This window comes from Pseudochaenichthys georgianus, chromosome 15, assembly GCF_902827115.2.
Source record: "Pseudochaenichthys georgianus chromosome 15, fPseGeo1.2, whole genome shotgun sequence".
In the NCBI taxonomy this organism is placed as follows: domain Eukaryota; kingdom Metazoa; phylum Chordata; class Actinopteri; order Perciformes; family Channichthyidae; genus Pseudochaenichthys; species Pseudochaenichthys georgianus.
In genome coordinates, this window is record NC_047517.1 from 24,023,483 (window position 1) to 24,311,840 (window position 288,358).

At 41.1% G+C, this 288,358-nt stretch overlaps 11 protein-coding genes and 4 long non-coding RNA genes across 21 annotated transcripts in view; 9 read left to right on the top strand and 6 right to left on the bottom strand.

The window, feature by feature from the left end:
• The first annotated feature begins 19,830 nt into the window (after nucleotides 1–19,830).
• Nucleotides 19,831–23,218, top strand: LOC139435211 (uncharacterized). 2 transcript variants are annotated; one of them, XR_011644493.1, is made up of 4 exons: nucleotides 19,831–19,973; nucleotides 20,761–20,882; nucleotides 21,701–21,780; nucleotides 22,148–23,218. It is a non-coding gene; the product is annotated as an uncharacterized lncRNA (long non-coding RNA). The 2 variants fall into 2 exon arrangements; XR_011644492.1 differs by lacking the exon at nucleotides 19,831–19,973 and having other exon boundaries at nucleotides 20,435–20,882.
• A 3,487-nt stretch (nucleotides 23,219–26,705) lies between these two features.
• Nucleotides 26,706–27,485, top strand: LOC139435246 (uncharacterized). Its single transcript, XR_011644535.1, has 3 exons — nucleotides 26,706–26,789; nucleotides 27,179–27,239; nucleotides 27,352–27,485. It is a non-coding gene; the product is annotated as an uncharacterized lncRNA (long non-coding RNA).
• Nucleotides 27,486–48,462: 20,977 nt separating this feature from the next.
• Nucleotides 48,463–106,667, bottom strand: hpse2 (heparanase 2). Its single transcript, XM_034101371.1, has 12 exons — nucleotides 106,322–106,667; nucleotides 104,259–104,413; nucleotides 103,302–103,463; nucleotides 75,057–75,230; nucleotides 73,943–74,114; nucleotides 70,072–70,119; nucleotides 63,605–63,698; nucleotides 62,699–62,805; nucleotides 62,388–62,502; nucleotides 58,975–59,120; nucleotides 55,749–55,895; nucleotides 48,463–48,720 (listed from the first exon to the last, which is right to left on the bottom strand). The coding sequence occupies exons 1-12, from the start codon at nucleotides 106,594–106,596 to the stop codon at nucleotides 48,558–48,560; spliced, it is 1,758 nt and encodes a 585-aa protein (XP_033957262.1). The 5' UTR covers nucleotides 106,597–106,667; the 3' UTR covers nucleotides 48,463–48,557.
• A 3,679-nt stretch (nucleotides 106,668–110,346) lies between these two features.
• Nucleotides 110,347–125,167, top strand: cnnm1 (cyclin and CBS domain divalent metal cation transport mediator 1). Its single transcript, XM_034100113.1, has 11 exons — nucleotides 110,347–110,388; nucleotides 110,666–112,175; nucleotides 116,100–116,243; nucleotides 117,682–117,822; nucleotides 118,324–118,493; nucleotides 118,716–118,815; nucleotides 119,744–119,889; nucleotides 120,256–120,499; nucleotides 121,708–121,812; nucleotides 122,546–122,647; nucleotides 123,027–125,167. Exons 2-11 carry the CDS (start codon nucleotides 110,708–110,710, stop codon nucleotides 123,104–123,106), a joined length of 2,700 nt encoding a protein of 899 aa, XP_033956004.1. The 5' UTR covers nucleotides 110,347–110,388; nucleotides 110,666–110,707; the 3' UTR covers nucleotides 123,107–125,167.
• A 192-nt stretch (nucleotides 125,168–125,359) lies between these two features.
• got1 (glutamic-oxaloacetic transaminase 1, soluble) lies at nucleotides 125,360–131,090 on the bottom strand. Its single transcript, XM_034100070.1, has 9 exons — nucleotides 130,894–131,090; nucleotides 128,763–128,944; nucleotides 128,561–128,684; nucleotides 128,254–128,366; nucleotides 128,055–128,159; nucleotides 127,736–127,886; nucleotides 126,999–127,164; nucleotides 126,758–126,900; nucleotides 125,360–126,521 (listed from the first exon to the last, which is right to left on the bottom strand). The coding sequence occupies exons 1-9, from the start codon at nucleotides 131,000–131,002 to the stop codon at nucleotides 126,382–126,384; spliced, it is 1,233 nt and encodes a 410-aa protein (XP_033955961.1). The 5' UTR covers nucleotides 131,003–131,090; the 3' UTR covers nucleotides 125,360–126,381.
• A 7,448-nt stretch (nucleotides 131,091–138,538) lies between these two features.
• On the top strand, nucleotides 138,539–141,333 carry nkx2.3 (NK2 homeobox 3). Its single transcript, XM_034101266.2, has 2 exons — nucleotides 138,539–139,151; nucleotides 140,347–141,333. The coding sequence occupies exons 1-2, from the start codon at nucleotides 138,779–138,781 to the stop codon at nucleotides 140,976–140,978; spliced, it is 1,005 nt and encodes a 334-aa protein (XP_033957157.1). The 5' UTR covers nucleotides 138,539–138,778; the 3' UTR covers nucleotides 140,979–141,333.
• Nucleotides 141,334–144,452: 3,119 nt separating this feature from the next.
• Nucleotides 144,453–146,526, top strand: nkx3.3 (NK3 homeobox 3). Its single transcript, XM_034101355.1, has 2 exons — nucleotides 144,453–144,897; nucleotides 145,510–146,526. The coding sequence occupies exons 1-2, from the start codon at nucleotides 144,636–144,638 to the stop codon at nucleotides 146,037–146,039; spliced, it is 792 nt and encodes a 263-aa protein (XP_033957246.1). The 5' UTR covers nucleotides 144,453–144,635; the 3' UTR covers nucleotides 146,040–146,526.
• Nucleotides 146,527–159,957: 13,431 nt separating this feature from the next.
• slc25a28 (solute carrier family 25 member 28) lies at nucleotides 159,958–166,456 on the bottom strand. The gene is made up of 4 exons (XM_034100833.2): nucleotides 165,909–166,456; nucleotides 163,226–163,454; nucleotides 162,312–162,368; nucleotides 159,958–161,860 (listed from the first exon to the last, which is right to left on the bottom strand). Exons 1-4 carry the CDS (start codon nucleotides 166,251–166,253, stop codon nucleotides 161,304–161,306), a joined length of 1,188 nt encoding a protein of 395 aa, XP_033956724.1. The 5' UTR covers nucleotides 166,254–166,456; the 3' UTR covers nucleotides 159,958–161,303.
• A 10,467-nt stretch (nucleotides 166,457–176,923) lies between these two features.
• On the top strand, nucleotides 176,924–183,281 carry pyroxd2 (pyridine nucleotide-disulphide oxidoreductase domain 2). Of its 2 annotated transcripts, XM_034100985.1 has the most exons (16): nucleotides 176,924–177,131; nucleotides 177,498–177,517; nucleotides 177,697–177,790; nucleotides 178,231–178,304; nucleotides 178,391–178,546; nucleotides 178,738–178,891; nucleotides 179,007–179,068; nucleotides 179,152–179,249; nucleotides 179,340–179,481; nucleotides 179,593–179,727; nucleotides 179,804–179,876; nucleotides 180,570–180,723; nucleotides 181,635–181,786; nucleotides 182,008–182,114; nucleotides 182,468–182,588; nucleotides 182,867–183,281. In XM_034100985.1, the coding sequence occupies exons 1-16, from the start codon at nucleotides 177,020–177,022 to the stop codon at nucleotides 182,935–182,937; spliced, it is 1,725 nt and encodes a 574-aa protein (XP_033956876.1). In that variant the 5' UTR covers nucleotides 176,924–177,019; the 3' UTR covers nucleotides 182,938–183,281. The 2 variants fall into 2 exon arrangements, with proteins under 2 accessions (XP_033956876.1, XP_033956877.1); XM_034100986.2 differs by lacking the exon at nucleotides 177,498–177,517.
• A 1,119-nt stretch (nucleotides 183,282–184,400) lies between these two features.
• Nucleotides 184,401–192,528, top strand: LOC117459831 (tetratricopeptide repeat protein 31). Its single transcript, XM_034100973.2, has 16 exons — nucleotides 184,401–184,597; nucleotides 186,931–187,013; nucleotides 187,092–187,172; nucleotides 187,277–187,333; nucleotides 187,420–187,632; nucleotides 187,743–187,856; nucleotides 188,332–188,377; nucleotides 188,534–188,624; nucleotides 188,709–188,850; nucleotides 188,961–189,065; nucleotides 189,243–189,336; nucleotides 189,473–189,500; nucleotides 189,599–189,676; nucleotides 189,862–189,964; nucleotides 190,055–190,176; nucleotides 190,290–192,528. The coding sequence occupies exons 1-16, from the start codon at nucleotides 184,540–184,542 to the stop codon at nucleotides 190,423–190,425; spliced, it is 1,551 nt and encodes a 516-aa protein (XP_033956864.1). The 5' UTR covers nucleotides 184,401–184,539; the 3' UTR covers nucleotides 190,426–192,528.
• Nucleotides 192,529–196,751: 4,223 nt separating this feature from the next.
• Nucleotides 196,752–218,147, top strand: loxl4 (lysyl oxidase-like 4). 2 transcript variants are annotated; one of them, XM_034101195.2, is made up of 15 exons: nucleotides 196,752–197,081; nucleotides 197,985–198,293; nucleotides 198,327–198,330; nucleotides 198,371–198,577; nucleotides 204,786–204,824; nucleotides 205,146–205,359; nucleotides 205,447–205,624; nucleotides 212,395–212,549; nucleotides 212,634–212,801; nucleotides 213,187–213,349; nucleotides 213,443–213,686; nucleotides 214,755–214,870; nucleotides 215,197–215,333; nucleotides 217,874–217,985; nucleotides 218,077–218,147. In XM_034101195.2, exons 1-15 carry the CDS (start codon nucleotides 196,772–196,774, stop codon nucleotides 218,145–218,147), a joined length of 2,427 nt encoding a protein of 808 aa, XP_033957086.1. In that variant the 5' UTR covers nucleotides 196,752–196,771. The 2 variants fall into 2 exon arrangements, with proteins under 2 accessions (XP_033957086.1, XP_033957085.1); XM_034101194.2 differs by lacking the exon at nucleotides 198,327–198,330 and having other exon boundaries at nucleotides 197,985–198,283; nucleotides 198,363–198,577.
• Nucleotides 197,009–226,898, bottom strand: LOC139435193 (uncharacterized). Its single transcript, XR_011644467.1, has 3 exons — nucleotides 226,579–226,898; nucleotides 201,008–201,143; nucleotides 197,009–197,094 (listed from the first exon to the last, which is right to left on the bottom strand). It is a non-coding gene; the product is annotated as an uncharacterized lncRNA (long non-coding RNA).
• Nucleotides 226,899–240,893: 13,995 nt separating this feature from the next.
• On the top strand, nucleotides 240,894–260,764 carry crtac1b (cartilage acidic protein 1b). The gene is made up of 14 exons (XM_034101368.2): nucleotides 240,894–241,078; nucleotides 242,005–242,201; nucleotides 242,512–242,648; nucleotides 246,511–246,667; nucleotides 248,820–248,954; nucleotides 249,067–249,209; nucleotides 252,074–252,210; nucleotides 257,030–257,112; nucleotides 257,275–257,375; nucleotides 257,470–257,638; nucleotides 258,656–258,801; nucleotides 259,370–259,412; nucleotides 259,512–259,655; nucleotides 259,911–260,764. The coding sequence occupies exons 1-14, from the start codon at nucleotides 240,894–240,896 to the stop codon at nucleotides 260,036–260,038; spliced, it is 1,905 nt and encodes a 634-aa protein (XP_033957259.1). The 3' UTR covers nucleotides 260,039–260,764.
• On the bottom strand, nucleotides 248,811–252,254 carry LOC117460123 (uncharacterized). Its single transcript, XR_004553603.2, has 4 exons — nucleotides 252,052–252,254; nucleotides 251,620–251,672; nucleotides 249,061–249,182; nucleotides 248,811–248,902 (listed from the first exon to the last, which is right to left on the bottom strand). It is a non-coding gene; the product is annotated as an uncharacterized lncRNA (long non-coding RNA).
• LOC117460122 (golgin subfamily A member 7B-like) overlaps nucleotides 257,171–288,358 on the bottom strand; it is a 53,008-nt gene continuing 21,820 nt past the window's right edge. The window contains exons 7-8 of one of the 4 annotated variants that reach the window (XR_011644538.1): nucleotides 267,245–267,300; nucleotides 257,171–257,229 (exon numbers count right to left, since the gene is read on the bottom strand). The gene's annotated coding sequence lies outside the window, so the exon portion shown is untranslated. Of the gene's footprint in view, nucleotides 257,230–257,755; nucleotides 258,788–267,244; nucleotides 267,301–285,691; nucleotides 286,067–288,358 lie in introns of those variants that run through there. The other 3 variants (XR_004553601.1, XR_011644539.1, XR_004553602.2) reach the window with 3 other exon arrangements.

The following is a 288,358-nucleotide window of genomic DNA, read 5'->3' on the forward strand; positions in this document are numbered from 1 at the left end:
CTTCAGAGCACATCTTGATGGTAGCCGGGCTAGCTTAACAGTCCACAGACTGAACCCAAAGCTAAATTTCGGTCGACGGGCGCTCGCCGGCTACTCTTCTGCTTCGCAAGAAGACTGTTAATGCTAACACACCAGTTAGTATTATAATCGACCTCGCCGTTTCTTTCCTCGGAAATTAAGGTAAGGTTTTGAATTTTTCAAGCTAACAACACACCTGTTGCTAGCTTGCTTTCCCTCACTACCGACACCACGGTAGCAAGGACGTTTTTTCTTTTTCTCTCACAGAGGAGGAAAAGATTAAAAAATATTAACATACCAGTTAATATTCTTTGAGAAAAAAGATCTACACCGTTCTTTTTTTTCTCCGGATACCTGTTAAGAGCGGGTCCTCTCCACGCCACGCGGCGAACAAGATGGCCGCCTCTCTCCCTCACACCAGAGGAGTCAGGAACTCGGAGGCTCGGCTCTGCGGCTGCGAAAATATCAGGCACAGACTCACACCAGGTCTGCTCGTCCTGCCTCGGGCTGGAACACGCCCAGGAGGCTATTGACAACCCCGGCTCGTGCGGGCATTGTGCCCGCTTCACCGTAAAGAGCCTCCGCCGACGGTTAGCACGTCAAGCTAGCTTGTCGGGACAGGACCCCCTCATGTCCGTTGATTTGCCGGCTGGCAATCAAGACGCGGGGGCGTCCGCCGCAGAGATTGAGCCCCGCACTGTGTCGGTCTGGGGCTCATCAACAGCGGCAGCTGCAGAACCGGAGTCCCGCGCAGTGTCAGGCTGGGACCCGGTGGCGGCAAGAGACGCGGGAACGGAGTCCCACGCTTTACCAAGCTGGGGCTCCCGGCTGGACCTCACCATGGTTTCACCCGCGGAGGATGTCCTGGAATTGGATTATATGGAGGACGAAGAGGGTGCCTCTGAGTTCCTCCTGTCTGACATCGGCTCAGGCTGCAAAGCCGGGAGCGATGGCTGCTCTCCCAGGCGATAGCACACCAGCTTCGCCCTGTCTGAGCATGGACTTGCAGGCCGTGTGTCAGCGTGCTGCGTCCAGACTAGACATCCCGTGGCCCGAAATGGCCAAGGAGAACTCCAGGTCCCGGGAAACATTTCCCCCAAGCAACGAGGACAAAGAGGCAACTCCTTCCGGTCTTCCCGGAGATGTTGGATGAGGTGTCTGTCTCGTGGAGAGACCGGCCCTTTAGCAACAAGACCCCAATCCAGGGTGCCTCCTCCCTAGCCTGCTCCGCATACCGCCTATGGAACCGCTGGTGGCAGCCCAGTGGTCCCGTCACCAAGCAGGAACCCCACGCTGCCAGCGAAGGCGGACCGATTCCAGTCGACCATGACTGAACGGTCCTACAGAGCCGCAGCGTTGTCCGCCACGGCTTTGAACGTTTCCTCGCTGCTAACCGCATACCAAGCGGAGCTCTGCGAAGATCTGTCAAGCAATCCTGGACCGGCCGTTCTGGACGAAATGGCCGCGATCACAGACATGTGTCTTCGTGTTCAACGCTGCGCCGTCCAGGCCACGGGCAAGGCAATGGGAATCATGGTGGTGCAGGAAAGAGCTAGATGGCTCAACCTCACCAACCTCCCAGACCGGGAAAAGGAGGATGTGCTAGACATGCCCATCGTTCCCGAGGGGATTTTCGGCTCCGCTCTCGCCTCCATGCAGAGGAGATGCGAGTCGAAAAAAAAGAAGGACGAGGCCCTCCACCTCTGTCTCCCTCGAAGGGTCCAGCCGCTGCCTTCACAGCGGCAGTCCTTCGCCCAAGCTGCCTCGAACCCTGCTCGGTTCAAATGACCGAAACAGTAGAGGTCTCAGCCCGCCCCGAGTCCCCAGCCCAGGCAGGAGACGCGAGCGAGTTGGCCTAGAAAATCTCCGGTTCCGGCTGCAGCCCAGGCGCAGCCAACCCAGAATTTCGGCCAGCAGTCGAGGAAGAAGAAGCGGGCAGCCTGAAAGCCCCCCCCCTTCTCCCCTCTGTGACAGAGCTGGAAGTCCACGGTTCCCCAGCTCTAGATGTGTTCCCGCTGCACCGAGAGATGCCTCAACACCATCCTCAAGTCCGCAAAAACACATGTCACAATATTGTTGTTGTTTCTCACATAAACCATTTTCCGCTGACGCATCCAGGCTTCAGGCCAAGGGCGCAGTTCAAAAAAATGAAAAGAAAAACAATAAAAACAATAAACAGTCCGTCAACTGTTCCCCTTCTGAGAGCAGCAACGGCCTCTCTCAAAAGGCGGATAATAGACGGGTCTGTGATGGCACCACCGTCACGTGCATGCGCAGTGCCGGCTGGGGTTGTGAAGGCACCACCGTCATGCACAGTGTCGGTGGGGATTGTCGAAATGGGGTACCACCGTGTTCAGACACTAGAGGGCCCCATAACACAACAAATAGAGACTCAGAGGATAAGAGACGTGACATCTCCGCTGGCTCTAAGGAGCATACAGTGGGAGATGCTCACAACATCTGCTTGGGTTTTCAAGACAGTAACACGGGGTTACAGACTCCAATTCGCTGTCACCCCCCCTCACTTCTCGGGCATTCTGTATTCACAAGCCCGGGGAGAGTCAGCCCATATTCTAGAGAGAGAGATCCTCTCACTTCTAGAAAAGAGGGCTATATCTATAGTACCTGCCGAGCAGAGTCAGAGCGGCTTTTATTCCGAGTATTTCCTCGTTCCCAAACGGGGAGGGAACGGGATTCGGCCAATACTGGATTTGAGGGTTCTGAACAAATATCTAAAAAGATACAAATTCAGAATGCTCACTCACACATCTCTGCTGCGTCTCGTGCGACAAAACGACTGGTTTACATCGACCTGAAAGATGCATATTTCCACATCCCAGTATATTACCCACACAGGAAATATCTGAGGTTCGCATTTCAGGGGATCTGTTACGAATACAGAGTACTTCCCTTCGGTCTGTCTCTCAGTCCAAGAGTGTTTGTACGATGTACGGAAGCCGCGATAGCCCCGTTAAGACAACAGGGTATTCGCCTGGCGACCTACCTAGACGACTGGCTGCTTCTCGCACAGTCGGAGCAAGAGGCTATTACACAGACAAATGTCCTCGTAAAGCACCTGCTCAACCTGGGTTTCATAATAAACACAGAGAAGAGCATGTTGTGCCCCGCGCAGACTATACTCTTCCTGGGTTTACACCTGAACTCGGTGCCCTTTACAACCCGCCTGTCAGCGGAAAGAGTGAAAGCTTTCAGAGCTTGTCTCGCTCATTTCCAGCTGCGCAAACATGTTCTCTTCAGATCATGCCTGCGATTGCTGGGGCTCATGGCGTCAGCCATCCTGGTCGTATGACTGGGACGCTTACACATGAGGGAGTTTCAGCGCTGGGTAGCCGCTTTAAAACTAAGAGTAATGGTTACTGTGAAATGCGTAATGGCGCTGCGCCACTGGCAGCACCCGACTTTTCTAGTACGGGGCGTGCCTATGGGTGCTGTCCTTTCACGGAAAGTGGTCACCACGGACGCATGTCTGACAGGCTGGGGAGGTATTTACGAAGGTCGTCCGGTGAGGGGTCTCTGGAGGAGAGACCTCCAGCGGGCGCACATAAATTACCTGGAGCTTTTAGCGGTGTTCCTCACCCTAAAACGCTTTCTGCCTTTTCTCAGAGGACATCATGTCCTCGTGAGGACAGACAACACGACCACAATATCGTATATAAACCGCCAAGGGGGTTTGCGTTCTCTCCAGTTACACATGCTGGCACGCAAACTGATCTTATGGAGCGGTGGACGTCTCCTCTCTCTGAGAGCGACGCACGTACCAGGAGTGATGAACCTCGGGCGGATCTACTGTCCAGAGGTGCACCACTATATGCAGACTGGACTCTACATCCAAGGATTGTGAGCCAGCTGTGGGTGCGTTACGGCAGAGCAGCGGTAGATCTGTTCGCATCTAAAGAAAATGCTCAATGTCAGCTGTTCTTTTCAATGCGCCATTTAAACGCTCCGCTAGGCATGGACGCGCTCGCGCACGTTTGGCCTCCGGGCCTTCTGTACACGGTCCCACCCCTGGCTCTGATACCCCCAACTCTGGCCAAAGTGAGGGAACAACGCCACACACTTATCCTGATAGCTCCGCACTGGCCTGCAATGTACTGGCTGGCGGAGATTTATCAGCTGCTGTGCGGGCAGCCATGGCAGCTCCCACTACGCAGGGACATACTGTCTCAGGCGGGGGGGGCGATCTTTCACCCACACCCAGAGCGCTTGGTACTGGGCCTGGCCCGTGAGTGGTACAATCTGAATACAGTGGCACTCCCTCAGAAGGTGATAAACACTATTCAGAGTGCGAGAGCTTCCTCCACCAGGTCTCTCTATGACTGTAAGTGGAGGGTGTTTGAGGAGTGGTGCCTTCAAAAAGGGCACATCTCTTTTCAATGTCCTGTCGGGGTGATTTTATCATTTCTACAGGACTTGATTGATAAACACAGAGCTTTCTCTACGATCAAAGTGTACCTGGCTGCTATTGCTGCATGCCATGTGGGCTTTGAGGGAAAGACGGTTAGCCAACATCCTTTGGTCTGCCGTTTTATGAAAGGGGCTCGCAGGCTCCTCCCTGTTTCCAGGTCACTGGTGCCCTTATGGGACCTGGCAGTGGTTTTAAATGGGCTCAAAATGAACCCATTTGAACCCCTTGAAGAAGCTGACATGAAGCACTTGTCACTCAAGACAGTGCTGTTACTGGCCCTGGCATCCGCCAAGCGAGTCAGTGACATTCATGTGCTATCTGTACATCCTTCATGCACTCAGTTCGCCCCAGGGCAAACGAGAGTGTTGTTGAAGCCCAACCCTGCCTTTATACCTAAGGTGGTTGGTTCATGTACCCCCATTGACATTGAGGCATTTCCTCTGCCGCTGTGTTCCTCCGGGGAACAGCAGCCGGATTTGCTGTGTCCAGTCCGTGCTTTACGCATCTATATGGACAGATCAAAAGAGTTTCGTCATAATGACCAACTCTTTGTGTCCTGGGTATCCCTCAGAAGGGCAAGCCCGTTACTAAGCAACGGCTCTCCCACTGGATTGTGGAGGCAATTGCTTTGGCCTATACGAGTCAGGGTTTGCAGGCACCTTCGGGTCTGCGTGCTCATTCGACTCGTGGTCTGGCTACATCCTGGGCTTTGTTCAAGGGTGTTTCCATCCAAGACATTTGTGCAGCGGCGAGCTGGTCCTCGCCGCTCACTTTTGTCCGCTTTTACAGGCTAGACGTCTCTGCTCCTAGTGTGGCCCGAGCAGTGCTGGGCACCTTGTTGAGTCAGAGCTCTACCTGTTAAGTTCTGGTTGGTTTGGTGAATTTCGAGATAAGCCCGTCTGGCAATACGGGAGCTACAATATCCCATAGTGAGACATCGAACGGAGTGTTATGAATGAGAACTATAGGTTACTTACGTAACCCCGGTATTCAGAGTAACATGTAGTGAGATGTCTCACCAGACGGCCCTCCTTACTATGGTGAAGCGAGAAGAGGTGCTTATTTTGAATGACGCATGCGACGTAGCGCAAGCTACTTATAGGGGGTGGATTCCCTGACGCTGACGTCAAGATCACCAGCCAATCAGGATTAGCGTAATGAGATTGATGCTTTTGTTTGCTCCGCGATGAGGCGCATCCCATAGCATCTCACTACATGTTACTCTGAGAACTGGGGTTACGTAAGTAACCTATAGTTTCCATGTCACTACCGAAACACAAGGGGTTTTAGTCCAATGGCTGAGTCTGGTTTTTAGCCACACCCCTGCATTTTTGACAAGGCAGTGACAGAGCCATATAATAGAATTCTATCTATATGGCGCTGGGCAGTGACACTGCATCCCTGTCCCTCATGGCTGAATGGCAAGTAGCTATATCCCATACTTTTGATATAAATCTGTTCCAAAATCTGAAAATCGGCATGTAACCTTAAGAATTGTCACTACCTTTAGTATTAGGTTTTTATGTGTGTAAACCATAGACTGTAGGTGTAAACCTCTTCAAAAACGTGTATGCTAGCCATGTACTTGATAGCATTCTTTAGTTATGCTCAATTTTAGCTAGAATCGTCACTACCGAAACATATAGGTTACGTTTCGGTAATTGACATGATCGTTTCGGTAGTGACAACATGGAATGGTAAGCAGGTAAATCCCATAGTTTTGAAATAAATGTGTTTTTAAAGTCTGAAAATCAGTGTGTTACTTTAACCCTTTAACAGACAGCACCACCATTTGGTAGAGCACATTTTGTGTCTTGATATCTTGTTGAAAAATAAATAAAAAAGTTGAACTCCATCTGATTCAGCCAGCTCTACCCTTTAGTTGACATGTTATGTACAAAACAACCTCTAGATGTCACTGTGGTTCGAACAGAATGCCTTTCAGCTAGCTTCCACTGAGAAAGTTGGCATGATAAAAATGACTGCTGGCGAAATCACTCAACCTTTGTAAGGTAACCATATCATTGTTGACATATTTTAGTGGCAGGGCACTGACTGAACATAATTAGATAACTTGATGCACAAAAAAAGTTTTAACAAGGGTGTAATTATTTTTTGGAAAATATGCTCAACCAACCGGTCGATTTGGCCTTTTATGGTAAACATATAGCATACACATACTGTACTGATGATTGTTGAAAATGCACTTTTACCATAAAAGGCCACCTCGACCAGTTGGTAGAGGCTCATAAAAACAAAACTGTGAGGTCAGTAAACATTTTTAATGGTTTGTGGTTATTTGTGTCCCATTTGATACAAAAATGCAAACAAATAATGTTTCCATAGATTTTTTCTTGGTCTGGCCATTAAAGAGTTAAAGGTCTCTTATTATACTATTGTTAGGCATATATTATAGGTCTCAGATATATAAAAAACATGTCTATGAAGTGTTTTGCTCAAAATACCGAACAGATCACCCATTCTAGCCTCATCCCCCGCTATTTCAGCCTGTTACTAAAGTGCTGATGAAGAGCTTCACACATTCACACTTCAACATAAAGCATGTTACTTATGAGTTAAGATTAAACAATAAGGTTGAGGGAATATGATACAACCTTGAGAATAAAATACTGCAGTCACTACCGAAACAGTGGATGTTTTGTAAAAAGTTAAGTATATTGACTTATCAACTAAAATGATATGATACTGATTGGTTTAATGTATATGTGGCATACAGAGCCATCAGTGGGTTGATATACCTACATTATTAGTAATTACATGGTTAACATGATTAGTACAGCTCATGTTCAGAGTGTGATTAGAATTGTCTGTGTGTTTTCTGATAAGGAATGGTTGGTTTATTGTTTGAAAAATGTAGTGTTATCTAGCAGTATGTAGTGTCTAACTCCGACCAGCAGAGGGCGCGTTCGCTACACTGTGTTGGGGACAAAGAGAAGTCTCGCGTGAATACGTTCAGAGAACGTAAACACACACTTGAGTGAAGTCACGGGTTGCGTTCCAATAGTCCATTTAGTTTAGGAACCTTCCTAACCAAGTGAAATGACCCGGAAGTACGTCAGTGGCAGCCATGTTAAGTGCCGTTTCAATTCTCAAAATGAAAGGAAAGGAGGTTTCAAACTTCCTTTATAACATCCTTTAGCTTAGGAACCACTGGACCTCCCTAACCGAAAGAAGAGGAGAAAAGGCTGCCCCACAATGGCTTGCAGCCGCAGCATTTGCCGCCACACAACAGTCGGCCGTTCACGGAAACAAACGATTATGACGGTAGGCTATCATGAAAGTTACGGTGCTTATTAAGCATTTTAAAACGTAAGTGATAACTTGCCAAAGTGCTTTGTTTTGAACGTTCATCAGTATTATAATCAAAAAGAGAAATATAAACATTAGTTTTTACTGAAATTGTCAAATAAAGTCAACATTTCAGTCTTTACTGAGCTGTGTGGGGTTTGTTCAACTTTTAAAAGATGTTTGAATGGTGATATACACAGTGATAGATGTTAAGGACTAACGTTTATAATAAATACATTTGTATTTATTTATAAGATATGTTCATACAATCATACGTATTGGGATCATTTGTATTAATGTGGACCGGAGGGAGAGGGTGACGAGCATACATTTCACTTTCCTTTTTTATTTCAATTACAACTTTGTTCATGAAGAATATGTTTCTCTGTTGTCCACGTTCATAAAGCATAAAACAACAGCATCAGAGCACGGTGCAGAGTCCCTAGATGAGTTTACAGTAGTCCCTCGTTCTTATTAAACATCCATGTCGTCCGTTGTATAGAAAACTGTAGTTCTCATTCATAACACTCCGTTCGATGTCTCACTATGGGATGCGCCTCATCGCGGAGCAAACAGAAGCATCAATCTCATTACGCCAATCCTGATTGGCTGGTGATCTTGACGTCAGCGTCAGAGGAAATCACCCCCTATAAGTAGCTTGCGCCACAACACATGCGTCATTCAAACACCTCTTCTCGCTTCAGAGCACATCTCTACAGTAGCCGGGCAAGCTTCACTGTCCACAGACTGAACCCAAATACCCATTTCGGTCGACGGGCGCTCGCCGGCTACTCCTTCTGCTTCGCAGGAAGACGGTAGTACTAACGCTGTTAGTATTTAAAATCGACCTCGCCCTTCTCTTACCCGAGAAAGTAAGGTAGGTCCGATTTTTTCAAGCTAGCAGCACACCTGTTGCTAGCTTGCTCCCTCTCTACCACGGTAGCGAGGAAGTTTTCTCTTTTTTCTTCTCCACGGAGGGGAAAAGGATTAAAAAGGAGCATAGTGCCACACCAGTCAGTATTCTCCGGGAATAAAAGACCCACACCGTGCTTTTCTCCGGATTAAGGACAGGGTGGTAACATCTTTTTCTCCCATCCTACCTGTCGAGAGCGGGCCCTCTCCATGCCACGAGGCGACCAAAATGGACGCCCCTCTCCCTCACACCAGAGGAGTCAGGGACTCGGTGGCTCGACTTTGCGGCTGCGGGTTGAAGATCTCGGGCACAGACACACACCAGGTCTGTTCGTCCTGCCTCGGGCTGGAACACGCCCGAGGCGCTATCGACAACCCCGGCTCATGCGGACATTGCGTCCGCTTCACTGTTAAGAGCCTCCGCCGAAGGTTAGCACGACAAGCTAGCCTGTCGGAACAGGACCCCCCCATGTCCACGGACCCGCCGAGCGGCAGTCAGGACACGGGGGCATCCGCCACAGAGAGTGAGCCCCTCTCCGTGTCGGTCTGGGGCTCACTATCTGCTATGGCTATAGAACCGGAATCCCGGTGACGGCAAGACACGCAGGAACGGTTTCCAGCGCCCCACCAAGCTGGGGCTCCCAGTTAGACCTCACCATGGTCTCACCCGCGGAGGATGTCCTCGGGCTTGACTACGAGGAGGACGAAGAGGAGGACGCCATGGCGTTCCTCCTGTCCGAATCAGATGAACAAGAAGAGGACACCTTCATGTCACCGGCTCAGGCTGCAAAGCCTGAGGCAAGTGCTGCTTGCCGGGCGATAGCACACCAGCTTCGCCGGGTCTGAGCATGGACCTGCAGGCCGTGTGTAAACGCGCTGCGGCCAGACTCAACGTCCCGTGGCCCGAATTGGCCAGAGAGACCTCCAGGTCCCGCTACGAGGGAAAACATCTTCCCCAAGCAGCAGGGAAAAAGAGACATCTCCTTCCAGTCTTCCCGGAGATGTTGGATGAGGTGTCGGTCTCGTGGAGAGACCGGCCCTTCAGCAACAAGGTCCCAATCCAGGGTGCCTCCTCCCTAGACTGTGACGGAATGGAGAAGCTGGAACCGCTGGTAGCGGCTCACCTTCTACCAAAGGTGGGCCGTCACCAAGCAGGAACCCCATGCTGCCAGCAAAGTCGGACCGTTTTCAGTCAGCAATGACTGAAAAGGCCTACAAAGCGGCAGCGTTGTCCGCCAGGGCCCTGAATGTGTCCTCGCTGTTAACCGCCTACCAAGCGGAACTCTGCGAGGACCTGTCGGGTAACCCGGGGGCAGCCACTCTGGACGAGATGGCAGCGGTCACGGACATTTGTCTCCGTGTCCAACGCTGCGCCGTCCAGGCCACGGGCAAGGCAATTGGGATCATGGTGGTGCAGGAAAGAGCGAGATGGCTCAACCTCACCACTCTCCCAGACCGGGAAAAGGAGGATGTGCTGGATATGCCCATCGTTCCCGAGGGAATCTTCGGCTCTGCTCTCACCTCCATGCAAAGGAGGTGTGAGACGAAGAAGAGGGAGGACGAGGCACTCCACCTCTGCCTCCCTTGTAGGGTCCAGCCGCTGCTCTCGCAGCAGCAGTTCTCTGCCCAAGCTGCCTCGAACTCTGCTCGGTTTAAAACACTGAAGACGCAGAGGTCGCAGCTCACCCCGAGTCCCCAGCCCAGGCTGGAGACAAGGGCAGGCTGGCCTAGAAATTCTCCGGTTCCGGCTGCAGCTCAGGCTCAGCCAACCCAGAATTTCGGCCAGCAGTCGAGGAAGAAGAAGCTAGCGGCGTGACAGCCCCTCCTTCTCCCCTCCGTGAATGTGTTCCCGCCGCTTCGAGAGATGCCTAAACACCATCCTCAAGTCTGCACAAACACATGTCACACATTGGTTGATCATTCTGTCATGAAACATTTGCCGCTGACGCATCCAGGCTTCAGGCCTAGGGCGCAGCTCAAAAAAATGATGAAAAGAAAATCAATAAAGCCAATAAACAGCCCGCCAATTGTTCCCCTTCTGAGAGCAGCTACGGCATCTCTCAAAAGGCGGATTGTTGACGGGTCTGTGAAGGCACCACCGCCAAGCGCATGCGCAATGCCGGTTGGGGCTTTAAGGGCACCACCGGCACGCGCATGCGCAATGCCGGCAGGGGCTGTGAAGGCGCCACGCGCATGCGCAGTGTCGGTGGGTATTGTCGATAAGGGGCACCACTGTGTTCAGACACTAGAGGGCCCCATAACACAACAAATAGAGAGGAGGAGATGTGACTGGCTCTAAGGAGCACGCAGTGGGAGATGCTCACATCATCCGCTTGGGGCATTCGCCTGGCGACCTACCTGGACGACTGGCTGCTTCTCGCACAGTCGGAGCAGGAGGCTGTTACGCAGACAAATGTCCTCGTAAAGCACCTGCTCAACCTGGGTTTCGTAATAAATACAGAGAAGAGCATGTTGTGCCCCGCGCAGACTATACTCTTCCTGGGTTTACGCCTGAACTCGGTGCCCTTTTCAGCTCGCTTATCAGCGGAAAGAGTGAAAGCTTTCAGAGCTTGTCTTGCTCTTTTCCAGCTGCGCAAACATGTTCTTTTCAGATCATGCTTGCGATTGCTGGGGCTCATGGCGTCAGCCATCCTGGTTGTACGACTGGGACGCTTACACATGAGGGAGTTTCAGAGCTGGGTGGCCGCCATAAAACTAAACCCCGCGCTCCGTGGCGTGATGGTTACTGTGAGATGCGTAATGGCACTGCGCCACTGGCTGCACCCGACTTTTCTAGTACGAGGTGTGCCCATGGGTGCTGTCCTTTCACGGAAAGTGGTCACCACGGACGCATGTCTGACAGGTTGGGGAGGTATTTATGAAGGTCGCCTGGTGAGGGGTCTCTGGAGCAGAGACCTCCAGCGGGCGCACATAAATTACCTGGAGCTTTTAGCGGTGTTTCTCACCCTAATACGCTTTCTGCCTTTCCTCAGAGGACATCACGTCCTCGTGAGGACAGACAATACGACCACAATATCGTATATTAACCGCCAAGGGGGTTTGCGTTCTCTCCAGTTACACACACTGGCGCACAAACTTATCCTACGGAGCAGTAGACGTCTCCTCTCTCTGAGAGCGACGTACGTACCAGGAGTGATGAACCTCGGGGCAGATCTACTGTCCAGAGGTGCACCACTTTACGCAGACTGGACTCTACATCCAAGGATTGTGAGCCAGCTGTGGGTGCGTTACGGCAGAGCCACGGTGGATCTGTTCGCATCGAAAGACAACGCTCAGTGTCGGCTGTTATTTTCTATGCGTGATCTAAATGCACCGTTAGGCGTGGATGCACTCGCGCACGATTGGCCCCCGGGCCTTCTGTATGCGTTTCCACCCCTGGCTCTGATACCTCCAACACTGGCCAGAGTGAGAGAGCAACGCCACACACTTATTCTGATAGCTCCACACTGGCCAGCTATGTACTGGCTAGCGGAGATATATCAGCTGCTGTGCGGGCAGACTTGGCAGCTCCCACTACGCAGGGACATACTGTCCCAAGCGGGGGGGGCGATATTTCACCCACACCCAGAGCGCTTGGCTCTATGGGCTTGGCCCGTGAGCGGTACCATAATCGGGGGTGCTTGGTCATAATGACCAAGCCCCCTGTGTCCTGGGCTATCCCTTACAAGGGCAAGCCTATTACTAAGCAACGGCTCTCCCACTGTTCTGTGGAAGCAATTGCTGTGGGGCCCATACAAGTCAGAGCTCGCAGGCACCCTCGGGTTCGCGAGTTTTCTCTTGACTCAGGGTCTGGCAGCATCCTGGGCTCTGTCCAGGATGCTCCCATTCAAGACATTGGTGCAAGCGGCGAGCTGGTCCTCGCTGCTCACTTGTGTCCGCTTTTTAACGGTCTGGGCGTTCTACCCCCAGGTTGACTCAAGCAGTGCTGGGCACCTGGTTGAGTCGGAGTCCTACCTGTTAAAGTTCTGATCGGTTGGCGATTTTGGAGATAAGCTCGTCTGGCAATACGGGAGCTACAATATCCCATAGTGAGACATCCAACGGAGTGTTATGAATGAGAACTATAGGTTACTTACGTAACCCCAGGCCTCAGAGTAACATGAAGTGAGATGTCTCACCAGACGGCCCTCCTTGCTATGGTGAAGCGAGAAGAGGTGCTTATTTTGTAATGACGCATGCGTTGTGGTGCAAGCTACTTATAGGGGGTGATTTCCCCTGACGCTGACGTCAAGATCACCAGCCAATCAGGATTGGCGTAATGAGATTGATGCTTTTGTTTGCTCCGCGATGAGGCGCATCCCATAGTGAGACATCTCACTTCATGTTACTCTGAGGACTGGGGTTACGTAAGTAACCTATAGTTTCCATAGTTCCCCCACAGCAGCAGACGCACATTTATGACGTCCTCTGGCGCATCATAAACACGTCGGATAGTGAAAGTGCATTCGGATTCTCTAAAGTACCGCAGTCTCTTCTCCTAAGTCCTTTTGAATTCTCCTATCCACTATCCCTTAACCCCGTGACGTTTCACTCAGAGGTCAAGGAATAGGAGATAGGGTTAGAACTTAGGAGCTGATTTTTGGATTATCGGAACGCAACGCACGGTGTGTGTGTGTGGCGAACTGTGATAATAAGATATATTTTTGCCCTTTGCAGGTAAGAACGGAGAGTTGGAATTGTGTAATTGATGAGTGAATATGTTATGTGTGAGTTTATGATCCCGGTTGGACTTTATGTAGTAGTGTTTATGAATGTTACTTTTTCAGCAAACGTAACGTATTGAAAATGGCTAGCCAGTAGTTAGCACTGGTGGCCTAGTTAGCTTGAGCGAGCGTGAGGCGGGAGAGTAGAACTATGAGCCGGTTAAGAGCCTGGACTGCTCGTGTATAGTTAATAGATAAATAAATAAGTTAAAAGAGATACATAATTGATTTGGTTAATGTGACAATATTCGGTAGACATGATTATTGTTTGGATGTTGAACGGATGTTCATTATGTTTCTGTGTTAGGATAGTGAATACGTTCAACGTAAACACACACTTGAGTGAAGTCACGGTGTGTGTGTGTGTGTGTGTGTGTGTGTGTGTGTGTGTGTGTGTGTGTGTGTGTGTGTGTGTGTGTGTGTGTGTGTGTGTGTGTGTGTGTGTGTGTGTGTGTGTGTGTGTGTGTGTGTGTGTGTGTGTGTGTGTGTGTGTGTGTGTGTGTGTGTGTGTGTGTGTGTGTGTGTGTGTGTGTGTGGCGAACTGTGATAAGATATATATTTTTGCTCTTTGCAGAACAAAATAAAAGACTTTCAAATTAAATGTGTAGTGGAGGGCTACTTCACTCTGTACCACGCTACATATACTATGTTCAATTTCAACAATCATCAACTCTGGAATCAATATGATCAGTATTATGCATTTTACAAAGAAAGTTTGCATTATGATTTAAATGAATTGTATAAATTGAACTTAGAAATTTCATTAAAAATGCACTTATATTAATTTAATTGTGAAAACCCTCAAGAAATATTTGTTAAAATACTATTTAGAGAAGGGAAGGTAAAACAGTCTTAACAGGTTAATATAATATATAATATAATTGTTTTACTACAGTGTATGTAGGCTACTATGTTTCGGTAGTGACCATTTTTGGTAGAGGAAAAACATTCCAATACAGTCTGAAAATATGATATAAAAATGTACAGTTCTTTTACTAGATATGTGTAATTTAGATATGGTACAAAATATGGACAACGTTTTGGGAAAAAAACATAAACAATGTCCAACCTGACTGGTCCAATTTGGTAGAATGGCCCATATAGCTTATTGAATTTATTTATTTTGACATTAATATAGTTTACTTCATCTGCATTACTTGCTCTATTTAGTAGAAAAAGATAATAATAATAATAATAGAAAACATATATAGAGAATATAGAGAATTCTGATAAATAATTCGAAGTTATAATATGCATTTAATTGTTTACAGCTTTCCTATTGCATACATGGACCTGGACATTTTAAATAAAAAAAAGTCCCAGAAATGATCTCACAAATGTACATGTAACCTATCTGGTGTAACTACTATTGCTAAAATACAGTTATTACTAAGAGAATTAAGAAATGCAAAACAAACTTTAAACTCAATATTTACTAACCTCCCACATTTGTTCCTATATATAAACATAAAATAAACAGGTTTTCCATCAAGGGAGCAACTTGTAGGAGACATACATTACATATGCTGCATATACACAAATACACACTCACCAAACAACAGGCAATTTCTCAGAGAATGTTTTGATGGCTATAACAAATCTGTGTTGTATCACAATATTCTGCACAGACTGTATGCTTGGCTCCTGAGCAGAGGAAAGAACCCCATAGTTAACATAAATATTTATGTTTTATTAACCTTGCTCGGGTCAAAATGGTCCAAAATGCCAAGAGAGTTCTTCGTTGTGGGCCGCAGTTTAATCTAGTCCATCAGTTTTCTGTGGGATCCAGCATTCATGGAAGTCTTATTTAAGCTGACTCCTGTATATACAGAGTAAACATCATGAAATCCTCAGTGTACGCTAACAGAGTGAGGGGGCCTTGCATGTCTCAAAATGGATCACCGAGTGTAAACAGTGTGAGGCAGGCCTGGCTAACAGTTACCTCCGCTAAGGAGGCACTGTCACGCAGAAGTGGCCAGACTCGGCCCAGTCCGCCTAAATCACAACACAATTCGATTTTGTCAGAGGAAGTGACGCTCAGCAGTTGTTGTTACAAGGTACAGGTTTATATGAACCAAAGTTTCCAAAACAAAACCATTTCCATGGATTGGCTTGATAAGATCCTTTTCGGAATGTCAGGAAAATCCTTAAGACCACATTGATCGATATCTCTTTGGTAATTATTACTTAGGTCAGATACTGAATTTACTCAAAAACATACTTACACCATATGTTTAAACTTGCCATGGCTCTAGTTAAAACATGTTGTCTAAAACATGTAGCTGATCTAAGAACTTTTATAACTAACACTGACAACCCCTTTCAAGCTATTTTCTTGAGAAAGAGCAGCCCCATTCAGGTTCTCTGTCCGTTAGCAGGTCTGTTCTCTCACTCTGTTTTTCCAGGTTTGTGTGTGCTTTAAAAACAAAGAAAAAGTATCCAAAAGGTGCATACATGTGGTCTTTTGAATATGATGAATACTATTTCATTTCTTTGCAAGCACCCGATCAAACAGACCAGGTGTTAACGAGTCTGGTTTGATTCTTACATGTCAACATTGTTGGCCTGTTTGAAATTAACCACATGCAAAATGAGATTGAGTTCATTTTAGAGACCAAACATTTCTGCTATTGACATAAAAACTAAAAAAGAGAACTACCTCTCTGAAAGGTCCCAATGTGTTCACTTTGATGGGCTGTCTTCTGAGTGGTTAAACATTACTAATGCACAAGGTTCTGTTTTAGGTCATCTAGTCCTGTTTCTCACTTGAGGCCAGGAAAAGGCTAGTCACTGTGACCTTTTTACCTGTGCTATGGTGATTTGATGTATATGAATGCACCTGCCCATTACCTGATCAAGTTAGATGCCGTGTATCACAGCGCACTGAGATTTGTGACAAACTGTAAAGCATTAACCCATCACTGTACCCTGTATGCAAGGGCTGGTTTGCCTTCGCTAACTGTACGGAGGCTCAGTCACTGGTACATTTTTATATACAAAGCCATGTTAGGGAAACCTCCATCTTACATCTGCTCCCTGATCTCACGGCAAATTGTAAGTGGCTACTGCCTGAATTCGAATGCTGTGGTCTTATTAAATGTGCTAACTACTAGGACTGTCTTAGGGACGAAAGCTTTTAGGTGTGCAGCTCCACTAACTTGGAACAGTCTGCAAAAGGAATGGAAGCTGAGCAATTTGGTTCCACTAAATGTGTTTAAAGCGAGGATAGATGCTATCCAATCGTAAACTGTTGGAACCTGTAAATGTTACTAGCTATGTAAACTGTAGTCGCTGTAAATATGCTGTATGATGTCCTTTTTGTTTTTCTGTTATGTTTATATGTATTCATGTGGAACCTACTTGCAGCAGGTCACCCTTGAAAAAGAGATCAATGATCTCAATGGGATTCACCTGCATAAATAAAGGTTTGAAATTAAATGAAATAAAAGCAAAAAGAACATTTCCCATAAATAAAACAAAATATAATTAAGGGTTGTGTTTTGGATCAGCCCTGAAACGTTGCCAGTGTTAATGACTCACCGTCATGCAACTTCAGTTCACTTTTTATCGAACCTAATTCAGGGCAGTATGAGTTTCCTCATACCATGCGCTGAAAAAAGGGGAAAGTGGGGTTGTTCAATTTGCAAATATGCATTTAATATATGAAACATAATTTATTCATGTTTCTCGTCGAAACATGAATCAATCATGTAGAACTATGTTAATATTGAGGGGTGTACGTTCTATAAGTCTCAATCATGTTAAGAAATAAGAAAAAAGTTATGTTTGTCTCTGTAACTCCGCCCACTGAGCACATACGTCAGCAGCTTGCTCCGCAGCAGATTACTCAGCTTCTAATTATTATTTACAAATATTTTATTCACAAATTAATATGGTCGGACTCAAACCCGTACTTTAATAGTTTCGTAATTGAACCTGAACAATATGGCACTTTAATGGACAAGATGTAAAGCAGAAAAAAATTGCAAAATATATATTTTTTTAAAAATGTGAAGCTTTTTCTTTTTTAAACAAAGGGGGGGAGGGGTTCTACAATTTGTTCTTCCCGCATCGGAGGAGTAAGCTGGTTCTGTCCCGAGAACATCTCTACAAGGTACAAGTTATTAAAAGTTGTTTAATGTCATCAAATGTTCGTCATAGTTACAGGTTATCACAAGACGCATTGTTTGCAAAAAGCAGAGAACACATTTGCCGTTACAACAAGCAACGTAAATACAGCTGTCAATTTGTAAACATTGTCATTCACTGGTGTTAGCTAGGAGTTTATATTGATTGACTTGTGTTTAGCGTGTTTTTTTATACTGTGAGTATTTGTAGAGCGTAAGTCCGACAGTTGCTTGATTTACAATATTTAAAACTATGAACCTTGCCCAAAGTTATGCACATTAAACCGAGCTCAGTGGGGAGTCATAGATGATGGATGAGCGTGCATGTTTGCATGTCTATAGGCTACGTCTTGTTTTAAATTATTGTCTCATGTCTGCTGTCAGGCGGTGTAGAACTTTACTGCGTCGGTCCGGCTCTGCATGTCTACTCTTGTGCCGACTTTTAAGGGCCCTGAAGCAGGTTGTAGGCCTACCTTACGTTAAGCGACCATCTTTACCCATTTAAGGTGTTGATTGTTAAAGATACAATGGCCCTTTCTCATTTCTCGAACTCCCCTCCTCGACTCCCCTCCTCGACTCCTATCCTCGATACTTAGTCCCGCCCACAGGAGATGCGAGCGGAGGAGCCGAGGAGGGGAACCGAGGAGAGAGGAGGGGAAGCAGCAGGCAGTTAGAGAAATGAGAACTCCTCTCCTCTGAGCGGTCATTTTAAAGAGACGTCCATTAATGATGACAGAAGGCACATCAGCCCTCTGTCTGATGGACAGATGTGTTCATGATGACTTATATATTTACTTTGATTCATTCACAGTGCGGTATAATGAGACAATAACAGGCTACAGATGCGGACACGCACACACACATATGTATATATTTATATAAATATATACAATTTCAGAATCAAACAGAGCACTCATAATAACGTAACACTATCAGAGACTGGATATATCCCCCCCCCCCCTCTGGTCGCTACAATGAGGGAAATAAATTACGGGCCAAAAGTTGTATTTACAAGTATTAAAAGTAAGCAGAGGACACCAAGGCCCTTTCTCATTTCTCGAACTCCCCTCCTCGACTCCTATCCTCGATACTTAGTCCCGCCCACAGGAGATGCGAGCGGAGGAGCCGAGGAGGGGGACCGAGGAGAGAGTTACAATGTGGAAAATAAATTACGGGCCAAAAGTTTTATATGAAATGAGAAAGGGCCTCAGTGTCTCTGTTTTGATCCGTGTGTATTTACGGTATTCAGTGATGTACCTGAACGCGTTCAATGAACGATCGTTCATGAACGCGTTCATATTTTGGGCGAACGTGAACTGAACGTACTGTATTTCCGCTAGATGAACGTAATTGAGAACGCGTTCATTCTCAGCGCTGTATAACGGCGTTCAAAAGTGCGTTCATTCTCAGCACTGTATTATAACGGCGTTCAAAAGTGTGCCAGATTTCATATGCCTTTCAGCCGAAAACCCAGTTAAAACACACCGTAAACAGGCTTCAAAATAATGCGGAAAACCACTCAATCTGGCAACAGCAAGCTGCCTGTGACGCGTACGCGCCTGTCACCCCTGGCTGTCGCACTAAAATATAAATATACTAAATATATCAGACTCCTCACAACAAACAATGTGGAACCGCGGAACCGGCGAGCATTGAATGAATGAATGAATGAATTAGTATGGACGAAGCCGAGAGCAGCTGCAGCAGCACTCGCTCAGAGTGAGACTCTACGGCAGTGGTGGGGAACCTCCGGCCTCCGTCCGTATATGGCCCGCGAGACAATTTGGTACGGCCCTCGAGGTAATTTATAAACACAAGCAAAAAATAAAAAATGAAAGAAATCTAGACCGCAAAAAAATTAAACAAGCTAGTGCCTTTTTTTCCTGGCCAAGGTCAGGGTCCTTGAACACAACACGAGCCTAACGTGTCATCACGTGGTATATGTCTCGACCAAGCGGCAAACTCTGGGGAAGAGCCGGGAAGCCAATACGGAAGTGCCACACACTGCAGTTCATATATTGGCCGATAGGCGATGGCTGCAGAAAGGAGCAATTTCCATAGACCCCCATGTTAAAATGCCCAACTTTACAGCGGAAAAAAACATGTTTTTCTCCCTGGCTCCATACATTTTATTATCGATACAGTTAGATTCCACCTTCATGATTATGGATCTGTGAGTGAATTGTTTTCTAACGCGACCCTTTTATTTATATTAGGTCTTAAAGTTTTTGCATTAATTAGGGCGTGGTCACGTTGATGGACACGTACATGCCTCACTGTCAGCTAACAGCAACTTGTCCACTCTGCTAGGCTACAACGTTAGTTAGTCATAGTACTGTACTTGACCCTTTAGCTTTAGCCGTGTTCGTGGGTGATATACCAGACAATTAAGATGTCGTGCTGTGCGCTTGAATGTACTAACAGAACTTCCAAGAAGTCTACTCTCAGCTTTTTTCGGTGAGTAAAATGATAATATTATACATGTTAACCCCGTTAGCAGGTGTTTGTGTGCTTGTTAGCTTAGCTTGTTATGTAGCTTATTAGCCAGCTAAGGATGTAACCCTTTATACGTGTATATATATATATACAGTTTAGTTTATGATTCAGCCTTGGGTAAGACTTTTATAGTCTATGGCTATGACGCCCATAATGCTAAACGGGAGCAAATGTTAAAAGGGGACCCAATTATCCCAGTGGTGGGATAACCGAAGCTAACCGGAGCCGTAGCTAGCCCTTTGCGGCTCCGTTAGCTTCGGCCAGCGGCGGAGCCCGGCGTTATAACTGGAGATCAAGGAATGCAGCGAAACGCGGACTTGGTTCGCCTGCAGCCCGCTATAGTATTAGCTAAAGAAATGATGTTGAACAAGTCTTATTAAGCTGAACATCGCCACAATTGTTCTGCTATGTATCGGTACTTATTTTATTTTATTAACGTGTGAATGACAAGCATTAAGAATAACAACAAATAGCTATTTATCTTGCATATTGTCTCGTTTGATTATGAATGTAACGTTTATATAGTGGAACTACACTGTTTTATCAAAACCAAAGTGCCACGCAGTAACTTGGTAGGCCCATGCATGTATTTCAGCAGGAAATGTGCAACCTAGATTACATTTACCAACACAGACTATATAGAAATATTTGTAAAAGTTGTTCATGCGTTATTAAGTGAATATGGCATTAACCCTCCTGTTGTCGTTGGGTCGGTTTTCATGTATTTTTGAATAAAGGTTTCCTTTAGGTGATCCAGACAGGCTGGACCAGTGGGTGCTGAACATCCGGAGGAATACATGGACCCCCAACGTTTCTTCTCGCCTGTGCAGTGAACACTTTGAGAGTCATCCCTTCAGCACGGACTCATGGGTACAGATCCTTTTAAAAAAAAAGTTCCATTTGTGAGTGTAAATTGTTGTTACTAATTAAATACATGTTATACATCATACAATGCTAAATAATTGTTATGGCACAGCTTGCACATCAGTGATAAGTAATGTTCTTTTGATTAAAGGCCAAATTAAGATTTAGCCAGTTAAGTAAAGAAACATAGAAATCGATTTTTTTGCAAACCATCACATTTCTCTTCAATTTATGCAAAGACTCTTTATCATAGATAGAGAATTGCCATTTCCCCCACATACTCTATGTTAAAAACAGATGAATTATATTACCTTTTTTTACATTATTTTAATAGCAACATTCATTCATCTGTTGTCATCTTATAACTTATTTATCTTAACAGCTATCACTGTAAAAAAAAAAATGATTTAAGTTAATTTTACTATACAATATTTATCTCTACATTCTGTTCTTGCATATGTCTTATTATATTTACGTGTATATAGATTTCTGCCTGCACTAATTTATTATTCTTAATTTAATTTAGAATTTATTTGATTGTTTTATGTCTTATATAACTGTTGCATTGTTGGAGGAGCTCGGGACAGATGATTTGCATTGCCATTCCTACAATGTAGCCTATGTGCATATGACATAAATCCTTTGAATCTGAATCTTGGAAACACGTAATTGTTGAATGGATTAACTGCATAGTTAACATGTTGGCCCTCTATTGTCTTTTATAATGCACTCTTACATTTAAAACAACATTATTCAAAAGAAAGTTGAATATCTACAGACCTCAAAAAGTTATTTTATGTGATTTTGTTTATTATTTTTATTAGGGAAGGAGAAAAACACTGCAGTGCCCACCATTTTCTATTTCACCAATGGCAAAGAACAACAGCCTGGAAGGAAAAGCAGGGTGAGTAGCAATGAGGAGGTAAGTGACACTCCTAGTTCGCCTGTTAACAGCAAGGAGAAGGAGGTTGCAGATGTCGACCATGGTAGTGGTGAAAACAGTCTTGCTGCTGATCAGAGCAATATCATTATGATACAAGGCACACCTGAAGAAGCCTTTGTTGTTCCACATGTGGAGCGTAATGACATTTCAACAGTCAATGCTTGTGAGGAGGATGTTGGTTTGGGTAGCAGCAGCCAACAAACAAAACAAATTGGAAAACAGGCAGACTCCGCCTCTGTTCACTCTTACACTTGGGCTTTAAACTAAGACGGGTCATACTGAATAGTTTGTGCACACATTTCTAACATGTGATCTTTCTTTCATGTAGGACGCTTGAGGGAAGTTGCAACGCCTCGGCCAATGTGATGTCTTCTCCACGTGAAAGAGATTGAAGGCATCATTTATAACTTGAGACAATTTTCCAAAAGTTATGACTTGTATTGGCTTAGATAGTAATGGATTACATCTAACACGAATCAAGATCGTATAGAAAAAAATGAAAGTGTAATCCTTAGATACATAGGAAGAGATGTAATCGGATTAGTTTTACTTTTTTTAATAATAGGGAAACTCAGGATTACAATCTTATTCAAAACCTAAAAAGAGCATATATATGTAAAATTATCAAATTGTATCTCTTCTCTGGAAGCGGTACTGTTCTGTAGGCTAATACTAATTGTGAATCTATACACCTACTGCCTGAATCTGCTTTATGGTATTATATTATACATTTTAAGTAAAAAAAATCATATTAATATTTCTTCTCTCCTGTGTTTATTTGCATTGCATTTGATATTGAGGTAATCCAAAACAAAAATAAAGTTATCACGTTACATTACTTTTATATCTTGATACTCACATGAAGTTACTGGTTGTGTTTTTGGCAAGTAGCCCTCCCAACCCTGTACATAAGTTATATCATTTGAATTACTGATACAGTTGTTGCACATCTTTAATTTATTTTCTCGTGTACTTAAGTCATAAAATGATTCGAAACCTTTACTTTTCATAAAATGCAAGATGTAACTTTCAATGTGGCTTTATCACATTTTCAATGTAAATAGATCTGATTAAATAAAGAGTAAAAGCACAATCTTAAATGTTGACAGTTATCATTTGCCTATGCTTATTGTTAATGTAGTGGTGTTATAAACAAAATGTTGTCCTAAAGGAAATTAAGATGTTTTTTATTTGTTGACAAAAGATTTAAAGTTGATGCTCACAACATGTGGGAACATTTATGGAGAAAAATGTTTCTATTGTAAAACAAATATTTATCTGCATACTGAACAAAACTCTCTAAAAGGTATTATCTTCTGTGACGTTACGACCCTGTAGGGATTGTGGGTATTTCACTTCATAATTACATTCTATGGTATGCTTATGACATTGATGCCAAAATACATGGGATTAGGGGAGACCTTCCTCTTTGCCCTTATTTGGAGCAGGCGGGAGAAGGCGGGAGTTAGACTCTGACGTCGCTGTCGAGCCGTTAGTGGCCGACTCCGCCTACTAAGGGCTTCTCGGCAACTCTGCAGAATCCTATGGGTGACGTCACGGACCCTACGTCCATTTATATATACAGTCTATGGTCTCGACTGACAGGGGTGCAGTTCTGACGGAGAGCACCAGAACGCCACTCCTGCACTTCAGAAATTGCAGTACCGATAAGTCCATACACATGCCGCAGTTTCTGCGTGTCTGTGTCTTTAGTTGAAAGCCCGGTGGCGATCTGCTCATCTGTCATACTGATCAGACAGTCAATAACTGTGTTGTTATCATTAGCATCTGGTTAGCTAGCTATGCTAACAAATATAAGAAGCTTTGTCTACAACCAGTGAGGTAAAGGCACATCTTTATATGACCATTATAGTTCTAAAAAAAATAAGAGAATAAAGTAAACAGGTATAAAATACTATAGGACAGTTATTAATAAAGAAGAATACAGTTTCAAAGGGGAGTGATAATTTGTCAAATATCCATAAATTAAAAGAAAATCTGTTTACAGTTGTGTTTGGGTGTTGAGAGATGTGTCCATAGATCTCCTAATGTTGCTCTCATAGTGCAACACATCTTGCCAGGGGAGCATGCCCCCCGGACCCCCCTAGAGGAGGTTAGGTCCCCCCCACTTAAATCATGTTCACATGGATAGGAAACTAAATACATTTGCACACATCTTGTGTCCATATCTTTCTGTTTTGGTGGTCACGCCACACCCTGCACGTGCATGCATACGCGAGTCATGGTGAGATATCTGGATTAAGAGGTTGCTTTTTCTTTGCACAGAATGAAATGAATGGGCTGTGATTTTAGTTTTTTTAAGCAGAGGTCAATAACTTGTACGGCCCTCTGAGGATATTGTAAACATTGAAATGGCCCATTAACATCGTACAGGAGACAAATAATAGCTCGCAGCAACTTATTGAAAAAATAACTATGAACTATAAATTAGTTCATTTTTGAAACCATGAACTTTAGTTCAACATTTTGAATTATGAACTATGAACTGAACTAGTTCATTTTAAAATGTGTGAACTGTGAACTGAACTAGTTCATGTAGAAAGTGAACTTTCCCAACACTGACGGTATTTACATGTACACAGAGCGGATCAAAGCAGAGACATCAACACAGTTTTTTAGGAAAAACACTGCGGTCCCACAGACAATATTGGCCCTTTCTCATTTCATCAAATCCCCCTCCTCGACTCCTCGACTCCTAGGTCCTCCGGTAGTGACCCGGAAATGAATTTTAGCGCGCCATGTTGAAGGACATCTCATTTCTCTAAATGCACTTCGAGGACCAAGGACCGAGCATCGAGGAGGCTCTCTGGAGGAGCTATAACCGAGGATACACTGATGGGTCCTCCACGGCTCCTTCATGGATGCATTTCCGGCAACAGAGATGTTTCAAAGAGTCGTGACGCACGGCCGGACTTATCTCAGCCAATGACAGCTCTGCATGCATCCCCTGGATATTATTTTATTAACTGCTTTCATCGCGACGCGATGTTTACAGTGAGAACAGCTGTGAGGTCCGTGCAGAAAGCAGAGCAGTGTGTATAATATATATCACTCAGTATAACAGGCCTACATTACTCTCTGTATTTGCTGTAGTTTAGTAGATATCTACAAACAAAGAGTCGATATTTTTCTAAAACTATTTAGTGCTTCACAATAAAATACACAACGGCTGTAGCCTGTTTTAGGAGCTGTAGGTGCGTGTGTGGTGTAGGTGTGTGTGGTACAGTGTGTGCATAGATGCAGCGGACAGACAGGTCTCAGTTGGTAGGGGCCCTTTCTCATTTCATCAAATCCCCCTCCTCGACTCCTCGACTCCTCGGTCCTCCGGTAGTGACCCGGAAATGAATTTCAGCGCGCCATGTTGAAGGACATCTCATTTCTCTAAATGCACTTCGAGGACCGAGGATCGAGCGTCGAGGAGGCTCTCTGGAGGAGCTATAACCAAGGATACACTGATGGGTCCTCCACGGTCCTCCACGGCTGCTTCGTGGATGCATTTCCGGCAACAGAGATGTTTCAAAGACTCGTGACGCACGGCCGGACTTATCTCAGCCAATGACAGCTCTGCATGCATCCCCTGGATATTATTTTATTAACTGCTTTCATCGCGACGCGATGTTTACAGTGAGAACAGATGTGAGGTCCGTGCAGAAAGCAGAGCAGTGTGTATAATATATATCACTCAGTAGAACAGGCCTACTCTTTTTGCTTTAGTTTAGTAGATATCTATAAACAAAGAGTCGATATTTTTCTAAAACCATTTAGTGCTTCACAATAAAATACACCACGGCTGTAGCCTGTTTTAGGAGCTGTATGTGCGTGTGTGCGGTGTAGGTGTGTGTGGTACAGTGTGTGCATCGATACAGCAGACAGACAGGTGTCAGTTGGTTTGGTGTCCTCTGCTTACTTTTAATACTTGTAAATACAACTTTTGGCCCGTGATTTATTTCCCTCATTGTAGCGACCAGAGGGGAGAGGGGGGGGGGGGGGGGGGGGGGGGATATATCCAGTCTCTGATAGTGTTACGTTATTATGAGTGCTCTGTTTGATTCTGAAATGGTATATATATAAATATTAGGGCTGTCAAACGATTACAATTTTTAATCAGATTAATCACAGCTTAAAAATTAATTAATCATGATTAATCACCATTCGAACTATGTCCAAAATATGCCATTTATTTATGTATATTGTTGTGGGAATGGAAAGATAAATGAAAGAAGGCGGATATATCAATTTAACATACAGTATGTATGTTTATTATAACATTTTTCTGCATGTCAAAATGAAAGACAACCCACACACCTATCAATCATCAAACCGTGGGGTCTTAATTCATTACGTGTTGATTTCTATCAACGGGGGAGTACTTCAGGAAAGTCGACAGAGGGGGGGGGGGCGCTAGTGGAGTACTTCGTGACCACAGTGTGAACGTTGTGATCAGCTGTTTTAGCGCAGTTCTCCAGTGAAGGGGGGGGGGGGGGGGTCTCCCTCCGCAGCCGGTTGGCGTAGTTTTGGCACAGTTCCGTTGTACAGACCGACGTTAACAGCAGCCCTGTCTGTACACACGGAGACCGACTCTGTCGTCCGGTGATCTAACCGCCTTCTGGAAAAGCTTCACAAGTACGTCGGTACGCAAATGCGCTTTGTGATACAAGTGACGGTACGCATTTCAGATGACGCACATAACCTGCGTACCAGTTAGTGCACCCCTGTACCAGAGCCATATTATTACTATTATATGGCTCTGCCATATTATTACTATTATATGGCTCTGCCCAGAGCTATTTAATAGAAGAGTTACGACATCTCCGTTCACTCCAATGGACCACTTTTTTACAGCAATGGCGGATCGTGGAGCCTCGCAATCGTTCCCCGGAAGTTAGCGCCAAGGCTGGCAGAGCTGTGGAGTTGCTGCATAATAGACCGTTCGTGACGGACTTTTAAAGGTAAGAAGAAGTTTAAAGATGTATATTGCGGATATTATCAGTACATCTGATTCAAATGAACATGTGTATTAAAGGATGTCAGTGGATTATCCCTAAATTAGTAGATTTAGGGAACGTTTACAGATAACAGATTAAGCTAGCATACCGAAGCAAGTTAGCAACACACGTTGAACAGCCTTTTAATTGTAAATTCCGTTCTCTCTATGTCATTTCGTCCAACATGTTGAATTAGAGAAGAGGGGCTTCTAAACGGGATTGTATGCGGGGGTGGAGGGAGTTAAATATTAGATAAATATAACTTTGGTGCGTGTAAGAGTGAGTGTTTTTAGCAGAGCCATATTGTGTCCTTGTGATTCTGTTGATTATTACCTGTCTGTATAATGTTGCAGCCCAGCTGATTCTGGATTGATGGCAAAGGGAGAGGGACTTAAGTGAGAGTGAAAACACAAGGTACGTTTAATACTACTGTTTTATATAAGTAAACACGTTATCTCCCCAAGGCAATAGGTGTGCTATATAGGTGTGTATAACCCTTTCTCCTGTCTGTTACTCCCTCTCTCAGCACAAGAACCAGAGGGGGGTTCAATGGAGCCTGAATACCTGCACTGAGACCCTCACTCTGCACCCTGAGTCTCAACTCTCAGTGTTTTTCAAGCCTTTCCCTGTTTTTTTGTATTAAACAAAACATTAAGCTTTCCCAATGGTGTGGTTTTCGTTTTGTGAAAAAGTGCAAATGCAGTGTTTGTATATAAATCACATATTTTGTTGCTGTTGGTCGTGAAATTGCTCCTGCTGACTTGAGCCAGCCATTTTTTCCTCCGCTCTGTGTCAGTGGGGAAGCCGTACATTCGTACTCCTTTCTCTGAGCGATTTGAGCATCCCCAGGCAGCACATCAAACCATGGTGGCTACTAGGAGGCAGCACAGCAAACCAGGACAACACGGAGGAAAAGGCACCGACAAACTGCATGATATGCTCTTCTATGTTTATTGAATTCCATGTATTTGCAATGGATGTTCCTAAAGCAACACATTTAACAACATCATCATCATCATCATCATCATCATCATCATCATCATCATCATATCCTGTCGGTCTCCTGTCCTTTCTGAAAGCCATAAAGACGACATTAGTCATTTAGATAACTTGTGTCCTCAATTACCAGGGGATTACTGAAACTACCATGAATTTAAGAAAATGGTAGAAATGGATCCAATCTGAATTTTAAAGCATTACTTTAGATCCCCCCCCTCTAAATGTATCAATAAACATTAGAAAGTGATCCTCCTGACTACCATACAAGTTTAAGAAGATACTATTGGTTTGAAAGAATTCAAAGCTATAAATAAACAGCAACAGGCTCTTTAACCAAGGCACTGTTAGTAACATGTAAACTAGTTGTTCACACTAATCCTAATATTATCACTTAATATTAGCAAATTCGATTTTATTTTTGAAAACATATTGATGTAAATACATACACATATCGATTTGTTGTATAAATATTGCAAATCAAAACCTTTATTCACTAATAATTACCAAAAATCGTAGTTCTATCTCCTGTTATCAATGCATTCACATTGCCCGCCATGAACTTCCGGGGAACGATCCCTCGTCTACATGAACCACGTGACGATAACCGTTTTTGGACTTCCGGTGTCGTAACTCTTCTATTAAATGGCTCTGGCTCTGCCCTGAACTACAGCAAAAGTATTCTGCGTCGGGACTTCCTGCAACAACACCACGCCGTTATCAAAGATGTTCTATTGAGAAGACGATCACTACGTGACAAAAGTTTTCAAAACCGTGGCTACTGAAATCAGTCTTACTAACTGCTGTCTGTGCAATTTACTCCGCGCGAGTTGGCAGACTTTATTTTGCTTACTTTAACATCATTTTTCATGGTGGGGCTAAGCCATTTCTTGGTATGGGTGTAGCCTACCCCAGCCATACCCTGGCGCTGCCACTGGTGGCACGTATGGGGCGGGCCATTCTGCACATGCGTTAAATGCGTTAAATATTTTAACGCAATTAATTCAAAAAATTAATTACCGCCGTTAACGCGATTAATTACCGCCGTTAACGCGATAATTTGGATTATATATTTGGATATATATATATATATATATATATATGTGTGTGTGCGTGCCCGCATCTGTAGCCTGTTATTGTCTCATTATACCACACTGTGAATGAATCAAAGTAAATATATAAGTCATCATGAACACATCTGTCCATCAGACAGAGGGCTGCTGTGCCTTCTGTCATCATTAATGGACGTCTCTTTAAAATGACCGCTCAGAGGAGAGGAGTTCTCATTTCTCTAACCGCCTGCTGCTTCCCCTCATCTCTCCTCGGTTCCCCTCCTCTGTTACGGTTATCTGAGAGAACCCAAACGCAGGACACGGCAGTGTGTTATAAAGGTTTTATTTGGAGGAGATAATCCGGCTGGAGAGTATCCACTGGAGCGTAATCCATTGAAGAGTATCCTCCGGAGTTTTAATCCACTGGAACGTAATCCACTGAAGCGTAATCCTGGAGCACAAGAAGAACAGGTAAGAATAAATTCAGGTGTAGCGAAAATAGTCACTATACTATAAGAAGGCTGAGAAGGCTAAGAGTTTTACCACTGGGGTTTAACAACGGCGCTGACAGGTTGTGGAGCCTCCGCTGATATACCATCTGTAATGGCTGATGGGAATCAGGTGTGTTGCAGTGGAGAGTGCTCAACTGTTTGCAGCTGGTGGAGATTTGAGCCGGGAGCCAGGAGTGACAGGCACCACGCCCACACAGACAGGGAAAGGGAAAACACACACACAAGGAAGGTGGCTGGAGAATGCAACCACCACAGTACCCCCCCCTTAAGGGACGCCTCCAGGCGGTCTACCAGGTTTACCAGGTCTTCCAGGGTTATCCCGGTGGAAGTCCCGTATCAGAGATGCGCCCACGATGTCTCGCCGGGGAACCCAACACCTCTCCTCTAGACCATAGCCCTCCCAATCCACCAGATATTGGAATCCCCTTCCACGGCGACGAACGTCCAACAATCGCCTGACGGTGTACGTTGGATGATTATTGATGATGCGGGGGGGTGGGGGAACACTCACTGGAGGAGACAAAGGACTGCTGGCAACAGGTTTCAACAGAGATACATGAAATGTTGGATGAACCTTCATGTGTGAGGGAAGTTTGAGTTTGACTGCAGATGGATTAATAATGGAGTCGATGATGAAGGGACCGACATACCGTGGGGTAAGTTTTTCTTGAGTGGGAGATCTTTGGATGAAAGCCAAACACTCTGACCTGGTAAGTAGTTGGGGGCCTGGGTCCTGTGGCGGTCTGCGATGAGGCGGTTGCGGGCAGCGGAGTGGAGCAGGGCTGCTCGGGTGTCCCTCCACACCTTACGACAGCGACGAAGGTGGGTCTGAACGGAGGGAACAGCAACTTCCTCTTCCTGGGCTGGAAACAGAGGTGGTTGGAAACCCATGGCACAATGAAAAGGTGAAATACCTGTGGCTGCACTTGGCAGGGAGCGAAGGGTTCTTGAAAGCCACACAACGAAGGGCCGACCCCAGATCCTGGTTGGCCCGTTCTGTTTGCCCGTTCGTCTGAGGATGATAGCCAGATGACAGGCTCACCGATGCTCCCAGAGCCTGACAGAAGGCCTTCCAAACGTGGGAAATGAACTGGGGGCCCGGAAGTCGAACTACATGGTTGACCAGAAGATCTGCAGTCTCTCGGGCAGTGGGAAGTTTGGAAAGAGCCACAAAGTGTACCATCTTTGAGAATCTGTCCACAATAGTTAGGATGATGGTATTTCCTTGTGAAAGTGGAAGTCCAGTAACAAAATCCAATGCCACATGCGACCAAGGGCGACTAGGTACTGGCAGTGGGCGAAGCAGGCCAGCGGGAGGCTGGTGGGAGGACTTGGCGCGGGCACACACTGTACAGGCAGCAACAAAGGCCCTGGTGTCTTGAGCCATGGAAGGCCACCAGAAGCGTTGTTTGAGAACGAACAGTGTGCGATGGACACCAGGATGACATGAGAAACGAGAGGTGTGTGCCCACTGCAGGACCTTGGAGCGAACAGGGGTAGGCACAAAAAGACAATTAGCTGGGCAGTTACCTGGGCTAGGCTGCGCTCGCTGGGCCTCCCTGACCAATGACTCAATCTCCAAGGTAACAGCCCCTACCACGCAGGAGGCAGGCAGGATAGTGTCTGGACTGGCAGCTGGTCCATCGGAAGCGAACTGGCGAGAGAGGGCGTCAGGCTTGAGGTTCCGTGACCCTGGACGGTAGGTGAGGGTGAATGAGAAGCGGCCGAAATACAGGGCCCATCGAGCCTGACGGGAGTTAAGGCGCTTGGCAGATTGGATGTACGCCAGGTTCTTGTGGTCCGTCCATACAATAAAAGGGAGTTCAGCTCCCTCCAGCCAGTGCCTCCACTCCTCTAGGGCAAGTTTGACAGCCAGCAGCTCTCTGTTACCCACGTCATAGTTCTTCTCAGCTGGGGTGAGGCGGCGAGAGAATAATGCACAAGGATGCAATTTTTGGTCTCGTTCCGAGCGCTGGGAAAGAACTGCTCCTACCCCGGTGTTGGAGGCATCGACCTCCACAACGAACTGGCGAGAGGAATCAGGGTGGATGAGCACAGGGGCAGTGGTGAAGAGTCTCTTTAGCTCTGAAAAGGCTGCATCGCACTCTGGGGTCCAGGAAAAGCCAGTTGTGGGGGAAGTGAGTCTGGTTAAAGGACCCGCCACTCTGCTGTAGTCCCTGATGAAGCGCCGATAGAAATTGGCGAAACCAAGAAACTGTTGAAGCAGTTTGACTGAGGTTGGTTTGGGCCACCCCACCACCGCTTGGATCTTCTCAGGGTCGGACCTAAGCTTTCCTTCCTCAACGATGTAGCCCAGGAATGAGACTGTGTTGACATGGAATTCGCATTTCTCCGCCTTTACAAAGAGTCTGTTCTCCCGGAGTCTCTGCAGCACCTGCCTGACATGGATAATGTGCTCCTCCTTGTTACGAGAGAATATGAGGATGTCATCCAGGTAGACAAAGACTGATCGGTTGAGGAGGTCACGGAGCACATCGTTCACCATTGACTGAAAGACTGCAGGGGCATTCGTCAGTCCAAAAGGCATCACCAGATACTCGAAGTGACCGAGTGGTGTGTTAAAGGCCGTCTTCCACTCGTCCCCTTCTCGGATTCTGACGAGGTGGTAGGCATTGCGGAGGTCCAGTTTGGAAAAAATGGTGGCTTCCTGGAGGGGTTCAAAGGCGGAGTTAATGAGGGGTAGTGGGTATTTGTTTTTTACAGTAATGGCATTGAGACCCCTGTAATCAATGCAGGGCCGCAGTGAGCGGTCCTTCTTGGAGACGAAAAAAAACCCAGCACCGACCGGGGAGGAGGATGGCCGAATGACACCAGCAGCCAGGGAGTCATGGATGTAATTTTCCATGGATTTTCTCTCAGGGCGAGATAGGTTGAACAGACGTGAGGAAGGCAGAGGGGCCCCGGGAAGGAGGTCAATGGGACAGTCGTAGGGTCGATGAGGAGGAAGAGAAAGAGCTCGCTGTTTACTGAACACCTCTCCTAGGTTATGATATTCAGTGGGGACAGATGACAGGTCAGGCGGCTCGATCTTGAGTGGTGGAGAGGCGGCCTCTGCTGGCGGTAGGGCAGACTGCAGGCATGAGGATAAGCAAAAAGAACTCCAACTAATGATCTTGCCAGTTACCCAATCAATCTGGGGGTTGTGAGTTCTTAACCAGGGATGGCCCAACACTATGGGGGCCTGAGGTGAGGAAATTAGGTGAAACTGAATAAACTCACGATGGTTTCCAGACAGAATGAGGTTTACTGGCTTGGTGCGGTGAGTGACTTGGGCCAGGAATTTTCCATTTAGAGCATTAGCACTAAGAGGTGAATCTAACACTTCGCAGGAAATTCCTGCCTGAGCTGCAATGTCAATGTCCAAAAAATTCTCATCCGCCCCCGAGTCCACTAAGGCGAGCAGGGGTAGGGACTGTTGGTTGCAGCAAAGCATGGCTTCTAGCTGCGTTCTGGGTCGGGGGTTGAGAGAGGAGGAAGGGCTCGCCAGAATCCCCACAGCTACTGACGAGCCTGACCTTTTGGCAGACTAGGACAGGAGGAAACGAGATGACTGGTTTGGCTGCAATAAACACATTCCCCAGCATGGATCCTTCTAGCACGCTCAGATGGTGAGAGGCGGGCCCTTCCCACTTGCATGGGCTCATCTCCATGGGATGAGGCTGAGTAAGGAGTCGGGAAAGATCGGGGAATAGGGATAGTGGCGGTTCCAATTTGGGGATCAAGTGAGAAGTCGCTGGGATTGGAGTGACGGCTAGTCCTATCCCTACGTCTCTCTCTGAGGCGATTATCAATCTTAATGGCTGTGGCTATTAAATTATCCAAGCTACCTGGATCATCCCTAGCCGCTAGCTCGTCTTCAATTGCTTTGTTCAGCCCCTGAAGAAAAGCATCCCGTAGTGACTCGTTATTCCAGCGTGAGTTGGAAGCCACTGTTCTAAACTCCACTGAAAATGCGGCTACACTACGGGAGCCCTGCCGGAGAGAAAGAAGGCGCCTAGCAGCATCCCTCCCCCGTACCGGGTGATCAAAAACTTTTTTCATTTCGAAAATGAAAGTATCATATGACCAGCAAATGTGTGGCTGGCTCTCCCTAACAGCTGTAGCCCAATCTAAAGCTCTCCCCCTCAACAGGCTCATTACATATGCTACCCTAGCCCCATCTGTGTGATAAGTACTAGGCTGCTGCTCAAAAACTAACGTACACTGGAACAAAAAGGCTCTACAATTACCCAAATCTCCAGCGTGCGGCAGGAGGGGGGGAGGGGCTGTCGGCTGTGCAGCGTACTGCGGAGGAAAAGCCTGTGAAGTGAGCAGTTCTACCTGCGTGCCGATTCTTTGCACATTAACGGAGAGGTTCCGGAGAGTCTCCAATGCCTCACGGAGAACTGTATCATGATGCCCCACGAGAGCGCCTTGACTGGCCAGGGCTTGGCAGAGTTCGTCCGTAGTTTTGGCCAGGTAGCCGGTGTCCGCTGGGTCCATACTGGCCAGATCGTTCTGTTACGGTTATCTGAGAGAACCCAAACGCAGGACACGGCAGTGTGTTATAAAGGTTTTATTTGGAGGAGATAATCCGGCTGGAGAGTATCCACTGGAGCGTAATCCATTGAAGAGTATCCTCCGGAGTTTTAATCCACTGGAACGTAATCCACTGAAGCGTAATCCTGGAGCACAAGAAGAACAGGTAAGAATAAATTCAGGTGTAGCGAAAATAGTCACTATACTATAAGAAGGCTGAGAAGGCTAAGAGTTTTACCACTGGGGTTTAACAACGATCTGGCGCTGACAGGTTGTGGAGCCTCCGCTGATATACCATCTGTAATGGCTGATGGGAATCAGGTGTGTTGCAGTGGAGAGTGCTCAACTGTTTGCAGCTGGTGGAGATTTGAGCAGGGAGCCAGGAGTGACAGGCACCACGCCCACACAGACAGGGAAAGGGAAAACACACACACAAGGAAGGTGGCTGGAGAATGCAACCACCACATCCTCGGCTCCTCCGCTCGCATCTCCTGTGGGCGGGACTAAGTATCGAGGATAGGAGTCGAGGAGGGGAGTTCGAGAAATGAGAAAGGGCCAATAGAGAGGCGAAGTCACGCCCATCTACTTCCGGCCCATGGGACCCCGGAAGCGAAAAATTAACATTGAATTCAATGGAGAGAGAACACGTATCTTTTGATCCCGTTTGAATTGTGCCACGAACTACACATATGATGTTTGTCAATCTTAAACAATAAGTTCCATGTCAAAAAAGTCACATTTTGTCGTAAAACTGTTGAAATATAAGACTATGAAAAATACGCGACAACAAAGACTACAAATCCCAAATCCCATTCTGGCTCGCGTAAGTGATGTCACAGGCGATAATTCTCCAAGTGGTTGCGACTCGTAATTAAAGCGAAGAAGAAGAAGAAGATCTCATAACCGATGTATTCCCTCCAATAAATAAGAGATTGCTAAAAATAAATTCACTTTTACAAGATGCCTGTGTGCTTTGTACCAGGTTGTAATCACATAACTGATCATACCACTTGCTCGTTCTATCGCTTCCCGTCTGATGAAAGGACCAGGAGTCGCCGGATCAGACATATCAGGTAATATACATGTTGTGCATGATGGAACATATATAGTCAAGTTAGCTACCTAGCTAGTAGCGACGAGTAGCGAGCACGTTAGTTAGCATCACATTACTTAGCCTTGTCATGTTTAGTAGCCTTACCATGAAGTTATTCTTTTATTACATGAAGTAAGAGTAGATGGTAAGTATTTCGTGAAACATTTGAAGAGTAGCTTACTGCGCCATCCACCGGGTGCTATGGAAGCAGTCAGGGAGAGTCGAAGGCAGGCAGGGAGCTTTGCATGACAGATTCTTCTGGACGTGTTTCATTGTGATGACAGTAAGGGTGAGTCAATCTGTTTGTTGGAAAGACAGTAGTTGAGTGATTACTGAGAGAAAATGATTAGAAGGGATAATTATTCAAAGTGTTGTTACTTTAAAGTGTTGTTACTGACCTTTTTCTCTTTTATTTCCTTTCCCTCACCTGTAACTGCTGAGACCCTGAGGAACATGCACACTGACCTGCTCTGGCAACCTGATTTCCACTGTACGTAATAGTATTTGGTTATGGTATATTATTTATATACATCAAAGGCACAATGCACCCCCCAGAGACACACATGTATTGAGTGTGATATTGTGCATAGGTCAAGTGAAATCATCTTTACACACTAGAAAACTGTAGGAGCGGCAACTTGTTTTGAAATTGAATTTTTAATATCCGAAAATGAAGTTGATATGTTTTCTTTATTCTTCTCTCTTCCCAGCTCCATCCATCCCCGTGCTCTGTTCCTGCAGGTCCTGCTTGCTAATCATTATGCTCATATGTTTTCACACAATTACAAATAAAGTCAATGTATTGTATGACATGAAGTTGTGCTTCATTCGGAGTCAATAATACATTCATTCTGCCTTCAACTGCACAATGACTGTGGACTGCACCGACATCCATGTAGCTGCCCCCCAGTAAGATGAACCAAGCAAAGAGGGTCAACATCATGCCCAAGGACATCCAGCTGCATCCGCGGAGAGAGGGCTTAGACTGACCCGAGACCAGCACACCCAAACACAACGGCTCTTTTAAGAGCCACCTACAGTTTCAAAGAGTTGCAATCCTACGTTATTATAATGATTAAACCGGTTCATGTGTCACTTAGTTTACTGAACCGTGATGAATGAAAGAAATGAGTGAGGTAGTGGTTTACTGAAGTTACAAAGACATTAATATATGAGTGACAGGTCAGTGTAAACACAAGCTTCTGTCAATTATGGATCATTCAAACTATATACAAATAATATGTAATAAAGTTCTAAAATAAGTATTCGGTATATTCCTTGATAGCTTTTGGAGAAGGTTGTTTTTAAGTTTACTAAAAATCTATCGTTTCAACTGTTTCACTTTATAAAAAGGAACAGGTGAGTAGAGCATTATTGAGTTTCTTATTCTGTCAGTAAATCATCCAGATGAAATGTTTTTCATTATTTTAGTCAACCCTAAACAAATTGATTGTACCTTTTTAATAATGACCTTACATGGTTAAGTTAAATTAACTTCAATCAAATCTGTTCTGAGAAAAAACTAATAAATGTTTAAAGATAGGAACTTGCCATCCCACTGAAAAACAGTCCGTAGAGATTTAAAGGCGTAGTTGTAGTTCAGTCCAACGTTTCATTTGGATTCATTTCTCCAACAGTCAACTATTTTCATAAAGAATATATATATTTTTCAAAGTCAACTTTATTGTCAATCTTACTCAGTTTGTGTTTATAGACAGAGAGATCAAAAAGACGTTTCCAACAATCCCAAATACGAAAAATTAAATTATACAATTTACAGATATGTAATGTATACAAATATATATATCCTATATACACCATCATGTATAATGATGTATAATGATGTACACCATCATGTATAATGATGGTGTATGATGTAGAAGGAAGTGTGGTAGATAACAAGTAAATATAGAGTTACATACAGATCCATGTTACAGCAAAAGATGGAATAACTAAGAAGCACGCAGTATAATAATAATTACATGCAACAATTAAATAACTGCTCAGCGTCTCCACCACAATCCCAATCTGCTGTGTCCTGTTTTCCTCCCCTCTGCATAACACCCATCACACATACGGAACACAACGCAGAGTCCCAGGGTGTTAAGAGTATGTTTATTTAAATGTCCTCCTCTCTACTGGCCAACACAGGGAGCATATGCTGGGTGTAGAATTGTTCCAGGAGGAGGAGATTTCCATGCCATGCAGGGTCTTTGGGGATGGGGATGATGATCGCCTCCTTCGTGGTCCACACAACAAAGTAGCAGAGACTCCGGTCTGTGATGTGCAGCTGCCCTTGGACCTGGTGCCAGTATGGGTGATATATGACCCACCCTCCTCACGGAGACAGAAGGATGGTAACTGGACTGCCTCCGCGATGGTCATGTTCATGTCACCAAAATCCTTGAATCTACACACAGCAAATAAACTCAAATGACACAACGAGATGTAAAAGGAGATCACACATACAGTATAGAATATCCTGTATAGTCGATATAAAACTGGCCACTTCAATCTGAAGAGCAACTAAAACAAAACACGGGAGTGTATCTTGTTCTTGTGAACACTAATGTTATCCACAGCATACACACAGACCACGAAGTTCTAAAGGAGAACACTAGTTACTGAAACAAAACACGTTAGTGTACCTTGTTAGCTAATGTTAGCTAGCTGACATTAACGTTACACATTGCACTCATATTACTCACCAACATCTTGTAAAGCCGGTCCCGCTGCTCTTACAGAACCGACTAACTCCCCTTTCGTGTATGTACAGCTCTCAACGTGTCCAGACTTGTAGTCACCTCGTTTTATACTTTTATTCTCATTCTGAAAGAAACAGGTGAGAGACCTGTAGTTCACTCAGCGGTTTCACACAAAAAAATGTGTAACTTCACAGTTTTACGACACATTTTAATTGTTTTGACTTGCAAAATATTCTTTTAAATTGACAAACATCATATGTGTCATTCGTGGCACAATTCAAACGGGATCAAAAGATAACCTTTCTCTCTCCATTGACTTCAATGTATAATTTTACGCTTCCGGGGTCCCATGGAGGCTCCCGGAAAGGGAGGGACTTCGCCTCTCTATATGTGTGGGGGTGTGTCCCGGAAAGCGACACTTGATACTGGAAAGTGGAGGATATTAATGATTGTGTTACATTTTAGAAGCGGTGCACATACCATTAATATGGGGACATGCCGGACAGATAAAGTAAGGGTGACGATCCACCCGCTGTGAAATTAACTTATCTTCCATATTTGCAATACACTTGTGTTTACGGAAGTTGAGATGTTTCTCGGTTGTGATTGGTTGTTCCTCGTCACGTGACGAGCGGTGCGCGCTGCTGCAGTGCACGTCTCCATTGAAACCAATGAAAATGAGCTCGCAACGCTGATGTGTATGGCTCCGTACAACGTTGTACTCATTGCATTAGTATAGGCTACTGTAGCTTTTTACACTGGAGGCGCCCATCTCGGCCGAAGTCGGTTCATATTAACCTAAAGGTACTTAATTAAATGGTAAATGTTGCCTTTAAGGAGCAGAACATTTTTGTATTTGTGTGTGAATAATGAAATAATTTCAAATATGTTTTTCTGTGATAGGTAATTGGTGTGGAGAAGATTGACCTCAGCCTTCCTTTGAACATTGTTCCAAAGGCTCTGTAGTAAATGGTGAGTATTCAAATGTTTTGTGTGATTTACTTGACTAACTTACATTTGATCTTTAACTAATTGAAAACTGGTATTAGTCTGACAATTTCTGAATATTTATTCATAACATTTACATACTGCAAACATTGCAGGGATATACACATTTTCTGATTTATTAGGCAAAAGTTATTCAGAAAGTGAGAGGCAAAAGCCAAGCATTCTGTGATAAAACCTCCTTCACAAAAGTGATAATGTTTTGTTTGTTAAAATGGCTATAAGGGTGTTTCTTATATGTAGTCTTATATTACAGTAATACTTATTTTAAGTCGCTTTGGAAAAAAACGTAAACTAAATGAAATGTAATGTAATGTAGTCTAACCTGGTTGTTCGTACTTGATATAAAAAGTTATTCTCACTATGGAGCCAAAACAGGAGTAATGTGGTCCCTTTTCCGTGCTCTGGTCAATACATTTTGAATCAGCTGAAGCAACTTAACTGAGTTGTTGGTACACCCTGATAATAAAGAGTTACAATAAGCTAGCCTTGAAGTAACAAATGCATGGACTAGTTTCTCTGCATTGTTTTGAGGCAAGCACACAACTACAATCATAACATCATTCCAAAATGAAATTATTTCGTGATTTTTATGACTGTGATATTTAGTTTTCTTTGAAAAATGCGGAGTTTAAGCGCATAACAACCCTGCCCCTCCAATCAAGAGTTCTCTCTCAGCAGGATGTGCTATCTGACAAACTTCTGAAGGTTTTTGAGAAGAGAGGAGGACAGATAGGCCAGCGTCTGAACTGTATTATGTCAAACATGACTCAAGTAAGAATTCATTTTAAGGAAATTATACATCGAGTCAATAGTGTACACATTTCATTGAGCAAAACAGATTCTTTCTTTTCTTATTCCCCTTCACTTAGGTTGATGATGTCGATTTAGGCCGGGATTGTCTTCTCAAGGGGCTGTGTGTGTACCTCAATGAGAGAGTTTGTGGTCAGTAGAATTAATATTTGACCTTTTGATTTTTTTGTTGGGCGTTAAAATATGTATTTATTGAAACACCACATAGTATATAGCCAAAAGTATGTGAACATCCCTGTTTTTTGTTTAATAGCCAGACTACACTGAAAAGCTAGAGGGCTTTTAATTTAAAACGGATACAGGAAATGAAACATTTTTTATCAGGTCAGACAGGAGTATATCAGATAACAAGGAGGCTTAAAAGTACTGAAATCTGACCAAATGTACTTAAACACAGGGACTTAGTAATGGGTATATATATATGTATTGATTTGTTAGATCTCACTCTGTTCCTTTTGTGACTGTGCGCTCTGCAGGCAGAAGATGAAGACGTCATTCTGCGGTCCATTCAGGGGATTACAGTGGGACTTTATGTCGTCAAACACAATTCCACCATGAGACCAGAGGACAGATGAGACCAGAGGACAGATGAGACCAGAGGACAGATTGTCCTGGAAGGCCAACAGGTACTAACTGATGTGAACAACATTGCATTAGCTGCTACCTGAACGACCCCCCTAAACTGAAGTGCACGTTCGAAGTGCTCCAGCAAATGTTAATGGAGCTAGACGGCAACATGCTCTTCAAGAAAGCCCAAGCGTTTAAAAACAAACTGTTTGAGTGAGCTGTTGCCATGGACCATTGTGCACTTTTACAGCATTCATACTGGACTTTCATCGATACAACTGTCTTGCACTTCCTTTGCTCATGCTTTTGGCTTGATTTGCATGTTTCAGAAATGTGTGTTTTTCCTGGGGTCATGTGTTTCAGAATGTACTAATTGCACTAATGTACTAACTTCAAAATGTCAGTTCTTGTTTTTATTTGTAATACTTTCTTTAGTGCATATGTGGTGAGAAACCAGGTCATTATTATACTTCCATGTATTTTTCCAAAGCAATGCCATTGTTTTTTTGTATTAAAGTGCCCTTTCATATTAGCAGGTTACTATTTAAATAATGGATTTGCAAGAACATTTCCCTTTTTCGGCTAGGCGTTGACATTTTCTGTTAATTGTTTACTATGAATGAGTTACAAAAATAAGCCTTTCTTTGCCATTTGGCCCAATAAACCTTTATTTTGGTCTGGAGAATAGTTTCCTTTAAGCGTCCTTGCTGTGTTCTAACACAATAATGTATATGTACATGCATCACAAACATTTTCTATTTATTTATTTTCAATGTATTTGTTAATTCTCCTGGGGCTGCATGATGGAAAAACCAAAAGCTCATCTGGATGTGTGGTGGTTGTTAATATTGTTTTATTTTTTGAGAAAAATACATGAATGTTGTTCAAAGAAATGTGTTTGTCTTTATTGACTATTTGTTTTAAAATGTTATGATAAATGCTGTAGATAAGAGATTAGGATGGATCCTGTAGAAGAATGTACGACATGCCTCTATGAAATAAATAATCTTATGTACCCCATGAGCACTAGGTAGATTAAACAGAAAACTATAGCATGTAGTTTAAACAAAACATTAATGTGGCTTTAACAGGTACAAATGAAATATACTGAGAATATTAAAAGCCTAAAATGAACATTAAAAGTCATGTTGGTTAAACATAGGGTAAATGAATATACCTATATTAAAGGAAATATTCACATTAACATAACAATTTCATGTTTCTTTGACATAACATAGTTGTGTGTCTTTAACATAATGGAATAGTTTTGAGTACACATGTTTTTAATATGGGCAACCGGTTTCCATATTAAAATCATGTTAATCCAACGGCCTTTTTTTTCAGTGTGTTTGTCTAGGGGAAACGGAACAAGCGTTTTATTCAAAGGGTACCCTCAATCTTTCGTCTCCCATCATAATCAGATCCCAGTTGTCTCTGCATCAGCAGACACTGAGCCAGGTCTGGCCCAGGTCCAGTCTGTCTGGGCCAAAGCTAAATTCTGCAGGTTTATCCCCATCTTGCCTTCATGTTTCCCATCAGCAGCTTCTCACTGCAAAGACCTGATACAGCTGCTCCCACATCTGGGGCCACAGTCGTACAGGTTATGCATGTGTGTGTAAGAGTGAGTGAGAGTGCCAAGAGCGGTGACTTTAAAACTGCGGCACACTGTTAGACATTCATGTTGATTATTTATGTTATAACTTACTGGCAACAGTGTGTTCAATTGAAGAATATTAATCTACGATATACACAATAATTGTTGACAAATTAAGTCCAATAATTTTATGTCATAATACTCACAATGGCTTGAAGATATAACAATATACGCCAATCAGAATGCAATATACGCCAATCAGAATGCACCAAACTTAATGTGGAGTTGGTGTGTAGTTATGCTAAAACAATGTCGGACACCGTAATCTTCTCTGGTCCCCTCCCCAATCTGATCAATGATGACATGTATAGCCGCATGTCATCATTTCAGCGCTGGTTGTCTTGGTGGTGCCCAGCAAACAATGTGGGCTTCGTAAATAATTGGACAGCCTTCTGGGGAAAACCTGGTCTGATTAAGAGAGACGGCATTCATCCTACTTTGGAAGGTGCAGATCTCATTTCGGCAAACATTTCAGGGCTTTGTGGACTTAATCCATGACAAACTGGAGTTGAGACCAGGAGGCGGAGTCGCAGTCTTACACGCTTCTCTGCGCTCTCTCCTAGGCAGTCATCCATAGGAATCCCGAACCCAATAAAATACCCAATATTAGCGGCGTGTGTGTCTGCCCAAGGACAATTTAAGGTAAAACCTAATAGAGGTGTCATACATAATAACCTAATAAAAGTAAATGTAACAACTACTACAGTGCAACAAAACAGGAAGATTAAATGTGGTCTCTTAAACATAAGATCTCTAGCATCTAAAGCAATATTGGTAAATGATTTAATATCAGATTATAATATTGATATATGCTGTCTCACTGAAACTTGGTTGAGACATGAAGAATATGTCAGCATAAATGAGGCCACTCCACCCAGCCATATTGCTCGAGGCACGGGCCGAGGAGGTGGAGTTGCAGCAATCTTTGACTCAAGTTTACTTATCAATACTAAACCAAAATTAAATTATACCTCCTTTGAAAGCCTCGTTTTTAGTCTTACGCATCCGACCTGGAAAACTTTGCAGCCAATCTTATTTGTTACAGTGTATCGTGCACCAGGTCCTTATTCAGAATTCTTATCAGAATTCTCTGAGTTTTTATCAACTTTGGTTCTTAAAACAGACAAAGTAATTATCGTAGGTGACTTTAATATTCATGTTGACGATGATAAAAATAGCCTTACTGTTGCATTTAACTCTATATTAGATTCTGTTGGTTTCTGTCAGAGTGTAAATAAACCAACCCACTGCTATAATCACACTCTCGACCTTGTTCTGACTTATGGTATTGAAATTGAGCAACTATTAGTCGAACCGCATAATCCTGCTCTATCCGACCATTTCTTGGTAACTTTTGAAGTACTATTACTAGACTACAAAGCATTAGTCAAAAGCTCCTGCAGCAGAAACCTATCTGTTAGTGCTATAGCCACATTTAAGGAAGAGATTCCACCAATACTTAACTCGATAGCATGTCTGCATGTAGGGGAGGAAACTTATACAAAATGTACACCACCCCAAATTGATCATGTTGTTGATAGTGCTATAGATGCGCTGCGAATAAAATTAGACTCTGTTGCTCCTTTGAAAAAGAAGAAAATAAAACAACATAGATTAGCTCCATGGCATAATGCCGAATCCCGCAAAAATAAAGCAAAAGTCTAGACAACTTGAAAGGATATGGCGTTCCACTAAACTTGAAGAATCTCGTTTAATTTGGCATATTACTCTCAATGAATATAAGAAAGCACTGCGTAAAGCGAGAGCAGCCTACTACTCTTCATTAATAGATGAGAATAAGAATAATGCAAGATTTCTTTTCAGCACTGTAGCCAGGCTGACAGAGAGCCACAGCTCGATTGAGCCTTCTATTCCCATAGCACTCAGTAGTAATGATTTTATGTGCTTTTTTAACGATAAAATTGTTACTCTTAGAAACAAAATTAATGACCTCTTGCCTTTGACCAGTATAGTGTTATCAACAGCTCCCGGAAACGTAAGTTCTAATATTACACTAGATAGTAAACTAGAATGCTTTTCAGCCATTAACCTTGAACAATTACATTCAATGATTCTCTCTTCTAAACCATCAACGTGCATGTTAGACCCAATTCCAACTAAGCTGTTGAAGGAAGTTTTTCCATTAATTAGCACTTCTTTATTAAATATTATAAATATGTCTTTATTATCAGGCTATGTTCCACAATCATTCAAAGTAGCAGTGATAAAACCGCTTCTTAAAAAGCACAACCTCGATCCAGAGGTTTTAGCCAACTATAGACCTATTTCTAATCTTCCGTTCCTCTCAAAAATTCTTGAGAAAGCGGTCGCAAAACAGTTGTGTGATTACTTAAAAAACAATGATCTATTTGAAGATTTTCAGTCTGGCTTTAGAACACATCATAGCACAGAGACAGCTCTGGTTAAAGTCACAAATGATATTCTAATAGCCTCAGACAAGGGACTTGTCTCTATTCTTGTTTTGCTCGATCTCAGTGCTGCATTTGATACTATCGACCATGATATCCTATTGCAAAGACTAGAGCACTTAGTTGGCATACAGGGAACTGCTTTAGGCTGGTTTAGGTCCTATCTATCTGAACGCTCTCAGTTTGTACGTGTTAACGATGAATCTTCCACGCAAACCAAAGTTAGCCATGGAGTGCCACAGGGCTCAGTGCTCGGACCTATTTTGTTCACATTATATATGCTTCCGTTAGGCAATATTATAAGGAATCATTCTGTAAACTTTCATTGTTATGCGGATGATACTCAACTATATTTATCAATCAAGCCTGATGAAATTAATCATCTAAATAAAATTCAAGACTGCCTTAAGGACTTAAAAACGTGGATGACCTTAAACTTTTTGATGTTAAACACGACCAAAACTGAAGTTATTGTACTTGGCCCGAAGAATCTACGAAACAAATTATCTAAAGATATACTAACTATGGATGGCATTAATTTGGCCTCCAGTGAGACTATAAGGAATCTTGGTGTTATATTTGATCAGGATTTATCCTTTAATGCCCACATAAAATCAATTTCAAGGACCGCCTACTTCCATCTACGTAACATTGCAAAAATCAGGCATATCTTGCCTCAAAACGATGCAGAGAAACTAGTCCATGCATTTGTTACTTCTAGGCTGGATTATTGTAACTCTTTATTATCAGGGAGTACCAAGAAGTCAGTCAAGTCGCTTCAGCTGATTCAAAATGCTGCGGCTCGTGTACTAACCAGAGTTAGGAAAAGGGACCACATTACTCCTGTTCTGGCTGCCTTACACTGGCTCCCTATAGAACACAGGATAGAATTTAAAATTCTTCTTCTCGCCTACAAAGCCCTTAATGGGCAGGCGCCATCTTACCTTAAAGAACTCATTATACCCTACTGTCCTACTAGGGCATTGCGTTCCAAGAATGCAGGGTTGTTGGTTGTTCCTAGAATCTCTAAAAGTACAATGGGAGCCAGAGCCTTTTCTTATCAAGCTCCACATTTGTGGAATCAGCTTCCAGTTTGTGTTCGGGCGGCAGACACCCTATCCGTTTTTAAGAGTGCGCTTAAGACCTTCCTTTTTGATAAAGCTTATAGTTAGGGCTGATTAGATTCAGCCCCTAGTTTTGCTGATATAGGCTTAGTGTGTCGGGGGACATCTTACTTCTTCCTTCTCTCTGTCTATACCTGTGTACTCTCATGTTCCGATTAACCCAGCTTCCCCAAATGTCTTTCTTTTTGGTGTCTATATACGCTGGGATCCGGAGTCATGGATGATCCTGCGGTCCTGTGTCCTGGATCGCGAGCGCTGGATCTTGAGTCGTGGCTGTGGTCCTGGATGGATATCCTCGTGGATTCATCTTCCTATTATACACACATGCATTTCCAAACATTTGGACTACCTATGTTGCAAATGTATTATCTTTTCAATTTACACACGGCATCTATTGCACGTCTGTCCGTCCTGGGAGAGGGATCCCTCCTCTGTTGCTCTCCCTGAGGTTTCTCCCATTTTTCCCTTTAAACTGGGTTTTCTTTGGAAGTTTTTCCTTGTACGATGTGAGGGTCTAAGGACAGAGGGTGTCGTATTGTCATACTGATATTCTGTATAAACTGTGAAGACCACTGAGACAAATGTAGCATTTGTGATATTGGGCTATATAAATAAACATTGATTGATTGATTGATTGATTGATTGATTGATTGATTGATTGATTGATATAGAATTGTGCACATGTGCTCATGCAAGCTATGGACGAAAACAATGAAGTCTGCTAGGTTTGTTTTCTGTATTTGATAGAGAGTGAGGAGGTTTCTTATTACGAAATGGTACCAAGAAATTAAAATGTTTTCAGTTTCAGAATCATTTGTTCTTAATTTCGGTGGTCCTCTGGTGTGCAATGGGACGGCTGCTGGGTGTATTTCAATAGAAACTAATAACTATACAAATGTAGCCAAGCAACTTCATTTTGCAACCTGTCAGCAAAAGCTTGCAATTATATATCAAAGACTACGCTTGGTGTGAATGCTGAATATAGATTTATGGAGATTCAAGGTATCATCAAACCAAGACCAAAATGATACAGCAGGAGTACTAGTTTTTTTAAATAATGAATTGTATGTTGATTATTCCTTAAATAAGTAGATATACTCTATATTTGCATTGCTCAGTGTTTATTTACATGATGGGACTGTTTATACAGAAGTATCCTTTAATGTATGCAAACTAGTGAGTTTACAAGCAAAGTGTATATAAATGTATTTATTATAAATGGAACAAATACAACTACAAGGTATTTGTAAGTGTTTATTATCAATGTAAACTTTTTTTAAGAAAAAATAATGTATAGGCACACTTTACATATTAAAATAAGACTCTCCAAAAGAAATATGAACATCTCTACATCAACTATGAACACATTTAAAGGGACGCATATATGTATATGTATATATATATATATATATATATATATGCAACATGTTGGGGCTCTGAACCGGCTCCTGTGTTACTTCCACCACGTAGGAAAGTACAGATGGAATCATTGATCTTATTCTAAGAGCACATCATGACCCATTTGTACTCACTATGTGGTTGCAGTCCAGAATATGACAAGCTTATCTTGAAATAAGTTGATTAAAATATTATGAAGTAAAATAAATGGGAAACATGGGTAATGAACCATTTGAAATCTTAAGGTATTTCCCTTTCTTCCAAATAAAACACAGTCTGTGACGATGACATTTAAAACTAGAAATGTTAAAGCAAAGCAAATTATTTAGACATATAAATTAGATGTATACTGTTTGTAAGTAAACATATCAATCTTAAATCACGTATTTGCATCACTCTTTCTTATGTACAATACATTACCTAATAGTTTGACAGTAAATCTGTACACAATTATGTAAAATATATGTATATTTAGTACAAAAAACTCTAGCAGCACAAGAGGATTATAAAACGTTACATCAAAATGAAGATAGTGACATTACATCAAAACCCAGATTGTGTGTGGAGGCGGAACGTAACGACACACACGACATACAAAACAGCCTTTAGAAGAAGAATATTTTCCCTTTAAGCCCCTTGAAACGGCAGAGAAGGAACCACACTTTCAGAGGCAAATCGACTGGACAGACACATCAGTAGCTTTATCAACACACACACACACACACACACACACACACACACACGCACACACACACACACACACACACACACACACACACACACACACACACACACACACACACACACACACACACACACACACACACACACACACACACACACACACACACACACACACACACACACACACACACACACACACACACCATGTATACATCACTTCAGGGGACATTACATTGACTTACATGCATTTCCTGGAGACTTATCCTAACCTTAACCATAACCATCACATGCCTAACCCTTACCCTAACCCTAACCCTAACCTAACCAAGTCTTCACCCTAAAATTAATGATTCCCCTCATGGGGACCTCCATTTTGTCCCCATAAGGGAGGCGAGTCCCCACACGTGACTGTGTAAACAGATTTAGGTCCACACAAGTATAGTACAGCTAGTCCACACACACACACACACACACACACACACACACACACACACACACACACACACACACACACACACACACACACACACACACACACACACACACACACACACACACACACACACACACACACACACACACACACACACACACACACACACACACACACACACACACACACACACACACACACACACACACACAGTATGTTCTTGACTTGTGTAATCTCAGAAACGCTGCGTTTGTTTCTCTTCATCGGTCGGTGGAAGATTAATTATGATAAACAGAAGAAACCCGGGGCAGACAGAGATAGCATCTCTAGGTTTTACAATCCAAGCAGAGAAATGATAGCTTAATAAGTTGTATTAAGGTGGACTTTTGTGATATTGCATAACTTCATACAAAGTCACACAAACATTAGAGTCTTGAACAAAGAGCTGCTGGAGAAAAGAATTGAAAAGAGTTCAGTGCAGTGTTTTGGGCAAGTCTTTCTTTAGTCATGAATAAAGATGAAGACTACATGATTGTACTGTACTCAAGTGTCCACTCTACTGAAGTGTCCTTGAGCAAGACATGCAAATTATAAAAAGCAGTTTTTTCTGACCTTCCTGTGTTTCAGCAGAAAAGGGAACATTTAAAAAGCCACATCTTTTTTTGAAGCTTTGGATCAAAGCTGTGACTTTGAGCAGTGCTCCTAAAGCTCCGGATGAGGGGTCAGTGTTATCTTCGGCAGGCGTATGCGTTAATGTTTTTGATGACATAAAAGCCAATGGTCATGGGAGGCATGGCTATTGTCCGTCCAGCCCTCAATGTCTTAGGCTTTAACTCGGGAAATGTCTCATTGTCCACCATGAGCAGCTTCTCCCCGTTCAGCTGGACATATCTGTAGGATTAAAGAGGAACAATTCAAAACATATGTAGGTAAATGTGACAGAAAGATAAGACGGGTTTTCACCTCCCCAATAAAGTGAAGCAAAATGTAGCATCTCTCTAAAATGCTTTTGATTCTGTCTGTGTCCATGTGGGGGAGCTGTTGTAAAATGTTGGAATTACAAACAGTTGGAGCACTGAAACAATCCTCTTAAAAGAAATGAAAGAACAGAAAATACTCAACAATCACTTTTTGTATTTGCAGTATGTTTATAGAGGTACACATTACATTACATTACATTACATTGTATTTAGCTGTATTTATCCAAAGCGACTTACAATAAGTACACAAACTATAACAGTACAAATAAAGATTATACAATCAGTGGCGGAGCCAGGACATTTTCAGTGGGGTGGCCAGGATGGAAGCAGTGATCATTTTGGGGTGGCATTGAAATCACTATTATATGAACATAAAAATACATCTCACTAGAAAGTAAGGGGTTATTTAAGGCACCTACAACACACCTCTACATTATTTGGGATTAAGCTAGTGGTGGAATAGATCAAATAATATTCAGTATATCTAACTCTTTTTCTGTATTGCCACAGGTAAAGTATCAACAAAGCTTACATTATACAAATGTAATGCAATATACAGACTGTTTATCTTATGGTGATCAGCAGCACTATGAGCTCATTCTCTCAGTGTATCATCAGGAATACAGAGACACACACACATCATTTAAATAAGAGTTTTTAAATTAAATGATAGGTTAGGAATACACATCTTAAAGTAAATAACAATAAACAATAGCCCTTAACCCTGTAAGGCCCCTGGTTGTAATTTTACAACATTACTTTAAGCTATCCTAAAAAAGTCAGTAAATGTTTTGGTTTTTTAAAAGACTACATTTACATAGTCAAAAGGTCCTTTTGTTCAGCCTCCCAATGCTATTGGGTAGTAAATGTGTTATAGGTCCTGCCCTCTGGCCATACACGCCAGGGATTTTGGGCCCCATGGAAAGATATCACATTGGGCCCCACCACCAGGCCCAGGCCACGCCAACCAAGCACAATTGCTGTAACCACACCTCCAGAACCCAACCCACTCATTTATGCTTTAAATAACTCTACCTGTACAGGCTTGCATCTACTGTATCTTGTAGTCCAATACTAACCGCACAATATTTACTGACACTGAGCTGTGAACATATAACACTTATGGGGGGACAGGGCTGCTAAGTCTAGAGATGGATATGTTGGTCCTGGCACCAGGGGGAGGGACAACTGATTTAGTATGAATTGCTGCTAAAAATGTACCTGCATTTACTAAATGTCGGCTAAAAGAGGAGTAAAATTAAAATAGATATTAACAGTACCTAATGTCAGCTTAGTAAAAAAAACATAACAATTATTATTTACAATGGACTAAGCTTAGCTAACAGACACATTTCCACCACTCATAGACCACACCCACCTTTTCTTTGAAAAACTGGGTGACATACTGTCGCCCTTTAGTCCCTCTCTCTTGTCTTTCTGTCCTTTCTTTTCTTTTGAAAGCCTGACTTTGTGAGTCGTTGAGACATGGTTCACATGTAAGTACTAGCATCCCTGCTCCTCACATGCTCTCACTCTCTGCTAGAAAGAGTGCTGCACCGCGTTTGGAGGCAGGACCAAACCATTACATGTAAATAGAAGGGGGTGTACAGAGGCTTTGGATAATTAACTTTTGGAAGAAAATAAGTTAAATGAATTGTAAGTTTAGTGAGTACATTATCAATGTAACGTCCTATTAATGTTAATTCTTGATGAATGATGAAAGGTTACTTAAACATTTTTTTCTTAATGTTCTAAAATTGTTTGGCCCCGTGGTGAGGGTGGGTGGCCGTGGCCACTCCCAGCCTCCCCACAGCTCCGCCACTGTATACAATACAGCCTTTAAAAAATGTTGATATAATTGAATTTCTCCTACACATTTTAGTAAAAAAGTTCCAATAAATAAATAATTGTAAACAACAACAACAACAACAAAATAAAGCTTTATTTTCCTTATTCGACCTGTTACCATAGCAACATATTCAAAATACATATTGTTAATGAGATGCTTCAACACATCACAGTTATACTTAAGGGTGCAGTTTTTTGTAAAAAGCAATATAGGCTGAATATAAGCGTAATGTTATTAGAAAAATATTCTACAATATTTAATAAGACTTTTTGCACAACAGTCACCTTGAGTCAGACTTTCAGTATTTCATATGCCTTGTTTCTCTTTATATTTACAAGTATATTAAAGTCATTGTAAGAGTTCAATAATAAATCATGCTCCTAAGAAATAACCACCTTATATTGTATTTCTAGTATACATTATCACCTGGGGTAGACCTAGGACCAGGGGGGTATACTGCGAAGCAGGATTTTCGCTTAGCCGGCTAAATTCAGGGAAAACTCCGGCTTTCCGGTCCTACGAAGCTGGTTCTCTTTTTAGCAGGCTAGATCTCCATGGTAATATATGCTAAGCAGCTAACCTGGTCGGGACCAGGTTAGGTTGCAGGCTAAGAGCTCAACTCAGTGAAAGCACCGCCTGCTGACCAATCAGAGCTCAGTGTGCGGAGTTTAAAGCGATCAAGTCATATTACAGGAGAAAGGAAATACAGAAAAACTGCCGTCGCAGGAAAGACGGCCGGCAAAAATCACCGACTGTGTGAACGTGAACATTAATAGAATATCACCTCCCATCTTCAGAGCAATCTGACTATTATAACATTAGCGTTAAGAAAGCTTACTTAAATATCGGCCACAACATAAGTAACCGGATCAGAGTACATTAAGTACAGTCCGCAGCATATCACTTCATAATGTATCATATCTCTCCTTATCTGAGTCAGCTGAGCCGTATCTGGCCGTGCAACACTCACAGTGTCACATACTGTATGCAGAAGTATTATTTTAAGCAACACATAAGTTGACGAAACACTCGAGACAAATGTAATTGAAGTCAGATCGTGTTTTAGACGGGGCAGTGATATCATAAACCTGTTAATGTACGCATTCAAACACTTTTTCTTTTACCAGCTGTATTCACCTTGCAGGTGCAGCTATGTGGCTTTTATCCTGGATAAAGTGTTTAAGTCATGGATGTTTAAAGTTTAACTTCTTCATTTTTGACTAGTATTAAAGTTCACTTTTCATTCAGGAAGTATGACGCTGCGCTGTCAGTGCGCTTCTCCATGTTTGTGATTGGTCGAATGCTCCAAATACCACCCCTTTCATGTGAACGCGCACCTAACTAGATAGGACACGGCTGGCTTGAGCGATCCACTTGATAACCAGCGTCGTAGTACAGTTTAGCGAGAGCGCGTATGTTTTGGATTAAGCCAACCGGCTAACTCAAACATATCCAGGTTAGGTTGAACCAGGTTCGCAGTATAGGCCCCAGGTGGAGGGATTATATCTCTTCGCTGGCCTGGGAGCGCCTTGGGATCCCCCAGTCAGAGCAGGTTGATGTCGCCAGGGAAAAGGAAGTTTGGGGCTCTCTGCTGGAACTGCTACCCCCGCGACCCGACCGACCACGAATAAGCGGGAGAAGATGGATGGATGGATGGATTATCACCTTTAACACATACCTTTCCAACCTCACAGTGCCGTTGTTATTAGTAACCATGTTTTTAAAAAATATATTAAACTATAAAGTTCACAATAACGTAGAGATTAAGGCCAATAGTCTGTAAATGTTTATGTGAACCTCAAAATTCAATAAAATATCATATTAAATTATACTTTATAAGGAAAAGTTGTTCAAAGCCTTTCTGGAACACCCAATGGACCTAAATACTTGGCCAGAGTTGAAAAGTACCTCTGTACTCAGAAATATTTATAGACATCTGGTGTTGCTAAATTCTTCATAAAAGTTTCCCTGCGCTGCGTGTGGTTAAGGAAAGCAGTCAAGTCCTGAAAAAGGCCCATCGTTAGCTTTCTCTCCTATTAATTACCCTGCAATCCTGTTCTAACACCTAAAACACACAAACACACACACACACACACACACACACACACACACACACACACACACACACACACACACACACACACACACACACACACACACACACACACACACACACACACACACACACACACACACACACACACACACACACACACACACTCTGCAAATGAATAATGATGTTGACTTAAAGCAGGGGTGCCCAACCGATCGACCGATTCCCAGTCGATCACGAGATGTGTCTAAAAATAGAACAACAATATTCTGTTTTATCGTTAATGTCCTATAACATAATCTTCCCGTGCCAGAATAATGCACTTGAATGCACCAAAGCTTTGTGATTGGCCGGCGTGACCATGTGTGGGGGCGTGGCTGGTGGGCAGTGGGCACTATTTCGCTGACGTTGTCCGTGTCAAGTGTCAACAGGAGTGACAGTCCGCACACAAACAAGACCGCAATTATGGCTGAAGCAAAAAAGCCCAAAATATATAATTTTCACTCCGAGTGGGAGGATGATTATTGTTGTATGTATTCCAATTCAAAGTCCATCTGTCTCATCTGCAATGCGAGCGTAGCTTTATCGAAGAAGGGTAATTTAGGAGCGGCATTTCAAAACAGTGCACAAACGCTACGAGACGGAATTCCCTCCTAATTCTGCCCTACGCTCCCAAAAGGGGAGGGGCCTGAAAGGACAGCTAAATGCACAGCAGTCCATTTTCACCAGGCCCAACAACAAGAGCAAGGCTGCTACCATAGCATCTTATCGTGTCAGTCACGTTCTTGAGAAACACATGAAGTCTTTCAAAGACGGCGAAATTGTGAAAGAAGCATTCCTGGAGGCTGCCGACGCGCTTTTTGGGGGACAGTAAAAATAACAGAAGCATTTCAACAGGTTTTTGATATAATAAAAACTCAAGTTAGATACCGTTATTAATCAGCTGTAAGTTTTAATTTGTTTGAACTTATTCATTATTATTATTGTACAAAATGGTATAAGAATGCACACTTAAATTGATTATAGTCTATTATCAATTCAGGTTATGAAACTAGTGTTGCTTGCATCCTATTTTAAAGGCATTTATTTTTATACTCTACTAAAATGCAACAAAAAAAGGGTTTGATTCTATTAATTTTGTCTTTTTTATTGCACTTTGGCAGCAGATTCCTGTGTAGCTTCAGATCTGAGTTGTCTTATTAGTAAGCCTCATTTATACTTTTGTAGCAACACTATTTTTATTTAATGGCAAAGAAAAGGTTCAGAATATTTTCTTTTTTTCCTGTGTCATATGTGGCAGCACTGTTCAATGTTTCTTGAAAACATTACCCACTGTAGTATGTGACGTGTGAATAAACTCCAACTCTGTATCAACAACACCGTTGTGTAACTTCAGTTAAATACATGTGTGTAGATTAGAAAGAGGTAAAATAAAGGATCTGCAGTATTTTATGGAGTATTAAAGGTCAGTTTTATACAAGTAGAAGTGTGTATTTACCTGGTAGTAGGCTGTCAGTAATGGCTACGCCTCTCTATTTGGACTGGTAGATCTCGGCAGACTGGCAACTTTAAAAGTAGCTCTCGGTTAAAAAAAGGTTGGGCACCCCTGACTTAGAGCTATGAATCAATGTCATTGGGATGATCTCCATTCCTTATTGTCTTAATAGTTTTAACTGAAGTTAAGGCAATGTAATGTAGGCTTGATTGATCATTTATGACTATGTTTGTAAACAGTAGATCATCTGTATTGAGTTATTTTCCAATCAAAATAAGTGCTGCTATTTCACCATATATTTCACCATTTGCCCCAATATTTCATTAAATCCTGCTACATTTCATTTTCCTTCATAACACAGATGTGACAGTAACAGCTCACACACACATACACACACACGCACGCACGCACGCACGCACGCACGCACGCACGCACGCACGCACGCACGCACGCACGCACGCACGCACGCACGCACGCACGCACGCACGCACGCACGCACACACACACACACACACACACACACACACACACACACACACACACACACACACACACACACACACACACACACACACACACACACACACACACACACACACACACACACACACACACACACACCTGAGACTGTTATTCCAGGACTTGAGGCTTAAGCCTGAGTCTCAGAATAACAGGTTTAAAGGAGAGAGGAAGAGCCTAAACCTTTTGGGAAATGTGACTTATATGACCTTGTTACATGAAGTGTAATATGCCATAGTTATATACTTATAAGTTTAAATAGCAAAAATATGAAAGGAAAAAAAAACCCATACAAGATTCACCTGTCGCAGGCTGTGAAAACAAACTCCAACAAAGGGCCTTCACACAACACACCTTTCATTGATCTAAATGTGTGTATATTTTGTAACTCCTTTGTCCGACTAACCTGTTAATACTATCATACTGGCAAAATAATAATAAAAAAATGAAAGATAGAGTTGGTAAGTTTTAAGAAAGCAGTCTAACATTCCACAGTCTATATTAATCATTCATTGAAAAAGGAAAAGGGTTCAAACTTTATTCCTTTCTTTTTGTTTCATTCTTTGAGTCGCCTAAGCTATCTACCGTCGGGTTAGGCATGAAGAAGTAAATGCTTGTAGGTTTGTGGTGTGTCTTCACACAACATGCTGACCCAGTGTGAATTATAGCACTCAAGTCCAACACCCACTGGTTTCTTAAAATGCATTCACTGCAGCGTTTGAAGGGCCAGCTTAACACCCTATTAAGGGTGGAAAAAAATAAAACAATTAAAGACCCATAAACTTGTTTAGAGAAGTTCTCATTATCCCTATTCTTCATTTAAATTCCTTTCACACGTTTGCAAAAATACGAGCTGTTTTGGTAACCTGGTTCTGTCCTCAGTGCATTTGTCTTGTTTGATTCTCCCAAATGAATTTCCCAGGATATTCTAAACGAAATCCACTATTTTTTCGGGAAAGAAAACAATAACCCGATGCCGCTGAGTGTGTATGTGCACATGTGTGTGAGAGGGGGGGTACTCACTTGGCTCTGAGTCCGTCAGTGCCGTAGGGTTGCAGCAGGTACTGATGGACAATGTTGTTCCGTAATGTCCCCGCCAACTTGATTTTCTTTCGCGACCGATGCAGGTTGATGATGTAGATCGTTATGGACCCTCTCACATAGTTATGGCTAGTGCCGCAAAGACAATGATGAAAATCTCATTAGTTTTCCTTTACCTTAAGGAAAGACAATCAGGAAGATAAAAGGCTCCTCTCCACATCTGTTAATATGGATTTATTATAGATATTACGTTGCCATGTTGAATACAATTCTCCATAATTAAAGATGACTACAAAGAGAAGGAAGCCTTTGATATTTTTATCACATATAGAAAGAGGATCAAACCACAACTCATTGATCTAAACTGGATCAAAAGGCGTGCAGAAAAATAATACAGAAAGATAAAGTATGCTTAAGAATGGAATTCCATTAAGCAGCAAGTTATCATCTATATTTAGTTTGAACCATAATAAACCACATTTCATTTTCAAAGCCTTTATGATTCCTATAAAGTCTATCTGATGCTAAAATCTGCTTCTCGTGTACAGTGTCCAATGTTTGAATCTGACGCTGTACAGCCCAGGGTCAGATGAAGGGTGTGAATGCGACAGGCAACTCTTCTTGAGTTACACAGACAACAGAGTGTGAGTCCCGCTGCTGAGAGCAAAGCACTGGGGACTCAACTTGATAGGGAGACTGGCCAGAGGTAAATAACTAAGTGAGACATGATCAAATCTAATAAGGGCCCAGATATGAGGACAAAGACAACACAGCTTTAGTGAAAACCACATGTTCGCCTTGGTGTTCGGGGCTCGTAGACAATCCTCCCTGTTCCCTCCTCCATAATCTTATATCTTTAAAGAAATCTTGGTTTTTGGTTGGATGTTTATCTTGGTTCTTTTGGGATCAGGGTGAGACATTTATTTCATTAACTCAACAAGACTGACTATATTAAATATATTCACAGAGAGAAATAAAATATTGAGGGGAATGCTGTGTGTCTGGCTCCGTGCTAAACTCTTGCAGCCTTGTTTTTGAAAACTGTGGACCATGGCTCTGAATAATATAATAGATCAGATGGTTAGATGGAGGCAGAGATAATGACCTCTCAGGCCTTTCAAATGATGAGGTTCTCAGCGATCCAAACCAGGAACATAAACATGTGTTGATGGCGTTTGATGTTGGAGCGTCGCTGGAAAGTGTAAAGAAATGGCATGCTAACCACTAAAAGGGGTAAAAGTGCAGTGAAAGTCACATATTTAATCAGCAAAGACTTTTTAAACCAGGGACATCCTGAGCACATTAACAATAGTTGTTGTCTTACTGGTTCTCGATTCCGGTTCTTTGAGAGGGTAAATAAGTCCCATGACAAACTGGGAGAAAAATATATTTATGAAAACATTAAGTAAAATCTGTATTCCTATTTACAAATCACTTCATACTGTTTAATTTCTTACGGTTATTGAATACAATTATATAAAAATAATCTCTGCATTGTTTAGTTAGTTCTAAGTGGTGCAGTTTGAGAATGTACAATTGGCCCAGTCTCCTCTGATGTTACATTGCAACCTGCCTGTGAGACAGAGTCCAACCACACATGTCCAACACATAGGCCTAATAATAATAATACATTATATGTAGCTATATAGCCTATAGGCCTAGCGCTTTTCTACAACTCAAAGACGCTTGCACGCTTACACATGTCCTGCAGTACACATGTTGCCCAGCTGCTCACTGTTTGTAAACGTAAATAAATAGTATTTTCATTTCAATAATGTAGCTACTTTCTATACCCTGATTCATAAACAATACTGACATCCCTGTGCTCCTCTGAGTCTGGGGGTCCGGGGATGTGAGGACAGCGCGAGGACAGACAGGGAGGCTGCTTTACTTCATAAAGGAAATGGTGGTCAATATTAACAACACAGGAGCTAAAACGCTGACTTTGCTCACGACTGACTGACTGACTGAGATGCAGCTATCAGCTGATACGGAGCATAGAGAGAGCTGCGGTCCGCGGGGCTCGGCCTCCGCCCCCTGTCCTCACAATTTATTAATCCCGGTTTAACTGTACAGAAAGCGGCGAGATGCATTTCCTTAGGAATCGACAAGCAGAACCGAACCTAACATTTCTAAACGAACAATGGCGGACACGTACAATTTGCGAATGAGTTCTGCCTTTTGTAAACTGAATTTATCAATAACTTGTCAATACATCAGGGTGAAAAACGTCACTTGTCCGCCGGACAAGTCAATTGAAATATCTACTTGTCCGATATTGTAAATAACACGTCCCTGATGGTGGGACGTGTACTTTTTCGCACACTGAGACTACAATGGTTTGTCCTTTTTAGTGCTGACCGTGTTCCTCAAAGTTTCAGAAATAAGCACAACTGAAACTTTGTGTCTTACTGACTGATCAAATTAATCCTTTGGTGCATTAGTGGTGCTAAGCCACTTCTCCTTCTCCCAAATTCACTATGCATACCAGGTGTCTACTTTGAGAAGTATTTCAAATATTTGCGTGTATGTCATCAGGCCTCATGTGTGTGTTGGTTATGCAACTCCTGCCCAGTTATCGGCCATCTTTAGGTGCAGCGTTCCATTATTTGTTCTAAGAGATGCAGCACCTGTAAACGCAGCCTGTCTAGAGTAAGGCCGTAAGTCTAGCCTGGTGCTGACAGCCGCTGGCCTGGGTTAAATGATAACCTTGAACAGACCATGATGGCACTCTTTATCTCCTCCAGGCACAGACCGCCTTATTGTCCCTCCCCCTCCAATACCCCCCTCCAGCCAATCCGAGATGGGATAAAGGCCTAGCACACCTTTCAGCGGCTCTTTGACGGCAGGGAGACAGAACCCACACACCTGATAAGTGATACCCGTTACATTTTATAGGCTCTTAGCTGTGAATGAGCGGGTGTCTGTGGTCTGCTTATTTATGGGAAGCCGAATGGCCCGGCCTGGGATTTTGTTCTTCCTCACCAGACACTGAGCCTCAGGTGATTGCATGAGGACACGAAGAAGAAGAAAAAGTGAAAACCGCAGCAGTCTGTTTTCCATCTAAATCCTCAAGGACATTTAAGTATCGCTACACCTCACTGGAAGGCTGAGAGGATGTGTGCTTTGTCATCTGTCAGCTACAAAAGAGACCAGAATCACAGTTCATAATGATGCCGTGTTAAGGGGGTCACACTGTAGCACATACTTGTAGTAGCTGGTACAGTGGGCGTAGATTTGCAGCTTGTCCCGTATGACTCGCCCTGGTTGTGGCTTCCGTTGCAGTCCAGCCACCCGCACGGCTAAAACCCTCGGACCAACCAGACGCTTGTAGACCAGAGAGAACCAGTAATCCTGTAAGAACAAAACCATTGCATATACACACGCACAGACCCACACACACAAACACACACAGAGAGACACACAGACACCCATTTAGCGTTACTTTGAGGAAAGTAAGGGATGATCATGATCATGGTCCCAGTGTTATAAGAAAGTCTTGATCTGATGCTGGCATTGACACAATTTAAAAGCACTGCAAACCACACTGTAAGTAAATGCAAGGTTAAATCTAATATACAAAGTTTTATTAAAAGAGACCATTTGTCACAAAGAAGCCTTGCTGGATTCTGGATTCCCATGAAAGGAAATATTACTGAAATCTCCATTTTGATTGTCCAGCCATGAAATGTTTTGGTGATTACGGTTTAAGTTTCATACACTTTGAGATGTACAAATGTGCCCGCAAAGCAGCTGGTCTGTGACAGAGTGAAAGTAGAGATTTATTGAACATTTTGACATTTTGACAGCCGCCATTTAGTTAGAGCTGATTGGCCCTTGTAACATGTAACATGTCACGTAGTATAAATGCAAGCGCTGACCGTTTTCACATTGACAGATCTTAAATATGACATTTTTACAAAATATTATGCTCCATCGTGAATTGCTGTTTTCTGTTATCATTGTCGAGTGGTCCACCATACTGTGTCTCAGTCTATAGACTACACAGACTCAACACCTCTCCAAGAGACCCAGAACAACATGTGTTCCTCAGGAAGTTCCCATGCAATCCTGCATATGGCAACATTTAAGGGCTTCTTTTTTCCATGCAGACTTTAACTTAATTTGCTGCCAAGGCATCGAAGAAGCAGAGCACAGCATGGAACTGTATAGTGTTGGCCACAGGCTCAGGGATGGATGGGTGAATGTATGGCCAGAACTGTGATCTATGATTATTACATGAAGTATAAAACAAAGAACAGCTATGAGTCCGAAGCTTTATTTGAGCAAGATGGCCGGAGTGATGCTATACTCTTGCTTGGGGTTTACATTTCACAACTCAAGTAAGAGAAACCATCAATGAATTGGTATACTTTAAACTACGACTGCGTTTTAATCCCCAACCAGAACAGGAATTGTGAGGACCTAACATTTCATTTTTAGAGGAAAATCTGATATGGTCCTAATCCTAAACAGCCTCTCTTTGTTTTCTGTTTCCTTGTCCAAGTGCTTGTCTTTCTCATCCTGTCTTTTTGCCCCCAAATATTCAGATAACAAGTGGAGGAACACACATCCAGATACTATACAAACCAAGAAACACAGTCAATAACAGGCAGGAACAAGTGACCTAGTATAAGGTCATGGACTGAGGAAACGTAAATCCATGCACCAGAGACCAATAACACCCAACCTGCCCAGAATATGCAGATTATAACAAGGAGAAAACACAATTAACCTTTAGTGTTTATTGTAATAGGCCAAATGAGAGTCAGACTATTTGGCTGAGACGCTGTTAATCCATGAGATCATTAAGTATGAGGTCATACTATAACATTGCATATAGCGGCAAGTTAAAACATTTGGGTGTTTTCAATTAAAAAACAATCTTCAGCAAGCTCTAATTGAGCTTTCCAAAAATATACTAAAAGATGACAGCTGTAAAAAATGAGGAGAAAAACAAATCCAGGAAAAGGTCAAAGAGATGCAAGTATACCCACAATATGCTGCCTTTAAGGTTTGCTAGTTGGGGAGGTTCAACCTCATCTCCCTGATTTCTATGTGCTTTGCAACTGCCTTTAATCTCCTGAAATATTGTCTCTCTTCAAAGCATTTGAAGGGCAATGTTTTCTAACAGGAGCAATATGCCTTCACACTGCCAGACACTAAATACTGGCATTTCTGTTTCTCAAAGATGAATCTTACTTCACCTTAGTGTAGGAGTTTACAAACCAGGCGTGTGGACTGTAAACAAAACAAAGATTATTTGATAAAGATTGGGACAAAAGCGCAAGTAAAGAAAAGGCAGAACTGTGTTAAAAGGAAAGGTAGTTGATTCATTCAGAGGGAAGGGGGGTTCAAATGGATTCTCCCATTGGAGGAGTCGTCCTATAGCAGAAGGGGCCAGGTCATAAATTTCAAGGACAGGTTGGCCCTGCAGTGAATTCTCTCAGCAGGTAGGCTGGGGCAACCTCTAGACATCCAGCCATGTTAAAAGCATTGTGATCCTAGCGGGACGCCGACATTCCTGGAAAAATAATGGAGAGGAAAAGAGAAGAAAGATGAAGCTAAACGATACAAATGAGGCGGCTTCGCCAGTTTCTTTTCTTCTTTTCACCTTTCCTCCATCTTTCTCTGCTTCAACAATATCGGGTAGAGGACAAAGGATTTAGTGAAACATTTTTACGATTTTGTAGAAATTGATTATTTCAGATGCGCGATAACATTAGTGGGTAAAATAGTACTCATTCTGGCAGCTACTTATAAGCAGAACAGGAATAAAGTCATCTTGAATGATAACAAATGTTTGATTCCGTCATATTCTACTTGATTGTATTAGCAATGATTTACGATACAGGCCCCTAATGCAACCCTCTCATCCTGCCCTGCCTCAGCTAAATATAATCCATTTCTTTAAAAATGTAATGTTTTTTTTGTATGAACTTGGCTCATGGTAGACTTTTGTAACTCCAATTTGTTTCCCAGCTAAATTCAATCAGACTAAAGTCCCTACTTATCTTCTCTGTTTTACCTAGCAAGAAGCATCTCATGTTTAGCTTTTAGTACAAGAAAGGAACATTATAACCTTAAAATTAGGCCTACACATGCTTGTTGTTTAAATAAAAAATCTTCATGAACAACTTGTAAAAAGATCAATGTGTGTCAGAAGATTAATACTGTTGTTGTATTCTGTACCTTGAGGAACTTGGGATTGGGCAGGTCCATTTTAAACACTGTTGCAGGCTTTTTCACTAACATGCCTGTGTATGAGCATCTCAGGTTGCAGATCTATCACCGGCAGACTGTCCCGCACAGAGAAGCGCACAGTTGTGATGGGGGTTGACGGGAGCAGTGACACTGTCCTGAGTTTCTGACAAAGGGCTAAGGTTACATGGCATTTCGCCCCCACGTCTAAGCACTCATCACCACTAAACGCCTTTCATCTCGCCTAATAGCTCCCACGGGAAAGAGCGAGAGGTGCTATCGAGGCACTGGGTCTGGCACAGAGAAGGTCCAGATAGTAACAGGACTACACAGGTCAGAACCTTGTTATCATGAGGAAAAAAGGGGAATTGAAGCCTTGAAAATAAGACGCAATAATCCTTGTTGGACTGAGAGACTCACAGGTAGAGGGTTAAAGTTCTGGTCCACAAGGTGTGTGTATCCGTAGTCAAAGAACGAGTGACGCAGGACAACATCAATCCCCTGCACAGCAGCCATTCCCAGCGCGTTCACCCACCTGGAAAACATATGAACACATACACAAAGAGAAAAATTAGGCCTGCAACAGCAGATGCCTCTCATTGTGATACAGGTAGCACAGAAAGCATTGGAAATAAATATGTTTTTTCCTATCAGTTTACGAGTATTACAGTTATCATCATCCACAGAACACATTGCGGTGGATTTAGCGACAGTATGACAGCAGTACTCACAGAAAGCCAGCAGCGTATGTGTCGGAGAGATTGTTGATGCCTCCTGCCCACGCCGGCCCGAGCCCACCCAGCCACACCTTCTTACCAGGAGAGTGTGTGTTCACAACCTGCATGGAGAGGGACAGAAACACAGGTGTATCAGCAACGTCAACCATGGAATCAAGTTTATGATATCTAAAAAAAGGCATTTGAATCAATACATATTTTTTTACCAGTTAAACTGTCACTGTACTAACATATGCTTCTCCTATAATGACTGCATTTTCAAGACTCTAATGTAAAGTCATTTCAAGTAGTAGTTAACAAACTCTACATGTGCAAAGAGATTGAACCTTAGAATTGCACACAGAATACAAATAAAGCTACACAAAAAGCTGAACTCACTGACTTTGGCTGAGTGGTACTGCAGAAAGGAATCTCACTTTTGATACATTTCATTGAATGAATAACTTTTTTTCTTGGCAATGATTGCTTATTTTTCCCTGAGGCACTCTGGCACTGTCCATCTCTTACAACTCAGCAAGTCTGCCATATCAGCCAGTGTTGATAATATTACCTCACGGTGGAGAGACAACCATCTTACCCCGAGGGCTCGTCTTGTGGTGAGCACATGTGGCTGTATCATTACAAAAGCTAGCTGAGGACTGATGCAGCACCTTGCAAACTCAAAAATGCTAATATAACCTGTGATTGAAATGAGTTGTTTCTTCCTATCCAGCCTGGAGGTGTTGTGAACGACCTGTGATATGACATCTGAAATATACACCAGACAAATACATGTTGTATCTACAGTACAGCTCTCGAACTGACATATGATATTCACCGAGGAGCAAGCAATCAAAATAGTTGATGTAAATATTTTCACCGTAGAAGTTACATTTCAGGACTTAAATCAAACTCAAGTACCTTGGTGACTTTATTTATCTGCTCTGTCAGTGTGTCCAACAGACGGGTCTTTAGGAAGTCCTCCACTTTGTTCACTCTGCCGTCCATATAATAACTGTAATGGGAATGCAAAGAAAATGCTGTGAGAGAAACACTCTGTACACGCTTTACAATAAGCAACAATCATCATCATCACATTTTTACAGCACTGAATGGTTAGAAAAGTGAAATGTATGTTGATTTTCCATCAAATCCCACACCAAATATGAGTGTGTGTAACTTAAGTTCAATTGATTGATAAGAACTATATATTGTGTTCCTTCTACATCTGGGACCATATTTCAAAAGACTTTTGTTCCATGCACCAAACACAATGGACCAGCATGTCTTCCTATTGGTAAGACACCCTCTATATTTCATAACATATCACACAAACAGGCGGGTCAATGGTAAGTTAAACTGTACAACAACAATAAAGAAGCTTCACAAATGCTATACTAACGTAGCTGCGGTTCCTTCTTGGGTTGCATCAAAGAGCAATTGGAAGCACTGAGATTTCAAACTGACCAATGCAGACATCTATGTGTTTTAGAGATAAAGACACAAAGAGAGATGATAATGAGAGATGATGTTAAGAGAGCGCGATGAAAGAAGAATGTTATGCATGTTAGAGCCAAAGTCCGGAGGAACATCACCCAGACAGAAAGCCTCTCCAAGATCCCTGCAAGATTCCAAGAGAGGAAAACCAGAGAGCAACAACCACACACTCCTGTTTCAGGTCACATGATACACATAATACACATGCACAGTGTATCTGCACTGCTGAAGACAACATGAGTGTTGAATTGATGATAGTTAAAGATATATCTCCTAACAGTATCCCAGATTCTCAAACTTCTAGTGACGAATGTGAAAAAATCAACAATTTAATATATATATTTAAACATCTTTTTTTATCTTCTTTCAGTAGTCTGGTTAAGTCAGGAATATTACCACTTGAATAAATATTTATAATTCAATTTTGTAGTCGACAGCAGAAGGATTTGAATGCTAACTTATGGATATGATGAAAAAAACATTTTAAAAGTTTAATAACCCAGTAATGTCATATAAATGCATTCATCCGCTACATAAGCAATGGAAAAAGTGACACGTATGAGAATCAAATGATTATTTTTTACAGCACCATGACAAAAGAAAATAAGTAACGAAAACAGATACAACACGTGTTTATTAGATATGTAAGAACAAATCTGTGAGTCATTGCAGAGCAGATTTCTATTCTGAAAACAACAAATATTATTAATCAAATACCACATCAGCTCAGTAAAAGTTTTATTCCAATTTAGAATTACTACAAAACACTTGTAAACTGGGATGAGGGATTCAAGTTCCATGCTAGTAATCAAAGTCTCAACACATTAACACTAGAACCGCCAGAGGTTTTTGTATACCTAAAACTGCCACCGGGTCAAATTGACCCGCTATTAGAATGCATTGATTTTCAAGGTAAAATGTTCTTTTATTGAACAGTGAGTTCTGATCGCACAGGGATGAAACATATATACCAATAGAATCTGGGGACTCTCAGCTCTTCATATGATATTAACAGGGCTCGACATTATAAATGGCCCGCTGACCCGGAAGCGCGTTTCGTGAGGCGGTTGTCGTTGTTGGGTGAAAAGTAAACAGCTGTTTGACCGCGAGCAGTCTCGTGAGCGCGCTCCTTCACTACAGACTGTCGCTATCAATATATCTATCTATCTATCTATCTATCTATCTATCTCTCTCTCTCAATCTATAAGGAACCGCAGTAGACAAAAGGCGTTGCTATAGCAACACATCATGTTTATGTTTACATGCGAAATCAATGGCGCGAAAAGGGGTGGGGTCAATATGACCCGCGGGCGGAATTAGGTATAAATGGCCATTTTTTTTGCGATTTCTTCAATCTGACTTCATATTGACAATGTTTAACAACAGAGGGTGCTACATAACACACTTTCAGGAAAAGTTACTGACTGGGAGACTTTAATATTTTATTGAAAAAAAGTTACATACAATAAAAAAACAGTTGCGGGTCAAATTGACCCGATGGCGGTTCTAGTGTTAAAGGGTGAAAAGGCAAGGGAGGTTTGCACTCTGTCCAGAATAATAAGGCAAATAGACAAATAGACCATATCATCATAACAGCAGCATCAATAGTCTGATGTGTCAATAGAATTGCTTAGAAAACAGCTGAATTATATTCATGTGGGGTGTAGCAGTGTTGCAATCTGAGCTTAACCTCATTGAAAATGTTGTCCCCGTGTTGGAAAAGTCCCAAACTCCTGGCCTCAAACTGTAAACAACTTGTGGATTAAGTCATAGCTTTACACAAATTATTTGGTTATCCTGTCATCTTTCCAGAGAGCTCACAATAACTCTTCAGACCAGAACCCAGAGAAAGAAATTCCAGTTCATATATGGAAACAGAATCAAAAACTGAACAAGTTATTTGATAGCTGTATCTTGCAATGTAAATAAAGCTATTATGGTCAGAGTCTAAAAGAGAGCAAGGCAAAAGGGCAACATTTGCTTTCTTTGCTTAAGTTTGTTGGTTCATTAGAAAACTCATCAAGAAATGAATATAAGGAAACAGTTTAATTATGTTGACCAGGATTGAGGGGATTTCAGCTCGGTATTCTTAGGGTTGCCCAGGTCTAAGCTCCCAAAACAGAACTAATAACTTGTTCCCTTGTTCATCCAATATTTGGCATGACTCTTAAGCTGCCAGACTAAAATGCAGAGAAAAAATGTTGTCTGAATGTTTTCATACAAAGATCCACTAGGTTCTAGCTCTCACTGTGCCAGGACTGCACTAAAGACAGCTCACTAATAAAACAATCAGCACTCTATTTCAAATGATAGCATAGACCAGTGGTTCTCAACTGGTGGGTCGCGACCCAAAAGTGGGTCGCGGACCCGTTTAGAGTGGGTCGCAGATGTGTGAGTGAAAAAAAGAAAATTGGAGGGGGGGGGAAAGTAAAAACTTTTATTTTGAAGGCCCGATTTTCGAACGCTGTGCATGCAGTAGGCGTTGGACTGAAAGTACCGGAGACCATAAACGGATTTGAAAACTTCTGTCACGTAGTGATCATCTTCTCAATAAAACATCTTTACTGATGTTTTTTCGAGTCTTCTGGCCAATCAGAATCAAGATTGTAGCCGGAAGTCCCCACGGAGAATAACTTTGCGGTAGAACTATTCTTTGTACATCCATGGGTACAACTTCAGATAAAAATGAACACATAATGACATGAACCCCGGTTTGATGATTGACAGGTCACAGAACAATGGGGGCTATCTACCCTTACCCACAATTTAAACTATTTCACACTATGACTATCTCTTTGCTATTCTCTCTGTGTGGAGCAGCAAGTTCAGCTGTCAGAACAAAGTGAAAAACAAACAATGGCATAAAATATTATTAATATGTCGTAATACATCTATTTATTTTCTTCTCAGAGTGTACCAGAATGGGTAGTTTATACGTTAGTATTTCAAAAAATCATTCAGTTCAGCTTTGATTCCATCATCTCATTAAACCTTATTTAAAAGCATTCTTTTGTTCTGTGAAGGGATATAAGGGATATGCGCTGTACTTCACTTTAATTAATATTGTATGCTGCAAAGCGTATATATTACTGCAGGATCTTTTGTTGAATAGATTTGAGTAGTTCAACATTTCGGGTCACGATCTATTGACTAAGGAAAAAGTGGGTCCCGAGGCCTGACCAGTTGAGAACCACTGGCATAGACTACAGAAGAAGTGGATGTGATCAAATGCCAGACAAAGAATATCAATACCAAACAAGCGAAAATTCATACATGTTAAATTCTTTTTTGAGAAATGTAGAGTTAAATAGATTACACACGGCATCTATTGCACGTCTGTCCGTCCTGGGAGAGGGATCCCTCCTCTGTTGCTCTCCCTGAGGCTTCTCCCATGTTCCCCTTTAAACTGTGGGTTTTCTCCGGAAGTTTCTCCTTGTACAATGTGAGGGACTAAGGACAGAGGGTGTTGTATTGTCATACTGATATTCTGTACAAACTGTGAAGTCCACTGAGACAAATGTAACATTTGTGATATTGGGCTATATAAATAAACATTGATTGATTGATTGATTGATTAAATGAAGTCTGAGAAATACTAAAAATGAATAGTTCCTTTCACATGAATGTTTTGTTAGATAATAATCACAGAGGACTTGTTTTAAATTGTCTGATAGTAGCAGTCTCAGGACTTCTCCAAGTCAAATGCCTTGTGTGTTAGACATGTATCTGTTTTATTATGCTGCACATTTTAATGTCAAAAAGTATTTTCGTGATGAGTTATGTTTCCATCTTCTACATGGATTCCTTTCCTCATCCTTTTAACCTCTATTCTGTAAAAAAGTAAGAAGATATGTTTCTTGATGTGGACCAGCAAGTTGAACCCAGCTGAGCGATGTGTAGTTTCCCTCAGGAATGCCATCAGTGATTTTACAGTGCCTCTGTGAGTCTCACATGAGAAAGGATGGGATCACAAACCTTTCACATGTATTTGTTCTAGCCTCAGCTGTCAATGCACGCACACCCTGCTCTCTGACATGCAGCACTGCTGTCATGCTGACAATGAACGAGAAAGATGTGAGTATCGATGTAACCTTGGCTTTAAAATGTGGCTGCAAAGCATGTTTCGTTCTTTACATACACATACAATGTTTTATCAAGACAACATTTGCAAGGGAATTTGAAGGAGAATTTGCTTAAAACCCACCAGGTTCTTGAAAAAGGGCATTCTCTAGGCAACATATTGGCCTACAGATAGTAATAACAGTAATGTTATATAAACAATTTGCACTTATCTATCAATCATTTTACACAAAATAAACAATTTAGCAAAAAAGTTTACGACCATCAAACCAATAGCTGTCAAGACGTTTCATTGAAAACCACAACATGGAACCACCAGAGGAAAAGTCACCAAATATTCATCTTCTGTGGACAATAAATCTATATCAATCTAATATGTGTTGAGGTGTGTTAGCGTGGATCAATGACGAGTCCTCAATGCTTCTTGAGGGCATTAACATCTGGACTTAGAGATGTACACTCTTTTAAATATCAGCTCTGAGCAGGGCCACGGAGCACAGCGAGGTCTATCCAGAGTATGTGGCGTGAGCACCACAAATTAAATTATATTGACAACAATTGTATTGGCCTGAAGGCAGAAATCTCAGACCTATATATTTCAAATACTGAGTAAACAAACTCAAAACAGTCTTCATGGTTACACACCACCAGAGGTATGTGACAAATGTTTTCTCTCATCATTTGGGTGAATTTATTTTAAATATCAACAGGAAAAACTAATAGAAATGTGTACATCCAGACAACCAGGCAAACATCTTGAGAAACAATGGGCACACTATCTAAAGTCTGAGATAACATTAAACAGCAGAAAGATGGGAAAGGGGGGGAAGAGAGACAGAAAGAGAAAGATCATGTTTTGTTTGTTATTCCAAAAATACATAAGCAGCAGTAACTGAGACAAGATGCTCCAAATGTCAAACTTAAATCTTGTGGAAAAAACGTAATACCATAATATCAATGTTTTCTGCAACAGAACACCTCCCACTGTAAGCCATGGACAGCCTGTCTAGAAAATCCATATGATTCTCTAAAGTGTATAATGAACGTTGCGTTTCCAACCTGCTACACTTGATACACACAACTAGCCAGCTGCAAAGGAGTACACACCGTGTTGTAGACGTGTTAATGAGTGGTCCCTACTTTTATACGTTTGGCTTTTTTTGTAGAGGTCAGAGTTGCCGTCAGGAAGGCTGGTTAAACAGGAATCTGGATCTCTGAGTAAAACGGGCTAATTGACAGAGGGAATGAGCCAGAGCATATGGTTTGATTTTAACAGTGTGGGTGGTGTTTTCTCTAAGCCTTACTGACAGCCCTGCCTCCTTCCGTTTCTTCTAACTTCTCTTAATTAGACCTGACCTTCACCTTAATGACCATTCACTCAGTCGCACAGGGTGTGTCTGAGCGTACAGAGGGTGTGTCTTTTTAATCTAACACGTGTTTAAAGACATACTGATAAAACATGGGACAAAAGAGCTAATCATTGATACTAAGCATTCCTACAGGATGTGCAATAGACAAATTGCAGGTGTTACATATCTCTCTCTCTCTCTCTCTCTCTAAAGTTCCCTTTCCTGTTGTTCCATTGACTGGATATAGCCAGTTATCCACATTATGCATCAGTCTCTCTCAGTAACACGCCTTGAATTGCTTGTTGCTGCCTACTACTGTGCAATTGAGTGATACTAATACAAATCATGGTTACATTTAAGGTTTTTTAACTAGGAAGTCTACGGTATGAGAAGAATGCACATGGATTCGGGGGTAAACTATGGACAAAATAATAAAATAGAAAAAAAGGGTAAAATACCTACTGTTGCCACGTAACTGCATCTACAACAGAGCCGGCATTCTTCATGAACCTGAAAGTCAGAAAAACAGAGTTATCGTCACATGAGTGGACCTCTTTTTAAAAACTGGGTGTTATCAAACTCATTTTCACAGTTATTTTAACATTGAACCTACAACGTATCTGCTAACACATTGGAATATAAGACAGGAAGGCAGGGTGCAATATCCTTGTTTTAACAGATTTGAAAACCAGGATGTGAAAAAGATACTACAATTATGTGGAGTAAGTCAAACTGTTTTCAAAGAGCAAAATAACTTTACTCTACTCTTGGTTGATATGTACATCTAATGGAATATGTCATAGTGTTGGTTAGATTAAGTGAAGATAATTCAATATTCTATAGGGGAAGTAAGAGCTTAATTAAGACGGTCAACCTACAGACATAGAAATATTTCCATTTGAAGCCCAGTATACACCACATTTTGTTCAAGCCAAGAAATACACCGTGTTTCCTTGAGCTTTTTCCGCAGCCTGTACAGTTTGCTTTAATTATGTTAAATACAAACTCCTGCACACAAACAACAACTCAACACATACACACTGGGTGTTTCTCAATGTCGAGTACGCTTGCTTCGTAGCACATGTCTTCCGAGTCACTTGCTTCAGAAGCGAGGCAAGAATCCTTCCTGGCATTCGGAAAACGAAGAGTGGAGCAGGCAAGTGTGCAGGTGTGCGTCATATGAGAGGCCCCGCCTTACATTTTCTGCCACAGATTTGGAGAAATTGGTCCGTGCGCAAAGCATTGTGGGGATTTTAAGACCGCGGAGTCTACACATGTGCAGCCTCGAAATTTCTCCAAACGAAGTACGCCGGGCTTGGTAGAATTCCAAGTATGCTGGATATTGGAACAGTACTTCGGTGGCACTCGATGACGTAGTGTGCTTGAAATAGTGGCTCTGGAGCAGCTTTACTCGAGATTGAGAAACACCCAGTGACTCGTCTGCCTTCCTCCTCCGTCTGCCTTCCTCCTCCTGGCCTTCCTCCTCCTCTGCATCTGTGTGTGTTTCCTTGTCTACCTGACCCAAATCTCTCCATATTTGGGGGTAACAGCTTGGCTTTAATGTGTCTCTCTAAACTTTCACCCCTCCGGCTTGTTTAGTCTGTCCAGCTCTGATATTTGGACTGTTGAGCAGCACAGTGTCTAATTCATCTTATTTCCTGAGAGCAGTAGAGTAGTTGGGATGTCAAACACAAGAGCCACCCCCTCGTAACCGTGTCAAACACACGAGGATCACTCTGTCGTTAAACGTGTCACCAGTGACCTGCAGATACTCCATCCATCTCCTCTTCATCCACTCTCTCCCTCTTAGCTTCTCAATGCATCTTTCTTTTCCAGTAGGTCCACTCCTTATTAATCAGCACACACACACACACACACACACACACACACACACACACACACACACACACACACACACACACACACACACACACACACACACACACACACACACACACACACATACACACACACACACACACACACACACACACACACACACACACACACACACACACACACACACACACACACACACACACACACACACACACACACACACACACATTGGTGCACACAAACACACACCTTCTATTCCTGAGTAAATTTGATCTGTCAGCACAGCGAGATAAACAGCGGCTCATAATGGTTCCTGTGATGTAAGTAGCTTGAGTACCTAGAGGGGGGAGACCCATATCAAATGATTCTCTCCCCCCTGTCTTCCAACTAGCTGTCAGAGTGTGTGAGGCTGCAGAGAGGAGCTGGAGACAGATCCAGGCTGAGATATACAGAGACATTAAACTGTTGTATGCTTCTGCACACAAACCTTTTTAGCCGACATTAGTTTAATTTCATGGACTGTACTTTGCTTCATGGGATGCTGTTTCTCGTTTGACTGTTTTCAACATTTCAGTTAAGGTCAGAGAGCCCCTCTGTCATTTCAAATGGACTCATTACCTCTGGAGAGAAATACATATTTGATGACAGAGAAGTATAAGCATTGATTATAGCTTTCTTTCAGCCAACCGGCATGACAAGTTAACGGTTGAGTGTCTCCAACGCTGACCTTTCCACTCAAAATCCATACAATATATATCAGTAGTTTATTTGTGTTCATTCACCAACAAAAGATATCTCGATATCTCTAAGAAGAGCACATCTATAGTGCATTATGAGGGTATTCATCTTGAATTATGATTCATTTGTGTATTATCCCACTGAACACCTGCATCAAGTATTCAAACTGTAACATTGACTTGTGTGTGGTAATGCCTTATAGAGTTGAACAGCACTATTAACACTTTATAAACCGTTTACCAGTTAGTTAGTGAGCAGGTAAAAGTGTGTTTTTTGTATCTTTATTTGTCAAACATGATGACAAATTCTCTACATGAGACATATTTTATATATAATTCCAGTTGTACTTTACTTTGTCATTCATTATCTGTTTATACACCAGCGGAGGAGGAGTTATAGGGGTTGGAAAACACATGAATAAAAGGTTAGAGCTGCTCACAACTAGCATGTTATAAACCATCTATACCATGTTTATATAGGAAGTGGTACCACTTGTTAAGATCAAATTCCGTATTCAAATTTAATATTCTTGATAATACTGAGCCATTTTCCATTTCAGGGTAACAAAAACATCTCTTTATAAGGTCCCGCTTTATTTGGAGCAGTGACAGAGCCGTGTGTATCCGTCCATGTTGTATTTTCAATCTGTTTGTTGTACTGGAGCATCCATTTGAGTCAACTTTGTTTCTATTTCAACAGACCCAAAGCAGAGTGGCTTCACTTTTTGGGAAGTGATGAATACGTTTGAGAGCTGCGTCATCTATTTGGTCAACAGAACTGAGAGAGTTTTCCTGTCTTAACAAACTAAGACAGGCAGAAACATCCAAAAGTAGCATACGTATGTTCAGTATCTGATTCATCAGAGGGGTCAGCTTGAGTTCATATGATCACACAAGAGCCAGAGCTTGTGTTGCAAAGAGAAATGACATTTTGGGACAAGCATTCTTTTATTTTCTATCAAAACTGGGCCGTCTGATTTAAAAATGTGCAATTTGTTATACAGTTCCATCATTCTTTCCCTGTACTAAACTGTTTTCGGTCAATTTTATGACTTTGACATTAAAAGCTTAACTTTTTATTAAACTTAAAGCTTGCAAACTCTTATGATTTGATCTTATGATGATGATTTTATCTTGCAAATGTGTATTGAAAGATATGTGTTTTCATAAGTCCTTAAATGCAAAATTACGATCCTCCTCATAACTACTTATAATAATATAAGTACAGTACAATCCAGAAGTGAATCAGGAAAAGTATGTTTGCATTTGAAAAGGGCAAACAGTAAAGTATTACTGACCTGTAGGTAACAAGCAGAATACAAAGCTGCCTTTTTTGCAGTACAAATACAACTAGAAAGTATGAAATGACCATAGAGAGAGCTGTTGGAGATCTATTAGAGTCGGACCAAAGCTGGTGGAGCTTATGGGTTAAACCAGCAGGTGGGACGTTGTGCCGTCACGTTATCAATCAGATGACACTTTATTTAGGTTGACATGGTATAACTGGAGCTGAGACGCTGAAACCTGGAAATCCATAAACACAGAACACTTCTGCAATGCGTGTGTGTGTGTGTGTGTGTGTGTGTGTGTGTGTGTGTGTGTGTGTGTGTGAGAGCGCTTTTAACACAGTAAAGCTCAGTAAGAGTAAGAAACCCCTGCAGCATACATTCCACTACCTTAGCCCTTTGTTCCCCTGCAGGATAGCCTAACAAGGACATATATCATTCTCTATCAATGTGTTGCATGCTGACACTCACCCGTCCAGCAGCAGGATGGCGTTCTTCCGGGGTCGACCTGCGTTGGGGCCGTAGAGGTGAGCTCGGTGGTAGTAGCGCACAGACTGCAGCAGGGTCCGCAGCTTGGTGTGGTCCTGAGCCAACTGCGTGCTGTTGACCGCTCGACCCACCATGCTGCGGTACGCGTTAGGCTCTGGGAAGAAGAGATGCAGTACACTGAGCCAGAGATATATTTTACAAAAGCAACATTGAGCAGGTCAAGGTGAAAACATTTGTGTTGTTGTAGTCTGATCTTGCTTTCCTAGAGAGTACCAAACATCCAGTAGAACAAAGGGTAATTGGGCAATTTGCAGTAATAGAGACAGATGGACTGCATGTGAGACGGATGGTCCAAGCACACAGGGTGGCCGAGCAGAACGAGGAAAAGAAGATACGGAGGGAGATAGTTTCCCCAAATGGATACAAATACAATGTTAAAGGGACTTTCCTTTTTAACAACAAGCGTATTGTTATTGTCTTGGCAAATTCAAGAGGATTAACTTTTCATTCCACCTCTCAAAACTAACTCTGCGTCTGCACTGTCTGCGTGATTTACTTTAATTGTGCTTTTGCTGGGGTCCAAGTCACACATGGTTCAGTCAACCGATTTTCAATGGTACTTATAGGCTTAGTCTAAAATAAAAGTTGCTATGGTGGGCTTAATTGCAGATGAAATGAAATTAATTCTGAAGTGATGTGCAGCAGGGGAACTCAAGGCTTTGTGTGCAGCGCAGCTCCCTAGGAACACAGATGGTTAGGATGACAGGAGAGCATGCAGTTCCTTTGATCCCTGAATTAACCGCTTGCTCTACTCTCACTTACAGCTTGCTCTCTACATTTGTTGTCATTCAAAGCTGGAATAACCAGTACATGTTTAATAAACAAATGTGTAACTGCTTTCTCATAGCACGGGACTTTAAACAAGTACTTTTTTGGACTAATCTAACAGTAAAAGTGAAAGTCCTACATGCTGTATTACACATAACAATGCAAGTCATACAGTGTTTCTGGGTTCAAAATAGAGTGTATGTGTTTGTTCAGACGGCAGCTTATCATGTTATTTAGTATGCAGCATGTGGTGTGTATGTGTACTGACCGTTTCCAAGCTCCCAGGATATGTTGTACTTCTTTCCAGCGCCGTACTTTAGGAGGCTCAGGGTGGAGGAGGTGTTCCAGGAGTTGTCTGGGTTTCTGTGCAGCGCGTTGAGCCCCAGGATCAGGTGCAGACCAGCACAGTCGGCAAAGTTGTACAGTTTGTCTAAAGACCTGGCTGGGAGAAACCCACAAAGCAGTTGTAACTTTGATTCTTTTTATGCATCTGGTATTACATGGAGACCATGTGCAACTCATCGATGTGCTGTTGTACATATGTATGTGTTGTAGGAGCCCCCTACTTTCTTCTAAAACCATGTCACGATCCTGTTTTATGGTGCTCTTTGTACCATAACCACCGATATTTGCAGCTTTAAAGAGAATATCAACATGTGATGAAATGTAGTTTGCATTATTGAGTACAAACTGCCCTCACAGTGTTTTTGAGAGGGTTTGTGATGCTATTTTACAAGCTAGTTGGTCTGTTATGAAGCACTAAAGAGATTTCAATGCTGAGAAACAGTAAACAATTTACAAATGAAAAAATACGTTTATTGGAAAAACATTGGGTTTGTCCATTTAAACAAACAAGTTCTTTCTCTTGTGACCCTTTTGAAAAAAAGAGTGACTTCTTCTGAATTCTTCAACCTCAGTAAATTGTAACATATACAATTAGTTAAAGAAGATTCGATTTCTCAGAAGTAATGTTCATGAAAGTATGTGTACTGTATTTTGGATAAATTACAAGACACCGCCGGCATTTATTTTACAAACATTTGTCGTGTGCCAGGTATTGAACTTTGTGTTTGCATCTGCATGTCATGCACATGACAGCAGAGTCTGGTCTTCAGCGACATTCAGTGAGAATCCAGAAAAAACGATTTTCCCATCATGGACTCCTGCGGTGAACTGAATGATCCTGTGCTCTTCAAACTGCCATCACAGGATCATTCAGTTCCTCTGCAGCTGACCACTCACTCAAGTTAATGTCTGCTGTCTCCATCACATCACGTTATTCTCACTGTGCAGTAAAGATAGGGAGCCCTACCACAGATGCTGGCATGTGGTGAAAGTGCCAAAAGAGTTTGTTTATATGTTATGTGCGACTGCAGGCTTGTCCTCGAACCTCAGGCTCTTGAATTGAAATGTTATCTGCTTATCCGCATAAATTCCATTAATGTATAAATGACCTCTATGTCCGACCCTTACTTCCTAGGTTCAACAGGAAACAGATGAAGTGTGTGTGCAGGTCTGGTTCTGGCTAGAATTTGCCCTCAACAGTGTGTTCGGCACAAGCTGAGCTTGCCAACTGTTCGCTTTGTTCTAACTGGAAAGAAGAGAAAAGTGGAGCCGACCAGGGTGCATGTGAGGTCTTCTGGATACATATGGAGCTGTTACGACCATGTGAACCATACAAGGTTCTCTAATATGTATTAACTGAATGTGAGAGATACAAACGTCTGGCTTTAAGACAGAGTCAAAATACATTGGAACATAAAACAATGCTTATTAAGTCACACCTTGTGCAAATGTATTTTTTTTATATTCAGCATTTATTGTAAGCCTTTATACCAGGCATCCTCAAAATACGGACTCCGGTCCGGATCCGGACCGAACCACAACTGTCTCTGGACTCTGAGCAAATTATACTTTTCATATGTATTATCTGTGTTATCTGCGAGACATCGCCACAACGCAACGAGTCAAAATTATCCGCTATGTCCATAGACTGCAAACAGCGCTCATTGGACATTTATGAGAGAAAGTATCTAATGTCCGAGTGCAAGTGAATGCAGCACAAGATGCAAGTCATGTAACCCCTCCCCCGGTCCTGGCGCGAGCGTGGACATATGATTGGCGGCGATTTCATTTGAACGGGACGGCGCAAAACGAGAAGCATTAGGACCCAAGCACTGAAGGAATGAGGTATTTGCGGTCTACACTGACAGAGAAGAGACTGTCAGTGCGGCTGTACTCAGCATTGAATCAAAACGCACTAAAGCTGTTGATCTTAATACGTTTGTGAGGCGTTTTGCTGAACAAAATGGTAATCGCCGCATTCAGCTGTAATACATGTCAACTTGATGCTCTGCTCACGGATGAGCATACAAAACTATTAAGATGATGACCTTACGTGTGTACATATATTTTTTTCTTTGAGGGGGTCTGCCCCCAAAAAACAGTTTTAAGTCCTGAGAAAGTCAAATAAAACGGTGTGTAAAACTACACTGCCCAGCCAAAAAAAAGTAACCACTTTGATTTAACTAGGTTAGTAGTTAAGGACATTCCACTGGATAATAACTGAAGTATAAAAGAATGCATGTCTGAAGTGATGGAGACCATGTTGAAGGCAAACAAAAAGAGGAAATAACAGGTCAAATCAAGCAAATCCCCTCTCAGATTCACAGCAACCAGAAGAACATAAAGACTGGCTGGTGATTTGATTCATCAGCTTTGTGATGGAATAAAAAATGCACAGTGCATTTCCTTAGCTGTGGGTGAGTCCACTGACACCACTGACAATGCTCAGTTGCTGGTGTTTGTGAGTTTTTATGATGAGGCAAAGGGGGAGTTTGTTGAAGATGTGTTGGGCCTGGCGAACCTCAGTGGACACACAAGGGGGCAAGACATTTATAAAGCAATAATGGGAATGCTGAATGAAAAAGAGTGCAGCTGCCTTTATTCATAACTGTGCAGCTCTTACACTGCGACTCTGAGGGGTCAAGCACAGACACAATAACAATGAAAACTGCTGCATACAGATTATTTTTGTTTTTGCAACCTCGTGTTAAGAATCTTGTTGCAATTGTTTAAAAGTTTGAATGACCATAATAAACGGACCTTTGTCTTATTGAAACATTTATTTCGGACCTTTAAGATTTGTATTTGAGTACCCCTGCTTATACCAATAGAGTAGTGGTTATGTATAATCTACGGAGCAAACAGCGAGAACAGAAAGAATGCATGTTACACCTGGCATTCATTCGTTTTCCAGCAACGGCAGGCCAAAGGCTGAAAACAAAATAAAATGCTAGCAGTTACAATGGTTTTATTACACAAAGTGCTCTTTGGGAATAAACTGTCTGTTCTCCATCTCATTAATAAGCACCAATAACGTTATTATCCTAACTGCTATTATCATAACTTCCTTTCTTTGTGGTTGAACCAGAGTGTGTCTGTTTGCAGGAGCAACGTTGAGGGCAACAGGACAGAGAAAGTAGCGCCAGATGTGGCTGTCAGGGTGAGTGATTCCAGGCCTTTCCTCACCTGAGACCTGAGCAGAAGGCTAGCACAGCTAGCAGCCCGCACACATTCATAAAGGAATCATTTGACGCCACAAGATGCTAAAAATATTGTTTCTCTGCTGGCAGGTCTGAGAGCAACATGTACGCATAAATACATGTCTAGGTGTTCAGTCCCTGGTGATCCTTCTTAACCAACAGCGGACAAATTCCTAACGATCAAAGGTATACAAATCAAATATCAAACTGCAATGCTGGCCGTTAAATACATAATTTATCTGTTAATATCAAACAAATTAATGGATATAAAAACTGGGCTCATCATAGTAGATGGAGCTGAAATGAGCAGTTGATTGATCTATAGAAAACTAATAGGCAATTATTATAGTAAATAAAACCTTTTTAAAAAACTAAATAATATGAAACGTATCTTCAGGTTGCAACTTCTCCAATAACAGAATGTGCGGTTTCTCACTGTCATAATATATTTGTAAATTAAATATCTTTGGGTTGAGCATTTGAATATGTCACTTTAGGCTATCCCTATTATTCAGAGGGGCAGGTAAATACTTTAGCAAAGCTACAGCTAGACAAGAGCTTTTCTTATTCAGGGTAAAAAGGACAAACAACAGCACAATTCCCTGGGAACGGTCTATCCTTTTAAGGGTGGTTAATCCTCAGTTAGCCAGTTTCTGTTTCGGTTGCACACACCGACAACATCTTGTAGCCTGAGGAGAAAGTATAGTATTACTGGCCAGCGTAGCCAAGCTCTCATTTATAGCCTGGAAAGAGAGGGTCATCATATGTTTTCTTCCAAAGAGAAAGGGATGCTGGGTAAATTCACCCTCCTGCTGTTAGGAAATCTGCAGATCACTAAGGCCAAACATGAAAGTGCTGCTATGCAGACACTCGCGAGCCCTGAAGCTACAAATCTGTAATCTCAGTCAGATGAAAGTAATGACATTTCCAAGACACCGTGAATCTGTGTGTGTGTGTGTGTGTGTGTGTGTGTGTGTGTGTGTGTGTGTGTGTGTGTGTGTGTGTGTGTGTGTGTGTGTGTGTGTGTGTGTGTGTGTGTGTGTGTGTGTGTGTGTGTGTGTGTGTGTGTGTGTGTGTGTGTGTGTGTGTGTGTGTGTGAGCTGTTACTGTCACATCTGTGTTATGAAGAAAAATGAAATGTAGCAGGATTTAATGAAATATTGGGGTAAATGGTGAAATATAAGGTGAAATAGCAGCACTTATTTTGATTTGAAAATAACTCTCCCAAATGGGAACAATACAGATGATCTACTGTTTACAAACATAGTCATAAACGATCAATCAAGCCTACATTACATTGCCTTAACTTCAGTTAAAACTATTAAGACAATAAGGAATGGAGATCATCCCAATGACATTGATTCATGGCTCTAAGTCAACATCATTATTCATTTGCAGATTTTTTCCAAGAAAGATGTCTCGTGTTGTAATATTTTTGAAATACAAGTCTCAATTCACTGCATAAAACAATGAAAGCCTGTTTAAGAGATCAGACTGTACTCACTCAGCTACAAACTTCTCTTTTATCTTACAAACAGTCCAGTCGGAAACAAGCGGAACAAACCCAGCAAACAGTGTGAGCATGTGTGTGTGTGTGTGTGTGTGTGTGTGTGTGTGTGTGTGTGTGTGTGTGTGTGTGTGTGTGTGTGTGTGTGTGTGTGTGTGTGTGTGTGTGTGTGTGTGTGTGTGTGTGTGTGTGTGTGTCGGAAAGAGTGGGGTCTGGTTATTGTCAAGCTGTCTATCTGATAGAAAAGCCAGTTGTGTGAAGCAGGGCAGAATCAGTCAGTGCTATGCCTCATTTCTGCAGCTCTGCATATTCCCTCAAACACTGAGCTACACGTAGGTCTATGTACAATTGGCCTGTAAGCACTCATACTCTGGTTTATATACCACCCACATAAACAAGACGCCCAGTTTCCAATGAAATAACACTTTGCTCTGTTCTGCACCTTTCGCAAGTTACTGTCTGACAAGAGAAGACAGGTGTATTTTTATCTGAAAGTCTCTCCTGGTGCAGTTTTATATATAGTTTTGTATGCTATAAAAATCCCTTTCATCATATCATATTTCCTCATGGAATAAGTAGTTGCATTGCACATTGTTATAAATATGAGACAGACCTGCTTCTGGGTCTTTAGGAAAGTCTTCAGATACAAAAAGAAAAGAGAAAAGCTTTTCAAACTGAGATTCTTGACATCAAAATCTCAGTTAAGAAATGTTGATATATTCCTACATTCCCCATCAATTTGGCCTTGGAAATTAAATAGGGAGCAAAAAACAGTTTTGTGTGTCTGGTTTCATTCAATATATAACATACTGACGTGCGGCCAGACACAATTTACCTCCATAGCAAATGACGATTTGGATGTTTAGTCGCATCAAAGTCAGTCTGGAACGTTCCAGTTCGGGCACACACACATAAACACACACGCAAGTTTGAGACTCAAGCTGAGTGCTGGCTTGCTTTAAAAGCCTAATCAAATCCGAATAGTCAAGAGACATGTGCAGACAGGGCAGAAGGCTGTTTTCCTGTTTATGGATACAATGTGTTTTTCCATATCTGAAGATGCACATGTTGCACTCAAGCTTCCAGAGGTCTTACAATTCATTGTTAGGGTTTACATTCTTCAGAAAAGGTTCTAAGAAAAAATACCGTAACATTTGTAATATGAGAGAAAATGTGTTTGAATTAAAAGACATTATTTCATTTTTGTGGATAATAAGCATTGAAACTGAGGCAAAAACAATGTTTCCATATGTGAGAGCATAGAGGCTTGTAATGTTTTTATGTCTGCTGTAACAACTCACATTACGTCAGCCTAAGATGAGCAATACAACACAGACACACACAACCACACACACACACACACACACACACACACACACACACACACACACACACACACACACACACACACACACACACACACACACACACACACACACACACACACACACACACACACACACACACACACACACACACACACACACACACACACACACACACACACACACGTACAAGGAGCATGGTGGAAATGGCTACTCTTAGACTGTCCATCTATCAGATTGTTTCCCACGTGCTGTGAACAATTGCTGATGACAGTATTAAAGGTTTTTACTAGATGGTTTGAAGAGTAATTTCACATTTACTTAACACACACCATGTGCACACATGCAATTGCAGACAATATGCATCAGCAGTCGTGAACAATCTAAGAGTAAACTGCTAAAATACCCGGGAAAACCCAAGTGCGGCACCTTCATCATCGGCTCCTTCATCATGGCTCCAATCTCTCAAGCTCCATGGAGTCTTTTATAGTAACTCTCTCCCTTCTGTTTCTCATTGGCCGAGTTCCTCCACTAACAAGATCCTCTGTGGCTGCAGAAAGCACACTGTGACTAAAGCAAGGTCATCTAAAGTCTGACTTTTCAAATTCCCATTTTTTTAAAGATTGTCAAAAGTTTAAGAACTGCTTTCGATACAGTGTGATATAAAGCCAGACCGGTGTACTGTTACGGTCGCTGTATCGAAAGCTATTAAATGCGGTGGTGTGCTATGTTAGCATGGTGTATCTGCGACTTATCCTGACGTTAACTTGACACTGCATTTTAGGGTTGCGCAGAGGGATAAATGTGGTTCCAATACTTTGTGTCTCTCCGCTGCTCAACCAGCGTGTTGCAAAGCATCCATGTTTACACACACACATCTCCACATGGACTCTTCTTACATACAGTATGGCTACACTCCAGCGCAACCATTCAGGTCAAACCACTTTTTCTGCTTTTTGGAAGAATGCAAGATATATGGTGGGCACCTGCTTTCAATTCTGTTAGTAGAGGGGGACCGATATGTGTGTGTGTGCGCACATGCGTGTGTGGAAACAAGAGTGTGAGAGAGAGATTATCTCAATCTGCGAATTTGCTGGGACTAGACTTGCGTGTGGCCCTCCTCTGTGCACCAGTGTGAGGAGATGCAGAGCGAGCTGGTGAGTAAGATGAGAGGTATGTTAACATACACTGTTCTCTATGTAAAGTACATCCACTCTCTGCTGCTCTGTGAGTGTGAGATGGAGAGAGCGGGAGAGAGGGAGAGAGCGAGGGAGAGAGAGAGGGAGGGAGAGAGAGAGAGGGATAGAGAGAGAGGGAGAGAGATATAGAGGGAGAGAGGGAGAGAGGGAGAGAGAGGGAGAGAGGGGGAGAGAGAGAGAGGGAGAGAGATAGAGGGAGAGAGAGAGGGAGAGGGAGAGCGGGAGCGAGAGCGAGAGGGAGAGCGGGAGCGAGAGGGAGAGGGAGAGTGGGAGCGACAAGAAATCAAAGACAACGAAGTGGACAAAATAACATCAACTGCCTTTCATTGGTTTTGGGCCATGTAACTCAAACCACTTGTTAGGGGAACAGGGTGTGAGGGAAATGTGTATGGGGTGTGAGTGTTTTTCACATCTGTTTGGCAATGGATGCTGTCTATCACTCCCTAATGAGAAAAGTACGCTTTTTACATACTAATGATCTCACTGTGTTTGGCTTGTAAAAAAAACAAGGTGTGTGGAAGTATCCCAGGAAGAGAAACATCACCATGTCCCCCGTCTTTGTTTGCGTTGTGCAGCCACCTACAAACCACAACCAAACACCTCCAAAGGAGAAGGAAATATAAGGAGTAATGAGTAATGCCTAGCCACCCGCTTGTTTGTCTTGTCGAAAGTTGTTAGCGGCCGCAGCTATTCCAAAATCAGCTAGCCTAACCTCCAGGGCTCCCCGCATGGTGGTGGAGCGCTGCATAAAACGTGTGAAATTGATAGCAAGAGAAAGTCTGCTGACCAGGTGGGTGTCGGGGCAGTACCCCAGTATAGACCCCCGGTTCTGGGTTTGCACTGGCTCAATTTCAAACTGCTAGCCGATAGTCAGTCTCCTGGAGCTTCTAAACTTTCAGTGTGGCAAAGTTATTTTTGTTTGCCTGGGAGTACGAGGCGATGTAGTGAGTCGTTTCAGCCTCTTAGGGTTTACTTCAATATATAACTATCAAATCTCCCTATGGTGACTCACTATCGCCTCAGGAGGAACACGAGGGTCTACAAGGCATGACGAGCTGGGGCTAGTCAGTAAGAAGGCATATTTCATTGTGTTGTAGATAATATCCATACAAAGTGATATTCAAAGTTGCCGTCATGTCATTTTATTATCAAAAAGAAGACGCCCCTTGAGCAGTCAAGCCTCTTTGAGGGCAGCACGGTGTACATGCTTGATTGTCAGCTGTGCGAGCAGCAGTGCAGAGACAGAATCTAATCCAACTTGTGTGACTGTAGCTTGAAAGACAAGTACATACAGTATATTGTTAAAGGTGTTGAATAATAAGAACTACAACAAACTTATAATCGTAATGCTGCACTAATCATTATTCTATGATTTGGTTCAGTCCACCACTAAACTTTGTTAAGTATATGTGGGCCATAAAAGTCCGGAATTCCAGCAGATAGAATTAGAAAAATATTTCTTTAGTAGATCTGTATATTAACTATACCTTTAGACACATACAATGTGATGAGTGGGACTTTAACATTGCTTTTTAAAGGAGATGTTAAAGATAGGGAACCGAGAGCCACACCTGACAGTTTTACTACCAGAGATTACTAACACGTCACCTCCAAAGAGGGCGGTTGTAAAGCCTCCACCCCTATCCAGTTAGCCATCCCTTCACACACCTCTGCTGATGCTGTAATTGAGCTCTTATTGCTCTGTAATTGCGGAGAAACAAGACTCCTGTGGGCAGACCGAGTGAAACAACAGGGAGAGTAGCCCAGGGCTTCACTGCCCCTGAACCATCAAAGAGTTTGGATTTAAAACAATGTCCGCTGCGGCCCTTCCCATTAAACACCTGCTTAGGCTGCAAACACAGCGCAGATCAGTCATTATTCATCCACAGGAAGAATGTTCAGTTCTCAAAGCTGGGGTAGTTCACATTGGAGAAGCGAACAAGAGTAAGTTAGATGTTTTAAATTATCCACAAAAAAAACAGCCCAATAATGATTTGTTTTACCATAACTCACTAAATCCAGTGAAATAATTTGAAGGTGGTAACACTGACCACCCGTCTGTTTAAGGCATTCCTAAAAGACCGCTCTCCCCAAATGATCACGATGATGTGAACAAGGAACATGGCTGTCGTTGGGACCTATTAGAGTCCTGCGGCAGCCACAGATTCCAAATGATTTTGCATTTCATTCCTTGATTGCGATCGAGATGTTACAAATATTTCAACAAACAAATAATCCAAAATACTCTGCCCACTCAAACCATAACTGATGGCTTTTTTAACACCATGAAATTCATCATGTTAAAAAATCGTAAGACTGGCAAACCAAGGTCAAAGAAAACATTTGTTTATGGGGTATTGAGGACATCTGCTACATTCCCAGCTCATACGTGTATCTTTGATCCCAGGCCGTGTGATGGATGAGGGTTATGAAGACCAGAACCCAAGCAGGGCAGCAAAGCAAACACACGGTACCCCAGACTCCCTTTCACTGCAGGAATAATCACCATAATCACAGCAATCATCTTCCACTCTCAAACTATATCCACACACATTACTTATGCTTCATTTAAACTGCAGGTTCTGTCCTCAGCTAAAAGAGGAGCAGAGCCAGATTAAACAGTTACAGAATGATCAAAGGTCATTATACATTTATAATATCAGATACTGGGAAAAATACAATGATGTTAAAAGAATGCTCCTATCTAGAGCAGTGGTTCTCAAACTTTTTTCAATAATGTACCCCCTTTGAAAAAAAGATTCAGAAAGGTACCCCCTGATCAGCGCAAAAACAATTTGTTAAGGAAAAGATGCCTAGGTACAGTGCTGCACCATCATTTATTAAAACAACAACATTGTAACTGAGAAACACTTAAATGCTACCTTTCAAATGTTTACAATCCATCACTAAATTCATGGCAAACGAATGTTAACATCATGCAATAACACTAAGACGACATTAGTTGCATTGAACTGATCTTTTTAATAAGTTGTACTTACAATGTAGTGAGAAACATGGGCTTGTGCTTCACTGAGGATCTTTGTTATTCTCAGTGACAGGGAGGCTACTGCAGTTATTACACTTCGCGTTTTGAAATATGTGTAACTCGCACTGCTCAAACTTTGTTACTTTTCCTAAAATTGGTATATCTATTTATTTATTTTGGGGCGTGGGGAATGAAGAGAAAAAAATATATGAGCATTTTATGTGCATGGGATTTTGACCCTGCATATGCATAATGCTGCGCTATACTTGCAGCCACACGCCGTTGCCAAGCAAGGCTTATTGTTTAGGTGTCCTTTGATAAGCAGGCAGTCATATAATTAACTATAACTAGCTAGATCTGATAGATTTGGACATAAACGCGAGTGAAGTATAACCGGACACGAGAGAGAGATCAGAGAGATCAGATCAGCTGCTTCTGACGGAGAACACGCAGCTCTTCCGGATCACAGCTCCGCCGCTCTGACGGACCGTTGAGTGGAGCAAATTTAAATACACTAAGAGTTAGACCTAACACACTTAGCCAGTTTATCTACTCTGGAACTAGCTAAACTAGTTATACATATGTGTATTCTTTACTGTCGGGTCACTTATTACAGGTTCAGCGAGCTGCACGACTCGAGAGCTGTCAGGAGAGGGAGAGGAAAAGAGAGCACCCCGTTTACTTTTCCCATTTCATTATCCAGAATTACTGGAAAACTTTGAATAAAGTAGTTAATCTACTATTAGTAGTTTGTTCAAATGTTATGTTTTTTTTTTTCATTAACAGAAAATAAATCTCACGTACCCCCTGCAGTACTCCAACGTACCCCTAGGGGTCCGCGTACCCCCATTTGAGAACCACTGATCTAGAGTATTGACCACATCGATTACACAGGGTATTGGTTATGTTGTAGTTTAAATATAATACAATTGAATTAATTATAAAGTGACATTATATACATTTATGTTATCATTTCATATTTAATCTATAATAAGACATGTAAAAATGTTAACACACATTTGCCAATCATTTAAGCAAAGGACTTGACTTTCATATTAGCTTTCTAAGGACTTAGTACAAGTCCTTTTTGACTTAAAAAGGTGCATGTAATACATTTGTGTAAAAGCATAAATTAACAAAGCCACAAATTAAGCAACGTTTTAGGATGATCAAAAAACATTCTGAAGGCCTTATAAAGTGAACCTTTATTTGAAGTGATGCCAATACTTTATGACTGTGGAGGATAATGATTTGGTGCTACAGAAATGCAGATAACGTAAAACATCGGATCAACCCTCTCCAGAGCGACCAGGACGAACACTACAGGGGGCACCTCTCCCAGTTAGCCTCTTCCCATAACTCGTGCCTTTTTAAAATCCCATTTCAGTTTCAGCAGCAGGTCGTTATGCCATTACTGGAGTTCATCCAGCGCTGTGAATGATATCCCTGCCAGATGTTTGTGGAGAATGAAAATGGGACTATTTTCAATCATTCACATTAACGAATATCTCCCAAAGTCTCAAAGCTGTCTCCTAATCAGTCTGCAGAGTTTCCCTGAGGCTCTCCGAATGACCCCTTAGAGCTTGAATATAAGAAGCTGAGCTTATTTCCACATTTAAAAAACATTTGTTCTCACCATTTGTGATTTCCATTACACTAAGACACGTTAGCAGACATTTGCATGCAGTTAAGATCTTGATTTGTCGCATGTTCTGTTTTGTTCAATTCATCTGTTAGGGATGTTTGCAAAATGACAATCTGCTTTAACATCTGTGGTGGTTTTTTCAATAAGTGCAAGAAACAAGTATATGCTTCTATAGGGCTGTGCAATTAATCGTATTTTATCGAAATAAAACGATTATTATTTTTATTTAAAAAAAATAAAATGTAATTGTTTATTTATTTATTTTATTGGTTTTTCAGTTGAATTATACTTAAAGTTCAGGGTAATCAACTGTTAAAAACATACTGTTCACATTTTTCAATACATGGATGTTTTCAAAGTAAATGAATAATCGTTTTTTAATAATCATGATATCAATTATTGACAAAAATAATCGTGATTATGGTTTTTGCCATAATCGCACAGCCCTACTTATAGCTTTGAAAGCAATCCCAAAAAGTATTTTCTAGAGTTTTACAAATCAATTCCAATTAATTTACACCCTCAAAAAAATGCACTGATCTGTCAAATTGTTTCTTCAAGATCAAACATTTAAATAAACACTTTAAGAAGCTTTTATTTCATTAATTTGATTTTCACAATTTAGATAATTTTGTATCTTGTATTATAAAAAACATTTAGAGGTAAAGAACACTGTAGTTATTGAAATGTCTTACCAATAACACGTATATAGTGCTTGTATGTGAGACTACACCTATTTGATCATCGTCTCTGCCATAGATTAGTTTAAGAAATAGTTCATGACACAAGAAAGTCCATGATTAATGTTATGATTATGGCCAATCTGCACTAAGGGAGGTAAGATACTGATACATTTACATATTTCAAACATGTCATGAGGGTGATACGATACAACATATCACTTAAATATGCTGAACATGGAGCACAGCAATAAGCTATCTGAACCAATGTCCAATAACACGTATATAGTGCTTGTATGTGAGACTACACCTATTTGATCATAGTCTCTGTCATAGATTAGTTTAAGAAATAGTTCATGACACAAGAAAGTCCATGATTAATGTTATGATTATGGCCAATCTGCACTAAGGGAGGTAAGATACTGATACATTTACATATTTCAAACATGTCATGAGGGTGATACGATACAACATATCACTTAAATATGCTGAACATGGAGCACAGCAATAAGCTATCTGAACCAACGTCCTCACACTAGAAGCAACATTCAACAAGTTTATAAAAGTAGAACACATATGAAAATGTATGAAGTAGCCAGTTTAAATAATAAGATACTGTTTAAAGGGTTCTAAAATCAGTAGAGAACTGGGTTCACATCTGGTGAGAATAAGATGTTATGTTACATCTGGAGGATTTAAAAAAGGTTTCATGTTGGGAGGATAAGAACCTTAGCTGAGGTTTTTGAAGATGAAAAGGTGGAGTGTCCTGTAATATCTTGTCTACTATTGAACGCTGTTAAACACAGGAGACAGATGTATTCTATTTGTGCACAATAAATAAATAAAATATATGAATCAACTGAATTCATGGATTATTCAACATTTGTCTATCAATGACGCTTTCTGTGAGGTTATATATTTGTTTGAATAAATGTGTGGGGAGAAGGCTACTTATCTCATTCTTGACAAACGTACAGTAAGTCTAAAAACGTATGGCATAACAAAATAGTATTCATTTCATTCACTCTTATTTTCCAAATTATAATTTAAAGGTGGGGTTGGTAAGTTTGAGAAACCGGCTCGAGATACACTTTTTGTTATATTCCATGGAATGCTCTTAACATCAAGATAGCAATGAATATCTTAAGTGCTTTGACAAAAAATCCATAAAAAAACGTCATCTGTGGAAGCCGTGGCACTGTAAAAAGCACGACCAATCATTTTAGCCGGCCCGGCTGCCTGTCAGCCTTCCATCGGGGCACAAACTTATCTCGTGCCCTCATTGGTCATGTGCAAGTTCGTGTGTGTTGGAGGAGGGGCTCTGTAAAGAAGTGGCAGATTTTTTCCGGCTGTGTATTTTCAAATTCTAGCACACTCGAGCTGGTTTCTCCAAAATTACCTACCCCACCTTTAAATGCAATACAAAATAATATATGTATGTAAGGGCGATGAATGGCAATTAAAACAAATTGCCAGCGTGTGATTATTTGCCTGCTGCAAAACATCTCTTTTTTAAACCCCAGTACACAATGGTAGCTCACAATAGGGTTAGGAAAAAGGGAAGACAATTGTGATGACTCAATTCAATTCAATTCAAAACCTTTATTTATCCAGGTAAAATCCCATTGAGATCAATGATATCTTTCAATGATCTCTTTCAATTATCTCTTTTTCAAGGGAGACCTGCAGACTCTATTACATGTCCAACATTACAAATGAATCACCTGCAGCATCCCTTTAGTGTTGAGAGGGTTATGTTGGTGTGAATCTGCAGAGTTCTGCTCGGCTTGGCTCTGCCCCCGTGTATGTTCTGGACCTACAGTGAAGGATTTAGAGGCAGTGGAGTTCACCAAGGAGAGAACAAGTGATGTAGAGCCAGGCTATTAGCGTAGCGAGTAGGGCATGCTGGCTGCACCCAACACAGGGTTTCCTACTCTGCCAGGGAAAAGGACCAGGCCAGACATCTGCTCCTGCTTAGAGGTGTCGGCTGCTGCCATTCAAAGCAATGGTTCAAAACCTCAGGGAAAGGTTTCACTTGGCCTCCTCTTGCCTGGGGCATTGAGAGCAGTCCTGTACGCAGTCCTGTAAGGGAATGCAGGTCTAAGGAAAATAACAAAAACCGAAAATGTAATTCCACTTTTCCTTTCCGTGCTTCACTCTTCTGACCGAGGCAAATTTCATTACACACTTATGGACTCATAAAATACCTTCAATAACATGCCGCTGTGTCCCGCACATCAGAGCTTCAGAGTAAAGGGGCTTGGAGGGCAACCAGCTATAATGGGTAAAGTGCCTCAGTGCATGAGACCCAGCCAAGTCTAGTCCAGGTATTTATATATTTCTTCCATCCCTTTTTTCCCTTTATGAACATGTAAACAGCTACCATCAAGAGTTAAATAAATATGTGGTATTAGGGTTGCACTGCCTGAGTGATGAAAGTCCATAAAATAGTTTACATATTTTCCCTGTCATCTTGCAACCATACATCAACTGACATCTAATAAAACCTCCAAATAAAAACCCAAGGCACCAATTACTGGATAGTTAAGCCAATTAACAAAACTCAAACAAAGAGAAACTTTGGCAAATGAGAACGAAAACAATTTGGTCACACATCTAACATTAGGCTTCCATTACCCCTCTAATGAGCCAATAAACTTTTCAGAGTTGGCCGATCTTCAGATGTAGCCAAACCGCTATCTGTTGTTGGTCTCAGTAAAAGTAGGTTACCCTCTAACACCAAGCACAAATTGGCTTCAAGATGTGTCCGGGCAAGTTTCTCGCATACTGTGATGTATTTACAGACAAACAAATACCAAGCCCATCATGCTTCTCTCACTTCAGTTTACAACATGTTTTCATCCGACACAAACAAGTGTAAAATAAAAATGCCGCACTGTAATCCATTACAAATTAAAGCTGTTGTTCAGTAATCACTATCTTTCATAACAAACAGAAAAGCAACACATTTCAAGGACACATTTCTGCCATGAGGTCAGTTCCCCTTTAAAACTTTACATTTCACCTGTTTCCTGGAACTCTGGATGATGTCGTTTGGATACCAGGGTTGTTTGTTATTTGGCTGTTTGCTTGACAGAGTCTGCACTGAATCATTGTTTTGGAAGGTGGCTGGGCACCTGTAGGTTTGAAGTCTCCAAAAGGAAACAGGACATCAGGATCTGGATTTGTATTCAGATGCTTAAGGGCTTTGATGTTGTGACTGAGAAAGACAATTAAATAACAAAAACACCTTATAATAAACCCCAAAGGTAATAAGAATCCCCTGTTCAATATGTGAGACACATATGCAGCTTCTCTCACCAGTAAGCTATGTGCTGCCTCTGTAGTTGGGCATGATGTTGCATAAGCATGTGGCAAGACAGGAATCTGAGAAAACAAATGTGACTATGTGTTCAATTTGCAATCCGCCAAATGGTAATTTGGCCAGACTGAATAATGCATGTTGATCAGGACCCATTTGAATGAAGCAGCCAATCATTATGAGCAGCAGCATTCAGTTAATGCAGAACTTCTGTGCGAACCTGATTCTGGCACACACTTCAAACCTCTGAATTGATTTATTTAAACAGAGTCTCGGTCACAGGGTCCAAGACATCTCAACAATGTTAATGTTCTTCTTTTGAGTTTAAATGCAACTTTAGTGAAGAATACACAAGTTACTATGGCACCATTAAGAGCGCTTTTGCTCATCAATATTCTTTTTTACTTTCGGTCGTAGCATATGGATGTTTTTCCGAGCCCTCCAGACACCACCCACAGAATAATAAGGATGTAGCTTCTTCACAATTCCCTCTGAGGCACATGCATGTTCTCGTTTCATGTGAGGGTCAGAGGTCATTCACAGCCAGGAGCCAGGAGCCAGGAGCCTTGCCTCTGGAGCAGGTAGAGCTTTAGTCTTTTTCTCGAGCCCCTTAACAAGGACGGACATGTTGTCTCAATTATCATGTTTTTTCTTTGTTAAACAAACATAGAGTACAATGTTAAAGTTTTACAATAATAAAATCTCATTTAGCATTTGATATAAATTCAACGAGAATATGTTCTTTATGTATTCATATAAATACACCAAACAGAGTGAGAAATATGAAATAAATATGAAACATGCACTTTTCTGTTTTCCATCTGTCAGTGTCAGAGGTAACCCGAATGTGATGCAAATGTTCAAACAGCTTGTGAAAGGAATTTGGAAACACCCTTTTTATTAAAGACGTTTTCTTAAGCGAGCTCTGAATATATTATTTGTGCTCCGGGGCTGTTGGAAACGCTAACACAAGTGAAGCTACTGAACCCTGAGCACTAACCGCTCTGCTCAACCTTGAAGGAGTTTTACACCACAGGTGTCGGCTGGGTCCTCGGGTCTGAACTGCCAGAGCCGGCTGGGGGGGTTAAAAGGTTGGTTCAGGGAAAATAATATTTGTTGGCCTCATTTCAGGAAGAAATAAGTTACTCTTCTTTTATTTAGTTCTTTCTTTGCTCTATTCACACCCTCATATTTCCCATCTGCCTGTTGCTGTTATTTAATTTCTCCCTCCTTCCACCCCCTCCCTCTTTCCTAATCTAACTTTGTTCTCTCTCTCTTGTTTTCACATTTTGAGGGCTGCGAGCCGCACTGTGAATCCCAAACTCAGCGGGACTCCATGGAGTGATAGATGGCCCCTGACAAGGTCCAACACATCCAACAAGCCATATGCTCCAAGTGAAGGAAAGAAGGAGAGGAATTAAAGAGGATTCACAAGTGGCAGGAAGAGAAATACGCCTAACTCTTATGCAAGCACCATTTGCTGGAGTTTAGAGTAATATACGGGGGGCATTTCCTCAGTTAAGCAGGCAAACTCACAAATTCAGGGAAATTATATAAAGGAGAAGAAAGAAACAATCTATTTGACAAAAACCGAATTACTCAAATTATGAACGAAAGCTTAACAAAGCTACGATGCTGGACGCAAACTAGGAACATTATGGTGATGAAAGAGAAAGAATGCAGTATACATCTCAACAATGTTAAGCATGAAAGCTGGTTAAGCTTAGATAGATGTAGCAGATACATGCTTTAAACATGCAGAGAATTCATCTGTTTGCTAGGAAACCGTAGGAGAGAACATATCCCTCAGTGAAAGTGTTTTAAGGCAAATGTATGCAATATCAGATAATTGTATTATTCTATTCACGCTAAAAGACTACCTGAACTCCTTTGATCCTTGCTGATGATGAGCGATCAGCTCAGGACTTCACTGTATTCTCTCACTTACAAGGGAAAGGAGACTCTTTCCTTGAAAACACACACCAGCATGCCGAAATGCTGCAAACATTTGTGTGACGCTAATGAGTGTGTTAAATTCCAGTGTAAGTAGTTGAAAGAAGAAACATTAGCGTAACATTCTTAAACACCAGGTCAAATCACCTCCCTAAACAGTGGTTACAGCTCCTTAGCCCCTTACAAGCCCCTACTTCCAGTACAAACTTTACACACAATGAATACATATGAACAGCCACACACACATATGCACACGCACACAGACACACACAGAAAGGGCGATCTCATAAATAACGGATGACAGCCTGAGAGTCAAATTAAGGAAATAAAATGTGTCTCGCTGGTAATGAAGGAGGCATGTTTCCCCTCAGGATAATAACTTCATCTGGACCCATATAGAGCTCACTCTCACACACACACACACACACACACACACACACACACACACACACACACACACACACACACACACACACACACACACACACACACACACACACACACACACACACACACACACACACACACACACACACACACACACACACACACACACACCGTGCACCACAAACATGTGCACACATACACACACTAAAGAGGTACCAGCATTCCTGCTACAGGTCCATCCCATCGGTATAGGAACGGGCTCAGAGCAGGCAAGAACACCGTGCCATGATTTGAAATTTGACACAAAACGTATGTTTTCTAGAGTTCTGAGGGGAAATGTGGAGGTTGGATGTCATGCCAAACAATCATAGGAGAGGAAGGACTGCTTTCAAATATTTCTCATGCATCAGGCTATTAAAATGACATTCGTTTGCAGGTTGCTGGCACTTGTCTTGTGCATATTGCAAACACATGGAATTACATGTTATGTCCATCCATGATTTAAACACTAGGTTTTCCTTTCCATCAAGGAAAAACAGACACTTCTGGATCTATGCAGGCCATGTGGAAAGAGTGAAGAAAAGGCAGGCAATATGACCATCAAGAGTTTGTCAAGCTGAGGTTACATCACTGCTGACCATTTTAAACTGACAGGTAAGCCCTAAGCCCTAATAAATTGCATGCTATACATTTAACCAAACACACAGGATGTATGGTAATGTCATTAACATGTATTCACATTCTGAGAGAGCTCCTATTCTTCTACCACCACTACTCTGCGTACATTGAAAAAGACTTCATGTGTAAAACTGTGACTAGTGACGCAACCACACACTTATTAATAAAACACACTTTATAAAGTCAGGCAACACTAACCAGGCTTACATTTATTTAACGAATGATTATTATTAAGATGCATTTTAAAGCTAGCGAATGAGACTTCGTTTAAATATAGCACAATACGACAAATGCAGTAAACTAAATCCATGAAAACCACAAATGTATGACCCTATAAAACTTCACTACCGGAAAGTTCAGTGGAAGAGTTACAATTTTCAGACAATAAATTGATAAAGTGCATTTGTGCTTCTTTCTAAGTGTTTGCTTTGTTCAGTAGGTGCCGGGTTTGGCTCTTACTGCCAAACTGAGGCAGCCATTATCTTTGCTTTTCCTCCACCGCAGGCCAACATCTCAATGTACTGTGCCTGGTTCATGCCAGCAGGACTTTTGGCTATTTCCACGCTGCTCCTTGGTCTGGTTTTAATACACCATCGTCGGTGTGTGTTGGCATAATTTAATCTACAGTATGGCTGCACATCATTTGCTATGAAATACTAAAACCATGATGACCAGAGTTCAAAGCCAATTTGCCTAGCTCATTTAAAGGTCATTTAAATGTCAGCATGGTATTTTAATGTTTGCTTTGCTGCCATGTGTATCAACTAGGGATGTAACGATACCAAAAACTCACAGTACGATAATATCGCGATAAAAAGTCCACGGTACGATATTTATCGCGATATTGAAAAAAAAAGAAATGTGAATCTTTTTTTTTACTTGAATTTGTTTTTCTTTATTAAATAATAAATCTGATTTGTACAGCATTTTAGTAGGATAGTAGTATTTTAAAGTGTCAACAATATAATAATCAGACCCTGCAATAGAATAAATCAAGTTTCACTTTAGTTTTTCAAGTAACTCACCTCTAACTCACTAACTCAGCATCATCAAGGTTATCTTTTAGGAATATGAGCATGTCCACATTTCCAGGTAGAAGCTGGGATGTTTGGGCGTTTACAATATCCCCTGCTGTGGAAAAAACTCTCTTGCTTGGTACTGATGTTGCTGGGACAGAGAGATATGCTTTGGCCATTGTCTCTCCACTACTTCAAAAACAATACAGTTTTTGCCAAGAAGGTGAAGCTTATTGACAGGGCGAGATATAAATATACTGTTGGTACTTGTCAATGTCTCTAGGTATGTACATGTAGCCCTGTATATACGATGTCCTTTTGTGTTATCTGTTGTTTTATGTTCATGTTGTAACCTACTTGCTGCCATGCTGGACAGGTCTCCCTTGAAAAAGAGATCGATGATCTCAATGGGACTATCTGGTTAAATAAAGGTTTAAAAAAAAAAAATATTAAAAAATATATATATTTAAATGTTCTTTTTAAAATCGCGGTAGATTTTGTCAGTCTCACGACGGTATTGAGGCATTTATTTACCGCGATATCGCGATATTCGATATATCATTACATCCCTAGTATCAACATCTCTGTTCATGACCAAAGACCTAATTTAACTCATTTGCTGTTATTAAAAAGACATTTTCACAAGTAATAATAAGTATGAGTATAAAGATGAAGGTAATAGCGTTGTAAAAATGCAATAAACAAGAATACCTACATGACTCTTGGATAAAAAGTTTATAAAAGCATTGACGAAGTCCACGGATAATTGTTCAGATAATATGGTTTCTTATATTTATCGCTATAGTACAAAAGCAAAGATAAAGAAATATAAAACGTCCAAAACCTCTCGCTTAAAAACACAGTAATATAGGCTAAATATCCCTTCTTTAAAGACAAGCATAATGACAGGAACATCTGTGTTGAGTAACTCATATTTTGGAGCACTGTTTGAGATCACTTTATCGGTGTATTTGTATAAAACAAACATTGGTGTACTGCTTGCAGCTCATTGATGCGTTTCGACCCCCCTCGGTTGTTGGAAGCACGAGTTCCCAGGTCCTTTTCATAAAACAATACAGTTAAACAAACAGTGGGGCGATTCTTAATGAGTCAAACATACACACAGCCAAGCCCCTAATGTTTTTTTTGTTTTACCACATTACTTTCCAAGATCCACCATAACTGCTCATATCCAATAATATCATTATGGATATCAACAAATCAAAGCAGATTATATTCATTATCCTGCCATGAAGGCCACTGGCTGCACTGCGGTGTTACAGTGTGAAACTTGGCAGGAGAAAGTCTTTCTCTGCCTTAAGCAGCGAGATGGAGATGGAACGGGGAATGGAGAAGCTGCAGCCAGGAACTGAATCCATCACAATGCACGCGTTGTGTGTGAATGAGCGTGCATATTTACTGAGGGAATTTCACACACAGGAGATAAGGCAGATGTTTGGGAAATAGTTCTACTTTATCTTTAAAAAAAGGACAACAAATTAAAGAAAGAGTGGATCAAATGCTGGCAGGAGTTGTATGGCAGAACTAATAGGAAGGATTGAGCATGTTTCCCCATTGTTGCAGGAAAATATGTTTTGATTTTGAAATGAGTAAAAACAGAAAGTTATAACTAGAGGCTTTGACTACAGACAGCTGTGCCAGTTTGTTTTGAGGAAAACATGTTCCAGCCGTTCACAGATGTTGAATAAAATCCCCTTTCTTAACCTGCTCCTAATGTTTGTCTTGCCAGATTCTTAATCTTCTGCCGTTCTCTATGTGCTGTTTAGTCACTCATAATAGTTTTTGTCAGGGACATGCATTTCCCTTCAGTCCTCTCCATTATTGTATTACAGAAAAGCGTTTTTCTCATTGAAATTCTCATGTGATAACTCAGCCAAAGCAATTTTAAAATATTCAAATTGTAGCCACTACCGCAGTTGAATATAATGGCTTTGCTCTGTTGCCGTTGCACGTTTGTTTTGAAAGCAGGGTTATATTAGTGTTGCTTCACACTTTTCTATTTTGTCATTCTTCCTTTCCATGGAGGCCTGCAGCTCTCAGTGTGAGGCTCCCGGCTGAGACTGCTGCACCTCTGTGTCAGTTCAAAGAGAGCTGGGCTCAGGTATTAGTGTCTCATGGACTCTCAGCAATCTTTACCTAAACCAAACAACTGATTAGAAACTGTAAACATGTGTGCCACTTGACACCACACACGGTGAGATCAGACTAAGGAAGAGAGAAAGGGCCGAGTGATGTCAGGCTGCATGCCATATGCCTGATCATGAAGCCAACGTTGGTCAATCTAACATTGGAATAATGCTCATTAATGTTGATATCATTAAAAGGACGACCTTTTGCATCATTTGGTGTGGTGTGGTGTCAAACTCAGCCTGCTGCGCCCACTTTGCTAGCTTGTGCCTACGATCTAGGTTATGATATATTATTATGATGTCCTACTTAGCATTTACATCCCCTCCAGATGGCTCCTCTCCCCAATCCCCCCCGCTGTTCCCTGTTGTCCAGTAGCTACCTATGTCTAAACTTAAAATAACTGACACAACAGCAATAACTGGTCCAAGATACAAACTCCAATACAAATTTGAGTTTGCATTATTATTATTATTATTAAAGAGGTGCCCGTTTGCTGCCTCGGCACTGCTGAGGTGAACCTGAGAAAGGCCCCGGACCAAAAGAAAAGCTCCAAGGAACCGTACAGTAGCTTCCCACTGATACTAACACTTAAGGTTAATGTGTGTGCTGTGCAAGTTTCACAATGAAGGCTGATTTAGATTTTAAAAGTACATTTTAAATAATTATGTAATGTGTTCTTGAGGTTGCTTGTACTGATCTCTAAGTGTATAACTTGTTCCTCTTTTTCCTCTCTAAACTCTAAATATGTGAAGTAAATAATAAAAGGCTGTAGGTGATGAACGCATGTAGACTATAACATTGTTTAGTCCCAGTGATGCAGCTTTTTTTGTCTGTGCAACAAATTAGAGCTACATGCATTAACATAATTAAAGGTGGGGTAGGTAATTTTGGAGAAACCAGCTCGAGTGCGCTAGAATTTGGAAATACACAGCTGGAAGAAATCTGCCACTTCCTTACAGAGCCCCTCCTCCAACACACACAAACGCGCACATGACCAATGAGGGCACGAGATAAGTTTGTGCACAGATGGAAAGCTGACAGGCAGGTAGGCCATCCAGTTACTTTAGCCGGGTCGGCTAAAATTATTGGTCGTGCTTTTTAGTACTACGGCTTCCACAGATGACATTTTTTTATGGATTTTTCGTCAAAGCACTCTTAAGATATTCATTGCTATCGAGATGTTAAGAGCATTCCATGGAATATAACAAAAAGTGTATCTCAAGCCGGTTTCTCAAACTTACCTACCCCACCTTTAATTGAATATTTTGCCCCAATTGATTAAATACTGTATACTTTTTTTTATTGTGCACATACTGTATTATCATTATTTTTGGAATAAAAAAACATATTTGAAAAGAAATGGTTAATACTAGCAACAGAAGAAGAACATTAACTTTTCCATTCACTGCCTGAGGAGCAGCTGCAGACCTCAGTGTTTCCCCTACCATTGTCTTGGAGGGGCGCTGCGTCCCGCCAACGGAGCCCCGCGCCCCCCCTGAAATTGAAGTTGTTTTAAAATATATATATATATATTTTATATAGATAAATATATATATATATTTTATATAGATATATAAATATATATATATATATATATTAGTGCTGTCAAAATTATCGCGTTAACGGTTAGGGTAATACATTTTTTGAATTAATTGCGTTAAAATATTTAACGCATTTAACGCATGTGCAGAATGGCCCGCCCCATACGTGCCACCAGTGGCAGCGCCAGGGTATGGCTGGGGTAGGCTACACCCATACCAAGAAATGGCTTAGCCCCACCATGAAAAATGATGTTAAAGTAAGCAAAATAAAGTCTGCCAACTCGCGCGGAGTAAATTGCACAGACAGCAGTTAGTAAGATTGATTTCAGTAGCCACGGTTTTGAAAACTTTTGTCACGTAGTGATCGTCTTCTCAATAGAACATCTTTGATAACGGCGTGGTGTTGTTGCAGGAAGTCCCGATGCAGAATACTGTTGCTGTAGTACAGGGCAGAGCCATATAATAGTAATAATATGGCTCTGGTACAGGGGTGCACATAACTGGTACGCAGGTTATGTGCGTAATCTGAAATGCGTACCGTCACTTGTGTCACAAAGCGCATTTGCGTACCGACGTACTTGTGAAGCTTTTCCAGAAGGCGGTTAGATCACCGGACGACAGAGTCGGTCTCCGTGTGCACAGACAGGGCTGCTGTTAACGTCGGTCTGTACAACGGAACTGTGCCAAAACTACGCCAACCGGCTGCGGAGGGAGACTCCCCCCTTCACTGGAGAACTGCGCTAAAACAGCTGATCACAACGTTCACATTCTGTGGTCACAAGTACTCCACTAGCCGCCGCCGCCCTCTGTCGACTTTCCTGAAGTACTCCCCCATTGATAGAAATCAACACGTAATGAATTAAGACCCCACGGTTTGATGATGGATAGGTGTGTGGGTTGTCTTTCATTTTGACATGCAGAAAAATGTTATAATAAACATAGATACTGTATGTTAAATTGATATATCCGCCTCCTTTCATTTATCTTTCCATTCCCACAACAATATACATAAATAAATGGCATATTTTGGACATAGTTCGAATGGTGATTAATCATGATTAATTAATTTTTAAACTGTGATTAATCTGATTAAATGTTTTAATCGTTTGATAGCCCTAATATATATCACCAAATTGCAACTAATCTATATCTCCTGTCACTTTTGACATTGAACATGTGCTCTTTTATTAAATAAACTAAATGCTTTCATTTTAAAGGGGACCTATCATGCAAAATGCACTTGTGTACGTCGGTGTGTGTGTCAGGGAACTCACCAAGTGTCAGGAAACACAACCCTCTCTCTTTTCCTCCATACCCAAATCTCTAAAAACGGGGCTGCAACGGAGCTGATTATTATTTGAATTTGTTTTGACGTCAGAAAAGGGGTGCTCCGCCTACATAGGCAACTCTCCACCTATCAGGGGAATGAGAGACCACTTGAAAACGCTGGAGACGCTGTAGTACTTATGCCAGGCCTGTAAGTGGCGCTGTAGTCTGCCACAAAAGCAGAATCAGCCCCTGCAAAAACAGGGCTGGAAAAGAGCAAATAGAGCGAACTGAGGCATGGCTAAAATGCATGATCTGTTTGGTAGATCACGCCCCCCCCCCCCCCCCCCCCTCAGGCAGCACCCCCCCAAAGCAGTAAACCTAGGGGAAACACTGCACCTAATAACTAACTATATCCTCTGTTTGACTCTTGCTTCTCCAGTTTCTCTGTTTTGGGAAGATTTTCTGCTAATCCATGTTCTCAAATATTGATCGGCCGGCCTTAGACTACAAGAATAACACAGTATAGGAATTCCTAAATTGAGTTGTGTTTATCCTTTGAGCCTTAAACACACGGATGAGGCCTTTGAGGTCACAAGTTGAGCGGAGTGATTGCCTCATTCTCTGTCAAGTGTCAAATAAACAAAGGACTTTCACACGGAGACACAATATACACAGCTAAACCAACAGTAAACATAAGAGAGAAAATGAGCGAGAGAGGCGTTAAGGTGGGGAGAAGAGTGAAGAGGAGGAAGAGACAAGAAGAAGTGACGTCTGATGGAGGGATAAACTCCTGCAGGGAGACATGAGATCACCCTGACCATGAACTTGTCTGAGCTTTGGGAATTTTACTCAACTTGAATCCCAGCTGAATGTGTGTGTGCATGTGTATGTGTCAGTGTGTGTTGTCTCGGAGCGGCCCCATTATTGATAGCTCTAACAAGCCTAGGTTAAAGGTCAGACAGTGGTGAGTGGAAAAGGATGGAGCGAGACTATTATAATGTCCTTTAAACACCTACTACCCTTCTCTCTCTCACACACACTCACACACACACTGATTGTTACCAGACCATATGTAAACACATCTCTGGTGCCTCCGTACCCCTGTTACCCTCCACCACTGAGATGTGAGCGCACAGTTTTGAGTTTACACAACATGCTTGGAGAGTTCAAATGAGTGTACTAATGAGACCCTAGCACAAACATGTTCACACCCGTGACTTCTTCTGCATTGCCAGTGCCTTTTCTGGTGAGTAACTTAAACAGTCCATTTATTTTAGATTCCATCTGAGGCCTCTTTTTGTACTACAAGAAGAAAACAGCTGCTCCACCTTCACAAACAATCTATCCTTCAGACTAAAACATTTCCCAGGGGAGAAACCTGCAGTTAGTGTCTGTGCTTGAAAGAATATGCGCTTCTGTGGGAAAACTACGCAGTAAATCAGCTTTAAGTAAATAATGTCCTTCTGCTTGGCTCCCCCCCTTCCCCTCCCAGCCAACCAGTCTGGAACAACTATGGCACCTGCTCAAAAACAGCAAGGCACCGCTCTCTGTCTCTTATACACTTCTACTCTTAATGGGAACAATCACACCAGTTTCACATTTCAAAAGAACAAATCCTTCATAGGGCCCAAATCAATCAGTGAAATAGTTCAAATAGTGAGTGGGAAGATAACATTCAGTGGTGATCTATTATTACATCAATATTTTTTCACTTTATTTAATCCTATTTCCACCTGTGAAATAATTTAGCAGTTTCAGTATGCTAACTTAACCTTCAGTAAATAATTTCCACGTTTATTCTTAACTGTCCGTACTTAACTATCACTGAGAAGACTCTGTGGGCCTTCACGCTGCAGCAGAGGAAAGTAACCAATGGTAACATCCTCCTTGGGACAGGAAGCATCAGGGTTTATGGGAAATGTGGTTTTAATTGTTAGGAACATTAGCGCTACACCACATGTAGACAGGGGTTATTTGTCTCGACCATGGTTTTATTAGTTTTAAGCTATTACACCAAAATACACCAAATTGTTGTTTCTATGTATTACAAGCGAAGTGAAGATGCCAGGCCTAAAGAACATCCTTAAGTGTTATACAAATTATACAATAGGGTGCTATACTACAAGACTCCTGATATGAACTTGTGAACTCAGCCCTCACATGAGCAGTTTCATAGATGAATGCAACGAGGCCATGTTTTGACTGATGCACTTGAGAGTATCTGCAAGACGAAGATGATGTACGAAGTCATGTTGTTCCACATCTATCACTAATATTGGAAACTCACAGGGCGGCCACTTCAGGGAAGCGAGACCTTCTGAAAACATGGGGAAGCCACTCATGCGAGACCTCCAGTTCTGTGTGCATTATGACCGAATGAATTAGTGACACGTCCAACTGGGTTCACTTGAGGTAGATTTGGATTCTTTGTATTATGTCATTCATCAATGTCTTTTCAAAACACATGGCCAAGTATTTATCTGGATCTAAAGTGAACATGGGGTTGTGATCATTACCATAACTACATTTATTTATTTTTTGGAACAAAAACCAAGCCCACAAAAACAACTTGTGACCCACTATCATTTTAAGATGCCAAAAGAGTTTAAGAGTCAGTGTTTTTGTATGAAGATGCAACAGAGCAGTTAACATTTGGATATGTGGAGAATTTTGTTTTATAATGCTGTTCAGTTTTGTATTATTCAGGGTTAAGCTTTTTTTTTACTTCCTTTATTTCCTTACATTTTAAGGTCAGTCTTTTATTGGTTCTATATCCTAAATAAGCCAACTAAGTTAATAACTGTGTGTTTCCAGCTCTTTAAAACAACATAAAGTTGACCTTTTATGCACGCACTCACTACCATGAATCTAAAAACTGTAGTGATTTTAACAGACAAATCCTTCATTTACTCCCTTCTCTTGCAGTTCCTAATTTCCATCCAAGCCAATCACAGTAACAGATAAGAAATGCAGCCCACCCAAAATGCGGACTCCAGAGTTCTCTCTGTTGTCAGGTTGAGTTAACTGTAACCATTGAAAATGTCAGTGCTCTGTTTATAGCCTCCGCTGCTGCACTCCTCTATCCATCCCCACATTCCTCCTTTACAAATTACATTTGTCATTCTGAAAGCTGATGGTTTACATTGGCATGCTTTGAACCTTGAGCGAGTGCACGTGTGTGTGCAAGTACACATTTGCATGAACGTGCATGACACACAGGGTCCAGACTATGTGAACATGCACAACATGTTTCTCAGGATATGAGTGTGTGCCCAGGAGAGCAGTGTTTTTGTGTGAGTGATCTCCTACCTGTTATTGTAATGTTGCTGTAGATGTTGGACAGTTGCTCCTTCAGCAGGACGAGCTGTGTGGTGGCGGCCTTTTCTCTCTGCAGCTCCAGCATTATGTCAGGGTGGTTGGCCAGCTTGCAGCCCTTCTGTTTGTCCAATGCGATGTCACTGCGCACTATGTCTGCAAGCCAGCATAAATGGAAAAATAAACGCAACATTAATATTTTTTATTTCATGACCTGAACAATGTCGTACTTGTGTGGCTATTTTGATCAAAAAGCAGTATTTATCACAACATTGAATCATTTTTGTAACTAAAGTGTGTTTACAAATGTATTTGCAAGTTCAACCTGGACCACCTGTTGAACCCTAAAAAGTTGTGTTGTTTTTTTAAAGTTTTTTTTAAGACACATTTGGATATATGAATATAGACACTTGTAAAACTGTTGTAAAAGTGCCCCTTACTCAGTTAACATTTAATAAGCCATAGCTAAAATGAATACAGTCTATTACACAAGCCTTTCACAATTCCCATTTTAGTAAAGTCAAAATATATGTTTAAAAGAGGTGTTAAATCAACTTTATTATAGTTGATTTTTGGTTATGGTTTTGCAAGCTGCATTTTGAGGTGCAGTAAAATTGAACCCAATTGTGTGGAATTTTCGAGTTTTGTCTTATATTGTGTCTTCCCCATTTAAAGAAGATTAATATTAGATAATTAATAGGTCCGGTGTTTAAGCCGGGTGCCACGAATTTAATGCAGCATAATGTTTTTGAAGGAAATGAACCTGTCTAAAATAGGCTACTGAAACAATGTAACATTTAGCGGGAAAATGAATATGTCTGCAGTAAAATGGACTCGGTGCGTCTGACTATTCATACAGAGAGGAACATCAGAACAGTCGAGGGACGTCCAAACAAAAACAAAAATATACATGGAGACACGTAGAGGAAATGAAATGTCGTGTGCAATCACCGTCTTCGTAGTTCTTCAGATAGTAGTCTGGCCCCGGCCCTCTGAACTTGGCGAGGTTCTTCTGGTTGTTGAACTGCAGGAAGTCGGTCCGCTTCCCCCCGAAACGCAGAAAGGCAGGCGACAGGCCGCGCGCTAGGGTCACGAGCCGCTTTGAGCTGCGGACAGAGGACAAAGAACATGTTAAAGAAATGTCACGTAGTCACAACTGTGCGTCATTAAAACGTAGTCTTTGTTTGTGGTTTCAATGCGGTCAAATATATTTGAGATATATTTCCATATTTCCATATTTGAAAATTATAAATATAGCCGAATATATAAATATAGCCTTACACAGACATATGCAAATTAGGGCATTTAACTTAGCTGTGGCGGTTAAAAACACCCTAGGCCCATGTCAAAACGTCTGTCCTGTTTTTCCCTTTGACATCAGCGGGCCAAGAAACAACTTCCACCCGACACTATGAGGAAAAGCAGACGCAACAGGAACAGTGTATCTAAAAAGGATTAAAACAACACACATATGTAATTATGTGTAGGTTTTACTCTCCACAATACATTTGAATGACTTCTTATTTATAAAGACCAACAAAAGTATAGCTATAATCTGTAGATGCTATACTTTTTACTTCCAGCTGAACTTCTAAAATCGTAATTTGCTTATAACTTATTTTTTGCACTTAATAATTGTTGTGCTTTTTTCAATGAAACATGTAGGCTAATTATTTGTAATTAACAAGTGTCTACAATAACAAGTGTGGAATTCAAAATAAAACGTTGAGCTTAAATATGTAAACACCATGCAGCAGAAAACAAATTCAATTCAGTTGTAAATGGATTTATTGTAATATGATTGTAATATTTCAATATTTAAAAAAACGAATGACAGTAGATTACGTTTCTTTACCTTGTTGTTAATCTTTAGTGTTTTTAATTACAGCCTATGGCAGGCGCCTCTAACTTCACACCATAAAATGACGGAAGATGCATAAAGTGACGGCCGAGAATCATACAGACTGCAGTATTGTTGGGTTATTCAAATCTTATCAATAATTTACTTTTCTGGTTATACAATGTCTGGTTAATGAAGATTCACTGATTCAATATTGTTATAAAAGGAATGAGCAAAAAAACAACTATTGAACCAAGTTATAACCTATATAGCAAAGAGTAACAAAGAGAACGGATGAATATACAGTTTTGATATAGGCCTACTGAAATTGAAAAGAAAAATTTACAGATTCCTTTAAAATATATATTCTATATTATTATATTATGGGGGAGAAACACACATAGGACAAATAACAGGCACACATGGTACAACATGCTTACCTGTCTTTCAGTCATAAAATGCACATTATTAAATAATGTAAAGAAAATAATTTGTATATCAAATCTTGAGCTAATCTTATTTATCTTTAACAATAATATAATGTAAGCTGAAAGAAACAATGATACTCAAGAATATTTTTACTGAAATCAAATCCAGCACATGATGAGTCAGTAGTCTTGTCATTTAAAAGTCATTTTCTAGTGAGATATTTTTGCCAAGTTCTGAATTTTAAAATGTCATGATCTGATACATGGCCAAAACGTATAATTTGCGTCTCTGCGGGTTCTGAGTAATGCTTTAAGGTGAAACATGAACAACATGGATGGCATATTACCAAACGGAGAGGTTGTTGTTCTAACAGAAAATAATACAACTTCAAAAAACAATTTTAATGACTTGACATTGTGCATGGACTATGGGTTAGGGACACACATTTGTGTCTGACGTTATCAACATATCGTTCATATAAAAGCAATAACGTCGGAATCGATAGTCTTTGAACCAATCGTTGACTCAACATTTCATTATGTATTTATGGTATAGGCTTTGACCTTTTCAGTCGTTGTAATCCTTCAGTTATGCTAGACCACTCAGTACCCTGAGGTAGTGAGAAACGTGCTGGTTCACTATATGACAATTCAGACAACGTGGCTGCCTAATGAATAAAAGAACGACCAAACATTTAATGTGGACACAGATTCAGATCGATGCTGTTGGTAGGAAAACTCTATACCTTAGAAAGTCCAGCCACCCGTCCTTGATGATCGAGGGGTCCAGCTGCAAAGAAAGGAAGTTGTCGTTGAGGACTCTGATCGGACTGCGGGTGTTGACATCCAAGAGAACCAGCGTCCTCTCCATGAAGCCGGGTCGCTTCCCATCGGCTGCAGATCTCTGATATGTAGAGGAGGAAGAGTAGGAGGAAGAGAGCACCGACTGCACAACCAAAGTAGCCAAAGATGCCAGCCACAGGGAGGACCATGGGAATGCGCACGGTGAGGATTTGGGCATCTTCTTGATTTGGAGAGCAGGAGGATCAGTGCGCGTAATGAGGCTCAGAAGGTGTGAAGACAAAAAAAAGAACAAATTGTGTCGCTAAGTTCGATGGTTGTTCTTTACCTAGCTCCCATCGATCTGGATGGGTCTTCCTGTCTAGTTGTCTCACCCCCTCTGAGTCTTTTTGGGAGCTGCTCACCAGAGCGCACGCCCCGAGCCAGCCTTCCCGGTTGGAAGAGCCAGAGGCTGGGAGGAGGAGAGGAGGCAGCACCGCCCCTCCAAGGTTCTCAGAGGTATGAGTACAAACTAGTAAAAAAGTGCTTCTCTCAAAATGTGATGACGCAATGCAGTCTTAAGTGTTTCCTGCTAAAATGCATAAATCTCGCTCTTAAATCTGTTTAAATGTGTAAATATTAAAACGATCGAAATATTGGTTTGGAAAAAAGTTGAATCAAACAGAGTTAAATATAGTGTGTGTGTGTGTTCTCAGTCCACAAGTAACTGCAACAATTATGTTTTTAGGTCATTATGATGACATATTACATATACAATTACAGGCTGTGCAAAGGCCAATCCGTGAAGTAGCTCATGGTGAAACTCACATAATAAACTCATAACCAGTTCATATTCATTTTGTTGGTATAAACTCGAATGTACATCATATAAGGAAGTGAATAATGACTCAAGGTTGCTGTGGCCCAATTTTAAAAACGACGTCACATTTTACAATGTGCAGACACGTTAAAAGTTAAATAATCCAACAGAATATTGCTGTAGGCCCACAACTGTCTCCGGCCAAGACACTTCAAGAGAACAAAAGGCATGCTATAAAAAAGAGAGAATACGCAATCTTTTCAAAGGATATCTCGTGTTCCTGGGTATGTGCTTACATTGTTTTGACAAACAACCGATTGATTGCACATTTTTAAGACCAATAACATTTGGGGATGGCAACATGAACAGATTGGACCCTCTTCAAAAACATTCAAAACTAATTTAGGATTTAAGTTTCTACACATGGAACTCACCTATAAACTGTTTTAATGACTGATCCAGATGTTGTTGGGGCTTACCATGGAGAAAACCCAAATAAAGTTAAGTCAATTGTGATTTCTCCAGGCGGTCAGCATAGCGAGAAGTGGTCGTGTAAGGTCACTGCTGTGTAACAGATGAACAGCGAACTACATGAGAAGAGAATGTACCGAGCAAAGGCCGATTTAATCTTTCCATCCCGGCCTACAGGACCTACTCACGAACACAATAAACCGCAAAATTATCCAAGGTGTTAATGTTTCGCTTTTACGCACGAAGGTTCCCATTAAACGCTTTAAAAGAACCCATAGGCTTTGCTTTGTAATGACGCCTCCGCAAAACGTGTCTTTAAATACTTCAACTAAAGGCCAATGTTCAGTGGCTGACTTTTGAGTGCCAGATACACTTAATAAACACTAGATGAAACGGGCATTAAGTCGGACAGTTTCTGCTTAATCCGTCCTATTCACAGATATGCATGGCAGATCATGAACTGCTGCCTCATGTTGTCTTTTCAGCTATTATTCATAGTAAACATGTGGTTTCAATATAATCCGTTTTTTTTTCAATTATCATTTTAATCGAATGGTGCTTTACTAAATCTAGGCTATATATACGCGTTCCTGAATACGATCTTAAATATGAAACCATTTGGCAAGTGACTGATAGTTTTTGGGATGTTTTTCTAAGACAATTAAAGATTAAGAAACTTCACCTTAACAAAACATCACCCTCAAACAACACACACACACACACACACACACACACACACACACACACACACACACACACACACACACACACACACACCACACACACACACACACACACACACACACACACACACACACACACACACACACACACACACACACACACACACACACACACACACACACCACACACACACACACACACACACACACACACACGTACAGACACACGTACAAACACACACACAAAGGGCGATCTCATAAATAACGGATGACAGCCTGAGAGTCAAATTAAGGAAATAAAATGTGTCTCGCTGGTAATGAAGGAGGCATGTTTCCCCTCAGGATAACACACACACACACACACACACACACACACACACACACACACACACACACACACACACACACACACACACACACACACACACACACACACACACACACACACACACACACACACACACACACACACACACACACACACACACACACACACACACACACACACACAAACACACACACACACACACACACACACACACACACACACACACACACACACACACACACACACACACACACACACACACACACTAATTATTTTTAATTATTATGTGGACAGATCTGAGGATCAGATTGAAAATAAATAAAAGCAGTACAGGATCCTTCCAAAAACTTAGCTGACTAGCATATTTTAAGGACTTGTAAAACAGAAAATATAAAAGTTAAGATAAGAGATAAGTAGTTCTGAACATGGCTTACTGTTTTGAATACAATTATTGTATTAAACGAAAACCGTCTAATTACTATGAGACATGTTCAGTTGGAAAACACGTCTAACCCCAATGGCCCAAACAAGTTATTTGGAAAGCTAAATTATAAGTTTGTATTAGAAAGTGGATTTGGAGTTATAGGCAAAACATATAGTATTAGTCGATCTGAAGGGGAGCTTTTGCCCCATTTGGTTCTATTTTATATAAACTTCAAAACCTTGTGCTCAGAAAAAAAAGGTCATTGTTTCTTTTGATTACATTTAGTATTTTTTTTTAATTGGATTAGACTTTGATTTTGGGTTAAGAGGACTCAAGCGTATTTCTGGGCTAATTTGTTATTTTCACAGAGAACTTTGCTATTGTATTTTTTAAATTGTATTTGGCATGCCTCTTTTTGTTATTACAATGCTCAACATATAATATCTGCCATTGTCAACATTTTAAACATCTCACAAGAGAAAATGAACCTTTTATTAATTTATAAAGAATACATTCTGTGGCCAAGTTTTTCAAATAGTTTTGATTTACAAATAATTAACTAACGTACAGGATTCTGGCTGAAAGTTACCTGAAATGTTTACATTGGAATATAGTGTTACGTATAGGCCTAGGTAATTGTTTTTGCATTTAGATGAGAAGTGCAGGAAAGACGGGTTTAAAGTAGCCGTAATGTTTTTGTTCTAGTGGGCAAAGCCTGTTTTCTCCTGATGTTATGGTGGATGTGTGGCTGATGGAGAGCAGAGCGTGTACGTGTTTAAAGACTTGGCAGCGCTCTGTTCTCACCTTCAGTTTCCTAACTCGTAAATCCTGCAGGCTGTGATCTGTAAATGGCTTCACAATAGCAGCTCATCAATGTGTGATAAATAACCAAATCTCCTAAATCGTTTCCACTTATTTTCTTTTCTTAATATTAACAACCCCGCTTCACCCATGGCAATCCTTAATATCTTTATGAATAATACATTCATTGGGATATAAAAGTTGTATGTTATTTTAAAAGTGCAGGTTCAAAACGTATCTCTTTAAAATCTGTTGAGGGATTATTGTATCAAGTTAAGGGATGGGGATTCCGAAGCCAAAACCGATATTTTATGAAATAAATCCAGGCACAATACCCCGTGTATTAACATTAGTCTGAAAGCTTCAGTTACCTTTCAGAATAGACTGAAATGAAATAGGGGATAATACTGCCATCTAGAGGACACACTAAAACAGTAAAGAAACAAAAACGAAAAAGCATTCTGGTCCACACTGCGATATCTCATGTCTTCTAAAAACAGATTTGGGTGAGGCTTTAATAATGTCCTTATCATGGTTTGATTGTTGCCTTACTATTTGTGGAAATGTGTTGTATTTTTGTCTATGAAGCGGATTCTACAACCGTGGGTCTTGTGTGTATTATATTAATTATACATGGCTGGGCATTTCCTGCTGTCTATTTTTAGAAAGTAGCAGAAAGCAAATAAGACAGGCCTACGTCACGGTTTGTCATGTGTATTTAAGGACTCCTCTCTCTCTCCCTGTAACGTGCCCATGCTCCTCTGCATGGATATGGCCACCCAGCTGCTCGTATCCCATCCGCAGACCACGTGACCCAGTTCTCCCATGTCCTTCTGTAGTTCATTGAGCATGATGGCTGCGGATGCTGTGGATGCTCTCGGCTGCATCCTGCATCCGCGCCGGCTCTCTCTCCTCTTCCTCACCGTCACCCTCTCTTCTCTGCCGGCCCCCACAGCAGCGCTGCTCGGTGTCCGGCCGGAGGACACCCAGAGCGGGGAGCTGTCCGTCCAGGATGGGATACTGAGGGCGATCGAGGGGACCCGCTTCATACTGAGGGTGTACTACTCAGCAGCCCCTGCTACGGAGCATCCCAACCGCCTGAACATCAGCGACAGACCTGACGCTGCTCCTGCAGCTCCGTGGATCGCGTTTATAGAGGAAGCAGGGGGGGACAGTGGGGACACGGAGAAGGACAGGTCCACAGGGAATCCGTGCGAGGACGAGGATGCCCGGAGCTCAGACATCGAATTGCTGGGCTCTTTCAGATCCACATCAAGTCACAACTCAGTTTTGGTAGAGCTGCTCGCTAAAGACCTGCGCAGAGGCGAGCTCATCAAATACTACTCCATGTGCGCATTTGATGGAGCGAAATGGGAACATTTCACCACCAAAGACTTCTGGTTGGCGGTGGTGGAGAGACCTCCGGAGGCAGATGTTTGGCTCCAGGCGGGTGTTTCGGTGCTCTTGATAGGACTGTCTGCCCTCTGCAGCGGGTTGAACATCAGCATGCTGGCTCTGGACCCCGTGGAGCTGAGAGTCCTGCAGAATAGTGGCACAGAGAAGGAGCAGAAATATGCACGGAAGATAGAGTCAGTGCGTAAACATGGAAACTACATCCTTTGCACCGTGGTGTTGGGAAACGTGCTTACAAATACATGCTTTGTGGTGTGGATGTGCCAGATTTTAGGATTGACTGCTCTCTCAACAGCCTCATGCACTTTGGGAATATTCTTCTTTGGAGAGATTTTACCTCACTCCCTGGCGTCAAGGCACAGTCTCGCCATCGCCTCAAAGACCCTCTGCGCGACCCGCCTGCTGATGCTGGTGTTTTTCCCCATCGCATATCCAGTCTCCAAGATCCTGGACATCATGCTGCACCAAGAGATCAGCAACTTTTACACCAGGGAGAAGTTGGTGGCCATGCTGCGCGTCACAGATCCGTACCACGACCTGGTTAAAGAGGAGCTGAACATCATCCAGGGGGCCCTGGAGCTGAGGAACAAAACCGTAGAGGACGTGCTGACCCCACTCTCTGACTGCTACATGCTGTCCTCGGACGCCGTCCTGGACTTCTGCACCATGTCGGACGTGATGCAGAGCGGCTTCACCCGGATCCCGGTCTACGAGAACGAGAAGTCCAACATAGTGGACATCCTGTTTGTGAAAGACTTGGCCTTCGTGGATCCTGACGATTGCACTCCCCTAAAAACGATCACTCAGTTTTACAAGCATCCCATGCACAGCGTGTTCAATGACACCAAGTTGGATGTGATGCTGGAGGAATTTAAGAGAGGTAACTCCACTTTAAATCATTTCAGAGGTCAGGCCTCAGAAGTGCTCTGCAGGAGGGAGGCGTGTCCTTTGTTTTTACAAGTCAAGAACTTATAACTTTTGGCCAAGCAGTCAGTTATGAGTGTGTGAGGCGCCATATGTTGGTTTTGGAACAGTCTCAAGGTTGCTTCCTGCCACCTAGGAGTTATATGTCTTTTGAAGTGAGTGTGCACTTAAATACTATGTTTGCAGTGCAGAAATCAATGTATACATCACATCATTGGCTCACAGTGGGCATGCCAGAGAATCCTTTTGATCCCCAGAACAGTGAGAACCATATGTGAAATTTGATACAGTGTCACACAGTGAGTTTGGGTCAGCCAGGAGTTAGAGGCTGCCAAAGACCAGAATGGGTTTATCTTAAGAATGTATGTAGTGAAAGTGGTTTCCCCCATGTCAACATCACTTTGAACTGTATCTGCCCCCACCCTCATGCTGGCTTCCTCTTTATATACTATGCCATGTGTATCAGTTATCAAATATACACTTTAATTTCAAAAAGGAATCAAGCAACTGGGCCAGCTTGCTCAAATGTCAGTAGAGGCAATGCATATCATGGCTATCCCTCTGACTCACACATCTTTTGTCTGATAAGACTCTTTAGCGAGTGCTTTTACAGTATTGCAGTCCCTCATACACATGCTGATAGCATCCGTTTACCAAGTGTGCCACCTTTCCTCATCCAGTCTCGATGATAACGTTGAATATGATTCTGTACCGATGCCCTGCAGCAGATAGCTTAAACTGTCCCACTGATGCTGTCACAAGGTAAAATAGAGACATATGACAGGCTACAGGGACGACTGTTATGTAAGGACTTCACTGACATTGGCTTATGTTGGGGGGGGGGATTAAGATGTAAATCTGCTTCATTGACAAAGAGAGCTCAATAGATATGGGTTGGAGCGCAGAGGCAGCAGTTGTTACATGAGAAAGTGAAAGGTGACACTGTGGTGACTTTGGCAGGATCATAAATTAGATTGCCACTTACAGGCCAGGAGGTCTACAGCTTTATTTTTCTCAGGATTAGGAAGGATAGCTTCAGTCTGACACAAGTGATCCATGGGCCCCTGCCTGACCCTGTGTGTTGCCATATTGTCTGTTATTTATAGATAAGGTTAGGCTCAAAGGTGAAAGCAGGCTTCACCTTTAAAATGTTTGTGCGCTCCGAACTGTCAGCCCGCGGTGACTTTGAAGCTTCCTTCTCTCTATGGGTCGTCGCCTTCCAAACCTCCCGAGCAACCATGAAAAATTCATCTCCAACCTTTTCTTTGACCCCTCTTGACTCCTTCCTACTTTTCTCATGGATTAAAGGCTCCTGCTGTCAGGAAGCCTGGCTGGGAACAGTGGGGGCATCCCACTGAGGAGGGTGGGGGGCTGGGGTGAGGTTCGTGTTAGAGGAAAGGATGGAAATGTCAGCAGTAATGAAAGAAATGTAAGGGATGACTGCGAATGTGCTCTACAGTGTAAAATATTAACCTTTATATGGCAAGCAATGCTTTTATGAGCAACCCAAAATCTGCTATTAATATTTTAATATGTTTCAGGTAATGCAAAGTAGTGACAGCAAGGCAATAATCAGAATCAGTTTTATTACCAAGTAGGTTTACAGGAATTTGCGCTGGTATAAGTGGTGCATAGAGAGACAGAGAAAGAAGAATACATAACTGAAACAATAAAACCATAAAGCCATAAAACAATGTTTAAAGCAAAGTACTACTTTGTGAATTGTCAGTATAAGCCAGAAAATGTAATTTAAGTATCAAAGTAGTGCAGATTGGCCACTGTCGGTGTAATGCAATTTGATATTACATACGAATGCATTGATGTAGTTAAGGTGCTCATTGTAACTACTTAGTACACTGTTTGACAGCTTAATCAATAACACTATGTTTCACATTTGATAAGCTGATCAGATGTTTTGAAGGTAAAATCTTTATCCGGACAGAATGTATTCAACCAAATGGTATTCATTCAAACTGAAGTGGAGTAGAAGCGTAGTAGTACCTAACATTTGATTTAAGAGCAACATTTTAGCAAATGTATTGAGAACTTTTTACCACTGCATATAAATCGACTATATAAACCATTTACCTTGCTAAACAATACACAAAATAAATGTAGGTCAACACACAACAAATCATAGGCAGCCATTGTAGTTGCTATCAGCTAAATTAATGCGTAAACTGTTGTGTGTGCATGTGTTCGAAACATGATAAAAAAAGCTGAATAAATATAAATAATATAATTTCCATACATACATAGTATTGTTTGTGTAATGTTTGCAGAATGCTAGACAGCAAGTGTGCAATTGTATGCTAACATATTAAGCATTATGATCTCAAACAACACAGAGACTGGAGGAGCCTGGGAAACTGCCGGAGCAGAAACATTCGCAAAAGGGACATCCATGCTAGCCACGGGCATTGTGTCTGCGTGTGTGAGTCTGGTGAATGTGTATGTGTCCTTCTGTTGGAGTATTATGTAACATGTGAATGATGTAATGCAGTGCCCAGGCACATCAGCAGCTGATGGCAAATCCACTTCACTGACTCACCTGAGCTTTTCAGACAAGTTGACCTTAGCCCTGAGTACATCCGCGTCATCTCAGCCAGAGTTTCATGTTTGGAGATGGCTGCATGTCGGTCAATCAGTTTTTTTTTGCTCTTGTTGCAGTGGATTAAAGCGTTTGATCTATTTTATCCCCTGGCAGTGATCCCACCTAAATCGTCCCGTCTACTATGAGCCACTGATTTAGTTCAAAGTAAGGTTGGAGATTGTTGAAATCTGTGTAGTGACGTCATACACTCGGTTAGATAACTTATTTGACGTAAGAAGAATAGTGACAGTGACGGTCATGATGAAAACGTTAAATACATTGAGCATTATAGTTTTATATTATCTTATATAACAACTAATAGTGTGATGGTTAATTTGTTCTTCTCCCCTGGTGATGTTGGAGTGTGATGGCACCTTTAACTTCTTGTCACATCGGTTTTATTGACTCGTTGACTGGAGATGCTGTTGGCGAGCTGTGTCATTATATCTGGCAGGCTTGTCACGTTCAGCCTAACTCTGCCTGAGAGGGAGCGCTGGGTCCGCTCATGGATGTGTAACGTGTGTGTATGTTGGTGTGTGTTTACAGGGGGTGGCAGAGGTATGGGCAGTTTAGTCAGCAGACGCAGGCATCCCCAGACTGATTGCATAATCTGTGTTTACGTAAGGGGCCCAAGTCTTCCAAACTGTCAAACTGTCTCCAGAATAATCCCCCAAAGCCCACTTTCTTCTAGTCTCACACTCACACGTGAATTCCTGACATTGGAATAATTTAATACTAAAAAAATAGATTTAGTATGGCCTCTCAGCTCTAGTATTCATTTTCCTCTTGACTGCCCACATCCGGTTGGAGGCTTGAGTTGTTTTTTATCCAGTAGCCGCTAGTTTGAACTCACATTGTGAAAACATTTGAACTCATCCCCTTTCTGTTACGTGTGTGTAGGAAGCAGGACCCCAATGCAGATTACAGTGACAAAAATAACTCCTTTATTTCAAGGCTAGACTATTAACAGAGACTGAACAGAACACTCACCGCAGACCAAGTCATTACACAATACGAACCGACAAAGACAGACAGAAAAACCAGAACTTAAATACACACAAGACTAATCATCCAAACAAGACACAGGTGAGGAGGGAGGAGAAAACACAGGGGCCACAGGTGAACACAATCGGGTAAATCAGACACACCAGGGAAACTAACGACAGGGAACCACAGACAGATTTAAACAAGACAAAACACAACGCAGACAGAAAACCAAAGACAGATCTAGACAAGACAAATCACAACACAGACAGATCGTGACAGTTTCTCTTTTGACCAATGCAGGGAAGTCCCACCTGTCCGTGGTGCAGAGGGTGAACAGCGAAGGTGAAGGAGACCCCTTCTATGAAGTGATGGGCATCGTCACCCTGGAGGACGTCATAGAGGAGATCATCAAGTCTGAGATTGTGGATGAGACAGACCTGTTTAGTACGTATGAAGCATAAAACACGCGGATTGTGAATCTCTGGGTCACTGTTACATTAGCTGTGAATCCATTTAATTATATTTCCAGCTCCCACACTGAATAGATTTCCCCTCAGTTTGTCACAACCACTGACAGAGTTTATTCAGCTGTGTGGTCTGCAATATCATATGAAAATGCTTCCACAACTAATGCACTATCTAATACCATTTGATGGGTTATTAAAAGGTGGATTTAAGCTTTTAAAGCACATTGACATTTCCTTTCCACCCTATATCCTGCTTCTTATTAAACTATTGATCCCAAGTTGTCTCCCCTGCTGCTCACAGCTCCGCGCTGCTGCATAATTAAATAATGAGAGTAAATGGCCCAGTCCCACAGATAATCTCTTTAATCTGCTCATCTTTAATTGGCTCGCAAGGCTCTCCACAGAAAGGAAGCCAAATGCCAAACTCCCCTCATTATATTTCTAATCAGATCGGTGCTTTCATTTTACTCACTGAAGTTTACTAACCAACATTTGGGAGAATAACTTCTGACCATGACATTTGTATGTGCGCTGCAATTTTAATTACATGCAGAGTGTGTAAAACAGTCAGGGATGCACTTCATAAACTCCTTTCTTCTGTGTTTCCCCTTGTGCATAATGATGTGTGTGTATATTTAGAACAGGGGAGCTCAACTCTCCAGACTTTGCACCTCAGGCTTCATTGCACCAGCTGTTCCTGCTACAGCTACGATGTATTTAATGCAATATAATGCATTTAATGCTTCTGGCGTCTCCTGAGAATAAGTCAATTCATCAATGAGTGCTGGATAATATCAAGCACTCTGCAGCTGGGGATAGATAATGCAACTAATATATTTGTAGCATTTCTTAGTGGCATCAACTAATGAGGTCAGGGGCAACTTAAAGTAGCTTCTAATTCCTTGTAGTGCCAGCAAGAAAACGGTATACTGTAAAGCATAACTACAGTGTTAGGCAAACTTAACGAGTGAATGAGTGACACATTTCATTTCATATATTGATAGTATAGTATATAAAACAATGTGAAATCTGAACTGCACACCGTGCATTTAAGGATTTGCAATCTGTCTGCTTTTTGCACGTCTGCACAGCCCCCCACTTTAAAATATAATACACTGTTTGCCATAATGATATACTCATTGTCCTAAGTGTTTTCGTTTTTTAGCTTTTAAGGTTATTTGTATATACATTTACATTTGGTGTACATACTTGTCTTTAGCATCCTTTTCTATGCTAAATTGTTTGGTAAAAATACTTATTTTTTATTTTATTTCTTTTATATATTTCTTTTTTTTTTACCTACTTTGCAACTTGTATTATTTGATTGTTTATGTTCACACCACCAGATGCCAAAGGATATTCCTTGTATGTGTAAACCTACCAGGCAATACACTTGATTCTGATTCTAATTATAGCTGATAATCGGACCAAAAGGCGAGTGTCCCACCAGGAGAGGAAACCACAGGATTTCTCCATTTTCAAACTGGCAGAAAATGAGCTGAAGGTGAAGATCTCACCCCAGCTGCTGCTCGCAACACACCGCTTCCTGGCAACAGGTAACAGCGTACATGTGTTTCAGGATGTGTGCATGCAGTGTATGCCGAGTATTTGTGGGTGCCCACAGTGGATTGCAGGATAAACTGAGGACAAGGTGTGTGTGTGTGTGTGTGTGTGTGTGTGTGTGTGTGTGTGTGTGTGTGTGTGTGTGTGTGTGTGTGTGTGTGTGTGTGTGTGTGTGTGTGTGTGTGTGTGTGTGTGTGTGTGTGTGTGTGTGTGTGTGTGTGTGTGTGTGTGTGTGTGTGTGTGTGTGGTGTGTGTGTGTGTGTGTGTGTGTGTGTGTGTGTGTGTGTGTGTGTGTGTGTGTGTGTGTGTGTGTGTGTGTGTGTGTGTGTGTGTGTGTGTGTGTGTGTGTGTGTGTGTGTGTGTGTGTGTGTGTGTGTGTGTGTGTGTGTGTGTGTGTGTGTGTGTGTGTGTGTGTGTGTGTGTGTGTGTGTGTGTGTGTGTGTGTGTGTGTGTGTGTGTGTGTGTGTGTGTGTGTGTGTGTGTGTGTGTGTTAGAGGTGGAGCCTTTTAGGCCATGTCACCTGTCAGACAAGATCTTGCTGCGTCTCATCAAACATCCCAGCGTTGTGCAGGAACTCAAGTTCAACCCCAAGAACAAACACGCTCCTCAACACTACCTGTTCACGAGAAACAAACCTGTGGACTACTTTGTCCTCGTTCTGCAGGTAAATATCACCATCTCTATGCCAGATAATAATACTAATGCCAACAACCTCCTACTAACAGATGTTGCAGAAGAATTATGAAACACAGCAATAATCACTCCGTATCTGGATGTTATAATTACAGTGTTCATTTCCTGTGTGGGAGGCTCCATTACATGAGTAATCAATGTCCTACCATGCGCATCATGCTAATGTATGTCAATTGTTGTGTGGATCTTACAGGGACGGGTGAAGGTAGAAATCGGAAAGGAGGCTCTTCACTTTGAAAATGGAGCTTTTTCACATTATGGCATGGCAGCAGTCATCATGCCCCTGCCTATTGGTGAGTACAAATCAAGCAATACAGAGCAATATTACCATGAGACTGGTGGTAATGACAGTTCAGGAATAATAATCATAGAACTAATACAGGGCTGGACATGTTTTTGCAGTCTTAAATCCCACCCAGCTTCTTATCTGTATAGCGTCAGCCTGTAAGAGCAGCAGCAGCAGCAGCAGCAGCAGCAGCAGCAGCCGTGGGAAGTAAGTAATTAAAATAAGTGATTTCAGAGAATTTCCCAGTGGAAGGACATGACCTGCACAGGATTATATGAAATCCTGCTAAGACTGCAGAACCCGCAGAAAGCCTGTTTCCCAATCGCTCTCCCTCTGTTTCTTGCTGCGGTTGTTTTGCATGTTTTCCATGTGTGATGTTCAGGGTGAGCTTAAAGCAATTTGGAAGACCCCATTACATTTTAGAAAATTCCCTTCAAGGGCATTACAAAGCTGAAATGTTCTCTTAAGCAGCTGAAGAAGTATGGCAGCTCAAAAGAGCTGGTCTTTAATCTTTTTTTTTTTAAAACTTGCTCTCTCTCTCGCTCTCTGACAGCATGTTATGCTCAAAGAGAATAATATAAGCAAATAAAAAAGGACCTGTCACAACTGCACACAAAGTATTCTTATGTCTCACACCACACATCATCTTTTAAAATATATTTTCTTTGGAGGTCTTTAGTTGCTGCCAACATTTCCCCTGCTTTCTTATAGCTTTATTTAAAAGTAAACATTAAGCCCACTCAAAAAAAGGCACCTTAAAGTATATAAAGAAAAAAACACTATAGATAATGAATGAAGCAGGATTTATAGGATTTTTGGCGTGTTAACTGTTTTTGTACCCTTTGACCTCACTGTTTTTTTTTTAAAACCTACTCTAATAGCGATGACATATGTTTGAAACGCATAACTAAAAGCAGTCCTCTTGTCCTTTTCAGGTCGGATATATAGTTCCAGGGGCAGTGGTCTGAACCACTCAGAATCACTGCTGAGTGGAGGCAGTGCGGGTCAGCTCACTACAGGAGGGGGGGTCTACTTGCCAGACTACTCAGTCCGGCAGCTAACAGACCTGCAGATCATCAAGGTTACAAACATGAACAGCTACACGCACACAAAACAGAAACAAATGTATAATTTCCTGCACAGTTAAAGTAAAACATTTGGAGCAAAAGCAAGGAACTGCACTTTTAACCCAGAAACTCTTCCTCTGATGCAGTGTGTGCCTTTGAAATGTCCTAATCCCTGATTCTGACTGAACACAGACATCCTGTCTCTCGCTCGCCCCTCCACACACCCTCTCTCTTTTAATCACTAGGGATAATTGAGCTCCTTTTCAACCATGAATAAATGGTGGTTATGCCCTCTCGTTTCACCTCTCCTCCCCTTTCTGCATTACAGTCCATGTTTCCTCCCGCCACTGAAGCTAATACTAGATTTTTGTTCCCCACAGATCACCAGGAACCACTACCAGAACGCCCTCACAGCCACCAGGATGGACAGCTCCCCTCAGACTCCAGACCCCCTGGATCCTGATGCTAAAGGGAGGCCTGCAGTCCCAGAGGTCCGCTCACACAGCATTGCCCTCCCCCTCACACACACACACACTCGGCTGGGGCTGGCCCGCCTTGCACACCTCCATCCCCACGGTGGCCTTCGCAACACCTCCCAGCTCAATGCGAGGAACCGAATTGTTCGTAAGTACACTCTTATACGATTTGCATCTTGAAAATGTTTCATTAGAGTGTTGGGTCAATTTCACCCAAAATTCATTTACTTTCTCTATTAATTATCCTTTTTATGTTTCAATGCTATTTTAGAGGTTGTTTTATGCAAGAATGAAAATTCTAAAGAAAACACTTTGTGACAATTTGGTCTGGCATGAAGATTGACAGAAAATATCACAGTGACTGCCTTAATCCACATAAAATGACTATTAGCAAAATACCTCAAATGCTAATTTCCATTTTAGCTTCCACTTCTTATATCCTTCACATTTCAATGTGTGGGATGCAATCTTTTAGTACCCGACATTGCCATCACTCTGGATAAAAGAAACACCAGAGCTCTGAAATGTAAATGAAGATTGAGCTCAATAAAGCTCAAGATGAAGGTCAGGATTCATTGGAGCGGTAAGTGGTAAGTGTTTTCTTTTGAAGAGGAGAAAACATGAGGTTCAGGGGATCTATCACACTGATTGGAGTGATGTGTGGGCAAGGAGCCAAACACCTGCCTGACAGGAGCAATACATGATTCACTTAAATGTGGGATACTCTGAGGGGTCAGGGACAACCTGAAAATTAATAATGTGTTGACTGGCGTGTCGAATGATGATACATTCTGTAAAAGAGCCCCACAGACATTTAAAAAAAAAAAAAATATATCAGATTTAATTTATGAAAATTAGCTTGAATGCTACACACAGCATATTGTCAAAATAGTAGGTTTAATTATTACTTTTTATCATTTAACATCAGTAAATAATGAATTCTATATGTTGATAATGACTCATGCACAACTGGGTGCAAACGTGGCATCAACCAATCTGTACTGGTTTCAAAGCTTAAAGGATTTCCTGTATACCATCTGTCTCACACTGAGCAACACGCCACCCAGTTTGTGTGTGTTGGTGTTGTGTCATTAAAAAAAAATACTGCACAGATGGCTCTGTTGGTTGTCAATAAAGCAGCAGCATCCAGTTATAAACAGCCAGGTTTTATGTTCAATCTTATTTCACCAATTAAATCTCCTCCACTGGCTGTAGCTCACTTTGAGTTGGATCTGCATTAACGACTGATAAATAGCAAGTTCTCTACCTCCCTCTACAGGCAGAGCTAGAAACCAACTGCTGTAATTTGGATACCTGTAGTACGTTGAAGGCTGATTGGTCCAATTATCTTTACAGGCAGCAAATCTGACGGGCAGAGGAGTCCAAATGATACCGCGTTCCTCCGCTTGGACGAGATTCCCTACATCCACGAGGATCGGCCGGAAACGTATGGAGAGAATGGTGAGTGCTGCTGCATGGATCCTGACCTGGAGGAGACAAGCTCAGAAAACTGAATCTCTTCAGTCTCAGTTAAAACTCAAAAATTACGCGTAGCTGGTTCCTTTTAAAAAATTTTTATTTTTTTATTTTAATCATAGGTAGGCCGATAGAGATATTACATTGACTGAAACGGTTAAAGTTGCATAGACAATTTGTTACTCATTTTTAATGAGAAATAGTGAAATATCCCTTTAAGGCAGTGCAATTTAGCCTCATAAAATAATTCTGAAACATTCTAATGAAGATATAGCACCTTCTCCCTTTTCCAAATGAAAGTTGAATCCACATGCAACACATTATTTTCTCATTAGCTGCTACAGCTTTAATTATTTAATTATTTGCTTATGCAAGGTAATATTATACTACATTATATCAACTTTAGATGTATTGCTGTGTAACACACATTACAGAGTCGCATTGCTGAGTTTATGACTACTTACCGTACTTCTTCTTCACTACTACACTTAATTTTAGCATGTCAGATTTCAATGGTTTATTACAGAAGGTGGCGTTTCCTCCTTGTTATCACAGTCTGCTTACTCTAAACCAGTTTTCCTAACAATGCAGTTTTTATATTTTAACGTCTAGGCTGTAAACTGTTCATATCATTGTAGGTCTGGGGAATTGTTCTAGTCAATCTGCTCTGTCTGTCATTCCTGCTGTATCCCCTCTTTATCCTCATCCTCTCTTTCAGACGTGCCTATAGAGTCCCCGCCCTTTGCCTCTCCCTTCATCAGCTCTCTGTCTCTGTCCAGCTCGGAGGAGAACATTGGGAAGAAGCTATTGCGTAAATTGAGTGAGTAAGACATTTGTCACCAACATCAATGGAAGAGCACACACACAAACACACACTCACCGTCAGATGTGCCCAAACTTCTCTTTCAGACAAAGTGGTGTATCTTAGCAACAGGTGATGTGTCGTGTCCCTCGCTCCAACCTTTTTTAGCAGAGCAGATTCTCCGGATGCATCTGTTGGTCTAGATATGACTCATCAAGGCAGTATCTGCGCTCCCTGATGCAGCTGACGTTATTTAAGTTAACGGCAAATATGAGTTTGTTTAAAAACAATCAATATATTGCAAATGTAAAGATAAGGAAAGCAAGATATAATGGATGAAACTACAGTTAAAGGAAGGTGTTTATCAAGCAATGACCTTGGTTCCTCCTGTTTCTAGGTAACAAGAGGAGGAAAAAGTCTCAGGATGGAGAAAACTGTTTGGAGGAAGGTTCAGAGCAACCACCAGTGACGAGCTAGCACAGTGACGCTGAGGAAGAGGGATGAAGCTTCTTCCTCTTTATCACTCACTCATTGGGTTTTCATTACTGAACAACCAACCTCTCATAGACTCCCTCTGTGCTCCTGAACAACTGAGCCGTCTCATGAGATGTAGAAACACTCAGGACCCCACTCGCACATAGTCCTACCACTGTCTGACTCCACACCCTTACAATTATAATAAGTGGAACAGATCTGTAAAAAAAACTTTAATATAATATTACTTTTGGAAAAATCGAAGAAATATACTATTGGATTTTTCCAGCCTTACACTGGACTTTATCAAGGTTTTCAAGTAGTAAACCGAGAAGATATTTCTATGGTAGCTTTACCCATAATGTGACAATTTTATCATCTCATTTAAGCCATATGGTCTCCACCACACAAGGTCCTAATGTAATATCTGAGCCAGCTTTACTTGATCAAACAATGAATACAAGAGTTTTTATTATTTATTTGTTATTATGAGGAAGTTCCCACATACTGATGAAGTTATTTGCACAGGGAACTTTCCTAATGTTGCCATAAGGGTGCCACATACTGCCAACAATACCAGACACACTAGCCATCGGCTATGAAGAAACAGCCACAAGGCAAGAGCACCATTTTTATGCCAGATTTTAAGAACACAATTATGAAAAAAGCCATAAATCAGCTTGAATTATTGTATACACTGACCTCTGAGCAAGTTCAAAGGGGTATGCGCAATTTTGAAAAAGACCTGAGCTTGAAATAAAACCATTTATTACCCGATTTTTATATAAAAAGTTTTAGAATTACCAAAAGTAATTGGAAGATAGCAATATATATATATATATATATATAAGTCGTCCAACATACTGTAAATGGCTTCAACATCACACATTATTGCATGTGCCCTATATACTGTCTGTTCTCCCATTAAAACGTTCCCTTCTCACTGCATAAGTGTATGGACACAATGTCTTTATCATTCTTACTAAGCCCCCTTTTCTCTAGATGTACTGTAACCACCGTCTTTCAAATAATCAGCCTATTGTTTCTTGCATTCAGAACAAGTAGTGGTGATCAACTCTTACCATTAGCTACCATTAGCCAATCCTCTATGTACAGTTCATCTCACTTTAACAGCATACACCAATTAAAAATAAGCTAGGGGTAGGGGGGTTTGCGTTTAGGGATCCAAATGGATCTTATGAGTATTCTCGAGGAAAGAGTAGTTGCTACCTGCATGTTTGTTAATGCTGCTTTTACTGTAGAACTATCCCCTGTAGAAAGCCCTGTTTTTCCATATGCATGCTTAAGCAAAGGGATGCATGCAAAGGAAGATCTGCAGTAATATTTCCCCACAAAGGTGCAGTGTGTAACTTACTAAGATCTTTGAGATAATAGAAGTTTTAACTATAAAAGGTGAGAAAAAAAGCTAGATGCAATAAATACTGCAGCAAGTCTGCAGTTTTAATGGGGGAAACCATACAACGCTGCTTGTTGAAGGGAAAAAAAATCAAGCCATCTTTCTAGAAATCATCTATTACTGAAATAATGAAATGATGATTTGATCCTTTTCAAAATGCCAGTAGAAGCTGCAGCTCAGACTGCACTAAGCTGCTCTGCGTTGTGAAATATTGGCAGGTACGCAAGAACAAGACAGAGATATGAAAGAGGAAAGCAATATGACGCACACTGACGTCAAGCCACCACCTCCCGTCAAACACACTGACACACACACACACACACACACACACACACACACAAGGCTTTATGAGTACAAAGGGAACTGCACTGCTAAGCTATTCACATCGACCCCTCTTTGCACACTGAACATCCAATAGGAAGTCATTTGATCCGACAGACTGACTCAGTGAAAGAGGATTTGTGTGAATCAGAAAGTGTCTCAGCTGAATGCTCACAGAGATGTTGCAGTTGTTTAACAATGATTTATATTTGTGAAGAATTATATACTTTACTTAAAAAAAGGCAAAGATACATTTTCTAATGTAAAAATCTCTATTTCTAAAAAGAAAAGTGACCAAAATAAACAAGACATACCATAATGTTCGACAAAAGGGATTTCAAATTATTAATAAATGGACTGAAATATTATTCTTGTGTACTCTTCTTTGTTTTCGAATATAGAGTGTGTTACCTGCATTCGATTTTTCTAAGACCTCTCACATGGGTTTCTAAAGGCCGTTGCATTTATGCAAACATTATCATTAAATCAATTCCAACATATGTGACAAAACAAACATAAGAGTTATAGTTCTTTATTAGATTAACTCATTCATATCATTGGAAAGTATGTAAGGAGATGTTTTGCTTCAATTGCTAAACAGTAGGACTGCTTTGTTGCTATACTGTGCACAGTGATACGATAGCAAACTGGTTGATCATTAGTGTGTTTGTGCCACTGACATGAGGGTCTTACATAATAGTGCACTATTGATACAAACAGGCAGTCGCTGTGCAAACTTCACATTAAACCTGCAGGTGCCTGATTTAACCAGAAGCCTCACAACCTTCAGCTGTGAGCCCAAACCAGGGATGACTCTCAAAACCTGTTAAGATAATTCAGTGCCATTGTGCTAACTGAGCAGAAACTACAAATAAAACACTTCAAAAATACGGATTATAATTTAGGTAATTAGTACAACCCCTTTCGGGGATGTACAGTTTAATTAATAAATTACATTGCTCAAGATATCTTCCTGAGAACACTCTTCTCTTGTTCATGTTGCATCTATCATAAACGTACCTCTTCACTCATGATAGAGAACATAAATACATTTACTATAATTTGTTTGTCTAATTGAAGCTACATTTAGTCAGTTTGGTAGGTGCTCTTAACTGTAATCACACAGGCTAATAACGGCAGGTTAAATACAATTGGAAATGCGTTGGAATGGAATGGAATGAATGAATCATAGCAGTATGACATTAAACAAGAAGTTGAGTCAGCACTGCTGAGATAATTGTCACACAGATGTACCAACCTTCTCAAAAGGTCCTGAGTGGTGACGCATACACTGAAATACTTATTATAAGTAGGAAACCAACATAAAGACAACTAGTGGACAAATAATAAACGGAATAAGTCCCAATTGTGTGTTGAGATAGCTTAGCACAAACACTATAGAAAGGTGTCTGTATATTTGTGCAAATGAGAATGTATGATCGACCTAAGAAATCAGCTAGACAGTAAATACTTTTCCTGTAATCAGGTGACTTGAGGTCGGAATGGAGGAAGTACTAAGAACTGTGGGTAGTGTAGTCTTTTACTGGACATTGGTGACCGTCTCATGGATGGACTCTGCCACGTAGTCTATGTTCTTGGAGGTCAAACCGCACATGTTGATGCGCCCACTGGCCATCAGGTAGATGTGTCTCTCCTTCACCATGTACTCCACTTGTTTGGCTGCAGGAAATAACCACATTTAATTATTCATTGATTAATAATGTGACACTTTGCAGAGCCTGTAAAGATATGTGTGTTAATCAAAACAATGATATAATGCAAGCTCTTTTGAGTTTTTCAAAAAGGAGATACATTCGGGATAAGTTTGGTCACTCTACATGTTGTTTTTTTATGTACCCGATGATAAAAGTGTTTGTGATCTTAACATTTTCCGAACTGAAACAATGTTTACTCACGGTTGAGGCCTGTGAAGCTGAACATGCCGATCTGCTCTGTGATGTGGTCCCAGGTGCCTGCTGTCCCCAGAGCTTGGAGCTTAGCTTTCAGCTGAGCCCTCATCAACAGGACCCTGTTGGCCATGGTCTTCACATTGTCCTTCCTACACTCAAACAAATGTAAAAAACAACTCTATATCAATATAATACATTAGTTTATAACCGTTATACCTGATACAGTGCTTTGGTATTTTGTACGGACCATTGACTGAAGAGCTCAGGTGAGGTAAGAGTGACGGCAACAATGCGAGCCCCCTGAGAGGGTGGGTTGGACCAGGTGGTCCTCACAATCTTCTCCATCTGGGACAGCACTCGCTTCAGGTTGTCTGCATCACGAGCAACGATGGTCAGGTTGCCCACACGCTCATCTGTTTGCACACACACACGTCACACATTTGATCGTGATTCTTGGGGTCACAATTTGACTTCTAAATGATTCTCAATTAATTACATAGGGTTGTGAATTTCAGGATTTACTCAACAAGTCCACTTTGCAGACTCCTATAGAACTAACTGCAACAACACACAACAAGGTAGAGGCAAATGATTGAAATAGGTTTTTTTTTTTTTTTAAAGCTGTGAATTGATTAAGAATCTTAAAAGATAAGGAATGTGATACTTATATAACTTAAACCCACCCCACTTGTTTCTACAACTTTCAACATTGACAACACTCACTGTGCTTTTGTCATAGTAAACGAGAACATTAAGCTGTGTCGATCATGTACAATATTTTGTCATGTTTGAAAGTAAGAGAGCTGTGGGGTATGATAACACAATCTAAATTGGGCTCTTATCCTTAATTCCACTGTAAACATGTTGCCATATAAAGCACTTTGTGACTGTTATTGTGATTAGTAACAGCACAAAGACTATCACTCTTTATCGCTCTCTTGAAAGCAAGCAATGTACAACTTAATGCACACAGGGGTCACTCACTGTAGAGGCCAAAGTTCTTGGAGAAAGACTGAGCGCAGAACATTTCAAAGCCCATGGAGACAAAGTAGCGGACCGCCCAGGCATCTTTATCCAGATTGCCTGAGGCGAAACCCTGATAAGCCGAGTCGAAGAACACAAACAGCTGCCTCCTCTGGAAAGAAAGAAGGTCAAACAATTATCATACTGTAATAAATGTTCAGCATTGACAAACGTGTACAAAAAGGAGGTTAAGACAGCCGTAGAGACACAGTATTGTTTGTGTGTGTGTGTGTGTGTGTGTGTGTGTGTGTGTGTGTGTGTGTGTGTGTGTGTATAATACCATCATAACTTCTGAGATCAGCTGCCATTGCTCCTGTGTCGGGTCTGTGCCAGTTGGGTTGTGTGCACAGGCATGCAGGACAAAGATAGAGTGTGCTGGACAACTCTGTGGGAAATAAGAAGAAGTGATTTAAACTCCTAATAAAATTACTCATGGCTGAACTGAAATAGAACAAGAAATCCTTTTGCACACTGCTCACCTCCAGGTCTCCAAGGAAACCAGCCAAATCAAGGCCCCTATTTTCTGCATCCCAGTACTTGTATGGACGGACATCATCAAAGCCAGCATTGGCAAAAACAGCATTGTGATTTTCTGAAATGGAGAGAAAAAACGATTTCACCAGTGTTCTAATTGTATTGTTTATATGTTAATACAAATGAAAGAATGAATGAGGACTTCCCATGTTCATCTGAACTCTATGCACTCCAGTGTGTGTGTGTGTGTGTGTGTGTGTGTGTGTGTGTGTGTGTGTGTGTGTGTGTGTGTGTGCGTGTGCGCGCGCATACCCCAGGTAGGTGAGGACACATAGACGGGTGTTTTGGTGTTGTTGTTTCCATTGTAGAAACGCCTGAGAAATTCTGCACCCATCTTCAGAGCCCCTGTACCACCCAGACACTGGACAGCCCCAACCTGGCAAAAAGAAACAGACAGTCAGTTTATACGTAAATATATTTAAAATAAAGATAGTGCGCCTTTCTCTATACAAACCCTGTTCTCCTGGATGGCAGGACTGTCTTCTCCCAGTGCGATCTTAGAGGCTGAGGATCTGAATTCAGGCAGGCCCAGGATGGGCAGGTACTCATGGTTAAGACTGTCATCGTGCACAATAACCTTTTCAACCTTTTTTACCACCGGCAAAACCCATGGCTTTCCCTCGTCTGTCCGGTAGGCTGCAAGAAATAAAACAGTGAGGCCTTGATGTATTGCCTAAAGATTTTAGATAGGAACAATAATGAGTTTGAGGCAGGACAATCTTCCTGGCTCAAATAACAAGAGTGTAACACTGACTCTGGAAAGCAGACATGCACTTTCATCTCTCTGTTTGCTTTAGTGAGCTGAACTCCGTCAACACCTGATAAGGACTGAACGATACAATAGCCTTGTTATCTTCAGAAGAGAGACCTTCAACTTGCTTTGCAACTCAAAAACAAGTGTCAGGCTTAATATCATTATATGGGAGTTTTTTATTTTATTTTCTCCCACTGGCATGAAAGGCATGTTTATTTGGTCTATTAAATGCAAGAAAATGCAGATCATAGAGTTTCTGAAATCTAATTTAACGTCTTTCATTAACCCAGATATATTTAGTTTATTATAAGAAGAGGAAGCAAATCCTCACCTTTTTTTTTTTAAATGTCATAATAATAATAATAATAATAATAATAATAATTACCTATGCAATTGGTATATTATTTTGGATTATCTAAACAACTTCCAATTTGGGATCAAAAAAGTGTATCTAATGTTATCTAATCAAAAGATTGCAGATTTCCTTTTCCATCGTTGAATTTATCAATTAATGTAATACTTGTTTCAGATCTAGTGACATTTAACACACTAAACATAGTGTGGCCTACATTTCCCAGCTGCCCAGTAGCGGATGACCATCTGTGTGTTACATAGAGAGGGGATTATAAGGCCTCAGCCTCCGGTCCTAATCACAGGACTCAGGCAGCCTCGTCCTACAGAACACATAACACACTGCCAGACCAGAGCCAAACAATGCTTCTCACACTTGTCCTTAGCAATGTAAGCAGCAAGGATTACTGCTTTTAATAAGATTAACACTGAAAACAGTTGTACTGAAGTCTAATGTGCCATTTGCTTGCTTCAGGAGAGAAGCAGGACTAAGCCATAGATATTTAAACTCATGCGAGTAGCTAGCAACAGGGAACAGTAATCCAATCAGAGCTGCAGCAAGATCGAAAAGCAAAGAGGAAACCAAAGAGGACAGGCACAAATGATTCCACTATGTCACACTTTTACATAACAAGGATACATTATCAATAAAGCTGCTTTCAGTATAGTTAGAGTAGAATGACTGAACAGCAGCTAACATGGTCTAACATGGTCAATCAGTTGTATTTACTCTGATTCACAAGTTATCTCCACAAACCAGTGACAGTACAAATAAAATATTAAATAATGTCATTATAATTTCTCCCATGGCCGTAATGTCACACCGAAACAGACATTTTAGAGACACTATGATAAAGTATATTTATTTAATATTGTAGTCAGTAAAGATGAAGCTAAATTGAATTACTATGTATACTGCTGGGCAGAATAACCTGAAATTCATCATAATGTATTAGTTGATTTATACTTTGCATACAAAATAGAAAATCTGCAGGGGAACTATAACTATCAAATAAATGTAGTGGAGTGAAAGTACACTATTTACCTCTGAATTGTAGTGGAGTAGGGTTAGTAACATGTAAATACTCAACTAGCCTACAAGTACCTTGACTTGAGTAAATGCACTTACTTTACGCCACTATGATGTATGCCGTCAGAGCAATACATCTATTATATAATCTATATTTAAAATGAATAAACCTTTTCCGATACTGTATTAGAGAGCCACAGTTTTGGAATAGTAACAGCTTTTATAATAATGTGTCACTATTTTAAAACCATACATGCATCATCATTTAGCAACTTTTATCAAAATACAGCATGTGGCCACCATCATATAAACATGGAATAAACAGGTCATAGAATGGTTGTGATTCCTGAATCCTGATTTCTCCTATCACCACCTTACATTAACCGGCTGGAGATAGCTATGGCAAACGATGTCACTGTGTTATAGAAGTATAGTTACATAATAATTTACCTCCTACTCCAAGATTCACCTTGTTGGGAAATTGGTCGTTGTTGAAATCCTGTGATAGCTTGAAGACAGCTACAGGGGCTGCTAAAGCGACCTCACCAAACACCGACATGCTACTGTATTTTACCGAGAGACTGTAGCGACAACAAAACAAACGGTTACCGTGAAATGTAACGGGACGGCAGAGGACTTCACCTTCAAATTGGATATGGGAGGATGTAAATTGGGCGTGAGCGGATTAACCAATAGAAAACGAGATGCGTCTGCCAGGCCAATCAGAGCACTGATCTCTGTCAGGTCAAAGTTCGAGAAAACACACGTACAGGGGCAGTTGACCAATGAATGACGATACCGTCCAGTGTTCGAATTGGGTGGTTCAGGATTGTACTGCAATACAAAGAATATCCACAAGATGGTGCAGCAGCCTCGATAAAGATGTTATCACCTGGCACTGACAACAACCACTGATAGTGTAGTTTTTTTTCTATAGTAGGCTAATGTCTTCAATGTGTTGTCAAAATAGACAAGACAAGATATCAGTGCACCCCATCATAAATGTAAATTGTATTCCTTGCTGAAAAGACAGCTGAATGCTCGGGCTCGACACAGTTTGAGTAAGTGCGTGTGAGGATGTGTAAATGAGTATGTGTGAGCATCTTCATCTGTTCAGTCCTGAGGGCCTTGCTGAGCTGTGGTGTAAACACGCTGGCTCCTCTGTGCTCTGTCTGCAGGAGCTGAGTGCTTGATAAACGAGGGCCACTCCAGGCGGCTCTCCCCGACCAGGACTGAGTTTGTTGGAAAGCTTTTTGGCTTTTCTGGAGGCAGGACTCAGCCTGTTCTGAGGCCCCTGTGCTGTCTTTTAATGTTTCTGTCTGAGAAAGAAGGGGCTGCTGCATTGTTTAACCTAGTTTGTGTATAGAGTCAGTGATGGTGGAACACAAAAAGACAGTACTATCTTCTTAGATTGAAGTACTGAAAAAAACATGAAGTAGTAAAATGACTTCAACTTCTACCAGCTAAAATGTTAGCTTACAGCTCTTGTTGAGTATGTCATCAATGCAGTAAGGTGGAGGTGGCAATGTCAAAGTAGATATAAACAGAAGAGCATTAAACAGCTAAAGGGGCAGATGGTTTATCATTGTAGTTGGTGGACACCAAAAGAGCTAAAGAGTGTCAAAATGGGATTCACAGTCCTCAGAGGAGCGGAAAACACACATTTTAAAAAGTGCTTATCTTGCTACATTTAAATAGGTGACGTTTACAATTACATAGTGATTATACGACATCTTGTTCCAGTGCACCAAAATGGCCAAAAAAAGAATACTATTTTAAACACAATTTTCGTATTACATCTTGAACTATTTATAGCTCAGTACACTAGGGTTGAGAATCAGTTAGGCTTGTTATTTTGCCATTTTTGCCATATAAACTGATTTAAAACAAAGTTTTATTACAGAAACTAGTGGTTTCCCTAATGAATCAAAGAGCAAGCCAAAACAAAAATGCTTTCAAAAAATGAATATTAATGTATTTGCACAATGTGGTAAACCCACATCCGCAAACTTTGTATTCATAGACCATGTATAAACTATTTATTTACTATCAATGAAGAATCTGTTCTGAAAACAGTGGTGCATTTAATCCATTGGTTTATCACTGAACACTCAGTTATTATTTTGCCCTCATGTTTTCCCCCAGAGGTTACTCACTTTCCCCATACCCTGTACCACCCCCACTCATCTCCTCGCTTCACTTTGACAGTAGATGTTTTCATTCTTTACGACCAGGTGAGGGTGTCTTGTATGTTAGCTATCACTGTCAGCCCTGCAATTATGGGATTTGAGCTCCCAGAAGAAGGCTCGGGGCCCAGGGCAGGGTTTGGTGTGTACGTACTGGGGAGGCCCCGGGACCTCGGTCTGCTGTGATGTGAAGTGTGAGTCAGAGCCAGAAGTGACAGCAGCCGCCTCTGGCAAGTCAGTGCCCACAGGGAGAGAGTGTCACATCCAGATCAATGAGAGTTATTCAGCCAAACATTCAGAGGCAGCTTCTCAGCATTTCCCTGACATTGATATGTGGAACATTTATTTTGGCATGCAGAAACGCAATGCAAATATGACCAAAAAAAGGGTAGTGCCAACAAAGTGTCTTTTATCTCAGTGTTTTCCTTTTTGCACGCAGGTTACCATTGTTACTAAAGGACGCTGACACTAAAACACACAAAGGCACACATTCAGGCACAAGACAGTCACATTCCAGCCGTGGTATCAGTGAAACACCAACAGGAGCGTGTGCACACACACTGCAGCACATTCCAAGGGGGACGCTGCTCGCATGTTGAGGTGGCCTCTGTGTCTCTGGGTCAGAGAGCTGTGGTGAGTGACCACCTTTTTAGCTTCCCGCCTTGTTTGTTTTCCAAAGACAGTGTCATCAATTCTCTAACAAGGGACTAGACACAGCAACAACAAAGAGCACAGGACCTCCCTGTGTAGCCCAATGACTGATGGAGCATGGATGCAATGACAGACAGATCAGTGCTCTGTACGTCTGACAACATTCCAACTGATGTGTTTGTGTGTGTGTACATGTCTTGTACGTGTGTGCTCCATCTTATGACATGCAATCTGTTTATTTTTTGTGCAAACATTTGCTTCACTCTGTAAAAATCCTATTTGTTATCCCGAGTGACAAGATTTGCTGAATGATTGTATTTAAATTTAATTAAATTGAAAGTAAATACAATCACATTACTATAGAAACAATTTCCCCACAGGGATTAATAAAGTATATTATATCATTGCAATACACTTTAAGATACACATTTAAGTATTTATTGAGGTTTTTTATTTCTTATTATGATTTTAACGTTTGGTTTCTTGTATATTCTTTATGTTTTCAGATTTGTTTTGTATTTCTCTTTTATTAAATGTTTATGTTTCTAGTTATTTCCTATTCAATTTTAATTTATTTTACTTTGTTTATGTTATGCACCAATTCACCAATGCAAATTATGTTAATCTGAGAACAGACTTGGACTTTACCAGATTCTGAATATGAGCAGTTCGCAATTTTCTCCTTCAAACAGATACATTTCACAGTTGCAAAGGTTACTTTCCACAGCTGGGAAAACATGGCAGTAGTGATTGATACCACTCTCTTATCTGTACAATGGAGCTACATCCAGTAGCTGGTTAGCTTAGCTTAGCACACACAATGAAGATGGGAAGAGAGATGTGTGACTCTGCCTGGTGGTAACAACATCCAACATCTCTAAAGATACGTTGCGGTGCTACCAGTGGTTAATATGTTAATCTGTGAGACTCAGAGATGATAAGCGGAGTTTGTTTTTCCTGTGTTAGCTGTTCCCCTTTGTATTCAGCCTTTGAGCTAAAGCTAAACTTGTTGCTGGCATGTACAGGTTGCGGCCTTACATTTAATGCATGCACATGAGTAATAATTTTCATCCATCTAAGCAAATTAATTTGATTATTTGCAAAATATCCAACAATTAGTTTAAAACCCCAAACGTAATTTACGTGTCACTTTTTTTATATAAATGTTTGATCAAATAATTGAAATTGATCGTTATGTTATAAAGATCAGCTAATGTCACTCGTGTTTTTCACGGATTTGGCCTTTACCCTATAAGGCTGGGTGGAACCCAAGGTCTACAGTGAGCCATTTTAATTGATTGATGTTGTCTTTTGGCCAACTCAGGCTTTCCAGACCTCAGCCTCATACAAATATGCATGCAAAGAAACAAAGACAGGAAGTGGAAGAGTTTTGTCTGATTGATTACCCCGAGTGATTATTTTCTGTTGCATAAAGCTACAAAAAGAAAATGCAATTAAAAAAAAACCTGACTGTGTCATTATCGAAAATGAAGAATGATATTTGTATTTATCCGCATGGGAAGCTCATCGTTGGGGATTTAATTCTCCCATTTACAGATAATGAAACTACATGCCTGTACGGTAATTATTTATAAAAAAATAACTTTATTCATGAGGGGTTTGAGTTTTGCTAAAACAAACTGTCACTTTGATGAAGATACCAGCATGTTTGCTGGAGAGCCAGAGCATTTTATTTCAAGAATGTTTACCGCTTGAGGCCGGGATGCATGCATGCTTCTTCAAACTACAGCAACATTGTTTTTCCCAAGAGAGCCATTACTGCCGGAGTTACTTAGAGCAAAGATGAACTTGATTCAACCTTTTGATATGTGATACTTTTCCCAATGCCAAATAGGACAGAAGCTAAGGAACATTCAAGGTCCACACATCCTATTCAGTTAAAGCCTGCAGGGTCTTTATCTACATGGCCTGTGTGGCTGCAGAGAGGATAAGCATATTTAGATTACATGTTTCCTCCAAAACTACATTCCCAACACTGTAGATCACAGACATTACAGCGCTTACATCCCCCTGTTAGTGCTCATATATACAAACACACACCTGCTGGGGCAAGGCCGTCTGGGAGAGAATTACAGCGGGCTAATTTATGAGACCCAAGGGAAGGCAAAGGGCAGGGGACCCAGACTGGCCTGACCTCACTTCCTCATTTCATGGTCTTCAAGTTAGACCTTTCGATACACAGAACAGGGCATTGGTCCTCAAACACATCACCCTCTCACCGTCTTTCAAACAAACTAATTAGTATATTTTCCCCTGACCTGGTTAACACAATGAGCCCTGAGGGACTGGTGCAACCTGCAAGTTAGTTAGCACCTTGGGCCTGCCGTTGTGGAATAGTTAACATTTTCCAAGGTGAGTGGGTTTTGCTTAAAACTCTGGCCCCAGGCTCGCCTCTGGCCTCCTCACTTCCTCCAGGGAGAAGGCCCTGTCATCCGTCACTCGGACCGAGGCAGGGGCACAATAGCAGTCTGGATCCTGGCTACTGACACCATCACATGGGCTGCTGATAAGACTCACCTTCCGGGACCGGAGAGCTTAACCATTACTGACACACAACAGTTTGTTTTGCCTTGGTGCTACGCCATTCTTACGGATGACCATGAAATAAAAAGGAAAGTCCATCATTAGCCACATTATGCATTTAATTGTGCTTTCTTCTATATTTTCAAGGTCCTTTATGGTCTTGTGTCTTCCATTTTGCCACGCTGTTTCCTAATACAGAATGCTGGGGAGCTGCTTCACTAAACAACATGGAAAACAAATGATAAACACACTTGAGCTAATCCATTTCTCCTAATGTAACGATCTATCTTTTGTGAGACAAATGGATAGTCATACTTCAGTTCCTCATCACACATCCAGGCTGTTCGAGTAGTACCACCTGTAAACAACTAGATCCTTTGTAGAAAGATGTTAAGTGCTCCTCTACGGAGCTCTGTCAAGTAATAACATACATGTTCCTTCAGTACACACACGCGTGTGAGCACAGACGCTGGAGGTGTTGAAGCTTTCTTTACGTATTTACCACTGCGGTAAAACCATCAGATATCGAACGCCTTTCGGCTTTACAGAAACAGAGGCTACAGGGGGAAGATAATTGAAGTCATTACCAAGTCATCAAACTTTCCTTCAGTGTTCATGGATCTGTTTTGAACGTTCAACCCTACATCTCCAAGTGAATCAGTGTTGTTGGCCTGCAACCAGTGATATACACCTGCCACTCTGCCAATGGAGGGAAGGGAGGACAAGAAGAAACATGTTCACCCCTGCATGGCCAGCCATCAACTTCAAAGAATTCTCCAGAACTTGAATTGTGAGTGAATTTAAATTGCTGCAAATGTAAAAAAAAATCGTTTGTATAGCTTATTTTTGTTTTTGTGTCTATTAAATATGTTAGGACCCCTGACCTAACCCGGTTTATCACGATGATTCTGAGATGAAGATGATATATGGGGTATTGCATTCAGCAGCAGAGCATCTCCTTGACACTCTCTGGGAGTCTGGGTTTTGTTACAGGCAGGAAACAGACTCTTCCGCTCCGTAAACACGCTCTGCCACTTTTAGGGCCGTCGGTGGCACGCGAAAACCACTGATGGTCAGTTAAGGTCTCGCGATTTTGAGCGCGCGCACGCGTTAAAAGGGTAATTGTGCCATTGGAGCCCACGTCTCTGACAGGTGACGCTCTAAATTCACATGGTTCAGTGGACTGTAAGAAATCGTTTCTCTAGCATGATATCGTTAGACACTGTAGGCCTACGCGTTAATCTTATTTAACCAGCCTGTTATTTATCAGCTGATAATTAATCGTATGGCATTGGTTCCTGTATTTGGTCTGTTGTCTCTTTTAATTATTGCACTCAATACATGTTAATATTTGGGATTGGGAAACACAATGACCGCATTTTAGGGTATTTTACGTGCAAATATATTCCTCTTAAATCCTCATAGCCTAACTTGCAAAAAAAAACACTTTTGATATTGGGAAAAATTGTCATTACGTGTTCTTAGAAATCTCAGGAAATACTATAATGTAGCCATATGGCTGTTTCACGGTTTCCCACGCGCACACTCAATTAGCATCCAAAGTAATGTTATTGTTTCCCGAGAGCACATTGGAATAGACAGCCTTGTGTGCACTGACGCCTATTTTCTCCACAGACCTAATGCTTCTCCACTTAAAAGGAGCATTTTAAAAAGACATAGATCCCCAGAAGAGGAGAAGACGCTGCCTTAATCTAAACAGCGCCGTGTTGATGGTGAGCGGATGAGATTATGTCGGCATGCCGTCCTTGTCTTTCTACACGGTTTAGGAGCAATGGGCCTTCAGACCCTGGCGCCTGCACTTGGCCACAGATAGGCAACCAGAGGTGTCCCCTTACAGCATGTTTGCCCTTTGGCACACAGGTAGCCCTACATTCAAGAGAAGATTCACATGTTTCTATTTATAATTTATTTAATAGGAAAAAACATTTCGAATACTGTATTGTGAGAATCCTTTTATTGGTGTCCAACGCTATCTAAAGAACATCTTATTCTAACATGATATAAAGAAGGTGATATTATTTGTATTATCATTATTTAAATACATTATAAACTGAAAAATAAAATGTTGCAGATAGTAGTCTTTAGAATTGACTAACATCAATTTAACTAATATTTTACGCATGGGCTTCTTTCCAAAATACTGAACATATTGTCAAGGAAAAGCGTCACTGTGGCCAATTTTTGGTGGAAAATAATCCAACTTTCCCATACTAAGTAGACCTAAATAAATCACTACATTTATATACTTCATATCTCTTCGGGTTGCCAATTTTATCGCATTTCCCACAGTTACGGCAGAGTATCTTATCCATGGTTTGCCCAGACAGGAAACGAAGATATGCCTAATCTAAAAAGCACTGTAGTGATGATGGGAAGAACTGTGAGGCCGTTGGTCCATTCAGCAGAGGCGAGTAGATAATACATGCTATTCGAGTCAGCGGATAAACTATTGGGTGGATAAACAGTGGATTTCCCCATATAAATGTTTTCATAGCACACCATGAAAGGCTTTTTTAATGCCTTATTGGTGTTAGTGTTTTCTGCTGGGAAAACAGAAAGTATGTAAAAGAGAGAGAGGGGGAGAGAGAGAGAACCGTCATCCCTCCCCCGCTTCAGCACGTCACTGAAAGGGAGAGGACAGCATCTTGGCTGACCCAGCTCTTTCTCTATAACCTAATTCAGCCAACCAAACAGGATCGACCTCTCTTTCTCACCCAGCTCTGCAGACATAGACACACAGCCAAAAGAGAGGGATGTCACAGCTGAAAGAAAACCAGCCCTCCTCCATCTGCATGAAAAACAAGCAGTGCGCGACGATTCTTCAAACTTACCACGGGGTATTTACAGTTTCTACGCGCCGTCCGGAGACAAATTAGTCCAATTTTGGGCCTGTTGACTATTTGTTACCCGTCATCTCTCTGTTGGTGGTAATAATGCTCCCCAGCCCGCTCATAACTTCTTCTACCACGCCTTTCTCCGTGAAGGACATTTTGAAGTTAGAGTTGCAGCAACAATCTCAGCAGCACCAGCTCCAGTATTTCTCCTGCTTCGGTCTCTCCGGGGCTCTGTCACAGCAGGGAGCTTTCCCAAATAAACCTTTCCGCTCTCATTCACCCCCCTCCTGCATGTTGGCCGGGAGGGACAGTCCGAGTCCCATCAGCTCCGGACTCTCGGAGAGCGAGGAGAGGATGTCGTACCTCAACACGCTGCCGGAGTCCGGGCTGCCGGGGGAGATGTTCGACAGCCCGGCGCAGAAACACTCCGCAGAGCTCCGGCTGGAGACCGAGCTGGAGGACCAAGATAGCAGTGAGTTATAATTCTTATAACAATAATATGTTCATCCAAAAGTTTGAGGATGGTGGTGATGACATATGTTGTTGGTAGCATGGAGTAGGTAACATAAATGACAGAGGAGTTTCATGTCTTGCTAAACAAAACCTGCATCTCACAAATTGACTTTGCTATAGCCTATGCCGGAGAAAATATGACTGCGAACTCACAAGGTATCATTTCTTGAAGCATGAATAAATGAAACCATCGCAAAATGCTAATCGAGGGAAGATAATAACTCTGCTTTGGGATACATTAGCCTACTAAAAACATATAATCATATTTAAATTAAATAGTAGGCTAATATATATGCCTATGATTTATTCTTTGTGTTTCATTCATCTTTAAAGCAAGAGCCCCACCTTGCACGATGGACGCCCATTGTTCCATTAGTCGTTGTGTAAAGCTTACAAGCATTTAAGATTGTTTCAATTAAATACAACTGTAATATTCAGCAATAGATTTTCGATATTGGACAAGTAGTGGCCCACAAGAAACAAAAAAAATCCACGGAAAGAAATGTACAAGAAAGAGAGTTTTTTAAAATTATGTTAGGCTGATAAAGATGTTTTAAAAATAAATAAAAAGCGGCTAAGATAGCGGTAAACATTTCAAAATATAACACATTACCCTTCAGTCCCCCAAAGCGAATGGCAGATTGGATGGGGGTTGTTTAATTCTGAAGTGATTTGTATTTTCCAAAAAAATTCTAATAAATACAGTCATAAGCAACAATTTGCTGCGAATCATGCCTATGTGTAATACATAATCACAGAAATCGGTATAAATGTTAGAATACAAATATATTTAAATGAAAATACTTTCATTGAGTCCTCTTTTATGCAGGTCTTGATTGATTTGATCGATTACAAATATCGGTAAAGCTATTTCCAATCAAGTCATCGTTTTATTATTTTTAATATTTTGTAATTCATATTTAAAATCTTGTTGTGGTGAAATAATGAAAACATATAACAACATTTAAAAAAATCCAAAATATGTATATGCTGTTGAAATAACTGTCATATTTTAAGAACATAATATTTAGATATTCATGAATTCATGTGGATGTCAGGAATATGAGTTGAGCTAGCAGTGTTTGATGCATAATTTCTCTACTACATTTTAGTTGTAAATGTTATGTTCATTGAAACGTTTCTTCTCCACGCAGAGAGCTGCGGGGCGTTGCGGGGTGAGTGTGAGGATCCAGACTCGGAGAAGCCGGCCACCAAGCAGCAGAGGACCAGGAGGAAACCCCGCGTGCTCTTCTCCCAGACTCAGGTGTTTGAGCTTGAGCGGCGCTTCAAGCAGCAGCGTTACCTGTCCGCCCCGGAGAGAGAGCACCTGGCCAGCTCTCTGAAACTCACCTCCACCCAGGTCAAGATCTGGTTCCAGAACCGGAGGTACAAATGCAAGAGGCAAAGGCAAGACAAGAGTCTGGAGATGGCAGGTCATCACCATCACCACCACTACCCACCGCCGCCCAGGAGGGTAGCTGTGCCGGTGCTGGTCCGGGACGGGAGGCCGTGTCTGACTGGATCACAGAACTATAACGCTTTGGGAGCTCCAAACCCATATAGCTACAATGGCTATCCTGCATACAGCTACAACAACTCGTTGTATACTAACACTTACTCTTGTACTTATTCGAGTTTGCCTGCTCTGCCACCCAGCAACACCTCTGCTAATGCTTTTATGAACATGAATTTGGGAAACATTGGTGCACAGACGCAAAGCCAGGCGCTCCAAGGACCAGGAGTCCCAGCCTGCCAGGGAGCTCTGCAGGGCATACGGGCATGGTGATCAGGGCCGAAATCATATCTCTTTGCGTGGGGCCTCCAGTTGGCCAGGACGGCCCTGATGGTGATGGTAGCGCAGTCTTTACGCACGATCACAGCTGGGAAAGACTTCTCTGAGATGGATAAATGGACTAAAGCATGGCTACACCTGATCGACAAATGCAACGAAAGCACAACTTAAAACTCTGTAACAACACAAGTAAAGGCCAGCTGTAATTCAAGGCAGGCCTGTGAGGAAACCCTAACTCGTTGACTGATTCAAACCAAAACAGTATGCGCATTGTTCTCAGAAACGTATTAATAAAAAAGTATTAAACCTGCTGTTGGATATTTGATTGTCGGATGTATGTTGCAGAAGAAAAGCAGATTTCGGCTCAAATTGTTGTATGTATTATGCGATACATAATACATAAATAATAAAATTATAATAAATACATACACATGTATGTATTATGCATATGGTATATAGTCCATAGTAATTAATAAAAATAGGACTAAAATAATAATACAATCGCATCATTGCAAGAAAATGCATTCTTATAAATTATTGTGATTTTTTCCTTATTAAAAGTTAGATCTATTTTCGGCCAAAATACTTTGTATTACTCTAAAATTGGCTAAATTAAATGAACAATGTGACCTGATGCTTAAAGTCTGTTTACACTCAAGCTGTAATGACGAACATTATCACCAATAATGACATCGTGTGTGGTGTGGTGTGTGTGTGTGTGTGTGTGTGTGTGTGTGTGTGTGTGTGTGTGTGTGTGTGTGTGTGTGTGTGTGTGTGTGTGTGTGTGTGTGTGGTGTGGGTGTGTGTGCGTGTGTGCGTGTGTGTGTGTGTGTGTGTGTGTGTGTGTGTGTGTGTGTGTGTGTGTGTGTGTGTGTGTGTGTGTGTGTGTGTGTGATATACAATATATATTATGTAGGCCAATGTGAAAATGCGTTTACGATCTTGTAAGAGCATTTCTTTGCATTTCAACTTGCATCTCAATCTTAAAGTAACGTCGAGTTCATCTTATTCTATATTTACGTGAGGTTTCTTATCGTCTCCAATCGTTTCTCAAGTGAAGCAAACTCTTTTTTTCCTGTGAGAAAGCTTGGGTAGACTTTAGTTTGAGACAAGAACCAGAAACAGAGAGAATTTAGAGGCGAGCTAATGTCCGGTCAGGATTCAGAGATGGACATTAACCAGACAGCCATCGGGACCCACACAGCGAATAAACTCGGAGCTTTGGATGATAAATAGTGTTGGGAATTGTTCTCTTCGGTGATGTATGATACTGACAAAGACAAACATACAATATATATGTATAATATCGTCCAGGCCTATATTTACAACAATAATTGTTATGATTATTATAATAATATTAATCATAATAATAATAATAGGAAATTGTTTCAATTATATAGCAGTAATTGTTATGATATATTATAACATAATCCTTTAATAATTACCCACATTTTCACTAACTGCACTCGAGGACACTCAGTGTTAATTGGAGATGAGTTAAGTAAACACCTTCACCTCCGCAGACACTATTAATGGAGATGAATGGCAACGTAAACAGTGTTTGTCTCCTCTGATAGCCTGACTGGCCACTTCCCCTGGCTACTGCATTGCCGATAGGACATACCTGGTGTCAGCTCTAAGTGCTGCACAGTCACTAGTGTAAATAGAGCTGGCGACAGGACGGCGAAGCCTGAGGACGCGGCCTGGCCATGGCTGCTCTGACAGGCGCTGCGATCACTATCTTTCCCCTCCAAAGATAGCAGCGACCATCGCTGCGTAAGGCGTGGAGTTTCCCAAAACAAAGTCTCCAATGGCAACCACTTGAGGAGCTCACAAAGGAAGAAGAGCCCAAATATAGATATATAAAGTATATATATATATATATAAAGTGCGTGGAGACGCAAAGGCTCCTAGGTGTCAACCTGGTCACCAAGATGGCATCAGATGTGGAAAACCTTGTTCAGGAGTATAGCGAATGCATCTCAAATTTGACCTTTATTCATCAATGTCAGAGTAAGGCTTCTGGTCAAATTGAATATGAAATTGGAGAGGTTTAAGTATAGAGGGTGCATGCACAGTGTAAAAATACACCTGTGTTCACTGTAACATGATTGGCTTGACTTGAGTGTGAAAGCAACTTGATGCAGACTCAGACCCAGATTCAAATATTATTTCATATTCGAGCGAAACATAAATGATATAATTTTCTCAAATGGTCGAAAGCAAACACATTAGTAATCAGTAATTGCTATCAGTCTAAAGAGATGTATTCAATGCTTATTCCAAGTTTCCAGGTTGTGCGCGTCAAGGAACAAAACACAAAGGCAAAGTAAAGTGAAGTCGAAAATACGTGTATATTTGGACACCGTTTTTAAAGAGGCATGTTGCCCACAAACCTGAGTAAGTGATCGGATACATATAGCTAATCAATTGCAACAGCGTGTATTGCAGAAATAATGTTACTATTGGCCTAAATTCCCCAAGATATTCCCATATGCTTTTCCCAGAGTACAATTATTGGTGGATATCATCTCGTAGTTTGAACACATGTTCATTGTGCCTCCATGTTTCCCATTCCGGACGTGTAGTGACATTCTGGAGCTGATTTGTACTCAAACAGAGAGATTGTTTCCGTTTAGTCACAGGACAAAAACAAAACAACACGATTTGTTTTTAAGCGCCTCTTTAACTTTGAGCACTTTGGGCATCATGCATCATGACCACACGGTGGCGCTACTCACCCGTTTGAGTAACATGACTAAAAGTCCTCTCTTCAGACAATATCTATAAGGTCACTTTCAGTTATTTAGTCAAATAAAAAATAATAAATTAAGGGATTTGCTTTCATATATTATAGTTTGATGGCGTTACAGCTCTCAGAAACTCAGACTAAATCATTTAAAACTTAAAAACAGTATAAATACAAATGAAAAAAAATATCATATCATTATTATCAAGAAAAATGAAAAAAATGCAGAGATTCTCAGTAACGATTATTGCATTTTGTTGAGATTAAAACATGGATTGAACCTTATTTAGCTATTTTATTTAGAAAGAGGGTCACATTGAAGTTTTACGGAATATAATCATTCGTATAAATTCGGCATGCTGTGGAATTGTATAAGGGTTTATAACCACTTGCATATGAAAACCTGCGTTTTACGCACGCTCAACGAACTTTACGCATCAGATTTTCTTACTACAGTGTTCATATAATTGATATTTGTAATACTAATCACAACTTCCACTTGTAACTAAAGAGCCATTAATCTTTTTTTAAATAATGAATTTGGTTCTTTTAAAAATTCCACCTCAACAAAGGGTAATACCTCGTCTGTGAAATGATTGTCCGTGGTCCGGAGCGCGTGGAGCTGGGCGGTTCGGAGGAGGGACCAGCAGAGTCTGTCCTATCAAAGGTTAACTGCTGCTGTTGCTGCTGCTGCTGCAGAATATCGTAAAGATCTGACAGCTCCTGGTGTAGTCTGTTCATTAGCAGTCCGGACTGAGCTCACCACAATTAAATTAGAGCAATTACTGAGAGCTGTGAAACATCGATCAGTGAGGACTTTTGTTTTGGAGAGGCTGATTTCTCGATGTCTCCAAGTAAATCTCATGCGATCCTGAAGAAATATCCCTGCTCTCATTAAAATCATGACATTGAGTTTTTCGTCCTTCTCCATAAAAGACATACTCACCGGACGTGATGCCCAGGAGAAGCCCGATAGGAGTGTAGATGAGCTCTGCGCACTAAAGCGCAACATCTGCACGAGGGTCCCCGGTCTATCTAAAGACGCGGATGAGAACCCCCTCCATCCGGGGAGACTCCCCGCTGATCTAAGGCTGTCTGTGGGAAACCTCCGATCTGTTACTTTCAAAGAAGAAGCCACAGGAGAGGAGACTGAACTCAGAGAAGGTGAGCCGTTTTATTCTCCCCGTTAGTAAGCAATTATGGCTCTGGTGTCTGGTTTTACATTTAAACTAAAATGACAACTTGTTGATAATTTCGCTTGTTACTTTAATGTAAATTACACTTGCCCTCATTTGCATATTGAAGTTAAAATTATTGCACATTTAAAAAGAAAAAAGATAAGAAAACCTTGCCTTGAATAGTGATTAATTTGTTTCACCTCAATGGCCCATTTGTCTAATATTTAAGAAATAAAATATGGGTTTGATTCACAGCAGATGTGACTTTATGAGGAAATGTGGATGAGTGTTTGCATTTATCAAATTTTCGATAAAAAAAATGGGAATAAGGGACAGTTATATACTGTGTGTTACGAATATTCAATGTTATAGCAATACATTTACGTTCAAATGTGTGTTTGAGAAGGGTATTGTTGCTGTGGGACAGTGCTATAAAATGCAACCAGAGGTTATTATCCATTCCATTATATACCTGATTTGTTGTGTGAAAGGGATGAGGAAGAGGAAAGCTTGAAGGGACCTCTCAGCCAGCAGCTTTAGTGGCTTTAGGCTTTTGACCAGCATCTTGACACACCTATTGTCATCTCCGTTGTCATAGGCGCTGCCGATCAGCAGCAACACTGTGTGGATCCGGATAAACGTCTGAAAGAAGAGGAGGAGGCGGAGGAGGAAAGAGGCCACCTCAGCGGGGAGACGGTGAGATGTTCGGCCGATGAGCAGCAGTGCATGCCGGGTGCGAAGAAGCGCTCCCGGGCGGCCTTCTCTCACGCACAGGTCTACGAGCTTGAGCTTCGGTTCAACACGCAGCGATATCTCTCCGGTCCAGATCGGTCCGGCCTGGCAGACGCTCTGAAGCTGACAGAGACCCAGGTGAAGATCTGGTTCCAGAACCGGAGATATAAAACCAAACGGCGCCAGATGGCAGCCGAGCTGGCGGCGTGCAGCTCACCGAAAAAAGTAGCAGTACAAGTGCTGGTGAGGGACAATCAAAAGTACTATCAGGCCAATGGACTACAAATCCCAGTGACTGTGCCTCTGTACCAGCAGGCCTATCGGTACCAGCCCTGCCTGCACTACTACTGCCAGCCCTGGAGCCTGGGCAGCAGGTCCTGTGGGGGGATGTTCTGAGCTGTTGCTGAGGACACATTACCTGGACAAGTTAGGGTCTCTGCACTCAACGTGTTGGCAGCTTTCTGTATGGATCAGGCTATTGTCGGACTGACTGGGATTGTAAATATTTTATTTTTTCTAGAAGCCAATTTAGCATTTTGGCCTGTTTTTCAGGGTTTCTAAAATGCCAATGTCTTACAGCATGACTATTTCGAGCTATTCAGTGATTCAAGGCAATTGAAATGATAATGATAATAAATCATCATTATTATTGTAAAATATTCTAAAGTGTTAGCCTTCAGTAATATAGTGTGGGCATGACAAAGCTCTGTCAATTGATACAATTATAACTGTGTGACAACATGTTTTATATGAAAGGAAGAGTTGAGTGTGGTTATTATTTTGTAATGATTTACAGCAAAAATAATTATGTAAAAGCTAACACTGCTGATCTGTTCTTTAAAAAAACGAAACACATTTTTTTTTCATCTATTTTGTTTATTAATATTATTCGATCTATTTAAAGACACAATTGCTGTTGAAACATGGGTGGGTTGTGTTTGTTTTTTTGTCATGGGGAAGGGCTGGACATAGAAAGAAGGAGAAAAGCAATGAGTTGTATAACACTTTTTTGACCGTTTTTTTCTATTTCAAGGACAAATTCCAAATTAAGTATTATCAATGTTAGGGAGGGAGTTGCAACACTGAAATGTAAGATGTAATACTCCTCCACACTCCTGAATATTTCACTTTGAGTGAAACAAATATAAATATTCTATTTAATACAAATACATCTTACATTCAAGTTCACCATAAGCATTCATTCTTAAACATTTGGCAAATAACACCAATAAGGCAGATTATAAGACAGTGGGCCCCATATGCACAACATGGATTTCTCAGAGTTTATGTGCAAATTAAGTTTCACAGCTGCACAAAAGTCCAATTTATCTGAGGGGATAAACACTCACTCGCTCCATTATTGAGATGAATGACTAAAGATTTGACTATGTAAAAAAGAAAAAGTAGACGTGAAATAACTCAAGAAGATTTAAAGAGAGGTTACGTTTGAAATAATTTGCAAATTATCTACAAAATATATCCGTGTAAATATATATTTAATCAGCCTGCCCCTCCTCATCCAAAGCAATGGCTCCTGCCTGGCCCATATAGGATCTATATGTTCTTCCTCTCCTTAACGACAGCCAGTTACAGTCTCAGAGACCAGACAGAGCAGAAAGGAATCCTGAATTTATACAAACCCAACAAGAGAAAGTATCCTTAAAAACATGGCAGAGACTCTGACACTTTTAGAAGGTATCTATTTTATTTATGGGATATCTTTGTTGATCATAAAACTCAACACCTTCAAGAACACATTCTTTACATTAGGTTTATGGACCTTTGGGAGAGTGTCAGTATTATAATTATAATGTACCGTAAAAAGTTCCATGCAAAGAAATGCTGCCAACAGCCTATTTAATTTGAAGATGTTAACAATATACAAAACGGCCACATTTAAATAACTTATAAAGATAATTTTTTTTTTTTTTTAAAGAAAGGTGTCTTTTAAGTTAAGTCTTTTAGGTGTGTTAAGAGTCCTAGTCTCAACTGTACACTGCATGAGTCAGAGAGGGTCATTAGACCGTGGAGACGTTGCACCATCCAGCCACAAGACAGCTCACATTAATCACGTTTTCCCGAAAAGATTGCACGCATCCTAAAGACATGGACACAATGGCCGCACTTGATAGGAAAATAAAAAGTGCATTTCTTAACCTGAACGATGTACTACAGAGATTGAGTGGTATCATGTCTATATAAGCTAAGCAAATATTACAAAATGTAAATATTAAAGACATCAAAATTATTTAAATAGGTACTTAAACTTCCCTTTTCCCACCACCAGCTGCTTTGGCAAAGAGGGTCACCTTTTGCCACACGATGGCACCAGGCCAAACCTCATTTATCTCTTATATCAAAACGCCACTTCAAACTCTCCTAAGTGGTTGATCCAACACGTTTTTGAGAGGGAGGACTCACACACATAACACTCCTTTAGACTGTCTGACTGGATATCACCAGGGCATCACTAAGTCTAATTATTTTCAACAACACACACGCATGCGCTCACACACACGCACACACTCACACACACACACACACACCACACACACACACACACACACACACACACACACGCGCACGTGCTCACACACACACACACACACACACACACACACACACACACACACACACACACACACACACACACACACACACACACACACACACACACACACACACACACACACACACACACACACACACACACACACACACACACACACACACACACACACACACACACACACACACACATTCAAGACAAAGATGACTAAAATGCAACGGAAAAGGTCATGGTGTTGCATTGTGGCTCTGCGGTACGCGATTGTCCATCAGCTCTGATTGGTCACATTGTGCTGTTGAATAGCTGCTATAGTCACTGCGTTCTTCCATGACTAGATAAGTTCTTCCATGACTAGATAAGATTTTTCTTTCTTTTCTTGCACCCATTGATGTCGTAGATTTCCGTAGACAAGTAACTGACAACTGAGTGACACAACAAAGAGATCATTTTGAGTCTTTACTTTGAAGATAATTGAGTTATATGTTTTCATGTGCTTAAGCCTTTATTTGTAGCAGTAATGATACAATTATTCCCAATTGAATTGATTAAATCTGGGAGCATGGCAACAGACAATAACACATCAAAACTCAAGCCATGTCATCCATTTGTTTTACATTAGATTAAAGGTTAAACTAAATGTGCGTACATAGCAGAAGTGTATGCATGTACAGATGTACATGTGTTTATGCCTTTGAGTGTACAGTATAGTAATCACTAGGGAAGAGCTGTTTACAAAGGAAAGTTTAAAAAAGTAATAATTATAACGTTTCCCTTTCTCTTCTCATACATGTGATTACCCTTAGGATTTGTTTAAAATCTGTATAATTGTCTGCCTGCTGGAGTTTCTTGCCCTGTCAGACGTCTTTGCTACATTCCCTCATCTCAGCAGTTGTGCGCTGTTGCAGGCAGTAGTCCACTGAGCCTAAAAGCATTACTGCATGTGTAAATATGTAATGCTCAGGTATGTAAACACTTTGAGCTGTGCTTTATTTAGTGTGCCTCCGCATGAGTAGGCCCATAAAGCAGAGAGGGAATAAAAGGAGCCAGACAGCAGAGCAGGAGAACATGTCCATCTGCCTCTTTGAACATTCACTAGCACCAGCGTCCACTGAACAAAGCATGACATTTAAATACAACTTGTGAATGGAAACGGGTACATTTGCTGTTGTCTTTTTGCTGCAGATTTCTCAGCTGGGAGGAATGTGTTGAGGGTGGGGCTGAGTTAAAGTGAGCAACACAGGAATGACAGCCCTCACCTAATCCATGCTTGGCTTGCTTTTAAGATCCAGATCTATTGATGGAGAATTCTCACAGAGCTCCTGAGCAGCAATTACGCATGCATTTCCGATGTGCCTATTGAAACAGGAATTATTTTCTTAAGGGCCTTGTTGATTTAAACAATATCATCTTAACATAACCGCTCTTGGCACTGAGACTGTGACGGGTAATAGGAATGAGATTTAGTGCTCACACGAAAGCGAGACAGGGAGAGGCTTCCCAGGTACTAATTCAGTTGTGGCTGCCAGTTGTTGATTGTTCGATCAGACACAATTGTAACAACCGCTGAATACTTGGCTTTGTGAAAAGGACCGAGCAGGAGTGTGCGTCGCTGCTCTTAATGCGTTAGCCCTCGGCAGACACAGGGGCAGGACTCAGGAAGGAGAGGGGTCATGGTTAATACCTCTGTTTAAAGACAGAGCTGCTTCCCTCTGACCTGTGCTGCAACACACATACACACAGGCACAAACACACACACACACACACACACACACACACACACACACACACACACACACACACACACACACACACACACACACACACACACACACACACACACACACACACACACACACACACACACACACACACACACACACACACACACACACACACACACACACACACACACACACACACACCACAAATAATCCCACCCACAGGACTCTTCAGCCTTGTTCCAGAAACTATTAGCAGATAACATCAGTGCATGTAGGAATGTAAACATTTACAGTAAAGCTATAAGACATCAACTCCCCCTGGGGAAGAAACATCTATCACGCCAACCGCATCAACACTCACAATCAACCTCGGTTTAAAAAGGAATACGATATAACACCTTTCCAGCACAATTTCCACCTTTTCTGTATGATCACTGTTTCAGTTTGTTAAAAAGCATCAATTGAGGTTTTTAGATGAGGATTCAAATGTCTGTCATCATAATTAATGACATCATCACCCTACAAGAAATACAATCTTTGAATAAAATCCTCATGTTATATGTATCGTGATGCATCGGATTAAATGAGCGAATCCTTTTTTAATTATTAAAAAATACTTGTGCCAAATGCAATATTAGATTCAAGAAGAATATTCTGATAGTTAAAAACATCTATTTAACATATGCATTTTAGACTTAATACACTGGAAATGTTTGGATAACATCATCACAAATAAATACCATGCAATATCATCAATGATTCCTAATACCACTGTTTGGAAATACCAGAATACAAAATAAGAAAATGGATATTCCAAAGGAAGTGCAGCACGCAAGTGTTGAAAAATAATTCAAATGTCAACGTGATAAATTAAGCTTCCAATAAACAAACTATTTGGAAGTCTCCTGAAACTTGGTTTACATCTTTTGACAAATCTTGTTTTGAAGCTTAAGGCTGAGCAGAGCCCAGTTCTTGTTGCAGTGGTCAGAGCATTGTGCCTGCAGAGAGACGCAGTGATCCAGCTCTGTGTCTGTCAGAGCAGGGGTCATGGGGGGATGAGAAAAGATAGAAAGATGAGCCCACCCAGAACACAGGCTCTTCTGAAGAAAGTAACACAGGTCTGTGTGTGTGTGTGTGTGTGTGTGTGTGTGTGTGTGTGTGTGTGTGTGTGTGTGTGTGTGTGTGTGTGTGTGTCCATTAGGAGTAGATTTGGGATATTAAAGGCGGAGAGTTTAAGTGGAGGCAGATTACGAAACAGCACAAGGCTCACGCAGGAAAAAGACACAAACAACAAACACCACAAAACGTTCCCATGCCCAACACCTTATTATCTGTATGTCCTCTTTTTTAGCTAAGCACCACAGGTTCATTCAGAATTTTGACAATGTCTGCATAACAAATAAGACAAATAATGAATTAAAACTTTGACTAACATATGTTGAAGGAAGTGTAAAGGGCATTTGAAATAGCTTGTCAACCAGTGGATGATGGAGAGTTTGTGTTGAGCTCCTCTGTCCATAGATGGACAGGAAGTCTTCCAAGTTGCCACATGTCCTTCCTCTCCGCTCTCATGTCTCCCACACACACATGCTCAGACAGACACACACTCCTCCAGAGCCGGCCGGAGGAATCCAAATGTTTTAATTAGCCGTGATAAGCCGAGACAAGGAGAGCATTGAGCAGCTCCGACACACAGAGAGACGACTCCTATCAGGGGACAGATAAAGGAACTACTCAAGCCCACTTACGGCCTCTCATGCTCTCCTCCTCCCTCTCCTCTCCCTGGTCTCCCTCCTCACCTCCAACGAGAGGGACTCTCATCACTGCTTAAACAGAGAATCCAACATCGCCAGCTTGTTTTCTTATCATCACAACTTAGATCCAACTTCCTCTCACTTGATTGCACTTTAAATCTGGCTGTCTCTCTTTTTTTTTTGCAACTGTACATTAGCATATCTGTGTATCATGTTTTGCTCTTTAACTAGACAAACAAGAAGACGAATATATTTCACAAAGCAGGGCTAAGACAGAGACGAAGAAGGCATATAACATGTCCTAACCTTGAACCAATGCTCTATCTCTGGCAGTGAGTCTGAAACACACACAAGCCTCAAGTCCACCTGATTCACACTGAGAGTTACAAAGTAAATTGGACAGATCCTCCCTTAATGTATCTGCCAGAGAAAAACATTTTAGACATATGTTGAGAACACATTAATAATTGCTCACGTTCGCTGTCAGCAACCTTGCAGTAATAATGAAATGGAGTGAACAAAAAAAAAATCAACATTTATAAAAGAAATGGCTTTAGTATAGATTGCTGCTGATCATACCTGTCACTCAAGTTGTTTTAGACACTTGTATATGGAAACTTTTGATGGTGTGAATGCTTCTGGTGATGAAATGAATGGCTCACAGTTTTCACCAGACTAGTTTGTGCTGACTGGAGCTCCGAGGCATAGCAGTTAAGCTTATTTGACAGGAAAGGAAGACAGCTTTCTTTTCAAGATCAAGTTCAAAGGGCAGGAGGCCGGTTTCTTCCTCGGTGTCCCTGACTGCACCTGTGTGGCTTTTGCACACACACACACACACACACGCACACACACACACACACACACACACACACACACACACACACACACACACACACACACACACACACACACACACACACACACACACACACACACACACACACACACACACACACACACACACACACACACACACACACACACACACACACACACACACACACACACACGCACGCACACATGCTCACACACGCTCACACACGCTCACACACACAAGGAATCTTGTCCACACTACTGACAGACAACTTTAGTTTTACTCTCGGGCTGTGTGTGTGAACAGTGTGTGTGTTTGCAATTGCACGTGTGCTGCATGTGTCTTAAGTTGCAGTTGCAGCTTACTGAAGTGTTTGTAGGGAGATTTTATGACCTTGCATACCTTTTAAAAGGAATTGTCACAACATTTAGGACAAAGGGAAGGGCAGAGGAGAGAAAGTGCTGGACACCTGCACTGCAGCATGCGTAACAATGCTGCAGTTCATCACACCCTGCCAAGGCTCACAAAGGCTAAGGGAAGAGAAGTGTGTGTGTGTGCGTGTGTGTTTGTGTTTGTGTGTGTGTGTCTTTTACTTTGATCATAAAAGTAGCGTAGTAGAGGTTTAGAGATCGTTCCTTAGGCCTTTTGCGCAATGCTTTTATATCTGTTTTTCATCATCACACTTTGTCTTCTCTTATAAAAATATCATTTTCCCTACCATAGGAGCATGTTTGCCCCTCTCTCTGCTGCTCAGTAATCTGGCCCATTAGCAATGGCATTTTACTATAAACACTTGGATTTATCGAGGAGCTTTATATTCAATACAAGTCTTGCATGTTATTCTTTTATTGCACGAGAAGTGAGCAGGATCCGGTTTCAAACTCACAGTCTAACACAACATCTCCATGGTGTCCTGCGTCTTCTGCAGGCTTCATCACATACCAAACAGCTGTTTTGTCTTCTGTTTCAGCCTTCTACCACAGATAAATGGCTGTGTGCATGAGTGTGTGTGTTTAATTGTGTGTATGTGGGTATGTTAGCAATCATCTAGTATCCTTGGTGGTGCATGGGAAGAATTTCTCCTCCCAACTTGTTCTCTTAAGTGATGACAGGAGCTGTATCTCCCCCACATTCTAATTTTTTCACAGCACTATGGGAGAAATTCAAGCCACAACTGGCACAGTAGATTCATAATCTTTCTGTTATTTTAGTAAACTACCACTCATCCAGAATTTACATTTTGCTATGCTTCATAAATCAGTCTAATCTTTGGAGTCATGTCAACATGAACAATGATAATGAGATCATAAGATCTAGCAAGGAATCATTTTTTACGATTTACTAGACCTTTTAGAAAAAACCTAAAGATTGGGCATGAATTAACAGTGAGTAAAATGAATGCATCACGTTCTCATCCACAAGGGGTCAAACACAGCCACTTTGTCACACTGCCATAATTGACATTTGTTCTGAGTGCGTTTTCATAAATACATTTGTGTTTAATCAGGGGCCCGCAGCTCATTTTTACCCTGAGGCCCCCTAGCAAGTTTACGCAGCCCTGAGTTAGGGGGAATGCCCAGATCTTTCAGTAATACAATTCATATCAGATCGCATGAATCCAAGCAGCACTTAGCTCGTGGTCATTAATGGAAAATAAACATGATGAAATGTATAGATAATATCTCAACTCATGGTTATCTTGTCTGCAGATTGTGGCACAGGATCAAGTTTGACAGAATGCCAGTAAAAGCAAAATCTAAACAAATTACACCAAGCATAAAGTGTACCACGTTGTTTTGTTTGCTAAATGTAGCCATGCACCAAAAAGTGTGTTTGCTCTACTCTCTGGAGCATTCCTGCTTTATTTTCTGCTCTCTCCTCTCCACTTCTCTTGGCTTCCTTCCTCTACTCCCATCAAGCGTGCTATCTTCCCAGAGTGGGAGAGACTGCAGCAGCCAAGGGATTAAAACAACAGCTACTTTATCCAGCAGCACCCAAGGAGCGTGAGATCAAACCTGTAAGTGTCTGTGTGTATCCCAGTGAGTTCGACGAAGAGCTAGTTATCGCACCTCATCCATTAACTGCTTCCAAGGATGGAATAAAGTGGACATTATGGCATAATCCTGTATCACTCTGTAATTCATGTTGAGTGGTCCAGTCATGATTTGGCTCAATATATGAAGAGAGATCTGACAAAAGATGCCATAAATAAGGAGAGCGTATAAGAGAAGGCGAGCGACTGAGCGAGAGTTGTTGTAGAGGACAAGAGTCCTTCAGGCGTTCACATTCCTAAGTACCCCTGGAGTGTGTGTTTGTGACCGTGTGTGAAATAGACCCTTCCACAGGTGCTTGCTGTAAGGGGCTTTGACCAGAGGCTTGAGTTTCCAAAACATGGGCTAACACCACACTAATACACAAGGGAGTGTATATATGCGTGCCAGCCCTTCATCCACAAGTATTTTTCACCAGGAAAGATACAGTGTGTTTTTGCATGTGTGTTCAAATTAAGTCAGACAATATGGCCTTGAAATAGCAATAATATTTGGTCAAGAAGAGGAATAGATTAAGGTTTGCTTTGACGGCATCGGCCACTGATCTATGTTTACACAAACACACACACACACACACACACACACACACACACACACACACACACACACACACACACACACACACACACACACACACACACACACTTGCATAATGCGCACACACCCAGTTGGTAAATACTCAGAGTAATTATAACTGACAAGAGTTATAGCTTTCAGAGTGGTAAACTTTACACTATCTTTTCTTGTGTACCAAATTAAAAGGCTCTATTATAATGATTAAAGGGTATAATTAATGTGACAAGATTATGACTCAACATTGGAATTGTAAACAATGTTATAACAACTTATATTAGGAGACATTAGGGTTAGAGAGGTTTAAAGTAATCTTCAGCAAGACTTACAGTATACAGTAGCTCTTCATAGACAAATCACTCTCCCTTAAATTACTTTGAAGAGCGGAGAAAAAAACAGATATAGTTGGTTTATAAAATACATATCAACCAACCAACCTTGCCTGGTCTCCATTATGCCAGGCAACTTTATATAAACCTATTTGCAAAATAGGAGAAAGATATCTAATGCTAATGTAATGTTGTTGAATGTTTGCTATACTTGTGAATTAAAACATTAGAATAAGAAGATGTGTCACTTTTGTATAAACTGATGGTTAGGTTCCAAATAAAGTATGAAGCCAATGTATGTCTATGTCTGGATCTGCAGCACTTAAATTGACAGCAGCCATTATAATTGTTATTAATCACACATGACACATCCATGAGAACTAACAACAGCAGGAACAAATAGATGTGATGGCATCTGAACTAAGGCAACATTGTTATCATTAGCCAAGTGGAAGTACTTTTGTCTGAGTGGCAGAAATGAGAAACAGCAATATGAACACAAACTGTTAAACTTGTGAATTGACTCATACAAGCAAACTGAGGAATTGTTTTAACTGAGCATCTTGAAAATGGCTCCAACCTATCCGACCTTTCAACATCACATGCAACAACTGAACGAGACAACAGCAGTTGTGTGATATTCAGACCAAAATATGAATCGACTGGGAACATGGCAAAGTCATCGACCAGCAGTCAGTGAGCGAGGAAGAACAAAGCTACTATCTGACTCAAAATACACGTTTTTTTAAACACACACTGAGATTAAGATCTCCCCATATGATATGACTGAAGTGCCAAATAGCTATCTCTTTGCTGATTAAGAAAGCTAGAAAAGGATTAAAACCCTCAAGTTTCCCTTAATTTGAAACCATAACAAAAAACACCATCATCCATCCTCAAAATCTTTTGGACCAGACACCTTTGAAAGCGATACATTTATGAATGTATAGAAGCCAGTATTATTTTCACTTTTTCAATATTTTCTTTACGCCTTCAAACTACTGAAACTGCTTGCCCCTGTATTTAACTTATAACGGATATTATATAATACATGCATGCTCTCGTACTCTGTCTTTTTCTCTCAATCACACACACACACACACACACACACACACACACACACACACACACACACACACACACACACACACACACACACACACGCGCACGCACGCACCACGCACGCACGCACGCACACACGCACGCACGCACGCACGCACGCACGCACGCACACACACACACACACACACACACACACACACACACACACACACACACACACACACACACACACACACACACACACACACACACACACACAGATGCCCGTACACGCACCAGTAGTTTAGGCAGAATTATTTAGGCAGGCCCTATGAACAAATTGATGGACTTTTCTTTCACAGAAAAACTCTTTTCATCAATATCAGACAATGAATGAGCACAGACTTGGCACAGTAGTCTCTAACATGCACTAGGCGGGCGGTTGCTCTGTAAGCATCGGCCTCGGGCCTACTACACAACAAAGCCAAATGGAAACCAACGAGACAAAAACAAACTTTTTAAAAACGAACCCATCAAGCAGTTCACAATCTCATGTCACTTCACAAACAGATTCATATAAATACTCTCAATGCAAAACCAGCGCATAGAGACAAATACCTTTATAATCCGCATCAGATTTATTTGTAATTGGTGCCACAGCGGACGTATAAATAGCATTTTATTTGTACCTTGGATGGCTCGTGGGGGACACACTTCCATTCATCACAAGGTGGGGGCCGCGTGGCTTGGGGTTGATTATGGATATGAACAAATCCAATGAATCTGCCATCTCCAGTTCCAATGGCATGAAGGGAAGTCCTTTCTGTGTTAATCCTGGTATTTGTTGAATAGGCTGGCAATGCCCTTTACAAATGGAATTAGCCTATATTCGGGAGATCATTTTATTATTACCCTATTTTACTACTAGTTTCTTGCTATTTTGGTTAGCTCAATTTAAACATACTAGCCCAATGCTAGCATGTTTCGTTAGGGATAGGCTACTTCTTCCTCTATAAAACCGTGGTTTCTTTAAATATCTTGCTGTATTGTACTTTGCCATGTTATTTACAGTAGCCACAACTTGTTTTTTTACTGCAAAGACTCGGAATACTTGATTTATTGACATAACTCCTTCAAACTTTGCCCAGCATGGAGCTCACACACCTCACACAAACATTTACACACACCTGTCAAAGGTCAACCCCGTCCACACCGATAAACCAGGCTTTTAATTGGCTGTCGGCATCTTCAGGAAACCAATCACAGTCACATTAGTAAAATCAATAAATATAACGTAGCCTACAGATACTGTAGCCAGTGAAGTGTTTATGTAAACTTCTTGTACTGTCATTATCATTGTTCTGGTAGTTTATACTTTTGATCAACAACACTTAATTAATAACACGAGTTAGCTAGTTTCACACCTAGGTTAATAATACACAGTGTATAACTACTAACTAACTAGTTCCCCCTTTACCAGTTAAAGCATTAACATAAAAGAGCATCACATTAATGCATCAATACTTAAAATCAAGATACATAACATATTTGATCTTTAAATGGACCACTATGCACAATCACTACTAATGCTAATACTTTCACTTGCAAGATACTATTAACTATGTGTGACAGTATGCATACTTTTACTTAACTGAAAGATAAGAGTACTTCCGGCACCGCTGCTAAGAATACAAAAATCGTATTCGACTGGTCAATCTGTTCAGGCCTTGGCCACACACACACACACACACACACACACACACACACACACACACACACACACACACACACACACACACACACACACACACACACACACACACACACACACACACACACACACACACACACACACACACACACACACACACACACACACACACACACACACACACACACACACACACACACACACACACACACACACACACACTCTCTCTTAGAAAGAAAGGGGCAATAGACCAGACTAAATAGTTTACTCATCTCAGACTGCTGGGATTTGCACCAGACAGGCTTAGTCCTAGTCTCCCACACATACACACAGATAGACATACACACAGACCCACATAGAAATACAACGCATAAAGGAAGAGTAGATAAAAGACACCTTTGAAAGAAAAGTCACATTCAATTTCTACTAGTTGCCCCTCTGTAACTGCATCACAGTATTTCTACACTCATGCCATTTCATAGTTCTTACTCGTGTAAAGCTTGTCAGTCAGTTCAAGTCATTACTGCAAACACAGTGAACAAGCTCCAGCTGGCTGATCATCAGGAGTGAAAAAGAGTGACACACCACTCTATCAGCATATGACTAACAGGCCACACATATTGTACATGCATAGATAGTTGGGTAGAGGGCGACAGGTATGGTTCATTAACACTCCCTGTTTGAACAGGTGTCGGCCTGACAAGCTGGGGTGTGAATGTGTGTGTCTGTGTGTTTGGGGTAGTTTAAACAGACGCGGATGTGGTGAGGCTTTCACTTCTCACCACGAGTTGTAAAAACATTAAACTTGCTGCTCTAAAACTGATGTCTAAAGATTCCTACTAAAGGATTTTGGGCTTTGTGTGTATATGTGTTTCATATATCTTCTAGCTAGAGTGACTGGAATACATTAAGGGAACTTTAAAAGTGACTGACATGTGACGTTTTTCTCCCAGTCTAAAATAAGATATGGTGTTGTGGAATCAACACATTCATTTGTAATTGTGACGCAAGGAAATTCAGAAAATCCATGTTTTTACATATAGCTAAGCATGAATTGAATTTCGCTGAACATGGATGAAGTATTTATGAAAGACAGATCTTTTTGTTTTTGACTCAATCTCTTTATTCCAACACAGTTAGAACTAATTGAGAGGACATCTCTCAAAGCTAATCTTTCCAATAGAGAATGAGGTTCTTCTGCAGTTTTGACCATTCACATTAGTAGTCCTCAAAAGCCCTTTAGCTGCAAGTGTCTTAGTAGAATAGAAATAGATCTTTATATTTGTTTGAATTTTCAATTAAAGTCAATTTCGGCAGTCTTATATTATCAAAGTTTACCCTATCACGCATCAATTGCTGAATTCCTCTCCAGGCTGTTTGTATGCCGTGCTGTGTGCCCACAAGTTCAAATTCTGCTTTCAGTCTTGAAGGTCAAAGTTGAAATCTGCACCTGTGTTCAAGACTAAACAACTGTACCTGCCTCAAACTAAAAATAAATACCTGAAGACCCAGACAAACTCGCTGTGTGCTTCTGGCAGGATATGTGGCTTAGGGCATTGCCTTCTTTTCATCAATCCCATTCTTTCAGTTGCTATTCACTAGGAAAACAAAGACTTAAGATCTTTTATACGCACCCGGAATATAATGACAATATGAACCTGTTTGCAATGACTGGTGAATAGGTAGGAACATTCTATCTTCACATATAGAAAAGTATTCAGAAACGTTTAAAGAAATTAGAAGAGTGCTCCCATCATTTATGAGCAGTGAGTGGAGCGCCGCTGCTCAGTCTTTATTCAACGAGTGCAATTCAGTGTCGGTAACAATGAGACATCAATTAATAAGAATGACAGTTTCCATTTATGTGTACTCAATAGGGGGGAGGGGTACAGACATAGCTTGTGGGAGACTGATTTATTGTGGGCACAGTACAATGTACACAACCTTTGCTGTCAAGCACAGATATGGAAACTCAGTAGTTCACAAGCTGATAGCTACAGGTAATGCACAGAATTGGCCTTCTCAATGCTGCCATGGTCTGCCAAACACGTACACAAGGCATAAATGGTGAGAATTTTGGTGATCCAAGGGTTGATTTAACATTTAAATGTGGAAATAAAATAAAAGGGAAAGTAATATTTGCTCGAAATTAAAATACCAAATAAAGAAACAAAATTAAAAATAATCTAAATGCACTCTGCAACTACCTCAAAACGATGGGATGTTTGTTGCGTATATATACAATTCTGTCAAATGATATCAAAGGGAACGTTTGGAAATTTGAAAAAGCAGGGTAAAAAATTAAAAAAAGAAAAAGGGAACCCAAAATCTGGTCTTTGGTTACGATGATAAACTACTAATGATAAATTACTTAAATTGATCAAGAAATACAAAATAATTTTGCTCTTGGCCTAGAGTTGCCAAGTTTGCAGGGTTCCATTACATTTCTCGAAAGATTTTTGGGGTACTGATCCGGAAAATAATGTGTGTAAGAACATGTTGTCGACAAGGGGCAATTTGTTTTGTATTCTTATAGGCTGAAAAACGTTTAAATTAGATCAAATAAAAAATACTTAGATAAAAAGGACTGAAAGCCTGAGTGTTGCCCAAACTAGAAAGTGAACTTATCCCGTGTTTGATTACTGTCAGAAAAGGGTCTGGATATCATTTTTATTAGCCAACTCAAGATTTACTCAAAAATTAAAACCTGGTTCCTGGACAGCAAACTTTCTGAAACTAAAAGAGTTAACACTACTGCCCTCTGCTGACTACCATTCCAACTCAAAACTTGTGCGTTCTTGACATTAATCCTCAACTTAGACAAGCAAAGAAGTCTTTAGAATGGCTTAAAAAACCTAATTCTATATTATTGTGAAAGTGTTTTCTACTGAAGGAGAGAATAAACAAAACGTAAACCATACCTGGTGTTGAAAAAGCGTAGCAGAAATTGTACTTATGCTATGTTTAAGTATGGGACAACTGAGGTGGATTTTAGTCAGATTCTATGTGCGTATGGACATGATCTTGTCCTCAGAGAGAGGGCAGAACAATATCATAGGAGATTAACTCAAGGAGATATTTAAATCTCAGCCTCCTTCTACTGCGATCTCCTCTTGTCGTTCTGGTGCTTGGTGAGTCCATACTTGAAGAACTCATAGACCGACCAGCTGATGGCTGTGGAGGGCATCTGGTAGATGATCCTCGCCTGGACTCCCTTGAAGAAGCCCGGCAGGCCGCCCAGCCTATAAACAGTCCGGAAGGCGTGGGCAAGGCCTGAGATTTGTCTGTGGGCTCCTTGGCCTTGGCCCTGTCCGGGGCCTTGGCTGGGAGACAGGGAGTGGAGGGTGAGAGACTCCTGGGTGTTGAGCAGGGTCTTGCAGACATCTAGAGGCGTAGTAGCCGCGGCTGCAATTGCTCCAGCCAAAGCTCCGGACATCATATGGGACGAGGGATTGTACTGTCTGTGGGGGTTGAGCAGCTCCTGAAGGTACTCATAGGTCATGAAGTGGAGTGCCTGGAAGGGCACGTTCATGGTGAGCTGGGTGGTGTAGCTGCGGTAGAACGCACCAGGGCCTTCTTTATACCACACGGCGCGTACACAGTCCATCACGCCGCGGTAAGGCGAGTTATACATCTGCATGCGCTGCTTCACAACTGGAGACAGTCCAAATGTGTCCAGGGTTGGCAGTACGAGGATGGCAAAGATAGAAAAAGAAAAGAAGATTAGTTAGCTATTGACTTTAAGAATCGGTCTTTAAAAACACAGAGTTTGAATAAACACAAAGAAAGATGTAGTGTCACTCGAATTGCGTTTGCTCAGACAGCTGCACCCCATCCAACAGCTGCACACGAGGACTCTGACCAGTGTCCTTCTATTAACATGTTTGGGCAGGAGGACAAGAGGCAGCTGTGAAAGCCAATATGTGAGACTGCAGGGCTCAGGGCAATATCTGAAGATGGTTGGCAAAGGCGTGGCACCTGTATGTTTTATTACTGAAACTTCTGTATGGCAAGATTTTGTTACCTGAGAAAATAACAAAAAAGCTGTCCTAATGCAGTAGTTAGAAGCTATAGGAAGGATTGTACTGTAAAATGTTGCCTTTACCTTCGGCCGGGTTCATGATTGCATCGTGAAGCAGTGTTGCCACACACCCAGCTGTTCCTGAAACAAATACACGGAAGAAGTTAATAAACATTGAGAGAATGGTGAAGAATATAGAAGGAAAATAGCGGAAGCTGCAGTAAATAGGCATACATAAAACATTGTTTACACTTGCAAATGTAAGAACCCTTTTGATCATCAGCCTCCAATGCCTTATTCCTAAAAGTAGCAGATGTCATGCTCTAAACAATAAATCATAGTAGCATAATAAGAGGAAACTTAGCAAATTGTACAAACACTACAGATCACACCTGATTGAATTCAAGTGTCCAAACCAGAGCAAAGAGAGACACCTTGTGGACAAGACAGTTCACTCCTCTTTTGAAAGATTTAACCAAAAGCTTTAAAAGAGAGGATAGACAGTGGAGGGAGCAGATGAGATGGGAGAAAGACGACTTACCCAGCCTTACACTAAACTGGAAAAGAAGGAAGAGAGAGAGACAGTAGGGAGAACAAGGAATAAGGAAATGATTGACAAGGTTTTTAAATCTCTTTCTATTTTGTAGCCAATGTGACTTTCTGTACTTGAATCACAATCACAAAATTGTTTAAGTTTCATAAAAGCCATTAACCGATTGAAAGCTGACCCTGATACTTCCTTACAGTGAACAACTGTAGCTATGAAAAGGCAGTTATCCAATTTGATGGCATGCTTGGGGTTCTTAGAATTGGCTACACCTGCAGATATTAAATCATCAGCTTCATAAAGATTACACTGGTGATCCTTGGCATTATGGTTGGAATTAGAGACCTAATTATCAACCTATACTAGTGATACTATTGATCTCAAATTTAACATGATGTATACATCTTTAACATGTCACTGTTAAAGTGTGTTTATGTATGTTATATGGTACCATTAGCCAAATGACTGTTAGCCCCTGGGTGAATGGCATCGCTTAGAGTCTTTTTGAGTTTCTCATAGCTGGCAAAATAGAGGGCATGGGCAGGTCCCGCCCCAACTGCTGTTGCATTCAGCCCTCTCATTGGCCGCCAGACTCCCTCTGTGGCTATAATTCGGCGGAGAGCATCCATCACATTCCTGTAGCGGGCTGCAGGGGCGGGCTGGAGGGACTGCATGCGTGTCTGGAAAATAATAAAAAGGTGAAATGTAACAAAATTCAAAGTCAACAAGCTGCTCCCTTTCAACCCAACAGTGCTTAGCATTACGTTTAGCAGTAGATTAAATACATTTGAGATGAACTCAAGATATATATATATATATATATATATATATACACACACAATCTAAAGTGTAGTTTTATTCTTATTATACATATGCCTAACAAAAAAAGAAGCATGGCAATGAAAAGGGTCCTGAATAGACTGCGGGGTGAATAGGGGGTCAACTAAGGGAAATGAGGTGCATTGTGTGTTGTGTATGCATAATTGAATAGAAGGAAGTATGGAGTTACAAGCTTCAAGGTCACAAGGGGACATAAGCAGACTTCCTGTAAGCCTATTTTCCCACTGACCCTGAAGCACACCTTTCTCTATTCCTCTTAACACACACATGCACGCTGAGTTAAGTGATAAGGTAGAAAGATGATCTAATGAACAAGTGCAATTAAGTTGTGATTCTGTCACTAGCTAATAGAGATTTGGAGAGACTCACCTGGGGTCTCACTGTGTCTAAGGAACCAGCAGCCACATAATCCCTGAATACCAAACTTCCAGCTGAATGGACAAACTTACACCCCACTGTTTATGTGCGTGTAGTGCTCTAACGAAGCATAAACATGGCCTCATGTCACTCCATAGTACAGCTGTGGAATGCAGGGCCCAAAACGAGCTATCTTACAGTCGAGTATATGCATCAACTTACTTCACTCCTGGCACTATTGCAAATCACATATTTGCAGGATAGTAAAAGTAAACTGTAATTTGAATGCTGGACTTATCATTCACTTCATATGTGCTCTATACAAACACATGTATAGACATCTTCCATGTCCAGCGTTTGGTTTGGTGGGTTTTTCTATGCTATGTTTGCACAGGACAACAATATTGACCTTTGTCCTCTATGCAAACACTACATTTACCCTACATTGGAGCAAACACTAAAGACTTGTTGGCTTCTTTCAATGAAAGAATCAATACAATTGAAATTCTAGTCATGTGGACTGCAGTGTACACTCTGGCAGAGCTACAAATGCAACACACGTTTCAAAATCCCAAACAATTACTGGGATTTGCGATACATTAAAGGAGAATGACAGCCTATTCTAAACTATAATTACACTGCGATCTCTTAAGTGATCGGCTTATCTCACAGGAGGAAAAGTCTTTATTTGGTGTAGGGGGAAACCTCCAATTAGGAAGCCTTTGAATAAAAAAGTTGCAAGCAAATGTTAGACGCATCTCAGATATTGTGTAAATAAATATTCCTCTGTCTATGTGCAGTATGCTTTCTTTTTCTGAGTCCAATGCCCCTATTCTCCTTGTTTGAAAAAAATGCAGAGATCTTAAAGTTGTGTGGCAGAAGCCGTGTACATGAAAAGGTTCTGTAAACATTTTTTTCCAGGTTCAAGTCGGACATGCTGCCACAGAGATAGACTACAGGTGGCAGAGACATGGATGAAGTATGGGCATGTGTAAAGTATGGGCATGTGTAAAGCTATTCAATCTGACAAGGACAGCTGACTCAATGCCACTTGTCCCATTTTTCCAACCCTGTGCTTTTGTATACAATGTCTAGAGCCATCTAGATGACCTTTTGGGGCAATAGGTTTTGCCTCAATATGTTTGAGTTAAAAGCAAAAATAAACTCATAACAAAGAAGACCACATGATAAGGACTGACCTAGTGAAATTGCATGACTTGCATGTGATCAAAAAGCTTGGAAAACAATTCGTGTCGGTGTGTGAAGCACTAGACATGCTGCCACACTGCATACAACTAATAAACCGTGTGTTGGGTAAAATGTCAGGAGATGCTGAAACTGTGGACTGCAGGGGTCAAATGGTCTCAAAACTGCATTCCATAATGTTATTAGTACATAATAAGTTACTAAAAACAACAGTCAAACAATCCCTTTGTTATTTGTAGACAAAAAGCTTTGGTCTCCTAGAACTCTTGTTGCACCAAATTAATAACTCATCAACGCTACGAAAAGTTAGTTAACTCCGATTTGCTTACACGTAACATGCACATTAATGATTGACGTACTATTATATCCACTGAGTCATCAGATTGTTTTGACTGTCTTTAGTTCGTAGTTTAATTAAGGTAACCAAGTGGGCGCCTGTGTTAAGTTTGACCCTACTAAAGGTTGTCATACCTACTGACGTTAGCCAGTAGCTGCATATATATTAGCATGCTAACGAGTTAGCTAGTAGGGATGTGACACGATAACTGACCTTGTCCTCAAATCAGTCTGCACCACAGCGTGTTTAGGTCAGCGAGCAAGCTAATGAGCTATGCTAACAAACACGTTGGCAAAAGGATTAACACACACATAACAAAACATACACCCGTCTGTGGAAACACTGAACATTCATAAAAGTTTTGGGTCAGCCGGTGCACACTTGGCTAAGCTACCTTGACACAGTCGATGGGGAACATGAGGCAGTGCTCCATGATCCCGGCCACGGCTCCAGCCCACATGTGGGTGCTAGTGGAGGCTCCCTGTGGCAATCCCTCATAGTCTGGTTCAGAGTCCTCTGTTTGAGCATCTTGTGCACTACGGTTAAAATCAACAGTCTGCAGCTCCGTTTCCCCACCGATCCGGGGTGACAGGCTCCCCACGATAGTTTCCGAAACTCCCCAGAATCTGCCTCCCAGCCATCGAACTTCTGCCCCGGCAGATGCACCAGCAACCCCGGGATCATTGCCTGTAGTCTCCGCTGTCATCCGTCGCCTCCTCACAAATCCATCTGCTTCCATGAGAAACCAGGTGAAATGTCAAAACACGCAGATACGGCGTCTTGTTGGTGATATCAGTCCTTAAGATTCACATTCCCGTAGGGAGGTATTAACGCTGCTTGCCTGCTACACTATTCCCTCCCCGCCTCATTAGGCTACTTCCCAGCCAGGGCTAAGCAAGGGAGACCGTGGCGGACAAATACACAACAAGCCCCAGCACAGGCCGCGATAAGGAAATGAGCTCTGATTGGTTACGATGGTCAAGTCCTACTCACGCTATTGGGTTATAGACCTGCCACTCATGAGAGGGAAGACTTCAAACACTGTCATAATAAGGCAGTTGACATTAACTATGTCAACTATGTTAACCACATTAACTATGGCTGCATGCTGCATCTGTGAAAGCTATCAAAACTATAGGTCACTGCAGGTCATCCATAACGATATTTCTTAAATACATAACCTAATCAGTTTTATTTGTTGGCACTTAACGTGTCACTTAATGCTACGTTTATAGTCTTATTAACAGTGTTGTGAACTACAGATTTGACCCATGTTGCATAATCTTTACACAAAGAAACCAAACTAAAATCAGCATCTCTCCACAGGATCATCAGCATTTTCATCAGCATTTTGAAAGTATGATTACATCTCATTAAAAATGGTTTGATATCTATTATTTACTGTTTCAAATTGTACACTCTTAGAAGTAATGTGTCATTTTTTTAACACACTGCTGTGTCAAAGGCAATTCAACACATTCAGTGTCATTTCTGAAGCATTTTACACACACACGTGTAAAATAAAATGCACATAGCCAACACATTAGTGTGTCCACTGTCCTGCCCAATCACGGTTGAGTTATTTCAAATGTATCATTTTTCAACTGTCCAACTGTCCATCAAATATCCAAACTGCCCTTTTCACCTCTGGCTGCTGTGGAGGATGGATGTGTCAGCGGAGGAGAGTCTAAGTTTTGCCCATGGAGAACCAAGCGGCAAACTGTGGGGTAGAGCCGTGAAGCCAATACGGAAGTGTCACACACTGCAGTTCATATATTGGCCGATAGGCGATGGCTGCATAAAGGAGCAATTTCCATAGACCCCCATGTTAAAATGCCCAACTTTACAGCAGAAAAAAACATTTTTCTCTCCCTGGCTCCATACATTTTTATTATCGATATAGTTAGATTCCACCTTCATGATTATGGATCTGAGAGTGAATTGTTTTCTAACGCAATATTTTATTTATATTAGGTCTTAAAGTGTGTGCATAAATTAGGGCGTGGTCACATTGAGTGACGGCTCTGTCAAGTGCCTGCCGCTGTTAGCTTCTTGTCTCTCTGCTAGCTGCTCCGTGAAGCTACAGGGACTCTGCCTGCTCAGCTCATCCAGGAAACACAACCTGTAGCCGGCCGTGGTTGTTTGTTCTTCATGCTTATATATCGGACTATTGTGACTCGCTCTGCCGTTAAAACAGACGGTGCATGAATGCGGTAAGTACAATTCGAGTGCTTTATTTATGTGTTAAAGATTTTAATCAGCTACGTAATGAATGGTAAGGCTTGGGTTAGCATGTAAGCTAGTGGTAGCTACATCGGTGCTAACGATTGTAATCGTAGCCTCCAAGTTAAAATCATAGACTGTATATATAAAGGTTAAAACGAAATAGACAAGTGTTAAGTGGGATAATACTGTTGAACAAACGGCTTCCGTTTGAGGTTGATAAAATAAGGTTACATCCTTGTAATTTAGAGATATTTTATTATGTAGGAGGAACTGTATGCATCGCTAAGGTTAATTTAAATTGGCTATGCTCAAGTATGTAGACAAGTTGATGTCGAAGTAGTTATGTGAAATCAACCTCACAATAAGATGTGTGTATATTACAATTATTAATGTCATATTTCAAGATGATTACTTAGATATTACAATATGGTTGGTTGAGCTGGAGTTCATTATCGAGCTTACACGTTAACGTCACAGTCATCTGAAGAATGAACCCAAACCTTGTTGTTTTTATTAATTGCATTACCAAATTGGTATCAAATAATCAGTAAGCATTGGTAACACAACTTCCAAAGTTACAGTAAAATAAAAAGGACCCTGACTCGGACAATACACAATCCAACATGTCCAACAGAAGAGAATCAGTTATATTGTTTGTACACATGGTACTTTACATATATATATATCTGTTTGTTTAAGGTGTCCAGGTGATGCAGACAGGCTGGACCAGAGAGTGAGAGACAGAACTGGACTCCTCACAGCAGTGAACTTCAGCACAGGTACAAAGACTCTTTTTTTCTTACTGTACAAAGAATTAAGAAAGATATTGGTTTAAATGAATGAAGTATTGACTTTAATACACTGATATACATTCCAATAAACAATACTAAATACTAGATCACCTACACATCAGTTAAGTTGAGGGGTTTTTCCATGCAAAAAGTTACATTTAGATATTTAGCAATATGACTTTGTCAGCTTTCTAATGTAATGTATTGAAGGCAAAGATTTATCTCTCAATATTGTCTGTAAAAAACGTGGTAAAAGTTATTCTTTCAGTGAGACAACAGAGCAAGCTTCTACAGTTGCACTACGTTTTGATAACAGTTAAATATTATTTTGATAATAACATATATTTCAATGTTGATGAACTTCATACTGTTCATTCATAATCTGATTGTCTTTGTAGCTCATTGTTTAAATACAAAAAAAACATTACAATTACAAAATAATTATATCTACAGCCCCTAAACACACAAACACACCACTTTCATAAATAACACACTTGTTCTGCAATAATATGTTTTATGTTTCCTGTCATTTTTGTTAGGAAAGGACATACCTGAAAGACACGACATGTTCTCCTTCTCTGAGGGTCAAGAAGAACATCCAAGAGGATCATTAAAAGCTGATGCTATGAGATGTTAAGAACAGTACAGGACATTCACTATAAACAACTTTTATTGTAAAAACAGTCAGCTGATCGAATGCAGCTATTTCCACATCTACACTCCATCAGCTGATTATTTCTATTTGCCTCACTTTATGCGCTTCACATCGCTTGTGCCTTGTACCGCAGAGTTTGCAACGTCACAAATAAATCTTCAGTCAGATGTGAATGTGTAATCTAACATGTTCAGTAAGAATAATGGACGAAAGGAGTGCAAATACAAATACAGTTTATTGAAATGTGAACCAAAAGTTAATCAAATGTTTTAAATAAAAAGCACATATGGACAGAAGGTGGAAACCTATTAAATGTATAAGTAAACACATTTAGTCAAATAACGTGACAGACTAGGCCTGTGCAGTTGGTATCAGCTTTGCCCAGCATGGGCTCCTCCACTGAGGGTCTTTCCTCTGCGAGGAGGACCAGGGCTGATCCCTGGTCCTCCTCGCAGAGGAAAGACCCTCAGTCCTCTCCAAACCAACAGACAGGACGTCCATCACAGAGGTTTCTCCCTGAAGTCTCTGCAGCCCTCTGGACACCACGCTGTCTCAATCCGTCCACACTGAATATGAGAGGGGGGAAATGAAAATAATAAATGCTTTAGACAATAAGAAACATAAAGTTGACTGTTGAGTTGCTCAGTTTTTTTAGATTGTCAATACTATTACTGTATAACTAATATCTCAGGTTAAGAGGCACATTCAAATAAAGATTGGTCTTTAAATACATTTTGTCTTTTGAATTGTTTGTCTAAAGTCAAGGATCTAGAACTGGTACTTATTTTTAATGATACAGTCTGGTTATTATGCTGTTGGCCTCACAGGTAAGAGCACTAACTAGCTACCATCACATGTACCTTAGCTTGACTTAAATGTATTAAACGTATGGTTAAGTGATATCAAAATATAAATAACTAATGTCATGCAAACATATTAATATTTGCTTGATTCCAGAGTTGAATTTAGCACAATTGCATACAAATGTTAAGGGGTTTTAAGATTCTGAAAACTCAATAACTTAGATTATTATTTATAGTTATAAATAATATAGTTATTTATAGTTTTGCTGAATAGTTTCATGGCCGCTTACCTTAGAAACGTAAAATGCGACGGCAGTGTGCAGATGGGGAGCATGTTAGCTTAGCTTGGTAGCTTCAGCTAGCTCTGGAACTTCCAGCTGGGTGGCAGCAGGTCCCGCCTCGGCTCCGCCTCTTTGCCCTTATTTGGAGAAAGCGGGAGTTGAACTCTGACGTCACTGTTGAGCCGTTAGTGGCCGACTCCGCCTACTAAGGGCTTCACGGCAACTCTGCAGAATCCTATGGGTGACGTCACGGACCCTACATCCATTTATATATACAGTCTATGATAAGAACTGAATACAGCGTGGGAGGCGGGGCCTCATTCATTCCTATGAGAGCTGCGAGCGCATGATGATAAAATGGCCCAACTTTTGAGAGAGCGAAACGTCACAGATTACCCGGCATGCCTGAGAAGTACCCGTATGTGCGCTCATAGCGCATGCGCAGCTTTAACCAAAATGCTCGTTCACATCAAGCACGTCAATTTGCGTACACGTAACAGCACCGCACGTTCATGACAGCATGGAAATGATTTGTTATTATGATGGATTTGATATTAACGAGGCGGCAGTTAGCAGCTAGCGGCTAGCTAGTCATTATGCTAATGTGACATCGATCGTTATGTACTTATATTACGCTGTAACAGGATCTAGTGATATCCAAGAAACAGAGCTCCATTTTAGCATGAAAGAATGATTGCACTGTATATATATATACTTATAATAATAAGTAATATTAACTTTATTTAATACAACATTTACGGTACAAGATTGAATCATACAGCCCATGTGGTATGATAATGAATTATAGCAAACATGTGCAATATATCCATTATTACAGTATGGGTCCGTTCTTATTGTGCATCCATGGGTAAAGATAAACGCAACTCACATTGGTTTCTCAAACAGCATCTCTGTAAACTACGTGTATTGTATTCACTGAACTTCACTCTCTGCCTTTAATGGCTCGTTGTAGCGAGTAGCATGAAGCTGCAGCGTCGGAGACAGCAGTTACAGGACCGCACTTGTAGAACCGCACACACAGGTCCCGCATCACGGCAGCACGTGACGGAGCACGTGCTTTTACAGTTTTATTTGTTTAACATTAATAACAATTCCGGTGTCTTGAAATGAAGTGTGATTAGCTAACATTAACTATGATAGTGTTAAGGCAATACAAACAAACATCTGTTTGCTTATGATAGCTTCTAACCGTATTAAAGTCTTTAAAAACAACTATTCGTTAGCTATAGCTTTCGGCAAAAGCATTACCAAAAGCATATTTGATCATTTGTTTAATCATTCATGCGAACGTGCGTTGATCGTCACGTGCTCCGTCACCGTCACGTGCTCCGTCACCAAGTAACATGAACGTGCCGGCGGCACGGTCCCGTGGGTAAGATGCGCGTTCATAATGCAGAGGGAAATAACTCTCAGAATAATGTTATTAGCACATTATTACAACTTGAGGAACGAATATTTTTAATAAGGGCTATACAAGTGTTCATACAGGGTAGTTTAAAAAAAATTATCCAACGATTTACAGACCATTATTTCCCCATGTAAGTCAATGGGAAAAAGTGTTTCCGGGCCTGGCAACCAAACGGAAGTGTAGTACCGCCGTTTAGCCAGCACGAATATTTTCATCTGAGTCCGGCGCACTTCCTGGGGGTTTGGTTTTGCCCCTACACACGGCGGCGTGCGTTGCCGCTTCAACGCTTCTGCCCATTCACTTTGAATGGGGTGACGTCACGATTCGCCGAACTGCATTGTGGGAGCAAAGCGTAGCTTCTCTCGCGGTGCTCGCTGCAAAAGTAGAGCAATGTTCTACTTTTGCCGCCTCGACGGAGGCGTCAGCCACTCAAATCCCGCGTATGCAAATCTGACAGTACAAGCGCTAGCCAATCAAACCGTGTGTATGTTGGGAGAGCCAGACCGCAGTTATTTCCCATATGTCAAAAAATGGAGGAGAAAATGATCGTGGCGGTAGTGAATCACCCGGTACTATATGACCAGTCCCTCTTTACATACAGAGATACAAACCGGAGGAGCCAGGCATGGGGGGAGGTGGCGGAGACAGTGGGTGAAACTGGTAGGTTTTTGCCTGTTTTGGGGAGTTTATATCCAGTGTATTTCGTTTGAATGGACAGCTAGCAAGCATAGACAGTATATTTAGCCAGCATGGATGTAGCATGAATGCTTTGCTTTGTATGTCCGGGGCGGGACATTCATGTGATTGGTTGTTGGTCGCGTTGCTCGCGTTGACTCCCCAAGCTCAAGACACGCCCACCGCCAAGCGGCAACGCACGTCGCTGTGTGTAACGGCCCGTCCACACAGCGGCGTGCATTGACGCTTGCCGGCGGGCATGTCTGACACTCGACCAACAACCAATCACATGAATCTCCCGCCCCTGACACACAAGCAGCGTTTTGATTGGCTAGAGCTTGTACTGGCATATGATTCGATTGGCTGACGCTTCTGCCGAGGCGTCAAAAGTTGAACATTGCTCAACTTTTGAAGCGAGCAACGCCAGCAACGCTCCACGTCGCTTCCCAAAATGCAGTTCGGCTAAAAGTGACATCACCCCATTCAAAGTGAATGGGCAGAAGCGTTGGAAGCTTCAACGCACGCCGCTGTGTGGACGGGCCGTAAAGGGTGTCCTGAGATTAGCGCCTGCAGGCAGGCTCCATGGAGCTGTCAGCTCCGGACTGCGCAAAATGCGTACATGAAGCGCTACATCATGAACGCAATAAATCTACCCTCGTGGGGGCGCGCTCATGTAATTGGCTTAGAATGAAGGAGACATCTGATTGGCTATAGATAGAAATAATTACAAGTACGAATCGGCTGACCATCAGGGGAGTCTCAAAAAACCCACACACGAATGCACAGCGATCCGTGCACAGAAAGCGGTTTGTGTTTGCAGGTTCAGGGGTTTTAAACGGAAAACAAATATGTGAGGATCAAAAATACACATGTAAAACTTTTTTCTGGAGTTTCTATTTACATGTATATGAAACGGAATACATTTGTGTGTGCATTGAAAAACACAAGTGTGGATCCGGAAATACAAGTGTGAATCCTTTTGCAGATCATGAAATACAAGTGTGAATCCTTCTGTGCGCATGTGTGTATTATGAGACTGTTCTGAGCCCATACATGTAACACATTTTGTGTGTAAAATGATTTACACATAAATCAACACAACACGTGTTGTCCCTGAGCACACTCTGTAGGTGTGTTGAAATTCAACACATGTTGTGTAATTTTTGACACATCACTTCTAAGAGTGTACAGCCTCTTGGTCAGTTGTTCAATCCAGGAATTATTGAACTAGAATTATTCAACGGATATATCTGTTGAATACCAATGGCTTGGTAGATAGCTTATGTAAAGGTCCACCTGTGATTCAGCCCTCTGCTTTTCACACTGCGTAGTCCTCTCCATTTTGTTCTATACATTAAATACTGATGGCCTATTTGAACTGTTATACAGTTGTTGTTGTTGTTGTTGTTGTTGTTGTTTTACAAATATGTAATATGTATGTTTATCAATGTGTTCATAAGAAAATAAACTCTGTTATTGAGATTCAAATACAAAGTACTTTATTGTCTTTATAGCCTACTTCATTAAAAGATTACAAACTATTAACAGAGTAATTTATGCTACAATTGGTAAAACCATTTTCTAACTTATTAATAAGCAATAAGCATACAGCACATCATGTTTGCAATGTAGAATGTGAAGTGTCTTGGTGTGGTTTTGATCAGGGCTGCATACCTATATTAATCATTTTCATTATCGATGTTTCTCTTTTGGATTAAGGGTTTAGTCTATAAAATCCAACAACAAATTAAAAAATGCACATCACAAATGAATCAGCACATTTTACAGGATTTTTGCTTAAGAAATTACATCAACAATGTATCAATGTCTACGATTGTTGATAGTTTATTTTCTCATTGATGAAGTGATAGATTAACAGACTCGTCTCAGCTCTACATCAGTGTTCACAATACATTTTTGAACAGACTGGTAAGGAAAGCCAGCTCTGTCCTGGGGAGTCCTCTGGACACTGTGGAGGTGGTGGGAGACAGGAGAATGGCAGCCAAGCTGTCCTCCCTGCTGGACAATATGTGCAGCTCCTTCAGTGACAGGCTGCTGCACCCCTGCTGTCTCACGGAGAGATACCGCAGGTCCTTCCTTCCTGCCGCGGTCAGACTATACAACCAGCACAGCCCCTAGTAGACCCCCCCCTCCACACACACACACACACACACACACACACACACACACACACACACACACACACACACACACACACACACACACACACACACACACACACACACACACACACACACACACACACACACACACACACACACACACACACACACACACACACACACACACACACACACACACACACACCACAACACAGACTATATCACCCCTTGCTGCTAAATACCAATCAACTATGTGCAATATGTGCTATATGTACAATATATAAATATATGCCGTTAATAACTGTGTAATATATACCTGGCTGATAAACCCTTAGAACAAGGTGTATTTTTTGCATTTTGGATTTTGTAAATTGTGTAACTTGCTGCTGTTAAATACCATCAAACTATGTGCAATATGTGCAATATATACATTATTATATACATATTCCATTAATAACTGTGTAATATATACCTGGCTTCTAAATCCTAAGAACTGTTACAGGATTTGTATTTTGAAAAGTATTTTTTTATTATATTTTTTAGTACTTTCTTTTTATCATATGTAACATTAAGCTGTCTGTGGCTCTTTCCTGCTGTAACGATGCAAATTTACCCATGTGGGACTAATAAAGGGATTCTGATTCTGACAGACACACACATTACATCTAAGAAATATTTGTCTTTTTGTCATTTCTTCTTTTCAGGACGTGCAGTACGATCTTAAAAAAATACCTTTTATAATCTTTTATAAGACAGCATCTTGTATTTTTAAAAATAAGGAATTCCCAAAGCTATCCGATAACTTCTTAAGGTCTTTCATTCTCACTAGTGAACCCCTCTGCCTGGAGAAAAATAGAGATATTCCCCCCCCCCCCCCAGAAAATTTGGTAATTGTGTTTTGGTGCGGCACTGTTATAACATAATTACATTTTCTCCTTTATTGCCTGGGAGAGCCTTCAAGGGTTGTAGTGTTGAATTTCTGCCGACAAAGGGGAATGAAGTGTTAATTTCTGCTTACAAGAACAAAATCTTCTGCTCCTGATCTAGTTATGGTTGATTGGCTGTTGTCCGCAGACGTTCCTTAAAGGAAAACCAAGCAGAGAGCATATCAGCATCAATCTCTTCCCTGAAGCTAATGCTACTCTAATACACCAAGGGAGAGGCATGTTAGGTCTAGCGGGAAACTCTAGATCACCATAACGCCTCATTTAATTCCCTACGCCAAGAGAGTGCACAGTCTATATAAACCTCAGGAATTATTTTACACTGTCTAAGCAAAACATAGTCAAAAATCCACATTATATGATCCGATAACTCAATTATGTTATGCTGTGTTTGGTTGTTTTTCTACCAATTAACACACTTCCTTCCTTAGATCTTTGGCTCTGTCTATTCCATGCTGCTCAGGCCTGAGATGATATATGGCCTCTTATCTTATTAATGCATGGTAAGTGAACCAATAGGCCAATATGACATCTTCAACAGCAGCACTAAGAAACCCTTCTTTGTTAAGAGCTCTTCTTAAAACTCTTGAGGTGGGTCCTTACCGTGAGATGACTGGAGCCCAACCCCAAACCAGCTAAAAGAGGATGCTTTAATTGCCCTTTTTGATTGTTGTGTATTTTCTTTCACATATGTTTGTTTTTACACATAATATACACAAACACTTTAACAAAAAATGTACATAATGCTCTGTGGAATTTGACATGTAAGTCCTGTGGTATTCTGACATGTGGATTTTTATAGCTGTATATTCCCAAGACCTTGAAAGACTGTTAAAGAAAGTCTGACAACTATATACACTACTGAGGTAGGATTTTTGTTCTTAAAGTGATTGCTCACTTGAGCCTTATTTTATACGACACAATACCAATATAATATATGTGAAATTAATCAATGAGATTTTAGTGAAATTAGTGTTTCGTAATGCTGATTTCTGGAAAAACCAACAACAACATCAAGGGTATTTGGAGCTGGATTAAGTGAAACAACTATGCCACCAAGTGGACAACTGAATGATGGCAGGCTGATGGATAAATTGGATGTATGGATGTTTATAGCCTCAATTGCTTCAATCAACATAATCCAATTACAACATATTATTATTGGCTAAGTGTCTAGTAGTATAAATTAATGATATATTACAATTATCTTCACCTTCCACCTACAATATCAAATATCTAAATATGTACACTTTACTGCATCATTAATTATAATTCGGTAATACATTACGATTAACCTGATAGGGCATTTGGCTTAATGAGTAGCCTACTTTAACTTTTTGAGTTTTTTTAATCATGATTTTTAGATTAAGTACTTGACTTAAGTGAAAGTTATGAATAGACTACTTCTTCCATATCTGCACATCAACCCCCTGGCCAATAACTACTACTTCCCGCCCCTTACTCCAGACCTCTTTACGAGTGGTGTGGAAACCCGGATCTACTCCCCCAGCTGCAGGGGAAAATAGGAGGGATTGATTTTGGATCTTTCCTCAAACCTCTGCTCTGGCTGCAGCGGTGATGTGGACTGATCGAGGACGGAGGGCTGCGGCTGTTGTGGGGACTGTGACCAGATCCAGATCAAGTCAGGCCGCTTTAAAATCCCAGTATGACGCTCTGGTTATTGGGGGAGGTGAGATCTTTCGACTGTTGGGGGAATGTGCAGAACACACAACCCAACGACCTCTTTGTAACATTGACACATCTTGTCAGCTGAGTTTGCAAAATGTTTTATTGAGTATTTATCTCTTGCTTGTACAAACGTATTCCTGTCGGACAAAAATTCCTTATTTCAATGTTTTTTGCGTTTTGTAAGTTTTATCTCAACTATTCAACTTTGGACTCATTGTGCTTGGCTGTAAAAAGTAAAAGAGAGCAGCTTGCATACTTACATTATAAACTTGACAGACTTTGATTGTCAATTAAGCTTTTAGAGTTGTTCTATGAGGAATTAGCACTTCCGGGATAACTGTCTGATAAATATCATATTTCATTGCAGGACACAATGGACTGGTGGCAGTGAGTTACTGCATTTCTTTCACAACACCTACAATATGCTGTAATGCATTATATGTTACCTTCTGCTTGGTGTGTGTGTGTGTGTGTGTGTGTGTGTGTGTGTGTGTGTGTGTGTGTGTGTGTGTGTGTGTGTGTGTGTGTGTGTGTGTGTGTGTGTGTGTGTGTGTGCGTGCGTGTAGGCTGCCTATCTTCAGAAGGGAGGAGTGAAGACGGCAGTCCTGGAGCGCAGACATGTGTTGGGAGGAGCAGCTGTTTCAGAAGAACTCTTTCCTGGTAGGGTCGATGTCACTGAAGTTAAAATACAAAAACAATCAAAACCTGTTTTCTTGTAGGCCTTTCTTTTTAAATCCTAATGCACAGATGCTTCATACTAGAACTATTTTTTACTTCATCTGGATACTATTGACAGTGTGTTATGGATTATCCAGATTTACACGCACGCACGTACACACACACACACACACACACACACACACACACACACACACACACACACACACACACACACACACACACACACACACACACACACACACACACACACACACACACACACACACACACACACACACACACACACACACACACAAAGGGCTTGAATAAACCCCAGATACACACATAAGTGTATTATTTCATACATTGTGTGTTCTATCAAGTCATTCTTCAAAGCATACATGTTGTCCTTGTTACATTATCAATACTCTCCTGTGCAGGTTTCCACTTCTCCAGGTGTTCCTATCTGCTCAGTTTATTAAGACCTCACATAACAGCAGAATTGGAGCTTAAGGTAGACAAAGCAAAGTTGTAAAAATACATTCACTCAGCTCACTTTGGACAAGGCTTAAAGGACATCATGTTTGCATATATTTTCAGAAACATGGGCTGAAGGTGTATATGAGGGACCCCCATGCTTTCACTCCCATGTTGGAGGAAGGGGTGAACGGGGCCCCACCGAGGTCTCTCACCCTGGGCGCAGATCTGGCCATGAATCTGAGGGAGATCGGCAAGTTCTCACAGAAGGACGCTAAGGTGATTTAACTTTTACAGGGTAAACTGTTATTTGCATTGAGAATCTTTCTGCATTGAACACTTTAGCGTGCATTTGAGCTATTGTCACAGCAGTATGAACTGAAAAAGTTGTCTTTATTGACCTTGTTCTCACATACTTGCCCACATTGTGTTCACCCTCATCTTCACCGATTCTTTGACATGTTTCCCAGGCCTTTCCAGAATTTGTTGCATACCTTGACAAGCTAGCATCAGCGATCCACCCTCTCCTGGATGCTCCTCCCGTAGACATCCCAGGTGTTACAACTGGATCACTAAGGAAGAGGCTGGCTGCAGCTAAAACACTTAAGCCTATTGTCAAATGCGGTGCGTTGGTGGATGCATGTTTGGGAAATATTTTCAATGCCAGAAAAACAAGTTCAAATTCAGCTACTACTCATTTTGTTTTGCAGTAAATGTGTCATGTTTTTTGTATTTAAAGGCCTGAGACTTGGCAGAAATATTCCAGACTTGTATGAGATCATAACTGCACCAATAATGAAGGTTTGCTATGGCTGACACTAAAAGTTGCATTCATTGCTATTTTCAGTTGACCGCATTTTGACTAACTTTGTTTTGAGTCTTAGATCCTCAATCGGTGGTTTGAGTCTGAGCCACTGAGAGCAACACTGGCTACTGATGCTGTGATAGGAGCCATGATAAGTCCTAGTAATCCTGGTAGTGGGTGAGACACATTTTAGGACATCCCATAGCACACAAACACTTTTAACTACATTTTAACTGCTTTGAATGAAACACTGACCTTGTCTTGAAGGTATGTGCTCCTGCACCATGTAATGGGAGAGTTGGAGAAGGATATGGGAGCATGGGGTTATGTGGAGGGAGGCATGGGAGGCGTGTCTAACGCTATTGCTAATTCTGCTCGATCCTATGGTGTAGACATTTTCACTGAGAAGGTAAGATGATTTGGACTATTTATGCTGGCTTTGATGCAGTTTATTTTGTGTAAACTATATTCTAGCATCTGTATTTCTGTCTTTATGCATAAACATGTGTTTCGTTGGCAGGATGTAGGACAGGTCCTGGTGGGTTCAGATGGTGCTGCCAAGGGTGTGGTGCTGAAGGATGGCACAGAGATCCACAGTAAAGTCGTTTTGTCAAATGCTACACCCTATGTTACCTTCAAGAACCTCACACCACAGGTAATACAGAGAGAAAACAGCACATATGAGCTCTGCACAAGACGTGATTTATTCTGACTTCCTGTTTTCAACATAGGAAGCTCTATCTCCAGAGTTCATCAAAGCCGTAGATCAGATAGACTACACTTCGCCTGTGACCAAGATCAATGGTAAATCAGTTTACATACTAAGTGAGCTTGTGCTTAAAATAATAATCTGGTAGTTGTTGTGTTTTGACTGTTGGTCTGTTTAGTGTGTGTACTTAGCCACTACATACAGAATTTGAAAGCCACAGAGAAATGGGTACTTGTTAGGCAGACTTGGCCCTAAGTCAAACAGATGTAGTTACTTAAGAGGAATCTGCTCTAAGTCATCCATTATTATAGTATAACAGTGTAAGATGATGTCACTGCCTAAGCTCTTGGGACTCTAAAGACAGGTTTCAAGTTTGGGGTATTATAAAACAGTGTACAGCACACATAACTAAGATGTTTAGAGCTCCCCAGCTTCCTGTGTGGTGCTGTTTGTAGCTCCTGCTTGTTGATTACAGTAGAGCAAGAGCTGTTCCTGTGTATAACGCAGGAAGTGGTGACTCCCAGATGGTTCTTTAGAGTGCATTGCTTCTTAGACTTAATGATACTCTGCTCTGTTTATAGAATTTATTTTAACAGGCTTACCGAAAGAGATTTTAATAGTGTAACAGGTGCGACATTACGTGCACTGAGTTGCCCTAATTGTAATACAACTATTTAGTAAACTGAAACCTTAGCACACGCTTATAAATACTGACCGTTAATGACACATCATCTCTGAGCAGACTCTCACTCCTTGTCATTTTCCCTGCTGTGACCTGTGTTTTACAGTGGCAGTGGACAAGCTGCCAAACTTCCTAGCATGTCCAACTCCAGATAATAAACCTGGACCCCATCATCAGTGCTCTATCCATCTCAACTGTGAAAGAGTGGAGCTGCTGGAGATTGCTTACAAAGAGGCCGTGAATGGACGTCCCTCAACAAGGTATACTCCAAGTAAAGTTTTCGACACATAACATGTTATCCTTATATATGATTAAACAATCACCAATTAAACCCCCCTGTTTGTTAGCTGCCAATGCATGCAAGAGATATACTGGAAGTGAACATCACAATAGATAGATAGAATCGGAGAGATGAATCCTCTTTAATGTTCACACATGCAGAGCACACAGCACACACAGTGAAATTTGGCCTCTGCATTTAACCCATCCTAGTACCAGGAGTCTAGTACTAGGAGCAGTGGGCAGCTATTGTACAGCGCCCAATTGGAGTGGGGGGTGCTTTGTCAAAGCACTTAAGATATTCATTGCTATCAGGATGTTAAGAGCATTCCATGGAATATAACAAAAAGTGTATCTCGAGCCGGTTTCTCAAACTTACCCTACCTTTAAAGTCTGTATAATGTATATGCATTTATTATATTTGTTGGCTTGAGGTAGATAGTTCCTGCACATATTGATGTAAGCATGACTCAACAACAAACTGGGTGAAGATGTTCACATATCCTTATCTTGCAGATAACACTAAGCCTTCAATAAATGTCTGTGGTCAGAGGTGGGAAGTAACTAAGCACATTTACTTAAGTACTGTCCTTAAGTACAATTTTACGATACGTGTACTCTACTTCAGTATTTACATGTTATACACATATATTACAATTCTGAGGTAAATTGTGCACCTTTACTCCACTAAATATTAACAACACTTACATACATTTTGCATAATTGTTGCAATGCTGTAAACTAGAACCAACACTTCTCATACTCAAGTTATATTATATAAATGATAATCAATGAGGTATAGCTCCAACAATATATCATTCAAAAATATCCAGAATTTTCATCATCCTTCACTCAAACCGTATTACCTCATCATGCCCCTCTGCTACTGCAGACCCATGCTGGAGATGACCATCCCCTCAGTGTTGGATCCTACTCTCGCTCCCCCTGGCTGCCATGTGGTGTCCCTGTTCACCCAGTACACCCCCTACCACATAGAGGGCAGGGAGTGGACTGACCAGGACAGAGAGGCCTACGCAGACACTGGTTCGAAACACAATTTTTTTTGCATGCTGTGATTAAACTGATATATATATATATATATATATATATTTGTAAATGTTATGATTGCAGAGCTAGAAATAAAATGCTATTCCAACATTCACATATCCTGTCTCAAATATTCCGAAGGGGACAAAATGTATCTAGTGAAGTCTATAATGATTCATCTGTTTCATTAACAAACCTGTGTTTGTCTATCTTTTCAGCATTTGACTGGGTGGAGAAATACGCCCCAGGGTTTAAAGCCTCAGTGGTGGGCCGGGACATCCTGGCTCCACCTGACCTGGAGAGGATCTTTGGGCTCACAGGAGGGGTACATACAAAACATACCTTTAAGAGCTGAGCAGCATATTTGAATTTTGATTCACAGTTGATTTGCTTGACAGATAAACCTGTCCACTGTATGAGGATGTCATTTGTGTCCTCTGCAGTGTTCTCTCATTCACCAACGGCTCAGGGACAGACCTGTTGCATAAGCAGTTAATGGTTACATACATTTACCACAACCAAGGAGTCAGTATCAAAGTTCACATTTGTAGTGTGGAGTGACACAAACTCTTGGATTAATGCATACAACTTTGTTGCCTTTTAACAAATGCCTTTTAACTTTTCCCAACATTACATATTTATCCAACATTTTTTAAAATAAACATTTTGTTTTTACAGAATATCTTCCATGGATCAATGTCGCTGGACCAGCTCTACCTAGCACGACCTTTGCCCTCTCTCTCTGACTACCGCTCACCAATAAAAGGGCTGTATCTGTGTGGCAGTGGCTGTCATCCAGGTTTGCTTTTAATGCTTACACTGAATTTTGAACTGCAAATGCAGCTGTTTTTTTTGTGTATAGTGTACTATAAGTACAACATTTTGTTAATGCTATTTTCTCTGGTGTTAGAAAAGCCCAGCTATGAACCTTTGGAACTTTGGATGAAATCTTATCCTTACTGCTCATGATAAAGAAATGAAGTCACTTTATGTTATGCTTAGTAAATGTTTGTGATTCCCAACACAGAACCAAGGGACTAATTCTTGTCTAATTTATTTGCATTCTGTTTTTTTTAGGTGGTGGTGTGATGGGTTCTCCCGGATGGAACGCAGCGCTCACTGTCATAGCTGACCTGAAACGTCGCTAAAACACCACCGGCATCAGTGTGTGGTTATCTGATCAGTGTTATCAACCTCTCTTTTGTCTGATTTTAAGGAATTTGAAATGAATTGTAATACTCACTCCAACAGATATGCTGTCACCCCATCCAATCATGTTTGTAAGGGTATCTGAATATGAGAGAAAAGGGGGAAATGATTGATTTTATTATACAACTGACATGGGATGAAAGAGACAATCACTCCTGAAGACACTAGTGCAATACTGCCGCATTACATTTGTGAATTCATCTAACTGAGCCAGTATGAAATCTGTGACATTTTAGAACATAACTTACACTTGTCTTAATAAAATAAATGTTGATGGAATGAAGCAGAAGGGAACTTTTTATAACTTTGAATAACTCAAAACAAATTCAAATGTTTCACTGGGTTAAATTATGCCTTAATAATTGCTGGTATGTGTTATGTTTGGTTAGTAAAAAAAACACACATATGTTACTAATAACATTAATGATGACTCAGTTCTTATAAAGTCTCCCTAAAGAGGATCAGATGTAATCCAGCCATGATTAATTTGATTGTTTACACCTGTGCTTTTGTCAAAATGTGACTGTAATTGAATCTGGCCTAATAGGTTTTCTACAAGTTTAGTACTTGACAAAAAGCATTACCTTTTATAGGTATTTTACTGATAGGGTTATAGTTCAAAGATCGATGGGCCTATAATTGTGCATGGGTGACCTACCTGGCTTTTTCCTCTTGACTCTCTCAGGAAGACCCTATGGGAAGACCCCAAAACAATTATGTTAAAGCTTCTTTGTTAACCTTCTTGGCAGTTAATAAATGTGGTTTTACAAAACAAGTTTTAAACTCTAACTACACCTTGTACGCAGGGTTTGACTAAATATTATTATCTCATGATACACTCTACACAGTGTAGTAAATGTACGATGTGTACTAAACAGCCAGTATCACATGTACAATACAATAATATAAAATACAGCCCTATACAGTCATTAAGTGCTGTACATTTTAAGATCAGGAACAACAAAACTAACTATGACAAATTAGCAAACAATTACAACAATGCCAGTTAAATTAAGAATATCCAAAAGTAGGCTAATGTAAAAAAAAAATAGAGAGCAGTAACATTGAAGCTAATGAGAGGTAGCCTATGTAGGAATTAAAACAATGTCCTTGCATAATTACATTTTCTTATTTTTGAAGAGATTAAAAAAAAAAAAAGTAACAATAACTCATATCATACTATGACGATAAACTCTGTAACAATTGCATAACTATTATTTGTATTAATACTAATTAATAGTATAATAATTTCTAATCAACGATAAGATGCATAGATACAAGTTATTGTGTAGTGTTGTTACTCACTCACTTTGATAAGATATGCACAGTTCAATAATTGATAACGGTGCTCTGTGCCTTTAAGACGTCGCTCAGGGTGGACCCAGCGTCGGCGTTTTGACGCTCAGGAAGTGGACTCAACCACCAAAGATTCCCGCAGCAGATTCGATATCGATGATTGTCCCAATGTTACAAATGTGTCCACACTGACCTAAACATTTGTTTCAACATTTGGTGTGGGATATTTGAGACGATAATGCTGGATGGTTGCACTCATGAAATTCACCAGAGATATATGCAGGCTGTTGGGACTCGGGAGCGGTAAGAAACGTCCCACTTTTTTAAAAAACTTTCTAAACTCAACCACAAGTTAAACTGACCCCGTAAGCGATTGCGAAGCGCCTGTGACAATGGAACTGTGGATATGATATAACTCGTGGTTTATTAAACCGTATATTTGCGGTAGTATTTCGCTATTGTCTTAGTCGTGAAGTTCAAACTGAGTTCTTGGTACAAACAATGAAAGTTCCCCTCTTGCCAGTTACACCCTTGCTTGCACCACTTCCAAGTTTGGGCAGTCGGTGCCATACAGTTGTTGCACTTCTAATATAAAACACACTTTTACAAGCGTTAACTTTGACGTATTCTGTAATAACATAACGTGTAAGTCTATGTATGCTTTATATAGCGGGGGATGTCTGTAAAAGGCACAGACGAACACAAATTAGAAGCACAGCATTCCCTGTTGCATGTTGGTATGATAACAATGCCTCAAATAGGTGGCAAAGCCCTGTAGCCCGGAACTTGCGCAATGGTTAAAGTTAACATAAAGTGATGTGTCTTTAAATGTCATGTGCCTACACTTTGTTCCTCTTCTGGGTTTTCCCTTTGTGTTTAGTTTCCTAGAAATCCAGGCTTTAAAGCAGGTTAGACTTTTGATACCAGATAAACATCGGCGTAGCATCAATTAGTGATGATACATGTATATTATAACTGTGTATCTCAATCTGTGTCTTCAAATGTCACTTTTTTCAAAGTATCATTAGACGATAACAAGATAAGTTATCACAGAGGAGACTCCATATATTATTTTTAAGTTATGAGGACAAGTTGTCAAAGTGTCATGTTAACCTTGTAAAAACGCAACTCCATCCACAACAGTTGTAGGCTATGCACTTTATTTTCGAAATACCTATGATCCACTCACTACATGTTACATTTTAAGGTTGTGTCCACACATGGGTTTAGTCAGTTAACCTGTCACGTGATTTAGTTATTTTTTTCAGGATAAGGTTAGTATTTTCTTTCTCTTCCTTTCTCTTAACAAAGGTGTACCACTCTGTAATGACTGTTATTTTACATTCCTGTGGTAGGAGCTCACCTTTCCACTCAACGCTAGTTTAAGCAGTCTCCTTGAAGGGGAGGAACAGAGACCCTTTTGTTGCTTTTGTCCACTGATCTCGGATCATTTATTTGATAGGAGAACATTCCATTAAAGCTAAGATTGAACAAAAAGCCTGATTCAGCTACTGGGATGGAGCTGCACTTAATCAGTGGTTGTGTCTTGTCATTTGAGTAGTGAGCCAGACATGGACAGCTGAGATTCCTTTCACTTTCCATGTATATTTTGAGCCACTAACTCAACTATGATGGTGGAATGAGCGACTTTATTAAAGCTAATGAAACTCAGTTTGACATGCAAACAAAATGTTGGAATGTACATGGTTGGATTGTTTAGGCAGTGTTTGTCTAACATGTGGTCCCCCATACTTTTTAGAATTATAGTATCATGTAGTATGCTTGAAAAGCGAAACTGTATTGAGCATGTGGAGAATTGCAATCACTCCCCTAAATACCCCGAGTCACGACATGAGTCACATACCAAGTATGAATTTGTCACTACTCTGGAAATCATTGCTGAACAAATGGAAATCTGACTGCAAACTGTGTTTTGCTTTCTTTTGTCTTTTCATTGGGCCTTAATCAGCGCCAGTGTTCTGGTTTGATCCGATCTATGCCCTCCTACACAAACACACACATTAGAGGCAGTGGTTGTTTTCTATGATTGCTTCTGAGAAAAGATACAGTGTTCTTAAACAGCATTGCCCTAAAGTTTAAGCAAACATCTCTCTTGTAAGACCACAAAGAAACAAGTTCAGTCAACAAATCTGTGTGCATTTGTGTCTCATGTTCAGCCTTCCAGACATGTTTAATTAAGAGCATTACATCAGCTTTCTTCTCTTCACTCAAGTTTTGCATTTTGTTATCACATGTCATTGTGGTTAGACTCGAAAGTGAATGAGTTAGAAGCTATCCAGACCACCAATATTTATTTTGGTTGACAAGTTACGACACACAAACAGCCCATGCTGCTTTTTTTTTAATTGTGCAATGCCATGTCTTTTTATGCTGCTGCAATGCAAACAATGCCCAAATTGCGATCAATAAAGTACTATCTTATCTTACATGTTACTATACTGTATAGAACACAATGTACATCAATAATAAATTGCTATGCGGATTGTACACTATATTGTGTTTTTTCTTTTATAATAGCAACTATTTTCTTGATTTAAGCGTTTTCAACTGACACAACACATTAAGACAGCTCCATTTTGTTCTGAAGAGTTGATTTCCTGGGTCTTTCTCAACAGGCCCCCCTGTCCAGCAGCCGGAGGAGCCGATGGACTGTGGTGCCACAACCCCTGACCCGAGTGATGATACCTTGTTGTCACAGGTAAACAAATGGTGACGCATCATTGTTAGTGCTGCAAGGGTGAAGGCCCAATGTTCAACTGTGTGTGTGTTTGTATAGGATGCATTAAATGGAGAGGAGGATCTGAGCGAGGAGGAGAAGGTCAGACGAAGGGCAGAGCGACGCAAAGCCAAGAGGAAGGTTAGCCCACAAGGCTAATTGTTGCACTTGTAATAAGTATGTTATGCTATGAATGATAAAGTAAAGGGCATTTTCTAATGTGTCGAGTATTGCATCTATTTCAGCGCCGTCGAAAACGTAAGAAGCAGGAGCAAGTGAAGCCTAATGAGAGTACTGAACGGGTAATTATCACATTCTTCCTCGAGGGAGTGCACTCTGTTTGTCTTTACCGTGGATGACTTGATATTTATATTACCCTACACATTAGGACGATGAAGACGAGGATGGTGGTGCAGAATCTGAACTGGATGATAGCGAGTCAGATGCAGAAGTTGGTGCTGAAGAGGAGAAACAAGGAGTGCAGAAGGAAGAGAAAAACGATGCAAAAGCAGCTGCTTCACACAAGAACGTCGGCATTTCTGTCATGGCTCCTTCGGGACTAAAAGAACAACCGAAGATCCAAGGCAGACCTGCTGAAGAGGTAGGAGAACTATACCTGAGTATAATGCCTGCATCTAGTTCAAATATGAAAGTTGACATGCATTATACGCCCCCATTGAACACCAATGTGTGACTTTCTGTGTCCCACAGGAGCCAGAGTGGGATGTGAGCAGTGCCTTTGTTGCTAATGCTGCTAGCCATATCAAACCCAAAGGATCAAGTCGCAAGTCCAAAGAAAACAAGGAGAACGAGGCCAGGAGAGAGGTGAATACATGCTAGTAGTAGATAATGTTAGATGAGAAGTCATTTTGTGGCAGCAGTATGTTCCTCTAGCAGGTCCAAAGTCCGATGGTGGAAAGTGTACTTTGGACACAAAAGCCTTACAACAGTTGTTATTATGTGTGTGTGTGTGTGTGTGTGTGTGTGTGTGTGTGTGTGTGTGTGTGTGTGTGTGTGTGTGTTGACCTACTATTTCTCAGCTGTATGAGGAAGCTAGGAGCAGTTGTAGATTAACCACTCTTCTAAAAGCTGTTGTTTCTGCTGTTTAAAATGTATTTATGTACATATTTATTATTTTTCAGATGCCACACAATACATATAGTATTTATTCGTTCCATCTAATTTGAAAAGGGAAATCAAATCAGAGGGCTCTGTTGAAAATATTTAGAAATGGATTATTACAGTGAGTACATTTTCACAGCTGTGAATAAAACTGGCAACAATGATATTTTTCTTATAGACAAATGGAACTGACACCATGACAAAGAAAAGCGCGTCGCTGACAGGTACTTAATTGTTTTTGAGTAACAGTTTACCGAATCAGCATGCCTCATTGGAAAAAGTGAAATGATTGATTACAAATCTTTTTAGCAAGTCAGCATTCATGTAAGAGATGCCAACTCACCAGAGAATTATTTTCAAGTATCTTTTCTTCCTTGCAGAAAAAGGCATAAAGCTGGTGCAAGAGGGGCAGTACACGCAAGCTGCCAGTATGTTTACAGAAGCCATCAAATGTGATCCAAAGGATTACAGGTACATCATCTGTGATCATGACTAGTTAATTACAAAAAGAGTATACATTTTAGGCACATGTAACATATCTCTTCTATCTTAAAGGTTCTTCGGGAATCGTTCCTACTGCTATTACTGCTTGGAGCAGTACCCTCAGGCCCTGGCAGATGCTGAACGCTCCATTCAGCTGTTCTCAGACTGGCCCAAAGGATACTTCCGTAAGGGCAGTGCTCTAATGGGCATGAAGGTGGGTTGAAGCTTGTAATTAAAAGAAATGTGCTTAATCGCTTTACACTTCTAGTGTGACAAGATTAGCCTTTACTTAGACATTTTTGTGGGTCTTTGTGTGTGTTGTAGCGGTACGGTGAGGCAGAGAAGGCCATGGAGCAGGTGCTGAAACTCGACGAAGACTGTGAGGAGGCTGTCAATGACCTCTTTAACTGCAAAGTGCTGCAGTTAATGGTAAATGAACCGCACACAAAGTGGCAAAGGTGTTTCCTGTTCCTGCTCGGTAGCTGTTGATGAGAATAACCAGAACTTCCTCTGAACTTTTTAGCTTAAGGAAAAAACCTTTTTTATTTAATTAGTCGTCTTGTTCCTTTTAACTGTTACTTTTGGTCATTCTTTTTTCTCCTCTAGGAGCTTGGTTTTGAAGAAATGCAAAGTGTTTTACTGCTGGAAAGATTTTCGACTGTGCAGGCTGTTCTGGCCTCTTATTCTGACGCTGCCAGGGGTAAGATGAATTGTAAATTGGACTTTTTTATTTCCTCCATGTTACAATGGAGACCGGTATTGTAAACAGTAATTGGCTTTTGTTTAAATCCGACATCCTTTCTACTGATATTGATTAAGCTCTTTTTGTTCTGTAGCTGGTGGCCAAGAGGTTGTACAACCAGGGTAGGTGACCATTTTGTTTGTCCAATCATACATTCTCTATCTGAATTGTGATTGTATTGCCTTCAGTAACCTTTTATTTCTTTGTCTTTTTTTTTTAGAAGCCCTTGCCCGTCTCTGTGGGTGGGAAATGTGACCACTGAACTAACTGAGAAACACCTTTGGGACCTTTTTAAAATGTATGACACTAATCCCCAAAAATATTTTATAATAGCTAATTCTTGTCTTTAAATCTGTTAATATGAGCGCATAATCGATTTCTAATTCATTACTGGGACATTTAAACAGGCCTGTGCGTACTTGTTTTGGAGTCAAACATGGAATGTGGTTATTGACATTGCAATTTGTTTACTTTGCATTTTAGGTTTGGTGAGATAGAGAGTATCCGAGTTCTGCATGAGAAATTCTGTGCCTTTGTAAACTTCAAGAATGCAAACATGGCAGCTCATGCCATGGAGAAACTAAATGTAAGGATTTATTTGGCTCCACTTTTTCAATCTTGTGTCTGTATTTAAAGAAGATTCTTGGGGACTTAAAGTGTATGCTTCCCCTCACAGGGTCATGGTATTGAAAACACACGGTTAGTGGTGCGCTACCCTGACCGGCGCACTCAGAAGGTTTTTCCCATCCCACTAAAGACCTGTCTGCCTGTCACTCAGCAGGCAGGCGCAGCGGCGGGGTGAGAAACTCTCCGTCACTGAAACCATAAAATAGGACTGCAGTTCTAATCGATTTTATACCTAATATGCTTTCTGTGTTTATTTTCTCTATGACATCTTCCTGTCGGCCCAGACCTCGACGACGGGGCCCAGTGAACGAGGACGAGTGTTACTTCTGGAGAACCACAGGCTGCCATTTTGGGGACAAATGTCGCTACAAACACATTCCTGATCAGAAAGGCAAGGACAGGAAGCCCTGGCAGCCTTGAACTCAGTTTACTCTCTGCCTCAGTAATGTGCAGGAAACTAGGATGCACAGACTGAGCTGAAGGAGCCGGTACTGACTGGACCAGGTTCTATGGGCTCTAATATTTACTGTAGCAGAACGGACCAGAATAGTGAAATGATCAGAGCCAGCACCCAGGCTCAAAGGCAGAGATAGTCACACATGTGCCAAATGACTGCAAGTATTACGGTTTTTATCTCATCGAAAGACTTTACTTTACTCTTTACAATATTTCTCGACAGTACAAAGTAAATTAGAAGGGAGCAACAAATTGACCTGGTGTAGTCTTTGTTTGGAATAAAAACCTTCGTATTAGCAGCCTTTCACAGCACATGTTGACATATTCCAGCTTCAAGGGATACGACCGAACCTTACAGGCATACAACATAAAGAGGAAGTGAAACTGCCTTGGTCGACTATGGGAAAACAAGTAATGGTCATGTACAGCAGATAGGAAAGGACTCAGTTTGGATTTTAAGGGCCTTGGTTCCTCAGTGATGATTCTGGGATCCTTCCTTCTTTGTAATCACACCTCCCTATCAGCCCTTTTAAGTACAGTAACTCAAACAATACTTTAACTTGCAGTTCGTTTAATCAGTTTAGGTTTATCAATAGCCAACAGCGGCTTACATCAGTCTGTGGTTCAGCCTCGGGCTTCGTTTCCCACTTGATGTTCCTCTATCAATTTCAGCACATTGTCGGTCAGACCAAAGAATTACCAACATATGTGCTAGACATATCAGTACCCCCTCTATGCACAGGCGGTTGTTTAAGCAAAAAAACTACAGAAATCCAGAGAGAGACAGTTTATAATGTGCTATGTAGCCTTATTAGTTAAGAGGATCATACATGGGTGAAAAGACATACAATAACCAAAATGTATTTTAATGCAAACATAAGGTGTATATTTCACTTTCGCTATCTATTTGTCTCTCTTTTGTTGAAAGATTGATTACACACACTGTTCAGATGTCTTTGCATGGATGGAGCACTGATTGTCATTCATAAACCTAATTGTATGGTGTGGAAGCAGTATACTGTAGAACACATGACCACTTAATGTCTATGCAAAAGAAAGTGCCAACTTGAGTATCAATTATGGGTCATACGAACACTTACTAAATGTCTATACCATGGCAATGCCATTGATAAATAACTTAACAAAACAGTGCCTTACAAAAGAAATGTCTGGACATGTGTAACATGATCCACTCACAGAACTTCTGAATCCTGAGAAGCAGTGTTTTTTTTACCTTAGGGACTCCATTTCAGTATTTCAGTGAACCAAAGAATGCTTCTTCTGATGGCTACGCACTGAAAACAGTGTTCTTTCATAGGTTTCAACACTAGGCAGTGCATTAAAACCATTAGCATGTGTCTGTATCATCCACTAGATAACAACTGCTACAGCACCTGGTTTAAGTCAACACTAAGTTCACGTGTAAATTATGCACAGCATAGTGAGAGTATTTATTTCCCTATTTATACAGACGTTTTTTTCTTTTTTACAACATAACTTGGTAGTTGGATACACCCGTTCATTTACTGGCCTTTTAGTGCTTTGAATGGTCATGTTCCTTATGGCTTTAAGAAGCAAGCATTGTTAAGGAACACTTGGTGTCACACAATCACATGCTGCACTTCTGCTTTTCTTGTTGCTAAAACTTGTGAAAAAGGAATTGGACACCAAACCTTAAGTCTGCACTTGTTGATTTAACAAACATGCTAATGTTTGTGTGACTGGTGCTGTTAACTCTGGTTGTGCATTGCATTTCATTTTGCAGACTAACACAATGTTAATAATCAATGTTACCATAGCATAATTTGATTTAATCTTGTGGACATTTCAACCTTGTGGATAAGATTTCCTTGGGTTTATTTTAGCTATTTGGTATGTTTGGTATGTTTTTTTTTAGGCTTTTTACCTTTTTTTCAAACTATTTCAGGAAAAATGCAATTTTAATTTTGATGTAAACATTAATAACCAGAGCACTGCAATCTTGTTAATCTTCCAAATATTTTGTATTATCATTACTGCACTGCAAAAAAAGAGTCTTTTATATTTAATAAATGTATTTGAACCACCTTTTTCTGAATCTCTTAATTTATTGCACAAACTGGGAGAGAAAGGTCTTTGGTATGGCATGGTTTATCTAATATGTCAGGAACATGAACAACTCTCTGCCAGTGGTGTGTGGTTTTCCTGCATTCCACAAGGCGGCAGTGTTGTACATGAAAGGTTTACACTGAAATATGTCACTAATTTAACAAGCCTATACGATGCATACACATTCATCTTTTTTGATCTCTAGGAATCAAATTGTGGCTCTAACTCATTCCTGATGCAGAAAACCCTGCAGTAGTAAATCAAAGCAGTCCAGGCTCGTGTGGGGGGGAATATGGTAACCCTGTCATCACCCGGCCAGCATGAAAGTTGCATTAGAGAATCTGTAACCACTAAAACCAGTGAGAAATGGAGACATGACTGAGAATGTGTGGGAAAAGCAACCATTATCCCACAGATTATATTTTGAATAGAGAGTAAATAAAGCCTTGTGCCACCTGCAAATATGTATACAAGTGTGAGAGCACCACCATGCTGCAAAATTAGAGGGGCAAACTCTTTATAGCGAATTTACTCAAACTGTAATATACAGCTTTCCAAAGTTTAAAATAACCCAATAAGAAAAGGAATGTGTTACAAAAGACGCTGGGCTGGTGTAATGAGCCATTGCAATTAAGTTGATGAGTTGATACTAGGGACTCAAATCAGGATATCTTGGCCTCTACTGCTTTAATGTTGTCCTTGTTATTGAATTCCCCTGACTAGGGAAAAGTATGTCAAATTGCATGCATTAAAAAAGGGAAATAATTGTTATCTGCTAAAGATTTTCAACCAATAAATATGGGTTTAAAGTGTGTGTGTGTAATTAAATGTAATACATGTAACCCAATCAATAACATTTTCACCTCATAGTCAAATTTAAGTGCACCTTGGGGTTAAGACCAAAATGCCCTTTGATGCTAAAGCTAATTAGATAAACCCTTTACGTACTGCTCGCTGCATTCTCAGCCCTTAAACCTGAGTATCGTATTCTCTACTTTATGTGCCTACATGCTAAGTAAAAGCATTATAAAAGCCCAGAGAGACGGCAGTGGGGGTGAGCATGAGGAGGTGCTGTCCTTTGAAAAGGCACTTGTTTATTGTTGGAGAGCATGTATTTATTTCATGCCTCCACAGATTGTGGGTAAGGGCAGAGCCTGCTTGGTCGGCGTAATTAGAGAGGTGGAGAGCGAGAGAGAGAGGCAGTGAGAAAGAAAGAGAAAGCTCTCAGCCCTGTGAGCCCTCCTAGAGCCCTGTAATGCACTCTCACTAACACACACACACACACACACACACACACACACACACACACACACACACACACACACACACACACACACACACACACACACACACACACACACACACACACACACACACACACACACACACACACACACACACACACACACACACACACACACACACACACACACACACACACACACACACACACACACACACACACACACACAGAGCTGTTAAGTATTGGCACACACGTAGGGACACCTGTCTAGTCAAGTTTAATTAGTCTGATATACAACAGTGCATCACAAGTTATAATTGAAAAATGTCACACACATCAATGATAATTATATTTTTAACCTTAGCACCCTCCTTTCCTTTTTTTGTCTCTCTTTACTTCCCTGTCGGCCTTGCAGGTCCCTCTGATTTGGCCCCGCTAATAGGGGGTCTGCTCTTCCTGTTCGGGTTTACCAGTCAGGGAGGGACCACCATCCTGCCACCCAGTCGCACCATCACTCTGCACACAAACATCTCAATTACAGCTTCAAAGTTTACACGTGTGCACACAAATACACATATATGTAACATATGATTTTTTTTCTTTTCACCCCATTGGAGCTCTGCATACCATTTTTTGTAGGGTTGGGTTGATGTTTCGTTTCCTACCTCCCCTGTCAAGATTGTAATTCTTGATGCCTAAGAATAAACCATGCTGCCTAAAAAGGTGCCCACTGTGTTTACTTGAAAACAGGAAAACAGTTTATCAACACAACACCCTGACGCTAAACATTTCCAGGGAGCTAAATGTGTCCAACATCATCCAAAAATGAATCAAAAAACAAATAAACAAGTTTCAAACATGTAGAAAGGCCTCAGACAAATGCAGGAAATCTAAATCGGATCAGCACGGAGCACTGAAGTGAACCCGGCTAGAAAGCTATAAAAAGGACTTTTCGCTCATTTTTTACACAGACCTGATGGCTCAAACCTTTATGCTTTTATATGCCATGATGATATGTTAGACTATAGTAACACACTCCTGGGCAGGGGTGGAATGGCTCATCAGTCACAAGTGCCATGGCTACGATGAGGCTGAGCCTTTTTTAGAGTTGGTGGTTTGCGGCATTCTCAACAAGGAAATATCTACCCTGCGGTATAGGGAGCTTCTTTAAGACACTTGGAGCTTGATGTTTGAAACTATTCTTGAACCAGATTCCTTCCTGTTAGTTACATATATACACGTTCACCCTAAGGTTTTATAACACTGTGCGTGTCCAGTTGTGTAAAGCAACCTATCATAGAAGAGAGATGAAAAGAGAACCAATCAGAGACAAAACATTTGATTTGATTATGAAAATAAGTTTCATAATGTATACATCTATCCAGAAATGGATGACTTTCGAGACACTCCCTGCCAGATTCATTAAAATGTGACAAAAGACTTAAAAGTTTCCACCTACAACTACACAAATGCAAAACAACTACAGAATAAGTTAAAATGTTGGTGTAGGGAATTCACTACTCAGATATGTTTACATTTCCTAGAAAGTGTTGGAGCATTATGCAGTCAAGGTTGCAATGTAATTACCAACTTTACATTTTAGCCTTTACATTAACACTTCTATATGAGATCCCAGAAGGAAAAAAGAGCAAGAGAAGGGAGGGAGGGAGGCAGGGAGGGATATAGAGAGAAGGAGGGCAGAAGGGAGGATTGACTAAGGAGAGCAGACTCACTCCTTCACTCAGTCACTCTCCCCTAGCCAGTGACGTCCACCACTGCAAACATTTGCTGCCTGCCAGGTGAGTGAACTTTCACCTTACCTTCTCTTTTTACATTTTATCTTGGTATGGAATATTATTTACTTTACTTTGATTTATCAGTTTATTGTTTTTTTATTCATAGCCTATATGTGTGCAAGTGTAACAGGTGTAGCAGTGTAGAGATGATTTTTCCGTTCTTAAATGTGAGCTTTTCTAATTTATTTAAATAATAAGTTAGATAAAATATATAACTACCAATGTTCAAACATTAAGAAGAAATATTTGTTGTTTTTAGGTGGTTCCTATGAAATAAGCATAAACAGAGACAAACAGTGCAGTGTTAGGATTAAGCAGCTGTTTTCCCTATTGACTGTTTCCATGCCTGCAAAGTCTGTTCTGATGGTTTGTTCCTTTATCAGTTTACCGTCACAGTAGACAAGGAGATTTGGTGTATTTCGTGCTCAGTGTTGTTCTGTGGCATGCAGTGATTTAATGTTTCAGTGTGTCTGTCTCCACCGCTGCGTTCTTGTTTGGCTGTGACACTTGTTAACTTCCAGTTAAAACCTGTCTCGTGTTTCTTTCAGTCTGGTTCGTATGCCTTCAGGGATGTTTATTCACGTAAATACAGAAATGCGTTAGTTGGTCTTTAATTATATGCCAATGTTTGACATGAGTGAAAAGTAGGCCTAGTCATTTTATGTGTTTTGGCAAAATTGATGATTACTACAAACTTCAACACAAGTCTGGCTTTATCTCTTTGACTGAGATCCCGTTTTATTTATTGGCTGTATTCTGCCATTGAGTAGTTAGAATACTTTATAGTAGGCCTAGTTTAACTGAATTATTTTTGTCCAGAGGATGTCACCGTTGGTCCATTTAATAACCAGGCCTCTGAGGGGTTTCTACAGGATGACTGTTTGACTTGTGTTAGGGAATTACTCAGTCTTTATCATGGTCTTTATACACTGTGGTTTGAGTTTCAAGATGTAGTGTATGTCATCTAAAAGTGATGACAGATGTTTCTCATTACGGGGAAATTATCCTGTAGCTTTAAATTGACTGCCTAATTGACTAGCCAGGTATATTACTCCACTGGTAAATTTAACAGAAGCCAAATGAATAACATAACCTGAAACATCGTCTGATTAAGCGTAAAAAGAAGAGCACATTGAATCATGTGTAACGTTTTGTACCTGCAGACCCCCTCCTCTCCGCCACGATGACCCGCACCCTCTGCTTGAGCTTCGTCCTCCTGCTGCTGTCCCTCTCTTCTCCCGCTCGCGCTGAACCTCGGCGGAGCTCGTCCAATCAGCGCAGGGCTCCTCGCGCATCCGCCGCCAAGGTGCGTTTGGCAGGCAATTTTGCGCGAGAACCCAACGAAGGGCGCGTGGAGGTGCTGCACAACAACACCTGGGGGACTGTCTGCGACGATGAAGTGGACATCAAGTTGGCCAACGTGGTGTGCAAAGAGCTGGGTTTCCAGAGCGGTGTGACGTGGGCACACAGCGCACAGTATGGAGAAGGAGCCGGTGAGAGCACTTCCTGTAGCAAATTACAACCATTTAGCAATTTTGGAAGTGAGACATTTTCCTGAAAAAAGGTAAATTGTCAGTTTTTTGTCATTGGCCAGACTTGACATGTGAGTGACAAACTATGATAGGCCGCCTTTGACATGATAGCAGTGAAAACACAGGAGTAATAATTATATTAAAAGGACTGCACTGAATCACTGAATCGAAAAAAGCTAAACTTAGTTGTACTATTTACACCTGTGCTATTCACGCAATAATGAGTCAATGTCTACTCTTAAAAAGGCTCATTAGATAATCATTGTCATTTATTAGATTGAGACCATAGATTGAGACTCAGCAGGCGGCCATATTGGAACAGTTAATTGAAAACCTGTCTCTTGTGTGCTTCCTCCACAAAACTCTAAATGCATGGCTACATGAAAGGACCACCAATTAAGGCATCCAAAATAACTAACATCATAAAGTGACCAAGATAACTTGTTGTGGGATTGGAGTCTACATCTCATTAAGGTCGCCTAGCAGGCTGGCAGAGCAAATATATGGGCCAAGAGATAGGGCATTTGTTTTAGAATAATAATAGCATTCACTTGCCAGAGTTGTGCAACACTTGCTGTGGTTTATGGACATTCTTTACTGCTGCTTTTAAATCCAAATTAAAGAGAAGGTTGAGTAGATTCAAGGGGCAGGATCTACAGCTACCTGCCTTGTAAAATACTGTGTATCCACCGCTAAACACGCCGCTAAGGTGCAACCCTAAATCAGAGCGCCAGTAAAAGTCAAGTGTTAGGTGTTTAGGAACTGATTCTGGTCCCTTGTCTAGATGCAATGCGCAGTTTGTCTATTGAACAATCAATGAAAGTCACTATGAATGACATAATGAAGTGTTTTTCTTTTCACAAGGCCCAATATGGATGGATAATGTACGCTGTGATGGCTCAGAGAAGTCCATAAAGGACTGCAAACACAACGGCTGGGGCGTGAATGACTGTAAACACACGGAAGACTTGGGGGTGGTGTGCAACACTGAGCGCAGGCCGGATCAGACAGCTAGTAGAGGCCACACCACCTTCAGCAGGCCCAACGGCAGCCATGCAGCTCAGTGGCAGGGAAATGTGGTCACCCGCAGGCATCCAGGATATGGCTATTATGGAAACGGACATCAACAACAAGAGATTCCCCGGTTCCAAAGACACCCCCCGGTAAAAAGCAGTTTACTTCTGAAACTTTCTATGCTAATCTTAGAAAGGTATGTAACATTACATTTTCATCTTCCCCAAGGTTCCTAGTAAGGTGCGAATCGAGGAGGTCCGTCTTCGTCCCATTCTCATGGCTACAAAGAGAAAGAGCCTGATCACAGAAGGTGCGGTGGAAGTGAAGCATGCTGGGAGATGGAGGCAGGTTTGCGACCTGGGTTGGACTCTCAACAGCAGCCGAGTTGTGTGTGGGATGCTTGGCTTTCCAGAGGCTACTCAGCACAATGTCAAAACATACAAGTGAGTGTTAATCTTTCCTGCTAGCGGCACCGAGAGCAACACATTTCACATTTATGAACTCAAGTTATTAGATTACATTACAGTGGGCTGTTGACTGTAGTTCAGAAGGGCAACATGGTTTGTCATTCCTCTCATTGTTAAGTGAATAAAAACTCATACTGAAGAATGAAAAAGCAACACTGACATCCTGTTTGAAGCCACTTTGAGTAAAGGCCTTTTGTTGGGCTTATCTTACTCCCCCAGCCACTTCTGCCGTGTTTCCCCCTTTACTCCCCCCTCCCTTCCTCAGCCTAGATGATGATAAAGGAATCCGTGTCCCCTCTCTTCTGCCCTTTCTCTGCACCTCTCTCTAGGCAAAGCACCTATGCTCACCTCTCTCACTCTCTCTGATGCTATCTTCAGCTTGCAGCTCTCAGACAAACAGCCCCACTCTAACTTTTAGATTCCCATGCTGAGGTGTAATATCACTGCTGATTGTGCTTTAACTCTCCCATCAATACCATGTGTGGGATAGAGGTGGCTATTGGAGAGCAGGATGAGGGTCTTTGTGAGGCGACTTGTCTTATTGACAGGGCAGCCTCTGCAGGCTTGAGTCAGCCATGCATCTCTTCACTTTTACATCCCACTTTAACAGCGAGTGTGACATGATGCCAGTGTGTGTGTGTGTGTGTGTGTGTGTGTGCATCTATGTGTGCTAGGGCAGGGGTTTTAAACTGTTAAAAAAGCACAACATTTACAGGTGGTTTTGTCCAATCTTTTTTAAACCTTTGGATGGAGCCAGGCTAGCTCCTCGTTTGCAGTCTTTATGCTAAGCTAAGATAACCAACTACTGGTTCCAGCTACACGTTTTTTTTCTTTAAGCACAGGAGGACCACACAGAGTATTACGACATTACTTTAATTAGAATAAATAGTGTCTGACTAATTGCCGTTGTCAGTGGAAGGGGGACCCGGTTGGATATAGTTCCTGGAGAGCTACCGGCTAGGTGATTCATAGTTTAGCTATTCCTTTCCTCTCTTGGCCAAGCCTATTCTGACTCAACATTGGACAGACCACAACATCTGCTCTGTACTGTATGTGCAAGATTCCTCTTTCTACTAAAGCTGTCACTGTTGATGGGGTAACTCATGTGTTATATAGACTATTTTAACGTTTGTTGACTTTCCCAACATACCTATTGAAGCACACACACTCACTGAAAGTTGTTCTGCATTGCCCTTGAATTAAGCTATGTCCTCCTAACTCTGTTATTGGGAACACAGTGATGCTTTAACTGGATTCTATTGTTGGAAAAAGGCATCATCAGGCGTCATATCTCCAGTAATAAAAGGTCCTCAGAATGAGCTGTCGTCAAACAGCCTGGCCGTGTCTCTGTACATGATCATTTGTTAGAGCTTCCCTGCATTGCAGGTGTGATGCTTTTTATGCCTCAGTTCGATTTCCCATCGCAGTAAAGATTTGCCACTTAATGCAAAGCATGGGAGATGAGAAGAACTAGTAGGAGTTGAGTGAGGAATTAGATGGGTATATTTGTATCGCTGCCACATAAGAGATTTGGCTGCTCACCAAGAAAAGAGATATGACAGAGGAGGACGAAGCTGCTGTAGCTTGAAGGTGCTGGACTGAAGCCTGCAGGGAATCTGCTCAGTGGCGGTTCCAGGGTGTTGTTTTTAAGTCTCCCTCTGAGGTCAAGAGAAAGAAACTTAAACAATAGCACTCCATGAGCTATTTAAGGCTCTGACCTAAGCCACAACAAAGTGGATTATACTGCTTATCCAACATATCTGCTTCTAAATGCACAGTGTAAGGTTTGAGTGGATGCCATTATGTTGATTTTTTTTATTGTGCGTGTAAATTCTAAGACTCTGGCATGAAAGCGGTCCGGACTTGATACAGGTTGGTCGACCTGTCCTGGGTATGACCTGGTGTTTTTCTGTAGCCTCAGTGATGTGTTTGTTTCTAAATCTGTACCTGTACTTTGTTTGTTTTCTCCCAAAATGTGTTTTTGACCACAAGGTGTGCATATGCCTCAATGTCTTAGCTGCCAGTAATGTGTTATTTTTGCAACAGTTCAACACTTTTGCAATATTTGGTTTTCAGGGTGAAACCTTATCGTTGTTATTGTATTTGGATGTTTACATACAAGAAACAGTTATAACAAGAACACAATTGTTGATATACAGGTAATGCCGTCTCAGCATTTACTTTTGGGTAATTGTAAGGATTTCCCTCTGACTAAATTGCCACTGTAACCATAATTACTGTACAAAATGTAAGATGAGTCATTTGGGTGTTACAATTGGTGTTAGACAATTTCATGTTCAGTTTTCATGAAACATCTTCGACTTAAATAGCAGCAGGAAAGTTTAGGATTGTGTTGCATGGTTTGACCAAATTTAGCCAGTGACGCACCCCCCCCAGTTTCTCCACCTTGCTCCAAGTCTCTCAGGCCATTCTTAGAAACCCGGGCCATGCCATGTCTCTCGGCTCGCTGTGGCTCTTGGATGAGATTCTGAAGATGCTGTAATTACAGGTTGGTCAGGACCAAGGCTCTCCGGGGTTTCTGCTGAGGGTGAAAAAAAAAAAAAAACCCAATTATAGCTGTGTGTGAGAGAGAGAGTAAGACATAGTTGGCGATTGAGGAGGAAGAGAGTAACAAGAGAAAGAGGAGATTGAGAAAAAGCACAGGAGCAGCAGTGAGACGAGCCAGATTTCAGCTTGCTCGTGTGAAATATGTTCAATTACAGCTGCAGTTTGCAGCACGGCCCGCCATGTCAGCAGCTGTCTGTCTTCCTCTGTCACCATAGTGATTTGGTGACAAAACCTGCATTTTATTTTTAATTATGTTTCAGCTGAAATGTTCTTGATGAGGGTATCATTTTCAGGCTTTTGTGTAACATTTTGAGGGACTGGCTTTCCTGTCTGATGTCTGTGTGATCTTCCTCAGTCACCTTCTCTCTCATTTATTCAACCATCTTTTAATTTCTGCATGCATGCATGCCAGTTGTTATCTTGTTTTCATTTCATTTCATTTCAAACCTTTATTTATCCAGATTGGTCCCATTGAGATCATAGATCTCTTTTTCAAGGGTGAACAGACTAGAAGCTGGCTTTCAAAACTGAGTTGAAGGATTGTGATTTTTCACAGCTGCTTCTGGCTGCATGTAAATATGGAATTACGATTTGAAATGCAAGAACCTTTTCAAACTTAATTTCATAATAAAATGTAATATTTGATTTGAACAACTGTGATATCTGAACAATGTAAAATATGTTTGATCTTGGCCTTCTTTTTAATTTAGATCTTGGTGATTGTTAGTTGCACTGTCAGATATATGAATATGCATTTTGAACCCAAGGTTTAATGCTAATATATTTTAGTACTTAAAGTATAGGGAATCAAATGGTCAAAACTTCAAATTTAACTTCAATAAATAGTAAGATATAAAGAAAATATTAAACCAAAGGATTATACATTAATTAAGGATTTTACTCTGATAAAAATGTCCGGACCACCTAAAAGTTTTTCTAGTTTTTATGCTGCATGAAGATACTATTTATGCAGCATAAAGAACAGCTCAACAGTTCCCCTAAATTATTAAAATGGTGTTTTTAACACCCTCACACTGCTTAGTGGCTTTAAGGTGATGAATGATATGTAGGTAGAAAAAACCTTAAAACTGAGTCCACCTGTTCATTTCATCAGCACACAGCATGTAGAGAAATGCTGTCATACTGCTCATGCTAAATATTATTACACAATTTTAAACATACTTATTTTATTGGATGAAATTCAGCATTTACAAACAGTTCTTAATTCAGTGAAATGAAAGACCTGAAAGTATCGTTTAAATCCTGTGTAGTAGTCTGTTGGTTTCTGAAGAGGGAAAGTGGTTAGCTGATTGGTCTGTGGTGAGGTCACAAACATGTCACAGACATGTTGCCTCAAGGGAAAATGTGTGTGTGTGCGTATGTCTGTGTGTGTTCATGGTCCTAACTCTCTATACCCGATGTTACAGCAGAGCCACATGGTAGACACATTTAAGATATTGTACAATTGTAATTCAAGAGACTGTAAAGAATAAGTGTTACATTCTATACAATGTGTCAGTCGCCAATCAGAGCAGGTCTCCTGTACGCACAAGCGGCTTTATTCAGAGCACTGAATGTGTTTTACAAATAGTGGAGTTTCTGCCTCATCAAGTCAAATGTTTCTTAGATATTGGAAAGGTAGCAATGCTTTTCAAGCAGTTAAGATTTCATTTACAGATGTTCATAATGTAAGCTTACCTCAGAGCTGCACTCTGTGCTTTAAATGGGCCTGAGAAACGACCATTTAATGAGTGTTGTTTTAAAATGGCATCTGTAAAAACACCTCTTTTTGATAAATGATTGCTAAAATTGAAGTTTGCATATTTTTAGAATGCTAAAATGTTTGGTCTCTTCTGCCCCATTGACTACTTACAGCATGAAGAAACAGGTTGTCAGCATTCCATGACTTCACACAACCTTCAACATAACATTGTTTCAAAGACAATGCTTCTCTTTATTTGAGCATCCTCAGTTTGTTTTTGAGGTTTTTTGCTTAACATCTTTGGGAATCTCCAGAGTTCTTGTCAGAAATTCAAATATTTATCTACCTGTCCGTTTATACAAATATCCTTGGTCATGTTTGTTTCTATATAAGTGAATGCCACTAAAACCAGCATTGGAGTATTTTTAATGAAGTGCTGTATCAGTAGCCACAAAATAGAAACTAATTTAGCCTCCCACACCTGTGATGCCATACTGATATATAGCTCCAAAGAGATTACACTTTAAAAATATGTGGTGTTTTAATGAAGCTACGCCTCACCAGCTCACTCTGATTAATGCTACTGTAGTTGTAAGTGTTAACATTTTAGCAAAGTGGGTTGTAAACTGATAACGAGACACTCGACCCTAAATCTTTTAGATGGTCAGATTATCTTATAAAATAAACAATGTATACAACAATGTTAGTCTCATAATTACCTAATGTATAATGAACATTATTTTGTTTGCCAATCGCACCACCAGAATGGACGGTACTAGGCTCTTTCTAATATCAGCAGGCTGTAGCGTGTGTATGAGTGTTTTAAAGTAATTGATGTGATGGTGCATGCACTTTGCAGTGGTTAGAGGATGTCCTGGCATGGTCTGTGTGGCATGTCTGCTCTGCGTGTCTGCCAGCAGAACAGAAGGCTTTCCTCTCCACCGCTCTCCCGAGTCAGCCAGCATACTTGGTTCATGAGTCTCTACTTGGTTCTGGCATTTCTCTGACATGCAGCGCACTGCCAGAGTTTTCGTTTGTATATCGTGCTTGGTCAAACCCTGTTTCCCAGAAATGTTGGACATCACTGATGTTCAATGTCATGATTGTTTGGACTGCGTGTGGCTTTGGAGTTTAACAACTAAGTTCAAAATATCTTGTGTTTGAAAAAAAAAAATCCTTTTATAGTTCCTAACTCCTGTAGTTATGTACACATGTCTGCTTTATTGCAACACGGAATGCTAAAGACTTGTATTCAAAGTGTCTATGTTGGTTTAAAAGGAAAGTGCATTCAATGTAACGTAAAGGTGGGTAATTAAGATAAAACGCGCCCAGCAACACATTCCTGTTGAACACTTATCCGTATGTTGATGACAAGAAAAGAACATTAAACAGTAAACAACATTCCAGATGGAAATATATCTTACTAATAAACCTATAAAGAAAAACAGATAGGGAGGAGAACAAGAACATTGCATTTCTTCCTTAAACTATATCAGTAATCTGCATTAATGTATTTATAACTTTACAATCACCACAAAGCCGCAAGCAGAGCTCATTCCGGTTTTATACATGGAAGATATACATAGAACTGTATGATTCATGTTTTGATCAAGTCTGAGCTGTAACTACTTTAGTCAAAACCATGTACCTCAGTAAGAATACTTTTCTCGTAATAAGTAAGTCGGTAAGTGTTTGTGCCGCTACTAACTGTGGCAGAAATCCCTCCTGTGTGGCCAGGTTGCATATAAAACAAACAACAGATGCTACAGTATATTGTTCAGTCACTACCCCGCCACATGAGAAATTGGTGACCCAGGTCACCTCACAGGGTGGTGTGTCTGTGTGTGTACGTTGCTAACCTCAGGGAATATACAGACCTGATAAAACTAACATTGTTCTTTGTATTTTTTACAGGAAAATATGGGATACCAAGGTTTCAGATCCTTCTACAAGGTAATACAAATACAACAATTCGTCATGATTGATCCCACTCATTGAAATATACTCACAGACGTCAGAAGTTGAACTACCGTTGAAGGCTTGAAAACCTATTTAAGAGTTTCAATCAAATCTGATAAACAAAACCACACAGTCCTAATAACCAAATTAGTTTTCAGTATATTTTAATTGTCAAACCCTTCATAAACAATATTTAAGAATATTTTGTATCTGTCACTTTCATCATTGCTATTTTAGTCATGCATACTTAATGTATTTGAGAAATACTAAAGATGTATACCACGTGTATACCAAGAACTGTTTTCTTCTTTCTAGATTGAGCATCATGTCAAAGAAGAAGGGATTCTGGATAGAGAAAGTTCACTGTCAGGGGTTTGAGAACTCCCTGTCAGAGTGCCTCGCTCAGCTGTCAATCCCCCGGAGTCCCACTCCTTGTAAGAACGGGAGACATGCAGTTGTCAAGTGTGTGGCAGGACCTCAGTTTGCTCGCATTTCCTCTGGAAGACCCCAGGCCCCCTATCCAGTTGTGGTAAGATTGATACAGGCATGAACACACAGTGTTTTAATGAACTGCACTAAGCTGAGTTACAACTCTTCGGTTTTCTGCCCTGTACAGCCGGTGCGTCTGAAGGCTGGCCCCAGACTGGGTGAGGGTCGTGTGGAGGTACTAAGAGAAGGAAAATGGGGGACCATCGTGGACCACATGTGGGACAGACCTGCAGCCAGTGTGGTATGCAGGGAACTCGGCTTTGGTACTGCCAAGGATGCCCTGAATGGAGCCTTTATGGGTCAAGGTAAGCAAGAGAACTGCTCCTGATCAGAAAAAAGGCTTCCACATAACTGAGACTGGAAATCTAGAGAAGTCCACATTTAATCTAGTTGTTTTGAGTATGCAATTTGAATGTTTGAATGTGTTTATCACGCGTCATGGTATTCCAGAGAAGACAGGGAGACTTTTCCAGTCTTTCGCTTATCTTAGACGCCGCACCCGTCTGCCCTGACTGATAAGATAATGCATGGGCATGAGTGTTTGCCCGTCTGTCTGAGTCTGTATGTTACCTCTTGAAGCTGCAAACGTGTTGATTGCAGTATCTCCAGCTGTGATTAAACAAGTCCTGTTCCAGGGCTAACAGCTGCCCAAACACCACTCACACACACATACTTTCACACAGAAAATGTAATACTATAAGCCATGGATGTTTACGTTGGCATTTGGTAACGTTAGCCACAGACATAATCTTGCTAGCTTCAAGCAATCTTTTCATTTACTCACTGAGGTGCTGTGGTCTTTTCCCTTCATTTTCAATTTTACGGCTTTGGTGATGCACGGATTCAGTCACTATCCAGCTGCGCCAGTGGTGTCCCCACCCTTACGAGATGTGAGAATGGTTTCTCCATGCCTCAGTCTGGGGTGTAGTCTCTAATCAAGCTGATCAAGATGAAATGTGGGACGACAGCCTGCTGGTTTAGCTGTTCAGTTAATCATACATACAGTAGAGTATTTTTGAAGAACTCCCTGTTACCTTCAAACCTCTTCAATTGGGTTTTTTGTAGATGATGTCATTTAAACTACGTTGGCTCCTTTGAAGATACTTTTAAAAGGCTTCACACCCCTTGTCGTCTGGATTCAATCAACACTTTCAGTTGTTGGGCCAGAATTCAGGTTCATCTTGGTTCCAGAAATCTTAGGCAGAGTTATAAAAATGTTTCACTGATCCAACCATTTAGCTCTATGTGTGTATATGCAGGTACTAGCATGGGTATTTTGCGTGGCTGTGTTTAATAAAATTAGTCTCAGATTCATACATTAAGACGTGGTTCTGGTTTTAAAAAGCCAGGTTTACTCTCTCTCTCATATTTTCTTCAACTTGAAATTAGCTATGTCCTTCTGTGTGGTATGTTAAGGCTTAGTGCAGGGGTCGGCCACCTTTTTGATATGAAGTGCCATTTAAAAACAAAAATTTGATCAGTGTGCCGACGATCGTGAACTGTCAGCGGGGGGGGGGGGGGGGGGAGCCTCGCTGCGGGGAAGCAGTGTGTTGATCTCTTTCACCTGTCAGCGCAACTTACATGATGCGGTTTAAACAATTTTAAATAATTGGTTTAAACGGCATTATAATAATGACAACGTTCCGTTCTGTGATTCTCCAGAACACACAGATGGCCAGCATATTATTTTCGATGAGAGATGAGCAGATCGCCACTGGGCTTTCAACTAAAGACACAGCCACGCAAAAACTGCGGCATTTGTACAACTCCTTATGGGTAGCCTACTGCAATTTGTGAAGTACGGGCGCGCTCCGGCAGCACTACACCCCTGATCGTTTCACCACGGAGGAAAGCAGCAGAAAGTCGACTGGAGTTAAAGAGAGCGGGGCTGCGTTGCCGACCCCTGGCCTAGTGCAAGGTCCTAAGAAATTCTTGGGACATTGTTGGAACATTTATCACATATAACATCACTCAGCTGCCAGATTTTTTCAACAGCAAACAAAATCTAAGTACAAATGCCCAGAAAAAAGACTACAATAGTAGTTTTAAACACTCTAGATGCATTCAAATCTGCAGTCAAAAAGAAGGTTTTGCATGGGTAAAAGGTAGAACGCCAGTATATCCCCCCCTCCCATTAATCTAAACTGTATGAAAAAGCTTCTAAACTTAATACAATTCCTGCATTTATCTGAAGGCATTAGGACTAATAAGTCCAAATTGATAAGTGCTGTGCCAGAGCAGAGTGCCATTACACACAGAGTGCAGTGCACTGTGTTTACCTTGATTCAATTACATTCAAATGACACCAGGGGGGTATACTACGAAGCAGGATTTTCGCTTAGCCGGCTAAATTCAGGGAAAACTCCGGCTTTCCGGTCCTACGAAGCTGGTTCTCTTTTTAGCAGGCTAGATCTCCATGGTAACTTATGCTTAGCGGCTAACCTGGTCGGGACCAGGGGGGTATACTGCGAAGCAGGATTTTCGCTTAGCCGGCTAAATTCAGGGAAAACTCCGGCTTTCCGGTCATCCGAAGCTGGTTCTCTTTTTAGCAGGCTAGATCTCCATGGTAATATATGCTAAGCAGCTAACCTGGGGACCAGGTTAGGTTGCAGGCTAAGAGATCAACTCAGAGAAAACACCGCCTGCTGACCAATCAGAGCTCAGTGTGCGGAGTTTAAAGCGATCAAGTCATATCACAGGAGAAAGGAAATACAGAAAGACTGCCATCGCAGGAAAGACGGCCGGCAGAAATCACCGACTGTGTGAACGTGAACATTAATAGAATATCACCTCCCATCTTCAGAGCAATCTGACTATTATAACATTAGCGTTAAGAAAGCTTACTTAAATATCGGCCACAACATAAGTAACCGGATCAGAGTAACATTAAGTACAGTCCGCGGCATATCACTTCATAATCATATCTCTCCTTATCTGAGTCAGTTGAGCCGTATCTGGCCGTGCAACACTCACTGTGTCACATACTGTATGCAGAAGTATTATTTTAAGCAACACATAAATTGACGAAACACTCGAGACAAATGTAATTGAAGTCAGATCGTGTTTTAGACGGGGCAGTGATATCATAAACCTGTTAATGTACGCATTCAAACACTTTTTCTTTTACCAGCTGTGTTCACCTTGCAGGTGCAGCTATGTGGCTTTTATCCTGGATAAAGTGTTTAAGTCATGGATGTTTAAAGTTTAACTTCTTCATTTTTGACTAGTATTAAAGTTCACTTTTCATTCAGGAAGTATGACGCTGCGCTGTCAGTGCGCTTCTCCATGTTTGTGATTGGTCGAATGCTCCAGATACCACCCCTTTCATGTGAACGCGCACCTAACTAGATAGGACACGGCTGGCTTGAGCGATCCACTTGATAACCAGCGTCGTAGAACAGTTTAGCGAGAGCGCGTATGTTTTGGATTAGGCCAACCGGCTAACTCAAACATATCCAGGTTAGGTTGAACCAGGTTCGTAGTATAGGCCCCTGGTTAGGTTGCAGGCTAAGAGATCAACTCAGTGAAAGCACTGCCTGCTGACCAATCAGAGCTCAGTGTGCGGAGTTTAAAGCGATCAAGTCATATTACAGGAGAAAGGAAATACAGAAAAGCTGCCGTTGCAGGAAAGACGGCCGGCAAAAATCACCGACTGTGAACGTGAACATTAATAGAATATCACCTCCATCTTCAGAGCAATCTGACTATTATAACATTAGCGTTAAGAAAGCACTTAAATAGCTGCCACAACATAAGTACACTGAGTGCAGACGTCGATGTGTCCCATTATCATTCATATCACTTCATAATGTATCATATACTTCCTTATCTGATTCAGCTTCTTGAGCCGTATCTGGCCGTGCAACACTCACAGTGTCACATACTGTATGCAGAAGTATTATTTTAAGCAACACATAAGTTGACGAAACACTCGAGACAAATGTAATTAAAGTCAGATCGTGTTTTAGACGGGGCAGTGATATCATAAACCTGTTAATGTACGCATTCAAACACTTTTTCTGTTACCAGCTGTATTCACCTTGCAGGTGCAGCTCTGTGGCTTTGATCCTGATCAAGTGTTTAAGTCATGGATGTTTAAAGTTTAACTTCTTCATATTTGACTAGTATTAAAGTTCACTTTTCATTCAGGAAGTATGACGCTGCGCTGTCAGTGCGCTTCTCCATGTTTGTGATTGGTCGAATGCTCCAGATACCACCCCTTTCATGTGAACGCGCACCTAACTAGATAGGACACGGCTGGCTTGAGCGATCCACTTGATAACCAGCGTCGTAGAACAGTTTAGCGAGAGCGCGTATGTTTTGGATTAGGCCAACCGGCTAACTCAAACATATCCAGGTTAGGTTGAACCAGCTTCGTAGTATAGGCCCCAGGCCTCTACAAAATAACCAAACACACTGTTATAGGTTCAGCTGTTGGAGCGATGATACCTGGGATATGACAGACCCTGTGATCATTCGCCATCACACAGCCCTCCACCGCTGCACATACATGAACCAAAATAGAAGGAGTGCTTTGAGAAGGCAACACAGTCTTTGCACTAAGAGTAACCGTTGGTTGTTCTGCTTGCAAAATCAAAATAGACCCCATAAACACACTTCACATACATTCATGTACATCTCCTCTCTGAAGCCCACACACACGTACAGCAAAGTACTCTCCCTTTCCATCTGTCTGTCCTACATATACACTGCCATGCACAACGATTGGACTTCAAAGTGCTCTCATAGCTTCCTTTCCATAACATGCAGCCTGTTAGACATTTTACTGACATATAATTTTCCATGTGCTTGAAGGCCACATAAACACAGGGGTATATGTCGTTGAGGCCTAATATAGACTCTTTGATGGAACAAACCCTCACTGAGAGAGACTCTCTGAAAGAGTGACATTTTTCAAATGTAGTTTTGTAAAAGTTTTGCATACAGTTAATTTCTCTTTAAACCATCCTTTCTGATAGAGCATACACATTTTGTGTCAAATGTTTATACTTCACATTTATGTACTCTGAATACATTCAAATACACATGCTTTATGTCAGCACGTGTGAGAAATCGAAACCGAAGACCTTAAAGGATCATTTATTATGATCACAAAGGTTGTGGTCGACTGGCTGTTTGGCTTGAGAGAGAGGTCAGAGATTGGCTTTAATGTGGTCTCCCTAATCACTGGTTGTACCACTTTCTATTTCACACCGCACAGAGCATCCCCCTCTGAGAGAGTAATGTTGTAATTTAATTTGCATAATTTATATAATTATAATACCTTATAATTTGCAACCGAGCTTAAACATATTTTGATGTTTCTTGGCTTTTAGCATCTAAAAATCCATAGTCAGCCAGATCTATTTAGAAACATGATTTTTAGCAATTTGCAAAGAAACGCAGAGAAAGAGATGTTCCATGAAAAGAAACACTACACGCACACATTAATGTGCCTAAAACAGAATATAATTTCAGAGAGGAGAAGAACAGGGTTTCCCTTGTAACCGCTAACCAACTATTTAAGCTATTCTGAAAAGAATCTGACCAAATTGACCGTGTTTCCATGTTTCCAAGAATGTTTTCCAATCTATCCAATGCCAATTCTTATTATATGGTAATCAAGATCAACCTGTTTATTTTAAATACTAAATGTAAGCCTCCACATTTATATCATTCCTGAATTCTGCTCTCATAGCTGTATCTTCTGTCGATCCTTGCCGTTTTATGTTGAAGTTGATTTGAGCATTTGTTAAATTGATGTCCGGCAGAATGAAAGTGAAGAACATATTCTAAGCTCTGTTAAAACTCCATCTGCTAACCATCTAACTCCCATCTAACTCCCATCATCATTACATTTATTATCACCATCAGTAAGTTAAATTACAGGGGAAAAAAAATTCTATTTTCTTTCTTGACCAACATTGTAACGTTATCGTGTAATTTTGCCTGGGAAGTCCATATACATTTAGAGTACTATATTACAAAAGGAAGTAAAACAACCTGACTGCCTGTGTATACTTCTGCATGTAAAGTGTGTGTGGCCAGTTTCTTGAAATTAATTTTTGTTTTTTGTGGATTTCCCAAACTAAGGTTTAAATACAGCGTGTCACTGTTCATTTTGAGGATCCCTCGTCCGGGCCCCATGTTTGTTTTGATAACTTAAAAAGTGGGAGTTTGGATCTAGTTTGTGGCCTTTACACTGTAGATAGAGGCGGAAGTGGTTTTGATGCTTCCTTTCATAAGTCTGAACCCACGCAGCGACCAGTATGGAAGCAGGCCTACAATCTACCAAAACCAACACCGAGACAGATGGGGGGGGTTAGCCTTCAATCTGCTCCATACCATTCAAGTTATCTTTCTTCACGCCCTTCTTTCTTGGTTTCTCTCTTTTCCCCCCGGTTTTAGTGGTTTTGGTTGTGTTTATTTCAATGCTGCCTCATTTCAAAGTTTGCCGTTTGTGTCTTTTGTTTTAAGCAAACACTGTTGCCAGTGTTTGCTCTGTGTTTTCACACACTGCAGTCATTGTGGCGGCAGCTGTTTGCTTTCACAACATCTTTATCTTAAGATTTATTCCCAACATCTTCGATGTTATTTAGAGATCATCTGGTTTAAAACCATAAACAGATACTGTGATAGTCTTTTATTTTGTACCCACAGAGTTGCTCTTGTTTGTTCACCCAGGGTGGTGGACTACACACAATGTTATTGGTGTTGTGCCAAAAGCAACAGAATAGTGGTAATGAGGTGGGGCAGATCCCTAAAGTAGATGTTTGTGGTGTTGCCAATGCTTGGCCAGAAAAGCATTTTGTCACGACAGATAGGAACTTATCGTTGTTGGTTTGTTGGAAAATAGCAAAGCATAATTACTTGAAAAGAATAAAGAGCATTGAATGTGTGTGAGCTCCTTTTCGTGATAAAGTCTGGTAATGCCTCTGTGTCTGCGTTTGGTGGCCCCAAACAGTGCACGATAATATTGCCCTTCAGTTATGTCTATGCTCCTCTGGCTCCCATATATTCCTGCCTTATTTCAGCATAGTCTTTAAATCTACCTTATGTCCTCCTCCCTCTTCAGGTACCGGACCTATCCATATGAACAGTGTACAGTGTATGGGGATTGAGCGCTCCATCCTAGACTGCTACTTCCAGGAAGTTCAACCGTGGACATTCAAACACACCCAGGATGCCTCAGTACGCTGTAACATCCCTAAGACCGGAACAGAGAACATGGTATGAAAACAACTCTAAAACCAGACAAAAATGTATGAGCTTTCACTGATTGCGCACTAACAACTGAATCCCTTTCATTTCCAGGTGCGACTTGTTGGTGGCAGAGTCCCATCAGAAGGCCGCGTCGAGGTGTTAATGGATGTTGGGGGTCGTAAGCGTTGGGGCTCTGTCTGTAGTGAGAACTGGGGCATCAATGAAGCCATGGTGACATGCAGACAGCTCGGCTTGGGTTTCGCTGCCAGTGCTCATGAGGTAACAACCTTCCTGACCAACATTACATCCATAAGGTGTCAACAATCATGTCATTTTGATCTCTGGCTGAAGTGCCGCCCTTTATTCGTTATCTTGAAAGTTGTCCTGAATGAACAAACAATATAACACTCCCACTTCTAAACCAATTAGTTTGTTTAAAAAAAAAGCCAGATTAGTGTTAAGAGGCATCATTCGTCCAAGATTTGTCAAAATCCCATCAGTGGTGTCTGGGTTATTGATGAACAAACAGCGAATGGATGAGGGGCCAATCCATAGTCACAGCCCCTGTATCTACTGTGATGGACAATGTGCTATAATCCTGCTTATTGATAGAAAACCTGACAGGTTTGCTTTGCCCTTTGACCCCGCCCCCTTCCTTTGACAGGATACCTGGTACTGGCCCGGTCACTCGAATGCCAGTGATTTGATTCTCAGTGGAACTCACTGTGTGGGCACGGAGCTTTCAATTCAACAGTGCCGGCGCAACAACAATCTCCACTGTCCTCGAGGAGGTGGGACGAAGGCCGCTGGGGTCAGCTGTTCAGACAGTAAGTACAGCCTTCTTTGTAGCTCACATCTTCTCCACTTATTCTAAATCTGTTTGAATCCTAACATAACCTCTCCCATCTGACCTTCTTCAGCGGCGCCTGACCTTGTTCTGGATGCCCAGCTGGTCCAGGAGACAGCCTACCTGGAAGACCGACCCCTCCACCTGCTGACCTGTGCCAATGAGGAGAACTGTCTGTCCTCGTCCGCTGCCAGGATGAACTGGCCTTATGGCCACCGCCGCCTGTTGCGGTTCTCCTCCCGCATCATGAACATGGGTCGGTCCGATTTCAGACCCAAAGCAACAAGAGAGAGCTGGACATGGCACCAGTGTCACAGGTATAGCATCTTTCAGGAGTTTAGGGAGGAGTAACATCGCTTAGGTTGTTGCAATGGAAATAACTGTTTAAATACTTACTATAAGTGGGACGTTGTGGTTGCCCCTGTGGTAATTCTAAGTGGTTTTTTTGGGAAAACTGTGGTTTAGTGTCTCGGATTCAGATGAGCTGTGGTTTTTAGAGGTTTTAAAAAAATATTTGGACAAACACCTGTTCCTCATAGAAAATTGCTTTTACGTGCATTAATGAAAATAGCTCCCTCCTTGTTGACTAATTTGGGTTATATTTAATTTAATTGCACTCAATTGCTACCAGAAAAAAAACATGCTGAAGTGTGATGTCTATGCCAGTGTGCATATGGTTTGGCAGGGGGGCTGTGACGTGCAACACGGGGCATTAAAACAAAAGAGCCTTTGTCTGTCAACGGTCCACAGCAGCAATTTGTACATTAGCTGTACATAGACTAAATATTGTCCTCAGGTCTACTTGTAACACATTCCACTCTACTTCTCAGTTTGCTCACCTTTGTAAGTTAGTTTCTTGTCAGATGACGAGAGCACCTTCAGGCCTGTCGTCATGAGAGAAGAAGGGGCCATTTGAAGCCCTCAGTGTTGGCTGTGTGACATCTGTCCCAGTAGGTTATGGGTGGCCTGAAACAGTGTGTCATCCCTCTGGATTGATTAGCCTCCCTGCAGCACGTGTCTGTGGAAATGACTGCTGAACCAATCCAGTCACACAGGTCGGATGTAATACAGTACAGAGGACAGGGCAGCCCACGCACGGTCAAGTCCATTTCAGTTTGTAACAACAACACATCAGAGCTATGAACGGGTGAATCAAAGCCCTCCATTCACTCCGAACGAGTAAACAGTTCAACCAAGCCGGCGCTAAAACAAGCTTCTGTGAGAGGTGTTACGGTGACACCCACACTCATGTTCGAGCAGTGAGGTCATTAGGCTACAAGCCAAAGGGAGCCAGTGTTCACTTAGCGTAAATGCACACACTCATACACTAACAGACAGACACATATACACACTCTCACCTGGACTTTCCCCTTCTGTCGTCCCAGGCACTACCACAGTATCGAGGTGTTCACGCATTACGACCTGCTGACTCTGAATGGCACGAGGATCGCAGAGGGACACAAGGCCAGTTTCTGTCTGGAGGACACGTATTGCCCTGAGGGTAATGTTCACTATTCATGACTCCCACTAAAACACTGTTTCCCATTAGTGACAGGAAATTAATATCAATATTTCAGCTGCAGCTATTTAGATTTTTACTTTGTGGTTAATGTGTTAGATCGCTGCTGTTGTTGTTTGTTCACTCTCCATTTACTTGTTATACCATGGATGAAATAGCTCATATGAGAAAGCGGAGCTCATATGTAGACTGCTGCAACTCAAGAAGCTAAAGACTGTTAAAAATAACAGGGAGTGCCAAGCAGTAAATGAGCTTTGTTGTTGTGATTGATAATGTTGTGGGTGTGTGTGTGTGTGTGAATGTTTCAGGAGTCCAGAAGCGCTTCTCCTGCTATAACATGGGGGATCAGGGTATCTCTGTGGGCTGTTGGGATACATATCGCCACGATATCGACTGTCAGTGGATTGATGTGACAGATGTACGGCCAGGAGACTACATCTTCCAGGTCAGAAGTCATTTTATATAACTTCCTCTTTTGCAGTTTGGGTACATTTTCTCATATCACGTACATCAAACACCATCATAATTCTACCATTTTGGAAGTATGCTCATCATGCTTTTTTGCCAAGAGTTACCTGGGAAGATCTGTGCCACTTATGTCTGTATGGTAAATATGAAACTACTACCAGAAGCCAGTTAGCTTAGCTACAACACATTCTTGGCTGTTTAGGTGCAGAAACGAGTCTGGAATCTCTACTGGTTACATGGCAACTTTGTAAGACTCCGACTACACCCAGCCAAGAAATAGTCCAACACATAAACCCCCGTAAAACCATGACCTGGCAACCTTACCCTTACGTTTGTCATTAAGGGACAAAGTTACGTTTACATTTAAGGTAATCAATGTACCTTAAAGTTTCTAATTTCGTTAATACAAAAAAGGTATTACAGGATCATATGTGGACTTCCTCATTTAATGGTTTGTGTTTCTGTCTATTCCAGTAAAACCCTTCGAACACTCACTTCATAATCTTCCCCTCAACCATTCCTCCGTCTTTCATTATTCTGACCCAGGTTAAACACTCAAGTCATTGTGGCTACAAAAATAAAACACATCAAGGACCATTATCCTCCATTTCCAGTTTAGACCACGGATCCCACCATGTACGCAGCAGTCCTCAGATCTCATGCTGCCAATTACCTCCCAGCTGTGGCAGATTGGTTGCCGTATAACTCACTGTCTGATAATTACTGCTGTCACCAAGTGTGTCTAAAAGGTCACTCTCAATCTTTGTAATTACACTCCTATTAAAGACAGATTGTTTTAATGTACTCGCAAAAGACGTGACAAGCATATGTATAGACGCATGTGCTGACTGGATGTATTTTAAGCATGTTGAGCGGTGTATAATTATAAAGTCATACATGCTGCAGCGCAATGTGGAGGCGTACAGAAGGAATGAATGATAGAGGACAGAAATGGAATTGAGAGAAATGTATGAACAAAGTTGGAAGAACTACTGAAGGTGAAAAGGTCAAGATCATTTGAGGAGAAAAAGTACTGAGAGTACATAACGAAATGTAACTGAAGAACAAGAGAGAGAAAAAGAGCAAAGTAAGCCAAGCGGGGAGTATAGTAGTTATTCACCATTGCTGCAGAATTGAAAAAATAAATATATATTTTACTGCATGTCAATCTCTCTACTGCGTTCTTAAATGTGTCCAGTTAAGTGCAGGTAATGCCTGACTTTTCTGAACCTGGGCTCTACAGAAAGATACAGCAGGCCTAACCTTGAACCTCCCATTGCCAATGAAACTCACCAATTACCCAAATTAACTATTGCCTCCCTTTAGTCAAACAGCAGCTAGTCCCCCCTTCCATTAGGAACGGCTAATTTGCCACCAAGGAATTCCTCCTGCCCTGTTTTTATTTGTATTGCCACTTTCTCACTGAGCCACACATTCTGCCCTTGAACGGGCCCTCTTCAAAAGCCTCGTACACTCTGGTCCTACACTGTAATTTACCCTGAAAAATTAAGAGACAGCATTTGTGCATTCACTTACTTTTAAAAGTTGTTTGCCTTTTTTAGTTTAGTTTGCGTTGGTTCTCCCTGTAGCTGTTTGTAACATGTACTTAAAGTGGGTGTAGCAGTTTACAGAGCCGCGATTAGAGTAAATGGCTTCACAGTATTATCACCAGACCAGATTAAGAGAATGCTTGTATCAGCAGTTATGGAGCTGCTCTGCAAATGACACACTGTTAGTACAGTGTATGCCAGCACTCAGACATATAAACATGCTTTTGCATAACTACTCTTTTGCAGCACACTTTAATTTCAGGCAAATTCAGTCATTATTGCATACCTATGTTGGTGCAAGTAGCAACCGCATTCCATGAACTTCAGCTGTAAAGTTGCATAACCTCTAATGCAGCTTCTTATGTGTTTTGTGGGCAGAAGTTTCTTTGTTACGTGTTTTCATTCAAGTTATAAAGTGTTTTATGATGAGCTACCCTTGAACATCTACCAGTGTATTCTGTACTTTGCATTACGCACGGTAAAAGCAAGTGTTTCATGCCAGACGTCATTCAGTGCATAATTAGCTGAAGGCTACCAAGCACACTCATTCAACGTTAAGCCAATGAGAAAGAGGTGTATGCATAGTGTATTTATATCTCCAAATAGGAATACTATATGGAAAAGTCATCCAGCTTTTTATAGATGAAAAAGAGATTGACTATGAAAACAATACCAGCCAAGAGTGCTGTTTAATAACAGGCCCTCTTACAATCCAACTGCTCTTTATGTCAAATGGCTTTCTCAGTGTGTATCGAGAGGGGACATATTTTTTGTTTGACCATGTGCCTGGCCAGCTCCGGTTACAGTATTAGATGAAAGTGAGAACAACAAAGTCATACATTCTCCCTGTTTGCTAATAAATGTTTGTGGTGATGATAAAGTATGCAGCTGCAAGTCATAAGGTCAGAAATAATGTGATATTGTGTCGTTTTTAACAGAGGTTGTGTGTGATGGTATTGTTTTGCAGGTGGAAGTAAACCCTGCAATGGACATGGCTGAGTCTGACTTTATGAACAATGTCATGAGATGTCGGTGCAAATACGATGGCCAGAGAGTGTACATGTATGGATGTCATGCAGGTGAGCACAGAAAAGCCTTTTCCTCTTGTTTTTTCATCCTGATTCCACCCCTCCTCGGTCACTGAAAGTTATATCCTTTTCCCTTTTCAAGGCGATGCATACAGCGCAGAGATTGAGGACCTGTTTGAGCACCAGAAGCAAATCACCAACAACTTTGTGTAGCCGTCCCAGGGGCCCGGAGCAGAGGCCTTCCAGTGGGGACCAGAGTCTACTCAGGGTGGGCAGAGGTCGATGGCCCTAGGCCCTTGGGACTTCAGGACCCACAATAACAGTGTACACACAACATGGCGGCTGTTCACCTCCTTGGCAGATGTGGAGAAAATATTCATAAGCGCATCATATCACAGCAGCAACCATTGCAGAGACTCCATTGTCAACAAGTGTGGAAAAGGTGCCAAACAGGTCGACATGTATTTTACTCTAGTTAAGTAAGAAAATACTGGATAATGATTCAAACTATACAGAATTGTGTGAATGTGAATGACTTTAGCTAGTTATTCAAGGTGTTTGGTGGGAAAAACTAAAACTATTTAAAAACTATTTAGAAGGCAGTGCAGTTGGTAAAACTCATATCCAATGTAGAACAAATGTATTGAATTGTGTAACTCTTGTGCCTTTACATTACTTCAATATTGGTGCTCTTAACATTACTGTATGTCCTTCAAGAACCTCACTACATTTCAACAGTGGCCTAAAATTCCTCTTGGGTAGTTTTCTTTTAAAGTTAATTAGGTATTTTATAATTGCTTTGACTTTAACAAAATCATTGTTTTAGACAAGTGTAGTAGTGCTACAACGTTTGCTTCTTATTTAGAAGCAAAGAGGTTGTCCAATGATTTTTATTGAACAAAGCACTTCATCGTTTCGACATCAGTATTCTAGTGTTGCCCCCATGCTTTGCCACCAAAACGACTTTATTGTGTTATACATTTCAAAAAGTGAAATATTAGGTTTCTGTTTTAGTTTTCATATGCAATGTATTTATGCCGAAACTTTATTTATTCACGGATTCACACATACACAGCATGCTCAGTAAAGAGATTTTTAGTTTACGCATTATTAACAAAACATGTTTTCCTTATTTAATTAACCATAGGCACCATGTTGTTATATTGTCCCATGATGCAGATTAAACAAATGTTATATTTTAGTTAAACAACTGTAACTGTAGAGTTTTTTTCTCTCCCACCCTTACCGCTGGGAGGGAAACCGGCCTGACGAAACCACAGTATTGTGGCAGGCAGGCAGGCTGGCTGGGTTTTGAGAGCATATAAAAAACCTTTTAATTACATCTGTTTAGGTTTGACATAAGGTTAAGGTTAGGGATATAGCATGTGCTTTACAAAGAAACACAGTGGAATAGTTTCTTATGCAATCACAGAAAGAGCGAGAATCTTTCCACAAACTACATGAAAGATTCAGAGTTCTGAAAGATTTACTGAGGGACACAGTGATTGTAAGACAGATTGAGAGAGAAAGGGATGAAGTTTGGAGAAAGACTTATGCAGACAGACACTTTTTACTAGCAGAGCTGCCTTTTTGTAGGCAGTCATACAAAGACCACAATCTGGCATACTCAGCTCCCCACCGAGAACAATATGTTTGTCTGGGAGAAGAAAAAACAACTGTACTTGGACACAGTAAACAGTGGCCCTATATTTTGTACTAAAGCTGGGTCTGCTAAAATATACTGCATTCTACATTTCTTTGCTAAAGGTTTAGCTCCTCAGCAAACTATGATGCAACTCCACTTTTTTACAACATGGAACTTGTGTTAATCATGTTGTGTTACCCCATTACTGTGTTTATGTGTATGGCTTATTGTCTTAGTGGTTAAACATGTTAAGATGATTTTCTAATGGCCAGCAACCAGGACTCGTCGTGGAAAGGACAAGTCACTCATAAAAACAAATGCAGACTTGATTAATTTCTTGAGCACATTGTTTTCCCCCTCACTGGGCCTTTATTATTTTGACATCATGGAAGGTTTAGAAATAATGCTTTTTAGAATAACCTTTAATAAGGTCTTCCATGTAACAAAAAAACGTTTGAGAGGCTAAAGAAAGCATAAAGACGTACACGTCTGTGTGTTTGCTGATGTGCTTTTCTGTTATGTTGTGCGTGTGTACAGTTTATATTGACATATTATGGTCTGTTCTATGTGTTATTTAAAATGATATGCCATTCCATATTTTAAGTTAGTTCATATTCACCACTCATCATATTACTGTATTATACCCATGCTATATGCATAGCACTGGGACATTGTTTTTCATGGCCAGTAGTGCTTTTATTTTGTCTTTAAAGCTGAGAGTGTGAGCTATACAACGCTTACTGTACTCTCAGGGACTTAAACCTCATCTAAGAGAAAGAATAACGTGTCATGTGATGTCATTCAGGTTGCTTTTTAGCTGTGATGCATAGACTCTTCCAGAAGGTAATGAGTGCTTGCATGTTTGTGGAGGATAACTTTTTGATAGACACTGCTGAGTCGGGAGCAAATTTCAGTTAAAGACCAAATCACAATCTATTCATTCCATTACTGTGAATCAATTAAACTTCTTCACATACTAAGCTGTCGTCTACCTCCTGCCTCCTTCTTGATGCTAAAACATGACTGCAGAATATGTGTTTATAAAAAGAGGCTTCAATTGTGAAAACAGAAGCTGATATTATCCAGTAGCATTTTCTGTCCACCTGCTCCGATACATATGATTCATTCTGTGGGTGAACATCTGATCTGTCATACTGGTTACTCAAGCACTCTGGGTTCTTGGTTTTCAGACACTTAAAAAGGCTGGTTGGAAACTAGAACTTTATTGTACAAGGTTTCCCCTAAAATGCCTAAGCTGCCCAAAGACAACCCTTTAAAGCTGTTGGATTGTCTGTGACTAAATCCTTTGCAAACACTGCCCTTCCTGGGAACCAAGAAATCGCCTAACTATTTCAGTAAGAAAAATACACAAAAGTGTCCAGGGATTAATGACTAAATTTGAATGTATCAAAGTAGGTGGAGTAATCAGCTATGTCTGGAAAGGAAATGTACTCTTAACAAAAGTCTGATTTGATCATAGCTGACAAGTCCACCCAGAAAGAAAACAGCGGAGCTGTGAAGTGGTCGCTCGCTGGGATGAAACAGCTGCTGGACAAACAGGAAAGGAAAACTTGAAAGCAGAGCACCTGGGTTCACAGAGTGTACTCACACACATTCAGCATCCTTTCATGCCCTTTCAGCATACTGTATCTCTATAAACACACGTGAACACATACTGTGAGCAAGTATAGTGGACTTCAAATATGGTCACTACTTGGAAAAAGCAAAAATTATCTAATCCTAGTGGCAGACTGGGCCTTGCTTTAAGAGAGTGGGATGTTCTGAGTCAGAACTTGATAACATTTCCAGCGGAGCGGGGATACGTGTGGGTCACCCCTTTCCTCAATAAAGATAAAACAGAACAGGAGAAAGTAAACAATTTGAGGCAAGGAAAAAAGTTGTCGACCTATGACCGAACTCCATTCATAAATGCTCAGCCAAGCAGTTCTCATTTTATCCTTACAGGCCCACTTCATGTTTGCTGCACGTGTTTTTATTCAGGAGGCCCCCTTCGCCACTCCACCCTGACCTGATGGGGACCACAGGCGGCTCCACAATGGAGACTGTGTGCGCTCACTGAATGACAGACCTGTCCATACAAGCTACAAGGACACCCCCCCCCCCCTCTTCACACACACACACACACACACACACACACACACACACACACACACACACACACACACACACACACACACACACACACACACACACACACACACACACACACACACACACACACACACACACACACACACACACACACACACACACACACACACACACACACACACTTATAGCGCAGACAGACATGTCGTAGGATTTGATCACAAGATTTTTGTGATCAAACTTCAGATTATTCAGCAGGAATGTGTCTGCTTAAAGCCAAATGGCTGCTTCGATGATAATAACCCTTGAACCTGTCTGGATTTGTGCTGCCTCCATGATGACATGCTTTTTTTCACATTAGAGGTGATAAGCTTCTTCTGTATAATGCAAGAAGCTGAGAATGCTCATTAATGTTGTCTTCCACTTAAAATTGATTTGCACGTGCATAGTATGTGCTCATGGATCATGAGCAGACCACCTGACACACAGGCCCTAACTCATCACCTGGGATTGTTAATATTTACTGATAAGGAGATGCTTTCATGAATAATGAACACATTTGCATAATTATCCCATCCAGTTAAGTGAAAAAACACATGATGAGACACATTCAATTTCCATTTCAGGCCCATTGAGAGAGTGAATGAATAGTCACCGAGATATAATGACTTACAGAAGCAAAGAGAACGCTAACAAATTAGTACAATGCCTTTTTCTTATAGGATTGTAAAATGTTATCTACTTCTCTATATGCGCTTAGTGTCTTCTTAGGAGTGTGTGAGCCCTTGTGTGTGTGCGTGCGTGCCTTTGCTCGTGCACGTACTCAACCCCCCACCACCCCAATCCTCTCCTCTCCACTATGAGATTTATTGCGAAACAGCCCTGTGAGAGAGTACACATGCTCTGCCCAGTCTCCGTACTGCACCCTGACAATTACTGCTATATATACACCGCTCCAAATGAAAGCCATGAACCGGTGTGATTATAGGGTGGAGCACAAGCAAAGAGGGAGAGGGGGGAAACGAAAAAAGTAAGGCAAGTTGAGAGAACAGGGGAGAGAGACATAAGAGGTTTCTTAATACTCAAATTTCCCCTCCTTGACTCCTATCCTCGACTCCTATCCTCGAGAGTTGGTGCCGCCCACAGGAGATGCGAGCGGAGGACTGAGGAGGGGAACCGAGGAGAGAGGAGTGGAAGCAGCAGGCGGTTAGAGAAATGAGAACTCCTCTCCTCTGAGCGGTCATTTTAAAGAGACGTCCATTAATGATGACAGGAGGCACAGCAGCACTCTGTCTGATGGACAGATGTGTTCATGATGACTTACGTATATATTTACTTTTAATTCATTGACAGTGCGGTATAATGAGACAATAACAGGCTACAGATGCGGACATATACACACACATATATTTATATAAATATATACAATTTCAGAATCAAACAAGTATGAGAGCACTCTCATATTAATGTAACACAATCAGAGACTGGATATATCCCCCCCTCTCTCTCTGGTCGCTGAAATGGGGAATTGAAATTACGGGCCAAAAGTTGTACAAGTATTAAAAGTAAGCATAGGACAACCAACTGAGACCCGTCTGTCCGCCACACACACACACACACACACACACACACACACACACACACACACACACACACACACACACACACACACACACACACACACACACACACACACACACACACACACACACACACACACACACACACACACACACACACACACACACACACACACACACACACACACACACACACACACACACACACACACACACACACACACACACACACACACACACACACACACACACACACACACACACCCTAAAGCATAATCAGGCTACAGCCGTTGTGTATTTTATTATGTGAAGCACTAAATCAGGGGTGGGGAACCTTTTTCCTCTCAAGGGCCATTTCAATTTTTTCAACATCCTCCGAGCGCCGTTCAAATTATTGACCTCTGCTTAAAAATGCTAAAATTCATTCATTTGGCCTTTCTTTCATGCTGTGCAAAGAAAAAGCAACCTCTTAATCCAGATATCTTACCATGACTCGCGCATAGACACACAAGATGTGTGCAAATGTATTTAGTTTCCTATCCATGTGCACATGATTTCAGTTGGGGGGGGACCTAACCTCCTCTAGGGGAGTCCGGGGGCATGCTCCCCCGGGAAGATTTTTTAAAAGCATCAATCTGGTGCACTTTGAGAGCAACATTAGGAGATCTATGGATACATCTCTCAACACCCATATGAAACAGAACTGTAAGCAGATTTATTTTTCTTTATGGATATTTTACAAATCACTCCCCTTTCAAATTGTATTCTTGTTTATTAATAACAACTTTTTGTTACTGTCATATAGTATTTTATACCTGTTTACTTTATTCACTTATTTTTTTTATAATGATCATATAAAGATGTGCCTTTACCTCACTGGTAGTAGAAAAAGCTTCTTATATTCGTTAGCATAGCTAGCTAACCAGATGCTAATAACAACAAAGTTATTGACTGTATGATCAGTATGACAGATGAACAGATCGCCACTGGGCTTACAACTAAAGACACAGCCACGCAAAAGCTGCCGCATGTGCATCCTTATGGGTAGTCCCGGCCCGGAGCCGTTCTGGTGCTCTCCGTCAGATTTGCACCCCTGTCAGACAAGATATACCACGTGATGACACGTTAGGCTCGTGTTGTGATCAAGGACCCTGACCTTGGCCAGGAAAAACAGACACTCGCTTGTTTAATTTTTTTGCGGTCTAGATTTCTTACACATTTTTATTTACATTGTGTTTATAAATTACCTCGAGGGCAAAAAAAAAATATCGACTCTTTGTTTGTAGATATCTACTAAACTAAAGCAAATAAAGAGAGTAGGCCTGTTATACTGAATGATATTATACACACACTGCTCTGCTTTCTGCACGGACATCACAGCTGTTCTCACTGTATCGCGTTGCCGTTCAAGCAGTAACTAAAATAATATCCAAGGGATGCATGCAGAGCTTGGCTGAGATAACTCCGGCCGTGCGTAACGCCTCCACCGTTCCCGGAAATGCATCCGCGGAGGGGATCATCAGTGGGTGTTTATCAATCGCGAGGATGCTGGCTTGGTAGTCGTGTACTTCCAAGTCACTTCCTTCAGAAACGAAGCAAGTATACTTCCAAGCAGGGCCGGCCCTGACCAATTTGCCGCCCTAGGCGAGATTTTAGATGTTGATGCTGTATCACTGGGCTCTGCTGAGGTGGTATGAGGCCCAAACATTTTCAAAAGTGCATCTGGAGAGAGAAGAGAAGTATATGTGACCATCAACAGATGCATTATATTTGCTAGACCTAATTATATTATAGAAATCAGAAAACAGGAGCAGCTCACAAAATAATTAGAATATCATGGAATATATTGCCTCCATGTAGAATTGATGCATTTATCTCTGCAAAAGGAGCCCCGACCAAGTATTGAGTACATATTTGAATACACTTTTCAGAAGATCGAAATATCTGTATTATAAATCCTTATCTAATATTATACTAGATACAGGATTATTGATTTTCATGATCTGTAAGCTGTAATAATCACAATTAAAACAAAAAAGGTTTGAAATATTTCACTTCATGCATAATGAATCAAGAATATATGATTAATTTGTTTTATTAAATTAAAGAAAAACAGTTCTATGATATAGTTATTCTTTTAGATGCACCTGCAGATTCTGCGACTTACCAGATGGCAAAGAAGCAGCTACATACATTGTAATATAGCATATTAAAGATAAAGGCTAAGGTATGCAGTATTTACAGTAGTGACAAGCATTTGAACGCTGATGTAAACGTTACACTATTGATTATTGAACATACTTTAAAACTGTAAGGCAATACAGTTAAAGGCCTACAACTATAAATTATTGAGGGGATGTAAAAGGAATAGCATTTTAATGACTATCATTATTAGCCTATTACTACAAGCAGGGCAAACATTGGCTCACCTCAACAGATATAGTAGATGATATATAGCAGGTGATGTAACTCTTTCCAAATGTCCCTGAATTTAAGGTGGGAGTAACGGTAATAATTGACGTTAACTCTAAATGTAACTATTGATTAGCAAACAAACGACCTTGCTATCGTCTAAAAGTAAGCTAGCAAGTTAAAACTGTTCCATCAACGGTAACTACAATAAATTGTTTTACTTTGTTTAATCATCATCACATTAACGTTACTGTACCTTTGTCTTTCTCCCGTTTGTCCTCCTCCTCTTTTCTTTTCTTTCTTCCCTGGGCACCAGATAACTTTGTTCTTTTCGACATGCTAATTACCGTCTTTTTTTTCTTCTCCCGAGTCACAGCAGGTCAAAGGCGGCGCTCCTTGAGGACATAAACAGCCTGCGGGGCTGGGGCAGTTCAACTTACCTGAATTAGGGGGGGGGCGCCATACTGTATGGGCGCTGTACGCAATATAGGCGTAGTTCTGTTAAGATAAGATAATAAGATGTACTTTGTTGATCCAAAATCGGGAAATTGTTTTATTTTGAAAAAAAAAATCCCAATTAATTTTTTTTTTTTTAATAAAATAAATATTTCCCCCAATTGTCAGCGCCCCCCTGGCTTGATGCGCCCTTAGCATTCGCCTATACTGCCTATGCCAACGGCCGGCCCTGCTTCCAAGCCACGGCTACGGAAAACGAAGAAGAATGGAACAGGCTAACAAGTGTGCCACTAACATAAACTGTACCGAAAATAAATACCCCACGATGTCTATCTAATTATGAACTTGCTTTACTTTCATGGAACACATTTTTGGTGATAACAAACAAATGTAACAAAGTAACATATTTACCAGCACATGTTCTACGCCACTACATACTTACATTTAAATGTGTGCTGCGTTGCATCAGCCATTCTCCGCAAGGGTTTTTGAAATTGGTCCGTGTGCAAAGCATTGTGGGGATGAAAGACGCGAAGTCTACCCATGTGCAGCCTCGAAATTTCCCCCAAACCAAGGACGTGGCCTCGGTGGAATTCCAAGGGTCCTTCTCACTTCGGTTAAATTGATTCCTTGCGTCTCTCACTTGCGTCGTTTCCCTGCGACTAGTCCCTCCCACCAGGGAAGCATGGAGAGATGCCACGAGAGTTCTTATTATACATCCATGCACGAGAAGCAGGGAAATTAGTTCCTCCGGAGCGTCACGTGAAGCGACGTCCGTTTGTGATGACGCTGCACAGCTGATCGTCTGACAGCAGCTCTGTCCCCGTTATTTCCACACACACCCCCGCATACACATTTACTGACACAAACATTTGTATCATCTGTTGTAGACCCAAATAAATAAAATCAAATAAGAACTCATTCTAAAAAAAATAAACGCCATTCTTAAAATGTATAAACGAACAATAGTTTGATTAATATTGATTAGAGTGCACAATAGAAATAAAATAATTCAGAGAAGAAAAAGAGATATATATTATCTATCAAAACCCAGTTAGATTAACATTCATTGGATTGCACACTTTGTTTGTTTGTGTGGATATGTAGCAAATTAACATTTTAATAGCACTTAATGACTGACTGAATGGAAATGACAATAAATGAAAATGTAAAACGAAAAAAGCGATCATGAAAATGTTTCCAAAAAATGAAGAAAATTATTTTTGACCACTTTGTTGTTCAGATATATATCACATATTTGTAACTAAATGATACATTAATTGAAACAAAACACAGTATAAACTGAGGAGTGAGTCCCGTGAGTTTCTTGTATTTTCTTCACTCCTGGGAAACTGCTCTCATGTCAAGAAGCATCAGATCAGTGCATGCACTGCATCGTCCAATCAGTGAGCGATACACAGTAAGGGGGCGGGGCGAGTGTCTGAGGATTTCATCGAAGGATGGTCTGGTGGTTCCTCGATTATAGCTCCTACATTATCGCTCCTCGCTCCTTGATCCTCCGGCAAAAATAAGGCCATTGGGACGCTACTCAAGATGGCGCAGACAAATCAACTTCCGGTGAGACCGAGACCGAGGAGCGAGGAAATGAAAAATAAGAGAAGTGAGAAGGGCCCCAAGTATGCTGGAGATTGGAACAGTCCTTCGGCGGCACTCGATGACGTAGCATCCTTGAAATATTGGCTTGGAAGCCAGAATCCTAGAGATTGAGAAACGGCCCACGTCAAATCGGTTAGAGCTCCTCCAGAGAGCCTCCTCGATGCTCAATGCTCAATCCTCGAAGTGCATTTAGAGAAATTAGATGTCCTTCAAAATGGCGCGCTGAAATTCATTTCCGGGTGACTACCGGAGGACCGAGGAGTCGAGGAGTCGAGGAAGGGAAATTTGAGTATTGAGAAACCTCTTGAGAGAAGAAGGGAGACAGGCAATACAAGTGGAAGTGACTCAAGTCTGATGTAAATGGCATTGTTCACTTTTCATAAATCACAGTGTTTATGAAACAGAAGGTTTGAGTCTGAATAGCTTCCTTTTTTTAAATGTTGAAGTGGGAGGGTGAGATTAAAGGGATGAGAAGCATGCAGGGAATGAGCAGCAATTTCTCCACTTTGAAGATTATGGCCTCGGTCTGCATACTTCTCCTTAATAAATTACACAGGAGAGCCTCAAATGTCAGAAAACTGTATATGGCAGAAGTTGCAAGAAGTGCTGCCCTCTTCTGGAAGTGAGGGAATCAAGTAAATTGAACTTGTATGAGATCTTAACATTTTTGAAAGAAGTTACAAAATAGCTTGTTATCATTCAACAATTGTATTTAAATAACTGTGGAGATACTTTTTTTTGTTAAGGGATAACATATGTTAAAGGACCACAAGCTGGATATGAACATCCTGCTGGCCGGATAATTTTCTGGTCTTCAGTGAAAACCAAGATTAGAGAACCAATGGAGAAATACTTCTGTAAGCCTGGCAAGAAAATTGACATAATAGAAGAGAATGCTTGACGCGATCACCCCGAGGTGAAGAATCTTCCACGGGCTATAAACAGTCAGTGTTCATATCTGTTCTCCATCCGTCTCTCACTGAGCTTGTCACCTCAGCTGAGTGACAGCCTACTGTCAGTCACGGGCTGCCCTGACTGTGCGGTCACCTCCGCCCGGCTGTGACATCAGGCTGCCTTAAAAGAGGCATCTAAAGAAAGATTGATAACACAGGAACTGATGTCACAGCGAAAATCCCCACATATGATGTATTGAACGGCTACATGTAATGGATGCAGGATGCTGCCGAGCTCAGGCCCCGGTGATGAGCGATTCACTAAATAGATCAGTCTACCTAATGGGGTCATGAGACTGTGAGGAAAGCTGTCAACTGGGAAGTGTTGAGTTGAGAATTGGCAGTTCTTTCAACCCCCCCTCCATGAGCAAAAACCATCCCTGTGGGGGGAAAAAGCAGCGGGATCACATTACCCATGGACCCGTTTTCATCGCAGAGAAACCCACGCTCTGCCTCACTCCAGCGGCTCGCATAATTGGAAGCATCTTGGCATGAAGATAGAGTCAAGGTGGCATATCAATGGGCGCGTACTCCAAGGGCATGCAGATAAGAAAAGGCTGCTTCTCTTAACAGGTCGTGTCCATGATAGGGTCACTGGCCCTCCCTAAAAAGACAGCAGGCTGGGTATTGACTCACATACAAATAGCTGAAGCTGATCACTGGTGTGGAGCTTTGTTATACAATTCACTCTCAGTGGCACTCATCCCTAACGCCAACAAGAAACTGTTGTGTTACCAAGCCTTGTCTCATTATGTATTCATGTATAGCAGCAACAAAATCCTGCGGCTCAGGATAGAGGAAACATGTGATGATATTTTTAGAGTGATTTCTTTCAGCATGGCTGAAAATAATTATCTCATGAACGTTAAATATAAAACGTTTTCTTATTGTTGTTGCATTACACCAATGAGAGCACTCTCCCATCCCTGCAGTGGGACATTGGTATGTCCGGATTGAACAGGGTTGGGCAACACCTGGATTCTTTGGGAACATATTCACTGCCCCACAATGCAAATCAACAGCATCTTTCATTAGACCCTCCCACAGGTAAATGCCCAGACTTTTCAAACTCCATGTCACCTGTTTATATGTTTTTAAAACAGGATTTATTTTTAAAACCAAAATGAGACAACACTGATGGCAGCACATTAACATCATCATGGTTATTTTCTCAGAATGGACAAAAGCATGTTTTCACTACAGGGTCTTTTCCAGGGTAACAATAAGCTTTACCTGCATTTATCAGGGTCTAAACGTTTTCCTTGTGTGATTGTAAAAAGTCTGTGCTTGGGAAATAGTACTTTACAAAAGGGCTTGCCGCACTAAACGTGACAACAAGGCGTTTTTGCTGAGTAAAACAGCCAGAGGAAATGTGAGTGTTCAATAAGCAACAAGAATATAAAGACAACGTGATGTAGTGCTAACCATGAGTATATATGTTCTTAGTTATGGCAAATGTATGCAAAATCGTATGCAATATTCTAAATGTGTTTGTTCCACTGTGTTGCATTATGTCTGCAACATTTTCAATAACTGATTTTCTGAATTACTCTTTAATGCACATTTTGTAAAAGGATATGAATACATTTGACCAGCTGTAAGCCATACACCAACTTTGCAGTACTTCTCATATAGCCGTCATAATAAGGGTCAGATATGTTTTCTCCTGCCTACTTGTTCTGTCTCAGCTAAGCATCCTCCATTTCCCCACTGCTCCCCGACCTGCAACAGTATCCACTCTGCTCTTTGCCTCTCCAGAAGCGGGACTCCTCCGCCTCTGCACAAATAAAACTGTGTGCCAAGCCGCATTAACTCTGCATCCTTATCGCCTTTCTGACTTGAGACATTTTATGAGCGGGAGCCTTCAGCCCCTCTCAGTCTGCAACAACAACAAGAGGCATGCTTTATGCACTGCTGCATCCCCACTGTTTACTATACACCATTATCATCTAACTGCATGTACACTACGAAAGGTCACATTTTGGACTTCAATTCATCACCTCCTAATATGATGTATTTAAAGCCTTACAGCTGATCCAGAGCTGGGTGTAGGTAAAATTCAGCAAAGAGCTATGTGTACACACCTAGTTGAAGCATAAGACCTGCTGAGGCCGTGCTGCCGGCCTAAACCAGCTCGCTGTCTCTGTTAAAGTTTCTGCCCACACAAACACTGACCGCACCAGCCCTTGCTGTCTCTGCAATAGGTGTGTATGCTTACTGAGAAGAAATAGACTGCCGGGAATGCGTGCATATTCTACAAATATCTTTTAAAAAGTGTTGAATAATGTAAAAGTAAAACAAATGTAATTCCAAAACCAGCGGCATGTTTTGTATTGGTCAACATGCTCCACCGGGACACATCAATTCTAATGTGCGGTCTGATCATTTTTGCTTTTCAGTATGCATCAACTTTTGCCTAAATCATTTTATTATTTTATTTCAGCAACATTGCTAAGGCTTGCATTGGAATACAGCATGCATATGCAAAACCTCATAATCATGCTGTGGCTTTGGCCCCTTAGTGGTTCCTACAGCAGTGACTTAATTCTGCTCCACTAATCATAATAATTATAGATATTACAGTATCCTTGGTAATTACTGTAGAGCACTGGCTCCTATCTTTAATGGATGCTTAAACAAACAGATTTCAGATAAGTTTGGGAAGAAAACTAATCTATGGCCACTGAGGGGAGATCAATCAGGTGAAGGGGTTGGGGTTGGGAGGGTGTAATAGGGTGGGGTTCGGTAATTAATACAGAATGCAGTAAGAGATGGAACCTGGCTCTTACTATTTTTTTTCCAATTTGCGTCCCTTTCATCCCTTTCATCCCTCCTTCTCTCTGTGCCTTTGCCACATTATTTATCTCTGCTGTCAGACCATTGTTGTGATTATGGATGTCATGCAGCCGTAAAGCGCTCCACGATCAATAGGCCTGAAATTAAACCAAAAAATGAATTTCCGCAGTGTCGGCCCCATGCACTCCTGAGCAGGAATTACCTTGCAGGAGAATGGCTGATTATCCCACTGAGGAGACAGCTACATAAACACAGGGGGAGGGATGGTGCCTGACTGCGGCCGGCGGCACTGGCAGTCAGTGTGAGAACAGTTTTACTGGTTAAGAAAAAATCTACAGGCCACAGAACATGGTCGTATATGTTGGAACGTTGTCTAACCAAGCCCTCAAACACATGTTTACATTCGACAAAACATTACAATTCTCATACTGGGATACGTTAACCTCATATGACCATAGATCTCATACAGAAGGAGCCAATATTACGGAACATTGAAAGTTGTATTTAAAACGAAATGTGTGTAATGTAACGGGTCAGGGACGTTCTTCATGACACAGGCTTACTAAGTAGAGGATGTAGTCATTTCTTACAGCCAGAGATCAATACACCATTAAGCATGATGAGATGAAAAAGTGCCCATTACTCCTCTCATGAGTTCAAACGAGAAGCCTGGGCGACTTTGGTCAAACTTGCCATTTGACCAAAGTCTTCACCGATGAACAACACAAAACAATAGTATCTTAAAAAGCTGGGACATATAAGAGAATGCTTATAAGATCTATAGGAGAAAGAGTGTTGCAGGAAAGAGAACGAAAGGTGCAGTAAAGATGTGCAACCCCTATTCTGTGAAGTTATGTTATGGTCTGTTAAAAGCCAGGTTGCTTGACAGTTGCAGTCTTTTTTGGGCAAGGCAACAAGCACACTATAAAACCTACAGCGCTTTTTGTTTTGGGGACTGTCACTGTACCTACTTTCACTGTCTTGTCCACCAAGCACTTGCGATTAATCCTTAGCCACTGACATGGAGCTATAGAAGACAGGGATGTCAGGGGAAGTGTTTTCATGCTTTTAAAATACCTTGTGTAGTTCTCTTAAACTCGCCTATCTTCCAGCATCTTCGCTTCTGCATCCCTCCACCGGAGATGGACGCATCCTTTTGTTTGTCACTTGTTTTCGTTGTCCTTCATTTAGTATCGATTTGCTGTTAATGCCAGAGCATCACGGAGGGAGGGAGGGAGGCAGGGGTTGAGGTGGCTGCAGCTGCTTGACAGGCTTCTTCATCTCCGAACAGGAAGTTTGGTTTACATCAGCCGTGGGGCGGGACCTGTCATCAGGGGTCCTCAGGGCTAATGGGCTGGATTTATGCTGTCCTCTCCTTCTCTCAGTGTGGACCAAGTGGAAAGAAGCTTAGGTCACTGATCTTAAGCTCTTTTCATTGTTTTCTTCAATAGGTTATCATTAAGGTTTGGAGACAGAAAGCTGATGCTCCAGACAAATGTAAAAAATACTGTTTGTTCCTATGATAAGCTGTGAAATCGGACCTTAAATCTGGTACGGTTATGATTTAAATATATTTATATAACATGGTCAAGTCACCTTAAGTCATTTATTTGCCTTTATCTAACTTGACACATCGAGACACATTTCATTCATCACTTCTCCAAGAAGCCTGGTGCTGGGCAATAACCACAGTTTAGTTATCAAATCAATTTGACAAATCCTCTGAGAATTGTAAAACTGTCTTAGAGCAAATAGTGGTCTGACACTCTGCATTAGCGGGAAAGATGTGACTCCGGACTGACATCTAGCCATGTGGCTCGTGTGGCGGTTTACAAAGAAAACATCATATTCTGTCAGTCATTACTTTGTGGTAGGATGTCAATAAAGGTTAGCACTCTAATCACGTAAGACAGCCATAACTGGAAGCAAAGTGTATTATAGCTCAATGCACCAGCTTTATCAAAAAGTGATGAAAACACAATGTGACTTGTGATTTGGTCTCACAGTTCAAATGAAAGGAAACAAAAGTGCAAAGGACATTTTACTTTCTGTGTAGATTAATTAAATTGACAGTTTTATCTCAAGTGACAACACGCATATGACTAAAACATATGTATTGTTTTATATTTCATGAGGACAGCTGTATGATTATTTTACCATTGCTTCCTATTCCTGTTATTTCCTCCTCACTCCGTCTCTCTCATCCTTGGGATCATCGCGGTGACTGAACTCATTCTCAACTATTTATTTGCTTTATTTCCTGAGATCAGCTATAAAGAACAAACACTATTAAGCCAGCCAATCAATAAGGGAACATCAGCGCTGTTATCCCCCCCCTCTCTCTGCAAAATAGATTTATATCTTCTGCCTGAGCAACATAAATCATATATTCATACATTAAATTAAAAATGTGATTGATAGCCACGCAGAGTGTGTACACAACCTCATGATGTAAACAAATTAATATTAGTTTGAGACTGGGAAGGGTGATGAGAAAATAAATATTGTTTTCCAAATGTAATTCTTCACAGTCTTGTGAGGACATCCAAGTTAAGGAGATGAGTTGCGGAAAAAGTAAAAACTGACACTTGAATCTGCAGCTAAAGAAGCAGATAATGTAAATAATCATAAGCATTGAAACTCAAATACAACTCAGTGTTACTCAACAGTTGTTCACAATAGAAACATTAACTGTAAGAATGGCTAAAAGGCTAACTCGGGGTCCAAGAGACATACATCTTGACTTCTTAGGAGCTGGCCAGGTCCCAGCCTCTATCTTCTGCGTGTCTTTCTGCAAGGCATGTGGAGAAACAGGTCCATTCACAAAGTGACACTTAATGGGATATGTACAGATTGTGTCATGCATTACAGGGCCCAGTGGCTGTGGGAGCATACCAGGGGAGAGAGGCAGAGAAATATGGCAGCATCCATCAGAGGCTGGGCCAGAGAGGAAAAGGTGCAGGAACAGAGAGGAGACGAGGGGGTTGGGGGGCTGCCAAGGACATTTAAGAGAGCTGTCAGGGGAGGCTGATCTATGAAGGACCCTGTTGGCTAAACCTATATCCATGGAAAGGGAATAAGTGCAGTCACAACGCATGCTGTAACACATGCGCTCACACCCAAGAGGGCGAGTATAGTAGATTAGTCTCTGCACACGGGTTCAAAGATCAGAGATGGAGATCATCCACACAGAAAATCTAATGTTTCCAAATGTGTGATTGGAGCATGAAAATATAAAAATAGCAGCAGTAGAGGGAAAAGAGATAAACCATTCAACTGCAAGAAAAATGTTTTGCTGAAAAGAATATGTAATAAAATAATGCAGTTTTATTTGAAGTTATATTATTATTGGGTAAGTATGCATTGCTCAAAATTAAACTTGAAAACAAACCAGATGCTGCACATCCATTTTTAATAATACACTAATACGGGGTTATTGATTCTATCTAATCTACAACATAACTAACAAAATTGGGTTTTCAGACATTCATGTATACAAAAAAAAAAAAGATTACTAAGAACTAATAACTGTAACCATGAAAGAGCTCCCCGTTGGCTGCTTTTGAGACAAAGTAGACTTAACTTGAGATTTAATACAAACGAAAATGAGATTCACTTTCAACTTCTCCCACAGAAAAATATTTTTCAAACTGCCAACCTCAAATAGCTACCGAGAGGTCAAGCCATTTAAAATAAATGCTCACACCAAGGAGTTTGGTTACATTTAATGGGGCACTTCACCAATTTCACATTTTACACAGATACAGGACTATAATGAAAGAGATTTGGCCGAAATGTACTCAATTTTGCCAAAGAGCCTAAAAAAAGATGACTGTATAGAGCTGCTTATTATATGTAGAGTTTTACATGTATTTTTGAATTGATGAGGAATAATTCTGGTTCTAGCCCCTCCAGGAAACGGACTCTTTCTCAGCTGTATCTGAGGTGTGTGTGTGCGTGTGTGTGCGTGGAGCCGGCCGTCTGTTGAGCCTGAGGAGTGAACGCCAGGAGACCCTGCCAGAGGAGACGCGGCATAGGGACCATTACTAAAGCTTAATGATATGAGAAGTGTTCTGCTATCCACCTCAGAGGGGATTCATCATGATGCTGTAGCACTATACATCTTTCAACAGCCCTTTAAGAGGAAAGGGGACATTTCTTCATGCTGTAGTAAAAACCCCCTCCCTTGGCCATTCTTCCCTTGAGCTTTCTTCATTCCTCATTATCACTTTAAGGCGCTCTATTTTAAGATCATTGCATCTAAGGAGGAAGGCGTGGTGCGACCTTGGCGATGGGTGAGGGTGAAATAAGGAGGTGAGAAGCACTGGGAGAGTCTCAACACACAATATCATGTCTGGGATTTGTCCCTGTGTGCCTCTGGAACAAATACAATATACTTGCCACCTCAAAGTCACACGATGCACTGTCACTGGCTTCAGCTGAGTGCTGATAGATGCCTCTTTGTCCCCTCATAAATAAAAACAGTTGGGTCTCTGCTGTAGGAGACTGTAGATCAGGGTGTAAATAGCTAAAGGTATGCGCTGCAGTACGTCAAGCCCCGAGGATTTTCTCTTTCTCTTACATTTTGTGACCGTGTGAGAAAACTCTGCCACTTGTAAATCAAGGCGATAAACTGCAACACAAGCGCAATCAAAGTAGGAAGACTAAAAACGGTGTTGACTTTAGGTCTTTAACATAATTTTATAGCCGGCAGCCAATATGCAGTAATCACAGCATGGAGACATTTCTGTTGTAGTATTTGCATTGTTTGAGTCACAGCCACCTGCCTGTGGATTTACACCAGTAGATCACAGACAATAACAGTAAAGACAGAAGTGTACTGGTTTATGACTTCAGCACTTTCAGTTTGAAGTCTTCCAGCACCAGTGAGTTTAAATTATGGTGGGAGACGTCCTTGGGATGTGAACATCTCATTTCACCAAGCTGTGCGCAACCACACACACACACACACACACACACACACACACACACACACACACACACACACACACGCGCGCACACGCACGCACGCACACACACACACACACACACATACACACACACACACACACACACACACGCGCGCACACGCACGCACGCACACACACACACACACACACACACACACACACACACACACACACACACACACACACACACACACACACACCAACTCTCTCACACACAATTCATTTCATTGGGGGTCTCAGGGAGGCTGTACTCAGTGGAGCATGACATAAGAATTATACATCTGGCAGCAGTAAACCTGTAAACTCGAGCACACACGCCCACGGGCACACACACACACTGCTATCAGACAGAACACCCAACTTTGACAAAGAACACATCATTATTTATTATTTTTGAGCATCATTGCTCTTCTCCATGCAAATGTGATGCAGTTGTATTCCCTTGACATGAAAAAAAGCTGAAACAGCTCTCTGGTTCTTTTTGGATAAAAAGTTTCATTAGTAAGTGTGCATTTAATTACATTAACTACTTTGGACAGATTAAAAGGTCAGCAAGGTGTGTTTGGCCTATATGAAAAAGCATGTTCATTTTTCAAATTGAAGATTTATTTTTGTGATATTGAAAATATTGTGCTGGCTAATGCTTTGTTTACAGGCTGCAGTGATTTTAGAGTGGGAGGGGCCAGAGTTCAACACATATGAGTGCAGAGCATGGCGTGGCCAGCCGACTATTTTTGATTATATAACCCAGGTTGCAACACCTTTTCATGTCAGTGACACACTAAAACCATGGTTTACATCACAATACACGTTTATGCATCAAAATCTTACCCCGGAAAACCCCTCAGAATGACCTTTGACCCGAAGGTATAATTGAAAAACATTATTTCTTACACCTCTGATATCTATTGCTCAAATCGTTTTCATGCCACATTTTTTTCAACGAAAGATATATAAATTAAAAAGTATATTAAATGATTCAAGTATATATGATTTATGGTGAATTAAACTAATTATTTCTGAACTGCGTTAAATGGATGGAGGCATCCCAGCTGAACCAGGAGGCTCCGCATCCACATCCCAGCTGCGCCCCTCTGACAGACCACAATGAGCACCTGGGGACACGCCCACCTCCTGCTTCCAAGCGCTGTTATTGGCTACGGGCTTAAATATTTCGAAGGCTGTCCCGCGATTGGCTCAAATATCACACAAGTGATTTCATAAAGCAAATCTTTTGGAAGTTGTGTAAAGGGAATAAGTGGGAAAAACCCTTGAGATAACTGCGGCATCAACCGCACAATTAGCTGTCGGTATCTCCTTTTCTCTCTCTCTTCTCCCCTGGCTGTCAATCGCTGGAGGATTTGTCGGAGTTCCCGAGCGCCTCTGCATCTGTGAGTACCTGAGTTCTGCTGCTGCTGAGGCTGCTACCTTCCTCTGGGCTCAGACTGTAGGCTCCGCTGGGATGTGCAGGGAGAGGCGATAGAAAGTTCATCTCCGTCCGGATTTGACTTTCTGCTCTGAGAATATTATAACTCCAGATTAGGACGCTTTTCCAGCAGTTTTCGGTCAGAAACCTGGTAGCCTAATAGAATACTGTTTTATCATCACATGCAGAAACTACCACGGAGTATGTGCTGCTTCACTCAGAGCGGATCACTTAAGAAAACTGCCGATGAGCAGTGTGAAACAAAAGAAGACCGCAGTTTTTATGATTATTCTTTGTGTAAATAGACCTGCAATGTGTTCACATGTTTGCACATTTTTCCTGTTTGTTATTTTCACAGTTAATTTGATTTTGAACTTATTTTTGTTTAGAGTTGTGAATTTAATATAACTAAATTGGAGAAATGTAGCCTACAACATAGTATAAATAGATATTGTGCATTACCACATCCAAACGTGATTAATTACAATGCATCATATTGGTGATAAATTAAATGGTGTGACTTTTATAAAAACATCTACAACTATACAAAATATGTGTTCATCATCTTCATGACATTTAAAAAGTTTGAAACAAAGTGAGTTGGGTTTTGTGATGCAGCAGATGAAGCATTATATTGAGTTGTTGCACAGTGTGTATATTAGCTGGAATGAAGTGTGTTATTGTCTGATACTCTTTGTGGTAAATGAGTGATAAACTGGAGCTTTACACTAATGGCAATTGTTGATTGCTCAGAGTGATTGCTAAGTGTAATTCACTGGGACTGGTACAACACTTTGTGTGTATGTGTGTGTGTGTGTGTGTGTGTGTGTGTGTGTGTGTGTGTGTGTGTGTGTGTTCTGCAGTGAAGGTGTCCTTCACAGAGAAGAGCCTCTGGAAGCCTGTTTTTAAAACTGAAGATGTTGCTGGCTCTTTGTCGCAGTGTTATCAGGATCAGAGCTCGGGCTTGAACGCTCCAGAAAGCACATGCTGATGTTGCACGCTGGCGTAATGGCCTCTTAATGCCAACATAAATAACTAAATCGAAAACATTTCTCTGCATCAAACGGCATTTTTTCCCCCAAATGCTATTTCATGGCTTATACTACAAATGACTATATGGGATGCGTCCTATTCTTATAGTGGGACAGATTGTTGTTGACCCTGCATATTTGATATTATAAAACCCCAATGATTGTTTTGTGAATTGTCGCCCATAGAAAAGTCCCATTGCAACTTTATTGGCGACTCAAGTGGAGTGTCTTGGTTTTTACTGCAGTGAATGGGGCAAAGTGACTGTGTGTCCTTGACTGGCTAATGTATTGCCTTGCCATTTTATCAGGCCGGTCCTCAATGGTCTCAATCTGCTCTTTCTGCATCTCTCTAATAAGTATTTCTTCGTTTGGCTGAATTTTTTGCAGCTGCTCACCTGTGAGTGTATTATTTTAATACATCAAATATTGTCTTGTGCTCTGAATGTCTATTATAAAAGGACTCCGAGTGCTTCTAGATTAAAGAAAAGAGTATACCCATTCCCCCCACACTTATTTATTTGTTGTTCTTTTCCTCCCCTTTGAATGAATAGCTTGCTGACACTATCTAACATGGAGTGTATGAGGAAGTCTCTAAAGCTGCTTTCTGTAGTCTGGACTGGTTTAGCCCATTTGTCATTACATCCTGCTCTAATGGGGAGAAACTGCCTCATCTCGAGCTCCCGGTGTTGTTAATTAACCCTTGTTGCTAACAGCCACAGTCTACATCGCTACCAGCTCCCCAGCCAGCGTTATCACTGTGCTGCCTGCCAGCAGAGCTAGCATTAGCCGGGGCCATATTTCTGCAGGTGTCAGCGAAGGTGCTTCCTTTCCCTGCCGACGTGCCTTTGAGAGTATAACTCAAACGGCAATGCGGTTTTTATCTTAAATTGAATTGTTGAGGGAGATGTTAAAGAGCCATACATCACCTGGACACTTGGAGAAAAAAAGAGAGACTCTGAAGCAGTATGCAAGCAGAGATGGGAATGGCCCAATGACATTACAGATGGAATGAGCTCTATGAATAGGGCTGCCTCCATAAATCCACAGGCAGAGCAAATCAAGTTGTCAGCTTGTAAACGCCATTCAGCGCATGTGTGTGGGTGTGTTTAGTCTTGCAGTGCTGTTGATGATGACCATTTTATTTAAGCCTTAATGAGGTGACCTTTCTCTTTCTTTTCTCCCCTCAGTGCGGTTTCTTCTTCTCTCTTTTCAGTTTTCAGAAAGCCCACTACTACCTACCTGCACTTCGGAGGTCGATTGGATCGATTCCTCTATGTTCACCTTTTATCTTCTGACCACTAAAAGGACACCTTTACATCAGAAAGCCTTTTATCCCCAAAAAAGCTCTTCTTACGCAGCGTTGGTCACTGTCTCTGAGGAAACAGCACCTCAGGTCTGTTATATCAGGTCATATTGGTTTCCTCTATGTTCACTTGGCCTCTGGCTAATGCCCTGCTCCATGTATGGATTTTCTGTCCTGTAATTCTTCAGCCCGTCTGCCTGTGATGGGTTGTTCAGATCTAACCCTGCAGAACACTGCTGATTGCGGTGGTATATCTTCATCTTTATGTCTGAGTACAGGAGCAAGCTCTGCCAATGATCCGTCAATGTTTGCCTCGCGATGGATCTAGACTAGGCAACAAGGGCATGTGTTGCAGTTTGCAAGTGTATGCCTTACAGTTTGTATTTTATTCTCATTTGCCTCATCTGCCCAGTGTGCAGTAGTTCAAAAGAAAAGTGTTGTGTGTGAATTTCCTGCATAGGAATTGTGATGGTCATGCGGGTGTTTGTTTTTCTACAGCAGCGGTGTTCTACCTTGTATTTTAGACACATTATTTCTCCTCTTTTGCTCATTGAGTAATAAGTATAGATTTGAGTATAAGTGGCTGAGGTTTTTTAAGCAGCCTGATGGATGCCCTTCTACCTTTCTATTGCAAACACTGTTTTTTCCCCTTCAGGTGAGGATGTTGTTGTGGCTGGTTTTGTTCCTGCCTTCCATCTCCTCGGCTCAGCGATCAGAGCCCATGTTCTCAGCTATAACCAAGACCGTCCTCCCTCCCGACTATGACAACAACCCCACCCAGCTCAACTATGGCGTGGCCGTCACCGATGTGGACGGGGACGGAGACCTGGAGATTTTTGTAGCTGGGTGAGAAAGACTGGGGCGGTTGTGTAATACAGATTGTTCTTACTCAAAGTTAGTTTTTTTACTTACTCCAAATCAGAGGCTAAAAGAAAAGTACACTGTCATGTTCAAGTTAAAGGTTGAAGACAAAGGCAAAGTATGAAAGACGAGAGATGGTAGGCCCTAAGGCTCACTCTGCTGATAGAAATAGATGTGATTGGACAGAGTGCCATTGATGGGAACAGTTTGGCAAGCCTCCCACTATTCAGTGAAGCAGCAATGAATTTCCCAATGCTTAACAGAATATAGATGGACTAAATTGACCCTGTTTAATAAATGTCATTTATGCAAGACACCCTATTCAGCAGGTATTTTTGGGCAGGAAAGAATCATAAAACGTCATGGAGGATGTAATTTCATTAGGGAATAAAAGAATCTTAGGACAGAGTGTTTTAGTTTATATGACCCTGCTATTCAGCACTTAAAAGCACTTAAAGAAATGTTACAAATGCATCCCTATACTACACTATTATTTTTCACAATGGATGGATTATATATACAATAGATGAAGAAAGTACAGGTTGTTTTTTAAACCTAAACATCTAAACAAATTTAATTTCGACTGGAAGCTCAGTTATTTAGTTATCAAATTCAGGTTTTAGCCCTGCAAGTTGTAATAATACCGATTGTTACACATGCAGTATAAGGATTTTCTAATCCCTAATTTTCAACACATTTCTGCACAAGCATATTCTTGAGCAAGCAAATCTTACAAATAAAGAAATATAAACATGTTTTTAGGTATTTTAGGCAACATACATGCAATTACTCACTATAATAAATACCAGGGGAAAATAAGAATGGTAGTCCTTGATTTAGGCGTGACAATTACTGCTGACAGTCTCATGTAATGAACTTGTAACAGCCATGCCTCTGGTGCCCGTTGACAGCTTCAACGGCCCGAACCTGGTGCTAAAGTACGACAAGCAGAAGAAAAGGCTTGTCAACATCGCTGTCGACAACCGTAGCTCCCCATTCTACGCTCTGAGAGACCGCCAAGGCAACGCCATCGGAGTGACGGCGTGTGACATCGATGGAGATGGTCGGGAGGAGATTTATGTGCTAAACACCAATAACGCATTCTCTGGTACAGTACATGCTTTTTATACACAAGGATACACTTTCACAAGGGTGTGCCTTTTCTCCTGAACAGAGACAAAGCAGGAGAATCAGTATGCAGCTTATCTCATCTGAGTCTTCATCAGTTAACAGATAAGCTTTGTACTGCTATTAATCAATCTGAGAGCTACGGAGCGCACACTGCCAAAACTATACTCAGATTTTTGTAAAAATTGAAGAGGTCACTTTCAGACTGAACAAGTCCTTCAGTTCATAACACCTCTTAACTCTCTGAGCAATCTTTGACTCTCATGAACTCTACTTCTTTCTGCAACAAGGTCGAGCAACATATTCTGACAAGCTGTTTAAGTTCCGCAATGGACGCTTTGAGGATCTGCTGAACGATGACATCAACGAACACAGAGATGTGGCCAACCGTATGGCTGGGCGCTCAGTGGCCTGTGTGGACAGGAAGGTATTACACACACAAAAACACACAAAGTAGAGCATATGCAGATACACACACATACAAACTCCCCATAGTGTCTTCTGTGTACATGCATGGGTGCTTCTGTTTGTTTACCAGTGATAACTCATGCCCTGCCTACGCCGCCCTTCTCAGCATGTGCTATGACAGTTCATTTGGGGAAATGGTGTGCCATTTTCTCTCTTCTGTCCATCGCACCAGTGTAATTACAGAAGCCAGGGCTCGTTTGTTTTATAGAACATCGTACGAGGGGAGGAGTGATGACTGCACACTACTGCTTTCTGCCTGTAGCATTTTCTCTCTCTCAGACCCTTTCCCATTGTGTTCTTGCCGCTTTCCACCTCCTTTGCTCCCTTTTTTTTCTCTTTCTGACACGCTTATACTTTCTCTTTGTCTCTTATCTCACACACACGCATGGAGTTCTCACTTCTAATCAGGGGAAGGGATAAAGAAAGTGATAGCTGGAAGAGGACAGTAGGGATTACAATAGATTTTTTTTAACCACTGTCCCATCTCACTGAACACTGATAGGTTGTGCAGCTGCCAAACCGATTGGAAAGATATCTGCATTTAATGGCATAATGCTTTTAGAGGAAGCCAAAACCCTGATGTGTTTTCTTCCATGCTAGTACCAGCAGACAGATGGCGAGAGAGAATACATGTTCCTATTGCTAAACAAGTTTTATAAAACCAGATTTGGAATGACGGCAGAAGGCCAAAACCAAGGCATGCTGTTTAGTTTGCCAGGTAGCTAATGTGTTTGTTCTTGTTTACTCATGAATAAAGTGTTATCATTTAGAAAAAAAAGAGAGATAGTTAGTCATCCGGCTGTTTCATCCTTCCCAGTCTCCTTGAAAGTGAAGTCCCATCATTAGTCTTATACAAACTGATGAAGGTGACATATTGAAGTATCTTGCATTGAACGGATGGATCGGCTCACTTTGCACTGACAGGCTGAATGGAGGTTTTAGAAATAGGTGGATTGTAAAAGCCAAAGTAGTTCAAACACAATTGATAAAAAGCACTTAAAAACACAAAAATGAAAATACTACATTAGTGGTGGTAGATCTTTCAGGCTTTTCAGCGATAGCTGTAAAGACTGATTTAAAGGGCATTAAACCCCTTCCACCTCCACGCACCAGCATGCGCTTTCCAGGCATGCATGTCACACTATTCACAAAGCCAATTCCAGTGACAGAAATTAGCCTTGGGTAGAGACTTATTGAAAAATCGTTGACTTTTAAGTTTGTTAAGTAACTGCCAGTGGCCTTCAGGTCTTTTATTGTAGTTCATTCTCATTTTGTGTGTGTGCTGCAACCCCTCCTCCCACCTCAGCAAGCCATTATGTGTAACGCTTCATGACATTTACATCAACTAGACTCATTTACTTTTCTTGTCTTGTAAAAATATAGTAGTGGTAACACAAATGGTGAAATTGTGTGTATAGTGTGTGTATGCATATGTGCATGTGTTTGTATTGATTGAAATATGTTAGCCCTGGTGGGAAAGCTCATTGGAATCCAGTGTGTAGTGTAGTCTATTAGTGTGGTTCCGTCTGTGAGTTTGTGTCTGCAGGGACTCTGACTGATAATGGAGTGTGAAATTAATCTCCAAAGGAGGGAGCAGGGAGAGGGGCTGAGAGGAAGGGTGTAGAGCAGGGGTCTCCAACCTTTTTTAGGATGAGAGCTACTTTAAAAAAATAAAACAAGTCATGAGCTGCTTTTACTCCTCTTTTTTTGTTTTTTACAGTGTATATATTTAGCACATTTTAACATTATTGTATGCTTACCTTTAATCTTTGTGTGCTGTTTGGGTCTGTGGGACCCGTTTTCAGTGTTTACTAAAAGAAAATGTATGCAATTTAATTATTTGAACCTGCTTTATTTGGAGGTGGACCTCACATCCTCTAGGGGGGTCCGGGGGCATGCTCCCCTGGGAAGATTTCTTTTTAAATGTTGAAGTTAAATGCATCAATCTGGTGCACCTTGAGCACAAAATGAATGTATGGATACAGCTCTCAACACTCAGATGAAAGGGAGCTGTATACTTTTCAATAATCCAAAATCTTTAGAATATGATCACAACCAATAACAAATCATTTAAACTTGTTTATTCTTATCTTATGTTACCTAGTTAGCATTCTTTCTTTTTATTTATGCATATTTTACTAATCACTCTCCTTTTAAACTGTTTTTTTTTTTTTTTTTTACTGTTCTATAGTAAACATTGGAATGATTTCTTACTTAATTTTGTACAACTATATTAAATAGATAAAGGTGTGCTCTCTCTAGCTCTCTCGCTTGATCACAGAGGCTGTGTGCTCCTCCGTGGTGATGACGGTTTGCGTTAAAAAATAACAATAAACATATTTGTAAAGTGGGGGGGACACAAACGAGATTTCGAAAAGTGGGGGGGACATGTCCCCCCTGTCCCCAGTGGAAATGACGCCATGCATATGCGTGCGTCAAGTTACAACACACACACACAGTAAAACTCTGCCCCTCATGTGCTGTATACATGTAGGCTGGCACGACTGGCTGTGTTCAATGGGGCTGATTTGCTGTGTCGATTCTGCCAGAAGGAAAATCACGGTCAAACTCCTTATGAAGGGGTGAGGTGCCGCTCCACATTGCTTTTCTTCCCGACTGCAACACTGGTCCTGCAAATCAAGCAAGAACGTGATTGGTCGATATTCATTACATTACATTACATTGCATTTAGCCGACGTTTTTATCCAAAGCGGCTTACAATAAGTGCGTTCGACCAACAAAATACAAACTTGAAGAAAACAGAATCATATAAGTACATCAGGTTTCATAGAGCAAAAACATTTCAAGTGCTACTCAACTGGCTTTAGATAAGCCAGTCCTTTATTAGTATATAAGTGCTTTGTTAATAATTCTATCGCTCGAAGTGGCGTCGAAAGAGATGAGTTTTCAGTCTGCGCCGGAAGGTGTGTAAGCTATCTGCTGTCCTGATGTCAATGGGGAGCTCATTCCACCATTTCGGAGCCAGGATAGCAAACCCACGTGTTTTTGGGAGCTTGGGTCCCCCTCGCAGCGAGGGTGCAGCGAGCTGTTTGGCTGATGCAGAGCGGAGTGCACATGCTGGGGTGTACAGTTTAACCATGTCCTGGATGTAGGAAGGGCCAGATCTTCATTGTGGGGGGGTAGGGGGTGGGGGGAGGAGGGGTGTTAGATAGATATAGAGTTGTAGTAAGTAGATAGAGTTCGCTATGATTGAGGTTTCGTTTATGCAAAGGGTAGATCTTTTTAATTACATTTCTTTTGTTTTTTTGTGTATTTTTTACATTTTGGATTTGCTTGGCGAGTTACTTACTGAGGGCTTGCAAGCTACCGGTAGCTTGCGATCGACGTGTTGGAGACCCCTGGTGTAGAGGATAGGAAACAGGGTAAAGAAAGATAAAGAGGCAAGAAAAGGCTTCATTGGGAAAAGGTGAAACTGCATTTTATTCACCAAGATAGGAAAATAATAAATACATGTTGTCAAAATGTATTCAACTAACAGGCTAGAGCACCAAAGACAAGTCTAAGAAGTTGATAAAACAAGCAGCAATGTGTATTTAAAGAAACAGTGTCCTTGTTACTGTGAAAAAATGATTTATAATAAAACTTTTCGACACTGAAATCGGATTTATCGGGAGAAACCAATAAATAGTTTCAGAAAAGAGATGGTGATGTTCAATTGTTTAAATAGCCATCAATACAATTGATTATCAACTCACCTTTAGCTACACATTTCTGGTTCATCGTTATGTTGAGTATATATATATAAAAAAACAAGTAAAGTATATTAATAAATGGTAACCATATTTATTGTTTCCACCCAGGGTTCAGGGCGTTATGCCATCTACATCGCCAACTATGCCAGTGGCAACGTGGGCCCTCATGCTCTCATTGAAATGGACGAGGCAGCGAGTGATCTTTCACAGGGCATCATTGCCCTGTCCAATGTGGCAGAGGAGGCCGGTGTCAACAAATTCACTGGTAGATATGTGTGTGTGTGTGTGTGTGTGTGTGTGTGTGTGTGTGTGTGTGTGTGTGTGTGTGTGTGTGTGTGTGCACCCTCATCCAGTGCTGGGCCTTCAGTCTGATTTACACAGATATCATGGAAAGCATTGTCGTAGCCATGGATTCTGAAATATAGGGCTTCAGTGCAGGACAGGAGTCGAGAGAGCTGGAGAGGTGCCATGTGAGTAAAAAAAAGAACAAGCAAGAGATGAAAGAGAACATGATGAGTGTAAGCGTGAGAGAAGAAGGAGAGTGTTAGTGGGCTCTGTTGGCCCTGTCAGCTGTTTACTCCAGTCAAAGTCACAGGGAAGCAAAGGCGAAGGGCGATACGCACATACATCAGAACAGCTCAAGGGCCCAGATATGGCATATATCACAGCCTGACGTAGTTCCCCCAGACTTTTGAAGGTGTGAGTAAAAGTATGTGGACGTCACTACAGCACAGTGAGTGTTATGTGCAGTCAGTAAGATCAAAGGTTTACTGTGCATCCCATAAAGGGAAACAGAGACTGAATGTTCTGCAGCATTAAATGTTTTTGAGGTTGACAGGAAGTTACTGGTGATATTTTTTTTACAGTTTGGGCCAAGTATCACTCCTGATCCTCCCACTGATTGGTTTATAAGGTGATTTAGTTGGCCAGTAAAGTCCCTGGTGAGAAACAGCTTTCCCTGTAGGAAAGATAACCTAAGCAGCCAGATCTACCATTACACTTTTAAATCATTGTCTCTTTAAAGTGGATATATGTTTCTGAATAATTAAGTTTCATTTGTTCCCATGTCCATATATACATATACCGTGACCTGCCTTTCACACCTCACCAAAGCCTAGCACTGTATGTGATATGCTGCAGTTTTTATTTCATCAGCCATTTGTTGTCTTTTTATTGTGTGCAATGTATTTACCATTTGAATGTCTGCTATTGTTTCAAAGATTGAATCTGTTGGTGTTGTTTTATTTTAAGCTGCCTTGCTGCAAAAGCAAAAATAAAGACATTAACTGCCATTCAAATGCCTTTAAAACTGAATGGATGACCTTGAAATATTGAGCAGGACTACAATTCATCACTGCACCTCAGCTGGATCAACACTTCACTTAACCCTGTGATGGATACCTGTTTTGATATAGAAGAGGAGAACAATAAATGCCAAAATGAAGGATTTTACCATGATTTGTTTCTTTGATAATAGTGCTGCCTCCATAACACTTTGTTTGAACCATTGAAAAGTCCTTGACGCTGATGTCCAAGTAAATTTTGGAAATGGGACACGACTTTGCATTTGAGCATAACAGAATAAATCTTCACCCTCAATGGATCTTTTAGCATGCAGGATGTCATCCGAGCCACCAGAGGGGCAGGGAGAGCCGGCCCAGAATCGCTGTGAATGATGTACAGTGGATGGCTTTGTCATCAAACTGCCGTTAATCAGAGCGGAGGGACAGGCAGTGAAGTTGTATATCTAATGGTTACATATCTCTGGAGAGACATTAGTGGTTTATGGCCATAGGGGGCGAGTGATATTTGTCTGGGCTGATGGAGCGGGCCAGTAAATCAGAAGCAAGTCTTGATGCAGAGCACTGACTCTGCATACTGGAAGGGCAATCAAAGCCCTTACAACTCCAAAATTAGACTCTGCTAGTTTCAGATGAGACACTTCACTTTATAGAATGTCATTGAAAAATACAGGGGTGATATTGAGAGTGTATTAAACAGTCACGAAAAGAAAATTACTGTTAGCTTTTGGTTAACACAAAAGATTCTCGACTTGTGTTTCGTCTTTATATTGGTTTGAGCTAGATGTGGTTTTGTGTGTGTGTGTGTGTGTGTGTGTGTGTGTGTGTGTGTGTGTGTGTGTGTGTGTGTGTGTGTGTGTGTGTGTGTGTGTGTGTGTGTAGCCCATCAGAGTCAGTGTCTGTGTCAGCAGAAAGAACCGACTTGCTTAGAGGAAATGGCCTGGAAAGGCAGTAATGATCTCTCGCCGTTCAGTTTTGTTATGGTGTTGATCCCTCTCCCTCGCTTCTCTCTGTTTTCTTACCTATCCTGCTTAATTTCTTCTGTAAAAAGAAGAAGTCCGCTCACACTCTTTTTGATTCACTCATTTTCTTACTGTTGAGCCTCTGTGTGTGCAGGGGGGCGAGGTGTTGTGGTGGGGCCCATTGTCAGTCAATCCCTGTCCGATGTGTTTTGTGACAACGAGTACGGTCCCAACTTCCTGTTCAAGAACAATGGAGATGGAACATTTACTGATGTGGCACAGCAGGCTGGTAAGAGAAACTTGTGCAGACACTAAACAGATCGTCTTAATTCTAGACATATCCTGCAAAAACAATACAAAAGAAAGGCTTGATTGTTTGATGCATTGCCAAATACCTGTAGGTGTGGAGGACCCCATGCAGCATGGCAGAGGGGTTGCTCTGGCAGACTTCAACCGTGACGGCAAGACAGACATCGTCTACGGGAACTGGAACGGGCCTCATCGCCTTTACATGCAGCTGAATAACCGCAAACAGAAGTTCAAGGTGAGACCAAATGTGTTTATTGGGTATTTAACAGCTTTCAATGCCTGAATATGTTTCATGCAAACATGGCTTGATGTGTTACAAGTACATCAACCTGTTCCAAATGTACACACTTGAAGGTAGGTGAAATCAGAGAGAGGCAACACTTAATAAATGGAATTAACTAATTTAAAGTTCATTTTACACACACAAAAGATACCGCAGTAGTTTTATGAAGAGTTAAAAATAATAGAAAACGTTCAAATTCTAATAACTTTCAACATGCCAGCACGCCAGGCCAATTGCTAAGTAGAGTCGGTATGATTGTCTTAGTTTTGGCTTTAATCAAGCTAAAAGGGACAATCTTACACTAGCAATGTCATAAGGAAGCCTTTGTTATCAGTTGACATGAATTAAGAAATGCACACAGTATGTTGTGAAAAACCCCATGAAATCTAACCATGTAGATAGTGGTCGACTATTTGTTTTGGTTGGGACTATTTCCTTGGTAGAAATCGGTTGCATTGATAACTTCTCACAGTAAATTGTGTTGGATACTCCAGAGTAAGCAGCACTTATGTATAATGTACAGCCTTTGTGTTGAGTGATTCCCCCATTTGGATATCAAGCACTGTAAATTATGTAGAAAAGTTTCAGAGTGAGGCTGTAGTTCTCTCTTCTTCTTCCTCCAGAATCAATGTCTAATGAACAAGTTGCACAAAGACAGCAAGTCTCACCTTAACTCTGTGAATCACGAGAGTTATCAATGCTAACGGATGGCTAGTGAATTAGCAGGAGTCAGTGCTGTCCTTTGGGATCGAGTGGGATTTAAAATGGGACGGATGGTGATTTACTCAATCAATGAGTATAGACAACTGATGTGAGACGGAGAGCAGTGTGTTACCCTGTATGGTAATAGCATGAGAGACAGAGAAAAGCTCTGCTGCGTGTAAATCTGTGAAGGTTTCGCGCTCGGTGATCTATCTGTCAGCAGCTGCGACTGCATCTTTTACCAGAGATAAACGTCACAGCAGACATCTTTATAGGGGTTAACTAAGGGGTTAATGTGTGATGCTTAGCCCAGAGACAATTCCATCAGAGTGACACACGCACACACACACCTACACACACCTACACACACCTACACACACCTACACACACCTACACACAGAAGACCAATTAAATTAGCTAGCTGTTGTTTTCCTTAACAAAGATTGTTAAATCACAAGCCCACAACATATTTAAGACCCCTTTTCCCCGAGCTGACACTCCTACTAGCCGTGTTGACCTTTGGCATGTATAATGAAGCTGTTGTATCACTCCAGTAAACCGCTAATTAAATTGGGCTGAAACAGCAGCTTGCCTGAGTCGTAGAAAGTGCCGATTAGGCCTGTTTGTGCTTTAATTAAAATCTTTTGCTGAGGGTTTCCTTTCAGTAGGTTTAACACACTCACAAGCGAGCAAATACACCCACATGTATATATTATGTATTTAAAGAGACGGAAAAGGTCCCTTCTCAAAGGTTTGATTTCTCACTTATTGTGCAAATAAATAAAAAAAGCAGGGAATAATTATACGCAAAATAATTTTAACCGATTTCAACAGTATAATAATGTATTCAACTATGTATATTTTAAGTGGATAATCAAAACGAATAATAATAATGATTTTATTCACAATATCTTTTTATTTATAAAATTCTTTTTGGAAGAAATCTCCAGTTATATCGTTTTTTTTTATCAAACTTTGTCCCCTCTTATCCTGTAAATCCCATGTTTCTGAGCTCCACATTTACAGTGAGAGTTCTTTCTCCCTTTCCTTATGGCACCTCTATTCATCCCCATTGTAATATAGTAAATGTAGAACCGTCCCTCCCTCCCTAGTGGCCCTCAGTCGGCCATCCCCTCTCCTTCACCTGAGAAGCAGAAGGTCACTGTGGGCCCTCCCCACCTCCGACTTTATGAGCCTTATAATTAAAACAGGGAGTAAATACTAGAGGGAGTGAAGGGCTGCTCTATAACTCTTCCCCGACTTATCACCGTGTCACTGAAGCGGAGAGATATCCGTTACTTTCTTGTGTAAAACTCCTCTGCTGAGGAGACATTTTTTTGGGGAGGAGAAGTGCAGTTTACTTTCTGATGCAAGAGTATATAAAAAAAGTCCTTTGTTCTCAACTTTAGGAATTAAATGAGACTTTAAATCATGGTGACTTTCAGCAAGTGAGTGAGCAGATGACAGATTATCTTCTAAATCAAGGACTGGATTCTGATTAATGATTGACATGTTATGGAGATTGAACATGTGACCTTCAGGTTATTGACAGATATAGCTTGCATCACCTGTTCTCATGATGGGATGAACATACATTGGATGCAAGATATAATTACAATTACAACAGGTTCTTGAGAAAAAAAACAGACACATGACAGACCTTTTAGCCTAGATGATTTCCAGATGAAGCAGTTGTTTATCGTGTCAGTGAGACTAAAAAAAGATAAAACAGTCAATCAATTCTGAACCACTACATCAATGAGAGGTCCTTGAGCAGACAGTCATAAATCAGCAAGTAAAATATCAGGCTGATGTAAAAAAGGAGACTGGCTGTATACAGACAAACAGATTAACATAGCACACACACAACATCTGAATTATATACAAGAAACCAACCAGTTTACCTCCGACACAAATCTGCCTATGCACAAATATGTGATCAGCTTTGTGAAGAAACATTTTGTCATCAATACACCTGCAGTATAGTTTGTGTGTGTGTGTGTGTGTGTGTGTGTGTGTGTGTGTGTGTGTGTGTGTGTGTGTGTGTGTGTGTGTGTGTGTGTGTGTGTGTGTGTGTGTGTGTGTGTCTCACTGGTGCACAATGTGATTCTCAGGACATAGCATCCCAGAAGTTTTCTATGCCGTCACCGGTTCGCACCGTCCTGGCCGCTGACTTCGACAACGACAACGAGATGGAGGTCTTCTTCAATAACATTGCCTACAGGGGCCCCTCCGCCAACAGGCTCTTTAGGTACTGAAATGTACAAGATACACACACACACACACACACACACACACACACACACACACACACACACACACACACACACACACAACACACACACACACACACACACACACACACACACACACACACACACACACACACACACACACACACACACACACACACACACACACACACACACACACACACACACACACACCCTGTCTCCTAAAAATTACGTTCCCACAGAACTAAACTGCATTCTCAATTACGTTTAGCAAGAAACGTATTTTCTCCCAAGTTACGTTCGTTATGAACGTATCTCAAATATGTTTATTTTCTACATATCTTATAGAAACATATTTTCTCCCACGTTACGTTTCCTATGAACGTATCTTAAATACGTTTATTTTCTACATATCATTTCCATTTATTGTCTTGCTTATAATAATGATAATAGTCATTTATAAATATCATTTTAGAGCACACATTTGAAATCAGTAGGCGAGGCTGTAATTTCGCCAGCTGTTACTCTATGAGCGAGGCAGAACATAATAGTTTTAACATGCCAAAAAGCTGCTGTGTCGTTTATTGCACCTCAAACATTAAAACAAATCCACAGTTACGTGTTTCTGTACTTCCTCTAAGAAGAAAGGACAGTAACAGAAGATCTCTGTGGCTTCAGGCTTGATCGCCATTCAAATGACAGCGTTGGTTTCCCCAAAAGTGGGCGGGGCTGTAAAGTGACCTATTTATTCTAACGTAAATTACATGCCAGTGTTTTATCTTTTTATTTATTTGTTTTTATTTTAAATCGTATAATGTCAGACTTTTTTTCCCGTCTGTGAGGAAAAGAAATGGGGCTTCGAGCCTCAAAATACTGAAATCTGTATTTTTGAAAATCTTTTTTTCCTTCTAATTTGTTATTCTTTTCTAGATAACATACTGTTATTTACTCAACAATAACACACAATTATCCTTGTTTTTATTTATTCGTTTAATTCTATAATCTTGGGCTTTTTAGCATGCTTTTTAGCCGTAAATAAAGTCACCGGAAACAGCTATAAGGGACATTTCGAGCGAAACACACCACAAACCCACTGAACAGATTACCCAAGAACCTGATTTTCTTTGAATATAAGAATGTAAATACTGAGTTGAGAGAATAGTCAGGGGATTTGGGTGATGGGAGACACATCTATGGAATCACAATTTCAATAGCTTACCATTAAATGACGGATATGCCTTTCTGTCTGTGATGTTTTACAAATCAGATATTAATGTGTAGAAGTAAAACATGAGAAATAGTAATATCCAATATATCCTGTAAAACTATGTAAAAACATGAATAAAACTACACATCTTCAGATGTTATATACATAAGTGTCCTACACTAATAATACAAAGTTATTATTAGTATGCTGTGTGTACCTTGTGTGCACCGCCTAGTGGTTAAAGCACGTTATTGAATTATTTTTGTTGAATAATGTTATTTGATGAAAAAAATATTAAGAGTACATAACTTCAGGGGGAAAGTAGAAGGTCAATGATAGAAATATAGAATATAAAAAATCAAGAAGATACTGTAAGTGATCTCTACAATAAAACAGTTTAGTGCTGGATGTACACAAATATTAATATGAGGATGTGCAAAACAGACAAACTAATTAACCTTTATTAACACATTAAAGAATACTTTAGGTTAAGGTATTCTTTCAAATAAGAAAAAAGCTTTGGGGGTATCTATCTACAGATAAATATTAAGCCTGACAAAGTACTTAACGTCTAAAACTATGTTGAAGCACTTATTTTAACTGATATTATATAGATAGTATAAGAAATGTGCAGAATTTGACAGTTTAATGGTAGAGGTATACACACATATTGATAGATGTCTTGTAATGCACTGTTGAGGAACCTCAGCTGCGACCCAAGTTTTTCATTCATTGCATAACTACACCGCAGTTGTGTATATGATATGTCAATAAACCTTAGAAAATCTTGAAATCTTGAAAGGCATGTGAAAAATAGCAATTATATACAGTTTTTAATTAACTATTAGTAGAGAATAACGAGTAATTAATATACTTTATAGAGATCTGCAGATACATGTTTAGTCTTCTCAAGCACCAACTATCAAATATCTCTCCTGATTGTTGGCACTTGACAATCACCTTTCCCTGAATTTTACTCAGGTGTAACTAAAGTCTGCTTTAAGGGTCATTAATCAGAATCTGCAAAGTAACTAAAATAAATGTAGTGGAGTAAAAATACCAGGTTAACCTCTGAATTGTAGTGGAGTAGAATTACAAAGTAACAATGAGCTGTCATGTGGGTATAGATTAATGCTGCGCATTATGGATACAAGAGATTTTCACCCATTTAGTAATTACATGTTTTAAATGTGTACACACCAATTTGTTTCCTATCGCCTAAACCTCCAGGGCTATACACAGTTTAATACTGTCAACTTCTAATTTGGGGGAAAACAAAAACGTCTTTTAAAACTACAATTCCCAGTAGAGACGTGCCATAGAGAACATGTTGCGAAACACAATAGCCAGCATGTGTAGTTCTCGGGGGGAGTTCGAGTCCAGTTTTGAATAGTCTGCCGTGGTTTCGTTCCATTTCAAAGAGCTTGACGCTCGGCGTAACCTTGGCACACTGCCACTCCAACATCCAATCCCAGAGCTTGAAGATTAATCACGGGGTTTGTCAACGGGACTGTAGTCCCAAACGATAGCTGGGGATTATGGGTATGTAGTGTCTTCCTAAACTGGATATCATATCACATTAACAACATCACATCTGGCGTCACAGAGATCTTCTGTTACTGTCCTTTCTTCTTAGAGGAAGTACAGAAACACGTAACTGTGGATTTGTTTTAATGTTTGAGGTGCAATAAACGACACAGCAGCTTTTTGGCATGTTAAAACTATTATGTTCGGCCTCGCTCATGAGAGTAACAGCTGGCGAAATTACAGCCTCGCCTACTGATTTCAAATGTGTGCTCTAAAATGATATTTATAAATGACTATTATCATTATTATAATCAAAACAATAAATGGCAAAGATATGTAGAAAATAAACGTATTTAAGATACGTTCATAAGAAACGTAACGTGGGAGAAAATATATTTCTAGAAGATATGTAGAAAATAAACGTATTTAAGATACGTTCATAAGAAACGTAACGTGGGAGAAAATATATTTCTAGAAGATATGTAGAAAATAAACGTATTTGAGATACGTTCATAACGAACGTAACGTGGGAGAAAATACGTTTCTAGCTAAACGTAATTGAGAATGCAGTTTAGTTCTGTGGGAACGTTATTTTTAGCAGACAGGGTTGCACATACATACACACACCCACACACATGCACACAAACACATGTGTTATAGTAAATAATAGCATGTGATCATACGGGTTAACAACACACCATTTTTTTGTGTCTTTATACACCATATTAAAACCCGGCTTGGAAGCTGAGAAGAATTTTAAATTCCCAGCCAAGGATACTTATCTAGTCTGGCATCCCGCCTCCTGCTCCACACATGAATGAATCTTTCATTAAGACAGTTTAAGGTCTCTTTTTGAGTTAGGCTTCCTCTCTAGATAATATTAATGAGCTCAGCTCTCAAAACACAATATATGATACATATCAATTGTTTGGACTTAATAGTAGAATAAACCCATGTCTGAAGACAAATCTGATATGGCATGTTTGTCTGAACAGGATGCAGACGTCATGGTGAATTTTGCCATGAGCTGGTGGGTCAATTCATTCTGAATATCAATAATCAGTGTAAGCCCCAGAGGTTTCCTGATTATTCCTGCAGGCCAGGATACTGGAGAGGATTTGACTCAGGACACACTGATGTCCAACAGAGGTCACTGCTCCACAGCCTGTATCTCACCACTGTCAGAGTGTGAAGATGAATCAGCTCATTTAACTCTCTGGCACTGAAAATAAGCTCACACTGGTGTGCCCAGGCTAATTTATTCAATAGGTTATAACTAATCCATATTGAGCTGAGCTGAGTGGTTTAATATCCAGCATCAGCACATTAAAGCACAGTGAAGTGAAATGATAACTTGAGGAAATGTGGATACAGAAATGCTTTGTCACAAAAGCTAGAGGCACTAGAGCTTATATGCATGCTTTCTTCCAACAAATGTCTCTCTGAAGACATTCAACTCAAGCTCATCCAGTATATTAATCTGCCCACAATAGGATTGAAACACAGACCCATTAGCATTCAATTATTAGTAACATCAGTAGTTCTCCTCATGTTTCAAGACACCTTTGACCAAAGCACTTTGGCGAGATGACAATTACATTAATTTAATTTAAGTAAATAGGAATCAACAAGTATTTAATTAAAAAAAGCCCATCATAATGCTTAAAAATAACTGTAAATATGTTTTTCCCTTGTGTATGTGTGTAGTGTTTTGTTTTAGTTTTGGGAGGATGTTATGCTGGGTATCCGAGAGTAAATGACCCATTAGTGGTGGATAATTATCTGTTACATTATTAGATGTTACCACTGATGCATCAAAATGTAAGCTACATTTTATTGTTGTAGCTCGTGAACGTCTAATTTACTATATTGTATGTACAATCTTAATCTGTAGAGTAGTTACCAAGTAAATGTAGTGAAATGAAAAGTGCAACGTTTCTCTATAGTGGGGTTGGAGTATACATTTGCAACCAATAGACATACCATAACATTGATAAAACTAACAAAGGTTGTTTACAACATTGCTTAATTATTTATAGTGGCTCTGGTCTTTGTGTTTCACAGTGTTCTGATGGGTAATTGATGTTTTGTTGGTTTGACAGGGTGAGCAGGAGAGAGCATGGAGATCCCCAGATAGAAGAGCTGAATATTGGAGAGGCAGCAGAGCCTGAAGGACGGGGAACCGGTGAGTGAAGGAGAACAGACAGCTGTCAATCATCCATCAAAGACCATCATCCCATCTGCTACTCCAACCTCTCATCACTAGGTGGCAGCAGAGCTCCACTTGGGTTTCCTCATGCGCCTAATAAAACAATAAATACATTTGAAACATTGTGTTTTAATACAGGAGCTGTAGCCACAGACTTTGATGGTGATGGGCGTCTGGAGCTGCTGATATCTCATGGTGAAAGTGCAGCTCAGCCTCTCTCTGTCTACAAAGTCAACCAGGTGAGTGTTTCTGACACATCTTTAAAATAAGGTAACACTCGTAACGTAATCTCAACCCAAACCCGCCCTTTTTCCAATTCTGTCTGTGTTTTAGGGGCTCACTAACGCCTGGCTGCGGGTGATTCCCAGAACCAAGTTTGGTGCTTTTGCCAGAGGAGCTAAGGTGGTGCTGTACACTAAAAAGAGCGGCCCGCACACACGGATTATCGACGGTGGCTCAGGGTACCTGTGTGAGATGGAGCCGGTAGCCCACTTTGGCCTTGGTGAGTTGTTAATTGTCAACAATAAAATGACATAACACTGTTGCAGGGATTAAACGTGCAAAATAAATCTTAGAAATGCATGTTGTTAAACCCCAAAGCCTTAAACCCAGTGATATTTATTTTACAATAATAATCATCTGTGAAAAAGCAGCAAATTATCTATTTGAAACATCCAATGTTCGCCATTTAAAGTCTCTGTAGATTGATCAAATAATTGACTAAACCTCAGCACTTCTCTTTGCAACAGTCGCGTAAGGGATAGGCAGACAGACAAATGGACTGAATGAGCATTACAGAGTTTCAGTGAGAAGGGAAATGAAAGCTCCATGTGGAAAGCATTGTTTGAATACCTCTAGCCTGATTGGATACCCATGGGGGAACAAGTTGTCTGTGGGTGGGAGCTGAGGGGATGGGGAGCAGGTGCTGCCGCTGGAAGCGGGCCTGGTTGTAAGGAACTGGCTCCCGGTCTTCTTCTGCCCCTGTATAAATGTCAGCTGGTGGTCATCCAGGCCTGGTAGCTCGCCCAATGCTACTTCCTGGACCTGTTCTTTATCAGGACTGTCCAAGCATGGATGAACTCTGGAGGCACTCAGTTTTAATGCCAAATAACTCACAGAAGAGAAAACTTTCCACACCACGTGCAAAAAGTGTCACTACTGCTAGAAATGTGATATATACTCCTCTCGACTAGAATAGAGGGTGTCATGCTGGGTGAAAAACAGGTGAAATATTCTTTGGCTCTCAGGCAGCACACGTGCTGAGTAAATCACTGTCTGGCAAGGTAACTCGAGATCTGTTTACATTATAAATGCCACTTTAATTAAGGGCTGCAGAGGCCATCTGGAGAGGGGTTTCTCTATGCCTGATTACAATAGTAAATGGAGGGTGCCACTCTGTCTCTCACTGTGTTTGTTTCAGTGAGAAAGAGAGGAAAGAGGAAGCTTTATGAGCTCTCAAGAATCACTAAAGCACCTACAGTTAGATGTTCCTCTCTGTGTGTGTTGTGTGTCTGACCAGGTAAGGATGTTGCCACCAATGTGGAGGTGTACTGGCCAGATGGTCGTTCATCAGCACGACCCCTGGAGCCTTCAGACATCAACACAGTGATGGAGATCCACTATCCGAGAGACGAGGAGGAAATCACTCCTACTGTGGAAATAGAGGTAAAGCAGTTATTCATAGTTATCCAAAATGGATTAGTTCCTTCTCCTTCCATCGGTAATGTCACACAAGTAATTTGAGAATAGCACTGACACCAAAGGGCCTAAAGGAACACAAAGACTTCAGACATATGTGTGTTACCTTATGTGTGCCAGTTAAATTAAACATGTGCCAAAGAACAGCAGCATCAATGGAGCACATTATGATAAGTGCATTATCTGCTCTATCACCTAATTAAATTATCTTAGTCAAAGTCTTTTTTTGCATATTTAACTACAAATCAAACAAACATACATATGCCATCACAACAATTTAAAGATGCAATGGTTGTGTGATGATTAAAAGGGAAAACCTACATAAAATGTTTCAGTACGGTGTTGAGCCTTTGCAAAAACAGTTTGTTCATTAGCATAGATTATCCAAGTCTCAGGGAGGATTAACTGCATTCTATCAGGGTTTTCCTCGATTTTTCACCCATCTATATAATCTCCTAATCTACATGGAACAGGCTTAAATGTATTTTTATTCAGAAACATTCTTGTTTCTAACTAGACTGTCTGTGTCTTACAGTGCGGTCATGGGTTTGCTCTGAATGAGAACGGCCGCTGCACAGGTAAGCTGCAAATATCTATCTGTTCACCTCTCTAATATGTTTCCTTGTTTGAAACTAGACAAAAAGTGTCTTTCCTTCCCTCGCCTCCCCCTCCCTCAGATAAAGATGAGTGTACCCAGTTTCCTACTGTGTGCCCCTCTGACCGCCCCATCTGCACCAACACCTATGGCAGCTATAAGTGCCGCGCTAAGAGGAGATGCAACCAGGGCTTTGAGCCCAATGACGATGGGTCATCCTGCGTGGGTGAGTGAGGCAGGGCAGCAGGATAACAAAGATCAGGAGAACAAAGGAAGCACTGCCGTATATGAGATGCTTTAAGCTTCTTTAATTACTTTAGTTTTGCGTAAAGGCTTAGAGGTGCTAACATTCCTCTGACTGGTCCCCTCTCTGTTGTCCTGCATGACTAACCCTCACCTGTGAATGCGCTCTTCTTTTAGCCATAAAGACGCTGACGTTGGCTAACTTTGCTTGACATCTCTTTTGATTCTTCCCCCACAGCCCAGGTGGCTTACTTTGGGGGAACACGGTCTTCTGGGGAACGCAGACGGTCAGGACTTTCTTACTGGATGCTCCCCATCTCCGTGCTACCACTCGTCTCCACCCACCTCCAGACTGGACTACTGTAGCCAACACTGTCTGCTCCCCTTCCTAACACTCTCCACTGCTAAATGGGGGAGTACAGAAACTCTTTGGAGAACACCTTTCACTGAGCATCTACTCCTTCTTCTCCTATGTGGATCTCTGCTATCTTTTTCCATCTGTTATTTACAGCTTTGCCCCCTCCTCACTGCCGCTATGTGTCACCTCTTGGCTCCCGGCCCCTTCTGGACTATAACAAAACACACAGCAGGGAGCATGCTCGCTGGGAGCGACGGGGTTCAGAACTAACTGTGTCACACCCGCACAGCCCTCATGTCATCACCTGGCACTTATCTTAGTGGGACCTGAACTGACAACCCAGTCTCACAAAAAAACGTGTAATAACTACGTTGGTCCACAACGTAGGATGTAGTATTTCTACAAAAACGCCTCTGAAATTGTAAGATCCCTACGTTTTTTTTCTCCTTTCATTTCCAATGGCTGGCGTCTATGTCACGTGATCTTCAAATTTCTCCCTGCAGAAAAAAAAAACATGGCCAAACTTCGTTTTATTCTCGGTGTAAAATGCCTATATTTTAAAGTTAGTTTGGCCATTAAAATGCCTTTTGATGTCATTTGATGCGAGAAATATGAGTTGTTATTTCAGATTATGTGTGCAGTGGATGCACATGATCTTTAGTTTGCTAGTTATTACGAAGATTACTTCAGGAAATGTTGTCTATACAACGTTTTCATTGTCACCAAGGTGGTTGCTAGGTATGCTGCTATCGATATTATTTCTGTTATGTTGTGTAACTGTGTAATGGTGTTATCTTTATTGCTACCCCCTTCCCTGTCAATTTATAGTGTTGGTCCACAGCGCAAATGTATTAGTTTAACAAAATCCGCATCTAAGATTGTGGCATAGATACGTTATTTTCCCCTGTGCAATTCTCCATTTACTCAACAATAACACATACATTAATTATCCTTGTGTTTATTTATTTGTTTGATTAATAAACACAAGTTGGAGTCCGTCAGGACCGAGGGTCGGAGCAGCTCATTTGCTTTACAGAATATTACACCCGGAAGTAAGTATTCTCTCCGCTTCGCTTGACAAACCCCGTGATAGTCCTCAAGCTCTGTGATTGGAGAGTGTGCCGAGCGTCGAACAGCACTTGAAATGGAACCACGGCAGACTGTCCAAAACTGGATTTGAACGGGTCCACCCCGCCCCCCCCTCCCCCACCGTCCCCAGAACTACACATGCTGGCCAGCGCCATGATGCTGGCTATTGTGTTTCGCAACATGTTCTATGGCACGTCTCTACTGGGAGTTGTAGTTTTAAAAGACGTTTTCGTATTTCCCATAATAAGAAGTGGCCAGTATTAAACGGTGTACATCCCTGGAGGTTTAGGGGATAGGAAACACTCAAATTGAAAACATATAATTAATAAATGGGTGAAAATTGCTTGTGCCCATTATGGGCAGCATTACCCACATGCCAGCTAAGGTCAGAAGAGCTTTATTTAACAGCTGGTCTTATGTTTGTGACCCCTCCTGTTGTTAATTGATGAGCCTGAAACATGCACTTGTCAAGGTTCAGAGGCACATTTTGCAAATATGGCAGTAGCCATCGATCATCTTAAGATAAGATATACTTTATTGATCCCAAGTTGGAAACATTTGCGTTACATCAGCATGTGTAACAGTTGTAAATATGCAGTGGTGTTTATTTGTAAATAATTTAGTATAATCACACAAATACTGTGTTTTATATTTAATAATTCTGTGTTCTTTATTTATTGATTGTTCAATACCTGACAAGATGAAAAACTTTGGTCGCAGGTTCCTCAACAGTGCATTACAAGACATCTATCAATATGTGTGTACCTCCACCATTAAACTGTCGTATTCTGCACATTTCTTATACTATCTACATACATCTTATATAAGAATATAACACATATGTATAATATCAGTTAAAATAAGTGCTTCAACATAGTTAACATTGCTGGAGGTATACACAAAGTTTTTCATTCATTGCATAACTACACCGTTTGTGTATATGATTATGTCAATAAACCTTAGAAAATCTTGAAACCTTGAAAGGGATGTGCAAAATAGTCATTATATACAGTCTTTAATTAACTATTAGTAGAGAATAACGAGTAATGAATATACTTTATAGGGATCCTATTAATATCTAATAATAAAAATAATGAAATTCAATAACATGCTTTAACCACTAGGTGTCCATTTATATCAGCTGTGCACCTTTATGGTGTAAATACAGCCTATCTACCAATTGGATCAAATATAAAAGTCAGCCGAATTAGTGTTGATGCAAGGAGACGCATTGTGTGAAAAGAAATGTAAGATGTTGTTTAATTAAGCAATAGCTCACGACAGGCCGTGGTAAATGCTCATTATATCACAGCTAATGGGCGTGGTTCGGCCCGACGCGAAGCGGAGGATAGGATAGGATGTTGATATTTTGCTAGCTAGCAAGAAAACCAGCGCTCCACTACAATGATGATGATGATGTAACACCTGACAGTCCGGCGGGAAGCTGAACGCCGCGCCAATAATATAGCCAGCAAATTATTACTTAATTTGAATGTCCCCAATTTTCGTTACATTATTACAGATTATGCATTATTCATTATTTGGGTACAGTTTTCCTGTAAAAAATTTAATAAAAATAAAAAATCTAAAATCATTTTTTTTTTTTTTTTTTAACTTTTCAAAATCTTTTCACGTGTACTCCCGCGTACCCCCGGTTGGGAAACACTGCCCTAGGCTGTTGCTTGGCGTGGCGAGAATATTGCTCCACTTTCTCCGGTCCCCGAGATTGGGCTTCCAGTAGCTCTGGAGAGAGCTTTCGCACCTGTGGCCACTAACGGTCATAATTGTTCAGCTTTGTTTCAAGACCCGCATCAGAAAGCTTTTGAATGGTGGTACTTTTCCAGTGTTTCCATCTTATGCTTTGTAAGTTTGTATCGTACCGGAAGAAATGTAAATATATTTATAAAACTGACAAGTCAAATCAAGCAATCTGATTGGTCGATAGTGTTTTTGCGGACCTCTTTGATTACAGATTTGAAAACATTGTTGCTTGCTTTAAAAGTAGCACAATTCATTATGTCAAACCTTGGAAAGTATCTAGATATCCCTGCCCTAATGCCAAAGGAACTGCACACTGAATATGTTTTGCCGTTTGATGTCTATGTCTGGACCGCTGCGTAAAAAGGAGGGTTTCTGCCCCGTTACTTCTCCGCTGCTTTCTTGTTTTTCAGCCCAACGGTATACTGTTTTTCGCAGACGCGGAGGGATACTGACTTGTTGTGAAAAGTAACTTACAATTCTACCCGTGGTATACGCTCAATATATCACGGCTAAGAACCAATCAGATTGCTTGATTTGACTTGTCCGTTTTATAATGGCTGATATATGTATAATCCATGTCACGTTTTCAGTGTTGGCGGCAGTTCCTCATGTTTGTCTAGAAGTCTTCTCATCAGGGCTTTATAAATAGAGAACTACGGCAGATATGTAATATTTAATGCAGCCGAACCGTGTATTACAATGCCGTTATGTGATGACCTCCAAGGAGAAAAGCAAGCACACTCGGAATAAAGTGTTTTCGGTCTGTTTCCGGTATTTGTTAATGACGATGTGATGTGAGACGTGAGACTGGAATTGCACAGGGGAAAATAACGTATCTATGCCACAATTTTAGATGCGGATTTTGTTAAACTAATACGTTTGCGCTGTGGACCAACACTATACATTGACGGGGAAGGGGGTAGCAATAAAGATTACACCATTAAACTGTTACACAACATAACATAAATAATATCATAGCAGCGTCCCTAGCAACCACCTTGGTAACAATGAAAACGTTGTATCGACACAATTTCCTGAAGTAATCTTCGTAATAACTAGCAAACTAAAGATCATGTGCATCCATTGCACACATAATCTGAAATAACAACTCATATTTCTCGCATCAAATGACATCAAAACGCATTTTAATGGCCAAACTAACTTTAAAATAGGCATTTTACACCGAGAATAAAACGAAGTTCGGCCATGTTTTTTTTTTCTGCAGGGAGAAATGTGAAGATCACGTAACACAGCCATTGGAATGAATGGTGAACAAAAACGTAGGGATCTTACAATTTCAGAGGCGTTTTTGTAGAAATACTACATCCTACGTTGTGGACCAACGTAGTTATTACACGTTTTTTTATGAGACAGGGTTGGAACTGAGGCCAAGTCAATAAGTGGAGCAGCGTACAGTAAACCCTGCGCATACAGTACAGTAGACCACCTTCATTAGAGACCCACTGAGAGCGCATCTGTGTCTGCACAACGCCACCACGTTAATCTTTACAATGTCAATCTCATTCTTGTTATGGGCTCACTGGGAGGCTGAGGAACACCAGGTCTCCAAGCTTTTAGGCTCAGTGTTTGTGTGTGAGTAAGTGTGTGTGAGCGTACAGCGTCCAAAGAGGCAGTCGGGTAGAGAACATACGCCAGACCATCTGTCGCCGATGGTAGGTTACATTTTGTTGCTTATGAATAATACAACAGCACAGTGAAGAATATAAACACACTTGTATGTGTGTGAGCACAATAATTGTCAGGGACAATTGTAATCTTTTTAAGTAAATAGCAGTAAGGTGTAGTTGAAACGCAATTTACTAAGCAAAGTTAAAGCATTTGCAAAATATTGCAGAACTGTACATTTTAAATGAGTGTCAGCTTTAAATATTTATTGCAAAAAATAATCCCCCTAATTTGTTCCCATCTAAAAAAACAATTGGCTGGTTAGAAGAATGCGAAGACAAAAGGGAGAGGGTGTGGATTTTCATGGACCATTACTTTTTTCTTAAATAAGATATTTTCTTCAACATAATATAGTACTTTAATTGATGAGGCTGGTGATATTTCATATTTTTGTCGTCAACAAATTAAATGAATAGACAAAAATCAATGATGCGCGAGTCAGTCTTCCGAATGTCTTTAAACAGCTGGCCAGTGTAGTTAAATATAAATAAAAACCTTTTGTCCATCACTGTAATGTAAAGCGATCGCTGTTAATGGTAAAGCCCTGGGGCCTTATTTATAAACGGTGCGTATACGCTCAAAAGATGGCGTACGCCAGTTTCTACGCAATGTTTGCGATTTATAAAAAACAAACTTGACGGGAAAATGTGCGGTCCTCCACGCAAACTCTGACCCATGGTACGCACTACGCACAAAAACGTGAGGGACGACAAAGTACGACACCATTGGCAGAAGAAAGAATGGAGAGAAATATGTGGAAATAATACCATAAATATAATGTTACCTCTCATGTATGATACAATAATTCATTTGCAAACATTGATTAAACCCAATCTTAAAATGATTAAACAAATGCCTGTTTGCGACTCCTCAGTGCACACAAAAACCTAACTTGGAGAAATAAATAAGGATATGTTATTGAAAACGAAAAATGTTCCCACTTCTCTCTCTCTCTATATCACCTCAGATTGTGTAGAAGTCTATGCGAAAATGTTCCCACTTCTCTCTCTCTTTGTTGTCTTAATGTTATGACATTTATTCTCATAAATGATACGGTATGCATAAGGACAGAATTACGTCTAAACTGAGGCCGTTTTGTATTTATATAGGTTGTATAGATACGAGAATGGTTTTATATCATGTTTAATCATGTTTTATGCCGTTTGCTAAGACTTGATAAGTCGCTCATAAAACACAGGAGGTATGGAAACTAAGAACACCATATATTTGGTAGATTTGTCAGCTGATATAACTCAACACATTAGTTTTATTTCATTTAACTGGTGATAGAGTTGCTGCGGGGCCCGGGGTGTTGAGACGCACAGGCTGCAGTGGAGACGCTCTGCCTCCCCTGCCTCCCCTGACTGCACGTCTCTGCCATAGAGGCTTCTCAATTCTTACATTTCCCCTCCTCGACTCCCCTCCTCGAGACTTAGTCCCGCCCACAGGAGATGCGAGCGGAGGACCGAGGAGAGAGGAGGGGAAGCAGCAGACGTTTAAAGAAATGAGAACTCCTCTCCTCTGAGCGGTCATATTAAAGCGACGTCCGTTCATTATTACGTGGCAACAGCTGCATCAGCTGTCGAGTGTTTTGTCATATTTTATAATCTCTGTTAGATCAGCTGAACATTGTTCCCCCACATATTTACTTTGAATTCATTGAGAGTGCGGTATAATGAGACAATAACAGGCTACAGATGCGGACACACACACACACAAATATATGTATATAAATATATACAATTTAAAGTATGAGAGCACTCTCATAATAACACAATCATTGGCTGAGATAAGTCCGTTCCCGGAAATGCTTCCGCGGAGGAGCCGTGGAGGAACCATCAGTGTATCCTCGGTTAGAGCTCCTCCAGAGAGCCTCCTCGACGCTCGATCCTCGGTGTGCATTTAGAGAAATGAGATGTCCTTCAACATGGCGCGCTGAAATTCATTTCCGGGTCACTACCGGAGGACCGAAGAGTCGAGGAGGGGAAATGTGAGTATTGAGAAGCCTCTAATTTCTCTAATAGCGCTTGAACAAAAGACATATTTGGTCGTAATAATTGGGCCTGAACAATCGGCCTATTTGGTCGTATGAGTTGGAGGACTTGTTGCAGCCCGTAGGGGAGAATCGTCTCTCCCACTGCAGAAACTGCACAATACAGCCCTCTTCTGCAGAGTTAGACCTCCATCAATGTCATAGCAAAGGATAGCTTCATCAAGTGTTGGCAAGTACAGTCCTCCAGAGTAGTGTGTGTGTGTGTGTGTGTGTGTGTGTGTGTGTGTGTGTGTGTGTGTGTGTGTGTGTGTGTGTGTGTGTGTGTGTGTGTGTGTGTGTGTGTGTGTGTGTGTGTGTGTGTGTATGTATGTGTGTGTATATTGCAGGACTTCTCCCTATTCACACGCTGAGGCAAGTGTTGTGTATTCTGGAAATATTTGGCTAAAAAAACCTCACACATTCCATTTCAGAAACGGCACCAAAACGGGCCCCTTGACATTGGTCCCCGACCTGCTAATGAGCTGGACACAACCCACAGATGCCGCCTGTACATATCAAGTATTTCCCGAGATTTAGAGACAGTACCTTTTTCTCTCCGATACATTTTTAATGAAAACCAAGAGGCATTGGAGCATGAAAATGAATAAACAAACAATGATGGATGTGTTCCATGTGCAATTCTCACCACGGACGTCTGTTGGATCGGCGATGTTGTCAGGCTCTCTGTGTAAGCCAACAACTCTGTGGAGGAGAGAGAAACCAGGATCATTTCCACACTCAAGTCAAATATTTGAATCTAAATGGAAATTACACATCTGTCAAAGAACCGGTGTTGCTATAAAGATCTTAGTATGAGGACAGAATTGAAATGCTTTTGTAGCTTGAACGACACTGTTGGGTCAGACTATGTGAAAACTCACAGTTTGCATGGACGATGAGATCCATATCTGTTTATCTAAATTGCACGCTTTAAAAGGACAATCCCGTGTTTTTAACTCTATTGAGCACATTCTCCTATTTAATCTACACAAACTCATAACAATGTAGTAATCTGTTGTCAAAGACATGGTTGTGTGAATCCAGTTTGTATATTTTCCAATATGTGTTGAAATGGATTGTGACATTTCAGCAAATTATTTTTGTCAACAGAAAACATATTATTGTTGTACAACTTTATGTACATGCAATATGCAACCAAACAAACCGTTAACCGTATTTACTGTATACTATCTACTCATTCAAACATGCAGGGGATACACAGGTCATTATACAAGACTATTCAACATATGAAGCTTTGCTGTGTTCAGTAAAACTGAAGTTTATTTAAAATGTGAAGCTGTGCTAAAGATATTAAATAAAAACACAATATTCACAGTGATGGATTACTCCGCTCAACCACTCAAGCAATGCGTGAAACAAGACTTATATGTGTGTCTACAGTAGAAGTACATGACTAATGAAAGGTAGAAGAATGACGGGATATTCAGTAACTACAATAACAGAATAGACTCCACTTAAAGCAGTCCAGTTGTTCTGAAACTGTAATGTACCTTCACAGTGTCACTGAGTAATCGCTGACGAACTGCAGGATGGATGCCCTGTGTGTGTGTGTGTGTGTGTGTGTGTGTGTGTGTGTGTGTGTGTGTGTGTGTGTGTGTGTGTGTGTGTGTGTGTGTGTGTGTGTGTGTGTCATGGTCACTGCCACTGCATTGTTTGCATTTCAGAGGCTCCAGCTGTGTTACTTTCTGCTAAAAGTGGAGATTTCCCAGTGAACCATAAAACATAATGCTCAATGTGTTTCAATGGAGTTTGCACCAGTGTGTGTAGCCTGTTTGTGTGGGCTTTTGATCCATGTGGGGAAATAATACAAAAGCCTTTTTTTTGCATGCATCAGACCACTAATCAAAAATGTTCCCACAAACAGCAATTATGCAATGTACACACTCCATAAAGTGTTCAAAGAAAAGGACAGAAGATTAGATATACATGTTCAGAAAATATTTGTACTGTATGGTAATGACCAGAAAAAAGGAGCGGAAGGGGATGAGGAGAAAAAGCTGTATAAATGTGGATGTATACACTGTAGTGGACATTTATTTTTAGCTGCAGCCGGAGAATGTACGTTTATTTTTTGTTTGGTTTTGTGAAAACAAGCTTGTGCCTGACTCCATCAACCAAGCAGGCTGAGTGAAGTGCGGTGTGCAAACTCTTGTCTCCTGTCTCCAGGCCATTGCAAGTCTAATTCTAGTAATGCTTTAGGGATCGTTGTAGCCTGTGATACAATTAAAGCCTCATCGTCCCTGCCTATAATAGCCTGAGATCATCTCATTTGATTTTAATTTATTTGATTAATTTCACCATGGCCAACCACTAAAACAAGTCAATGAGATTACAGATTGATTTTCCTTAACAACCACTTGGGCATGAACGGCATTACACACAAAAGCTACGTGTTAAGTAGGTAATGGTTTATTGTTTTTACTGCTAATTGTAAGCCTGCACAGACATCTATCTACCTGCATTTATCTGTATTAACGAGATTAGGAGGGCAGTGACTGACACATCAATCATTTGCCTATAGCAACAGATCTAAAAATGACGACACACAACAACCTCTGTCTGTCACAGTTAAAAAAGGTGATCAGAAGTGACATCTTAACTGGAACCACACATTCCAGCCTCGGATGCTTAACATTGTGTTTCCATGTTTCTATGTAGCATTCTGGGCTGCACTTGAGGGAGGTCCTGTGGTAAGCCCAACACAAGAGCTGTCAATCACTCTGAGGTTAAACAAACCGAGCAGATATTCAATCCAATGCCAACAGGCGGGGCAATGGAATAGCAGTGGGATACAAATCGATTTAAAGGAGAGTCTCAAAATCTAGGCTGTGCACCACAAATCAAGTGTGGCTAAAAAACGGGAGAGAAAAATCCTGCAGTTTCCAACATGTTCTTTGTCCCTTCAAAGAGTGAGATTTCATGGCAGAATCTCAAAGCCAATGTTGAAAATTAGATGCAACATTCAAAACATCTTAACAGTTATACAGTAAAGTACTGCACCTTCATTTATTACAAGCAAGAACAAGAGCTAAGAATAAATGTAAAGTTCACACTAAAGAATTAAAACAAACAACTTAGCTAACAAACAATAATAATAATAATAATAACAATAACAAACAATAAAAGAATGTGCAAATTTGCTTTCAATGAAAATTAAGAAGAAATGTCAAATAATCAATATATAATATGCTAAATAAATAAAAATTAAGAACTATTTACATTCCACTCCCTATCATCACACAAGGTTAGCCTACATATTAGCTCCTACTGGTTTCCATTTACAGTGCAATCCTTCTGGCCTTCCTCGCTGCAAAGTCATCAATCACATCATATGAAATCTGACCATCAACCTCATGATTAATACTGATTACAGCCAGACCACTGAGGCATTCTTGAGCCATGGTTGACCTCAGGTATGTTTTTAAGAGTTTTAATTTGGAAAAACTCCTCTCGGCTGAAGCTACTATTACTGGTAGCGTTGCACTGATCCGCAGAGCAATACACAAGTTGGGATATATTTCGGTGAGCTGCTTTGTGTGTATGAATTTCAACAACTCAAGAGTTGTCATGCTCTTTGATGGCAAGTCAGGTAAATGTTCCAACTCCTGAGCCAGCTCCTTCCCATCCAAATCAGATTGCCCTCCATGGCTTAAGGTGTGTGCAAGTGCCTCTGCTTGCTTCATCAGCTCTTGGTGTGGCAGGTCTGGGAAGTTGTACAGAATGCCAAACTTGTCTTGCACATGTTTAAGAGTGGTAAACCTCTCCTTTTGTGCTGACACTGCAGCATCCACCACCACGTTAAAGAAGGTTACCTCCAGATTTTGCAAGGCATCCCTCAATGGCTCATCAGGAGACTCATATGAGAAGTGCCTCTTTGTTGACTTCAGCCGCTTTTGCACAAGGACTGCGTCCACATTCATGTCTTCACACATGTCCTTGGCTGATGTTTGTGCAGCCACAAAGCCTGTGGCTCTGTAGGATTCGAGAGCTTTTTCAGTAGACTTACTGCTACATCCACTTGCATTGTTTGGGACTGCAGGAGTTTGCTCACCTGCTGAATTTGACTTAGCATGTCATACCAGACCACTGTGCACAGTGAAAAGCGGAATGACCCCACTTCTTCTGCCAGAGACTGGGCTTCAATCCTGATGATTGGGTCTTTGGCCTGGTTTCTCACCTCAAGCAGTGCCTCTCTCACAGCTGCGGCTTCATATCGCAGAGGCTCCACAGCTTTCACTCTGCTCTCCCATCTGGTTTCTGACCACATTTTGAGTGAAAGGTTGACATGTTTCTTGAGGATGGCCCATCTCTGTGTAGAGGCAGAACACAGGCAGTATAGCTTCTGCACAATGCCAACAAATGATATGGCATCTTTGGAGATTTTGGCAGCATCAGCAATGACCAAATTGAGTGTATGTGCCCCACAAGGCACAAACAAAGCTCTTGGGTTCAACTGCAGTAGCCTGGCCTGTACTCCCTTGTTCTTCCCTTTCATATTTGCGCCGTTGTCATATGACTGTCCTCTGCAGTCATCAAAGGCAATCTGCAACTCCTCCAGCCTCTTCAAAATCAGGGTGGACAAACTTTCACCAGTGGACTCCTCTGCTACTAGGAATCCCATGAAGTGCTCTTTAATCTGGGGGTCTTCTTCCAGTGTCACAATTCTGATGACTACTGACAGCTGTTCAGTGTGGCTAACATCCGGGGTGCAATCTAAAATGAGGGAAAAGTACTTGTATTTCTTTATTTCTTGCACTATTGTTGATAGAATCTTTCCACTGCATTCAATCAACTCATTCTGAATGGTTTTGCCCAAGTAGCTGTGGTGGGATGTTTGACTTTTAATCTTGTGGATGTGGTCTTTCATCACTGGGTCTAACTGCGCCAAAAGCTCAACCTCTTTCAAAAAGTTGGAGTATTTCTGTCTTTCCTCTCAATGCCATATTTCGCCCTGCCAGAGACTGTACAATAGCAACCAGTCGTGTCAGCACTGCTCTCCACCGACTCTTCTCTGCCTCAAGGAGGGCCTGCTCTTGTTTGTCTATTGTTGTACCTTGTTTTAATCGAACTGCCAATTCTTTCCATGACGCCAAATTGTTCAGGTGTTCCGGACTATTTTCATGGCTGGTCAAAGCAGCACTTGCATTTTTCCAATCCGACAGTCCTGCATTTGTTAAATGAATTTGTTTTGGAGAGAAAAGTTGACAACAAAAACAAAAAAGACTGTTCTTCTTTTTTGAATATGTCACCCAACTTCTTTTGATCCTTTCTCCATTTACTAAGGTCCTGCTGAAGTACTGGTGGTGGCAACTTCTCCCATCATCTCTCCTTGGGAAAATGAAATCAGGTGTTATCTGATATGGTCCTCTGCGAACAAACTCTGTCCTCATTGTGTCTGTGAGATGTGAAGGGCAATCAGCAGGATTGGTTGGTAGTGGATCGTCTGTCTTTGCTGCATCTGGAGGGCATGTGAAGCACATTTTCTCACCTCATATCCACAATATCTTCTCACACACACACACACACACACACACACACACACACACACACACACACACACACACACACACACACACACACACACACACACACACACACACACACACACACACACACACACACACACACACACACACACACACACACACACACACACACACACACACACACACACACACACACCACACACACACACACACACACACCAACACGTTCTCACTCCCATCCCGTCACATATTGACGGACGGTCAGGGCCCCTCCCCGTCGCTATATTACGTACAGGGCCCCCTTGCCCGTCAGGCTTCTACGGGCAGGGCGTCCCATAGACCTTCATTGCGGACAGCGGACCCCTTGACCGTCAGGCTTCTACGGGCAGGGCGTCCCATAGACCTTCATAGACCACGTGATCAACAACGATGGCCGACCTTCGTGTTATTCTCGGTGGAAAATGCCTATTTTAAGGTTCATTTGGCCATTAAAATGCGTTTTGATGTCATTTTATGCGAGTAATGAGTTTTTATTTCTGATTATTTGTGCAGTACATGTACATGATGTTTAGTTTGCTAGTTATGACGAAGATTACTTCATGAATGTGTACACATTCATGGTTGCTAAGGTGGTTGCTATGGACACTGCAACAGCTCCCAGACCACGTGATCAGCAACAATGGCCGACCTTCGTGTTATTCTCGGTGAAAAATGCCTATTTTAAGGTTCATTTGGCCATTAAAATGCGTTTTGATGTCATTTTATGCGAGTAATGAGTTTTTATTTCTGATTATTTGTGCAGTACATGTACATGATGTTTAGTTTGCTAGTTATGACGAAGATTACTTCATGAACGTTTTTTTGGTGGAAATGTGTTTTTTCACAGCAAAGTCACCCTCTGTACTTGGACTTATTGGGAGAATCTAAAGGCAAGAATATCCCAAATATTAATTTAGGTCTTTATTGTAGACCTTTAGTGTTGCCGTCTGTGAGGAAAATACATGGGGCTCAGAGCCTCGTATTTTTTAAATCTTTTTTTCCTTCTAATTTGTTATTCTTTTCAAAATAACACACTGTTATTTACTCACCAATAACACACAATTATCCTTGCTTTTATTTATTGGTTTAATTCCATAATCTCGGTCTTTTTTGGTGTTCGTCAAGAACTGAATTTCAAAATAAAAATAACCGGAAACAGACGTAGGCCTATAAGGGACATTTCGAGCATCATTGCGATTGTCAACATTTTTGAGTTTAGGATGGCCGAAGACACTACACTACCCATAATCCCCAGCTATCGTTTAGGACTACAGTCCCCGTGATTACTCTTCAAGGTCTGGGATTGGATGTTGGAGTGGCAGTGCGCGAAGGTTACGCAGCGTCAAACAGCTGTTTGAAATGGAACGAAACCACGCCAGACTATCCAAAACTGGAATCGAACGCCCCCCAGAACTACACGCTACACTATTGTGTTTCGCAAAATGTTCTATGGGACGTCTCTACTGAACGTTTTCGTTTTTCCCACAATTAGAAGTTGCCAGTATTAAACACATTGGTGTTATCAAATGTAAAACATATAATTAATAAATGGGTGAAAATCGCTGTCCATAATGCGCAGCATTAATATATAGCATTAATATATACCCACATGACAGCTCATTGATACTTTGTAATTCTACTCTACTTCTACTACTACAATTCAGAGGTTAACCTGGTATTTTTACTCCACTACACTTATTTGAGTTACTTTGCAGATTCTGATTAATGATGTGAAATATAAACAACCCTTAAATCAGACTTTAGTTACACCTGAGTAAAATGAGATATTTGATAGTTGGTGCTTGAGAAGACTAAACATGTATCTGCAATTGACATTAATGGAAACGAGTAATAAAGTATATTAATTACTCGTTATTCTCTACTAATAGTTAATTAAAGACTATATATTATGGCTATTTTGCACATCCCTTTCAAGATTTTAAAGGTTTATTGACATATCATATACACAACTACGGTGTAGTTATGCAATGAATGAAAAACTTGGGTCACAGGTCCCTCAACAGTGCATTACAAGACATCTATCAATATGTGTGTACCTCCACCATTAAACTGTCATATTCTGCACATTTCTTATTCTATCTACATACATAAGAGTATAATCCATATGTATAATATCAGTTAAAATAAGTGCTTCAACATAGTTAACATTGCAGGAAAGCAAGACCTTAATCTGTTATTTAATGTTTAAATAAAGGTTAATTCGTTTTTCTGTTTTGCACCTCCTCCTATTAATATCTTTGTACATCATGCACTAAACTGTTTTATTGAAGAGATCACTTATAGTATCTTCTTGATTTTTTATATTCTATATTTCTATCACAGACCTTCTACTTTCCCCCTATGAAAGTATATGTACTCTTAATATTTTTTTAATCAAATATAACACATAAAAACAATAATTCAATAACGTGCTTTAACCACTAGGCGGTGCACACAAGGTACACACAGACACTTGTATGTACAACATCTGAAGATGTGTAGTTTTATTCATGCTTTCACATAATTTTACAGCATATTGCTATACTATTTCAGACTCAGTATTTACATTCTTACATTCAAAATTCAATCCAATTCAAATCAGTAATATCTTTAAAAACTACAAGTCCTTTTATATCAGCTGTGCACCGTTATTGTCACGATTCTCATGTTATGTCACGTTTGTAGTTTTGTCTGTGTTGGTGTTTTTCTTGTCTTTGGGTTTCCTGTTTTATTGTGTAAAGTGTTCACCCCCGTTTCCTGCCTGTCTGCTTTCTGTCTGTTTCCCTCCCTGATTACCCGATTGTGTTCACCTGTTGTCCTTGTGTTTGTCCTCCCCTGCCCAGCTGTGTCTTGTTCTGTGATTACCCTTCTGTGTATTTAGTCTAGTCTTCCCCTGTGTTCCATGTCGGTTCATTGTTTCCCCTCCATGTCATTCCACGGTCTGTGTTCCTTGTGCTGCTCGTTGGTGTTGGATATTTTGGATTCTGCCTTGTTTTGCCACAGCTTTATATATTTTAATAAAGCTCGCTTTTCGTTATTCTGCATTTGAGTCCTACCTGCTTCACCCATTCGTAACAGTTATGGTGTAAATATACTGTAACCTATCTATGAATTATATCAAATGTAAAAGTCAGCCGAATTAGTGTTGATACTGCAAGGAGACGTATTGTGTGAAGAGAAATTGAAGATGTTTTTTAATTGTTGATATATTTATGATCCACGTCAAGTATTCATTTTCGGCGGCATTTCTTCAGTTTTTCCAAAGGTCTTCTCATCAGGGTGCTATAAATAAAAAAACTACGGCAGATCTGTAATATTTAATGGAGCCGAACCGTGTATTACAATGCCGTTATGTGATGACTTTCAAAGAGAAAAGCAAGAGCACTCGGAATTAAGTATTTTATTCTTTTAAAATGTTTTCCGGATTTCATATAATATAAACACCAAATCCCTGCATACATTGCGGCTAAAACATCCAATCAGCGTAGCTGAGAATCTTGGGTAATCGCTCGAAATGCTACGTCTGTTTCCCGTTATTTTTATTTTGAAATTCAGTTCTTGACGAACACCAAAAAAGACCGAGATTATGGAATTAAACCAATAAATAAAAGCAAGGATAATTGTGTGTTATTGGTGAGTAAATAACAGTGTGTTATTTTGAAAAGAATAACAAATTAGAAGGAAAGAAAGATTTTAAAAATACGAGGCTCTGAGCCGCATGTATTTTCCTCACAGACGGCAACACTAAAGGTCTACAATAAAGACCTAAATTAATATTTGGGATATTCTTGCCTTTAGATTCTCCCAATAAGTCCAAGTACAGAGGGTGACTTTGCTGTGAAAAAACACATTTCCACCAAAAAAACGTTCATGAAGTAATCTTCGTCATAACTAGCAAACTAAACATCATGTACATGTACTGCACAAATAATCAGAAATAAAAACTCATTACTCGCATAAAATGACATCAAAACGCATTTTAATGGCCAAATGAACCTTAAAAAAGGCATTTTCCACCGAGAATAACACGAAGGTCGGCCATTGTTGTTGATCACGTGGGCTGAAGTCGAATAGTCCATTTAGCTTAGGAACCTTCCTAAAGGAGTGAAATGACCCGGAAGTCCCTCAGTGGCAGCCATGATAAGTGCCGTTCGAATTCTCTAGATTGATGAGAATGATAGGAAAGGAGGTTTCAAACTTCCTTTATAACCTCCTTTAGCTTAGGAACCACTGGACTAGTGATGGGTCGTTCGCGAACGATTCGTTCTTTTTGAACGAATCTTTGAAGTGAACGAGATGAACTGATTCCTCCCACAAAACGATTCGTTCGCTGTTCGCGAACGACGAACTTAAAGAACTGGCGGAAACAGTTCAGAACTGTTTCCTACAGTGTAGCTACTGTAATCAGAGCCTGAGCTCCGACACACACACACACACACACACACACACACACACACACACACACACACACACACACACACACACACACACACACACACACACACACACACACACACACACACACACACACACACACACACACACACACACACACACACACACACACACACACACACACACACACACACACACACACACAGAAGCGGGACATCCTCCTCAACCTGTCCGCAATAAAGAGGACGGATACCTGAACCATAGCGTCCAGCTAGCTTAGCGATAAATACACACATCTTTGTATTCTCCTCCCCCTGTCGGCCCTAAAAGCTTCAGATGGTGGATACCTGAGCTCCATAGCGTCCCGCTAATGTGAAAAACACACACAGCATTAGCGGGACATTCTCCTCCCCCTGTCGGCACTAAAAGCTTCAGAGGGCGGATAGCTGGGCTCCGTAGCGTCCAGCTAGCTTAGCCGCTAGCTTAGCAATAAATACACACAGCGTTGTATTCTCCTCCCCCTGTCGGCCCTAAAAGCTTCAGATGGCGGATACCTGAGCTCCATAGCGTCCCGCTCATGTGAAACACACACACCGCGTTAGCGGGACATTCTCCTCTCCCTGTCGGCCCTAAAAGCTTCAGAGGGCGGATATCTGGGCTCCGTAGCGTCCCACTAGCTTAGCCGCTAGCTAAAGGTAAACATAGATGGGTACATACTATAGAATATGAATAAATCGTCACCGATGTAGAGGATATATTTTTGTATTCACTTTGAACTCGCCCAAATGGAGTTTAATGCTTTTGGATTTAAGCACATAGTCCATGCATGGGTTTGAAAGTATAACGTGCTAGCCTGCTGTAATACATCGTATAGTCAGGCACACATTTATGAGAGATTTAACAATGGCCAATTATATTTCTTAAATAATATGTAGCCTATTCCCAGAGCATAATTCATGGGGCAACAAGGTGAGGTGTAAAATGTGTTTTAATATCATAAATGTTACGCCAGCAAACTTCTTGTACGGACTTCGGCAGTAGTGAAGACTCACTAAGTACAAAGACGAATCGTTCGCGAACGTGCAAATCACCAGATGTCGTTCGCGAACCGGTGAACGAATCAGTGAACGAATCTTTCAAGTGAACTGAATCAAAAGATTCGTGTCCCCGAAGGGAATCGGAATTCCCATCACTACACTGGACCTCCCTAACCGACAGGAGAAGCGAAGAAAATGCTGCCCCACAATGCCTTGCAGCCGCAGCATTTGCCGTCACTCAACAGTCGGCCGTTCACGGAAACAACCGATTATGACCGAGAAATGATATCATGAAAGTTACGGTGCGTATTAAGCATTTTAAAACGTAGGTGGTAAGTTGTCAAAGTGCTTTGTTTTGAACGTTCATCAGTATTATAATCAAAAAGAGAAATATGAACGTTAGTTTTCACTGAAATTATTAAATAAAGTCAACATTTCAGTCTTTACTGAGCTGTGTGGAGTTTGTTCAACTTTTAAAAGATGTTTGAATGGTGATATACACCGTGATAGATGGTAAGGACTAACGTTTATAATAAATACATCTGTATTGATTTTAAGATCTTTAGTTCATACAATCATACGTATTGGGATCATTTGTATTAATGTGGACCGGAGGGAGAGGGGGACGAGCATAAGTTTCACTTTCCTTTTGTATTTCAATTCCAACTTTGGTCATGAAGAATATGTTTCTCTGTTGTCCACGTTCATAAAGCAAAGCAGCAGCATCAGAGCACGGTGCAGAGTCTCTAGATGAGTTCACAGTAGTCCCTCGTTCTTATTAAACATCCATGTTGTAGTCCGCTGTATAGAAAACTGTGGTTTCCATGGTTTCCCCACAGCAGCAGACGCACACAATGACGTCCGCTGGCGCATCATAAACACGTCGGATAGTGAAAGTGCATTCGGATTTTCTAAAGTACCGCAGTCTCTTCTCCTAAGTCCTTTTGAATTCTCCTATCCACTATCCCTTAACCCCGTGACGTTTCACTCAGAGGTCAAGGAATAGACGATAGGGTTAGAACTTAGGAGCTGATTTTTAAACTATCCGACTGCAGCCGTGGTCTGGGAGCTGTTGCAGCGTCCATAGCAACCACCTTAGCAACCATGAATGTGTACACATTCATGAAGTAATCTTCGTCATAACTAGCAAACTAAACATCATGTACATGTAGGCTACTGCACAAATAATCAGAAATAAAAACTCATTACTCGCATAAAATGACATCAAAACGCATTTTAATGGCCAAATTAACCTTAAAATAGGCATTATGAAGGTCTATGGGACGCCCTGCCCGTAGAATCCTGACGGTCAAGGGGTCCGCTGTCCGCAATGAAGGTCTATGGGACACTCTGCCCGTAGAAGCCTGACGGGCAAGGGGTACCCTGTACGTAATATAGTGACGGGATGGGAGTGAGAACGTGTTGCACACACACACACACACACACACACACACACACACACACACACACACACACACACACACACACACACACACACACACACACACACACACACACACACACACACACACACACACACACACACACACACACACACACACACACACACACACACACACACACACACACACACACACACACACACACACACACACACACAACCCCAATTCCAAAAAGGTTGGGACAGTGTGTAAAATGTAAATAAAAACAGAAAGCAATTATTTGAAAGCATGAGGACAATTAGGTTTATAGCTAAACATCTTTACATTCATCAGGCACACACCTGAGAAGAGTGTATGGGTGGAATCTGTGGTGCAATCAGGATGAGATGCAGCAGTCTGTTCTGACGTTCCTTGCAGTGGTTCTGGGCCTATACATATATAGAGAACACACAAGAGCAAATATATTGGCTGGATTAGAAATGGCACGACAGTCATTTTTACATTCAATTATTTATCATCACATCAGGAACATCTATTGACATATTGTACTCACCAGAACAAACAGGCACAGTGGTCAGTGGCAGGGTGGAATCAGTGGTCATCTCATCAGGATGAGCAGCTTGCTGTTCTGACATTCCTTCATGTGGTTCTAGGTCTATAAATATAGAAAGAACACACAAGAGAAAATATATTGACTGGATTTCACATTCAATTATTTATCATCAGGAACATCTATTGACACATTGCATTCACCTGAGGAAGCCGGCACAGCTGAGGTGCATGGCTGTTCCTTGTCAACTGATGCAGCAGGTGGTCCCAGATATTTTTAAAGTGAATCTAAAATGATATAACAACATTTGTATTATCAACATTGAATAATTTCCATTTGTTAAATGTAGCTATTATTTAGTTAATAAGCATTTGGACAGCCTGACAGGTCTGATTCAACTAATCAAGAGCTATGCCTATCTTATTAGAACAGTTGAATCAGGTGTGTTAGTTCTGGGTTGGAACGAAAACATTCAACAGGACTGGAGTTGAGAACCACTGAGCTAGTTAGCTAACGTTAGCGCACATTATGATAGGGTTGAATTTGGCAAATGTTTGACTCGGATAGTCAATATGCTTTCTGAGGTAAACTTAACGTTAGCTAACATTACCAACTAACTAACATTCCACCACACTGGCTAGCTCACTACACCAAAACTAACATTGTTATTATTACTAATATTTCTATTTCATGACACAACGAAAATAGCCTTATGACAGTTTTGACTGAATGGCAAAAACAAACGCTGGCTAGCTAACGTTGGCTTGGCTAACTAGCAAGATTACATGATCCATTCGCTAATGTTGACAATACAATCAAAATTGCATACCTTTAATCTTGGCACGTTTCTCTTCTTCTTCTTTTCTTCTATTTTTATACTGCGCCCCGGATGGCTTTTGCCTCTTCATAGTTCTCTAACGTTAGTCTTTCTTTCCTCAATGCTCAATTTTATAAACACTTGACCGATACCCATCAATGCACAGCGCTCTAGCATGTTCTGACTGTGAACACCTAAAGCAGAGGCTCTTAGACCGACCGTTTTAGATTTTTGGCTCATTTTCCCCTATGTTAGAATTGTTTTTGTATGTAAGAATAATGGTTGCAGATATAGAGGGACGCGCCAAAACTATGCCAAGCAAAAACCAAAAAACCAAAAAAAAAATATATATATTTATTTGTGTGCAATTGTTGGCGCCCCCCTCTGGGTGGCGCTCTAGGCAACCGCCTGTAGGAAGCTCCGCCCCTGTGTGCATAGGTTGGGTTTTGCATACAGAATGTCTGTGTTCTGAGGGGAGCAGTAGCAGTGAATCTCTCTGTTTCAAAACAGTGGTTTAATGCACAATCATTACTCATCTTGATCTTGAATTTGGGCAGATGTGGATAAATGTTTGGTGGGCCTGAGTGAGCACAGTCAGAGTTTGGATGCCTCCAGAGACTCTGCAGCAGACAGTCAGAGTTAACACATTATTCGATGTGACTGAATTCCTGTTTTGTTAGTTTTAGATGAGGGGGCTGAACTAATTGTGCATTTGTGTGTGATTTGGTCACAGGTGAGTGTCAACAACAGAATTTAGGAGTAAACTTCCTCTTCTAATGTCGCTATAGTCTGGATTTTTCTATGATGGAGAGTGTTTCTCCTTATGGGCTTCATTTCATGCCAGCACACAATTGTGAACTTTACTATAATGTCTCCTCTGTGTGTGCCAAGCACCGCTGCCATTCAAAATGTTCCTGGAACACAGAGGCAGCGGTGTGATACTGATTTTCTGTCATATGCAGAAATAAACATTTTAACCAATCAATACCAGAAACTGATATTTCCCCCCTTTCGGGGCATCCGTGACTCAGGCCGCTTTTTTCCAGTTTAGAGAACAAGGAATGAAAGAGCAAGAAGGGTGTGGAGGAAGTAGACAGAGAAAGTGTCGTGCAGCCAAAGGACGAGGAATTTTTATACTTGGAAACTCAAAACAATCTTTAGTAGAAGGTGGGGGGGGAAATATTTTAAGCAACAAAGGAGGTCTGTGTATACGGAGAGTGACCTTTCCCCACAGGTGTTGAGAGGTTTCTTCACATCTCTGCTGTCTTTAAAAAAATATCAATTCACTCTCACCGCTACTCTTCTGTCTCCACTCCTGTGATCAACAGTAAGCCTCAATATCTGCCAGAACGCTATTGCTAAATTTCTGGCCTTATGAACAGGCTATGATGGATCTACTTTCACCTCTTAGACACACTCTCTCACACATACACACAGGTACAAAAAGCAGTTTGGACAGTCATCTCTGCAAAAAATGTTTAATGAAACAAGTCGGTAGGAACTAAACGTACTTTAAATAATTGTTGGCCACTTGGGGGCAGTGATAACATTAACAGCGTGGAGGGAACATTTTTGAGCCATGGGCAACAATTGGCATCAAAAAGTCAAATCTGAAAACAGACATTCTATACATTCTATGCTTGGAAATCACGGAAAAAGGACACTAATAACTCCAGACTGAGTCTAGTAATTATCAAGATCTTAAGTTTTATTCAGTATCAAAGTAATTCAGTTATAGCTGTCTGAATGTGTCAATAATTTCAATACAAACATGATCTGCTACTGTATACAACTCCCCCATTACTTGGACTATTCCTTGCACCCCCTAGCATAGGCACTTCAGACAACCTACAACTGGTGATGGTGTCTAGGTCTTTAAGTGTTAAACAGCTGAGAGCAGTTAGTACTCTGGGAGCCAACACACGGGCACCGACCAAGAGGGCGCCCCACGCCAACATACGTGGAGGTGCTGAGGAAGGATGTGGGGGTGGAAAGCTCCACAGAGCTGGCCGGGTGTATGGAGGACCGTGAGGATTGGTGAACCTGTTGGCAAACTCGTCTAAGGATGACCTAGTAGTAGTAGTCCTTGATTGGCTCAAGTTCACACCTTTTTAGGGGCGGGGCTAGTGATGTTGTCCCGGGGATGCTTAGGAGTTGATAAAGGAGATAATCCCACTGACGTCATCATTTGATTCCAAAAGTGGGTCTGGACTCGCGCCTATAGAGGCTGTTTACCAGTATAATGGCTCCCCCCAAAGTATAATTTATGGGTGGCTCCCCCCAAAGTATAATTTATGGTTTTTTAAGTTTTTTTTAGTCACTGAGCACTCATTGCCACCAATGCAAATGCAAATGAGTGCTCACTGAGTAAAAAAAAACAAGAAACACACAAATTATACTTTGGGGGGAGTCATTATACTTTGGGGGCCCCCCAAAGTATTAACATGCTGTGGGAATCACTGAACACCTATCATGACAGGGCACCCACAGCCAAGTAACAATTACAAATGAATTAAGTCGGCACGGCGGCCCACATTGAAAATGACTTAGGCCTACCTTTGAGGATCAAATCACTCAAACACAAAGTCCATCCTCCTGTCCTTTTGGATGAAGCACTTGATGGCGGGGTCATGCAGCTGATCCTTTGCCACTCCAGTTTATCATTGTAACTCAATCTTGAAAATGACTCTGTTAATAATTTCGCAACGATGTCATCACTATCACTGAAGTGAGCCATCATGAACGAATTTATGCTAATTATAAATCTATCGATTAGATTTATGATTCGAAAATAATAAAAGTAGGGTAGACATGTGGATATTATCCAGCTGAATAAAACGTACATTTATCTAACAGGTTCGTTTTCCACAGATCTTATTTCGAGCTATTTTCCAAAATCCTATGGAGAAATTCCATTGCTTTCTGTCGAGGGAATCCGAGCGCAGCTTACTTCCGGGTTTTAGGACGTCACTGCACCTCTTGCAGAGACCTCACAGCGGGCGGAACTTGTCATAAAGTCCGCGAAAATAAAGCCCGCCCATTTAGAGGGAAGATATGATTGCTCAATTGTACTGTCATTTGACATGCATGTAGAGAGGGACCAACAAGCTCTCCCGTCTTCACAGTCGCATAGACGGCATTTAACCCTTCACATTGCAACAGAAACTGAACAGGCAGATTCGAAGGATTTATTTCTTTGGAAATATTATTTTAAATACAATTAAATCAAGTTATTTTGGTAAAACTAATGAAAAATGTAACAACAACAAAATATTTTAAAAGATATTTTTTAAAAAAGTTTTTTTTTTTATGTTTTCAAATATTATTTTTTAGAATATCTTAGGCCCTCACAGAGGGCCTAGAGGGCCCTGACGGCTCGCCACTGGTTAATGTTCATAATACAGAGCTTACTAGTGATGGCAAAATGAAGCTTTGAATGAAGCATCGAACCACTTGGACAATTGGGTCGGAAATAGGTTCATTTCTCGAAGCTTCAGTTACAGCGACCTCTCCTGGCGAAGTGCAAGGCTGCAGTGGGTTTAACGTATATTTGCCTTGAAAAATATTCGATGCACACACACACTAAGACTGAATATCATGTTCTATTTGCAATTAAAGATTGATAATTGTGTGTATTGGGTTATTGAGAAGAGACTCGAGAGTGCTGGAATTTTTTTTGGGAGGAGAGGGCCTTTTATCAGTTATTAAAGTTGAAAAGCAATGATTAAAATACATCTATTCCGGGCTTTGAACCAGCTGCGCGGAGGACATTACCGCATTCGGGCCGCCGGCTCTACCCACTGGGCTATCTATTCCCTGAAATATTGAACTGTTTTTATATTACTGATAATTGTCTTTTTGTTCACAACTTCTCCACATTTCGAAGTGTTTCCCGAGCCAGAACGACCTATCTTTCTTCCTGGCTTGCTCTATAATGATACTACAATTCAAATGCAATACCAACAACAACTCAACAGCAACAACGCAAACTACGACAACAACCCACACATTGCGCATTGTTTAGAGCGGTCATAAAGTGTTGAAGCGCTGAAATTTGAAACTGTTTCAACCTGTCACCTGTCAGAATCGAGACGAGTCAGTGCATTGAATCGCTTGAATGGACCGTGAACCAGTCAAGTGATTCATTCAGGAAATGAAGCAGTTGCTGCTTCGGACGTCACATGTCACGTGATTTGAAGCAGTTGCTGCTTCGGACATCATATGTCACGTGATTTTAAGCAAGCTTCGAATATGGGCATAGATATGTCTCATAATTATTTGTGTGAACATAAAAATAATTTGTGTGTAAATATGTGATTTGTAAATGTAAAACAACATCCACAAATGCATTTAAAAGATTTGCAAACTCACAAATACATTTGCAAGTGTAAAACGGATCTGCAAATACGCTAAATATGTTCACAAATAAAAAAAAGATCAGTGAATATCTCTTTAACATTTACAACTTTCGATCAGGCATTTGTGAATCCATTTTGTATTTGTGGACCAAAAATGCCCTCGCGGATCTCAACTCTCTGTTCACGGATCTCAAATCTCTGTTCGCGGATCGTCTTTTTACACACACGGAATTTTGAGACATATTTTCCGCCGGTCTCGGCTAAAATCTACTCGTGTCACTCGGTTATTTTCGGAAACCACATTTCCGCATGATTTCAAAGTAAGAGCATGATGGTTTGTTTAATGCTCTGTTTTTTATTATAATGAACAGCGGAACGTTAGATGCATTCTTTATCACCATCACCATCACCATCATCATCATCATCATCATCATCATCACCACCATCATCATCATCATCATCATGTTATAGTGATACAGTTAGTTTGTGTTAGTTTATTGGTTCAATACAGCATATCTCGAGCACCTTCGTTGATGTTGAAGTACAGGCTAAACGCCACTTCCGGGTCCCGGGGGAGCAGCAGCGAAGCAGCCCAGATAAAACTCTTCATTGTTTGTTGTGTATTCAGTCAAGCGGGTCAAAGTTACAAAGCACTTCACATCTTATTAATCGGCTTAATTTTACTTTACCAGTGCAGTAATACAGTAATCTGTAGAAAAGCACCGTATTTAGGTCAGCCTTCATAGTAAGGCTCCATTACATGTTATAATATTCATCGTGTCCTTTCTACTGATATATTCCTGTCTATTGCTTTCATTTGTATTTAATGTTATTGTGTTTATACTTGTTTCCACACATTTCACAATTTGGGATGAATGAAGTATCCATCTATATATGATATCCATCTATCTATATCTGTCTGTCTATCTGATCTATTATTTTATTTTTCACATACACATTAAAGCAACTATATAATCAAAAGTTTTAACACATACAGAGAACCTTTTAAAGCATAATGAGTACTTCAAATGTAAGTCCATTTGGCTAGTACTTACATACCTTTACTTAAGTAAGACTATAAAGGCAAGACTTTTACTTCAGTCAAGTATCTGAATACTTTGTCTGCTGGTAGTCCATGGATCCATTGCTCTTAATTTCCAGTCGTAAAGAGAACCAACTGTAATGTGTTCAAGTAGATGTCCTTTCCAAATGAATCTGATGGTAACATTGGGTCAATATTAGCATTAAGGTGTTCCATCTGTTGATCACTCAGAGGACTCCGGGTGACAGGAACAACTATTCCCAGTGTTCCTCACGCAGATGACCACTGGCCTCCCAGTCAATGTAGGGGATCTGTAATCTCTGTCACAAAAAACAAAACCGTTTTTAAAAATATGTATACTTTTCTTCCGCTGTTATGTACCGTTATAATTGTATACAAAAGAAGAATAAAGAAGTATCACTACATTCCTATGCATTAATATAATTACTTATATTGACTGTGCGTGGGCCTGGCAGTGGGAGATTAATTTCAGGCAAAAGTGTGCACAATCAACGGTAGGGCATGTATTTTAATTGTTTTAATAATTTATATGGTTATAAAATATAACATTGAAACACTGACGCAAAGAACAAGTATGTGGAATGTGTTAAGTACGTTTGCTTGACTACAGTCCAGTTCTGTATCCTACATAATAAAATATGACAATCGTTAATTTCTTTGTCAATTACTTTTATCAAATGAATATCCCACATTTGTTTTAAGCACTTTAAATGTTAGAAAGAAATATTATAGGATTGATATAATATGTACAATATTTAAGTCCTGTACTCTGCAGGTACAGATAGATAGATAGATAGATAGATAGATATATGGATAGATGGATATCATATATAATAATAATAATACATTACATTTATAAAGCGCTTTTCCTGGTGCTCAAAGCGCTTACGAGCAAGTAAAACAAAATAACAACAAAAGTAGAAAGTGCTAAGCTCGGAGGAATAAGGGCAAGGGGTTATATAGATACTTCATTCATCCCAAATTGTGAAATGTGTGGAAACAAGTATAAACACAATAACATTAAATACAAATGAAAACAATAGACAGGAATATATCAGTGGAAAGGACACGATGAATATTATAACATTTAATGTAGCCTTATGAAGGCTGTGTATGTGAAAAATAAAATAAAAATAAACATTGATTGATGTGTCATTTCACTAATGTAAATGTTTATGGTTAATATTGACAACACTTTTGTAGTGCTTTGTATACTGTTGGCTAGTTTAATATACACCAATGCATTATATTCTCATAAGTGGTTATCTACGTCTCTCAGAGAAACAGCCCTGTTTCTAGCATTGTGACTATGTATTTGCAAAGGATGATACAAGCAAAACAATCTAATCATAACATTAAATAAAGTTGTTGCATAAATGAAGTGGAGTAAAAAGTAAGAATAATTCCAGTCCTGTATCCTACATAATAAAATATGACAATCATGAATGTCTTTCTTTTTATGAAATCAGGATCCCACATTTGTTTTAAACACTTGCAAATGATATATGCTAGAAACCAATGGATTGATATAATATTTACAATGTAAAGCCCTGTACTCTGCAGGTGCTGGTAAAGAGCAATACAATGACTAAACCTTTCCAAACAAAACAACTAGTTGGTAGGTAGGTACGTAGGTAGGCAGACAGATAGACGGATAGATAGACGGACAGATATAGATAGATGGATATCATATATAGATAGATACTTCATTCATCCCAAATTGTGAAATGTGTGGAAACAAGTATAAACACAATAACATTAAATACAAATGAAAGCAATAGACAGGAATATATGAGTAGAAAGGACACGATGTATATTATAACATGTAATGGAGCCTTACTATGAAGGCTGACCTACATACGGTGCTTTTCTACAGATTACTTTATTACTGCACTGGTAAAGTAAAATTAGGCCGATTAATAAGATGTGAAGTGCTTTGTAACTTTGACCCGCTTGACTGAATACACAACAAACAATGAAGAAAGAGTTTTATCTGGGCTGCTTCGCTGCCAGCTGCTCCCCCGGGACCCGGAAGTGGCGTATAGCCTGCACTTCAACATCAACGAAGGTGCTCGAGATATGCTGTATTGAACCAATAACACAAACTAACTGTATCACTATAACATGATGATGAGGGTGATAGTGATGAAGAATGCATCTAACGTTCCGCTGTTCATTATAATACAAAAATAGAGCATTAAACAAACCATCATGCTCTTACTTTGAAATCATACGGAAATGTAGTCATCAGCGGGCCATCACGTGGTTTCCGAAAATAACCGAGTGACACGAGTAGATTTTAGCCGAGACTGGCGGAAAATATGTCTCAAAATTCCGTGTGTGTAAAAAGACAATCCGCGAACAGAGATTTGAGATCCGTGAACAGAGAGTTGAGATCCGCAAGCGCATTTTTGGTCCACAAATACAAAATGGATTCACAAATGCCTGATCGAAAGTTGTAAATGTTAAAGAGATATTCACTGATCTTTTTTTTAATTTGTGAACATATTTAGCGTATTTGCAGATCCGTTTTACACTTGCAAATGTATTTGTGAGTTTGCAAATATTTTAAATGCATTTGTGGATGTTGT

Coding starts and splice junctions, on each gene's coding strand:
- hpse2 (XM_034101371.1), bottom strand. CDS start 106,596: ATGCCCAAATCCTCACCGTGCGCATTCCCATGGTCCTCCCTGTGGCTG. Junction 74,115..75,056: donor ATCCTGGGAGCTTGGAAACG/GTCAGTACACAT, acceptor TCTTCTTCCCAG/AGCCTAACGCGTACCGCAGC. Junction 48,721..55,748: donor ACTGACGGACTCAGAGCCAA/GTGAGTACCCCC, acceptor TTAATCCTACAG/ATATGTCCAGCTGAACGGGG.
- cnnm1 (XM_034100113.1), top strand. CDS start 110,708: ATGTCCTTCTGTAGTTCATTGAGCATGATGGCTGCGGATGCTGTGGAT. Junction 117,823..118,323: donor ACACCGCTTCCTGGCAACAG/GTAACAGCGTAC, acceptor TGTGTGTGTTAG/AGGTGGAGCCTTTTAGGCCA. Junction 119,890..120,255: donor CAGACCTGCAGATCATCAAG/GTTACAAACATG, acceptor TGTTCCCCACAG/ATCACCAGGAACCACTACCA.
- got1 (XM_034100070.1), bottom strand. CDS start 131,002: ATGTCGGTGTTTGGTGAGGTCGCTTTAGCAGCCCCTGTAGCTGTCTTC. Junction 128,367..128,560: donor TGTGTCCTCACCTACCTGGG/GTATGCGCGCGC, acceptor TCTCCATTTCAG/AAAATCACAATGCTGTTTTT. Junction 128,160..128,253: donor GTTTCCTTGGAGACCTGGAG/GTGAGCAGTGTG, acceptor TATTTCCCACAG/AGTTGTCCAGCACACTCTAT.
- nkx2.3 (XM_034101266.2), top strand. CDS start 138,779: ATGCTCCCCAGCCCGCTCATAACTTCTTCTACCACGCCTTTCTCCGTG. Junction 139,152..140,346: donor GCTGGAGGACCAAGATAGCA/GTGAGTTATAAT, acceptor TTCTCCACGCAG/AGAGCTGCGGGGCGTTGCGG.
- nkx3.3 (XM_034101355.1), top strand. CDS start 144,636: ATGACATTGAGTTTTTCGTCCTTCTCCATAAAAGACATACTCACCGGA. Junction 144,898..145,509: donor GGAGACTGAACTCAGAGAAG/GTGAGCCGTTTT, acceptor CCGTTGTCATAG/GCGCTGCCGATCAGCAGCAA.
- slc25a28 (XM_034100833.2), bottom strand. CDS start 166,253: ATGGAAGCAGATGGATTTGTGAGGAGGCGACGGATGACAGCGGAGACT. Junction 163,455..165,908: donor TCCCCATCGACTGTGTCAAG/GTAGCTTAGCCA, acceptor ATTATTTTCCAG/ACACGCATGCAGTCCCTCCA. Junction 162,369..163,225: donor TAACAGTCATTTGGCTAATG/GTACCATATAAC, acceptor TATTTGTTTCAG/GAACAGCTGGGTGTGTGGCA.
- pyroxd2 (XM_034100985.1), top strand. CDS start 177,020: ATGTGGACTGATCGAGGACGGAGGGCTGCGGCTGTTGTGGGGACTGTG. Junction 177,132..177,497: donor CGCTCTGGTTATTGGGGGAG/GTGAGATCTTTC, acceptor ATTTCATTGCAG/GACACAATGGACTGGTGGCA. Junction 182,115..182,467: donor TCTTTGGGCTCACAGGAGGG/GTACATACAAAA, acceptor TTGTTTTTACAG/AATATCTTCCATGGATCAAT.
- LOC117459831 (XM_034100973.2), top strand. CDS start 184,540: ATGGTTGCACTCATGAAATTCACCAGAGATATATGCAGGCTGTTGGGA. Junction 184,598..186,930: donor GCTGTTGGGACTCGGGAGCG/GTAAGAAACGTC, acceptor CTTTCTCAACAG/GCCCCCCTGTCCAGCAGCCG. Junction 189,501..189,598: donor CAAGAGGTTGTACAACCAGG/GTAGGTGACCAT, acceptor TTTTTTTTTTAG/AAGCCCTTGCCCGTCTCTGT.
- loxl4 (XM_034101195.2), top strand. CDS start 196,772: ATGACCCGCACCCTCTGCTTGAGCTTCGTCCTCCTGCTGCTGTCCCTC. Junction 212,802..213,186: donor TCGCTGCCAGTGCTCATGAG/GTAACAACCTTC, acceptor TTCCTTTGACAG/GATACCTGGTACTGGCCCGG. Junction 215,334..217,873: donor CAGGAGACTACATCTTCCAG/GTCAGAAGTCAT, acceptor ATTGTTTTGCAG/GTGGAAGTAAACCCTGCAAT.
- crtac1b (XM_034101368.2), top strand. CDS start 240,894: ATGTTGTTGTGGCTGGTTTTGTTCCTGCCTTCCATCTCCTCGGCTCAG. Junction 242,202..242,511: donor CACCAATAACGCATTCTCTG/GTACAGTACATG, acceptor TTCTGCAACAAG/GTCGAGCAACATATTCTGAC. Junction 246,668..248,819: donor CGGTGTCAACAAATTCACTG/GTAGATATGTGT, acceptor CTGTGTGTGCAG/GGGGGCGAGGTGTTGTGGTG.